A 241,865-nucleotide genomic window follows, 5' to 3' on the forward strand; every position below is an offset into this window, starting at 1 on the left:
ATAATTCTCACTTATATGCCCAATACATGCGTAAATACCTAGATTACCATTTATAAAAAATCTTGCCCCCTTCCTTCAAAATCGAAAAAAACTATCTTTTTATTTATTCCTAAGCATAACAATATTGCAGGTGACCCCCAAAAAATACTTTGATACAATGTTTGAGGGGGGGAGTGGTGGTGCTGGTAAAAGATAAAAATATCAATTTTAGGAATATTTTTTTAACTTTTTATGCTTCATTTATTTTTTAAATAATAATATTACAATAACACTTCATTATTTACTCCTACTACTAAAAAAATAAATAACTTTTTATTGGTTGTATATTTTTCAGTGGAATTCTTTAAATTTCTTTCATGTAAGACAGTAAACATATACAAATCAAAAGATTTTCTTGGGAGCTGAGTTTGGCGGTGAGGAGGCAGAAAGAAGTAAAAAAAAAATTCTTAACATTTTTTTCATATATATCCTTAGTTTTCCATTATATAAGAATAAATAACCAATGCCAAGGAAGTAAAACAACTTTGTTGTCAGTTTTTATAAATAAAAAATGTAATCATTAGCAATTATACAATGACTACGTGTAATTAAACGAATACTACGCAACGAGCTGCAGTCAACTTAATCACTAATTTCTATGAATAACACATTGATCAAAGAATATTAAAACTTGAAAAGAAGAGGATAGAATCATTATTTTTTAAAATACATGACTGAGGAAAACATCTCTCATAAGGCTAAGAATGGATTTCTATAAAACTAATATCTTCCTAAATATACCTCTGGTTCTCCTGGTCATAGATAAAGAAAATTTGAACCATTATATCACAAATAATTGTAGAAAACCCTGCTTACTTTTATTTTATTCACAAAACCTATTCAAAAAAGGTATTGAAGGAGTTTTACAAGACTTAATTTTTTTTAAATTTGTGTTGTCTAGGTTGAGGGAATTATTTTTACTGCACTATCTGTCTAGTATGAAACAGCCAATTTTGAATGCTCACTATGGTGTGCAAGGATCATGCCACGATAACCAGTGAGAATGACCATCTACTTCCTGTGGACACCAATTATATTTTAAAAGACCTATGATCTGGAAAGATTGGAACTCATTTGGTTTACTAACCAACTTTCAGGACCACATAGATTCAAAGTGTCTCTAATCAATTTTTGATACTGCATGTTTTAGGAGGCCTGGACTTACCCGATGTGCATGTCAGCCCTAGATTGGGCACTTAGTATAACCATAAGTAAGATCCTACGCAGATCTTGGTCTCATCAAAATACTCAAACATTTAGGATGCAGTAAGTCAGATTTCCTTAACAGTTTCATTGATCCAGCAGGTGTCTAAATAAAACCTAATAGAAAACTACCAGGAGGAAGAGACTTTTTGATCATTAACTTATATGATCGATAACAATATCCACCTCTATCAAACCAGACAATAGAAGTGTTTCCATATAACTCGACACAATAATTTGGCTAGAGAAAGGGCATTATAATGTCCGTTGCAATTTTAAACAATAACCGAAACATTTAATAAATCTTTCCTTCATTTATTTAAAATTAAATTTAAAAAATCTTCTTTTACAGAAACAATAAATCTGTTGATAATTGTTTAAACAATACAATTAACACAATTTTTAAATCCCTAAATTTTCTGCATTTTGTTCAAATATAAACTCAAATAGTTTTCATTGACACTTTCTGAATAATGAATTATTTTTTTTAATTTAATGTCTACGTGTTACATGTTATTTACCTTCACATTATTATATTTTAAATAATTAATATGGTGCTTATTCATATATTTTTTTTTTATAAATAATTGTGTTTTCTATGATATTACTCTAATCAAGATTTTATTATTGTTTCCCCTTATTCATCCTAGCAAATCTGGAGCAACTTAGTTTTTCTATACATGGAGTAGCATCTATCTATTCTTCTTTTTAATGTTTGTTAATCTTTTTGATGTTTATTATGTATCGATCAGAATAAAAGATTTAATTATTAAAAACAATAAAACCAAATTGAATTTAAAAAGTACAACATTTATAAAACTAACATTATTCAGTTCATCTAATAATAACTAACATTATTTCAGTTGATCTTATGGATGTTTCTGGAATCTGTCTGAATGTTCTCATCCTGGCATCAATTAATGTTAATGATATAACAGACAGATTATGATGTGAGTTTTAAATGTTTAACTGAATTCATTAAATCTGTTTCAACTTTATGAGTTCAAAACTCTATTTAAAGCAATTATCTCCACTACCTGTGGATAAAAAAAGCAAAACATTGGAAAAGAATTTTTTTTGCATTGTTTTATTTACAGATACATAAAATATATTTTGAAAAATCAATAATCTATAAAGAAAGAATAATTTAGAACAGTTTGTAAATTTAATATTAAAATGAATAAACAAACAGCCTTTGTTTGTAATTGATGATGAATCCAATGGATTCGAATAGCTTTTTACATAAATTGATTAATTTACATTAAGCTTGCTATTTTGATTTGTTCATAGGTAATTTTTGTTAATAATTAATTGCAACAAGCTAGAGCATTAGACAGTGTTTAATAGATGGTTTGTTTTGTGCATGTTACGAGCCATAATCGTATAGTGGTTGTAAGTGACCCAACACCAGTCACAATCTACAATCAATAACTTTAAATACATTCTCAACAACAAACAAAACATGCCAGGCTTACCTACGAAAAGTCAGGAGTACAGTGGCTTTCTGTTTCCTTCTTCATTAAGCTGAGTACAGTGCTGAATATCTGTATTGAACTAAAATTCAGGTGATATACAACTGTACAAATAACATCTTCTCTCTGTTTATTGCCATGATTGCAGATATAGTGAACATCATTACTATCAGAAAAAGTGGCTCTGAATGGTGCTCCTTGTAATCGCTTCTCGGCCCCTTGGCTAAGATCAAAGTGTAGATGCTCCTTGTATATTTTAAATGTGTTCACTGTCTCAAAAACCAATGTAATAGGCAATAAAAATATTTTTAAATCTAAAATATTGTGTAATCTACTGCAATAAAAGTAATCAAATAAAATAAAAAATCATGACTGTATAGCCAAGTTTTTCTTGGCTATAAAAGTGTATTTCCTATTTCAATATCCATTCTATTTATATATGTATTTGGATACAACAAAAAACAGAAAGTAGTTTGTTTGAGGATGATGTGAGCAGAAAGGGATGGTGAACAGAATGGTCAGTTGTCTTCCTTTGCATCTGACTGGCTGCCATTAGTCTATACATACTTATATTGTCTAATGTACAATTCAAATATAAGCCTAAATGTAACAGTCATTGCAATGTGTGTAATAAAGTTAACAGACATATATATTACATCAGACATCTGATATAATTAAATTAAGATTAATCTATTAATTTATATTAATTACATTTTATTAAAAATAATTTCTTTCAATTTGCAAAGTATTAAAAATATTACAATAAAATTTATTCATTTTAAAACTGATTTATAAACAAAGATTTAAAGATTACATAACAGATCAAATCTTTCAAGTTTTATTTACAAATACGATCGTGTAATATCTATGCATGAAACACACATATTTTAACAAGTGAGGAAATGAGGTATGAAGTAGATGAAATTAACGATATTAAAAAAAAATGCCAAATTCTTGCCTAGAATCAAATCTGGGACCAGCAGATTTAGAAGTCAATGTGCTAAAAACTATGTCAACTGATCAGTTAGTTTTTAACGTGACAGAATATTGCATACTTATTCATAAAATAAAATAGAGCATTAAAAAATTAATCAGTAAGACTTGTAATTAACTCGATTATATTTAAGATTATAGTAATAAAAGAAAAGATGACCAGAAAAATACAACAATCAACATTCAGAAAGTTTTTACCTTTAAACATATTAATTTAACATATCATGAATAAAAATTTACAAATACATTTTACAGGGTAAAAGAGATTATTTGTTTTTAAGAACATGCAACTTTCAGATGTTCTTTGAAAGTTATCTGTTTTCTGAAGTAGTAGCAGAAGCTGTAATTTGTTCACTTCGACCAAGGGGACACAAACAATAAGCAAAAGTACTGTTTTTCAGCATGATGAATATATTAGGAATAATATCTAGATTGAAGTTCCAAGTAGAAACAAAATACAATTAATTTGAAAAGAAAATGTACATCTATACAAACACGATGGATGTTGAGGATTTGTATTCCATCTGCTGTGAGTAATTTTTTCTAAAAAGGTTGGTAATTTAGCATTGTGTGCAATTTGCTTCTGTGAGCCACAAGCTGGTGATTTTGAGACAAGAAGGTATGTCTGGTTACTTGCTGTTTACTGCCTCTGTTATAATTACATACTGTAAGAACACTAACTGAGTGAGAAATTTAGTAAATGGGATCTGTAAAGAACTATGAAGGAAGTGTTAAACCATTACTACTCAAAGAAAAATTGTAACATAAATCAACTGCTATGCGATGTAGCTGAACAAGTTCATGTGAAAGTCGGCCCGACAGAAAACATTGGTGTTGCAACACGGCAGTTTGTAAGAAGCTGTCATATAAATCAGATATCATACTGAAGGTGATTTATATAGCTTCCTCTAGTTCATGCAAATATGTATTAGGGATTTTTCTGGACATTTAATTACTTATGGAGGCCCTCTGCCCTATTTTAGATGCAGAAGCATAAATGAACACAAAATGAATTACAAGTGCTCTCAACTTATTTCAGCCATTGGACTGTTTCCCTACGTGATGGAGACTAGGAGGTTTGTAAGACCCTAACTAAAGGATATCCTCAGTGCAGTGAGTCCCTTTCTTTCGATTCCATGTTGCGTTTGAGGTTGTCGTGTCTTAGCTTAACGAAGTAGAGATCCAAGGTACTCATGCTTGTGAGACACTCTGTCTGTGGAGTCTCCAACATGATTTTCAGTCCAGAGAAACCCACAACGATGTTGTGTAAGAATCGATTGGCTGCTTCCCAAAGAATCTGGGTTTGAATGGCTAGTCTCCCTGTTCAGTAAGTACCTGGGTGTTACCCTTGATGAGAATTTTCGGTTTAAGGAACATCTATAATATGTAGCAAAAAAGGCCGCTGATGCTTTTTATGGAATCCGTAGAGTTATTCATCCTGACTGGGAGTTGAATTACTGTACCATGCGTATACTTTACAAAGGTGTCAGTGAGGCTATTATGATATCAGCTGCACCTGTCTGGGCTGACCGTTTGGCTTTTAGGTGTTACATGTACATTTTGCTGCAGACACAGCGACTCCTTTTACTGGCTATTATAGAACAGTCCCACAGGAGGCAGTCTGTGTTATAGCCAGCGTCAAACCAATGAAAATCTTGGCTAATGAGTGTAAGGAACACTACATTTCCAAGGTAAATTATCTATTGATGTCAATGAAAGCAGGAGATTGCAGACCGAGGCCTTGCATCTTGGGAGGTCAGGTGGGACAAATCCCCCACAGATCGCTACATGCATAGTATATTTCTTATAGCGACTGATGTAGGTGCAATTAGATGGGATTCCTCCAATCGGTATATCACACAGTTTCTCTCCGAGCATGGTTTTGGGCGAGTTTGGTGGATTTGAGTCAATGCCTGGGTTGTGAGACTGATGATACATTGGACCATGTTCTCTACGTCTGTCCCTAATATGAGGTTGAACATTCACAAGCTGTTAGGGAACTTGAGAGAATACATTCCTTTCTAGATTTCCATATTAACTGGATGATCTGCGAGGAGCGTCTATAATGGCTGGCTTTCTTTGTGCCCTTGCGGTGTGTAGGTCTGTAGAGGGAGTTTAATTGAGGTATTTGATCATGGTACGATCCCAGATGGCTAGGGTTCCAGCATAAGCATTGGATTGGTTGGAGGTAGGCGCACTGGCATATCTTGCCACAGTTATATTGGTATCATTTGTGATTCGATTTGGGGCTCCCACTGGCAGGGTTGGCCACGCTGCCGGGACATGGCTTTGTCCTGCCGGTAGCAGTCCCTGATTGTGACTTGGCAATGCTGTTAAAGACTTCATGATAGGACTGGGTGGGAGTGCGAGGTTTGTCCCTGGCTCCTGCACGAACCGGAATGAGGTTACATTCCCCTTGTTAGGTGATCTAATTTGTCAACTTATTGGGTGTAGGTCTAAATTTCTACGTTGCGTAAAACATAATTTTGATTGGTATGAGTGTAGCACTGATTTGACTTACAACTCGTTCGTTTTCTGAGGCATTTTCAGTCACCAAAGGTGTTATCAAATTTAGACTAGGTGCGGGGGTCCGCTCTTCTGCGGTCTTGATTAATTAGTTTTACTAACTAACCATATTAGGTATATGGTTACCTGATCATATTAGGTTGGATGTGAAGATGTCCGATTGAGGCCTACAAAGCAAAAATTTGATTTGTATTTTACTGATGCAAATGTCTGCTGAGGCATTTACATTGGTGGCATCCTGACCGAGGTCTGGCTGATGACTGAGATGTAATCAGTTAGAGGGTCTAAAGACAACCTCCAATAAAGCCCCTCAGGAATCGGAATGGAGGGGGTGATGTGGCGAACATTACAAGTTGGGTGTCTTCTACTATGGGGTTTGGATGCCCATATAAGGTGAAAGCGATTCACAAATTATAGGCCACATACTGAGGAAAGCGAATTCAATACTGTACTGTTTCCAGTGATCAATTCTGATGATAATTTGGACTAAGTTTAAAGATGAAATGCCTGCAGATATGTCTGGATGTTCACAGGAACGATTTCCAACTACTGAAGTTGGATTTACACTTTCTCTAGAGGAAATGAAATGTATCTGTTTTTCTCGCTTCAAGTGTTTTTACATGGGTGAACCAGTTAGCGTGCACACGGGTTAGATTTTTAGGGATGTGGTTTGACCAAGAACTAACATGGATAACACATTTAAAGGAACTGAAGGTAAAATGTTGGACATGCTGAGAATTTTATTTAATACTTAATGGGGAGCTGATAGAGTTTGCATGTTGTGCTTCTACTGAGCTTTAGCCTGTTCCTGCTTGGACTACGGTTGTGTGGCTTATTCATTTGCTCAGACCACCCCTCTTAGAATGCTAGATTTCATCCATAATTTATTTATCTCTCTTGCAACAGATGCTTTCTGTTCAAGCCCTGTGGTAAATGGTGAGCAATCCCTTTCCAACAGATGGAATCAAATGGAAAGGGATTTTGCACTTACATACCTCGTATTAAAGTGCAAAAAAATCATTCAACGTTTGATGCAGTGTTCTCTAACCAACATCTGATTCGATATGATGAATGGCTGAGATCTACTGCTCCACTAAGAATCAGAGCTCACTACATTTTCTCAGCTCTAAATATACAATTACCTCAGTCCTTATTGTTGCTCCATGTTATTACCCCCATTGGCAGCCTTCTCTTGTTAATTACTGCTTTGATCTTTGCAAATGTAATAAAAAGAACACTAATCCGGTTATCGTACAAAATTAATATTATAAATAGCATGAATCCTTATGTAACAGTTTATATGGACAGCTCTAGAAACATTAATTCTGTTGGTTGTAGTTGGCAACAAAACTTATATGTGCCTTCCCAACATCACCAGTATTTTTGTTGCAGAACTGTATGCCATTAATAAGGCCTTATATGGTTAACCCAAACGTTTGACATGCTTTTGTTTGCTCCTATCCCATAAAGTGCGTTACAGGCAATTAGTGAAGTATATTCCAGATGTCCTGTTTGTGAGATTCAGTGCATAATTTTGCAAATGACTAAATGTAATACAATAGTGAGCTTTTGCTGGATCCTCAGCCAAATAGGAATTTCAGGCAATGAGCGCGCAGATGGTGCAGCAAAAGAGGCTTGTTTTCAGCCTCCTTTTGCCAATTGTGTTGCTTTGAATGATTTTGTCTGTTTCCTGAAGAGAGTAGTTCATGATAGTGGCAAAGTGGATGGGATGCTACCATGAACAATAAACTTCACCCATTTAAGAACACTGTCTAACGTGGAGCTCCTCATGCAGAAATAATTGCTGAGAAGAAATTATTATCTGCTGTTTGCGAATAGGACACAAAAGGTTCACTCCTGGATATCTGATATGACACAAACAGATGCACCCCTTTGTGCTTGCTGTGATTGCCAACTAACAGTGAATATCACATCCTTGTGGATTGTACAGGTGATTCAAAGAAACGGGAAATTTAAAAAATTAAATAACGTTAATGAAAAATTTTTTTTTAGAAAATGAATTTTATTTCATGTAATAGTACAAATGTTGCCATTTCAGGATACATACATTTTAGTTTATTTTTTAAAGATGACATCTTGCAGGTGACCTCCTCTTCTACGTAAACACTCACGAAGTCTCTTCGTTAAATTGCTCATGGTTTGACGTAACATCTCAACTGGAATTTCCACAATTGCTTCTCGGATTTTTGCCTTCAGTTCTTCCGTTGTAGCAGGTCCACTGTGGAACACTTTGCTTTTAAGGTGACCCCACAAAAAGTAATCCCAAGTCGAGAGATCAGGCAATCTGGGAGGCCATCTAATGTCACCATTTCGTGAAATGACACTTTGTTCAAACAATCGGCGTACAGCTGCCATTAATATTCGTGCAGTATGTGAAGTTGCTCCGTCTTGTTGAAACCCGGCTGTGTTAAGAATTGGTGGAAATCTCTTTTGTTGTTCCACAACAAAGGTTTCAAGCATGGCTACGTAACGAGCCGATGTCACTGTAATCGCAAGACTGTTGTCACCCTCAAAAAAATAAGGGCCTTATAACACCGTAAGATGACATAGCACACCACACAGTTACTTTCTGGCTGTGCAACGGATGCTGGTGTAGCTGCGTAGGATTTTCTTGTGCCCAGTATCTGAAATTTTGCTTGTTAACAAATCCACTGAGGTGGAAATGCGCTTCGTCTGACATCCACAGTTCGTGAACAAACTCTTCATTATCATTATTCTTCTGAAGCATTACATTACAGAATTGTGCTTGCACAACTGCATCGTTCGGTTTCAGTTCCTGGACGATCTGCAACTTGTATGGATGGAATTGCAAGTCCTTCACTAACATTCTTCGAACATTTGAACTATGCAATTGTAAAGATGCTGAGAGACGACGGATTGACCGATGTGGACTTCATGTGACAGCATCTTGTAAAACTTGAACATTCTGTGGTGTATGGACGGTTCGCTCATGGCCTGGAGGTTTCTTTTTCATTGCCGAACCAGTTTCCTCAAAATTAGATATCCATATTTTAACTGCATGTGCTGATGGAACATGGTTGTGCTGTCCCAGATTAAAATGACGGTGAAATTCTCTACGTGCTCCATCCACCCTGTCATTGTTTTTGTAAAATGTTTTGATAGCAAATGCACGTTGCGCACCACTCCAAGGATCCATGACAACTAAATGTCAGGTTAGGTTAGAGAGGCTGGCGCCACTTATCAAGTGGTACCAATCGTCCACGGCTACCAACACAGCTTTCAAAATTTCCCGTTTCTTTGAATCACCTGTATCTGTTAAGTGGCATTGCTTCACAAATTTAAACTAGGGGCTAACATGCAAACTTCTCTAGGGGATAATGAAACAAAGTTTTCTTATGTTTTACAATTCCTTAGGGTCGTCCATTTATATTAAAATATTTAAATTATTGTGTTTCAGCTATTTATGTCATTTGTCGTAAAGCAGATGGTAATTTTATTATCTTTAGCATACGCTACAGCTTTTTTCATTTTAAGATGTACTTTGTTTTTACAGATTGTTTTGTTTTTCTTTTTTAATTGTGAATTTTTAACACTTATTTTTTTAAAACAAATACATTGTGTCTGGGTGAAGATAACATGCAGGTGTTTTTCATTCTGAAAAAAAATCAATGTTACGTATTGTTGTATTTACAGGTGTAGGTGTGCTACTTTTCAAAAGCACTTTGCCTAACTTTATTTCTCCAACATTTTGAAAACTTGATCACAGTTTTTATACAGAGACCCAAAAGATAATTTTATATTTCATCCTTATATATATAAATATAGTAGTTGTCTTAGGGTTCTTTCAATAATGAATTTTCAAGACACAAAACTTAGCTGTTAGACACATTGTTTAATAAATTAAAATGTATAACTTTCTTTGTATTTATATTTAGGAATGTGAAACTTTTATTAAAAAAATTAAAAGAAAATATTATTACTACAAAATAACATCCATCTTGATCAAAACAGATACTAATGTAGATACAGATAATAATGCTGTTAAATAACATGGTACAATGTAATTTGATAGACAAGAAAAGTCTTATTATGCTTTGCCAATTTTAATAAATTATACTACTTTAAATATTTTCATACAATTTATTAAAAATAAAAGTAAAAAATTTCACTGTAATATTATTAAACTTCAGACTTCTGTCTGCTTAACACATTCAGTGCTAAGGGCGCTTCTAAGGCAGCTGATAGGCTACCATCTTGCCGCTCAAAAGCGCCATACAGACACTCTGTTCAAAGCTTTGTTTAGAACAGTCATAGTCATTCAGTTTTCAGTTACATTTTACATTAACAAATATATTTATGAAAATAATCTAGTCCATTCCAATCATCATAATCAAAACTGGAAAACAACATGAATTAATCTCTGCGTCTTGGTGCACTAGGGTTATTTCCACCTGATTGCCAAGATCCACGCCCAGGTCCTGCTCGACCCGGTGGACCTGTACCTCTTCCTCTACCACGAGCTGTGAACATACAAGAAAGAACAAATAGAAAACAAAACTGAATTGGTAAGAACACATTCAGTTTTAATCCAAATATAATTCCTATTATGAAAATGAAAAATTACAGGTAAAGATAATTCCTTTCTTATCTTAATACAAGGCATATTCATAAAGTAAGGGCAGTTTGGTCATTAAATAAATCTATTTCACTTTTCCATATAATTGCCATTCAGTTCCAAGCGCTTTTTGTAATGCTGCACCAGTTTCTTTAACCCCTCTGCATAGAAGTTTGCTGTCTGGGAATTGAACCAGTTGATAATGGCAGTCTTGAGTTCCTTGTGGTTTTCACACTGTTGTCCACCAAGCCACTTTTTCAAATGAAAGAAGAGGAAGTAGTTGCTAGATGCAAGGTTGGGAATATATGGACTGTGGTCAAAAAGTTCCCAACAAAAATCTTAAATCTTCTTGGTTAAGGCAGTGGTGCAAGGACGCACGTTTTCATGAAGGAAGATTATGCTGGACAACAGTTTTCTGCATCGTCAATTTTTGATTGCACGTTTTAGTTTGGTGAGCATTTCACAGTACACGTCAGCTGTAATTTTTGATCCATGTTCCATGAAATCAACCAAAATTACATCCTTTTTGTCCCAAAAAATAGTGGTCAACATTTTTGACTAGAGTATGAAGATTGCTTAAACTTTTTCGGTTTTGGAAAACTTGAATGGCGCCAATGCATTGACTGTTGTTTTGATTCTGCATTGGTGTAGGATATCTGTGCCTCGACGCCCATAACAATGTGGGAAAACAAATCATTTCCATCTTGTCGATAACAGTCCAAAAATGCTTGTCCACTGCACAATCTTTTTTCTTTGTGTTGATAGGTGAGTATTTTCGGTACCCACCTTGTACACAATTTGTGATATCTGAGCTTCTCTGTGACAATCTTGTAAGTAGAGGTATGTCCAACATGCAGAAATTCATCAGCCAATTCGTCAATTCCAGATCACATTGCAGTTTTCGGTTCACTTATTCAATGATTTCATCAGTCTGAATACTGGGCCAGCCACTACACTCTTTGTCATGCACATTTGTGCGGCCATTTTTTAAGTCTCGACACCAATGTCTAACCTTTCCTTCACTCATTACTGTAGGTCCATACACTAGCCACGACTCCCAATGACTTTCAGCAGCTGAAGATCCTTTTGCACATAAAAATCGAATCACAACAGGCAGGAGAAAAGATTGTAGTGGACATTGCAATCTGCATTCACCAGCAGGTAAAAAAGATTGTAGTGGACATTGCAATCTGCATTCACCAACAGGTAAACGACTACAAAATCAAAACAACTGCAATGACTTCCTAAATAGCCGATAGGTGACCCAGCATGCGTGAAACTGTGTTCAGACCTACTAATATTTAAATATAATTTTCTAAGCATTTGGCAATGTTGGTATTAATATAATTTTTATAAAAAAATATTTTCACTTACCAACAATTTTTAACGTATACATACAAACGCTTTCAGAGTCACTTCTCCATCATCAGAGATTACTTTAAGTTATTAATTTAATACTCATGTATATAAATTTTTATGTATAATTATAATTAAATTGAAGTTAAAAATTGTTATGCTCATAATAGTTGATTGTCAATTAATAAAATAAGTTATGCGTTAATAAAAATGTAACATCATGTCCGTAAGATGTTTATGATTATTATGAGATATGAAATGAAATAGTACCAACCTATTAATCAAGAATTACTGTATAATTTGTTTATATAGGATATCACTATTTTACTATTATTCAAATATATATGAAGTTTTTCTTATATGCCGGTTTTATGATAATTGTTGGTGTATTCTAATATTTTAATAAATTTGTTGGGTTATAATTATGTCCAGTTTCTAACCATGCTAAACACATTCTAGAAACTGAACAAAATTATAATCCTAACAAATTTATTAACATATTAGTATATACTAACATGAAACCAGAATATTAGAAAAATTTCATAAATATTTGAATAATAATAAATTATTGAGCAAACAAGTCAAATTCGATAATGATATCCTATATAAACAAATTATACTATAATTATTGATTAATAGGTTGATATTATTTCATTTCATATCCCATAACAGTCGTAAGCATCTTATGGACATGATGCTACATTTTCATTAATGTATTACTTATTTTATTAATTGATAATCGACAATTATGAACATAACAATTTTAACTTCAATTTAATTATAATTATACATAAAAAATTATATGCATGAATACTAAATTAATAATTTCAAATAATCCCGATGAAGAAATGACTATAAAAGCGTTTGGATATTTATATTAAAAACTTGTTGATATTTGGAAATATTTTATAGAAATTTAAATACAAACCTATGGCCCTTACTTTATGAATATGCCTCGTATTATTTGTACAAAGGTGATTTATTAGTATCACTATTACAAATAATATCAAGACAAATTTCAAATTATCACTGCCACAAAATTTTCATAAATATGAGGGTCGTTCAAATATAAACCGGAATTTTCCTGTGCGGACTGAGGAAGAGCAATGACTATGGTGGGGGGGCTATGGATAATTAGTTGGAATTGTGGAAGAGAGAAACTAGCTAGTTGTGCCTGTAGGTCGTGTTCCCATATCAGCAACAGAATATCTGAGTGGGAGATACAATCATCCATTGCACAATGAATTATTATCAGATCTCAACCCAACAAAGGTATCAAATCCTCTGAAATTTTGACTTTACTCCAGGCACAATTTAAAGAAGCTACCCTGTCAAAAACTCAAGTATTTCACTGATCCAAACAATTTTGAAGTGGCTGTGATGCAGCAGAGAATGAAAATCACTTACAGCATCCATGAACCGGCATCAATGATAACATTCAGGCCATTCATGACCTTGCAGAAGGTGACCACCACTGACATTGCAGAAGAGATAAGAGTGAGCGTACAATGTTGTCAAACACTCTTGGATAGAGCAGTGTCGGCCAGGTGCGTTCCATGCCTTTTCACTGAAGCACAGAGAAATGTCTGTAGACATCTATCAGTGTCTTCTGAATCATTTTGAGGAAGGAGAGGCATTATTAGACCATACTGACCTGGGATGAAATATGGGTCCACCACTACACTCTGGAAAGCAAGAGAACAAGTATGGAGTGTTGGAAAAGAGGAGAGGGAGCATTGATCAACGCCAAGAAATGATTGTCAGCTAGAAAAGTTCTGGCAACTGTGTTTTGGGACTAAAAAGGTGTGCTACTTGATTTCTTACATGAATTAAGGATGGCAAATGCACCATACTACTGCCAATTGTTGAATGATATCAGGGTTACTTATTCCAAAAAATGATTCACAATGTCCTCCTTCTCCATAACATAAAACCACTAAATCAGACATGCGATAAATTCGCTAAAATTCATTGGACACCTATTGATTACCCGCTGTATAATCCAGAGTAGTCACTGTGTGATTTCCACATGTTTAATTTGCTGAAAGAAGCTTTAGGAAGGTAAAAATCTAAAGATGATGCTACAGTTGAGCATTATGTGTGCAACTAGTTGTTAGGGCAGTGATCTTGTTTTTTTTTTTATGTGGAGATCAGGAAGCTTCCTCTCCGGTGGAGAAAATGTATTAATGTTGAAGGAAACTATGTCAAAAAATAAGGTAATTTATTTGTAATTATATCTAATACCAATAAAGCTATGTTTGTAAACAAATTCTGGTATATATTTGAATGACCCTTGTATAGTTTTCAGATGATTTAGTATTATATTCAAGTTCTTACATTTTTTTATCAATATCATTATTTTTTTTATATTATTAATGTTAATTGTATAGGATTTCTATCTTATATTTTGAGAGAATAAAAGCTAATACCTGTGGCATTCTTAACATGTTGGCTGTCATATTTTTTTTTTAATGCATTAATTTTTCATGTATTACAAGTCCCCCCATTGTCTGGTATTCACATTTCCAGTGGTGTGGTATGATATTTTGCAAAGAAGTTAGGTCAATTAAGTTCTGCTAGAATTAGAGACTGAGAGTAGTATTTCAATTATGGCAGACTAGGTGGAATGAGATGGCTGATGGGCGTTATATGCAATCAGCCATTTCACATCAGGGTCCCTGATGTGAGGAGTCTGCGGGGCATCTCTTGGGTGTTCCTAAGAAGTATATAACTCAATTTCTTTTGGGCCACAGAGATTTAAGGGATAGGTTGTCTCATTTCGGCCTGGCTGATTTGGGTCTGTGTTCGTGGTATGGCATATTATATATCTTTCTTGATTTATATGTATGTCATCGATATCATGAAAGACAATTAGAGGTAGTGAGGCAGCTCGGATCTACTTGGATCTACTTTAGATTTAAATGCTAACTGGAAAACTGAAGCTGACTGGTCAATTGTGAAGAACTTCATGAAATATTTGGTTCTTCAGTGAGCTGCAATGGACGTGTAGGATGGGTAGTTACCCGGGTGGTTAGGGACTGCTTGGGCATTCTCTTGTCGCCAAGATAGTCACCACTCTGTAGTTTTGTTTTTATTTGTAATTTCATAATGTTCGTTTTATTTCATTGGCAGGGCTACTCAAAGTTGAAATATTTTATTTCTACACAGTTCTGTTCGTTTGAGTAGTTTGTTTTTTGGTTTTGCGTTCACTGATAGTACATTCTTATAGTGATGGAAAAGTCATTCGCGGGATTTACATCGGTGGCATCCTGACGGAGGCCAAGCTGTTAATTGAGAGATGTTATTCAGACTGTGGGTTCATGGGTTCAGAAGATGACCTCCAGTAAAGCCTATCAGGGCTAGGTACGAAGGAGGTTGCATGGCGACCGAAATCGTCACATGGCGAATCTTCCCCTTCAGGGTCAGGACAATCCTATCTTGTTAAATTTTTGTCTCTTCTAACACTATCTGTCAGTCATTGACACAACTATTTATATTACTTATTAGGGCTACAAGCTATAAAAATGTCTACCTTATTTAAGTTTCGACTATACCACTCCTTTATATCTGGTACTGCACTAGTGACAGTAAATTTTACCTTTTTTTACAAATTACCTAGAACCTGTATTGCACATAAATAAGGGAAATCAAGGGGGAGAGTAAGACTTCTCACACTAAATGCTTGTATATGACATATGTAACAGGTATTGCAGCCAAATTGTTAAACTATAAGTTGATTTTCTTTTAACTAATAATGAAAAAGTAAAATTTGTTATTTATTTAAATTAATTATAGTTTAAAAATGAAATGCCTAGAACATAATTATGTTAAAAAAAAGGTAAAGTAACAATATTAAAGTGAAAAAAAATTGACCAAGAGGTAATTTTAGGGCTGTAGTCTACTCAAAAAATGTAAAAAAAAATCTTTTTTTCAAATTTTTCACACTTTAAAATGTGCTGGATTCAAATATGCATTTCTTTCTTATCTAAGGTCATTAGAAATGGTTGAAAATTCAATTTTAAGCAATCCATCATCACTGTGTCTCAACCAATGTAGAACCAAAGCACACCAAATGTCCTGCTGGCCAAGATAGTCTGTGTTTTTATAATAAAGCAAACGCTGAAAATAAAGTACCTAGTAGCCACACTACGAACATACATACATCAATAAATTTAATAGTACTTAAACATATAGCTGCTATTTATCATCAACGTAGTGATAGCAATTTCTTAGCCAGGTGCATAAAAGGGCTTAGAGTCGTAACGAGAGTCTTCATAGCTGCAAATGGAGACTGTGCGAAAAATCTCACACTTCTAAAGGACTTGTGGAATCTGCTGTTGCCAGAGCTGTTAGTGAATTTAATTTCGGTAATATGGCAAGAATCATGGTGACGCAAACAGCTTCTACATCACCCAATAGTAAGTCTATATGTTACGCTAGACGAAGAGATGACCAAAGAAAATAAAGAATGGAGCTTTCAGCATGTAGAAAGCACAAAGAAAGAAGAAAACTATGGTTGAGAAGTTAAAAAAAGAAGAAAGAAAGAGGATAAAGAGGGAGTTACGTATGGTACTGGAGAATTTCAGAGGTATACGTTTATTTTTCAATTTTCTGAAAATTTATTTTTTTCATGTTTTGCCATAAATAAATTCTTATAACTTTTTTCTATTATAGATATCTGCATAATTTTCTTGTAATCTATTCAGAATAAAATGCTCTTTCATCTGTAGTATGGATATGTTTATGTAGAAAGTTAAAAATGTATTATAAAATCTTGAATTTTAACTACGATAAAGAACTGTCGTTTCTAAAAAGATTTTTAATACTTTTTAAAAAGCTAGTCAAAATGTTTCCATAGTACAGGATATAGAGCATTATTTCATGGTTAATTTTGCATAAACACTGTACTTGTACCCTTGAACCTCACAAAGTTCATAAGTTATAAGATATTTTGTAACGTTTAATTTTCACACCACCACTCTTATATTAGGGGTTGTAATTATTATATTAAAATAAATATTATAAAGTATGATTTGTAATTTTATATAGTTTATTATAAATAATTAAATGAGCCGCTTACATGCATTAAATAAACAATTTTTTTTTAGTAAACAACAGCCTTATAAAATGACTGCCAGCACTGTAACTATTGTACTTCTTTTCCAGTTTGTGTAAAAGGGGTGAAAATGGAGAAATTCAATTAAATGTGAAATTCTAAGTGTCATCTAGTTTCTAAATGCAAAAAACCCTTCATTACACTCCACTAGATATCTATGTATCAATGCTAGTGATATCTAGTTATTTCTCAATAACAAATAACTTAGGTCCTAAATAAGGTATATTCCAAATGTCATCAAAAACAGACCTGAGACCTTAATTGTACATAATTACCACTTAAATATGTAAATTTAAGTACTCTATTCAGTAATAAAGATATTTGTGTTTTGTCATAGAAATAGCTGAACCACAATACTTCTCAGTAATATTGCATCTAAGGAGACGTAACTAGATCTGTCTATTATCAATACACTCAGAGCATAAAAGAATTACTTAGTTAGTACTTTTTTTTAATGGAGGCCACTCAATGTTTGCTGTTTTCTGTTGGTATTTTGTTAGTTAATATTGTATTTAGTTTAAATATCACTTTTGTAATTAATTAATAAGTTGTATATTTAATGTTTATTAGATGGAGTTAATGATTATTGGGTTGGTTTGTTTATATTGATATCGCATGAAATTCAGTATATAAGGAATTGTTAGTTACGTTACCTAACCTAACCTACAGCTCATCTAATTGACTTTAAATATACAAATTGTACACAATTTATTAATAGCAAATGTGTATTATTTACTCAGTAAACAATGTATATTGTCAACAGAAAACATAGGTTCCTTTATTTTACGTGGTAATTACATACAATTAAGGACTCGTCCCTGATTTTGATGAATTTATAATGACATTCCTTAATTAACCTTAAAATTAAATATGTTAACCTTAATATTAAATTGCAGATTGTTAGGATTATAATTGTCCTTAATTATATACAATAACCAATTATTTAGTCTGAAAATATTGCATATTACACATGTACACAGCTGAATTATGAAAGATTCCCTTCTAAGTTATACAGTACTATCTCACTTACACGGAAAACTGTAACTCAGGTGAAAAGTGTTAACAACAAATAATTTCAATAGTAATGAATAATTTAGGTCCTAAATAAGGTATAATCCAAAATTCATCAAAATCGACGGTAAGTCCAAAATTGTTTATAATTATTTATTCTACAATACAAAATTAAAAAAAAAATCTGTCTGATGCAATAATGTTAGTGATATTTCAAACTGAAATAATATCAGGCTGTTACTGCAAAAATCCGGTTAAATAATTATATATAACAGTCTAAAATACTAGTTACAGGTGTGAAAATGGCCACACAGACACTCTCCATTACGGTATTGGTAAGGGATTAGAAATCGCTCAAAACTACTATTTTGTACAAAAAATATTCTAATCTTGGTAATACTAGAATACTCTTCCAAAATATAAATGGCTGTAAAATTTTACAGTAAAGCCTGCTTCACGTTAACTCGAGTTTAACCACAAAAATCTTACTCAACAAAGGCAAGGAGTTCAATTCATTAACCGCGATAAGATACTAATAAAGATAAGTTTGTACAACTATTTTACTTGTATGCTTCATAAGTGTAATACATCTTTACTACAATGGTCCAATCAAAATATTTTTCCTAACCTAATCAAGATTTACATTCACGACGCAAATTATGGTTTAGTAACTTTACTTAACTAAAAATATTAAAAAATCATTTAAATAACGTAACATTTAACGTACCTTGAGCACGTAAGATAGCTGACTTTCCTCGCCCGGACGCAGTATTACTTTTATTACCTTGCCTTTTAAACATGGGAGCATTCTTTAACATATCGGGTAAAATAAAAAATCTTATTTTTGAACCTCTTATATAAACATTTTCTAACTGTGCTACTCTTCCATCTCTGTACGTAACTGTAATTGTAGACATCTGACAATTCATATTATCTTCGGCTTCTATTAGTTTACCACGATAAACTTCACCGGTGTTCGTTTCACAAGTGACGATATGACCCTCGGCTTCGTGTAATACCTTAATTGGAACTCCAATCGACATCCTGAAAGCGATAAATATAAAACTTACTACAATCAATTCGATAAGAATAAAGGATATAAGAATAAAGAAATATATGATCGTCTAATTATAACCAACGTCTATCAACTGAACGCACAATCAACGTTGTGGAAACTAAAGCACGCCAAATGTTACCAACCCGTTTCACCAAATATCCCTCTACATTAACTGACATTTAACTATTTAAAATTTTAATAGACATATAGCATTTTTTTAGTACGCTTAACGCCGTTTAAACAACATTAAAAATATTTTTTATTCAAAATAACGTTAACGTAAAAGTAATGTTAATAGAATAAAATTGCGCAGATCATTTAAAGTAATCAATGAATATTAACCCACCGGGTTGGTCTATTGGTGAACGGGTCTTCGTAAATCAGCTGATTTCGAAATCGAAAGGTTCAAATCCCAGTAAAGGCAGTTATTTTTAAACGGATTTGAATACTAGATCGTGGATACCGGTGTTCTTTTGTGATTCGGTTTCAATTAACCACACATCTCAGAAATGGTCAACCTGAGAATGTACAAGACTACACTCATACATATCATCCTCTAAAGTAATCCTGACGGTGGTTCCGGAAGCTAAACGGTGGTTCCTGTTGTTATTTATTACAATATATTACTGAAAGTTTCTGCAATTAAGGATAAGTTGAACAAAAAAGATACATAATGTCATGCATAGAGGAAGAAAAATGATAACAATCCAAAATTTTTAACTGCAATTGCGTACTATCGTTCCTCAGTTACTCGTAAACAAAGTAATTTTTTCCTTGTATCCGGTCGACTAGCATCATAGTATACTCCCTTCTTACTCCAATATTCGAGCAATTTGCCTACCTCTTCGTCTATGGTGCTATGCAATTTGCCGGAAAGTTCGCAATCGAGTAGATGCTTGTCATTTTGTACCTTGCCGCATTCATTAGATCGCTGTCCGTAAGTCGCCATTAACGAAGATTTTGCTTTGAACGGGCTATAGACCTGTTCAGTGTTTTCCATTGTGCGTGGGTGAGGTGGTTACCACAAACAAGTGACTCCAGCCTAATTCAAGGCTGGTTCCATATTCGATGTCGTTCGGCTTCAGCGGATTCGCGTAGTTCGACTGTACTCATGAAACTGTGCCTGGATTTTAGCCGATACTCCGCTAACTTTCTGTAACCGTGGAATGGTGGCAAAACGTCGTTTATCGCTCTTGTTTTCTCCTTCTTAGATTCTACTTCACAACTTTTAACTTTTGGTGGGGCGATTCTGCTTACTTCGTACAGTTTTTTTTACAGGAGTTGGATGTACGCATCTTTTTAACTTTTTAGACGTTTATTTCGGAGTTGTAGTCGGCATGCTTCATTCGGAGTACATTTACTTTATTATGCAGGGCTCCGGACAGGGCATATGCATTCTTCGTATGATTAACATATGAACAGTGCGGATGTTTTGAAGATATGGTTTAACACCCCATTTGCTACTTGTTAGTCAGCTTGCGAATTATATTTGTTCTTGCCGCAACTTTCATTTTGGTAGCTTCACAGTACCACTTATAAGTGAATGATCTGTCTAGGATTACGCCCATATACTTAGGATGTTCTGAATGTTTCAGTTCCTTATTGCTAGCTGTCGTTTTACCTTGCGGCTTCCGAGAGTGCGCAGATCTCTGTTTTTGACGGATTTGGTTTCAAGTGGTTAGTTCTGTAGTATGTTTCGAGTACCTCTGTTGAGTTCCATAGATCACCTGCATACAGTAAGTGACAAATATATTCTTCTACTGGCTGATCATAGACAAACATGTTAAAAACAGTTAGTGACAGTTCACTCTTCAAAGTGCTGCATCAAGTTCAAGATTTGGCTCGTGCAGGGCTTTCCTTGTCTGAAGCCAACCGGTGCCGTATTAGGCGTGCATCAGTTCTGTCATTCATACAGTTACGAACGATTTTCGAAGATCTTGTAAAGATGACATGACAGGGAGATTGGACAATAGCTTTTTTTTGGGTAGCATGGATCTTCGCAGTCTGGACATCTTTAAGGTTCCAATATAGGTCTTGTACACTTTTTGGATCCAAGTTATTGTCTTAAGGTCGATGTGTTTGATCTGCTCTAGGTACATGTTACCTATGCCAGCGGCTTTCCTGTGTTTGACTATTTGGACTGCGGCAGTTATCTTGTCGTTAGTGATTGGAGTAGCAAAGATTTCGTCGAGACTTGCCATCTGGTAACTTTTTTCAGTTCCCCTCGGCTTTTCTTTTTCCTATTCAGGAGTAATTGGAGGGCAACCTGATGGGCCGTTACTTGAGTGAAGTCGCCGTGACCTTTTTTGCCGTTTTGTTTCTTCAATAGCTATCCTTTTTTTTGCCTGTTTAGCCTCTGTGAATTACCGTACAGATGTTACTTCAGAGGATGACATGTATGAGTGTAAATGAAGTGTAGTCTTGTACAGTCTCAGTTCAACCATTCCTGAGATGTGTGGTTAATTGAAACCCAGCCACCAAAGAACATTGGTATCCACGATCTAGTATTCAAATCCGTATAAAAGTAACTCTACCTTTATTAGGACTTGAACGTTGGAAGTCTCGACTTCCAAATCAGCTGATATAGAAAGATGCGTTCACCACTAGACCAACTCTGTGAGTTCTTCAACAGCTGCCACACTCTGTGGCTGTCTTTGCAGAAGTCTAGGTTTTCCATCACTTTCTGCTAATAATTTTACCTCGATTGCGAGATTATTGCCAAATTCTATAATGTCTTCGTCGAAGGGATTCTTGTTAAATTGGTTGATATATTCCTTGTATTGTGCCTTCAGCCATCGGACCGTTTCCTTGCATGATGGCGGCTCGGAGGTTCACAAAACCTTAACTACAGGATGCCCTCAGGGCAGTGTTCTGAGTCCCCTTCTTTAAATCATGGAATTCGATTCCATGTTGCGTTTGAGGTTGCCATGTGGTTGTCGTGTCGTCGCTTATGCTGATGAGGCGCTGCTACTGATTGAAGGGGATTTGCGTAATGAGGGAGAATTCCGAGCTGCTCATGCTTGTAAGACACTTTGGCTATGGAGTCTCCAACATGATTTTCAGCCCAGAGAAAACCATAATGATGTTGTTTAAGGGCTGATTGGCTGTGCTTCCCGACGAATCCGGTCTCCCCGATGGCTGGTCTTCCCGTTCGGTTCGTTGCGGCTCAAAAGTACCTGGTTGTTATCCTTGATGAGAATTTTCGATTCAAGGAACATCTACAGTATGTAGCAAAAAAGGCCACTGATGCTTTTTATGGAATCTGTAGAGTCATTTATCCCGATTGGGGGTTGAATTACCGTACCATGCATATCCATTACAAATGTGTCAGTGAGGCTATTATGCTATATGCTACACCTGTCTGGGCTAACCGCTTGGCTTTTAGATATTACGCAAACATTTTGCTACAGGCCCAGCGACTCCTCTTGCTGGCGGTTATAGAGTAGTCTCGCGGGATAGCTGAAGTAAAACCAATAGATATTTTGGCTTGTGTCATATTGTGTCATATATTGGCTTGTGATATTTGGTTTGTGTCATTCACCGCATAACCTCAGTTAACATTCTAGCTGTTGAAGTTGCCGATTACTATTCTTATTTGCTGTGAGTCTACGAATTGGATTTCTCTCCATTTGAATTTTGTGTTTGGTGGCTTACAGGCTGACACCATACATCTCCCAGTATCGGCCATCAGGATCTTGATGTCATTTACTTCGGACTTCGAGGCATTTTGCACATCCAATTTCTGCCTAATATAGATGGCACTGTCATACTTCTCATGTGGCCTATCAATTACCAACTTCATTCCCTTAATTACTGGTTTCCAGTTTCCATTATGCATGTGTTTTTCTTGTATAGTGAGTACATCAATATTATGCATCCTTATTAGATAAAGTTAGTTCTTTCGATGAGCATAAACCTTCTCTTTTTATTGAGATTATTTGGAACAGATTCGCCTTCTTATATGGTGGCCCTAAAAAGGATTGTTTTAATCCGGATTTAGGATGCATTGACAACGATTGATGGAATGATTAGCTAGCAGCGTATAAAGTAGTTCTGCTGTTTCCAGGGGGTGCCAGCTGTATTGAAAAATTGTTAGTTGTTTATTGCTTTTTTGCTAGATTCATTTAATTAATGTTGATAAATTACAGCATGCATGAAGACTCATCCTGTGCCCCCCAAAGTAACAAAGTAATAAACCGTTGATAATTTCACATTTATAACTGTTTAGTTATTGTTATGGAATGAATTTCGCAAAATACTTAATCGGTTCAGTATCATGTCAAAATTCAGTCAAAAGAATATTATTTGCTGGCAAACAGAAGTAATGAACTGAAAATGGAAGTCTATTGTAATGATATTTTTTGTATTGAATTTTCTTGGAAGAAGTCTCATTTGAAATATTTACTATGCTACAGCTCTCCTTAAATAATTTTATCTTAAAAGTCATTAATTTGGTCTTAAAAGTAATAAGATTAACTTCTTGAGGCTCCTCTGGTACCACATTTTTATTACCCTGGCAGAAATCTTAAGCTGAAATTAAAATTACATATTTTGTACAAAAATCATTCTAAATTTTATTTTCTTTATTTTCCCCTGAATCTTTTACCTCAGTGTATAAATCACAATAAACTGCCTTTCCAAGAAGGATCAATTGAAATTGGAGAAGGAGTCATTGAAATTTCAAAATCACTTTCTTTAGATGTTTTGTATAATTCTATTTACTTTTATCTTACATAGCATTCTTTTAATAACATAGGCAAAATTTTAAACGTGTAAATCATTATGGTTAGTAGAAATAATCTGAACTTTTATTAAAATAGATTATGTTATTTATGTGTAAAATATACAGACAATAGAACTGACACAAATTGAAATAAACAAAGCCAATTAAGCAAAAGTCTTCATCCAAGTTTTTCTCAATATAATCGTAAGTGAGTGGAAACAAATCAAAATGTTTGCTTTGAAGGCAATAATCCAGACATCAAGCTTCTTAATGCAAACATTAACTTGTCTTATTAATAAAATGTTTTTATCATGTCCTTGTAAATTCACATTCAAATCGTTTAAATGCAAAAATATAATATGTAATCAGTTAAGTAAGCCAACAGCAGCATTACTCATTATTCTGTAAAAAAACATTGAGAATGTCATTTGTTTATCCTGGAAAAATATTATTAATTCATCTCTCAATTCCAACAACTGGGTTAACAGTTTCTCCTGCGAAAACAGTGACTTCCGTATGGAAAAGAAGAGATTTTATATTTTCGCCAGTTTCATCACCTAGTTCAGCTAAGAGCCAATTCTGTAATGGTCAGTGTTTAATAAAATTATCCATTTTTACAGCTATACAAAGAATTTGAGATTTTCCAACATATTTTTTGTATCAAGAGTATGTCTGTGAAGAAACACTACGTCCATTCTGTCCTTGTTATAAGATGCTCTTTTAATTTTTCCAGAAATCTACTGTTCTTTCCTGTTATCACCTTTGTATAATCACTAGATGTGCAATACATTTTGTCCAACTTTTTTTTTTATAGATTTTAGTAGCTTCATAAAAAACGTCAAAAAGACATTGTTTTGTTGTGTAACCAGAAATTGATTTGCGAATCAACTTATTTTCTATGACCCTATGATATATGACCCTATCGCATTCATATCTCACAAAACATAAGAACTGAGAGATGTTTGCCATATCTGTTGATTCATCAAATTGAATACTAAAAAATTCACTTGAACTCAGTAGCTGAATTACGTGATCGCGAACATCTGCATCCATGTTATCGATTCGCTTTGATTCTGTGTCGTTAGAAAGCGGAATTCTTCTCATTTTTTTGCTTCTTCCATGCCTGTAAAAACACTGACCGTATCAACTGCAGCAGGCAATGTAAGGTTTTCTGCAATTGTATAGGGTTTGAACATCTTAGCTACTCTTAATGCTATATATTAAGATGCTCAATATGTACTTTTATCAGTATGGGTTGATTAACAAATAGAAGCTTGTTGATTTCTCAAAGTATGTAATTTTCTTTCGAAAAATTCCAAGAGTCTGCTTTTATGATCTGGATTTTAGTTTCCAAGTCTTCATGCTTTCATCGGAGAGGACTTGAAAATAAAAACAATGCACTGTGGCTTTCCAACCGATGAGGTAAAACCATAATTTAATTGTCATTATATAATCTTGTCTTTCTACTGATCGATTCATTAAATGTGGTTGGATCAATTTTTTCATATATTTATCCATTTTGCATAAGAATTTAATTTAAAAAGTTACACCGTTTGACCAGACACTAAAAAACTGAAACTTCAATTATTATTATTTTCAATGAAACAACGCTTTTAATAACTTAATAAGGACACCAGACGCACTGACGCACGCCTTCTGCATTCGAAACTAAACTGACTTTCTGCAATCCCTTACGCCTCTTTTATACTGTTGAGAGTACGACGTGTTCAAACGTATCAACGTCATGTTCGAACATGACGCTCTCTCAGTGAATGTTATACAACCAGACCAAATTACAAGGAGCACGTACACATCAAGTTAGATAACACTCATGTTTGTACACTTCATATATGCATATTCTTATCCTCGCTATCAACGCAGCTAAATAGTTTTACCTCGGTTTCATTGGATTATGGTTGGGGGGGTTGCAAAATATTCATTATATATTTTTTAGGTTCGTGAAGCTAAAAAGGTAGAGAGAGATTCACTGCGCTAGAGCTATGCTTCAAGAAGAAAAGTATGGTTATTAGTCAAAAAAAGGGGTATAAGTTTTTTCATTTCTCGACATTTCATGACCCAGGCATCTCAAAAAATAAAAAAGGGGTAATTTTCGTACTTATGTGTATATGTGAGTTGGCGTGTTTGAAGCTTAGTAACTTTTGACTTGATGAACCGATTTTGATGAAATTTTGCACAGAGACCGTAAAACGGTTTTTTACTTGGGCAATTTTACAGTAAAATTTTGGGATCAAAATCTCCTGGGAATCGGGATGGAGTTTTTTCGGGGTCAATTTTCTCAAAGTTTGAAAATATAATCCCACTAAGCTTAGTACATGCATGCATGCTTATCTTACCATTGAAAAAAAATTTTCTCTGAATTCTTAGTTCCTCAAAAATCGAAAAAATATCTTTTTATATATTCCATATCTTTAACTGAATTTTTTAAATATCTTTCTAAGCTTAGTAGTACAAACAACCTAAAAATATATATATATATATAAATATATATATATAATATATAATATAATATATATTATATATTATATTATATATATATATATATATATATATATATATATATAAGATAAGCATGCATGAATCATAGCGAATCGATAACATGGATGCCGATGTTCGCGATCACGTAATTCAGCTACTGAGTTCAAGTGAATTTTTTAGTATTCAATTTGATGAATCAACAGATATGGCAAACATCTCTCAGTTCTTATGTTTTGTGAGATATGAATGCGATAGGGTCATATATCATAGGGTCATAGAAAATAAGTTGATTCGCAAATCAATTTCTGGTTACACAACAAAACAATGTCTTTTTGACGTTTTTTATGAAGCTACTAAAATCTATAAAAAAAAAAGTTGGACAAAATGTATTGCACATCTAGTGATGATACAAAGGTGATAACAGGAAAGAACAGTGGATTGCTGGAAAAATTAAAAGAGCATCTTATAACAAGGACAGAATGGACGTAGTGTTTCTTCACAGACATACTCTTGATACAAAAAATATGTTGGAAAATCTCAAATTCTTTGTATAGCTGTAAAAATGGATAATTTTATTAAACACTGACCATTACAGAATTGGCTCTTAGCTGAACTAGGTGATGAAACTGGCGAAAATATAAAATCTCTTCTTTTCCATACGGAAGTCACTGTTTTCGCAGGAGAAACTGTTAACCCGGTTGTTGGAATTGAGAGATGAATTAATAATATTTTTCCAGGATAAACAAATGACATTCTCAATGTTTTTTTACAGAATAATGAGTTTAATGCTGCTGTTGGCTTACTTAACTGATTACATATTATATTTTTGCATTTAAACGATTTGAATGTGAATTTACAAGGACATGATAAAAACATTTTATTAATAAGACAAGTTAATGTTTGCATTAAGAAGCTTGATGTCTGGATTATTGCCTTCAAAGCAAACATTTTGATTTGTTTCCACTCACTTACGATTATATTGAGAAAAACTTGGATGAAGACTTTTGCTTAATTGGCTTTGTTTATTTCAATTTGAATATTAACTGAATTTTTTAAATATCTTTCTAAGCTTAGTAGTACAAACAACCTAAAAATATATATATATATATATATAATATAATATATAATCGATATAATATAATATATAATATATATATATATATTGGTTGCCATATTGGAGGCAAGGAGCCGATCAGTTTAAAAATATCGATTTTTTGAATTTCTCAAAATTTTTTTTGTTTATTTAAACTTTTAACAGAATTCAAAATTTAAATAATAAACTTATAGTAATAATATTACAAGAAATCTTCGGTAACGTTTTATTGGTTGTACATTATTTGTTAGTGGATTTTTTTTTTAGTATCTTCTTTTCTTGGAAGGTGATTTTGGTGATGCGGGAGGGATTAATAAATAAAATACCGTTGTTCGAATTTTTAAAACTTTTTTGGTTTATTTAAACTTATAATTAAATTTTACAATAAAACTTCGTCATAAATTACCCCCTCCCCAAAAAAGAAATCTTAGGTAACCTTTTTTATATATGTATAATTAATTATTTTTACATTCTATAAAAATAAATAACCAGTGTCAGGAAAGTATTACAAGTTTGTTGTCAGATTTTTTCAAGTTGTAGCTATAAAAAAATTTAACTCATAAAAATTTTATATGAGGTAGCTTTCAAGCAAGGTCAGATGCAACACAAGTTTTTTACTTTTTACTTCCTTGTACGACGTAAATGAAGTATTGTGATCGTGAAAAATCTCGGTTTTCAGATTTCAACGGAAATATCCATTTTAACTAGTTTTGGCGTGACGTCTGAATGCACGGATATGTTTCTCATAACTCAAAAACGATTACCCATAGGACGTTGAAATTTTGGATTTAAGATTGTTATAACATCTAGTTGTGCACCAACAACTGATTGAAATCCACTTAGCTAAAAGTGTCCAAAAAAGCTCAAAATCGAAAAAAATTTGAATTTTGAATTTTTTCTTAACCGCAATAATAAACCCTCATTGAGAGTTTTCAACGATATATATATAAGTGGTACTTATTTTCATTGGTTCCAGAATTATAGCCAAATGAAATTTTAATTAATGAAATATTTAGATTTTTGAAGGGGAAGGCACATCGGTTCGAATCAGACTTCATCTCTTTTTTTTTTCAACTTTTTATTTTTATTTTAAATGTATTGATTTATTAATAATTTATAACCTCTGATTGTAAAATGTTTTTTACAATAAATAATAATTCAATAATAACAATAGAAAAAAGAACATGAAAAAATCGGATGTTATTAGTGAAATAAAATTGTATGTACTTTTCATTTTAAAGAAATGTGTATATGTAATTTAATAGGCGTACGAAAAAGTCATGTGGTGTCCACATCAAATTTTTTTAATTGTACTTTATTTGTTGCGTAGTTAAGGCATAGTATTTAAAAACTCTGTAGTATATCTGAAATAAATATCTGTCAAGAGTAAACCAGGAAAAAATATGCTACTCTTTGTTGACTTTTTTTTAAATGTGATAGTTTTTCTTTATTGGAAATGCTTTCTTAAAGTGGAAAATATATAATTTTACAATAACTAACATTTAGCTAAGGGTATTATTATTATTAAAAAAAAAAATTGCAAGCATTCATTCCTCGCAAAATATTTTAGCATTACTTGATTGCTATTAATTTATGGTCTTTAAAACACTTTCTTTTTTTTTTGAATGACAACAAAAACTAATAATATAACGTGATTAAAAAAAACGTATGTAATATGTATAAGTGTACGTTAAAGTGACTTGTATATGGGACACAAAAAGCTGTATTTGATGTTACAGTAAATTACCAGGATATTTTGTTTAAACGTTCAAAAAAAAAAAACAAATAAAAAACTGTCGGATTACTGTAGTTGATTGTCTTACTTTGTAGGTTTATGGATGATTCAAATCGCCGACCGGGTGGCTTCCACTGGTGCTGCACTCGTGCGGATAAACTAATAATCAATGTTGTTGTCAGCGGTATTTGTGTTTAGTAAGTAACCGGCACCGTTGTATTTCGGTAATGTGACATTCCGTTCGTATCAGATGAAGTACTTTATTTAGTTGTTCGTTCCAGATAGTTTTTATAGTATTTTTTTTTTTTATTCTTATTTTCTAAAAGTTATTTGGATATGTCACAGATTGGTAAGTGAGTTTTCTTTTTATTAAAATTTTAATATTAGAAATAATATGGAAAATATTACCGGTAATTCAAACAAAAAGAATCTTCGACTCAAATGTAATATTTATTTATTTCATCTTAATAATATTCGTGTGATATTCATTTATTTCATCACCCCAGAATTTTTTATTATAATTACGAGTTGATTATGGAAAAACCAAAATCGTTCTGAGAATCGAATCGATCTGTAAAAAACGTCGTCGGTTATGAAAAGATTAATAACCTATTATAATTAATATCTTTCAGTTATTAATATTTTTTAATTTAAATATAAAATCTATTCCGGTCGGGACAAGAAGTTTTAAAGTATGTAAATAATAAAGTTATGTTCAAATAATGATTTTTTCTCGATTAACTGGGAATCACTATCGGTTATAATCTGTAATTTTGTATTAATTAACAATATTCTTTTTTGCAAAATCATTTTTATTATATGTTAAAATTAACTTCAATTTCTTAATTAGGTTAGACTGTTCCCGTATGCCCCATCAGTTAACATAATACAACGGCCCCTTTGATCGGTACCGATATTACGATTACATAATTTAGTTTGATACGATACCGGTAATGTTGAAAAAATATAATTGCAGTTCACTTACCGAACCTGAGCGCTGAATTGTTTGTGATAACATTTATTCGGTTGAATTTTCGTGATTATAGCGATCGAGAAGCATATAACTTTAGAAATGAGTAAAATCGCTGCGTGCTTCTCAAGTAGACGTTACGTCGCCGATTGCACGGTCGGTACTTCCATTAATGATAGAAGTGATAATTTTGGCTCGTAGAATTTATCGGATGTTCTGTGAAATGAAAAATTCTCGCAATACGATCGAGTCGATTTCGTCCATAATCTTTAATTACTGGATTTTTACAACCGGATGTCCTTCTGACGATAGGAAGATGGAAATTTGTAGCGCCAGAAAAAAAATCGCGTCTAATCCGATCAAAGGGACTAAGGTGTTTACCACTCCACGAAGGTCTCGGTCGACTATATTAAATGCTTGTCATATCTACGTAAAATTCCCGTCTGAAGTAAAACATTATTTCTTACAAGTCCTTTAAATAGTCAAAACAAGTTTTCGGAGACTAAAATGGTGTGTCAAATTTTTATTTGGTCCCGAAAAATTAGAATCGCGCCGATCTTTACTTATTAAATAAAATATTTGATTCAGTCTAACGGCTCATCCTTACGGCTCATTAATTCTTAAAAAAAAAAACAATATTCGTTTATTTATAACGAGAAAATCGAGCTGTTTTAATAATTTTTCCTTAAAAGGTCTTACATTATCCTTCAGTTGTCATTTTTAAAGGATCAAAAAAATACTCGGAAGTATTTATTTAAAATTTAATTAATATATTTATTTAGTACTACTCTCGGAGGGATTTAAAAAAATAATAAAAATACAAGTGTATCCTTATTTAACGTAAGCATAATAGTATGCTCTAGAATATTTTTGCTACGTAAATAACTTTTTTTTTCTATGAACGTCTGTTTGACCGTTGCTATCTGCGCATAGTTATAATTTATTTTTTATTATTTTTATTCCTCCGTTTAAGATTTAGTCAATCGAGTAAATAATAAACGGGTTTCATTTTATTTGATTTTTTAATTATATATTTACTATACATACTCGTATGTATTTACGTAAAATATCTATTCTATACCTCACTAGAAAGGCTTAGGCGCGGGCATGAAAAGTTGTTCGTCTATAGAAATTCATTTAAAAATTAAAACCTTAAAATAATAATAATAAAAACACCCTATTTAAGATAATCTTAATATATAAATGCAACATTGAGTAATAAAACAATAAAAAAAGCAAAAAGTCAAAATAAAATATTCACCGATAATTTCATATCGATGGTTCAAATATCACCGATGTAAATAATTTATATCGACGTAAATAATTCTGAATTAAACCGAAGCGGAATTAATAGATGTGACAAGGATAAAAACGTCTATAATAAGTCCGATGATCTAAAGGTACTCTAAGGGTGGAAGAAGTTCCGCGGCCTCTCTGCCCGACGGAAGTAACCGCTCCTATATCTTTCTTCTAAATTAAAAAAAAAATTAAATCGTATTACTCTAACCATTCCTAACAACATGTAAAAATTTTTAAATTAAACACTAATAAAAAAAAAAAAAAAAACAACTAATTGCAAATCTTAAAAAATGCATCGTATTATTGAAAAGTAACCGATAACTTTAAAATCCTTTCATAGCTTTAATATGTTGTTGTCATTCTATGAAAATTGTTTTACGAATGAAAAATCGGAATTTTATTTTTTTTTTTTTATGAAAGATTCAACAGCTGTGGTGATTAGCACGGTGGAAATCGGTAGCGTGTGAAAATATGCCGTACCAAGATTCGAACCCGGGAACTCCGCATGAAATGCAGAGACGCTACCCGCTCAGCCACGGAAGTCAGCAGGAATATTATTATTATTAATAATTTAAATCGGTGGTATATTTTTCTCTAAAGAATAAATCTGATCGACAAAAATGGGACGTTATAATTGTTTTTTTATTACTTAATAACATGCTGATGAAGTCAAATCAGATTTATTATTTTTTAAATCGTACGTATATAGATTTATAAAAGATATTTGAATACAAAAATTGTTTGTACGCGATGATATATCGAACTAAAATTGTCCCTTATCGATTTTGATTCTCGATAAGTATGTAAAACTGTTGAAATTTTTTTTTCTTAATGTGTACCTTGTAATCTGTTCAACTAGCGAACGAAAAGCAACTTCCCCGCGGCCCGATGAGATGAGAGTGATATTTATGACATGGAAACGAGGTGTAGTCTTGTTCAGACTCAGACCGACCGTTTCTCAGTGGTGATGTTAATTAAACCCCGATTACCAAAGTATACCGGAATCTACTGTCTAGTATTTAAATCTGTATAAAATCGACCAGCTTTTACTAGGATTCGAATCTTAGAACCTTCGATTTCGATCGGTTGCTAAACAACTGATTTGCGACGACGAGTTAACCACTAGACCGGTTCGGTACACTTTGCACGAATATTGAAATTTTAAACATTTAACAATTTTTGAATACTTGAAATCTTTGAAAGCTTATTATAAAAATTTAAATATATAAAAATCTATTTTAACCGTTAGTCTAGCACCGTAATACTTAAGCATCTACTTTGCGATACATTACGGTTTCGTAGGTAGTGATTACTGTGTAAGTGATATGCCGGGTTGTTTAATTTAGCTTTATTTTTCTAGCGTGTTATTTAAATTTTTCATAGCATAACAAACGATAAAAAAATATTAATATTATGAACACATAAAAATAAATAATAATTTGTTTTTTATATATATAGAATTCCCATCGATAACGATTTTATTTCTGCGATCGTATTTTGAATTTTAAGGGTGTCTTCATTGATTAAATATTTTCGAGGGACGATCAAATCGATTTCGTTTCGTACTAAAATTAAACCGTACTATTTTGTTTCGAGTGACTATCGTCATTCCCAATCGAAGGAAAACCCAGGGCCCCTCCATAAGTCAAAAAGAGTTTTCAAGATAGGAAAACCTGATGTAAAATCAGTGTTTGGCGCTCAAATATATGAATCGTCTAGACCGATATTTTAGTAAATTAATGACGTTATCTACTTATTTATGTATACATATAAATATCATTGCTAAAAACACTACCCGCACTCGCTAATAAAATTTATCATAAAACTTAGCGAGATATCCACCTATATCAAACCGGACGACAGAATTGTTTTTGTGTAACTGGAAAAAATACTTTGCCGTATGAAAAGTTCTTATTAAGCTTCCGTTGCCGTTTTTAATAAATTACCAAACCGTTCGAAAGATAATATCTCAATTGATTTAAAACTGGATTAAAAGATTTGTTTACAAAAATAATATTTCTTTTTCGATAATATTTTTTAATAATAATAAAATAAAAACCTGAATTTTCATCATCTCCGTTTAATCTGTACTTAAGAATGAGATCAAATAAATGTTATTAACGCCTTATAAATTATAATTTATTTGTTAGTTATTTTATACAGTTTTGTATCTACATATATTTAATTTAATAATTGATCCGACACTTTCGCGCCGATTTACTGAAAATAAGACTAAAATATATCACTCCGTCGATTTGTTTTTAAATAACGCCGATAAAAAAGACTTTTTCCTACATCTTTATTTAAGGTATAAAAATAATAAGTACTCAAATAATTTTCATTAACGCCTTCTGAATTGTGAAATATTTATTTTGTATTATTTTTTTATATTTAGTGTCTGTGAGTGTCGTTTAGCGAGTATATTTTTTATAAATATTAATTTGAATTTAATCATATCGATTTTTTATATTGTAACTAGCAGACCCGACAATGCTTCGCTGTTGCTAGATTTGAGTATCTATATAGATTAAATGAACACAATTGAAAGTTTCATTAAACATTAACAAAATTAACATTACGGAACTTTACAGAATTTAACCTTTCCCTTTTACCCTTTCTTCCTTTTCCCTTTCCCCCATGTTCCTTTCCCCGTTTTCATTTTTACCACATGTCATTCCCCTTTCCCCCGTTTCCCACTCCCTTTCCCATATTTCCCCATTTCCTTCCCTTTCCATTTTCTTTTTTTCTCCTTTCCCCTTTTCATTTCCCTTTTTCTTTTTTCTCCTTCTTTCCTTATACCTTTTTCGATTTTTCCCTTTTTCCCCGCGCGTAAATCGGTCAAGTAGTTTTTTAGTCTACAGCGGCCGCACATATCTGAAACATTGAAATGTAATCGTAAAATATGTAGTAAGCGTGTGTTGCTTTTACGTCCATTCAAAATTTGAAGATTTTTGTGCCCAAGACGAAGTTTATGCTTTTCAAGGGTGCAGACAAATTGTCGTGCAGTCGTAACTCCCATATTAAATATAAAGGCTGTCTAATCAGCCGAGTTAGAGTTCATAAGTACCTAGATGTTTTGTTTGATGAAAAGTTGCTGTTTAGCAACCACATTAGGCAAGTAGCGGTGGACGCCGTCTCAGTGATGCACAAACTTAGGAGGATTGCTCGGAAAGACTATGGGTTATCGGGCCGTCAAATGTACATGGTGTACCGATGTGTCTTCGAAAGCATGACCTCTTCTGCAGAGCCTCTCGGTGGAAGCATGGTAGCTGGAATGGGACACTACGACTAAGGGAAGATCCTTGTATAAGTTTATACTGGATTTGGGGGGATGGTATGCCTCGAGTTCGTTTTTAAGGGCAACGGGTGCCTAGGTGCTCACCAACCATATTAATTTGAACCAATATCTGTTTCGGTTCCGCCTGGCAGCTGATGAGCTGTGCATCTGCGAGGAGTTCCAGTCAAACGAACACCTGATGTTTGACTGCCTTGATCTGGGGGGGGGGGGAGCAGAGACTGGGCCACTCTGGAACTTAGAGATCAAGGAGAAAACTGTCCACTCACAAGGGGGGCGAATCAATTTGGCGAGAGCCGCATTGTCGGACCGTGTAGGAGTTCCTTGATACGGTTGTTATGTTCAACCGACATGATTAGTTTACTTAAGGCAAAGACTCCTACCACACTGCTGTTGGAAGCTGACCACCAGCCAATTAAGGCTCCAAGCGCTTTAATATGTTGGACAGGTACTTGCTGGCATTCAGCGACCTAGGTGTGGCAGCGAACTGCTATCTAGACGAAGTAAATTTTAATTTATGAATGTCATATATAATTTTAGTAGTTGACGGGGTGCGCCTACCCATTTTAGTAAATATATAAGTGAGCGGTTAGGACACGTAAGCCGGTGGTGTATAGCACTGCGCTTAGTCCGTTCACGCTGTTAGGTAAACTCTAGAAGCTAATTTAGGACACTGTTCGCTAAGCTGCTTCGTAGCGATACATTTTGTAGCGTAATGCTGAGCTAACCGGGATTTGATCTCAGAACCGTAAGGATAAGAGGAATGAGAAGGATGAGTCGCTCATGACGACGAGGTCGGTGTAATGACAATTTGTAATCGCTGGTTGGATCGGTTCGATCCGTAAGAATATTGATGAGTATTTATTGCTGTCTCATTTAGAGTATAACGAGACTATAAATTCGATCGGACAAAAGACTGTTTTGTTTTAAATGATGTAAAAAAGAAAGGCACAGGAATGAGAAATAATTATCTCGAAAAGTACAGCTGCAAACTTATATTTCCTTCGCTTCTGGTAACGCGGTTCTTAAAAATCTAGAACTTGTTTCGGATCTGAAAGGATTGCCATCGGCTGTCAAGAATTCTTACCTCAAGGTTTTTCCAGGAGATCTAACTCGTCTCGTACTTCCTCATCAGCGCTTAAGTTCGTGGATCGTTTTTACTCGATAGTAACTATTTAATGAACGCATCTACTTACCGTCTTTCGACGACATTCTTAAACCGGATGAGGAATTAAAATGGAACAGATATTTCACGCAGTTATTCTTACAAAGGTTTAGGATTTTGCTGTTTCTTCGGTCCAGGCCTAGTTATATGACCAAACCCTCTTATTTATAGATAACCCTCGTAGCTAGTAATTGTTCACGTTTCTCCTCCCGTAACGTTAACGTTCTCTCGATAGTGACATTCAGCTTATCACCTTACCCTGGTTTTATGTACGTGTATAGAGGCACCATCAGTGAAGCGGAAAAATTTAGAAATTTAAATTAAAAAATTTTCCAAAATTTCAAGAATTATCAAGAAAACGAGAAAAAGAAACCGAAAATTTTTGGTCAGAAGAGAGAAAGAGAAAACAAAGCGAAAGAATGAAGAACTATTGAGAGATCAGGAAAGATAAGAGAAAGAAAAATGAATGCAAAATATTGCTTAACTTGGTCCTCGGTTGGCCAAACTAAAAAAAAAAACCAAACAAAAATTGCATCAACGGTTCGACGCTTTCATAAAGAAATGCTTTAGATTTTACCATAAAATCTACTTTATTGGTACTCGATATCAAAGAAAAAAATTGATTATTGAAAAACTTAGGAGCTAAATAATATAAATAACTTTGTACTAAGCAAATTTTTAACCGTAAGCCCTTCATTTACTAATCTTGTTTTATTCGTAATTTTGTATCTGGGTGATTGGTCTTTATTAGATAAATTATGCCTTTGTTACATAAATTTTACTGATAGTATTTTATATTGATAGAAGAGAGATGTCGGGTAACATTCGGCTAATGAACAATTTTTAAAATTTGCTTTTACGTGCGCGCACGCACACATTGTTTCATTGTATTTTATGGAAATAGTAATATTTATTATCACTCGCATGGTTGAGACAAATGGTTTTATACCCATTTTATGAAAGTCGGTGCAGCCGTTTTGGAATTACAACCAAAAATGAACATATATTGTTAGATCATAATTATCCTTTTCATATTATAATTGTGTGAAAATAATTAAGATTTAAAAAAAAAATTACAAAATAATCATAGTAATTATTTATAAAAATTATAAAATGTATTAAAAAGTTGTATACATTTGATAAGAATTTTTGTTTTTAGAAAGTACATTATTAGTAAAAGAAAGTTAATAAAAAAAATTAAAAAAATACTATTGTAATAAATAATCTAAAAATTAGATTGATTCAAGGAGAAAAGATGAGACTGAAAATGAATGTTGTGGATTGTTTATAAAGTGACAGGAATAATCATAAGTAATATAATTTGGGAGCGAGGTTTAAAGACTGTTAAGAAAGTTTTGTAATCGGGTGATGTGGAGTTAAAAAAAAAACATTTTACTTTTAATGTTTATTTCACTTGTCAGTTAAATTATATATATATATATATATATATATATATATATATATATATATATATATAATGTTATAAAATGTTTTGTTTACTAATTAAGAAAATAAAATAAATCGATTTAAATAGGCTACAAGGTTACGAGAGAATTAAAATTCTTTTCATTTAAAATTGTTTCTTTTTTTAAAATAGAATAAAGGTTATTTTACGTATAGGTGTAATAAATTACGCTTGTTCTCTGATTTATTTTGAATACTCTATTTACGTCAGCCGATTATTTTTTTATTAATATTATTTAAGTCCTTAATACATATATATGCACACGCGCGCATGTGAGCACACACACACACACACACACACACACACACACAGAGAGAGAGAGTGAGAGAGAGATCGAAGAATTTTTTTAAATTACCATTTTTATTGTAACTAATAAAAAATATAAAATATTAGTCTACTTTAAGTGGTTGTTACGCCTTCTGGATCACAAATTTACCTTAAAAAATCTGTTTTTAACCAATTTAAGACGATTTATGTCTGAAATAAAGTGGTCGATGAACCAAAATAACAAAATTTAATCAATAAATATTCAATATTAGTATTGTTGTTGATTTAGGAACCGGTTATTAACGATTGAGGTATCTATGGGATTCGGATTCGGTTAACGAATATTTTCAGGATATCGACTAAAGAGAATGGACCGAAATAATCATTCGACTGTAATAATCGGGCTTATAATCGTCGATAAAATTAAAAAAAAAAAAAAAATTAATCCGACTTGTTTTTTAAATACTTGGAAGTATTTTTTCAGACTTTTCTAAAAAAACGGTCGTATTGAATCAGTCAATAAATACTTTTAATATACGATCAAATAGTATATTTGATCTTTGTTATGTCGTTCGTATGTATATTACCGCCCGCATACACTTGTGTACCACGCGCACCGTTTTGTCTGTATTGACGGTTAAAAAATAGCCAGCACGTCGTACATGATCTTAAGGTTTCATATCGCCGGTGATGTAATCATTAAACTATCGATCGATCCGTGCAGAATTATAAAACGAATCGTTCCGTTTTGAAAAAAAATCCGCTTCAACAACCGGATGGCCAACACTACAAACGAAATATCTTATACTAATCTCAAGAAATGTTGTATTTCGCTGGAAGAGGTTATTCGTGTTTACGCAGATAATTGCAGTTCTACAAATGACGGAAACTCGAACATCGATGACAGTAATCGAGGTAAATACGTATCCAAAAAAATTGCAATGAAATTGTAAACCGTACGGTAAATCTTGCAGATATCATTTCTTCCGCTCAAAAAACAAAAATTTCTGTAATATAAATTAAACTGTTTTTAACAAAATGAAACTGATATCGAAAAAGACACAACATTTCTATTATCACAATCAGTTATAAATTTAGAATTTTGTTTAAAAAAAAAATATATTAATATATGAAATAGATAATATACAATAATAGATTATAAACAATGTTTAAGCGTTTCATATAATAAGCAAAAAATAGAAAAAATTGTTACAAAAATCTTACCGGCTCGATTTCATTTATATGTAATACGTTTCACATTTACAAAAATAATACAATCTTAATGATTTCTTGTTTAATAAATGAAATAGGTCCCGTAAGAGTCTTTTTAACAATATTTTGCTTATTATATGAAACGCTTAAACATTGTTTATTATCTATTATTGTATATTATCTATTTCATATATTTAATGTTTTTTTTTTTTTTTAATTCTAAATTTGTAACTGATTATGATAATAAAAATGTAGTGTCTTACCTTTTTTGATATCAGTTACATTGTTTTTTTTTTTAATTTTATTTATATTACAGAAATTTTTGTTTTTTTGAGCGTTAGAAATGATATCTGCGAAACTCTTACGGTTTACAATTTCATTGTATTTTTTTTTTATATCACTGTGTTTTGTTAGATTATTCTTTTATTTTTTATTTATGAATTACTGATTGTTATCTTATGGATTTATTACTAAAATTTATTGCCTCTCTAGAGCAAACAAATTGAATTTCACGGCCAATTTTTTTTGTTGATAATCATATCATTTACTTCATACCATATTTTTCCTTTTTTAATAAAACTAGTATAATGACCTTCACGAATCGAAGATCTGTAATGTAATATTGCACTTATTACTTTGTAAGTGTAACCTCAATTTTTATCGTATCCGTAGACACACTTTATATTATTATTAAATTAACTTCTTTTTATTTCTTCATCAATTAGTTCATTCAAATAATTATAAATGTGTAATAAAAATCTTACGAATCGAATTTATTTCTGTTTTATGTAACAAATCCTTGTTGCCACATTTGCGATACTTTCCTATTGTTCGTGTTTAATTAGCAACTATAATCTCTTGTAAACTAATACTTTTATTTTTTATGAAGTGATGGGGATTAAAAAAATTGTTTCATCTTCAGTACTTTCATTTATATAAGAGCACTTACTATTAAAACAAACTGTAGAATATTTTCTTTTAAATTTTATTATTTCAAGTACATTATCAAGTACTGCTACCTAGCGGTGCGATTCGTAAACCCACCTTTTTCAGGAAAAAGTGACATATTCTAGTCCCGCATCAAATGGAAGAAAAAGACGTTGTCTAACAATATTCGAGGTATTTTTTTAAATATTTTTTATTACAAATTTAATTGAAGGGGAAATATAATGTTTTCATGCTTATTTTTTAAAATTTTTTCCCATTTTCATTTCAATTTTAGGTTAGGTCATGTTTAAAAGTGTAAACATAGTTCGTTCACTTTGTCGTTCCGTCCAGTTCTGCGGCTCTTATCGGCGAAGTTCTAACAAATTTCGTGACTATAATTTGTACGCATGTAACTAAATATTTACAGAATAAACTGATTTACTGATATTATACAGCTAACAAATACTGTTATTTGCATAATAGCATTTCTTCGACCTTTATGATGATTTTGTTAATAAAATGCAAAAAAATAATATTCTTTTTTTTTTTTACTTTTTCGAACCTGATTTCACGTGGTACGTAGGTATATACGGTGCGTCTTTGTAACTTTAACTCGTATATGCTATGTATAAAATTTACAATTATAAATATTTTTATTAATAAGTATTTAATAAATTACCAGTTATGTCGTAATTTAAAAAAATAATTATATCTAATTTAAATAGATGTAACATGAGAATTGTAGGTCCAAAACCTAAATCTAAGAAAAAAGTTTTTCGGTGTAATTGTAGAATTGTAGGGCCCGAATCAGGAGAGCACAAGAAGGCTGGCTGTAGGAAATACTTTTATAATTTTATTTTCTGATAAAAAAAAAAAAAAAAAATAGCTCTTTCATTCGGTTATCGTTTAGCTTTTTTTAAGACAGATTTAAAGAGCGAAACAAAATAATTAGGAAAAAAATACTAGTCGGCAAATGTAAAAAATCACCCGCGGTTTCTAAGAAGTTATTATTATGGTCGCTACTTGTCGGCAAACATATTGCGCGTTAAGTATAACTGATAATTGAATGTTTTAAACTTTTATTTTTGTGTAGTTTTTATGTTTAAATTAATTCCAGTTTATTTCTATTTTTAAATTTCCCTGAGATTCATCGCACTTAAAATATTCGTTAAAATCGGTTAATTGTTAAGAGAAAGTTAACATTTTCCGGTTACAGTGTAGCGGGATTTCTCGTGCAGGGTATTCTGTATTTTATCTTGCTTAAAATCCGAGTGAAGGTTTCACGTTCTTCCTGTTCGGTAACGAAAACGGTAAATCGTTTTTCGATTGTATGCGTAATAAATTTTTAATTACAGATAAATCTTTAATAAAAAAAACTGAAAATAAAAAATAAACCGGCAACAATGTGGCTAATATTTTCAACATTTCAATGTAACTTAAAACTGAATCCTTTCCGTACTTTAAGAGATAATGTTGAATATTATTTTTTTTAATGAATGAGCGAATGAACTCTAAAAACATTTCCAGCAAAGTTGTGATACTTTCCTGGAATCGGCTATTTATTTTTTTATAGAGAAAAAATAATTATAAATGAAAAATGTTACCTAAGATTTTCTTTTTTTGAGGTGGGGGTAATTTATAATGAAGTTTTACTGTAAATTTATCATATGTTTGAATAAATCAAAAGTTTTAGAAATTAAAAAAAATCTGTATTTTTTATTTTTTCTCTTCCCCACCTCCAAAATTATCTTCCAAAAAAAGGTTTTGATTTTTCTGTTTACTGAATTAAATGGAAGAAACTAAAAAATTAATCCACTAAAAAATGTACAACTGATAAAAAGTTATCAAAGATTTCCTTTTGGGGGGCTGGAGGTGAATTATGATAAATTTTATTGTAATATTATTACTAAAAGTTTATTATTAAGACTAAAAGTTTAAACAAACCAAACAAGTTTTGTAAAATTAAAAAAGACATTTTTAAATTTGATTGGCACCTTACAACCGATGTTGCCCTGAAAGTATTTTTCTTTGGGATAGCTTATACTTCTATTATGCTTAGGAAGACATTTAAAAACTTCGGATAAGAAAGATGCACAAATAAAAAAATAGCTTTTTCGATATTTGAGTCAAGGCTTATTTTTGAGGGGAGGGGGCTTTTTTAAAAATGATAAGATAAGCATGCACGCATGTACATAATTTAAATTGGGGTTATGTTTGCAAATTATGGGAAAATTGACCCCCAAAAAACTCCTACCCCTAGAGATATTGACTTTAAAATTTTACTGAAAAATTTCCCCATATACGCTAGTTTCTGAAAAAAATTTCATTAAAATCGGTTTATTCAGTCAAACGTTATGAAGTTTCTAACACGATAACACATAAATACGTACGTATGTACGAACATTATCTCATTTTTCCTGTTTTTGAGGATACTAGGTGATGAAACATCGTGAAATGCATCATAGCTCTAGAGCTATGATGCAATTAGAAAATGGTGTTATAGAGGAAGAAGAGGAAGTTGAAGAGGATGAAAGGGGAAAAACAATACTGAAATTTGAATTTAAGAGAGCATTAAAAGATTTGAATGCCAGAAAGGCTCCTGGAATACGCGGAATACCTGTAGAATTACTGCGCAGTGCAGGTGAGGAAGTGATTGATAGATTAAACAAACTGGTGTATAATATTTATGAAAAAGGTGAAGTTCCGTCAGACGTCAAAAAAAGTGTTATAGTCATGATACCAACGAAAGCAGGAGCAGATAAATACAGAACAATTAGCTTAACTAGCCATGCATAAAAAATCTTAACTAGAATTCTCAACAGAAGAATTGAGAGGAGAGTGAAAGAATTGTTAGAAGCAGACCAATTTGGTTTCAGAAAAGGTATAGGGACAAGGGAATCAATTTTAGGGCTCAGATTAATAGTAGAAGGAAGATTATAGAAAAACAAACCAACATACTTGGCATTTATAGACCTAGAAAAGGCATACGTTAACGTACACTGGAATAAAATGTTCAGAATTTAAAAAATATTAGGGTTCAAATACAGAGATAGAATAAAAACTGCTAACATTTACAGGAACCAAACAGCAACAGTAATAATTGAAGAACACAAGAAAGAAGCCGTAATTAGAAAGGGAATCCGACAAGGATATTCCCTATCCCCGTTACTTTTTAATCTTTACATAGAACTAGCAGTTAATTATGTTAAAGAACAATTTAGATCCGGAGTAACAGTACAAGGTGAAAAGATAAAGATGCTACGATTTGCCGATGATATAGTAATTTTAGCTGAGAGTAAAAAGGATTTAGAAGAAACAACGTACGGCATGAATGAAGTCCTACGCAAGAACTACAGCATGAAAATAAACAAAACGAAAGTAATGAAATGTAGTAGAAATAACGAAGATGGACCACTGAATATAAAAATAGGAAGAGAAAAGAATATGGAGGTAGAAGAATTTTGTTATTTGGAAAGTAGAATTATTAAAGATGGACGAAGCAGGAGCGATATAAAATGCCGAGTAGCACAGGGGAAACGAGCCTTCAGTCAGAAATATAATTTGTTTACATCAAAAATTAATTTAAACGTCAGGAAAAGATTTTTGAAAGTATATGTTTGGAGCGTAGCTTTATATGGAAGTGAAACTTGGACGATCGGAGTACCTGAGAAGAAAAGATTAGAAGCTTTTGAAATGTGGTGCTGTAGGAGAATGTTAAAAATCAGATGGGTGGATAAAGTGACAAATGAAGAGGTGTTGCGGCAAATAGATGAAAAAAGAAACATTTGAAAAAACATAGTTAAAAAAAGAGACAGACTTATAGGCCACACATCAAGGCATCTTGATGTGTGGCCTATAATATAGTCGCTTTAATATTGGAGGGACATGTAGAAGGAAAAAATTGTGCAGGCTGGCAACGTTTGGAGTACGTAAAATATATTGTTAGGGATGTAGGGTGTAGAGGGTATACCGAAATGAAACCACTAGCACTAGATAGGGAATCTTGGAGAGCTGCATCAAACCATTCAAATAATGACTGAAGACAAAAAAAAAATTAAATATATAAATTTATTAATAGTTTTATTAACGTCTGTAAACGAATTATTACGATAAATAATAATTCAATAATAACAATAATATATATATATTCTGATATATATATATATATATATCAGAATTTATTAATGAAATAAAATTTTATGAACTTTTCATTTTAAAAAAAAATGTGTATATGTAATTTAATAGGCGTACAAGGAAGTTGTGTGGGGTCCACATTATATTTTTTTAATTAAAAAAAAAACAATTCTTAAAATAACAAATACTCATGATTGAAAAAAAACGGTCGATAACCGGAATACTCTTGATTCAAAATCTCTTCGTTCGTGCGAGAAAAATAACAAAATATTATCAGTTATCGGACGATTAATGAGTACTTTTCAGGCGGTTTTCAAAGGAACGTAGTTTCAAATGGGTTTAAAACGTTTCTATAAATTGTAGCAAGAAAAGTAATATGTAAGTTAATCAAAATTTATCAGTGATTGAAGTAAGATACCTGTGTTTTTATTATTATTATGGAGCCAGCTATTTAAGCTTCAAACCCATCAGCGATGACATAACGGGAGAACGTTAAAGTAAATTTCATGTATTAAGTATTAAGAACTCTGATGCAGCTTCGATTTCCAGTTAATTTACAGTTGATTCACATACTGATAATATATTTTTAAAATCTGTTTTTTTTAATTTTTTATTATGGATTATAGAATTTATTACTTCGCTAATTTTTAATTATTTACTCACAATAAAGTAGTTGTTTTTAATTTTTGGAATATTTAATTTAGTTTTACCTAAACTATATTAAGCATTGTGGAAAACGTTTCATTACGATGATTAAACTAGATTTAATTATGCAAAACAAATCTTTCTTTATCTTTGTGTGTGCGCGCGCGCGTATTTTGAGGAAGGTTGTGGTAGAAAATATAAATTTCACTTGAATAAAATGAAACAATAATCTCTTCGTGGGAATGTAGAGTAGATGTTTGAATAACTTATGTATATATATATATATATATATATCATTAATCCATATACACACACGCACGTACACGGTCTCCCGCCTTAATGAAAGCTATACTACTATTATTATCATCGTCCTTTTCTTATGTCGGCAGGTGTGTTGTGTTGTCGAAGTAGAAGTAATAGTGTTTTGACCTCATTACACTTATCACGGAATTAATTACTTGAAACTTACTTCATGTGTTCTTCTTACTCATAGCTTAAAAAATATTTAATATTCACTTATTCGATTTTTTGTTAATATTTAAAATAAATTGCGTATTTACATCTACAATCGAATTTGAAGGGAGAGGTATAAAAAAACGTTTTTTCCTCCTACCTTAGAATCTGAGCCGAAGTTCGTGAACTAAGCTCGAGTCGGTACATTATAAGGCGGTTACTTTTATACAGATTTGAATATTAGATCGTGGATACTGGTGTTCTTTAGCGGTCGGTTTTCAATTAACCGCACATATGAGGAACGGTCGATCTCAGACCAAACAAAACTGCACTTTTATTTGTAAATAAAAAGTGCATTCTTTGAAAGATGACTTTTTAGTGTGCGAAAAATATTGACCGCCTTCGGAATTAGAACTCAGAATCTTTCTTATAAAAGTCAGAGACGCTACTGGTCCGAACAGCGATTGCTGAAATTGTTGTTGAAAAATTTCTTCGAACCAAAGTTTAACTATGAGACTGCGGGAACGTCTACCGGCAAACACAATAATTAGGTTTACCGTGAAACGTGCTTCATTAGGCAGTATTAATAAGCTAGAAGATAAGGATCTGTTTCACGATGAATAATAAATTATCCGAACAATTGCACTCTTCAACGTTAAAATCATTTTCATGAAGTAGTATCGTTTGACAACATTTAAAATTAAATTCTTAGATTTTTTAAAAAACTAATTCTGGATATTTTAAGTATAAGAGAAGAAAATGTCAACGTTCGAGAACTCTTTTTTAATGTCTTCACCGCAAGTTGTTCATTTTCTAAAGCGAGATTAGTTCCAAAACTCCGATATATTCAAATTTTACGTTCGGCTTAATCGAATGTTGACGTGTCGGTTGTGGAGAATTAGGAAATCCTGCTTTGTATTCTTCACGGACGACAAGAGTATTCTGATTATTATCAGTCGGTTAATGAAAAACACATCGCCATTATTCCCGATAGACATAGAAATAAACCGGACCACCCCCCTCTTCCTAAAAATATGCATCGAACAATCTAATTTATATCTGTTTGTAACTAACGGCTGCAGAAGTATAATTTTCTACCTCGAACAGAATTCAAATACACAACTATAAATATTTTAAGCTTTTCGTTTGAAAACGGTTGTTGAATAGAAACAAATAAAATAAAAAATGTAAAACGTGACACCTTGTAATTTTCCCGCTCGACAGATTTACAGGTTTTATCGGATTATTTATAAAATATACGGTAATTGTTGAAGTGAACGACAACGATCGGTCAACCAAATACTATATTGTTGATCTTTTGACAAGAGTTTAGAATTTTTATTCGCAAATATAATTTGAATCCCATCGGTTTTTCTGTTGTAATTATAAAACTGAAAGAAATGAATACGCGTCCGGTAATTGCACGTTTAGAATTCAGCCCGTGACCTAGTATACGAATACTGACAACATATTTTATAAGGAACCATAACGATAAAATTAATTTAAATAGGATTAAGCGAGCTCACAGAACGCCCTCTTACATAAGAAGTTGTATTCGAATGCAAACGCTTTGAACCGCCGTTGAATCTAATGTAATCGATTACTTTAGACGAACTACTTCGACAGGTGATTATTTTAAGTCGAGTCATCGTAAGTTACATGCGAACGACAACGGGAGCTGAATGACCTCCGAGTAGCGAAGAAATTGCAAAATCTTCCGTCCCTTTATTTGTTAATAGAATTGTTTTTTAGACACCGTCATCTAGTCAGTCGTTTCGAAGTAGGTTAATAATTATTTAACGGGAATAATTTAAAATTATAATGTCATTAGCAGTATATTGCAAAGGGTGAAGCGTAAACAGCATCGTACATCGTTACGTCGACACAATAAATTTTTGTTTCCGTATATGTCACCTGTAGTAACTGGCGTAATTAGGTTTTCCTTTGCGTCGACCCGCAACATGCTTTACAGAGTTTTTTTGCCGATCGTCTGTAATTTTTTTCTTTTAACCTGATGCGACCGCGACAGCATTTTACTACTTTTTCTTCTTCTTTTAGTTTTCGTATAGCTAAAGCTTTATTATTATTTTTTATTGTCATCAGCATAATTGTATTTTTTTTATTAAAAGAAATTAAATCGCACTTTTGTCGATATCATTATTTAATTATTTGCGATTAATTTATTTTGCTCTCGATCAAATTTAAATTGAAAATAATTATTACTTATTAATAAAATAAAAATATTAAATTTAATATCCAGCCATTTAATATCGAACCGATCCGGCCGCATCTAGATATTAGTGAAAAGAAGACTAGGTCTCGTTCTTATAATTTCCTCAGTACTGTTGACTTTGTAATCAATTACTATTTACACCTCTTCGTACGGCTCGAATGATAAATTATAATTTCAGTTAGTAGATATGAGTAAGAACGAAGGCAAAATTATTATTAAAATACATACATTTTCTGTTAAGATAATAATAATTTTTATATCGACTACATTTATATATATTTCTTAGCCGTACACAAAACTCACTGAATACAGCGAGTTTTGAAAATGGAGTATTTACGAAACGCGTGAACATTAAATTTAATTATGACGAAGCTAAGAAAGGTAGATAAATATACTCAATATAAAAAAAAAACTTAAATTAAGAACGAAGTTACATGAGTGAGTGTGGATTCGCTGTTACTTAGAAAAGGTTTTCTAACTTTTACTAATAACGACTCAAATAGATTAAAAAAATCGACCTAATGAGGTGGTCTTAGTTTTTACGATGTGTTAATGAGATTTAAATGACTTGTACTAATTCCCATTAAACATTTAATAAAAACGGTGAGATTTGTTTTTTTTTACCTGGTAAAAAAAACAAATTGAAATATTACTAAATCTATGTAACTGAACGATAACTTCATTTTTAAAATGTAGAAAATTTTTTACTTTTACGAAGTAAAAAACTAAATCTGTATTCTGATCGACGCATAATAATACATTATTTAGATCGCGTCATTAAAAGATAAATTAAAAATATGTTGGAAACAAATTATAAGATAAAAAAATATGTGTTTAATGTCCATATTAATTATTTAAATACAAACATTTGAAATAATGTTCAAGTAGATACTTTAAATATTAAAACTTATTACAAATTAATTCACAATTCAGAAGACGGTAATGAAAATTATTTTAAAAAGACATTTTCAAAATAATTTTGAAAATGTCTTTTCAAAATAAATAAATATTTATAAATATTTATTTATAATAAATATTAATGCTTTTCCCACGTTGAATGGGAAGCAGATAAACGATATTTTTTTTTGTTTTTAATTAATTTTATTTAAACATTCTCAACAGAATAGTATTGTTTCCGTAATAGAAAATCTTTTAATTGTATTTTAGATAATTGGCAGCAAGGTTTTTCGAACGGTTCGATAATTTACCATAAATATTAATGAGACCCTTCTTTATAAGCCGAAGTATTGTGTCGAGTTCTACGAAAACGTTCCGTTGTCTGGCTTAGTAAAGGTAGATAAGATACTCTTATTGTTTTTTAAAATAAGTGACCGTTCTTTTTAGCTTAGAGAAAAAACACATTCATAAATACAAACAAAAAATTAAGTTAACATATTTAATTTTTCTAAATAAGGTCTACACTATTCACATTTACGGGCGCCAGATAATGTTCTGACAGCCCGTTCTTTTATCTTTCTCGTTCTGACGTTTTGAGAGAGCTTCAATAGATGACATTACACCTTGTACAAGAGTATAATATGTCGGGATAATAAATACTTAATGATGATTACAAGCTTAGTGATTTATTAAGGGCTTCGGAGCAAAACCTTCGGCTAGATTTTATTACAAATGATATAAATTCGATCATCATACGAGAATTTGTCTTCTAGTTAACACCCAGAAATTTCGCTTTGAGGACAACAGAAATACTGTAGATATCATTAATGGTAATTCTATCTACGCGATCAGTAACTTTACGTCTACCGAAGAATCACGGCGAAATCAATAATGGAATCATTACTTGCTCTTCGGCTATTAAATTGGACTCAAAGAAACTGAAATGAAAATTTTTCGCTATGTAGCAGAGCTTATATATTTATTTTAATTTATTGTTGTTCATTAATACCGTTGTTTTCGTTGGATACAGCCTAGCAACGGTAGCAGTGTTTGTTAATCTGTTTGATTTATTTACTTTATTTACGTTAAGGTGTGTTTTGATTGGTGTTTCTGTTTTTTTTTTATAATGGTTTTTACTGGTTGTTTACTGTTCAAATATTCAGCTTGTTAGCCTATTGTTGTTATAGAGTAGCGAACCCGAATCGGTGGAAGGACCACATTCTCCAGGGTATTTCTGGAGAAAGGCAGCACAAGCAGAGAAAACACAAAAGGTTCGTGAATCTAACGTACAAGCTGAGCACAATAGAAACTACAGAAGAATGGAACGTGAGATGCGTCAGAAAGAAAGAGAGACTAAAAAAAGAGAGATTAAGGAGAAAGGAGTCAAGGTAGCTCAAAGTCCTAAGGGATGCTGATTCAGAGACGGAGTTAATGGAAGAGCTGTTTGGTTCTGCAACTAGTCAAACGTAGCAGGTCCTACTGCCGACGAAGGCAAAGAAGACAGAGGCAGCGATAATGAATGAGTTAGAGAGGTGTGGCTTACATCTTCTGATGTTATCTCAAGTGATGTCATTATTGAAATGATTGAAAAGTTTACAGCTCTGCGTTGAGGTCGAAGAGTTCGTGGGGGGACTCAAAATATGTTAGAGAAAAGAGCGCGGCATACGTTCTGCCTCGGGTTCAGAGGCTGAGGTTCTTGCAGTTGCTAACGGTCAAGAGAGTCGATAGATTGCAAGGTGGGTTAAAAAGCTTTAGGGCGGGTATGGGTGAACGAAAGCGGTTCGATTCGTTGTCGACCAAGAGGCTAGACTCTGTAGTCGTGAAAGCGTCGAAACCAATGCTTGTTGCTTACTAAGCGGTTATGGTTATTGATAGGAATTTGGGTCTGCCTCATTCCTTAAGAGTGAGGTGATGAAAAATTCGGAGGCTAGAAAGGTGGGCATACGAGTTTTCAGGGATAACCCAAAGGGTCTAAGGATTGTGGCCAATGAAAGTAATACGAAGCGTGGAATTGGAGCAATGAGGCTATAATCAGATATCCGATCACTACTGTTGAAATGAAAACCCTGGGCAGAAGGATGATAGTACATTAGGTCCCGTGGGACATTGGAGAGGAAGGATTCGTGGATGCGGTAATGGTACAAAACACGAATTATTCAACGGAAAAATTTGCCACTTTGTTCAAAGTGGTGTTTTGTGCTGAACATAGGGAAAACAATGTTGTTTATTACATAGAGTGCGACAAGCGTTTGCGTACAATGTTTTTTTGAAAAAGGGTAGATTGTTTATCGATTACCAATTATGTAAAATAAGGAATATTTAAATACCAGCAGATGTTTCCGGTATCTGGGATTAAGCCAAGTGGCAAAATCGTGTACAGAAAAAAGCTTTGTTCCCACCGTGGCAAAGAGGGACATTATGTTAAAAACTGTCAGGTTAAAAAGGATGGGGACCCTACTAGCTGCGAAAACTGTCTCCGTGCTCGAAAGCCGGCCAATCACGATTGTAAATCAGAAAAGTGTCCCGCATACAAGCGTGCGCAGGACCGACATTTAGGGCTGTTACAGGGTTTGTGTTGTAGTTCCCATTTATATATTTACTAATTTTGCTTTTGTTAGGGTTCTCTGTTTTGGCTTATTGTTGTTCTGTTTTTAGTTATCGTTCCGGTTTTTGATTTGCGTTTGGTACTGTTAGGTTTGTTTTATTATAGTTTATGCATATTGATTTATTTTATTAGTTTTAGAATTTGATATCTTTGGTTTTGCTTTTGTTTTTGTCGGTTTTTTTTTTGATTTGTTTTTGTTTTAATTACATATTCTTCTGATTGTTGTGGTTTAACGTTAATCTTCATTTTGGTACTGTATTATACGTTTTGATTTAGTGTTTAATTTTGATAAGAGTTTAAACAGATCAGAGAAGTAGGAGTTGATCTTATGCATTTTTTATAAGTTTGTTTTATTTTGGTTATTTCGTTTTGGTGATTTATGCTTTGTATTTTGTTTGTTAAATTTTCAGTTTTATTTTTTCGAATTATGTTATTTTAGATACTTTGATAGGTTTAATCATTTTGTGATATTTGTTATTTTTATGTTGTTTAGCTTAGTTTTTAGGATTATGATTGGTTGATTTTAATGATAGGTGTTAGTGTAGATTTCTTATGTTGTATACTCTTGTTTTGGTTAGTTTAATTTTCTGTTTAATGTTTTGTTATAATTTTATTTTTAGTTTTTAGTTATTTGTGGGTATTTTTTTACAGTTTTTATGTGATTTGTACTTCATTTGTTTTATTAGCGTTTTTTTATGTTTTATGTTTATGTTTATGACTGCCCTCATTTCTTGATTCTTCTTTGTGATTTATTAAGGTTTTGTTTATTAGTGTTAATAGGTTTGTTTTACTAGGGTAGTTTTAATTTGTGTATTTTTTTTGGTTTCTTGAGAAGTTATTTTTGTTTGGTATTTATTTTTGTTTATTCAGTTAGTGTTTGTATTATGGTTAGTTTAATTTTTATTTGTACGTTCAGTTTGTTGTTTATTACTTTGTGGGGTAAGTTGTATGTCTGAGTTGTGTGTTGAACTCATTCCTAACACCGGGTAGAGTAGTGGTTGCATCAGCTCAGTCGGATGGTCCTATTTAAAATTATTTATGATTGTAGGTTTCGAGATAGGCGTTTTACACCGATGTGAATGTCGCTTGTGGCATTCACATCGGTCGGTAGCATCTTGACAGCGGCCAGATGAGATATGTCTTGAGGCTAAGAAAATGACCTCCGGTAAAGCCCTTAAATGCTAGGGGCTAGGGTACGGAGAGGATGGTGTGACGATCAGATCCGTCACACGGTGGGTGTCATCCCCACGGGGTCAAAATGTCATTGTACAATCTTGTCTTTTTACCGATCGATTCATTGTATGTAGATGGCTCACTTCGATTTTTCATAAATTGATCGTATCATTTTATCGTTTTATCACAAATATACGTAAGTATCTAATTAAAAAAAAAAATAGTTACACCTTTGACCGCATATTAAAAACAGAAAACTCAATTATTTATTATTATTTTCAATGAAATTTCGCTTTTAAAACTTAAATAAAGGCACCAGTTGCATGCTTCGCATTTGAAACTAAATTGATGTTCTGCAATCCCTTACGCTTCTTTTATACTGCTGAGAGCACGATGTCTTCAAACGTATAATATACAATTCGAAATTCAATACAAATAAATTCAATAAATTCAAATACAAATTCGAAAGGTTCGAACACGACACTCTCACAGCGAATATTATGCTTGCAGACCAAATTCCAAGAAGCACATTTGGAATCTGCAAATCGCTAATGTTTGTACAGTACATACATGAATGTTCTTACTCGACACCATCAACGCAGCTAAGTAGTTTTAATTAGCTTTCGTATTGTTGGTTGTTCGTATTGTGGTAATGCGGGTGGGGGGGGGGGTTCCCGAAATATTGATTATATATGTTTTTTACTATTTTGGGGGGCTTGGAGCTAAAAACGTTGAGAATCACTGGCGTAAAGTATAAAGAACAATACTGTTATCTTTAATAAGAGCCCTAAATTGAGAGACTTGAGAAAGAAATTTCAACTTGAGAATTTTGAGAAAGAAATTCCAAAGTATTAGAAGTTATAAAAAAATTTTAAATTCCTAAGATGGATCCCATGGAACCCACTTATTTATTTCCCCACTTCGATTACATTAATACTAGATATACGGGTACCGGGTACAGTGATGCTCCCTTCTAAAAAAAATCAAGCCGAAACTGAGATGTACATCCCAAATTTCAACTTTTTTGTTCAATTAATTTTCGGGGTAATAAAGGAAAACTTGTTTATAAATAACGTTGAACATCTTCCCGGTCATAAAAATCCGGTCGACGTAAAAATTTGGAATTTTAATTAACTTAAGATTTACTTTTATACTTTTTATTTTATTTAATGTACTTTATCTTATTAAACCTCAATTTTCTACGATACTTTAAAAAAAATTACAAATGACGAAAACTGCACTTCCTTTTTTTAATTTCATCCAAACTTGAACGACATCGGTGCCCCTTATAATGGTAATGTTTTTAAATGTTTTCGAAGAATTAATGTCGAGTCATTCCGGAGATTATACGGATTATTCATTATACGGAGTACTAGTCAATACGTATCATGTTCATATATTTTCCTGAAATTTTTATAACTTTTTTGTGTATTTTCACTGAAGGAATCTCTTTTCCTGTTTTAGCCTACGAAATTACCTTTCAGATAATACCTCAGAGGATGATATGTATGAGTGAAAATGAAGTGTAGTCTTATAAAGTTTCAGTTCGACCACTCCTGAGATGTGTGGTTAATTGAAATCCAACCACCAAAGAACACCGGTATCCACCACGATCTAGTATTCAAATACTAACAAAATATAACTGACTTTACTAGGACTTTAACGCTGGAACTCTCGGCTACCAAATCAGCTGATTTGGGAAGACGCGTTTACCACTAGACCAAGCCGGTGGGTACTGAAGGAATCTAGAAAGGTCGAAATGCAATTTGCAAAAAACAACATTTTTATTGATCGCTGTACTTTTCCTTTACAGTTTTGCTGCTGCAGTAGTAAATATTATTATTTGGCTTTTACGAATCTAAAAAAATTAAACATTTAGTCTCACGAGGCTAATAATTTTAATAAATAAAATAAATAAAAAAAACGTTTAATTTTATTATTAAATAATTATGTTATTAATAATCGTAATGAAAATGTTTTTTTTTTCTTTTTTTGGCTGATCGGATACAGGAAGGATCCGATAATCCAAACGCATTTGTGAGCGCGGATTTGATTTAAAATTCCAAAAACGGTGAAAACTTCAAGTAAAAAAATTTAGGTCCGATTTAATTCAGTAGATGAAATGTACTTTTTAACTCAAAAATATGCAGTATTGAAAATATAACAGAGAAAAATAAAATTTTAGTTAAAAATTTTACATTCCAGGCGACTCTCTCATCAAAATTTAAATTATACAGTAAAAAAAAACAAAATTTGTTGTAAAAAAAATGTAGTTCCCATTTCATCGACAGGTACCTCATATAACATTTCACAACAGTTAAAACAACATTTTTAATAACAATCACAACTTGAAAATTAAAAACAGTATCAGAAATTAAAAAGGTTTATTTTTTTTATTAATTGGGGTTGCTATGGACTCCCATTTTTAAAAGTAATTTTGTCTACATTAATACATTAAATAAAAGTTTTAAAAACAATTTATATTTTAAGTACCGGCCCCACTCAGCCCCTTGCTTTTGAGCCTTAATTATTTATATATTCGTGTAATTATTTATTTTAATACATTTGTTCGATTCTATACAATGTTATTCATCAAAGATAAGTAAAATTACCGGTACAATTTACCGAATCAAAGAAATATGGAAACCGTAATGTCACCTTGTCAGATGAGAAGGAAAATCAAGCCGAAGCTGTGATGTACTGTATATATCCAAAAATTGTTTCCAAATTTCAAATTTTTTTTTCAAAGGATTTTCAAAATACTAGGAAAAACTGAAGAAATAATTTTGAATATTCCCTACCCCTAAATCTGATCACTTAAAACTTTGAAATTTTAAATAACTTAATAAGTGCCCCCATTATATTAAAGCTAATTTTTTAAAGAAAATTATACAAAAAATAAAAAAATTATAAATGGCGAAAACTACCCTTCCTCGTAGTTAATTTCCTTCAAAATTTAACGCCAACACAGTGTATCACGAAGTTCTCCCGAGACTTTCATAATCTATTCTACTCATTAAAATAATGAAAAACGTTTATATAAATATATAACCTAAAATGCTTCTTTGTGAGTTACGACTAGTGGAAGATTTCGCTCGGATTTTGGTCACCCCGGTGAAATGAGGTCTACTGAAATTTTTAGAACGTTAATTAAGGGACAAACTTGGTTATTTCTGATGAATTTTGACCTGAAAAATGGAATAAAATAGAACGCAGAGCCGTAATTGCAGTATTTTTTAAAAAATCTCGGGCGAAAACCAATTAATTGGTGTAAAAAACCCTGTGTTTTTATTTCTGACGTACAATAACTTTGTTAAATGTGTAATAAATACTCGTACGTAATTCTTTTAAACAAAACTTGTAAAGAATTTATTTTTGAACAAAATGGTGTAAAATAAGTTGAGTAAAACAAAGAAAAGTTAGAAAAATTCGAATTTTATTTTGAAACAGTACACTAGACCACAGTGCATTATTCTTACCGTTTTATAATAAATGTTCAAAAATGGAGCGGACAAGGAAGCAATCATCGTCAACATTAATTAGATTCTAAAATCCTATGGCCTAACGAAGGACGTGTATAATAAAAATTCGAATCTCAAGGACAGACAAGATCAGGCAGTATACAACGGTAGCCCGACTATTGTTTTACACGCGGCAGAATGCGTAGCTCTGAACCAAGAGAAAATATATAAAGTGAACTTGCTGAAAGATGAATACTAAGGAAAGTCCTAGAGCCCAGAAAAATTAACGACGGTCGAAAGTTAGTTCTCTGGAAGAACAGTAATTGTACCGGGAGTTAGAAAGAATCACAGAAGTAATACGTAAGCGAAGACTGGCATTCTATGGCATCTGGCAAAAATATATTCAAATAGGCTTCCGAAGAAAATTTATGACAAGTTTAACGGTGACAAGACGAAAGTTGAACGGTTCAAGCAAGTTAAAGAAGACCTAAGGGTAGTAAACATAAACGTTTCGGATTTAAAAGACAAAAGTTAGCTTAGGAAAAAATCTTAGAATTCAAAGGGATCCAGAAGGAGAAGAAAAAATGCCCTGACTGAAAGCGGTCGGAAGAAAGGAGGAAGCGGTACGGTGAAAGAATGAAGTAATATTGGAGAGCTAAAAAACTAGCCAGAAGTTAATTATTCTACGCGGTCCTACAGTGATTGGTGTCAGAAAATAAATAAATTAAAAATGTAATAAAATTATATAAAGTGATACACGAAGAATGCAACTTTCAGGACATGTTATACTGATAAAAATGAAAAAGAAATTTCTTATAAACATAGGTTAAGAAACATTTCGTTATTGTGTGTTGGCTGACGAAATATTTCCTCCTGATTTTTGTACATTCGGTAAAATTAAGCCAGACTGTTATTTCTTGTCGTTCACCAACGATTGAGATTTTATAAAATCATATTCAGAGGTTGACAGCCGTAAATTTAGTTACTAATTTTTATTTTTTAACATTTGTTCTCAAATATATTTAAGATTAATAATAAAATTGGTAATCCTTATATTACTGAATCATTTAAATCGATTCAGACATAAATAATATTTTCCCTATTTAGAGGACACAATGTACATATACATATTTCAACCGTTCAGTACCGTTAATTTGTTTCTTTATACTATTTCTTTGAATCTTTATTACGGCTGTGACGCATATAAAGGGTATTAGGTATAAATGAAAACTTTGTAGTCACTTATTTTTGAGAGCAGTTTGGTTGTTATGCAGCAAATCGCTGCGGTGATGGCAAGGTGTTATTTGTAGAGATGAATCCCTGCATTTCGTTTGATTTCGTGTACCGATACGCGGACTGTATATTCGGCTCGGTGAAGAAGAAAACGAGAAACCTTCTCCCCCAGATTCGTTTCTCGTTTTCCGTATCGTACCGATTCGTTAAACTCGTTATTCTTGGAAACGGCTGCGCCTATTTCACGAATCTTATATCGGTTCGATTAAAACCGTAGCGTGTAATTTAAATGTATACGAATCAAACGATCAATTTTAAGTTTTCATTAATATTATTGCCATCTACATTAATTAACAGGCATCACCGATTCCTGTTTTAAGCAATTGTCATTCTTCGCCTTGGAGCTCGATCGGCTAGGTTTTTATATCATATAACAGTAAATCGATCGATGATTTTTATCTTTTTTTTAAGTGTCATCGTTTGCATTCTGTTTAATCGTAATTTTTATTTATTTTTGATTAAAGGCTGCAACATAATAGAAATTTGCATAACCCGATTTAGGTTACGTCAGTAAATGTAGTCGTGGTAATAAATCCAATTAAATTCCTCTCACCGGGTCCAGAAATCTTTGAAATAGTTTTACAAAAAAAAAAAAAAAAAAAAATATGCTGACCGCAGTAAATTATAGAAGGTTATTATACTCCGGTATTATAATGAATGCTATATTAATGGAATGAAATGGCAAAACCAGAAAAAATTTGCGTTACTCTATTTTTACTGCAAACAAAAACAAGAAACTTATAAATTATTCGAAACAAAAATATAAAAAAAATCTTATCCAACGAAGAAAAAACGAGATAATTTATCTCATTAAAATTAATTCCCGTAGATACCGGTAAAAAATGTAAGAGATGAATGTAAATCATATATTTATATAATTTAAATATAAAAAAAAAATAATTTCATAGAATGTATTCAGTAATCATTTTTTAATCACGATAAAAAATCAATAAATATCTCCCCCCTCATTTGACTGTATTAACACATAGAGTCGTTACCGAACTGTCCATTGGATAAACATTTTTTTCTCAATAAGATAAATGGAAATGTACAAAATTTGTTCGTATTAAATTTTACATGAACCGTTGTTATCTTCGTAAAAGAAATTGGAAGGAAACACTGGCCAAAGTCGGAAAGAAAAATCGATGAAAAAACATATACGGTTGTTATCGTCAATATGTGAGCCAAAATTTAATTAGCAAATGTTTTTGAAAAAAAAAAAACATAATTTAGCCGATAAAATATAAAATCAGGGAAAAAATTAATATCAAGACATCAAGTGGAACATCAACAGTGGGAAAGACATCAATATCAAGTGGAAAAAAAATTTAAATGTTAAGCCTTTTATTGAGAACAAAATGATATTTTGTTACTTCAGATCTGATAAACAGCTGATGTTGGATTGCAATCGTTTTACACGATTTCCGATAATTTTGAGCCTGTTCTATTGTTACTGATATAGAAATTATTTTTAAGTAGATTAGTGAAAAAAAAAATGAAGTTAACTTGACTATAAAGATCTAGTTATACTGAAAAATATCTTTAAAATAATAAAAAAAATTCAGTGAAACAGTTTACATGTAATTATTATGCAAATCATGAAAGAGAGATCAGGTGCACGTCGTCCTTTCTGTGGTAAATCGTTTTATAAAAACGCAGTGACTCCGTGACAACTGTACGGAGTTTATTTCGCAATCGGTTCGGTATTTCGTGTCACGGTTGGGTACCTCTGTTTAGAGCGATTAACTGATGGGTAAAACGTTTAAAGAAAACGGGCCCGCGTTAAACAGCAAAAAGTGTTAGAACTCCTGACAACATCGATAGAGTTCGAACCGCCGTAACACGCAATCCAAAACGTTCTGAGATTAAATATATATTAGCCCTGAATAACTGTCGATACTTCGAATTTACATGATGAAAATTTCACCACTATAAAATCCAAATTGTTCAAGAATTAACGAAATACTGATTCAGGGTCGGCTGGCATTTTTGTCAATAAATGCTGCAACCCGCTTCGATTACATGAGAAATTTTTGCACGGTCTGAAAGTCACAGTACGGTCGGAATTTTCGTCATCTGTCATTATCGGACCTTTCTTTCTTCAAGACGATCGAGGATACGCTACGATCGTTACTGAAGCGCGGTCAAAACAAATATAAGCGTGATAAAAATATTAGTCAGGCAAAAATTAGTTCTATTTCCAAAAATTACATGGTTTCATCAAAACGATGTTACAAGTCGTACCGCTGAGTATATCAGTGCTTTATGAGAACTCACTAACCATATCGTATCAGAAAACGGGACATCGTTTGCCCGGCTAGATCTCCTGGTTTTTCCGCGTGTAACATTTTCTTTGAGATGTGCTCAAGAGAAAGAGCTATACCAACCGACCGTAAACATTAGCGGAAGTAAAATAAAAATCAAGACGTTGCAAGTATTACGCCGGCCAAGTATTATTACGGTGAGCAAGACAAACTTTTGTATTAAAACCACAGGAGTGAGTATATCGTAACGGTGCCCAAGTATTTATTAAAAAAAATAATAAACTAGCATGTCTAATTTAAAAAAAAAACCTAGAGACATTCAAGTTAAAATAAACGTCTATTTAAATACAGGAGTTTAAAATTTTTCCGCTTCACTGACGTATTCTGTATATGATTAAATTTTGTACGGAGATTCGTGTATGTGAATGGAGGATTGATTCTAATAAAAGTTAATAAAAATTTGGCAAAGAAGATGATTTGCTTTTAATCGGAGTTAGGAAAATTTTGAAGTCGTTTCATTAGGGCTAAACTAAAAACACAAATTTATAGGCCTACAGCATTTTTGAAGATGAAAAAACTAAAAAAACTATCAATTTTAGAAAAAAAATCTGAAATGAAATTTTAATATTTTCCAAAGAATTCGATCACCAATAAAAAATAGAGGTTCCTATTTAAAAAAAATTAAGTTAACCTTGAAATGACCTTTATTTGACCTTATAAAGGACAACGTAGGTTGTGAACGTATTTCCCCCTTGAAATCGAAAAACGTTAATAGGAAAAATGTTTCCTAAATTGTGTAGTTTTTGAGATATAGATGTGTCTCAATTTAAAACGACCACCCGGTATAATAAACATAAATAAGTACATACAAAGATCAGTCTGAGGAACACTGATAAAGTTCAGAACATAAAAAGCAAAGAAAACGCCAAAAAATAGTTTTATCAATCGCAAAAAAAATAAACTAAAGAAACAGAAAAACATTGAAACAAATCGAAGGACCGACAAAAGTAAGTGGAGAATGGAAATGAAGAATTTTGACGATGCACAACACCCTAAGGCAGCCGATTCATCTCAATTCTCGGAGAACTTACAGCTCTGATACGTACATAGAGTCGTATTTATTGGTAATCGTGACCACACTTTAACATCTGTGGCGACTTACCAGGTGTTCCTGGATACTTTGTTTCCAGATGCTCCGGAGGCTGAAGCAGAAGTTAGCGTTAGGAAGGGAGTTGGGGGTATGGTAAGCCTCTAGCTCGTTTTTAAGGGCAACGGGTGCCCAGGTGCTCACTAACCACGCTAATTTAAACCAATATCTGTTTCGGTTCCGCCTGGCAGCTGATGAGTTGTGCGTCTGCGAGGTGGTCCAGTTAAATGAACACCTGATATTTGACTGCCCTGCTCTTGGGGGAGGGGGGGGTTTAAGAGACCGGGCCACTCTGGAACTTAGAGGTCAAGGGGAAAATTAGCCACCCCGGCGAGTCAATGTGGCGAGAGCCGCATTGTCGGACCGTATGGGAATTGCTAGATGCGGTTGCTTTGTAAACCGGCATCCGTAGTTTACTTAAGGGAAAGACTCTTACCGCATTGCCGTGGGAAGCTAACCCTGAGTATGGCTGACCAGCAGCCAATTAAGGCTCCAAGCGCTTTAATGTGGTAGACAGGTACTTGTTGAAACTCAGTGGCCTAGGCGTGGCAGCGAATTGCTGTCTAGACGAAGTAAATTTCAATTTATTGATGTCACATATATTTTTAATAGTTAACAGGGGTGCGCCTACCCAATTTAGTAAATATATGACAAGTGAGTGGTTGGGACACGTAAGCCGGTGGTGAATGGCACCGCGATTAGTTCGCTCACGCTATTAGATAAGCTCTAGGAGCTATTTAGGACACTAGTCACTAAACTGTTTCGAGGCTCAGTTGCCGTTTATGGCACAAATATTCGGTCTTATGCTTTAGGGCGACCGAATGGGGTGGTGGCAGGAGAAATGCCAAGCAAACCAATCTCCCTGACATGAATCCAACACGTCAGACGGCGATCCGGATTAAGTACTTGGTATAGCAAGCTGTTAGCGTACAGAATGAAAACGTCATTAAGTTGAATTGTGGGTAGTCACCCCTCCTCATCGCAAACGTAACGTTCTTACTTATTCGGATTAACCTTCATCTTCCATTTAGCTATCCGATCGTTAATTGGATCTAATTATTCGTTTTGAAGTTTATCAGAAGCCACGGTTGGATTGGCGTCCACTTGGCGTGCCGAATCGTCGTGTCATCCGCAAATGGTGAAAGTTGAAGCGTTTAAAAAAATATTATTCGCTTTGAATTTAGAAGCACATAGTTCTGGAGCTAATAAAAATAAATTTCAGTTTTATTATTGCGGGGGGGGGGGGGTCGATAAAAGATAAATTTTAAGATATTTGCAGTCCCCTAGACCGCTCGACTTTTTTTTATTATAAATTGTATTTAATACGATTAAATACGGTAAGCAAAATATGAAGCGTGTTACTAAACTTCAAATTTATCGACAGAAACATACCGTTGTGGTTCAAAACTAACTTTATTTCGTTGAAATTTATTAACTGTCATCGTTACATTGACAGTAAGTGATAATTATGTGCTGTTCGGATTGTGTTGTAGGATGTTAACGTAATTGCTAATTATGCTTTATAATCTTCGCTCGTATACATTTTATGATTTTTCTTTCTTCTTTTAGATTAACAACGTGATGAGGCATTTTTTGTTTTACTTTTATAAATCGGATTTCCTCTTTTTTATAGGTTGTAATGAATAGGAATATAAAGCGGTAATGGGATGCAATTTTTAATGCGGTATAATAATTACAAAAAGTGCGTTACTTGCAAATAACGCATGACTTATTGTGATTTATGATATTTCGTTATTAGTTGCGCGAAATCATTACTTATTGTGATACCTACTTATTAATTACACTAGTCGGCGATTATATATCGGTGAAAAATTGTATCAATTTGTTTAATCAGTACATTAGTTGTAAAATATTTACACACGCGCACACATACTCCCACAAACACACACTTTTATATTTTCGAATAAGTAATGCCTTAATTCGATCTTGTACGTGCGATCGATCATTAAATACGATTAAAAACACCTCGGTTTTATATTTTAATGAAATACTAATTTAAAAAAATATGAAACTGTAAATTTTGAAGAATAAATTATAAAACTGTTATATTTCAACGATTATAACGTAAGGTGTTACACGTAATAAACTGCGGAAACCCTAAATAACTGTTCGACCGTTAAACATAAAAAACTTCAATTTCGTAAATATTCCTACCTCAAAGATCTGTTTTTTGCTGGGTCCCTAGCTACGTAGGGATTCCAGGCAATGAACATGCAGATTCCGCTGCCAAAGACGCATGTAATCAACCTCATTTCACCACCCGAGTTGCTACTTCTGATTTTATTAATTATGTAAAACAATCTCTAACAGCAAACTGGCAAGGTGACTGTACGGCTACCGTTGATAATAAACTCCGGCAGATTAAAGATTCTGTGTTGATATGAGACTCCTCATGCAGAAAATCTCGTCGTGAGGAAGTAGTCCTCTGTCGATTGCGGATAGGACATACGAGGGTAACACACGAGTACCTAATGTTAGGAGGACACGCTCCTCTATGCGCACGATGCAACTGCCACATGACTGCGCGCCACATACTCATAGATTGCATATGTTATGCGGGGTTGCGTCGTAAATTTAAACTACTCAGAAACATCCGTGGTGTCTTGTGCAATGATAATAAAGTTTTAAACCGGATGTTTCTATTTTTGCTTAGTGCTTGGTTAATACAAAAAAATTAATATTGTCGCGTATGTTTTTGTGCTGGAAGAGTTTTTTTTAATAAGTTTGTTTTTTATTTTTAATTTTTGTGGTTCAGCGTTTTGATTTTGTTAGCCGAATAGGGAGCCTTTTACACTCCTTATCGGAATTTGTTAAATTTTATATAGCTTTTTATTATTTTTGCTTTTATGTTTTAAAAACTTCGTCTGTGATATTAGTTGTAAGATTTTAGTGATATTAGTTGTAAGTCTAAATATATTAGTTTTATTTCACTTTTTAATTTTTGTTTTTAACTTAGTTTTAATTTTTTATTATATAATTTGTATTAGTTTTAAGTTTTATTTAATTTTATTATTTTAGTTTTTAACCTAGTTTTAAGTTTTATATTAGTATTTTTATGGTCTTTTTTAACTTTCTTTTAGTCTTTGTTATTCGAGAATGGGCCCTTTACACCCATCTCGGACTTTGTTAAATTGTATTTACTTTTGATTTTATTTTAGATTTTATCTGTGATATTAGTTTTAAGTTTTATTATTCTTTCTTTAGATTAGTTTTAATTTGTTTTATTTTTTTTTTCAAAAAAAAAAAAATCCGGGCGATGATAACGCGTAGACGTTTTTCGCCCTCAAAAAGAAAAAAAAAATCAAAGTTCTGTTTTTCGATGAGATCACCAAACCGTAGGCCCCATGGGAGCAACTGAAAAATGTTAAGTGAAAAACGTCGGATTGTGATACCATTTTATATTACATTAAATAGAAAAATATCGACGTAAACCATCAATCTACACCCTAAACAAAATGGCGGCCATTTAATATTTTTCACAGCTAACTTTAAAAGCGGTTTAGAATACACCCCAAAGTAGTGGCCTCGTATCAAAATATATACCGTTTTGAGATCGAAGAAACTTGAGTTAATTTTTCATTTTTTAGTATTTCACCTCTGAGCAGTTTAGGAGGTATGAAATGAACATATAAGGTAAAACATAATATCGGAGTTTTAAAGGTATTCTTCCTTTACACAGACTACGGCTCGTTTCAAACCTATTTGTCATCGCCGAATGTTATTGTCACTAAGGATCACGATTACACCTTGTACGGAATGCACGTTGAACTGTAAGTGTAGATTTCCATCTAAAAAACTGAAAAACACAGATTTCTGTTCAAGAATCGGCCACCTTTGCTAGCGACACAGTCAAGCTGCAGCCTATGGCCATGCGCGCTATTTAAACTGTCCTTTTGCCTCTGATTTTAGCTTTAAATTAACACTGTACCCTTATCCAAGAAATTTTCCTAATAAATGAAAATCCCAATTTCTTTTTTGTACATGTGTTCTAATACTATGATGATGATATGTATTTACATAAATTTTCAAACATTTCATTTTAAGTGTGCCACGTATATAGATCGTGTCTGGATCGCTTAAACAAGTTATCTAACATGTCTGAATATCGTGAAAAAAGAATCCATTTCGGCACGCCGGAAGGCGGAGGTAGAATTCACCGATGCTAAATAAAGGATAAAAAAGAGTTCCACCTTAAAGTTAAGAAAAACTTAAAATTTACTCAATACGACAATGGTATCATGTGAAAAAAGTTTCACATACTTAGCATACGAAATGCCCTATCTTCTTACAATTCCAGCAACATTTTGATCATCTCTTTCCGTAAGGGTTGGTTATATCAAAGATTGCTTCAGATAAAGGTTTTAGGCAATGCTTAGAAGACTAACGATCTCTTTAAACTGATTCGATACTGCCTATTAAGGGAGGTATAATTTTTTGTCTTCAAAACTCCATTTTTTCACTTCCTGGGCTAATGGTTGGTGATATCAAGAACCTTTACTTAGATAAGTTTTAGGTCTTTATCAAAGAATAGTAGGAACTTTAAACGAATTCGATATTTTTTTCTTAATAATAAAGTTATAGCAATATTTTGTTTTTTTCGAAAAAGCCCCCCAATTTTCACATCCATGGTCCGATTTTGTCCATTAACGAACTCGACCGAGATTTTGTGTCGTTATTTTTATGTATCAGTTTGAAAGTGATTGGAGCAAAATTACGGCAGTTATCGTGTCCGCAAGTAAGTGAAATATACAGAGTGTTTCAGAAATGGTGGGCTGGCTATACTTTTTCGGATTCTACTTGTAAAACTAAACAAAAAATATCCTTTGGAAAAATGGCAATTTCTCCTTGGTTCTCTCCCTGTCCGCCATTTTGTTATTTTTATATAATAATTTATATCGCAAGTTCGGATAGACAAATTACATTAATATTTGGTAAGCATCCTGGTAATAAATTTTTTAAATTAGCAAAAAATTAGGACTTAAATACCATTGCAAATTACAAAATGGCGGCCATGTTTATTTTTCAATATGTTATATCTCCATAAATATTAGTTTTATCAAAATTTATGTTATTTGAGAAAATTGATGTAATTTTGTGTCATAATTATTTGGTCTATTATTGTGAGAAAATAATTACTTAATTTAATACTAATTTTCAATACTGGAATTAACAATAAACAAAAAAACAATTAATATTTCATCGAACTGAACGTTAAGTGGAGGACGTGAAAACAGACATATAATTACATCAATTTTCTGCCATAACTCGACTATTTGCTAACAGATTTAAAAAAATATAATGTCATTTGTTCAAAATAAAATGCTTAATATTTTAGCAAATAACATAAATTTTGTTAAGTCCTGATTTTTTTTTTTTACTAATTTTATAACTTTATTACCAAGAGGCTTATCAAATTATAATGTGATTTGTCTATCTGAACTGGAGATATATATATATATAAATGATTATATAAATATAACAAAATGGCGGACATAGAGAGAACATAGGAGATATTGCCATTTTTCTTAAGGATATTTTTTGGTTAGTTTTACAAATAGAATCCTAAAAATTATAGCCAGCCCACCATTTTAGAAACGCTCTGTATATATATATATATATATATATATATATATATATATATATATTTTTTTGTCTTCAGTCATTTGACTGGTTTGATGCAGCTCTCCAAGATTCCCTATCTAGTGCTAGTCGTTTCATTTCGGTATAGCCCCTACATCCTACATCCCTAACAATTTGTTTTACATATTCCAAACGTTCCCTGCCTACACAATTTTTTCCTTCTACCTGTCCCTCCAATATTAAAGCGACTATTCCAGGATGCCTTAATATGTGGCCTATAAGTCTGTCTCTTCTTTTAAATATATTTTTCCAAATGCTTGTTTCTTCATCGATTTGTCGAAACACCTCTTCATTTGTCACTTTATCCACCCATCTGATTTTTAACATTCTCCTATAACACCGCATTTCAAAAGCTTCTAATCTTTTCTTCTCAGGTACTCCGATCGTCCAAGTTTCACTTTCATATAAAGCTACGCTCCAAACATATCTTTCAAAAATATTTTCCTGACATTTAAATTAATTTTTGATATAAACAAGTTATATTTGTGACTGAAAGCTTGTTTCGCCTGTGCTATTCTGCATTTTATATCGCTCCTACTTCGTCCATCTTTAGTATCTCTACTTCCCAAATAACAGAAATCTTCTATCTCCATAATCTTTTCTCCTCCTATTTTCACATTCAGTGGTCCATCTTCATTAGTTCTACTACATTTCATTACTTTCGTTTTGTTCTTGTAAAAAAAAAAAATTAAAAAAAAAAAAAAAATATATATATATATATATATATATATATATATATATATAAACGTTTGAACTGACGGCGGTTAAGGGTCTGGAGGATGTGAAACGCGAAAATATGTCGAAATTTTTCCGAAGTCGAATCATGGTACCGGTTACAATACGTAGCTTTCTTATGAAATCTACCTTTGGACCTTTGAAAGGTCCAAAAATTCTATTAAGCATGATACCCGACTAGGACTAACATTCGGATGCTTGCGGACAAATTCCACCCATTCATGCGGATTTTCTCAGCCCCTGAGAAAATACGCAACAATTATGACTATTCCCGACTCCATGAACGTTAAATATTGCCTCATCAGAAAATAAAACGGGCTGCAGGTAATTTTCATCAGAAGAAATGAGGTCTAACCTGGTCGTTACAAACTTAACTCTTTGCGACTTATCGTTAGGTTTAATTTCACGGAGTTTATAAGCACGAAGTTTCAATCGTTTGCGAACGATATTATGGACAGTACTTTCAGGAATGTTTAGTCGACGACTAACGCTACCAATTGAACTTTTTGGACTTCTTCGGAAAGACAATCGAATCCTTCTTGAGTTTTCGACACTTTTTTTAGGCCTACGCGGCGCTTCCTAAACGCTTACGGTTTCCAAAGACTGTTCACACCACTTAAGTATTTTTTTCCACGCAGACAATACACCTATCGTTAACTTGAGTATAATTTCTTTGTACGACGGTCACTGATTTTGTTTCTGCGAACCGGTATACGTACTGTGCTTTCTCTTGTGGCGATGTCACGAACAGTCTAAGGCAGCTGCCATCTAATGAAGAATGTTTAACCTAAAATTTAATTGTTGTCACTTTAAATAAATTAAAAGTGCAGTAAAGTAAAAAATATTTTTGTTCATGAAACTCCACTCGGTATATATATACAAAATGTTTCTGGAAGTTTTCGTCATAATTCATCGTACTATTCTTTGCATTAAAATAATGATAATCCTGAGAAAAATTAACTTTATTTATTATAATTTTCATAAAATTAAATTCAAAACAAATTTTATTTTAAAGTTTTTTATTGGCTATGTAACGATGTAAATTTAAGCTAAACCTAACAAAGCGTGTTTATCGACTCCATTATTTTGGGTTTCTCAACTATTTTGAATTTTGTCGAACAGTACTGAAGCTACAGTTCTGGGAACTACTTTTTTAATTTTTTATGTTAGATTGTATATACGACCACTAATTTGCGTAATAATTTTGTTTGTAATGCATAGCATCACTTACTTAACCTTTACAGTAGAAATCTGTGTGAAATTTCTGCTGGTGTTAACTCGAAACAAAGAGTTTTCTGACTTTTATATAATCATTTTTCATTATTTGATGAGGAATACGTCTTAAGTAGGGAAAAAATTTCTTGAAATATTGTATAATGAAATTTATATATCTTTTTTAATTTTTAATTTTTTTTTTTTCACTTTCAGGTTGCGGTAGCAGTATATTTCAGAATAGTAAAAGAAGTGATAGTGAAATGCGCGGTGTCGGAAGTCATTACGGTGCACCCAAAATATTACCGGAACGGAAACAGTCCAGTAGTAAGTAACTGTTTATTATTGCTTCTATTTTTATTAATTTATTTTACTTTTTTTTAACTGAATTTTTAATCCAAAGTAGAATAATACGTAATAGTTTGAAAAGAGATTTTTTAATTTTTAATTTGTAAAATATATATTTCTAAACATATAATTTTGAACGCCTAATATTAATGAAAATTAACATATGTCATGTAAACATAGATCTCCATGAAGATTTTTTTCAACATTTTTTATGAAATTTTAGTTAAAATAAGCTATTTTAAAAATAGTTGATTACGAAGACGCGTAGTTTGTGTGCATACACTTTTACCAATCTTTTTCTTCGATATCGGACGTAATTCACTCAAATTTTCAATTTTAATATATCTTATCTTCTATAAAATCACATAACCTAACCCAACCACAACCTTATTATGAGCCACCGTAGTACGAAAACTTAAAATACATTATTTTAAGGAATAAATCGAATAACAATAAAATTATGCTGTATTATTATTGTTTCCTCTGCTGAGGAAATTTTAGTGATCTATATTTAATAGAAATTCTTTTATGAATAAAATATCTTTAGGGGGAAAATAGCCGATTGAACGTAGGACGAGTCCGAGAATCCGACCCTCGAGAACAGACTTTTCTTAAATTAAAATTTTATTATCGGATCGGATCATCAGTGATTTAATGTATATATCTCACTACTATAAAAAGAGACGATGACCATTTCGTTTGTTCCTGATAACCGCGAAAATTACTTAACCAGTCATTACAAAATTTTAACTGCAGCTTTCCTACGACCCACCCCCTCGAAAGAAATGTTTACCAGTTGAAACCTCACCGATCTAACTACTATATAAATCATAAATAAAAATTTTGTAAATAAGTAATCTATAACTTCTTTCATTAATATCTGTATTGATATCTATATCGATTCTCGTTTTTAACCATCGTTTCCTATTTCGATTTAAATTTCTTTATACAGTTATTTTGTAATTTAATAAATTTATTACATCGTGTATAAAATATCAGTTTGTATTATTATCGTAATATACGTAAAAATAAATTAGTTTGATAATAAAATGACTATTTATAGATTTAACAAAGTTTTGATGGTTTGAGAAATTTTAATTTCGATATCGGTATCGACTTCGTCAGAAAGTTATTACGTGTTTTACTAGATTTAATACATTGTCTGATTCGGCGGTGACCGCGAGAATTAATCCTCGCGCGAGCAAAGTAGCAGTCTGTAGATGTTTGATTTCTAAACTGAATATAAAAGCCCATCAGGGTAAGTCGTACACATAATCGGCGCAGATTCGACTTTTTCCGTATTAATATTTTCATGACGCCTAATTCGGTGAGATCACATATAAGAATATAAGAACTTCTAGGCCGACTAGAATTTATGATAGTAGACGACGTGAATATACGCCAAAGCGTTCTTAAAGATTTGAAGAGCAACGTGTACGCTCGGTCAAAATCGAATTCGATCTTCTAGAAATATGTTAGGTCTCGAATCGGCTTTTGTTTATCACCCTGAAATCGACTACCTGAATTCGAAGATATTTAAGTCGGCAACACATTAAAATATGTAACCCTTGCGATATCAAAAAAATGGAACGGTTAATAGTGTTCCAAATTAGGTTTTTAGCGTTCCGTTTTTCTAAGTACTACTTTGCCCCCCGGAAGAGCGTACTCCTAGACTGCGCTGTGCTATGACGTTCAGCGCGAAGAAGACTACGATGATGCTTCTTAAAGGCCGTTTGGCATTGAGGCGTCAGGTTCGTGTTTCGATGTCAGGCTTTCGTATTAAATATGTTAAAGTTCAAAAGTACCTAGGGGTATTTCTTGACGAGAAATTGCAGTTCAAGAAGCACCTAAATTACGTCGCGGAGAAGGCTTGTGCCTTCTTTGATACTCGATGAGTACTGAAACTTGATTGAGGCCTTGATTTTAAGAATATCAGTATCCTGCATAAGGAAGTGTGAGAGGCAATTATGCTATATGCGGCGCCTGTTGGATAAGCTAAAGTTTAAAAGCTATCTGGATATATTATTAAGAGCTCAACGTCTTATATTATGGTAACGGGAGGTTACCATACTATTTCACAGGAGGCAATCTTGGTGATTGCAGGCGTGAAACCGATAGATTTAATTGCGTCAGAAAAGCTGCAGCGTTATGTTGCTAAGAATTCAGGTGAACTGACTTCTTCGCGCGAATAGAAAAAATTCGCGTGATAGGACGGCATGGCAGAGTTTTATGGCAGGCAAGATTGAGGCAGAGGGTGGGCGTTGTATGCATGATGTCTTTCCAGACGTTGGTGATTTGCGTGGCGCCCCTTGGGTTCACCCTAACAAGCATGTGACGCAATTTCTTTCTGGTCATGGTGCCTTCCGAGACAGACTCCAGCGATTTGGCCTGGTGGATTCAGGTACGTGTCCAGATTGTGGACAACTGGATGACACATACCATGTAACTTACGAATGCGCAAAATACGAACTTTAACGCACGGAGACTATTTTTCGGCTCGACATTAGATCTCCGTGAGAATTGGAAACGCCAGGTTTTGTTGTTCTTGTGTTGTAAGGGTTGATATTTTTGTAGTGTTTTGTTTATTTAGTTTTATTTTTATTTCTTGTTTTGTGTTATGTTAAGATTGCGTGTTGAACTCAACTTCTAACCTAGGTAGGTAGTTGCATTTTTAATCTCAGTTCTTTCATGTCGTTCAGTTTTGTTAAAGACTCGACATAGATATTGTTTTAAAGAATTTATTTCTTGGTAGCACACCGTTAGAAATATTCGCATCGGTGGCATCTTGACTCAGGCAAGAAGAAGGCTGAGAGAAGCCTTTTGCCGGGGTTATGAAGATGACCTCCGGTAAAGCCCATATGGTCTAGGTATGAAAAGGGTGGCGTGGCAACCGAAACTGCCACATGGAGAGTGTCTTCCCCTACGGAGTCAGGATGTGCCGGTGGCCGGGGACAGAGGCCATTGCCAAGGTACTGAAGATGACATCCGGTAAAGCCCATATGGGCTAGATACGGAGAGGGTGGCTTGGCGACCAGATCCGCCACGTGGAGGGTGTCTTCCCCTATATGGGGGTCAAGATGTGCCGGGGGTAAAGTAGCAATTGCACGGCTTCAATACCCTTCAGATGTCATTAAAGGATGTAGCCGATTACTGTTGGACATTAATTCGGGATGTGCCTGAGGCTATTTATAAAAGAAAAGCATCAGCGAAATTATTCTAACACAAGTATGGCCATGCAAAATTATAAATTTTACTGATTTTAACTGTATTTTCCCTTAATTTTTTTGAAGCGTAATTTATTTAAAACTAAAGGTAATAGAAAAATTGTATTTACAGATCGGTAATGTACGCAAAAAAAAAAAACAATTTAAGAAATGGTATCACACTTAGAGAAATATTAAACAATTTTTTTTTGCCTATCAATGTTATTAGTGATTTAAAGCTAGGTCGGTTGTTTCTCCACTAGAAAGCAGTAAACGTTCCGAGAAGACTCGCTAGTAATTTTTTTATTTTTTTATTGAGAGTCGATCGCTTTATTGAAATAGAGGTATGCACGATGAATGATAACAAAAAATTGAAAATGAATATTTTACATATATAAACATGTTTATTCTATTTTATGCTGTTCCTATTATATATTCTATTTAGATGGATCACGCAACGTCATCCACCTGTTCCGTCCTCCCTGTTATTAACCGCGCTATACCCAACCTGTTTTCCTTTCTTCTTCATGGTAGATCATTTTATTACCGAGATGACTTTATTTCAATATTATAATTTATACAAACTCAAATACACAACACACACACACACACACACACACACACACACATTTATAATATATATGTATTCATCATACATGTCACGCCTCACTGTTTTAACTACTCAACTGAACTCGCTTACCAGACGTTAAAGCTACTTCATATTTTGTTTACTTCTGTTTTTTTTTATTTCAAGTACCACCTTTTATTTATTTATTTGTCTTACTTTCTCATACTACAGTAGAAAACTAAACATTAGAATTAGTATTAAAATATATACATTCTCATATTAAATACTCGTTTATTTCTTGTTCTAAATGTTTAAATTAAAAAAAAATAAAAATTAGAGTATAGTTATTAAAAAGAAAACTAAATTAATCATGTGTCTCATCTGGATGATGGAGCTCTGACCTTTAGTTGCGCTAAAAGTAATTTGAAATCGATCGAGCCTTCCAGTAAAAATTTCTTCTGATAATCGCCGATTATCCTAATTAGGATGATTTGGTTGCGCTTTAGTGTGAACTACGTAGCAACAGATCATCGGACGGGTTAGTTCTGATGTCTTCCGACAATTAATAGCCTGATCTATCAAAAGGCGAGACGAAACGATGCTGAGGAAAACAAAGACGCATTTCTAGCTCCCCGACTATGCAAGATGACGAAATAAAAGATCAAGCAAAACCGTTAAAATAATTTTACGACGAATAATTCAATAATAACAAAAAAAAAATATCTTATTTGAACTCCACGTGACGTCCTTGTTCGCCTGTTAAATTACATATACAAATTTTTTGCTGCACTTCATTTAAACTTATTTAATTTGAAAGTGAGATACGATCCGCCAATTCTTTAATAAAGTGGACAGTATACAATTTTTGAAATATTAGTTTTCATTAACGTGAAATTTTTATACGATTATTAATTCAAAAATCTTACATGACATATTAGGATAGAGTAAGTCCCTTTATTACTCGTATTAATAGATCAGTATTATTTGTATCTTCGTGAGTTGCTGATTAAGAAGTTTCAGATTTCTGGTGTGTCGTATAAATAAAAGTTAATAATAATTAAACTATTCCGTTTAGTGAACTTCTGTATACTGGTTACAAATATTAATTTTGACCTGGCGGTGTAGAATAATCACTTTTTGTTATTGGATTATTTGGTGAATAATTAAAAATGAAAAAGAAACAATCATACAGGAAACAAAAGACAACATGAAGAATTAAATCTCAAAAAAAACGACAAGAAGATGAATATGAAAAGGAAGAAAATGTTAAGAATAAAAAAGTTAGGAGGTTGATAAATATAAAGAGGAAGAAAATGTTAAGACCAAGGAAAGAATAAAAAGATTAAAAGAGAATGACGAATATAAAGAGAGAGAAAATTTGAAAACTAGAGAACGTGTACACAAATTAAGATCAGAAGAATTATATCAAATCAAAGAGAGGTTAAATGATTGGAAACAAAAAACAAATAAACGAAATGATGATCGAATCCGACTTCGGGAGAATATTGTCCGACAATATCAGAGGAGTAATGAACTAAAAGACAAGAATTTTTTGGAATTTATTAAAGATCGGGCATTTATGACTCAGTGTATATGTTGTTCTTGTGAGGGTCTATTTTTCAGTAATTCTGAAGTTAACTTTAATGTAGATAAAATTAAACAAAAATCCATAATAATTTAATAAAATTACATTAGATAATCAAAAAATAATACGATTCTAAATTATAATTTTCAGTTAATATTAAATAATCAGATGTTTCACCAAATTTATTACACATGTATATAAGTAGTAATGCCTTTTAAATTACAATACACATTTTTAAAGTACATAAAATTTTATTTCACTAATAACTTCTGATTTTTTCATTTTTTTTTATTGTTATTATTGAAATATTATTTATTGTAAAACTTTTCACAATCACGGGATAATAATTATTAATAAATCAATATATTTAAATAAAAAAAAAAAGTTAAAAAAATGAAATTAAAAACAAAAGGAGATGAAGTCTGATTCGAACCGATGTGCCTTCCCTTGTAAGATTCAAATATTCCATTAATTAAAATTTTATTTGGCTATAACTTTGGAACCAATGAAAACAAGTACCACTTATGATCGGTGAAAAGCTGTCAATGAGGGCTTATTATTACTGCAGTAAAAAGTCCAAAATCCATTTTTTTTTGGATTTGGGCTTTATTGGACACTTTTGGTTCAGTCAATTGCAATCAAAAGGGGAGGTGCGCACAACTAGATGTTACGACAGTAGTCGTAAATCAAAAATTTCAGATGCTACTGCTAATCGATTTTCTGTTATGCTAAATACGTACGTACGTTCAGATGTCACGCCGAAACTAGTCAAAATGGATTCAGGGATGGTCAAAATAGATGTTTTTGTTGAAATCTGAAAACCGAAATTTTTCGCGATCACAATACTTCCTTTACTTCGTACAAGAAAGTAAAATAAAATATGAAAAAATATCAGAAGTTATTAATGAAATAAAATTTTATGAACTTTTCATTTAAAAAATTATGTGTATATTTAATTTAATAGGCGTATAAGGAAAAGTGGTGTCCACATCAGATTTTTTATAAAAACCTTTATTTTTGGAGACAATGCGAAAAAATGAAACTTTGCTCTTGTGCTACCCTCCCGACAGTTTGTCAGCGTCATCGATCTTTTTGTAAACAGATATACAGAGTCATCGTAAAAGGTTGCAGCAATTTAAAAAAAAATCGTACCTCAGAAAATACTAGACATAATCACACGAGCATATTTTTAAAAATTCACCGACTCAAAAAGTTTTTTTTACATATCTTACAAAGTTTCAATATGAGCTTCGTCAGTTGCTGCGCAAACATCCAGCCGATAATCGACTTCTGTCCAGGTTAGGTGTATGATCGGAGATGTAACTGGAAATAGCAGCGGTGATCCGTCGTCTTAAATTTTGTACATTCCTTATTTTTTCACTGTAGACAATGTTTTTAACGGATCCCCATTGAAAAAAGTCTAGGGGTGTCAGTTCTGGGTTTTTCGGAGGCCAAAGCACAGGATCAGATCGATACCGATCTATCGATTAGGGAATCTTTCATTGAAAGCGGGTCAAACGCCTAGACTGAAGTGTGGGGGGCACACCGTCTTGTTGAAATATTATTGCATAATTGTAGGATATGGGGATCTCAGCAACCCGATGAAATTATTGAGTGTCAAAGATTCCCCAAAATACACTCCATCAAACCGTACCGTGTGGTGCGGTTTGAACTCTTATTGAGTACGTAGCTATGTACGGTATGTATGTATTTTTTTTATGTAAAAAAAAATTTTGAGTCGGTGAATTAAAAAAAAAAATACTGTTTGATTATCTCTAATAGTTTCTGAGGTACGATTTTTTAAAACAGCTGCAACCTTTTTCGATGACCTGTATTACTGTAATAGTATATAAATGTAAACTTCTTGGCCGATTTCACTGCACTGACACTGTTTTACACTCACACAATTATACCTTACCGTGATGGAAGAGATTATTTAAACGTAAAGGATGCACCTAAAGATTTTTTATTAAAAAAAAAAAATTTCTTTATGAAACTCATTATAAAGTGAAAACGATAAAAAATACTTAAAAGTCTGACGTTCGTCTGATCGTTATAAACTCCTTTATCACATGTACCGGTTGTAGTTAGCATTTTGTTTTATTTTTACTCTTAAATCATGTTTTGCATCTAATAAAGCTTTTATTATTACTAATATATGCTAGGTGAACGACTTTCAGCATGCTAAACTACCATTACTATTATTCTTTTACGGTGTCATTCCGGTACCTAGATTAAGTATTTTTCTCTGTGCGTATAAATATAAATTATAAAATTGTTTACCGTCTCTTTTTCTCGTACTTACATTTAATTATTTAAACAGAAATGTTTAAAATTTAAATTGACAGTCATTTAAAATCTAATGTTTAAAGTTTAAATGACAAGAAATGTACAAGAAATATTGTACCCTGCACGATATACGAGCTCTCCAAATTTTTATTACAAAAAATAGACGAAAATGATCGTTTTATTATCGCTATACTTATTTTGAATTTATTTAATACCTTTCCTCTGGCATTGGTTATTATTTAATGAAATAATAACCAATGCCAGAGGAAAGGTATTCTGAATTAAACCTGTAACTAATTGGATGCATTCCCAACCAGACTTTCGATTATTGATTCAATTTCAACTGAAATTAAAATAAAAGTACTAGAACTAAAAAAATTAAAAAATCTAGAATTATATATATACATTTCTAGATCTTTTTGAATTCGACCTTAAAAGGGGTGAAGAAAGGTAAAAACATTTTGAACAATGATTGCAAATTTTCCCAATTTCCGACTATACTAAAGGAGATATTCAGGAGATTTAGGCGTGAATATACTCTTCAGATAAACATATAAAACCATTTTCGGATTTTTTGAATTCTTACTTTTTAAGAGCTACGACGGTGTATAGCGCGGTGGCTCGTCTAACACAGCAACTGCCACTGTTACTGTATGCTCAACGCAACTTAAACATAAAATAAAAAAAAGTTTGACCGTGACGGGATACGCAAGTAACCATATACGATATAGTGTGGGCGAAGTCGCGACGGAAATGCTAGTATATACATTAAAAATAATTTTATATATATATATATATAATTTTGGTTTATATAATAAATCAAAATTATCGTGAGAATTAAATAATGTATGTAGAAATGGTTTTTCCTGTATTGTGTTTGATAATTTCCCGATATCAGTAAAACTTAATGTCCAGAATAATTTAATTAAATTCAATTAATGGCTGTTTAATTAATGTCGGATAAACGAAAATTCTTTTAACTATCATCAAATCGATATTCAACTGCCACGAACACAAATGATGGCAATTGTAATTATTAAAAAAATTAAATTCTCGAATACGGTCGACTGTGTTTTGAATTTCAATACAAGTTATCCCGAGCAGTGACATAAACAGAGCACTAGTGAGCGTGAACTAAGGCTCTATGGAATGCTAGAACACGCATTACTTTTTATTGAGTTTTATTAAAAGTAAGGAAATATATAAGGAGAAACAAAGGAAAGAGACAACTTTCGAGTTTGGAAATAGGGTATTTTAATTTTACCCTGACTTTTTTTCGACTAATTTTCTTGAATTTTCACGTGAAAATCTTTTGAATATCATTATAATATTAGCTTATATATAATTAAAGTTGTAAAAATGTAACGCTGATTATCGATCAGGAATAAAAAAAGGGGGCAAAAAAATCTTCAAATTTTTTATACAAAGTGATTCATGTAGCGTAACCGGCGCGGCACTTTCTGAGCTCATTCGACTGGCGAAAAGTAATGAAAAGAAATTCATGCAAACATGGGTCCGGAATCGCTCCATTAGCTAGTTAAGGCTAGGAAAGATTTCGCCCTGATTTCCGGGCAGAGTGAAATAAGACCGTACTGAAATTCTAGGAACCCAAATTAAGGGGTTCTTATGGTTTTTGATCTGACAAATCGATTTAAACAGGTTCCAAAATCATATCTTCGTTTGTGTTGTTATTATAAGTTTTTCGGACTACTTAAGTAGAAAATTTTGTCCAATTTTATTTCGATAACAAAGATTTTTTCAAATAAAAATTAAAATCAAGAAAATTGAGAAATTTTTCTGAGAAACTGATTCCGGCTGATTACGTGATTTTTTTATTTACTTTCATCGGTAGAACGAATCCTGATATTCTTCATTAAACTCTCTGTATAAATATTAGACGAATAGAACTCGTGCTGAAAGGCAGCATTCCAACGGATTCGATGTGTTTAAATCTCACTGAATAAACGCGAAACAATTATGTTTGTCGCACGGCATCGACGTGTATTTTTAAATGAATTCGTTAATGTGGAGCGTAGTGAAGCGTTAAGTTTATAAATTCTATTTCAATCTCGCAAGGATTGAAGTACAAAGAGAAATGGTTATTTATAATCTATAAAAATTCAGCAATAAAATATTAAGAAATGCAAACTTCAGCAGCAAGAGAAGTAACGACCGCTACAGAATACGTGCTGCTGAGGCTCACTTAATTACATTACTAATTTCTAATATCGAGTTGCTGAGATTAGAATGATGCGACTGCTGATATGGAAAGTCGCTTCATCCGTAAACATAGCACGTTTTAAAAATGTTTTGTCATCGCAAATGTTATTAAGCATTTTACTTGCGAATTCAACAGGTTTAGGACGATCCGTAGATTTAATTTGATGTTTAAGCTGAATTTTGCAAGCGTGAAGGCGTAAATGCTTTTATATTACATTTTGAGTAGTTGTCTTTGGAATTCCTAACTTTAAACCTCTCCTAGAAATTGAATTTTTAAGGTTTCTTAAACAACTTTGTCGTATACGCTCGACTGCTTCTTTGATGATGTCCCGGTTATTTTGCAGCTCCAATTAATACTTTATTTCAGTTACATAGGGTGATATGATTTGTTAAACTAATATTCTCTATATGCCAATTAAGTATGGAAATTGTATGTTCGTAAATACAAAAATTGTGGCATCTTAATTCTTTACTCCACAGTAGATAACAAATTATAAGCGTTCGAAAGTAATTAGCTAAAAATTATAACTGTGAAGCGCATAGTTCCATACAAAGATTTTTGTATCTTTTTCATAAACTGGGGGATGGCTACTGCCATTAATCTTTAGGAATATATGTTGTATAAGTATAAAGAAAGGATTAACGTAAAAGACTCATTGTATTAAACGTTATCGATAATTTCAAGTGGAAATACGGGTGCTGCAGTTCCACAGTGCCTATACGCGAGCCGTCACTAACGGCGTTCCTAACACCGTACTTCTTGAGATATCCAATCCGATTTTGAGATCCAAATCTTTATTTAATAAACACATACTGCCGAACAGAATGATAAAAAGGCAGAACTATCGGATGATAAAATGGATATTTCCGGACCTGTCTCGATAGCAACCGTTGCCTTCTACTCGGTTTAGGAACGTTAAACCAAAATGATTGACCTTCATTATATTTACTTCCATTTCTAATTTGTTAATCCTGTTGCGGTTTACATTTATACGTAAATAATTGAATCTAGGTTTCCAGATCTAACCCACCGGGTTGTTCTAGTGGTGAACGCGTCCTCCCAAATCAGGTGATTTGGAAGTCGAGAGTTCCAGCGTTGAAGTCCTAGTAAAGTCAGTTATTTTAACACGAATATTTTTTGAATACTAGATCGTGGATACCGGTGTTCTTTGCTGGTTGGATTTCAATTAACCACACATCTCAGGAATGGTCGAACTGAGACTGTGCAAGACTACACTTCATTTACACTCATAAATATCATTCTCATTCATCCTGTGAAGTATTATCTGAAAGGTAATTACCGGAGGCTAAACAGGAAAAAGAAAAGAAAGGTTTCCAGATCTAGATTTAGGCGAAAAAATCTATAAATTTATAAGTGAAAATTTTTACTGTAAATGGGCAGTTAATTAGAAATAAAATTCTTGTAATAAAGAGCATAGTATTAAAATAATGTTGCAGTGTTTCCTTGTTTGTCTATTGATTTTATTATTATTGTTATTAGCCTATAACCAGGATTTATTACTCCTCGGTTGTTAAAGTCTGCAGTACTTAGCAGACGTTTACTACAAAAGAAAGAAAATTTCTGTTTTTAATCACGATTCATTCTTTTCTTTTAACGCAGCCTGTTTTATTTAAATCTCGCCGATCTCTCACGTACAAATACATAAATATTAAATCTGAGAGAAAGTTAATAATGATAACAATAGAACTAGATGAGATGACTTTGTAGTTAAGAAGGATAAATTAGAAAATTTATTTTCTAATAAATTTGTTTGTTTTTTATTGGACTTACTTACATCATTATTATTAAAATTAAATTCTCTACAAATCTTGTTATTAAATTTTACACATTTATTAGTCATTTAACGAAGTTATTGTATTGCAAACCCCAAAAAAAAAGATTTTCAAACAACAAATTTCAGTTTTACTTCAGATATCATGAAAGCCATTGAACGTACAGTTCCGAAACCTATTTTATTCAATTTTTCAGGTCAAAGACTATAGGAAACGGTTAATTTTACCCTCGAGTAACATCCTAAAAATTTCAATACGTCCACATTTCACCGGGAGTGCTGAATTCAGGGTGAAATCTTACCGCTAGCTTAACTCGCTAACGACGCGTTTCCAGACTTATGTTTTTGTGAATGTTTTTCATTATTTTGATGAGAGGAATACATCTATGAAATGTGTCGGCTTCCTCATAGAACACACTGTGTATATAGATAAAATCACAAAATTTTGGACGTATTTACATTAATTTTTCGAAGATGATGGAAGTAATGAAAATTGAATTAAATTTTTTTTTTTTTTTTTATCTGACACACGTTGACAATGACAACGTCTCTATTGAATTATCGGTACGTAATTTATTTTTACTTTCACGGCACTAGTTCTTTTGCTGGTGCAGCAGAGTAACTATAAAAGAAAAGTACAGCAGTCGGTCAAAATTTTGGGTCAGGGTTTTTGAAAATATCGTAATTTCAAGACCCTTTTATCCAAAAACACACAAAAGAGTTATAAAAATTTCAAGAAGATGTATGGACATACGTACCTAAGAGTATTGACTTTTGTTTGTTCACGATGAGTTAGAGAAATACCATTTACGCATGCCCCACAAATGGGGCAGTGTCGGACTCGCAAAGGTTCCGTTAGATGTTACTAAGAGCGTATGTATACCAGCGCACCCTACCGACTAAAACTCTTGTCTCACCGGTTCTCTCCCCCCGCTCGGGGCAAGCCCTGCAACCAAGCGTACTCGGCCCCGAGAGGTGCCATCGAGCTCAGGGGATCCAGAGTCCCCGTGCATCATCACCAACCGTATCCTCTACCTCAGTCACAGTTTTTCCAGAGATAAGCAAGACCAAATCATCAGCATAGACCACAATTCTTATGTCATCCGGGAATGCTAATCTCAACAAACCATCAAAGGCGAGGTTCCACAGGAGTGGATCCAAGACAGAACCCTGCGGAATCCCGCCGTACACTTCAAATTCAACTGGCCCTTCCTCCATCATTAATACCAAGTTCCGGTCATGTAGGTGCTCATTTATGTTGGCGGTAAGATACTCACTGACCCCTCGCTCCCTAAGAGATGCCAGCACGACTGACCATGGTAAGCTCCCAAATGCAATCTTAACATCGAGGAGCACCACCATAGGAATGCTACTCACTCTCCCGGTACCGGCCGCGCAGCCCAGAGCCCACTCCAAAACATACTATTGTTGACCTTCCCCGTACAAACCCAAAATGTGTCAGGAAAAGGTCCCCGGTAGCCTCCACCTCAGCCCGGATTCTTTCTCCCACGAGACGCTCATACAACTTGCCAAATACGTTTAGCAAACTGATCGGCCTGAATCCACTTTCACCGGGATTCGCCCCAGCCTTTGACAATAAGACCAGACGGTCCTCCTTCTAACATACAGGTAAGCTGCGTCCTCTTAACGCCTTATTCATGATGTCCAGAATGGTCCAAGGATGCGCCTTCGAAAAACTCCTCACTGTGGCTGCCGGTATGCCATCCGGCTCCGGACTCCTCTTGATGCGGATTCTTCCAACGGCTCAATGCAGCTCACCAATTTAGAACCGATTATTGTGGAGTCAATTTACTCTCTCCCAGTCCTCTTGTTTACAGGGTAACAGTTGTAGGACAGAACGCAGAGCCTGTCCTTATTCGGCGGAGGGAAAGGCCTCCCAAGCTTCTTCATAACAACCTGGTAAATTTTCCTCCACGGGTTCTAATCCAAGTCTACCAATAGCTTAGACCAGCATTCGTCTTTGCCCGATTTATAGCTGCGCACAAAAAACTTCTGACCGACCGGTACCGTGCAACCAACATCCGTATTAGCAGAATCCCGCCGTCTGGCCCTCTGAAGATTTCTTCTGGGCGCTAAAGATTCGGCCATCAGCTTGGCTAATCTTGGGAACACCAGAATACGCTTCTCCTGATGGTCCCTTCCGGGGGTCTCCCGCGACGGCATTCGTCATCAAGTATTTTTATAAAATCTTCTGATCATAAATTATGGGTACGCCCTAACCTGGCCACAGTCGTCTCAACTATCTTCCATGTCTGAACGGTGGTAGATCTCCACCCAGCCGGTGGACTGGGTCCAAAATTCCGTTCTCACTGTACGGAGAAGACAAACCTCTGGTCTCCTTGAGTACGTCCAGAGAACTGTGAATTTCGTCTGTTGTCAGTAATTTTTTGGTTACTGGTCGAGTACACCTTCTAGCAGTATCAAGGCTTTTCTGATTTTCAGACTGCGACTATAGTTAGCACTTTGCGTTGCAGACTCATTACTTGTGGATTTATTACTGTGTTATAAGGTGTAGATTTTTATAGATTAGCTGTAGAAATGCTCTTGGCGAGGTGGAAAGTGCCGACTGTAAATATGTTTTTGGTAATTTTTATAGAAATAGAGGCAGCATTTCCTTCCTTGTGCTTTGTGTTGGAGTTCTGTCCTCTATGAGTTGGAACGCCGCATTGTTCCCGTATCCCTGCAAGCCCTGGTACGTGCCTATTTATCTAACCCTACCGCTCTGTTTAAGGATGCGCACCTAGTTGTGAAAAAATCCATTAGCATAGGAATCCCGCAGGGTTCCGTTCTCGGTCCCCTGCTGTGGAACCTGGCATTCGACGGATTTCTGGGATTGACATTTCCAGAAGGGATCACGATCAAGAGGATCTCCTTTTAGTTCATGGTAATTCACGACCACAGCTAGAAGACCGAGCGCAGGCGACTTTATCAACCGCAGAAAGCTGGACGGAAATTTAAAGATTTCTGTGCCCAAGACGAAGTTATGTTTTTCAAGGGCGCAGACAAAATATCCATATTAAATGTAAAGGCTATGTAATCAGCCGAGTTAGAGTTCATAAGTACCTTGGTGTTTTGTTTGATGAAAAGTTGCTGTTTGGTAACCATATTAGGCAAGTAGTGGCGAACGCCGTCTCAGTGATGCACAAACTTAAGAGGATTGTTTGGAAAGTGTATGGGTTGTCGGGCCGTCAAATGTACATGGTGTACCGAGGAGTCTTCTAAAGCATGGCTTCTTACGCGGCGCCCGTTTGGGTACATAGGCTGGATATGAATAGAGTACTTCTTCAAAATTTAAAGAGTGCCCAGCGCAGAGCCTTAATTGTATGCACTGGTGTTTTTAAAACAATCTCCTACGAGGCTACTACCGTGTTGGGAAAGGCTCTTCCAATCGATTTAGTGGTGAAAGTTCGGGCAGCCATGTGGAAATTGCGAAGAGGCCGGGAAGCCGAGGTATTTGGGATGCGGTTTCGAGCCGGACCAGTACCGGAGGGGAATGACCATCACAATGCACCGGATCTAAATTTCGTTCAGTTGCCCATCTCCCACCTGCAAAAGTGGCTGCAGAGTCTCGCGATGGACGCATAGCAGCTGGAATGGGACACCACGACTAAGAGAAGATACTTGTATAAGTTTATACAGAATTTTGGGGGATGGTATGTCTCGAGCTCGTTTTTAAGGGCAACGGGTGCCCAGGCGCTCACCAATTACGCTAATTTGAACCAATATCTGTTTCGGCTCCGCCTGGCAGCTGATGAGCTGTGCCCCTGCGGGGAGGCCCAGTCAAAACACCTGATGTTTGACTGCTCTGCTCTTGGTGGGTGGGTGGGGAGGGGGCGAGAGACCGAGCCACCCTGGAACTTAGAGGTCCAGGGGAAAGTTTGCCACTCATAAGCGGCGAATCTATGTGACGAGAGCCGCATTGTCACCTCCTTTTCGTGACCTCCGTTTCAGAACATACACAGCATGTAAAACGACCTACAAAAGACTTTTTAAACCTAGAGACCCTGTGTTGCTAAAAAAATTAGCATGCGAAAAGATTATTAGAAGCTGCTCCATGTAGCAAACAAGACTCCACGTAATGGGGGAATATATGTTATTGTTCCATTTTAAATTTTACGAGTGCCTTTTTCAGATTTTCAGATTAATATCAGTTCCACATCAAGGTGTAAATTATAATTATTTTACAATGCGATGATGACGAGAATAAAAGAAAATTATTTTTAAAACGTCTGTGTAAACGACGTAATCTTACGTTTTAAAAATTTTCTACGCAGATTATTTTGAAAATAATTAATATCAAGCCTCTGAAGAATCATCCACTAAAAATAGAATTAACAAAATCAAAGTATTGTGTAGAGTATCAATGTTACATACAGTGTCCCAAAAAATGTACGCAGTTTGAAATGTTATATTTCATTAAATAAAACAGTTAGTTACATGATGCTTGTGTTGTTTTTTAACTTAAATTTATAAATGTTCAAAATGAACACTGTAAATTCATTGTGACACGCTAACTGTAACTGAAGGTATCGCGTTAACTATATTTTTTTATTTGCTGCCTCAGCCGCTATAGTGTCCTTGACTTTGTTGCATAGATAATGTCTTATAGAACATTTCAGAGGTACAAATCCGTGGATCTGAAGATCGAGCCGGAAATTCCGAAGAACTTTCTTTTTATCCCATCCATCCCTCGGGAATGTTGTTGTCGAGAAATTCTTTCACGTTACATTGATAGCGGAATGAAGCCCCTTTTATTGAAAGTTATACGCTTCTTTATCGACAGAAAAGTTTTGTAGAGCAGAAATAGTATGGTTTTATAGCATTTGTATGCAAGAGATGCCGGTGATAACCCGCTCAAAGGCTCAACAATCCCTCTAAAGTAGAAGATACACCACATTGTATTGTTGGCATAGTAAATTAACTGGTTCCTGTTGAATAACGTGTGGATTTGTGTTATTCCATAAACATTATTATGCCGATTAATTGTTCCATTAAGATTAAAAGCGGCTTCATCCTACCAGACAATTAAATCTTCAAACGGTTTATTTCTTTCACATTTGTTTCGGTACGAAACTTCATTCGATGCACGTAGAAGTCTTGGAATATATAGTTTCTAGTTATTAGCTCGTAAAATTCTTTGTACACGGTCTTTTTAAAACCGGTTTTACGAAAACATTGCATGAAACTTCTTTTGGGGATCGTGTAAAGGGCTGAATTACGAAAGCGACATTTTTATAAAAAAGAGGTTTTTCTTCTGACCAGACCGATCCTTTTTTATAATTTTCACTGATCCATTAGCTTCAAGCTTGTCATGAATTCTTGCGATACTCCCGAATTCTTGTTACTTTTTTTTTGACGATAAACGTTTTCGCGTTATCATTTCCCGGGACAAAACTGTAACAAAAAAAGTAACTTTTCGGATATCAAAAAAATTAATAAAATAAGATTAGAACTAAGATGAAAACTATGATAATAACTAGTTTATAACTAAAATAATAAAGTAAAAATAAGTATTAATATAAAATATACAACACGAATAACAAAATAAAATCAAAATTTATCGTCGGTTAACATTGAATTTTTGAGTTATGTTGATACTTCTTAGAAGTAACATTACCCGGTCTAGTACATTCTTATCAGTGTCTAGAACGCGGTGAATACCCCTCGTTGACTTAAATTTACAACAATGGGGCATTAAAACATATGCAATCCAACTTCGTAAATGAGGATTCGTAAGGACTGCATTAAAAACTGGATGATTCGGTTGTCCTTTAATTCGGGCAGAGTAGGATGCTGGTCCCATCTGTCCTAAAGTGATGCCTCAACGCCCTCAGAAGTGCGGTGAGCCAGCACAACTTGTATCGCAAGCATACTTGTGAGTAAGCCGCTCACAAGTATGCTTGCGATAGAGCGACTTAATCTAAAGGTTCCTGTAAATCTAAAGGTCCTTAATCTAAAGGTCCCTGTAAGACAAAAGAAAGTATGATAACGTTGATAAAAAGACAACTGAATTTTAACCATGTTTATTACGGAATAAATAGCATTCAATCTCGCAATGAGTGATAGCAATGAAAAACAGATGTTTTGAACTACCGGCTGGTATGGTTTTATCATTTTTACCTGGTTCTTTTTCTAGTTATTATCGTTTAAATAGTGCATACACTTATTTAAAACCCTCTGTACGTATTGAGAACTGGTTCTTTTTTTAGAAGTCAGTTAAAAAATACAAATGTGACACTTTTTTATGTTATTAACAAGTGGACCTCAATGTATTCTAAAAAATAATTATATAATAGCTGTTCTACTGGCCCACCGCATGAAGCAAGCTACTAGATTTTTTAAATTTATCTATCACGCTGTAGATTCAATTCAAAATTTAATATTTGACTTCAATAACTTATTTTCAGACTTATCGTCCGTAGTCTTAACACAAAATTACTCGTTCATTTTTCTTTCCAAATCGTTCGATGTAACTGTAGGAAAAATAGGCTGGAAGCATTTTCGCCTCTAACCTTGATTTATAATGCTTCTCGGCTCTCCTGCCACAAAGTTAGCCTTTATAAAGTGAAATTGTAAATAAATAAATGTCATAAATACAACAAACATGTAAATGTATTTTGAATTCTCATTAAGTTACGCGGATTTAATGCCAGGCTTTTTTTACTTCGTTGCACGAAAAATAATTATGTTTTATTATATGTAGTGTATAATAAAATAAATTTAAAAAAATACTTATCTGTACGCTTATTAGTAAATTAGAAAGTATATTCTACGTATTAAACTTAATATACACATTTATAATCATAATATTAATAAAATGTAATAAATTTTATTAGATGTAATTTCTTATTCAAGTGAAAATAATTTTTATTTCGTCGCCGTAGAAGATAAAGCGAGTTAACCCAGTTAATCATACATAGCTTGTTATAAATATTATTTTAAATCTTTAAATTGCAAATTAGCTGTCACTTTCTCTTGACAGCTGCATCTCTGTCCATCTACTGATTATTTTTTATTTCTATCGCAAACCACTCCTTTAGTATTTGCTCTCGAGCGATTTCAGGGTCATGGTAATATTATAACTAAATCCGTTCTGTAAGCGCCGAGCTTGGTTAAGATTTCTTCGTACGCAGTTGTGAGTTAAAACCTTTGTAATTACTTTTCTCTTTTTTTTGTTCTCCTTATATTGTAGTTCATTACAGAAAGTTATAAATATCACTAAATAAAAATGAAACTACGTATATATAAACTTGAAACTATGTATATATATATTTTGAATAATTATACAACTGTAATTTTTTTTTTATATTCAATTGCTTTCCTCTTTGCTAATGTTATACTTGGTACGTTATATCTTTGCCGATGAGTTTGAAGTTTGAAACTCGCTTCATCTCTTTATATAAAACAGCGAGTGTCCTGACTGATTTGACAACGAATAGTTCAAACCGACTAATATAGTTTTGTGAATTTTTGAGGGTATATTGTTTTGATAACTTAGGCACCTACAAAGGAAGAATTTTGGAAAACTCCGTTTATAAGAGATTGTAAAAGGGAGGTAAATCTTTTTTTTTATGAAAATGATATATCTCTGGAATCAAAGATGTTATGGTAGTGAAAAATTAGTAATTAGGCTTTTACAAATTGACACGTGCTTCATCATTTTTCAAAAATCCATTTCGGAGTGTTAGGAGCGGACCATGGTTTTGTATGAAATCTATAAATTTCAACGATGTAATGAATAACAACTGTGTTCTGGTTCTGGGAGACGACTCCGGTCCAGTTTTTCCACCGTTTTATCGTTCAAATTCGACGCAAAATATTATTACTTTGTAGTTCAGCTTACTTTTGTGTGCACGCGAGTTTTATTTTATTACTCGTGCAAAGTGTACTTTCATTCGGTAATATTTTCAATTGTCTGTGTAATTCCACGGTGCGATTCGAAACCGTAAACATTTACATGCGCGTTTTTTTTTTGTCTTCAGTCATTTGACTGGTTTGATGCAGCTCTCCAAGATTCCCTATCTAGTGCTAGTCGTTTCATTTCAGTATACCCTCTACATCCTACATCCCTAACAATTTGTTTTACATATTCCAAACGTGGCCTGCCTACACAATTTTTTCCTTCTACCTGTCCTTCCAATATTAAAGCGACTATTCCAGGATGCTTTAGTATGTGGCCTATAAGTCTGTCTCTTCTTTTAACTATATTTTTCCAAATGCTTCTTTTTCATCTATTTGCCGCAATACCTCTTCATTTGTCACTTTATCCACCCGTCTGATTTTTAATATTTTCCTATAGCACCGCATTTCAAAAGCTTCTAATCTTTTCTTCTCAGATACTTCGATCGTCCAAGTTTCACTTCCATATAAAGCGACACTCCAAACATATACTTTCAAAAATCTTTTCCTGACATTTAAATTAATTTTTGATGTAAACAAATTATGTTTCTTACTGAAGGCTCGTTTCGCTTGTGCTATTCGGCATTTTATATCGCTCCTGCTTCGTCCATCTTTAGTAATTCTACTTCCCAAATAACAAAATTCTTCTACCTCCATAATCTTTTCTCCTCCTATTTTCACATTCAGTGGTACGAAAACAAATTTTATTCAGTACGTTACATCTTATGTAAAATGGTTTTGTTTTAGTTTATTAAACGTCAAATGACTCGATGAATTTATTAATTTTAATTTCTATACCTAACAGAGAAATAATTATTCGTGATTACAATATCTGATTAGTTGTGTGATGTTCGAATTAACTTATACCGGATTTACGATCGGGGTTTTTATTATTATATAAAACGGGTGAGATGTACAGTGTCGATTTAAGGCTCGAATCAAAGAGAAAGAATAACAATCTCGTACATGGATGTCAATTGATTCTCTACCTTTCCACTTGAAAGCGCCACTAGCAAAGAGGGCGACTCCTGAACAGAAAGGCTTGAAGTTTTCAAGTTTGTTAAGTATGAATCTGTCCATGGGCGTTCGGTAAAAAGTTTAATCTTGATCCTCCGAGTGTGAATAACATTCGTCATTGTCATAATGAAACGATCGAATGATGTATAGTTGAATGACTTTTTCCCCAACCGCTGGATCGAACTGCAATTACCCGATAATACACCTTGTTTGTAGTTGCCTCCAAGGTCACCCGATCTGACCCCATGTAATTTTTTTCCTTTGGGGTTTTATAAAGCATGTATGTATGTATGTATGTATGTATGTATGTATGTATGTATGTATGTATGTGTGTGTGTGTGTGTGTGTGTGTGTGTGTGTGTGTGTGTGTGTGTGTGTGTGTGTGTGTGTGTGTGTGTATGTGTGTGTGTGTGTGTGTGTGTGTGTGTGTGTGTGTGTGTGTGTGTGTGTGTGTGTGTGTGTGTGTGTGTGTGTGTGTGTGTGTGTGTGTGTGTGTGTATGTATGTATGTATGTATGTGTGCGCGCTATCTACTGATCCATTGATTTGCTGCACATGATAAAAGCAACTGTCGCTTTCATTTCTCCAGATATACTATATCTGGAGATCTATCCTATCCGATAGGAGAAGAATTCTCCTATCGGTTGGATGTATGCTACACGACGAAAGGCCCTCACATTGAACACTTGCAGGGAAAAACGGTACGAGTTACTCTTTCATTTTGTTTGCTATCATTTCTGTAAGTTAAATGTAAGAGATATTAAATATCTTTAAAACTCCGATATTGTTTTTTGTACTTTCTGTATTTTAATCGCACGGTACTGTGTTTCGAGTATTGTGTTGATTCTTTTGTCTACTTCAAAATATTTTCCTATATTTTTTTAAAAGCTTAATAATATATATATATATATATCTACTAACATAATCCAGAAAAGATTCTTTGGTTCTTTATTTCGTCTTCTTTTTCTTCTAAGCAAATTCATAATGAAAATTGTACATTTAAATGTCAATTGTATAATTATACCACGGAAATGCGTATCGATTGTAGGCGATGGAGCGTGATTTTTCCGGGCGATATCGTACGCTTAGGCACTCGAGTATCGTGTACTGAGGTGCGCGAAGAAACAGTTAATCACCGGAACGAAGACTGTATGATATCCCGCGACAGAAACACTGTCAATTAAGCGAGTGTCGATGCGTATTTTGATGACATGTCTCATACTTACAGTGGCTTATTGGATTTGATAGCCGGTGGACAGATTTTCGCATCAGTTTTCGAAGTTACGACGAACTTTAAGAAACATTCATGTTCAAAAATTACGGTTTTTTAAATTTTAATACGGTCATTATTTTAAAGCCTTTATAGAAAGTTTAACGTGGCTTTTTCCACATTAAAATGTGTGGCTATTCTGTACCTGAAGGAAATACCTCTGTCGTAGTTTACAAAAAGATGCGCTCAAATAGATTTTCTTGTAGTGTTTTCTACTCGTATAAAAAACACATCGTTTTTTGAACGCCTAACGTCGCTGGCCAATAAATTCTGCAGTGTACGAAAAATTCAAGATGTAAAGTCAACCGCTAGAAATAACTTGATAAGACGGATACCCTCAATAAATAAATAGACCGATTTGGCAATATTCCCACTAAAGTTAGTGGAGATACTGTTTTTTTTATTTTTTATTTTTATTTTTTTTTAACTCCGGGACTATCATTAGGTATAACTTCAGAAGATGAGATGGATGACATGCAGCGTGTGAAAATGCCATGCCTGACCGGGATTGGAACCCGGGACCTCCTAATGAAAGGCCGAGACGCTACCATTCGCATCACGGAGGACGGCAAATGGAGATGTTAAATTTAAATTACGGTACCTTTAAACCGCGGTGAATTTGAATAATATTGAATGTTTCTTTTGAAAATTTATTCTGGGTTGAAATCCAAAATCCACGCGATGGAAGCCACTAAACACAGCTAGTAATAATAATAATATAAATCGAAAGCGGTACTGCTCTTTACTATATTACCAGTGTAATGGAATTGCATAGATTGACAGAGAAAGCTGCAGTAAGGCGCGTATTATTTTCACTTTCATTCATACGGGAAGGGATGATTTCCAGAAACATTTTTTTCGCAAATATCGCTTATATTAAAGAGACAATAAAAAATTGTAGATTTTTTTATTTTGAAAAGTACATTTTTTACAGATAATAAACCCAGGACGGTAGGTCCTGGGTTCAAATCCCAGTCAGGGACGGCATTTTTCTCATGCTACAAAACTTCATCTCTTATATGCTGTTGTAATCGGGTTGTCAGCCTGTAATAGCTTTAAAAAAATGAATAACTGATTAACTTTCAAATGAAAATGGAAAATCGCTTTCGGCCTCTGGTCCCGTACTGCAAACTTGCATTGCATTACCGGTTGTTTTTTCAGCAAGAGCAGTGTTCTACGTTCTCGTCGTCGGGGCTGTACAACGATCGGTGATGGTTAGTGAATCTACGTTGCTGCGGAGTGTTACACAAAACAGCGGCGTAGTATGTTACAGTAGTGCAACCGTCGGCTAAATAAGGACGTTTCCTTTGTATGTCAGTTTCCTTATTTCGTAGTTCGTGAGGCCAAGGAAATTTCAGGTCCTCTGGCATGTTCGGGAAGCATTTTAGTCCGACTTCGCCGGTGGTCATATAATAGAAGCGTGTTTTAGGGGGTTATGTAAGCACAGACAGCCGTGCTCGGACTGCATTTGCGGACGCTCACCTGATTTTGTGTCAGGTGATAGGTTCTTACAAGCCTTAAACGTAGTGCCTGGCGTTGCAGCTGGTGTAGTTTTTCTTTTAAGGGCATGGAGCGGCAATCCGGAGGGAATAGCCTGGACGACTTGGTGGGTTTCGCGAAAGACTTGGTAGCCGTTGACACCTTCACACCGTGAAGGTCGATCGGCAGGTTGCCGCTAAGGCCGCGGGTTCTGGTCTGGGCGGGGGAGGTACCCCTACCCCCTCGTATCAGGTGGCATTACACGAAAAACCTGCGGTAGCCTCTGCTTCGACTTGTGCAGGGAAGGCGGTAGCTGGAATTGCCCAGGAATAGCACTGTAGCGAAGGACGAGCCAAGTCGGAAGGGCGTCCTCTTGCGAAGTCGAGGGTGGCTGATGACAGCGGTGTGGTGGTCTACCCTGAGCGGGAGGTCTCCGGGTGGAAGCCTGTAAAGTTAACTCCGGGTCCAACAGTTTAGGGCGAACAAGGAGATGTAGGCCGCACGGTTCAAAATCTCCTCAAAGAAGGAGTCGCGTAGAATTTGTAAAATTTAAAAGTTATTCTTGAATCGATCGTAAAAGATATAAATCGGAATTTGTATCCGATAGTAATAAGAGGGAAAAGTTAAATACTTCTAGTTACAATCAAACCTCAACAAGTTTAATTGAGTTGTCTCTAGATCGTATACACAGTGCTGTCATTATTGTTATTATAAAATAAAAACCGCTATTTCTGATGTAAAAATTAAAAAAAGAATCTACACTAATACATAAAGTATTTAACTGTAGTGGCAGCTTAGGAAGCTAAACAGAAAAAGAAAGAAAGTACAGAACGTGATGAATGACTGTTCAACTTTCAATGTTGTACGTGTACCTTCGCCCTGTTATGCTTTGGTGCTGTCTATATTACATCCTGTTGAAATACGTATTTTGCGGTATTTTGTGATGATAATGGTGAATGTTAGATCTAAAATAATTATTATTGCCCTTTAAATTACTCAGGGTCACCGATGAAAGCAATATTTAACATGACAAAAAAATGTATTCTCTCCGTAACATTCTTTTCATATTCATAGTAAGATTAAACGCGGTCAGTAGAATCTGTTTCGGGGTAATTATTAGTATAACGGTCAAGGATACAACTTATATAAAGTTAATTTTATTTCAGAATATACTCTGGTACCCGGACACGTACGTATATAATACAATCTTTAATGTGAAATACTTATATACAGATTATTTTAAAAAGAATTGCTCCCGTATAATTTACGATAGGAAGAACAAAACATGTGAAATCGTTTTGAGGTTTTTCGTTTTTAGTTTATAGTTTAATCGTCCAACATAACACTTCATCCTCTCATTTTTACATGTTTTTATATCTTTAATGCGGCATAGTAATCGAATGAAAAATTCTATAAATTCCTTTCTAGTATGTAGGACTTATATATTACGCAATTTTAAACCGCTTTAATATATAAGAATTATACCGGGTGAGCAACTTAATATCGAACTGATACAGACTAACGCGATCGAAACGTATAATATTTTATGAATGAAATGAAAACGTAAATTAAATTAAATTCTATATTTAAATTAACCGACGTTCACATATTTATCATATTTTTACAAAATACGTTCGACCATCTGCGCAGCGATGCACAATTGTGCTCGAGAAATCATATCGAGATTCATCTGATGCAAAACGTTTTTATCGATGTCGACGATTTCTTGTTGAATCTTTCCTTCATTTCATCGACGGTGTGGGGATTCGATTCATAAACTCTATCCTTCAAGTAGTCCTGAAGGAAAATGCCTTATTAGTCCAATCTGGGGACCACGGAGGCTACCGTCCTCTGTTGACACTTCGTTCTGTAAAAACTGCATGCATGCGTGCCGGTGAATCGTCTGATTTGTAACAAGTCGGTCCTTTTGTCGGAAGAAGCCGCACTCTTTTTCACTATCTGTTAATCGAACGTAAAATTTTTCGATATCTGTACGATACGCAGTCTTGCATCGATAGTTCAATCGAAAAATATCGGCCCGTTATACTATTACCAGAAACAGCACGCCGTACACCGATTATGTTATCGTAAACTGGATGTTCAAACATTCCGTGAGGATTTTCGCTCATCCGATACCTATTGTTGTGTAAATTAACACGTCCAGAAAAATTAAAAATAGTGCCACGTCTGAAACGAAATACCGTATCGGGTTCATCTGTCCATCGACAATATTTTTAAGAGGCTGGTCGCAGTAATTAAGACGTATCGGTTTGTCTGTATCTTAAATTATTGCACAACCCTTACACCACGGTTTCAAATTTAAATAGTGAAGAATTTTAGGGCAAGAACACCGCTTTGCTGATTATACTCGAAATATTATAATATGAATATGCGGCTAGTGCTTAGTGTACTACTTTAACTGTTACGTTATGTCTAGCTGTGTATTCGGTTTCGACTAGAACTGTGTATCCACCTGTGATGTATTCCACTATTCCTTTTGTCGATGAATCTCCTGCACGTGTCATTTGTTACGTTTGGGTCGTGATTATATACTTTTTATAATATCGGGTCGCTATAAGTCGGTCTTGGATAACAAGTAGAAAACTATCTATTTCGGGGAAGAGCTAACCGTCTTTTAACCGCGTGTATGATTGTTTTTTGTTGATGTAGTCTTATGTGAGGTGGTATCTGTGTTTTCCGTGGAGTTTTTTTGCAACGAGGTGTTTTCTTGTTGTGATTGTGCGTGTTCTGCTGAGTGGTTTGTAAGGGATTAGCGAGGGGTGTATAGTTTTGTCTTCTTTTGCTATCGCTGTTTGTACGCCGGTTTGTCTCGTACGAAAGAGATTACTCTGTATTTTTTTGCGTGTAATGACTGTATGTGTACGATTCCTCTCTCCCCTTCTTTTCTCTCTACGGTTTCTTTCTTTACATGTATTGGGATGTGCCATCCTATATTTAATGAGTTTTGAGCGAATGAGATTATGAATTTTTTCTATACCTGAGTATCTGATGATGATGGCGAAGGAATACATCAGAACGGGTATGGAAAATGTGTTGATGGCTTTGGTAAAAAAATTGAATTGATTTTAAAATTTGATTTTTTAAATTTGGTTGATTTTTCGAATTTAGTTCTGTTTTTAGGTGTTTTTATTATTATTATTATTATTAACCACCTACATCTACAAACTTGAATTTTGATTGACTTCAGTACTAGAAAATTAATCGACCGACGTAAACCAGACTTGAACGGGAGCTGAGACATTCCCTTTCAAATATATACAAATATCCATCCAGCCATCCAAGAGTAACCAGTGTTCATGCATAAAAAAACAAATGTACGCACCTTTTTTGAAGTCGGCTAAAAATGGAGGTTAAACAGCAAAGGGATGTGTGGAATGGAATGGAATGGAATGCAAAGTTGGCAGGAGTCTATTACTCCCTACTTTATCGCAGAACCTGGACAGAGTCCCTTGCTGCTGGATCTTTCTAATCGGGCTTGTTTTTAAAAGGGTTATTTTTTTAATCTCGGATCTAATTTTTCAAGTTTTGTCTATTATTATTTTAGTGAATTTAAGACGGATTTAATTGCATTCCAATCCGTTGTTAAACCAGCGTTATCGAACCCATTTCATGGGCCGACCGCGGAAGGCTAGGCTTATAAAGCCTGTCCTCCCGACGTAATTCCCCTTCAGACCGTCCACTGAAGTCCTTTCGGTGCTAACTCTTTAATAGGCTAGCAGGAATACGCCACAACGGGGCACTAGCTATAAGGAGGGAGCAATGTGTCCCCTTTTCCGGAGGAGTCGCAATTGCTGGGTTATTTTATCTTACTGTAAGTTTAACTTACAGATGGTGATACCTATTCGCGATCGCGGTTTTGGGGCGGCGATTTTCTGGAAAGAAGTAAACAGTAATTATTCTTTCCACGTAATTTATTAACCTTCAGACACGCGTGTGTCTGAGAAGGGGTTGGGGGGACCGCGTGGCTGCAGTGAAGAAACCATTTGTTTTTGTGGTGGCTGTTGGCATCTGCAACAAAAGAAGCAGAACACCTACACGAGAAAAAAAAAAAAAAAAAAAAAAAAAAAATTTAATTTTTACTTTCCTTTCGACTGGCAGGATGAGACGGCACGACGCGTCGTTCCACATCCACGTTTCTCCCGTTTCTGAAACTAGAGAAACAGAACAAAACACACGCGAGAAAAAGAAAGAAAAAAAAAAAAAAAAAAAAAAAAAAAAAAAAAAAAAACCGCGTTTTTTCCTCTTCTTTCTCCTTTCTTTCCTTTTTAGACCGCGTTTTTGTTTTGTGCGCGACTTACCGTATTTGAAGTCTTCAAACTATATAACTCGCGAAAAAAACTATTCACTCGCGACCCCGGAAACGCGTCTGACGCACTATTCCGTTTATGGCTCATGCGATATGGAGGCCCCTAAGCCTGGTTTGTCGATTTTCGGCTACCGCACCGCACCATCACGGTGGTTCGTCCAGTACGGCGTGAGGCCGCTTCCTTACAACTGTCGGAGTTGGGTCCTCTCTGCAGATGTCCCGAAGATGACTGTGTTCGGACACAGCCGCTCTCCCGAACAGTCTGCGCGCCTGCGCCACCCCCACCTCGGACACGGATTGAAATCTCGCATCAGATCGGAGAGTGGCGTTCCTGACGAACCACGGAGCTCCAAAGATCGTCCGCAACGCGATGTTTTGGACGGCCTCGATCTTCTTTTGAAGCGAGGAGCTCAACATTGCCCCCCATGCCGGGTAAGCATATGTTAGAATCGGCAGTACGTACAGCCGAAAAATGAGAAGCTTAGTTGCCAGTGGGTATGGGCTGGCACTGTTCAGCACTGGGTATAGTGAGGCTCTGGCGGCCTTAGCCCTCCGGGTCGCATAATTTACATGTTCGCCGAAGGTAAGCCGCCTGTCCAACACCACCCCCAGGTACTTAACTGTTTTCTCAAAAGGGATTTTCTCCCCTGAGATTTCCAGCTCTCTGGACGGTTTTCTTGTCTTGCATGTGAACATCACGGCCACCGATTTTTCACCGTTGACCCTGATTCTCCACATGTCGAGCCACGGTTCCACTAAGTCCAGAGGGATGTGTTAACGAAATAAAAACAAAGAGCACACATTAAAGGAGAAGTAATAGTAATTGATAATCTATTTTTCAAAATTGTTAGAAAATATATAATATAAAACAGATAAGATTCGGCACAGAAGTATACAAATAATAAAAGAAAAAGTAATTTATTTTTGGCACCACTAGCATTAGTAAGGAATTTTGCATTGGCGGCAACTAATATATATGAATTATGTTACAGCAAAATCCTGACGCATTTTATTCCATAGGCCACGTGTATTGCATTTCGCTAAAATACTAAGAAATCCACCGTGTGATGGAATGCAGTGCAGCTACACCCTTTGTTAATTGAAATATTAATTAGTCAGTCCATATGTGTACGGCACTCATTAAATAAACATCATCGTCCTATTATCGTAAAGTTATATAATTAGTATTTGCGTGTATAACAAAGAAAATTGTATAGTATTAAGTGTTAAGTGTTTATTAAAACTAAATACTATTTTTAAAAACATACTTTCGTTGTGTAAAAACATAACTTAACTTTATATATATATATATATATAACATATATAACATACACATATTCACACACACATATATATATATATATATATATATATACATCGTACAGCGATATCAATATTTAGTAGTGTAAATAACTAAATATGTTATGAAAAACAATGCGTTAATATCATTTTTTTATCTATTGAAATAAAATATTTTATCAATTTTATATTTTTGTTGCATTTATTTATTAGAATAATCTCATTATTCTAATACTGAATTTGAGCCACTGATTTAAAGTTTTGTGAAACCATCAAAACGAAAAGAGCGTACAGTACAGCTATTCAAAATAATGGAATATTTCGATATTGCATCTCTATTGAAATAATAACATTAAATAAAATTACAACACTGTGGACTTAGGTACAACTTGCCGGATACAAATTATCGATAGGTATGACTGGAGACGAGTTGTAGCGCTTCAACAGTTGCGATTAGGGAAAAATGACAAAGAATGTCATATCTGAAAATGTTTTAAAAATTTAAGAATTTCTATTTAAAAAATTAGTTGAAAATTTCTATGCCAACACAGAATTCTTGATGCATTGAAAACTCGAGGCAAAGTTTCCCATTTAAACTGAATTTTGTATAAATGATATTTTTAACACATGTCAATAATACTGCATCAGTTCTGTTTATGCTGATTTCTTTTATTAATATTTTTGCTGAAGTTTCAATTTGGTTTTAGATTTTAAGACGTAAATTCATGCACATTAATACCATCCCTTATCGGTGATCGATTTTTTAAGAGATAGCTACAACCTTTCCGTGAATAAAATTTAGATAAAAAATACGAACTTTTAAATATATTTAAGACGAATTTATTCTACGATTATTTTAGTAGGGATATGATTTTTCATATCGAGTGTTACGTATGTTGAGTACAAATATTACCGATATTCATTTTAATTTCATGTCATTTTTGAGTTTCGTATATAACTAAAGCAAATGTTCGCTTTGCTTCGGACTTCCGCTTTCAAAAGCCAATTTATGTTCCATAAGTAAATTTTCTCTTTTTACTGTATGTACGGGATTATACATTACGATGAAACATATTTTAACTAAATTAAAAGCATCAGCTTATTTTAACTTAAAAATTTATGCGATCTAGAATATTAGCTATACGCAATATTTTTTGAAATAATGAAATTATATTAAATAATTTCTTACTATTTTATTAACTTGAAATAAATATTTACCGGTGGGACAACCCGATTGATCCTATTTCAAAAGATACATTTTTGATCATCATTGAAATCGAAGGAAAGGAGAATGCTGACTCGTTGGCGAACCGATGATCCGAATAAGGATGACTAAAATATGTAGGTTATCTTACCGTTCCGTTAAAAATGTTATAAACCAAAAATTTAGGCGAAAGTTCCTGAATTATTTAACAACTCGGATAAAGGTATACGGTATGTAGCTTTAATTAATGGTGGGAATATAATTTCTGACAACCCTTGAAGGGAATCTGTGACAGTCTTTAGGATTACTACGGGTTACCTTGCAGAACATTTGTTCAGGATGAGAATCCTCGCATCTCCTGTGTGTGTTTCCCCAGAAGTGAAGGTTCTGTTATGAATCGAGACGTTTAAGAAATATGTCTGGAACGTTGTACTGGAAGTCTAATTATATCGTATCGATAGACTGAGCACTGAATAAATAAATAAATATATTGTATCGCGCTGTATAAGATCGGGTTTTCTTCTTGTAAATGATATCGACCGTCCACAATTTCGTTTTGTTCAGATCGTCACGTACGAGACGAATAGTTTGATGCAAATTTTATAAAAATTAATGCGACCATTACGAAGTTACAGTTTCAGGGGTACAAAAGAACGAAAGAACTATACGCGACTAAAGAAGAAACTGGAATTGTGGAGAGGAAATAGAATTAATCGGTGTAATCTGTACATTAGAAATTAACCGCATTTTCAAACCGGAATTATTATTTTAATTTTCTTATTTTCTTGAATTATATTTTTATATGATCAAGCAATCAAGCGATTATTTTTTAATTACATTAATGACCGGCTAATAAAAAATCTGAATAATTTATTTATTAATCTTCTTTTTCTTAATAAACTTAGATTTGTAAATTATAAGTCATATTGTAAATTTACGTATAGCCTGACAATTTTTTTATTTTTTTGCTCGTTTATTTAAAAAATATAGTCCGACAAATTGAAAAATTAGATTAAAGTTTTATATAATGTTTTATAAATAAACCAAATAAAATAATAAATGTTGAATTTTATAGATTCGATCCGTAGATAAATTTTCCTTTTCGCTTCTCATTTACTAACCGATAAAATTTAAACTGGATCTCATCTCCTCTTCGGTAGAAGTCGACTAGTCGTCCCCTGCTGGTTTTATACAACATTTCTCTTCTTTTAAAATTTGTTATTTTTTAACGTTCTTATTTCGCATAAATAATTAATTGTTTAGGTTAAAAGTAATACAGTTTTTATTACGGCTATAGATTTTATTTTTCTGAATTAATTAACGAGTTTAGCAAATTAAATCTTTAGTTCCTCCTCTTATCATTATCGATCTTAAAAGTTGGCTACAGTCGTAAGTCGCCAGGTGGTAAGAAATGGCGCCATCCATTAACTTAGTATTTATTTTTTCCCATATTTAAAATTAAACTTTTTTAATTAATTTTTATTCTCCTATTTATATATATATATATATATATATATATATATATAAAGAGCGAAGGCAGAGAAAACGCATGTTTTTTAAACCGCTAGTACTCAGCGGCGAGTGGGAATATTGACCTTTGGCGGACAGCCAGACTACGCAGTTTCAGTCGCTATGGAGCGTTGGATCGTAGAACATGGAGCAGTTTTTTTAGAAACAATGATTCTGTGGTCACGGTTCGACGTCTTTTCCGTCGAAATTTTAATGTCGAACATCGAGATGCAGTTCCAAATCGAAACACGATACTCCGATGGGTTGAGGCGTTTAAAAGTACTGGATCTGTGATTAAGAAAAAATCATCTGGCCTTCCCCGTTTCAGTCCGAACTCCGGAAAACATAGACAGAGTGAGAAGGGCAGTTCTTACTAGTCCGAAAAGATCCGTTAGTCCGAAAAGGCGACAGGCTGTAGCGTTGGTTATGTCACCTCGTTCGCTTCATCGCATGTTAAACGGTGATCTCAAATTTCATCCGTAGAAAATAATCATCGTCCAGCAGCTAACTGAAAGGGATTTTGTGCAACGCAAAGAATTTTTTGGCACAATGAAGGCCATTCTTACGGATGATGCAAACGCCCGTAATAATGATGAGTGACGAAGTCCAGTTCCATCTGGATGGCTATGGTAATGTACAGAACTGTCGGTACTGGGCGTCGCAGAACCCATCACTACCTTTTAATGAACTACATCAAAAACCTCTTCACAGCTTAAAAATAACAGTGTTGTGGCTGTGTCTCTAAGATAGGGATTGTTGGTCCTTACGTTTTTGAAGAGGGGGAAATCGCAGTTACAGTGACATCAGAGCGCTACATCGACATGTTAAACAACTTCCTGCTTCCAAAACTGGAAAGATATCGGGTAAACATGAGAGAAATATTCTTTTAACAGGATGGTGCCACACCTCACACGGTGAGAGCATCGATTGAAGCGGGTTGACAAATGTTTCTGGACATATTATTTCACGATTCGGCGATGTTTCTTGTCCCCCCACGCTCTATCGATTTGTGATTTTTTTGTGAGGCTGCCTGAAATCAAGAGTGTACGTGAACAAGCCACACGCAAACAAAGGCCTGAACATTTCAATTCGTCAAGAAATTGAAGCGGTGTCGAATTAAATGTAGGAGAAAGCCGTGCATAGCTTTGAGGAGAGGCACCGAATTTGTGTCCGACAAGGACATTATCTTATTGACGTTGCTTCCGAACCTAATTACGATGTGTTGATTTCAAAAATGCAATAAAAATGGTGTTATTTAATGTAAAACGTTTTTTTATAATTAAAACAATCGAAGTTATTCACTAGTCAAAAACGTGCGTTTCCTCTGCTCCACATACTCATATTCAGACATACCTCACCTTTTAATTCATTACAAAATAGTTGGTAACAATGATTAATAATAAATAGATGATACTTAGAACTGAAATAATTAAAACAGATAAAATAACTTAAAACAAGTTAATAATTAGTCATAACTATGACTAATTATTATGTAACTATTTTTAATTATTCTACTTATAATTATCATCTGTTTTTAATCACTTTACCAGCTATTTTGTAATGAATAAAAAATGTGGTTTATCTGAAATTGATGTTTCTATTTGAAATTGCCATTTTGTATCTATAAATCCTAGAAGGATGAAATTTTCACAGAACATGTTTAGAACCTTTGTTAAAAGGTTTGTAAAGTTTCAATATAATCAACGGGGAACGGGCGAGTGATGCTAAATCAAAAGCGTATACCTCTTCGTGGGACACACTTTGATTCAAAACTGAGAGGCATTATTTCAGGAGCTGAATTTGAACATAAATCTAAGAAAAAATCGTTGCTATAAACATAACGAGGTTCCCGAAACGGGTAGAAATTCAAAACTCGTGTACTGATGGACCGACTGATTTTATTTTTGATGTAGGAATTTTGTTAATTCAACCAAAATTGTTAATTCCTGCATTTTGAATCCATTATACTCTCCCGGATAAAAATTGAGAAGTAAATGCTTTAAAAACTATTGGAAGACTCAGTATCACCCATAAAATACATTCAAATAAAATATCTACATTATTAAATTTAACGTAATCTTCATGTGGAAATATCTTTCTCAACCCATTTTAACAAGAATCGTTTTATAAATTCATGGCAATGTTTAGTATAGAGGTAGGGGACTAAGTCAGGTACGTAAACGGTTTATACTCAGTTGCTTATTTTAAACGTAACATAGATTGTTAGCTCTGTTATAGTAGAATAAATGTAATAAAAAGAAAAAACTATACAAGTCGGTAATCCAGTTAATTATAACGTCAGTTTTGCGAATTCGCGTTTTCCTTATATACGGTTTTAATGACCCCTTTTTTGCCGTCAGTCACTGAAAATGTTTAAAATGTAGATAGGTGTAGGATTTTAATTACGTTTCTGTTGTTTCTTTTCGAAAAAAAAACGGTTCTACGTGGAAGACTTAATTAATTTTAATTATAAATTAAAAATATGAAAATTCGTTTAAAATTACTGTAATTTAAATTTAGATTTAACAATTGAAAATTTAAGTAAATCATTTTAACTCGAGCTCATTTGAAACCTAATCGTATATAAACCTACGGTAACAGTTATATTTGCGCGTTACGTAGTAATAATCGATTATACTGCTAGTACTTGAACGTGTTGTATTCTTAACCGATAATATTTAACTTTAAATTTATATTTATATTATTTTCTACGTAAATTTGATCGGAAACATTTACGTTCGTGTTCGACAGCATATAACTTCCGTTACGTAATCAATGCGGAAATACGTACTATTTTTTACTCTAAAATTTTACAAATAATTTTGTTGCTATTTCACGAAACAGTATTTGGTATATCAGAACGATATTCGACTATCATTCTATATAAAGGATCTAATACAGTGTAACGGATGGCGACTAAAAAACCGAAATATAACTTAAAATTTTTATGTAAACGATTTTTTTCTTTAAAAATTGGCTACTTACGTTACGTGAAAAAAAAATTATAACTGAACCGCTAGAGCTATGAACTTAATTAATAATATACAAAAATAATCATAGAAATAGATTCGTTTGAGAAAGGGTTTAAAGGCGGTTAGAAAAAAATTTAAAAAGAAGAGCTTCCCTCATTTTTGAAATCTGTTAAAAAAAACCAGACAAATTTCTTGGACCGGTTTTTGTGTTTTAAAAACTAAACGTTATAAAAATGTCAGGTGGAAGAACGTCATTCGATGACAGTTTTTTTTTGTGACAATTTATTTATGTTTTAATTCAGAAAGTTAAGAAATAATATTTGTAATAAGAAATTATATTTGTAATAAATGCAGTATTACAAAATTTTCTCGTGTAAAATTATTACGTACTTCAGAGTATGAAAAACCGGTGGCATTTGTGGAGATGATACAGGGTAGAGCTGCACTCTCGCAAAGCAGGATACATTCAATAAAAAAAGTTAGAAATAGAAAAAAAACGGGGAGGGATGAAATATAATTATCCCAAATATATTTTTCTACAGTACAAAAAAAAACAAGATTTGGACAAGTAATGATTAAATGACTTGCGTTCGTTAGTGTTCACTTTCACAAAATCAGCCATTTTATATTAGTTGAGTGGTTCACACACACACACACTTTAAAGTCGGATGGCATTATACATACACCCGTGGCATTTTCTTTTCAATTTATAGAATTACCATTGTGTATTTTGCGTTTGCGTCTGCATATGGCGAATGCGTGTGTGTACACTCTTGTAGTTAACAGTCGGTGAAAGTGAACAGGAAAACCCCTCCCTATTCTCTCACCTTCCTGTGCTCTTTATCCTAAAAAAAAGAACAAAAGAAAACAAACCTTATCGATCGGCAACGATCTACATTCTGTTACATTTTATTTTATTTAACAAAGGTCCACGAAGAAAACGATTACGGTATCGACTAGGTACAATTAAAAATAACTCGACATCTCCTTCTATATTATTACAAATTTTTACGCTTTTCATTCGGAATTTATTTTCAGATCTAGTTTTAGAGGGATAAATAAAAAATAGAAATGTTTCCAACGAGCGAAGCTCAGTCGTATTATTTATATAAATTTATATATGTGATTTTTAGTTTTTACGTAAAGCGTAAACTTCAACCGAACATTTTAACATTCAAAAAGCGTTCCCGGCAAAGGAAAAAGAAAACGAAATTCGGAAATTAGAATATTAAAAGAACGGAAAAGTTAGCAGAGTGTTTTCTGAAATCATTTCGGATTAAAATTATAATAAAAATTTTATCCTTCTCCGATTACAAACTTTCATTCTTAATTATTTTATCGCCTATTTATTTATTTCGTTAACAAATTTAAAACGTTTAAACAGATTCAAAGTACTTAAATTCCTTAACAAATTTTAAAATAGAATGATACGTTAAATAAGTAGTAAATAATAGAAATATTTTTTAAATATTATCCTCATCCTTCCTTTTAAAAAAAAAAAAGAGGAGAGTACTACTAATATACGTTAAAATCATACTAAATAACTATACAATTTAAGAAGTCTTTAATTATAACAAATGTGTTGTTTTTTTTTATTGAATAGAGGTAGGAGGACTTTTTTAATTGTCGTAAGAAGGTCGTTAGAAATGATATCTCATTTTCCTACTGAGTTTCTTTTTACTAATATACATTCTCAATTAATTATTCAGATCATAATATAATTATTTATTCAATAAATCACATTTCCACGTACGGATTTGAAGCAGTAGAATCTCTTCCTCCAAAACCAGTGCTATTATCTCTCTCTCTCTCACTCACTCACTCTCTCTCTCTCTCTCTCTCTCTCTGTATGTATGTGTGTGTGTGTGACGTTAGTGATTTTAAATTGAATAAAAAAACTAACGTGATACTCAGATTTACAAACACCGGCTAGAGAATACATATTTAATATAGATTATAAAAAACGAAACTGAGAAACCGACGTGCGTGGATCGTTCAAAGCGTTCGACTGAACAGAAACTATCTCTCGATTAAATTTTATTAAAAAAATAGCAATTACGTCATCGACTATCGAAAAAGAATACCGAATCGATTAAGAGCAAACTATAACCGTTTAAATAGAAGAAAGATAAATAACATTAAATAAATAAATCTTATGTGGACAATACGTAACTTCCTTGTAAAAGTAAGTAAAATATTATTTCTTTAAAAACTACTGATATTTTTTCATTTAAAAAATTTTTTTTTATTATTAATATTGATTTATTATTTATCATAAAATATTTTGTACGATCAGAGGTTAGTAATTAATTATTAATAAATCAATATATTTAAATTAAAAAAAAGGTAAAAAAGGAGCTGAACTCTGTTTCGAACCGATATGCCTTTTCTTCTAAGAACCAAATATTTCATTAATTAAAATTTTATTTGGTTGTAACTCTGGAACCGATGAACATAAGCACCACTTATGATATATCGTTAAAAAGCTTTCAATGAGGACTTATTACTGAAGTTAAGAAAAAGTCCAAAATCCATATCTTTGGGATTATGAGCATTTTTGGACACTTCAGACGATTGCAATCGAAAGGGGAGGTGCACAACTAGATATTAAAAAAGTTCTAAATCCAAAATTTCAACATATTACCGCTAATAGTGTTTGAGCTATGCTAGATACATGCGTACATATATACACACGTAAGTAAGACGTCACGCCGAAACTAGTCAAAATGGATTCAGGGATGGTCAAAATGGATATCTCCGTTGAAATCTGAAAACTTAAATTTTTCGCGATCACACTACTTCCATTACTTCGCACAAGGAAGTAAATAGAGCTTGCAGGGCCAGTCTAGTGGTAAATTCGTCGTCACAAATAGTTGTTTAACGGCTGATTTTCCAAGTCTAAAGTTCTGAGGTTGAAATCCTACTAAAAGCTAGTGGCTTTTATACGAATTAGAATACCAGACAGCGGATAACAGTATGCTTTGGTTGTTGGGGTTTAATTAAACACACGTCTCAGGAATGATTGGCCTGAGTCTGTATAAGATTACACCTCATTTACGTCACACATATCATCCTTATCACATTAGACTGTTGGAAGGGGGTTCCTTATTGTTCACTAGTTGTAGAGATTGCAATTTATATATGCATTAGGAAAAAAGAAAAAACTTTTACATTACGATAGGATTAGAAGTCATTGCAATCTACCGTAAACGAATTACCCTTTTCATTACAAAACCCCGCTTATATCAACAACTTATATATCGGTTTCTTGTAACTCCGAGATTTTATTTCGGCTCGCGAAAAAGGATCTCATTATACTTCCTTTGCCATTTTTAATAAACAGTAAACCTTAAAAATACTTTTACTCTGCCAATGAGTTTCAAAGTAATACCGATTAAAACAAAAAAATAATGATTTTCTGCATCTTCCTTTATGGTGTACAAATAATTTACGCTCAAATAATTTTCATTAAAGCCTTCTAAATAGTGATTTATTTTGTCGTTATTTTTTGTAAGAAAAAGAATGGTCACTTATTCTTAAAAAGTAACAATATCTTCCTTTAACAAACTAGACAACTGATCTCTTTTCGAATAATTCAGCACAATAACGGGTGATTTAAAAAGAACTTCGCAATTTTAAATGCATATAAAAATTTATTTAGAAAACTTACAAATTCGGTTGAGGTCTCATTTCATAGCAAAACACATTAAGTTTTATCTCACGTAGTTCATTAGTACCGAATTCGGCCACCAATGTTGTTGTTAAAAATGGGTACATTTACTGATACGGAACGTGGTCGCTGTATGTTTTGGTTTGGTTACACGATTTGCAGTTAGCGACTGTAGTTCAACGTAATTTTCGTAAAGAGTACGGTAGAGAGCCTCTAGTAGCGTACAATTTACTCTTAGCACCAAACCTTCGTTGAGACAGTTTATTCTGTTAAACGTACAAAGTCACCGTGACGCCCACGAAGTTGCTGTAGAGCAACTCAGCGAAAGCTTTGCACGTAGGCCGAAGAAATTAACTCGACGTGGGGTCACGTGAGACTGGCATTCCACAAACGACTGTTTCGAATCCCGATCAGGCATGGCATTTTCACACACGCTACAAATCATTCATCTCATCCACTGAAGCAATATACCTAACCGTGGTCCCGGGTGTTAAAAAAAGAAATAAAAACGACTGTTTGGCGCGTATTACTTACATTATTGCACTTTTTAGCCTCCGAGACCACCGTCAAGTATTGCTTCAGAGGATGAAATGAAATGAAAATTTTTTAGCGTGTGAAAATGCCATACCTGACTGGGATTCGAACCCGGGACCTCCGCATGAAAGGTCGAGACTACCACTCGCTTCACGGAGGCCGGCAAACGATTCCACAAGAAGCCATAGAACCCAACTATGGTTAAACACATTACAGACGACGACAAAGTTGCTCTGCTTACGTTTTGTCTGGAAATGATGGACAGAATTGTAGACAAAGATACACTTTTAGATAATGTCATTTTTAGTGATGAGTCAACGTTTCTCATCAGCGGCACGGTGAACACTTATAACTGCCGAATATGGAATAGCGAAAACCCTCATGAAACTTTGCAGCACATTCTTGATAACCCTAAGGTCAATGTTTTTTGTTCTTTAAGCAAAAAAAGACCGTACGGCCCGTTCTTCTCCTGGAGGTAAACGTAAATGATATAATTTGTTTGGATATGCTTCAAAATTTTTTGATTCTTCAGTTAGAGATGATGACTAGGATGGACGCCATTACTATCAGAAAGTTGAGGCACCACCTTACTACCGTCTAGAAGTCCAAAAGTTTCTTGAATTCGATTCCAGTCGGATCGGTCATGAATATCCAATCGTACGGCCACCTCGTTCCCCAGGTTTGACCACGCTAGATTTTTCCTTGACCTTGGGTTTCATTAAAGATCGGGTTTATCTACTACCTTTGCCTGCTGATCTTGTAGAGGTAAGAGTTCGAATTAACGCCGCAGCTGCAGAAGTAACGCCCGACTTGTTGACAACAGTCTGGAATAAAATCGATTTCAGGTGGGATTTTGTCGTATTACAAATGGAAGCCATATACAGAGTGTGCCATATAAAACGCAACCCATCAATCACTCATCCATGAAATTTCAAAAGTCAAGCTTACTCCCCTACTCGTTACTGAAATGGACTCGTCCAACATCTGAACATCGCGGCGACGCAGTAGAACACTACCGATAGTAACAACAATGCAATCATAACGTTCAGTGTACTGCTAGAGACAAGATGGTGTTTTCGCTAGATGAACGTGCTTTCATTGTCGAGTCGTACTTCAGTATGAAATCGGCGGTTGCAGTGGAAGATTTGTTTCGCCATAAGTACCCAGATAAACCGACTCCTATCAAAACATCAGTATTAAGGTTAGTTGCAAAATTTAGAGAGACCGGTTCTGTTAATAACAAGGAACACAGAAAGATCTGCGTCAGTGTTGAATACAGATACAGTCACTGAAATCAAAGACCGATTACTCGCCTCGCCAAATAAATCGATCAGACGTTTGTCTGCTGAAATTAATTCGTCTAAATCGACTGTTTATCGGGCGACCAAACGATTACAATTACGACCTTATCGCGTTCAAACGGTTCATCGACTTCTTGAGCCCGACAAAGAAAAAGGGCTACAATATTGTCAACGGTTCCGTCGATTTCTGCGTGAAGGAATTAACGTTGTGGATTCGTTATTTTTCACAGATGAAGCACGGTTTCATTTGGATGGCTACGTAAACAGCCAGAAACAGTAAAATTTGGAGCGCTGAAAATCCCCACGTTTATCACGAAAAACAATTACACCCGCCGAAGTTGGGCGTGTGGTGCGCGATATCGCGGAAGAAAATAATCGATCCTATTTTTTTCGAGTACACCATTAATGCAGAACGATATCAGGATATTTTATTACAGTTCATTGCACTCTTAGAAGAGGAAGACAGACACTGCCGGCTACAACATGACGGTGCGACATCGCACTACGCCCGTTCAACTTCTGATTTCGTCGAGGAATTCTTTGGTAATCGTGTTATCGGTCGAGGCTTGTGGCCACCAAGATCTCCAGATTTGACTGCGGCGGATTTTTTTCTATTGGGTTACCTCAAAGAAAAAGCCTACAGCAACAAACCACGAACACTTGAACGGTTGAAAGTCAATATTGAACAAGCTGTATTAAATATCCAGCTACAAACTTTGAAAAAAAGTTACAAGAAACGCTGTAAAAAGAAATGAAGCTTGGATTCAAGAAGATGGCGGCCACTTCCAACATTTACTCTAAATGTAAGGTAATGGATGGTAATAATAAAAATTACATTTACATTTACACATGCCTTTTTATTATTTCAATACCTACCAATAAAAGGTTGGGTTGCGTTTTATATGGGACACCCTGTAGAAACAAAGCGAGTATTGGGTCGCAGACTTGATGCATTTTTTGATGAAACTTGATCTCAACCGAATTTGTAAGTTATCTTAATAAATGTTTATGTGTTTTTAAAGTTAAATTTAACCGACAGTGGCACTTCTACAACACTACGCAGTTGTGTTGTCTAAACCCCACAGCAACGCAGGTTGACTGACAGTTACTGATCGTTGTCAACCCGACGACGTGAACATAGGCACGCTGTACCTTTTGAAGCAATATATCGCTACCGGTAGCTGTAAACACAAGTTTTACAGTACGGGACCAGAGGCCGAGAAGTGACCTACTGAAGAAGTACTACTTAAGAAGACAAATTATTACGTAATAAGATTTTTAATAATATAATTAGCTTTACTTTAGAATAATTAAATGGACAAATAAATTTAAATTAGTAGCCGAAATAATAACCTCAAACGGTTCGGATAAGAACCGGCTCAGATGTTTTCAAATCGGTTTACAAAACCGATTTGAAAACAGAAAAACAATTTTTGAGAGATTAAAATTCTTAACTAAAAAATATGTAAAACAAAAATTTATCCATAAATGAAAAATTGAGACACTACTATAATGCATTATTGATACCAGTAATTTTCTGTGGAACAGAAACCTCCAATATAACAAATTTAGTATCACTTTTAAAAATTGAAAGAAAGATTTTAATAACGATCCGTGGCCCTAGAAAAATAAAATACGGATAGAAAATGAAGTCAAATAAAGACATTTAGAAAATTAAAAGAAAAAGTACATAAAACGTTTGAAGATTTAGAACTACAATCCAAAAACGAAGATTAAATCTTGTGAAACATTCGATTCGAATGGATTCAGATAGATCGAACAAAAAACTTTTTGATAAATTTTGGAAATATACTCTGTCCCTTTGCATAAAACGAGTGAAGGAAGACTTAAATAAAACAAATATAGAAATAAAATTAAGATAAAAAAAGCTGCAGAAAAAATCCACAGAATAGTTCTTGTAAATGAAAAAAGAAGAGAGCGCATGCACTGGATAGAGGAACGAAAAATACAGCATAGTGAAAGAATAAAGAAATTCTGGTGGAGATGAAAGAAAATCAGAACAAAAGCAACTGCGATATTTACGTGGTTCTCTGCAGGCCTGTTCGAAAAAATGGCTTTAGTATTAAATATTGTAAATACAATTCCCTGCTACATTATTTACAATAACAAATTTTTTCTGATTCATAATTTTCAGCTACATATGTATTCTAAATAAAATTAGACAGCAAAAAAAAAAAAAAATAGATAATAATTTTAATAAAAATAATTAATTACAACTTACTAATTTATTAAACTGTAGGCACTAAACTATAATACTGTTTTAAAAATAATAATAATAATAAATATACTACTACACTTAAATAAATGTGAGACTTTGTTTCATATAAAAGTCAACTGTCTTCTGCATTTATCGATAGTAAAATTAATTAGGAATATAATACTAAACTGCACAAACTTTATGAGATCTAAATTATGTTGTAATGCTAAAAAATAATTATTTTCCAATTTTACCGTACGCTTAAAAACAACTCGTTTTCGTTAGAAAATAAGAATACGTAGTATAATAATCGACAAATAGAATCTAGTTTTTACTCTTATTTTACTAATGATAAATTGTTCCCATCTTTCTGTTATTTTCTTTTTTTGTAAAAATTTGCCGTAAGCCCGTAATTTTTGCGATTTTACATCTTTTAAAACAAAGTAGCCTGATTTTCTTCTGTTCATATTTCTGGAAGAAACAGAAATCGTTGCGGTTCGATTTAATTTCAGATTTTTTTTTTTGTCTTCTAGCCGTTAGTTCTAAGGCGACACTCCTTTTAAACTACAAAACGCTTATTTTTTTAAACATTCCATAGTACATAAGTATCTCCATTATAGGTGTTAAAAAACGCGATAAAGAACGGACCCAAAAACATTCTATGCCGCCATTTTCTAGATTTTTGTCTACTCGTATACCGTTCAAAACTCTATACCGATCGGGTAAATCTATTCCACCCATTTTTTTTTTTATTGTTAACGACTACAACTGTCGGGAATTTAATTTCTTTTCCGGTGACATCCTTTTGAGTTCTCTCGATAATAGTTTCTTCACCTCCATGATAATTTGAAATGAAATCTGTCGCTTTATTGTCACAGTTTTAAAAAATTAAATACAAATATCAGACATTCGATAATCGTAATCCCCTCTTTTCTAGTTGTATCTATAGTCATATTATTTGGCAAGCCTCTGCTTACAGTTCTTACATCAGTTCTTATTGTTTCGCGTGCCAATAAATTAACTTCTCCATCGGTGTGCTACAGAACCGAAATAATTATGAAATAATAACAATAAAAATTCTTTTTTGAATTTCAAGACAACTCGTTCTCTCTCATCCAAAGTTTTTAAACTTTAATTCTAACTCCTCATCCTGCCTTTATACGTATTAAAATTTATAATATTTCCTGTCATATCCTACAAATCATGCGGTCGTGTTGTTTCACGGAATTCCTTCTTTTGAATGAAATAATAATTATATTCTTTTTACGTACAGGATCGGATAAAGCGACTTCTAAAATCTGACGGGGCCTATGAGTCCTGCAGTGTTTTCATTCGGCGTTTCAAAATTAATACAAAATTAAAAGTCAAGTAATATTTTATTTAAAAACTAATATAATATATTTAAAGTGTTGTTACACGAATTAAAATTTAAAAACATTTTAAACCGTATATACACGGTCAATTAAAAACAGATTTGGTTCCATAAAAATATCTATCGATAAAAGCAAAAAACTAATACATTACTGTGTAATGTTTTTTGCTGAAAATGGTGAAATCGTCAAATGTTTGAGTACGTCAAGGAAGAAATACAACATTTTTGAATTATGAACTTCGGCTAAATCACCCCGTTAACTGCTCGGCTATAGACCTTCTCGATAACAGTGAGGATGTTAGAAGACTTAAGCGACTACTCATTCTGGACTTCTGGACTTTAGTAATTTTATAGTGTAATTACACAAACGCTGAGGTTTGTCTATTAATCGATCCTTAATTCCTTTCCTTTCTGTTTCCGTTTCAACTTTCATTTTAACTTTTTTGGTTTAGTTTTTCTTTTTTAAGTGTTTGAACGATCTCCATTTTTGTGTTTCTTGTTATCGTTATTTGTTTTTTATTATTCTTCTGAAAGTAAAGTTCTTCAAAATTATCTCGTGTACGTTCAAAGTTCACGTTCTACCCTCAGACGTTCTATGCAGCAGTAGTGTGTAATTTTTTTTGAATTTCAACGAGGATTCCGTTTTTATGTGAATTCAAGTGATATAATTTACTAAAGGTTGTAACAAAGATACGTACCCGATTTTAATTAAAAATTTGAAACAAAAAAAAAATATTCTATAATAACGAGTACAAGTGACTACATTCAATTAAATTTCATGGATAGTTAAGAGATAACTACAGATTTCCATTATATTTATATTAATTTTTACAAAACGTAGTCTTGTGAGACCCGTCAGGCTAAGAAGAATTAAATTTGTTTCTAAATATTATAAAACCTTTTGAGGGTAAAAATTTGTAATAGGTTTAAAATTAAAAAAGACAAAATTCATTATTTCATGTCGGTTTCCTAACATTCAGTTTTTTAAACTTTTATTTTTAATTTTAAAAAAACTGATGAGCTATAGCCTGATTCTCTACTCGTATATATATAACTAGCCGAAGAATAATCCTTTCGATATTTCTTTTAATTCTCATTTCGTATCCTAACTTTTAGTTATTTTCTTAACAAATTAATATATAAATGTAATTAACTAATTAATCATTAAGTACATAATTTTAATTATTATATTAACGGTACTCTTTCGACGGTGTTAGCATCAACAAAAAAAATATTACAGTGAAGCGAGGAAAATTGTTAGCAGTAGAAACACCTCGACCGACAATGACTTTTGCAGAAGCGGCTGCTGCCCCTTCTTCATCCAAAGTTAACGTGGAGAAGTTGCTTTCTATGCTTGCACGATGTCTTGTTACTGTGATAGAGAAAATCATTGACACTAAAATTGAATCTAATCAGCGACAAGAACGATTAACACCTACGAACACTAGGATCCACAATGGATATCATTGACACTAGGATCGAATCTTTTCAAAGAAAAGAAGCAGCAAAACTCGTGATGATGGAACCACCAATTGATGTTGCGCGTAAGGATAAGGAGACATCTGAAAAAGCCAAAAACATCCCTCCTTCGACCAGTCATTAGGCAGTGACATTTATTCTAAGTCAAGTCAGTTTTGTAGAGAAGAAGAGACGGACCGAAGAGCGAAGGGGTGAAGGACAGCCTCTTGGTTAGCCGTCGTTCGTCCGCGCTTGCGTGGATGGGCGACAGTGATGAAGCTCGCGACTCTGAATCCCCCAAGCTTGAAGGCACCTCCCGGGGCTGTGTAATCCTTATTCGTGGTTCTTTCCCCGGAAGGTGAGGATCGGTGGGATAGGAGGTTTAGTCGGTAGGACGCAGGCACATATACGCACTGTTAGTAACATTTTGCGGAACCGGTTAGCGAGTCCGACACTTCGCACCCGTTAATGAGGTTCTTTCGACTCAATGTACTAGGATTGTAATCTTTAAATTCTAGGATTGTGTTTGATAGAATAAAATAATTTTTTGATGTATAAACTGTAACCATTTTATTGATTTGAATACGTAATACTGCGTGATGATAGTTAATGCGTTAAATCACTATACGTTAAATCACGTTATTCATAAGTGATGTGATTGTATTAAGATACTGTCGCGTGTTTGCGGCTCGATCAGGATACTGAGAGATCGATAATTGAAAATGTTTATATAATTACAATTCATTGGTTTAAAAAACATAAGTAAAGCAAGACAAACCATTAATAATAATAATGATGACAATAGCAATAATAGTAAACGACAATAATAAAACAAATAATAAAAATAGTAATCACAACCACAATAATAATATACAGATTATAATAATTATTACATACAAAACAGAATTTAAAGCAATCATCAGGATTTATCGCCAGGTAGATAAATAATGAAAAGCACATTTCAGTCCCATTGACAAAAGACATTAACATGACCGCTACCTTTACTAAAAGGGTTTCTTTTAGCCCCTTTCTGGATTCCTACCATTATTATATTTTCTACTACTTTCTTCTTACTTGGTAAAAATCCGTTACTCGGGTCCGTTATACCAGTCTTGTTTCAATATAAATGATGTTCACCGTACGAATTAGTGGCAAAGAATGAAAATTATTGCATGCTACAATAATGAGAAAAGAATAATCAACTGATGGCGAAAGCCAGCTGGTCAAGCGATCATAGAGGCATAACACCCAAGTGAATAATAAGAAAATTAACAGTATCGTCTTACAAAGTTTTAAATTGACTGATAGTTTTTAACAACAATGCTAACCGCTCCATATAAGCTGTCATTACCGAATGTCAGCCGCAGAACATCACTTGTATCTGAAAGGGAAGAAGATGTTATGTCCGAGGCCTTAGACACCTTGTCAACAGAAGTGAAGGCCGTAAGGAGGATGGCAAAAAGATGTAAGGGGGATAACCGAAAGGAAAGCCTAGGCGGTAAACGAATGTGATATGTTCAAGAATCAAGATTATTAGTAATAATATTTCTGAATTTGTTTGCGTTTGCAATCAAGATTGAATTAACAGTCTTCAGTTTCGTTTGAAGTGTGAAAGAATTAAGTCTTTTTTTTTGAAGTGGAAAGGGGCTAATGCAAAGTAGTCGATGCCCCTAAAACCTCAAAAAAATTACCATTATCTCCGTTTAATCTTTCGGATTTAGCCGAATGTTAAAGTTGTAATTTTAAAAAAAACAATTTTTCTAGTATCGATGTAAGAAAAAACAGCCAAAGGCCTTCTCCAGCGGTATACTTTGGGAGACAGTACGGCCGATCGAAATAGCGATTCGGTTTTATGTTTTAAGTAAATAGTTTTATAAACGTTTTCTTTTCCAATTTATTTCGAAAACACTTTTTTTAAATTAAACAGATTATTCCTTTTTATACTTTCTTTGCGAGTATTAGATATTAACCGATGACTGAAATAAGACGGTGTAATTCAGCTCGTAATAATATATCAAACGACTCGACGGATTGATGGAAGTAATACGAAATTAAAACGACATAAAGTTACGTGTAACGAGGAAATTTTGTCGAGTGAACGCAAATAGGTGGCGAATCGAACGAATACCTTTCCGGTTGCAAAATAATAATAATAATACGGTCGTATAAACGTACATTTGACTAAATGTAGATATTGTTTTTTACGTTTCTTATAGCCGCTTAACATGCGTGCGTGTCGAGTGTTTTCAGTGATCACAAGCGTGTGACGATAAAAATAAAGTACCTTCGGTACATACAAGCGTGCAGTATTTTTATTCTTCTTTTACGTGTAAAGTCACGGTCGGTGAATCGCCCGACAACAGAATAGAATAAGCAGGTAGCGTTAGTCAGAAGGATGCCTTTTCCTATTAGACTATACCAGTCGTTGTGTAGTCGTGCCGGTAGGCGGTTCGTTAAGTGAAAACGGTCTCTTACACGAAATGTTTTCGAATTAAACGGTTTTCTTTTGTGCGTTATCTTTCTGATAGTTAATTATTAATTAATAATTTTGTTTAAGTAGATAATGTCTCTGTTACGTAGTGATATAATAATTATTTATTTTTGGAAATGATCGATAATAATAATAGTAATAAATACAGTAACTGCGATGATAATAATGAAGGCCCTCCGGACGATAGAATACCCGATAAACGAGGTTTTGATGTGCTACGACGTACCGCAGGCGGAACGTTTAAACGGGGCGGTTCTACAAGTGCCAGTCCAAGTGTTGTTGGTGCGGGAAGAGGGCAAGCACCGGGTCGTGAAAATTGGAAGTTAATCGATCCGTCGATGTCGACGCCATCATCGTCGACCCATCCTAATCCGGATGCCGCCGTGAAAAGAATTCATTGTCGACAGTTTTCGGACGATTTGGAAGAAGATATAGATGATATCGAACGTCTGCCTGATCCTCGAACAAGTAAGTCTCTATTTACGTTTAAAAAAATCTTTATATTTTGACGTGTAGTTGTGTAAGTACTTTCGAATGCCAAGTAATAATTTACGCTTTTGAAATTTTAACGCAGCAGATAATCATGATTCTCGGTGAACATAATTTGCGCTACCAAAAATGGGAGGCCCTTCCTTAGAGGGTCTTATATTTATATTTAACGGAAAAATTACCCCGGTTATGCGTTATCGTATCGTCTTACCGAGATAAAAATGTCTTTATAGAAAGAAGTCTTCGCTCCGATGAGATAATTTTAGCCGAAATAGCGGATTTTTAAACACCAGCAACAAACGAAGTAAATTCATATTCCGTTGTTAGATTATAAAAATATTAATCGCTTTTATTTTAGAATAATAAAAAAGAAGTTTTCAGAATAACATGAAAAGAAAACGTGAATTAGAGATCTTAAAATGTCTTTATTAAGACTAGTAAAGCTTTTAAGTTTTTTTAAATTTAAAATAAAATTTTTAGATGTTAGTTGCGATAGTGCTGATAAGTTTTCTTTTTTGATGTTATTTTATGATACCGATGTATTATACTGAATTACACAAAATAGATAACTGGTTTGATAGAAGTAAATATTATTATTATTATTATCTTTAAGTGACTTTTATTTTTGCTAAGATATGGTACAATCATGTTAACGTATTGTAGAGAAATTCTAAAACTGTATATAAAAAATTATACTATATTGTAGTAGCCGAATATATTTAGGTAAAAACGTTTATTTTCAATGTATTTTAAAATAATGTCTCAACCCTACTCCTTCCATTTATGTGTTGCTTGCCATGAGTTAATCGAGGACTGGTGGCCTCCTACGAAAAATGGGTCGTTTTGTCATAGGAAAATTTGATAATTTAATTTTTTGTACGTTTAATTTCATACGTTCTGTGGAAACATAGATCTCTGCGAGTTTGCTTAATTTAGAGTAAAGAAAAAGAAAACCCGCGCGCATGCACACAACACACACACATTCTCATGTTATGCAACTGAAGCAATCTTTTCAAATACTTCAAAAAGGAAGTCAGAGCACGAAAATAATATATAAAAAATTAATAATATTAATTCTTAAATAAATAAAAACAGTATACACTCATAAATAAATCCAACCATTAAAAAATAAAATATTAAGTACAATTTACCTTTACAAATTAACTTTACTTATTATTAAAGAATATTTAACGTTTTAACAACGTTAAATATTTAATGTTAGTCAGTCAACATGAATCTCTCTTAATATTATCACTAGATTTAAAAAAAATGAATTTATAGTTTTTCTTCTGTCATGCAAAAAGTTTCACAGCAGGAATTTAGTTACTCCAGTTACAACTCATTGTATTGCGATCTACCTTTTTGTAATACATAATAATGTTAATTTTACACGATCTTCATCGAAAGAGAATTTATCTAACCAGCCTAAATCATTTATGAGTACATTTATAACAAAACTTAAGTATTAGTTTTGGACCTGAGATTTCATTTAATCAACTTTTTTTTTTCAACATTTTTTTCAACATCACATAATTTAATTTATGATACATAATACCTAAACGGTCTTACATAATCACTTACTAGATCTACAAGGTTAGAATTAGCCTAATCTCTCAGCTTATATGATAAGTTGTGTTTATCGGAAATTTAATACCTAAAATAATTTGAAACTACACAGCTAATTGTAAAAGATAATAGCAATTTTAAACCATAACACTAAATATTAAACATAATAATCAATTCTCTCAGAATAATGAATTGATGTGGGGAAGCAGAGAAAGACCAACCGCATCTAACTAATTAACTCCTTTATATTCCGTTTATTCTGGCTGGCACACTGTAATAGTAACCGAATCAACTATTTGTAGCAGGTGCCATGCCTGACCGGTAATCGAACACAGAAGCACCAGAAGGAAAGAAAATACGCTATTACACCGTTAGAGAAATCAACAGGATTAATAATAATAATTATATATATATATATTGTATTAAGACCGGTATAACGGACCTGAGTCACGATTCCTACCAATTAATAACAAAGTAGTAGAAAATATAGTAACATGAAGAATCCAGAAAGGGATTAAAATAACCCTTTTAGTAAAGGCAACAGGTCCGTTTAACAATGTCCTTTGTAGTCCGTTTAACAAGGTCCTTTGTAATTACTGCCTACTGAAACACTAAACACAATCGTTTTGTGAGAAGAGTTATCAGACTAAGGCTTGGAATTTCATGGTAAAATATAAGGGTGGTAGGTCATTCCCATGCTTCGAGTTGGGTCCAGACCGGCAGGTAAAGAGAATAGGAGTATAAATACTCCGGGGAAGACAGTTAAAAATCAGTTCCGCGAGGAGAGCGCGATGCCAGTCTGCGAGATGTGTAATCTGCGAGGAGGTCAGTGAAAGAGCGAATTTCGAGTGCAGGTTCGATAAAACTAAGGTGACGCCACGAGTAACTCCTGTACGTGAAAACGGTCGGTTAGTTACTGTAAGACTATACCAGAAAGAGATAATGCACTAAATTTCATTCATAAACTGTTAGGGTAGTTTTATTTGTGAACATCAAAGGTATTTGCAGTAAAAGAACTTTATACTTGTCTTATTTATTGTACTACTCGTATGTTGTTAATACAAGGGCTAGTGGTTAAAAGTGTTATAACTAGCGGTCATGCTAATGTCTTTTGTCAATGGAACTGAATTCTACTTTTCCATTCCATTTATCTACCTGTGAATAAATCCTGAAGAATACTTTAGATTCTGTTTTTTATGTAATCTCTGTTTATTATTATTATTATTGACATTTATGATTGTTTGTTATTGAAGTTTAATATTATTATTGTTTACTGTTGCCATTATTGTCATTTCGCTAAATACTATTGTGAGTTTTTTTTTTTTTTTTTTTTATTGAATTTTTACGGGCATCGACTGCTAAGGTCATTAGCCCTCGTCACATTCTTTAAAAGAAAATTAAAAGAAAATACTATCACCATCGTCATATGTAAGGGTGTAAAGGGCCCTTACATTTTATTTAAAAACACAAATTTCACAATAAACATTAAGACATAAAAGACAAGGACAATCACAAACACTTACGGGGTGTAAAGGGCCCCAATATTAAAATTTGAGATGAGGTTCTCAAAAGATCATGAAATTAAAATTAAAATTAAACTTATCAATACCATTTCTTTCTTTATATGTATATTAGACTACCGCTAAGAGATTCTTTTGTCACAGCTTTAAACTTTCATTTTATAGACTTTTAAGAAGTCCACTGGCGTGTAAAAATGCAACTATATTTTCTTCATTTCCATTATCCAGATCAGCACTAATATTATTTCTAAGACGGAACCTCTTTCTGAGGTCCTCATATATGATACACTCTTCTATTAGATGCTTGATTGTCAGTGTTTTATTACAAACACCGCACATTGGTCTCACTTCGCCGGTTAACAAATATAAATTTGTTAATCGCGTGTGACCGATTTTAAGTCTGTCCACCGCTACTTGTTCACGGCGAGTCAACTTAAGTCGCTTTTCCATTTATAAGGAGAAGTTTTAACTGAGTTTAATTGTGTATTTAAACTCCTCCATTCAACGTTCCACTTGTTTCTTACTATGTTTGTTAGACGGTTTTTAGCATCTGCCACTCTTACAGGAAATGCATCCAAATCATCGCAGACTGTTGCCTTTCTGGCAGCTTCGTCTGCGATTTTATTACCTGTAATACCGGCATGCCCCGGAGTCCATACAAATACGCATCGCTGTCCTCGTTGTTTTAGAACGTATAAAATGGACAGGATGTTTGCAATTAGGACATCCTTAATGTTCTTGTTCCGAATTGCAACAAGTGCACTTAATGAATCGGAACATATTAGCACTCTCTCTTCGCAATAGTGTTCAGTGTAGCGAAGAGCTTGCTGAATTGCAGTGAGTTCTGCCGTGTAGACACTGGCCACATCTGGCAGTTTCCAAAAGTGGGCTTCTTCATTTACATGTATTGAGCATCCAACACCATGTTCGGTTTTAGAACCGTCAGTATAAATTTCTAATATGTTCTTCGTAGCTACTGACGGTTGCCAAAAATTCCTGCTGGATGATCACTGCTGGTTTCTTTTTTATTTCTCCTTAAGAGAGATCCAAACTTGTATTTACCGCTGGCAAGAGCCATGGCGGTATTTCTCTAGTAGAAATTGCCAATGCATCTGGAATGGCAATTTCATATTTACTTCTTAATTCGTGGTACTTAATTCCGGCTGGTCTGGAGTAGGTAGCACGACGTTCGTATAATGCAGCCATAGGATGGTTGTTGAAAAGTTTATTATTTATGTGGGCAGGATAAGCCCATATATTTGCTGCATATCTTAACAAGAGGATCTATCTTCTATAATGTAGTGGCATTATTCCGGCTTCAGACATCAGACTAACCGCCGGACTTGTGCGGAAAGCGCCTGTTGCATATCTTATTCCGCTATTATGAACTACGTCTAACTTTTATAAATGCGACTTTCTAGCGGATGAATATACGATACATCCGTAGTCTAGTTTAGGTTGAACCAATGCTTTATACAATCTCAATAATGTCTCTTTGTCTGAGCCCCAATTTAAGTTCGATAAACATTTTATAATGTTTAGGGCTCTTTTGCATCTATCACTCAAGTCCTGTATATGTAATCCCCATGTAAGGGATTTATACAATACTAATCCTAAATATCTTACATTGTCTTTATATTGTATTGGATTATCATCAATTGTCAACGCAGGACTTTGATGAGGAATTCTCTTCCTACAAAAGTGTACACAGCACGTTTTTTTCTGGTGAGAATTGAAATCCGTTGTTCTTTGCAACTTCATTTAGAGCATTGATCGCTCGTTGCAATTTGTACCTCACCATAGCAGTCTTGTTGCTGGTATACACAATTGCCAGATCATCAACATAGATGCTTTTGCTGATTTCTGCTGGAATGGCTAATATCAATTTATTAATGGCAATGGTAAACAAGGTACCGCTCAACGGCGAACCTTGTGGTATGCCACTTTCCAAGATTTTTATAGATGAATATTCGCTGTTGACACGTACTTGGAAAGTACGGTCATTCATATAGTTGCTCAATAAGATTGGCAGTTTGCCACGAATGCCCCATTCATGTATCTGGAGCATTATACCATGACGCCAGGTCTTATCGAAAGCCTTCTGAAGATCAAAGAAGACTCCGACACAATGTTTCCTTGTAATAAAGCTGTTGTATATAATGTTCTCTAAGTTGATCATTTGATCGGAGGTAGAATGGTATTGCCGAAAACCTGTTTGATATGGTGATATCAGATTTTCCCTTTTCTATAATCCCATCTCTTCATTTCCTTACATTTACCAAACTTTCTATCGCATCCACTAATATAAACCCTTCTCATAGAATGTTCTAGCCAGTTTTTTTCCTATATTCAATCGCATTTAGCATTCTTCTGTTCTCTCCGATTCTGCTTATTTATTGATATTGTTTTAATTTCTACTATGCAACTCAGGTCATCAGTTATAAAAGCTCCCTAAGAACTGAAATTCCTTCACCTGCTCCTTTCTTAAATCTCTTAAATTTCTTATCTCCTTTCTTAATCTCAGTCTTCTACCCTTTTTTCAACTAATACCATACATTTTTTCAAAACTTCTACTGTAAACGTATTGATATGTTACTACTATTTAACGAGCAAGTCTCGATAAATAATGCTGCAGTAAAAACAGCTGTTCGCGTAATTGAACTGATTCACTGCAAATTTTTCAATTATATTAATTGAAATTTATGTGATTCACAAAAAAAAAATCTTTGGATGGGACTCATCAGTGGATTACAATACAAAGTTTGGGAATCAGTGGTCTAAATCATTTGAAGAGATTGTATGCATGTACTCATTTGCATTTTTTAATATTCAATTAACACTTTTTAATATACTTTCATTCAAGATTTTGTTTTCAAAACGTTATGTATATTTACAAATAAGTATTTCTGATCGAGGTTTAAAATGCGTAAAAACACAATATACCAATCAATAGAGCTCAAAAAGGTCTGAGTTAGTGACAAAATTGTTACCCGGAAACCGATTGTTGGATATTTTGAAGTACGTTTCGTAGATTAAAATGTCTGTGCAAAAAAAAAAATTAATACTAACAATAATTTTGGTGGGGTGATGAGAAAGGGGAATGAAAATGTGATCAGAAAATTTCAAAGTGATTTAGATAGACCTATTTTAGGTATTGTTTGTTCAGTAAAATATGTTCAGATTTTGATATAAGGAGAGGACTTGGATTTCAGGTTTATGTTTTAAGGTGTCAAGTTTTTTTGTAGTTTCAGTTTTGTCAATTTGGGATACCTTTTCTTGTTCCATAAGATTTGTATGGGAAAGGCCTACAGGCGCCTGGTGTTGCTGTCTGGATTCTTTTTTAAGCCTATCCCTGCGAAGTTTTCTTTCTTCTATTTCTTCGTCTATTTCTTGGGAAAAAAGATTGACTTCTTCACGAAGAAGTCGGATTTCATTTAGAAGATGGTGTATCGGTTCTAATTGTTCTATTTTTTCGTTTGTCCTAACGTTTTTTCTAAAGATAGTTCTAAGAATGTTATCTAAACACGACATCTTATATCTATATAATAATATATACCGTAAGTTTGCTGTATTTACCTTTATCAGAAGAGTTTTTTAAGGTGCGGTTTTATAGTGGTTTACGGTTTTTGTAAATTGTTTTATAGTGATATTTTATTTACGAAAATTACGTTGCTCGGTGACCTAACTATAATTTAATAAATATAAAAAATATAAAAATAATAGTAGTAATAGTAAATTAAAATCAGAAATAATTCGAAAATATTCATTTTTTATAGTCAATATACAAAAAAAACGCTTACCAGCAAGTAAATATGATGCGTTGAAGGGTTTTCGGAATTAATTTCCATCCTAAGGTACTCGCATATTTGTAACAATAATTAAAACTTCACATATTAATTATGAAAGTTGTAATATTTGCGTAATTATAACAGTTGGTCGTCGTATGTTTTAAAAATATGTCAACGTGTACGTCATGTGAACTTATTATAACAAAATTATTATAAATTCCTATTTTTATTTGCGAAGTCAAAATCAGAATAACATCTTTCTTTTCCGCTCATTTTTTTAAAGATATTATTTTTAAGCTGCAGAATTCAGAATTTTATTTTAATTTTTAACTGATACTGTTCTTTTACGGTGTGTGAATAGTTAAGTTTATTAAATTCATTCGTTGACTATGATCACAATAATAATTTTATTCTGATTGAAAATCGAAGAAGATTGTTTTATATTCAAATTATAAATGGAATTCAAATCAAATAAAAATGTTCGAAATGAATAATGGGATTGAAAATTCTTTGAATACCGTCAAATAAAATAAACAAAAAAAAGCGTGTAGAATTGTTATTTACTTTTTAATAACTGAAAACTACGTTTATACGAGGTGCGACAATAAAGTATGAGACTGATTTTTCTTTGCAAGATGTGGCAACCCTGCAGCTTGCGTAGGCACACCATCTTTGACCTTGGTCTATAAGCTACTTCTAGTCGCTTAACGCAGCAGAGGTGGTTTTTTTGACGAAAAACCACCTCTAAAATTAGTCAGATGAACTGAAATTTGTAAAATAAAAACTTTATTAAATATTTCCCGGTAGTGCGAGTTACATACACTAATTCTGATTAGAAAAACCCACCGGGTTGGTCTAGTGGTGAACGCGTCTTCCCAAATCAGCTGATTTGGAAGTCGACAGTTCCAGCGTTCAAATCCTAGTAAATCAAATTATTTTTACACGGATTTGAATACTAGATCGTGGATACCGGTGTTCTTTGGTGGTTGGGTTTCAATTAACCACACATCTCAGGAACGGTCGAACTCAGAATGTACAAGACTACACTTCATTTACATTCATACATATCATCCTCTGAAGTATTATCTGAACGGTAGTTACCGGAGGCTAAACAGGAAAAAGAAAGAAGAATTCTGATTAGAAAACGATCAGCCCGGCGCCTTGCGTTCTGGGAAGCAGCGCATAATTACTGCTGCAGCGGCAATTTATATCGCGGTCGTTAACGATACTTTTGCTTTTCTGCAGTAATCGGTTATCGATTATTTTAAAATATTGTTTGTATCGGTTTTAATTACATTACACGATTCAGCTTATCGAAAGAAACGTACGAATTTCTATCGCTTAATTTTTAGATATCGGTCCGAAAAAACAGCCCAGACCGATAGTGTAAAATAAGAATATATTATTCGTTAAACGGTTGTAGGATATATTTCTAAATTTTTTTTCACGTTTTGAGCGAACTTAAATTGCTGTTAGGTTGTAATAAAAAAATTAGTTAAATTTTTCGTAAGTTTAAAGAAAATTAATCGAGAGATAAAATAAGATCATCCGCGTTTTTTCTTTTTACTGTTGTTATAAAGCGAGTTATAAAGTTAGAAACGATCGGTTTAACTGATCGTTTTTTCTAATTTCACGCGAAGTGTATTTTTAAAGTAAAAATTACAATCGGCTAGCAAAATATTTATTTATATTATATGTTGTCGGTTGTGTAACAATTTTTATTGTGTCTATTTAAAATGATCAATTTAAAAAATCAATGGCGGCGATGTGTTGATAGAGGGCGCGACATTTTGGAAATATTCATACGGTAGTTTTAAAATTTAAACGAACGCATTGAATTAAGCATTCAAATTTGATATTAAACCGTGCAACCTTCTTATTTCTTAACTTTATTACGAGTTTTCCATTTATTTTAATGTTTAAAGTTATAACAGAATCATGTTATTTTAACGATTTCAAATACGCCTTTTTTCTTCGTTTCTTTAAATCGGTCATTACTCGCTAATTTTTACAACATATCAAAAAGTATGCAAAGGACAAATTAAATTTCATTCCATCTAGTAAATATTTTATGCAATCATAAAAGTTTTTTTTTTAATAACGAATTTACAAAATTCAAAAATTTTAGTTTTCCTAAGTTTTGTTTTGTAGATGTTCGAGTTGAAATTTAAAAAAAAAAAAACGATTTTTATTTCTGTTTCTGTGATATTAATATTAGGGATGTTTTTAAAGAGCGGGTCATTTGGTCGCAGATTTATAATCTGGAAATAGAGCGCTCTCCGAAGTACTTTCTCTACACTTTTATATTTGATCTAGTATTTGAATACTAGATCGTGGATATCGGTGTTCTTTGCGGTCGGGATTCGATTAACCGCACATCTCAGGAACGGTCGACCTGAGACTAAAAAACTAAACTTCATTTACATTCATGCTGAAGTAATAGTTTACTGTGATTCCGGAGGCAAAACAGAAAAAAGTACTTTTACTACAGTCGAATTCCGGCAACATCATTTCGGTCGGTTGCCGTTTACAACCTTATAGAAACGATTACTAGGGTGCTCCGAGCAATAATTTTTTTCTTAATGGCAAAAAAAATTCTGCTACTGAAATCAACATAGAAATTCGGAATGTTTATAGAGCAATGTTATGTATGAAGGTAAAATTGGAGAACGTGTCGTTAATTTCGAGAAGACAGGACGGACGTCACGTCGAACGGTGCTCGACCGCAGGCTGTAACAAGTCTTGCCCTTCTCGTACGGACTATTACTTCTTTCTCCATTAAAACAAAAAAAATCAGCGGGTTGGATCACAGAGTTAAATAATAACTGTTTAAGTTATTACTCCGTATAAATCGCTGACGGGAAAAGTCTTTGAAGACGGAATAATAAAATTAAAAGAACGATACGAACATTCAGTTACAGTGAATGGCGGTTATGTGGAAAAATTATACGTACATGTAAGTTTATTTTATTATGAGAAAGCTGTTTCTATGCCTTCACTTTTATTTTTAAATCTAAATTAATTTAATATCTTTGTTAAAAACCTAAGGACGTTAAATGAAAGTAAATTTATGTATTTTACGCGTAGTTAAACGCAGGTTTCCGTTATCGGTGTATGCTATCGATAATTTAACTAGGGACAGAATGTACACTACCTAGTGTAAATTCTTACGTCATCTATTACTGGGTAGAGGAATGCCTGAAAAAAGACATTTTTCTGCACGGAAATTTCGTAAATCGTTAAGTAATTTAATCATAAATCCTTAAATTATTCCGGTAATACGCTATGCAAAATCTAATTAACCTTTTTATAGTATACCAGAGCCTTTAATCGGTCTCTATTATTTTTCTGGGTCTCAAAACTAGTAATTCTGATGACAATAGATCAGCGACGACGTTTGGGGCGAATGAAAAAGACTATTTTTTTAATCGATTTTAAAAATTTGAAACGTACATATTTATTTATTTTTAACCCTTAGATTTTGTCTCTTTTTCTTTTTCCTGTTTAGACTCCGGTAATTACCTTTCAGATAATACTTCAGAGGATGAATGAGGATGATATGTATGAGTGTAAATGAAGTGTAGTCTTGTACAGACAGTCTCAGTTCGACCGTTCCTGAGATGTGTGGTTAAAACTGGGATGTGTGGAGTTGAAACCCCAACCACCAAAGAACACCGGTATCCACGATCTAGTGGATACCACGAATAGCAGAGGTATCTCCGTACTAATCGAAAAACACGCACGTCCTTTCGCGTACACGTATGCCCGATTAGCTTGTGTTCACTTAACGATTCGAACAATTATTTTTTTGTAGTCGTCTACGCTTTTCTACATCACACGAAACTATCTAGTACTGACAATTTTTATATAGCAGTCCCTTTTGGACACGACTGAATCGAATCTATCGGTTTGCAGAGACGCGACGCATCCGCGATCCCCTAGAAGATAATCGGAGGCGGTTTGACGGTCTCCTTCCGGTGCGTTTCATCATCGGTTTCTTTCATCGGCAAGTCCTCATATCTGTTCTATAAAGGTAAGTCGTTTGTGACCTCGCTGTATGTCCGCGTCGTTTTTGGCTTACGCAACACTGGAACAGTTTGCCGTGACGAAAATGCCGACCGGGAATCTAAGTCATCGATAGTACCTTCGCCGTCCGAATCGTTCAGATTTCTAACGATATTACCTCGAACGAGACAATATAGACGAGACCATGATAGAGAACTAGAGTCTCTATCCGAAGTCGTCATAGATCTACGTTTTCAACCAAATAAAATGTTAGTTTAGCCGGTCGTGATTTCATTGGCGTCAAATCGTTCGGTGAGAGCCGACTCATGTTTACGCTTCGATAGGTTACGAGTGTAACCCGCTAGCTAAGTAAAAGATAACAACTTAATTACTAATAAAAATTAGTATTAATAATATGATACCGTTCCAAACCAAACACAATCAAACTATAAACGGTTATAACAAATAGAAAAGAAATGAAAATAGCTATTAATGAAGAGCTGTTTTTTTTATACATCCAATCACCAGTAACAGGTGTTACTCGTATATATGACTGATTGAATGATTACAATAATAAAACGTGTTAAGGAATAAACTTTTTAATTACTGTTTAACTCTGAGATAAATATCATAATTGTATTTATATTAAATGCGCATTACCTTAGAGATCTTGTCTACTTCGGGCGATACGTTTAAAGAATAAGGAAAAAGCCAACGGCGAATAAACCTGTATCTAAACATCTTTTATCTTTTTTTTTTTTTTTTTTTTTAAATAGTCGCATGATCTTATTCCTTAACGACACAGTTTTCTTAATCCTATCCGGTTCTGTGTATAAGTTATTTAAATTTGATATACAAGTTTTTTTTTTACCGGTTGCATTTTGGAGGGAGGACTGGTCGCAATTAAACGGGGCTGAATTGAATTTCACTTCGTTATTTTTATCGACAAATGATGAATAGAGTGGGAAGGGCCTCGTAGAACGTAAGTGGAATTGGCTACTTCCTAACAAAGTGTTGTTTATATACAATATTTATGCGCGCACGCTCACGTAAACTAACATTAACACACTCGCAGCGAGAGAGGGAAAGGAGGATTCAGTTTTTCAATATTGCTTTAATGAAAAGAGCGCAATATATAAATAAATAGAAAATTAAAAATAAACGAGTTGTGGATGTTGGTAAATAGAAAATAAATATTGAAAATGAAAAAAGGTCAAATTTTATAAGAATTAAATATGTATATGCGTAGATAAACGCGTAAAAGTATTTCGATCCACTTTATTGATATCGTGAGTATAATTCATAACGATATGCTTAAAAAAAATATTTTTTTATCCTTTTATAATTTTTTTTTATCGGTTTCATCACCGAAATTTTTTCTGAAAAAAAAATGAATTAAAAAAGATATAATTTTTGATGATTAATCTGTCGTGACTCGACGCTTAAGTAAACGATGCAATCAGAATTTTATTAATCGCTTAATAATTAATATTTTTTCGATATCCTATTTAAATTTCGGCGTTTTCCGACCGATGTTTTATTCAGGTTATCAGCATTTTCTAAGTGATGGCCGTTGCAATCGGAGATGATTATTTTAAAAAATTACAAAAAAAAAATATTTCACGTCGGGTTTGATAAGGTGAATAAAATAATGTATGTACAATTAAGAATAATCATTGATGCATCGGGATGAGATGTCATTTGAAATTAAAAAAAAATATTTTTAATAATTTTACGGAGAGGAAAAAGTACCGTAACGATCAGGAAATAGGATAGTTTAACTACTAGCTGAAAATATTACTACGTAATAACGGTTATATTAATTAATAATTATAAACATTTTTTATTTTCTCTGCTGTATAGTTATCTAAGGAAAATTACGCCTGATCGGGTCAGATTTTGTACTTTTGGAAGATTTTATGACCCCTCTAACAAGAAAACACAATTTTTTCGTTGAAGAATTCCGGTAGGATGAATTAATTAGTCGGCTTAATTTTTGGTTGATATCTTCAGACCATATAGGCCGATTCTGGTGAAATTTGACGCGATGATTTTTTTGTGTACCGTGTATTAAGTGCTGTTTAATTTCGGTCACAGTCAGTCAAGAGAGTGGGGGGGATACGGTCACCTTGGATCTCGCTAAAGTTTTACTCAAACAATAGAATAAATTTTTTTTACTTAATTCTTTACTCGTATTTTAATGTTCTCCGTTTAATTTTCCTACTAAGGTAGTATAGTTACCCCCAGCAAATCTACGAGCTTGTGACGTCACGTGCTGATGATATATCATTATATTATTGTTTTCCGAAATATTATTTTTGCACGTAATTATTATTTTTATTTCATTTTGCGACTTACAAACAATACGGGGACCCAAACAATACATATATGTTGTTGTGTGTTCAATTCTTTCCACTTGAGTTGATTACATGTATAAAAATGCTTAATGACTCAATCTTGTAAAAAATAACAATTCCTTAACCAGTTACTAATTGGTATTATGTACAGTTCTATAAAATTTATACATGCAGTTAGAAATTATGTCTTTCGTCACGATTATATTTGTATTGGTCGTAGTACACAATGTGTGTATAAAGAAATAAACTTTAGTCCAGTTTATATCTTGTTCACTGAAGGGGCATTCGGATAGCGTTTTTGCGCGGACATGTTATTTTATAACTACTCATTGTTTTTTGCAAATTTTTTATAATATATTATTTTTTGTTTTATTTTTGTTCGTGTGTTATTAGTGCAATTTTTATGGTTGAATTAAATCCGTAGGTAAAAAGACATTTAGGAATACACCATGTGAAATTAACAATAATGTTTATGATTTTATTAAAAAAAAAGCTCTAAAGTAGGTAAATTAACTGACGACAAACATATAATTGGCATTCAAAAATGCGAAGAAAGAACTGCTGCTGCTTGTGGGATATAAAGAACACAGGTTCAAAAACTCAGAAGAGAAAAAAAGACATGATTCTTCAATCAATATCCCAATTGTATTCTTTCAGCACGCCGAAAAACTATAAACAACGTTCGAAACCTGTCAGTGGATTGACAGTTTTTATTTAGGTGTAGTTACAAGAACAGTTAATGAATTTCATCCAAAGAAGAATAAATTACCTACTTTAAAAAAATAAGGCAAGAACTTCAGTGAATGCTATTGATTTTAAAGGCAGGGATCAACCTTAACTGTTATTTTGAAAGAGTTAGGTTTCAAATGGCGTAAAACTGAAAATAACAGAAAACATTTAATTGAGAAATCCAAAATCAGGTGAAAGAGAATTGAATATTTGCAGGCTATGGCTAAGTACAGACAAATCAATGCTACAATTATTTATTTGGATGAAACGTACGTTTTAAGTTCTCATTGTTCGACAAAGTCGTAGTCTGATGGTATTGTTGAGGGACTTCATGTGCCGATTAATAAAGGTAACCGTTTAATAGTAATTCACGCTGGAGGAGAAATCGGTTTTATTCCGAACGTATTACTAACTTGGAAAGCCAGTCGAAAACTGGCGACTAACATGAAAACATGAATACAGACAATTTCATGAAACGGGCGCGTGAAAAATTAATTCCAAATCTTCCACCAATTTCAGTAGTAGTTGTTGATAACGCTCCTTATTACAATACAGGTATTGATAAAGCGCCAAATTCTAACTCCGGAAAAAAATATATTACCGATTGACTGTAGAAATCCCATATTCCATATAGTTCAAAAATTCTGAAACCGCAGTTTATGAATTAGTAAAGTTACATAACACTAAAGTACAAAAAATATTAATCGGATGAACTTTTGAAAAAACATGGGTATCGTGTTCTTAGACTCCCACCGTACCATTCTTATTTGAATCTGATCGAGATGGTATGTTATGCCGTACAAAGATATGTGACGAGTCATATAACCTTTTTCTTTCACAAATGTTGAAAAATTAACTACGGAGAAAATTAATTCCACGAATGAAGATGACTGGAAACCCTATTGTGAAAAAGTAAAAAAAAATATTGAAAAAGAGTATAAAAACTGGAACCACTTATAGATTAAATGACAGAACGTTATATTATACGTGTAGACTCTGATAGTGAAAGTGATTGGTTTAGCGAGGATGATGAAATTGCTAGAAGTTAGAATTAGATACATTAAGAAAATTCAAGGAAGCTTTTGTTTATTATTAAATAATAATAATTTAGTACAAATAAAGGATATAAAAGAATTAATTACGTATTGTTTATAATTAGTAAATGTAAGTATGATAGATATTACCGCGTACAATATGATAAGAATACTTCGATTTGATACGCGGAGTTGATGTTTTGAAGCCGGGTAGTAATACGCAGTCTGTTCGTGAAGTCACAAGCTCGTACATTGGCTGGGCCAAGTATAATCTGCCGAGGGTGATGCTTTCGATTGCCCTTTCCCGGCTGTCTTTTTGTTCTCATTATAAAAAAAAAAAAAAAATGGTTCTGTTTATTTTGTAAATTTTACGTAAAAGGTTTTTAAAGGAAAGGTACCAGTAGGCGATAAACGAAATACTTTCGATAAAGACAAATCTATATTTGACAAAAAACTAAAGAATGTATTTAACAAAACAATTATTAGGCCGCATTAAAAAAAAAGTTATTCTTTTTACACTAGCGTAAAATCGTAATAAATTAAAATGTTTTCAAAAAATTTACTTATGTTTTTGTTTTATTTTTTAATTAAAATAACTTTCTATATTAGCCAAACTTTAGAAAGCTCATTCGATGCGCTTAGTGGGGATGAATTGCTCTCCCATCGCGGTACACTATCCTTTGCAGGACCGACACTATTTCAGACACTCGAGGTCGAACTACTGTCCCTCTATTTATTTATGCTTAATAAACTTTGACGAGTAATAATAATAAAATAAAATTATAGGTTATAGATTAATAGAACTGCGTGATTACGGAATAATTTAAGATCGACATCGATTTATAATTATAATTTTTTTTTTTTTTTTTTTAACTAAAAGCACATGTAAAATTTTAATTATCGTCATACTATATATTTTTTATAGGGATTTCGTGTACGTTTCGTCGCATTAATGTATCAGCATCATCAGGGAATGAAAATATCCGCGATTACGTTTCGTCAGTCTTACATACAAAAAACACACCATACTGTAATACATTAATATATGAATGTAATATATTTATAGAGTGTATGTTTGTTCCACCGTAGCAGCTCAAGACCGAACAGATTTAGATGTACGATCCCGCGTTGGAGTTCATACATTACCGGCAATATAATACGCTATAAAAAATGCGTAAATATATATATATATATGTATGTTTAAATATATTTAAAACGTTTGAAAAAAAAAATTGACTATAAAAAATTACTATGTCCAAACTGTCACCGTACGTTCTTTAATTATCTTATATCAAGTGCAATGATTTTTGTCATCTTACTTTTTTAATTTTTAATATTTATCTTTTTTTCACCATTTGCGTATTTGGTCACGTCGGCCTGTATTTAGTCTTACAACTCTGGACCTCGACCGATTTTTTTTAAACCTCGATTGACCGGTACTATCTTCGAGGGGAAAGGATGATATTAAATTACTGCAAAATATAGAATTAGAGAGGGGGATATATTGGCCGAAATAAAATTTCAAATTTTTACTCGGAGTCTTAAGTAAAAAGTTTTATTTTTTTAAGATTACAAATCACTGAAAACGTTTATTTATTATACAATCCGTTTATAAAAAATCTGATTTTGACACCACATGACTACCTTGTAAATTAAATATATTTTTTTATATATTTATTATTTTTTTTATTACATTTTTCATATCTTTTTTTTCTTATTACTGAATTATTATTTATTGTCAAAATATTTTTACAATGAGAAGTTAATAACTATTAATAAATCAATATATTTAAATAAAAAAAAGAATTGAAGTTAGATCGAACCGATGTGCCTTCCCGTAAAAAAAAAGTAAAAAGAAAAATATATAAAGTCATTATTACTACTTCCTTGTACTTTGTAAAAGGAAGTATTGTAATCGCGAAAAATTTCGGTTTTCAGAATTCAACGGAAATATCCTATTTCACCTCCATGCATCCATTTTGACTAGTTTCGGCGTGACGTCTCTTCCTACGTATGTATCTCGTATAGCTCAAAAACTATTTTTTTTGTTGAAATTTTGGATTTAGGACTGTTATAACATCTAGTTGTGTACCCCCTCCTTTTGATTGTAATTGACTGGACCAAAAGTTTCTAAAAAAGCTCAAAATCCAAAACATTTAGATTGTGGACTTTTTCTTAACTGCAGAAATAAGCCCTCATTGAGAACTTTTCAACGATCTACCATTAAGTGTACTTATTTTCGTTGGTTTCAGATTTGTAGCCAAATAAAATTTAAATAATAAAATATTTGGATCTTAGGAGAAAACACATCTATTCGAATTAGACTTCATCTCTTTTTTTTTTTAAGTTAAAATACATTAAATAATTATTAACCTCTCATTGTAAAAAAACTTTTACAATGAATAATAATTCAATAACATAAACAAATATGAAAAAATATCAGAAGTTTTTAATGAAATAAAATTTTATGTACTTTTCATTTAAAAAAAAAAGTAAATATAATTTAATAGGCGTACAAGAAGTCATGTATTATCCACATCACATTTTTAGGTAGATTTCATAAGAAAACTACCTATTGTAATGGGTACCATGATTCGACTTCCGGAAAATTTTGACATATCTTCGCGTTTCACATCCTCCAGACCCCAAAACCACCATCAGTTTTAAAGTATATATATATATATATATTTCACTTTCATGTGGACACGATGGACACATTTTGCGCCAATCACTTTCAAATTGATACATAAAATGCAATGACCCAAAATTCGGTCGAGTTCGTTAATGGGCAAAGTCGGACCATGGAGGTGGAAATGTGGGGGGTCGAAAAAACAAAATATCGTTATAATTTTCTTATTAAGTAAAATATTGAATTCGTTTGAAGTTTCTACTATTCTTCGAATAAGGGCCTAAAACTTATCTAAGTAAACTTTTTTCATATCACCAACCATTGGCTCAGGGGTTTGTAAAATGGGTTTCGAAGACAAAAAAGAATCATATCTCCCTTAATAAGCACAGTATCGAATCGGTTTAAACTGGTCGTTAGTCCTCTACCTAAAACCTTTATCTAAAACAAGTTTTGATATGACAAACACTTACGACAAGGGATGACCAAATTTTTGCTGAAATTCTAAGAAGATGGGACTTGTATGCTAAACATGTGAAAATTTTTTCTCATGCAACCACTGTCGTATTTAGTAAATTAAAAGTTTTTCTTAACTTAAAAGTGGAGATCTTTTCTATCCCCCTACTTAGCTCCGGTAAATCTACTTCCGGCTTCCGGCGTGCCGAAAGGGACTTTTTTAAAATTTAAATCCATCTCACAAGTCGCCCGATGCTGTTAAAACGTAAAAAACTTAATTTTTTGTTATTTTATAGTCCTTATTTTATTATATTATTTGAAAAAGAATTAGCCAAAATTTTTCATCTCTTCCTAGAAAATTATAACTGTGTTTACGTAGACTTGCGGTTGTTTGTATTTTTTAAACGATTCTAAAAAGTTATTTTTTTAATTTATTAGGTATTATTCTCTTAAAAATTAATTTTACCCGAACCCTTCTTCTTGTGTGCGGGGGCCCGAAAATTGAAAAAAAATGGAATTTAAAATTTTTAACGCTAAATACATATTTTGTTAAACAATAATGTTACTAAAATAACTTAACACAGGTTTCCTGATGGAAGAGCACCCAAATAAAAATAAAACAAAAATCGAAAAACATTTAAAAAAATTTTTTTAAGATCAATTTTAGTGAATATTTTAATCACTAAAAAAGCATCCTGAGGTGTGAGCCCCCTTTCTAAAAAAAATGAAAACATATTTTTCGAGTTCATGATGCTAATATGCAATTTAAAAAAAATATTTATTATCGTTTTATTTTGACAAGCAAAATGATAATAATTCTTCTGGCTATGCCAGAAAGTTTTAGCCGGAAAGCCGGCGGTTTAAAAAATAACGATTAAATTATCTACATAGACGAAATGAATCGCGTAAAAGTTACTTTATATTAAACTTAGATACATTTAATAAAATGTGTTTCTCCATTTCAGAGGGTCATATTTTCAATATAACTTTTCGTATAGTTCCTCCTTATTCAATTTACAAACGCATTTTCGTTACTTGCGAGCAACGTCAAAGAGCTGTTTGTGTTTGTTGAGGAGATCGTATTTTAAATAAATATTAAACATAAAATTTACATCAAAATGAAGCCGACTTACACAAAAAAACTCGATATGAAGATAGAGCAATATTAATTCTTCAAAACTCTTTTTTAAACTTCGATTTTGATGTCGGCTGCTCGGTCCTGGCACTATTACGTTACACACATTAAAAAAAGTATTCAAAAGCTCCAGCAACAACGCATAACATAAAATACGACACTATTACATTCAGAAGCACATGGTATCTTGTAAAACTATTTGTATAAAACATTGACACAACTGAAGATATGCCACTACTGCATTTCAGAAAACGCTTCGTTCTTGATAGAATAATCTGCTACTGAAGTTTTCGAGGTCCAATTACAACATTGTGCAACACTTGACGTAAACGCGATCTTCACGCTTCTTTGCAGCTAACATTGCAGACTCGTAGTATAACAAAAAACAAGCAGTATGGTGACTTAAATTTTTCAATCTTTTGAGTTTGCCGCTATTACTGGGTGAGCGATATTTTTTGAGTCTTTTTCATCTTTTTTAAGTTTTTATTTTATTCTTTTTTGTTTTGTAACTTTGTCGAAGCTAAAATATTGGCAGGGATACAAAACAGAATGCTAGTAGTAAGAGAAAAGTATATTCTCTTGAAACAAAACAGGATCGTTTATTGCCTTATTTTTTTCATCGCTCTTATAAAATTAAACAATGAAACAATAAAATCTAATCTTAGCTCAACTTTTAAAAATCTGATGTGGACACCACATAACTTCCTTGTACGTCTATTAAATTACACATACACATTTCTTTAAAATGAAAAGTACATAAAATTTTATTTCATTAATAACTTCTGATATTTTTTCATTTTATTATTATTATTATTAAATTATTATTTATTGTAAAACATTTTTTACAATCGGAGGTTAATAATTACTAATAAGTCAATTTATTTAAATTAAAAAGAAAGTTAAAAAAAGAAAAGGAGATGAAGTCGGATCTGAACCGCTGTGCCTTCTCCTCGTCAGATACAAATATTTTATTAATCAGAATTTTATTTGGTTATAACTCTGAAACCAATGAAAATAAATACCACTCACGATATATTGTTGAAAAGCTTTCAAATCCAAAAAAAATTTAATTTTGAGCTTTTTTTGGACACTATTGGTCCATTTATATGGCCGTTGTTTTGGAATTATCTAAAGGAATTTTTAAAGCTTATTTATTTTGTTAAAGATGTTCTGAGTACATTTACGCCAAATTTCATTAAAATATCTGAATATATTCTTTTTAAGAAATGAATTTTTATTGAAAAATAAAAAAAAATGGTGGTGAGAGGGAAAGGAAGGAGATAAGGGATTTTTATTCGATATTTTTGTTTATTTTTATCTCTTGAACCAGTCATTTTAAATTTGGCCGTTAACTCCTGAAATATTTTATATATATTCATATTAAATAAGTTGATTTAATTAGTATTAAAAATAAGAATTGATTGCAAATGGCGATAACTAAATTTTTAAAGGAATATTTTTGTGAAATATACATCTTGTAATATTCCATATCACAAGATAAAAAATGTTATTTTGTTTAATAAATTGTTTATTATTTTAAAAAAATTAGCTGAATCAATAATAATTAAACAATTTCTAACCGTTACTAATATTAAAAATATTATGGAAATTTCAATAAATTAACTCATTAAGATAAATTCCCGTTTTTGCAGAGAGTGGTAAGGTTTGTTGCTTTACACAGTCCATCGAGGTGTGACGGGAATGTAAAGTACAAGAAGTACGAAAGTCTAAGTTACTTTTTCCAAAAGTATTGATGCGCATTACACGGTCGGTACCTGTGGAGAACATAGTGTCGGTATCGCTTTTTTAGGGGTTAATATCGAATACGTTTCAGTCGGCTGGGGGTCTCGATATATGACAGTATTTTCCACTCAGTGAAGTTAGTTTGGGAAACCGCTTCGTTCTTGCTTCTCATTAGTAAGGTATGATAATTTTTTTTTTTTTTAGTGATGTCGCCTCATATCTGATCATCTACAACGATCATATTCACTCAACTAACTGACAAAAAGATCGATAGAACCGTTTTAAGTAGTTGTAAAATAAAAACTCTAATCGTTTCTGCAATGGATACCACTAGAAGAGTAATTTTACGAAAAGTTAAGAAAGTAACATTAATATGGCTAATTATTAAATAATGATAGTTTTTTAATAAAGGAGAAACTGAAGATATAAGTTCACGAAAACACTATTTTGGAAAATGTTCTTTTTTGACTAAATCCGGTGGTTTAAATGAATTAAATTAATAAGTTAGATATTTTAATATATATACATACATATTGTAATAAGACCGGTATAACAGAGCTGCGTAACGAATTCCCGTCAATAAGAAGAAGGTAGTTGAAAATAGAATAACAGGAATCGAAAGAGATCTAAATGGAATTCTTTTTTTTTAAGGCTAACAGGCCCGTTTAACATTCGTTCTTTGTAATACTGCCTTTAACACACGGTCAATAGATGTTGTTCAATGAGAAGAATTATCAGACAAGAGTAGGAATTCATGGGAAAATGGACATTCATTCTCACACTTCTACTTTGGTCTGGTTGTGCAGGTCAAGAGGATAGGAGTATAAATACTCCAAGAAAGACGAGTTAAGATCAGTATTACGCGAAGAGTTTTAAGCGACGAGTTAGCGAAGTAGCGAATATGTAGTGCGTACAAGTTCGAAGGGATTAAGGTGACGTCACAAGCATTCCAGTGTGGTCAGTGGGTGAATGTAGGAAATTGTTTGGCAAGTTAAGATAGATAATTAGTAAAAGGAGTAAGGTATTAAAGTCATTCGTAAACTGTAGGGTAGTTTATTTGTGAACAGCAAAAGTATGTGCAGAAAATAGAATTAAATGAGCTTTAGACTAATCTTACGTAGTAATACAGTACCGGTTGTCAGAGGTGTAAATATTAGCGGTCATGATAATGTCTTTTGTCAATGGGACTGACGTCTGGTTTTTAATATTTAACTACCTGTAAATAAATCCTCACCTTTCTTAAAATTATATTTTGTATGTAATCATTGTTTATTATTTTTACTGACATTGATTATTATTGTTGTAGTCGTGATTACTATTATTATTATTGATTTGTATTATTTTACTTATGTTCGGAAACTAATAAATTATAATTATATAAATATTTTCAGTTGTTAATCTCCCAATATCCTGATCGAGCCGCGAACACGCGACAGTATGTATGTATGTATGTATGTATATATATATATATATATATATATATATATAACATATTGATAATGTTATGTGAAGTGAAGAGATTCATGGTCATGGTCATCCCTGATAGGTGAAACTTGAATTTCTTCACCTCATTAAACTTCCTAACTATGTATAACAAGTTAAAAAGAGTAAAGTGAAACGGCTCACCGATATAAACGTATATATATCATTGTCGGCCGACCTGCTCAAGGATTAATTAAGTATGCTGTTGAACGTAGGGGCTATAATTTTAAATACGGAGATCTAATCGTCTTCTACACGTTGATGTTTAAGAAATTAGGTCGCCCTCTCTACCCCGTGGCTATGACAAATCTCGATATCACTTTTTTTTTGATCGCCCTCGCTCTATTACATTCTTTTTCTTCGTTTATCTTCTCGATACCTTTCTTGTCGTAGAACCCGTCATCCCCTCTGACAGTACCCCGTCCATTCTCTTTTCTTCCGTTCTTACATTTTCTCCTTCTGCCGCGCACTTCGTTAATCGTTTCAAATTATATTGCGCTTCTTTCTTATTCTAGTTTAAGTATCCGTCCGATTCACGCGTACATTTTACATACGTACTGTTTTTATCGTATTTTTTAAAATTAATTTGTAATCGCGATCCGTAAATCGGTGTGTGTATGTGTTTTGTGTTTGTGTTTGTAATAATTAATTTACACGGTGTACTTATATTTATTAATGTATTTTTTTGTGCTTTTATTAGTATTATCTTGCGAAAACAAAACAGTACAGGACGGCTCATTTTTAACCGTTGAAAATTTGTATTGTTTATATAGATTAATTTTTATAAAAGATGTAATTACAACGATTAGATTTATTATGCTAATTACTGTTATTTTAATTAAATATTTCTTCAAAATATTAATACATTATAAGGGGCTTATTTCGGGGCTGATAGGTTAAAAAAGTTAATTCACTTGCTAAAAAATTATTTTTACGTTTTATTTTAGAATTTCAGGATATTTTAATCGGTATTATTTAAAAAATCATCGAGGAGTAATATTGTTTTTATGAAAGAAAATCGTTTAACTATTGCATTTTTTAAAAATCGGTAGGAAGATTTTTTAAACGGTTTGGAATAAGTAATAAAAAACACGACTGCCGAAAAAACATTGCTAATGAACATGCTCTTTTTGTTCTGGTTTGCTTCCATCATGATTTAGTATATAGCAAATACTCCGTTTGAATTTTGAAAATCGGAAAATCGGTTTCGAAGATATTACATTTACGAATAACCGTTATTTGTTTGACAGAGAGTGTAAATGATGTATACAAAAGTCAGCCTTCAACCTATTAACAAATACCCCGTTTGAAGTTTGAAAATCGGATAATTATATGCAAAGATATTATAAGATAAGAGCCCCCCATTGCACCTCTGAAAATAGCGCCTTAGGAACACCCCGTTGGTTACCAATTGATGGTGATGATTGGTCTAGCCTCACACGAGGTGTTTGCATCACCTCACAACTGTAGTCTCACACTCAGTTCCCCATAGGAAGCCCACATTATTATTAAACAGAAATCATTAAAAAAAAACAGAATTAAAAAAAAAAAAATTAATGTTAATTTATTTTATTTAAGGTAAATTTTAATTCTATTATTTTTGTAGTATTATTCATTCGATTGATTCGAATCATTCAGTTCAAACCCAGCTCACACAATGAAGGTTCACCGTTCACAGTTCATTAATTCAATTCATTAAAATTTGTGCTTCAACCAGCAAATCTTCACTACTATTCGTATATATTCGTATATTCGTATATAATATATATATATATATATATATATATATATATATATATATTTATATAGCCTATTACACTCCAGGTAACGTAACGATTCCAACACGAGACCATACATATAAATCAGATCAGCCGTTGAGCTGCTACGGGGAAACAAACAAATATACACACATATATACACCCTAAACACATTACACTCCCTTTTGGGCAGCCGTATAATAAAAAAATCCCTTTCGACATGCCCAAAGGCGGAGCTAAATTTCACCGATGCTAAGTAGGGGATTAAAAAGATTTCTATCTTAAAGTTAAAAAAAAACTTCAAATTTACTAAATACGACATTAGTTGCGTGTTAAAAACAGTCACACATGTTTAGCATACGACAAGCTCCATCTTCTTAGAATTCCAGCAACATTTTGGTCATCGTTTGCCGTAAGGGTTTGTCATATCAAAAATTATTTCAGACAAAAGTTTTAGGTAATGTTTAGAGGTCTAACGACTACTTTAAACCGATTCGATACTGTGCCTATGAAGGGAGGTACGATTTTTTTTTGTTTTCGAAACCCCATTTTTTCCACCCCTTGAACCAATGGTTGGTGATATCAAAAAAAATTTACTTAGATAAGTTTTAGGCCCTTATTTGAAGAATAGTAGGAACTTTAAACGATGATACCTGTTAACTTTAAACTGATGATACCCAAACAATATGTGATAGCCAGATTTGTATTTGAAAACTCGTTCTGATTTTCTAAGGGAGCCTGAAGAGATGATATACTTTTTATGAGAATATATGTAGGTATAATAAATATTTAATAATTATGAGACGCTTAACGTTTTATGAAGTCGCGTCTAATGAATTATTCAAAATAGTTGGATTTTTTAATTATTTATCACTGAAAGTGTTAGCATGTCTTTTGGTACGGATCTTACAACCGTTTGTTTACCGGCTCCAGTTATTAATTTACTTATCTCTTTCTTATTTAACTATCATCGGTGTTTTACACTCATTTCATTTTCATTAATTTTCGTTTTATTTTGCTGTTGTTAACTTTAAATTATCTTACATTTTATATTTTAACAATTTGCAATTAAAAGATATATTATCTCATTTGCTAGTGTGTATTCCACTTCACTGGATCACATCTAATCTAATTTATATATATAAAATGACCGAAGAGCGAGAGTAAAAATTAATTTATAACAGCATAGGTAAAATGTGTGGGAGATAGTATAAAGGCATTCGCGCGGTCAGTCGGGGGTATTACATATTTTAGCAATAAATAAGAATGCTATTCGTTAAAAAGAAACATCTCATTAATTCTTTAGTTAACTGTATTTTTCCGGTCTTTTTTAAGGTGTAAAGGATCTCGATGAATAAGTGAATCTGTAGATGGTTTCTCTGATGCTGTAGATGTTAATTATCTAGGCAGTTCTTTCGGTAGAGTAAAATTATCACTTGTAGCTCGGTATATCACCAGCGTTTCACCGGACCTATCTCATATATGGCAGTATATTCGACCTGTAAAGAAGACTGTGGAGTTTATTTCAATTCTCAATTTTTGCAGTAAATTCGACATAAATTTATCTATATACAATTGAATGGAAGATAATTTAGCTTAAATTGAAGTTTGAAATATATTACATTAGTACAATGAAAATAAAATTAAAAAATAAAACATTTTTCCTTAAATTTTGACTTCTAGGAATCGGTGCCAAATTAGAAGTAAAAAATCTGATATGACTTCCTTGTAATAAATTACATTTACACATTGTTTTTTAAAATGAAAAGTACATAACATCTTATTTCATTAATAACTTCTGAAATGTTTTCATAATTTTTTTTATTGTTATTATTGAATTATTATTTAACGTAAAAGTTTTGTTTTTTACAATCAGAGGTTAATAATTATTAATAAATCAATATATTTAAATTAAAAAAAAGTAGATGAAGTCTGATTCGAACCGATGTGCTTTCCCTCTATCATCCAAATATTTTTTCATTAATTCAAATAATAATTTTTCTATAACTCTGGAACCGATGAAAATAAGTACCACTTATGATATATCGTTGAAAAGCTTCGTTCAAAATATGAATTAGTTTTTGAATTTTTGGCTTTTTTGTACACTTTTGGTTCAGTCGATTGCAATCAAAAGGGGAGGTGCATAACTAGATGTTACAACAATCCTAAATCCAAAATTTCAACATCCTACGATTAATTGTTTTTGAGCTATTCGAGATAGATATATACGTACAGACGTCACGCCGAAATTAGTCAAAATGGATTCAGGGATGATCAAAATGGATATTTCTGTTAAAATCTGAAAACCGAAATTTTTCGCGATCACAATACTTCCTTTACTTCGTACAAGGAACTAAAAACTTACCGACTCTTTATTGCGGCCGAATTCTAACATGAAGAAGTACTATTTTTCAGTTTTTAGTGCTTTCGTATGTCGGTTTTCTCTTGATTTTATTTTCTGTTTTCAATTTTTATTTAAAATTTAATATTTTATTTAAAATATTTCAGTAAAAGATGCAAACCTTCTGAAAAAACCGTTGGCAAGAAACACAAAAGCGAGAAATCTTTGTCTTAATAAAAAGATTACGTATAAATGACAGTACCACGAGTGCAGTTGAAATAAGGGAATGCATATTTTTCTTCACCAAAATAACTCTCTTGAATTTTTGCGTGAACGTACCTTGAATTTCGAAATGATGTCAGACTATCTTTTCGTTTTCCTATTTCAAAATATAACTGACGGAAAATACTGCTATCGTGTATTAAGATGTATTTTTTTATCTGACTCAGAAGACCTGATACGTTGACATCCGGCAAATAATTTTTAAATGTGTGTGTGTGTGTGTGTATGTGTGTGTATGTGTTTGTTGACCTCTATTTCTGTTAATATATCGCGAAAGGCTGAAGTAAATGAAAAGGTTGTTACAATAACATCTGTGTAGGGAGGCCTGATTCTATCATTTTTTTTAAATTCCGTCGATGGGTTGAGAAGATTTGGTGATAGAAAGCGTTCTTGATAAATATATCCCAAAGGTGTATTCTTTCTTATCTTTTTATTTTCCGATATAATTAATATACGAAGTTTATCATGAAGTTCTCCCTGGACTTATAACCTATTTTACTCGTGAAAATTATACAGTAAATAAACTGAGTAGTTATTTTAAAATAACGGTTTCATTAAAATACTCGTCGCAACTATCGAGATTATTACATTTAATTACTCTTCATTTTCTTATTCGGCTTTTAAAATTTTTAAGTTTAAAGTTTTTTAAACTTTAAAGCTGTAATTATTATACGAACCGTATCGATTAACAGAAACTGGTCGGAGAGTAAATTAAAATCACGCCCGTCCCGTTGTTGTGAAACGGTCCCGACCTTTAAATTCTTCGGCAAAGATATAATACCACCGGTACAGAAGGACGTGAAAGTGATGATCCAAAATAGAAAATACTAAAAAATACGGAAAAAACGATCCTTTTATAACGTTATAGGCTTACCATTATTTGTAATATAATAGTATATATTAATGTTTTCTTAAATTTACATTTAAAATAAATGCAAACGTTAAAAGTTAATGATTATATTCCTTATTTTTATATAAAAAAATAATCTCGCCTTCCCTCTATGTTCTTCATTTTGAAGATGGAAATAAAACCGGAATGTTTTATTCAGTTTTGTGTAAATCAAGTCGTTCGGTGGAATGACGCTGGCGAGAGTTTGACCAACCGAAAGACTTATTTATTCTGATCAATTCGCAAATCGACATTTCAAAAATTTTTAAATTGTTTTAAATATGAAAAAAAAATGTTTATGAAACAAAGCTACATATCATCGCAGAAATAGATGCTCTTAATGAATATAGGTTCTTTTCTAGATAAATATGTGATAATCTTCGTAATTTCACGTTTTTTAATTTTAAAATGTGAAATTTTTGTTCTTCTAACCCTGATTTTTTTCCTATTGCGCCGCTAAATAGTAGTATTGATAGTTCTAGGTAGCGTACAGAAACTTGATCGTACAAGAATTCTACCGAACAACTTGATTCTACAATTAGAACTATTTAGTGGCGCTGGGGTCGTGATATTTCGAAAAATTGTACATGTAATGAATATTATATTTATTTACATACATTACATACGCATGTATACATATATATGTCTATACACACATATATATTTTTTATTCATTGCTTTATATTTATTTAGAATTAATATTCAACTTTTTTACAGTTTTGAAACCTTTATTTTTTGATAATTATGTGTCAACACTATTTAAACATTTTTTTTTAATAATGCTGAACCGTTTTCACATCATTATTGCAATTGCTAAAATCAGTGAAAATAAAAACTCATATGCTAATAGATGACTAGATATCGACTAGAAAAAGTGACTGATATGAACTAGATCAGTATTAATTTCACTTTTTTTTTTTTATTACTTTTAAGACCATATGGATCACTTTAGTTCATTTTTTTTTTTTGGCAAGTTCTTTCTTTTCTTGTTGATTTGTTGTTTTTCAGCTTTTCTTTTTTGCCAGTAATTTCTAAGGGTTTCAGATCTTCTTGCCCTTTCTTGTTCAGAGTACACCCGGCTTATTGTTTTCTTGGGTTTTGATAGGAATCTTGTTTCTTTATTTTTTGATTTCTCATAGTTTCCGGTTTTCGTTTTTAGGTTTTCACGGGTTATATCTAATTCCTCCATGTCTTTCTGTACTTCGTATAACCAGTACGGTCTGCTTTTCTTGTTCCAGAAAAGTTCGATTATCCGTCTGATAAGTCTGGTCTCTTCCATTCTGAAAATATATCCTAGAAAGGAAATTCTCTTCTTTCTAAATTTATTAGTTATCGGGATGATAGTTTTATAAATCTCTTCGTTTGGAATAATTCTCAAAATCCCGTCTTTTTTAATGTTATTCCCGATGCATCGTCGTAGAATCTGTCTTTCAATCTTTTCCAGTTTGTCGGTAAACCTTGTCTGGTACGGTGCAAATATGGTTTCGCATCCGTAAAGTATTTCTGGTTGAATAACTGAGTTATAATGTCTTATTTTTGTGTTTATAGACATGCGTTTTTTGTTATAGATGTTTTGTGTTTTTATTGTGGCTTTGATGAGTTTATTTATTTTTTCATTCAAGTTTGGATTTTCTTGGAGGTTGTGCGTCATGTTTTCCCCCAAATAGGTAATAATAATAATAAGTAAAATTTCACTTTTACTGCAATGAAAAAAAGATTTTCATTCATGAAGATCAAGTGCTTCATTTGATGAGAATTTTAAGTTTTTTTTTTCATAAAAATAGGAAGAATTTATTATTAATAGACGATTAGTTATTGACTAGACTTGATATATTGTGTAAAATTTCACAGAATTTAACGAATGAACAAAAAACAAAAAAAAAAAAAAACAGATGATTCAAAACTCCCCAAAAAAATTTAATTGTTAAGGTTTCGGCAAGAATTTGTCGAAACCATCAAAAATCTAAAATCAAATTTCAACAATTTATTTATTTATAGTTCTTCAAAAAGACATTGTCCGAATCAAAAAAGTACAGCTATGTATGAAAGGCGAGATAATAATTGTTATATATTTTTCCTACTTCATTTTTTCAAACACAAAAATATACACCGTTAAATAATTTCTTCCTGCTCTGCTAATATTGTAACTAAATGATAGAACTTTTTTAATGTAAAACAAAAAATGACGAAATCATCGAGAAATAATTGGAGATAAATTTTTTTTTATATACTAGTATACATACTTGATAACGCAAATCATATAATAAAAAATTCGTCAAATTGACTAAATTGTTATTTCTTTACTTTCTTTTGAAAGACGATAATTCACAATGCAAATCATATGAGTGATCATTCTGTAGTTCTAAATTCATTAAAATATCAAATGATTCAATCATTGAAAATAATTAATTAATTAGCTGAAAAAATATTAACGGTTCGTAATTATCTTTGTTTTAAAAATTAATTCAGTTTTAGAAAAGATGTATAATTTCAAAGTAGCAAAACAAAACGTAAATTTTGTTCACAAAATTGAAATATGTTTTAACAATTTTTTTATTCAATAAATTAATTTTTTCCAAGCTAATTAATACACAATTAAGAGGCAGTACTAGTTGTAGTTATGATACTTTAAAGTGAAGGTGACATTAGAAACGATTTCGTCACTTTCAATTTTCAAAATATCAAGGAAACATTTTATTAAAGGTAAAATTACATACGATTAATATTATGTGACTTTTTAACCGTCAGGAACATATGATAAATATATTAATAAAACTTACGAATGATAATTAATTCACATAATAAGGTCTGTAACATTCACTTTAAATTGTCACAACGACCCGTACTGCCCCTAATGTTGATCTTTGATCAAAAATTGATCTGTTCATTAAGTGATCTTTTTATTGAAATCAGAAATTGATTATCGTTCTTTATAGAATTTTTTTCGTCGTAACGGACAAAGTTGAACTTATTGTTGAGATCGTAATGCTACATATTGATTATTTTGCTTTTTAATTAAATATTGATTTTCGACAACTCTTTTCTTCTTACAACTTTAATTGAAAATTAATTGTTGTTAAACGTTTAAAGTGTTTTTCATAAATAATTACTAATAAACTTTCTTTCTGAAGTTAAAAAAAAAAACATATTTACAACCTAAAAAAATAACCGATGTTTTAAATTTTCATTTTTATGACTTCAACATTTTGCCTATTCGCGTCATTGTAAAAAATAAATTGAAATGAAAAATCAAAAAATAAATAAAACCGATTTTGTTACGTAAATCGAAAACAGATGCTATTAACAAATTTTGTAACATATTTGTTAATAGGTTTAGTAACCTCTCATAACATGTGCTTTTTTTAGATTACTAGTAAAAAAATTTTAAAGTACGTTTGTTCATTACTTCCTTCGATTTCAACAACCAATTGTTGAAATCGGTCTCGTTAAATATTTAATTACACAACCGAAATATTGTAGGGTACCGGACGCGAGACACGAATTACTTTAAAAAAGCCGCGCTACAGAATAACAAGTTCTTGTGCCGACCTTGTTACACAAAGTAAGAAGATCGCTATTTATTCCCGTCGTCTTCGTAACCGAATCGCACGCATATCCCGCGTGCCTTAACGCAGTCGATATTCAACATTAGAAGTTGACGCTTCTTGATCAACATACAGAGCGGTCGTACATTTAGCATCGCTATTCTCAATAAAGCATTCGTTTTAGTCCGCATTTCAGTAGCTATATTTGGTATGAGAGATCCCGCATACCTTACCGATCGTAAACAAGTAGTTGAAAATTTTTTTTTTTTTGTAAGAATACATATGTAAAATTTAGGTTCTCGCTTCAAGATGTAGAACACGACGCGCCTCAGGAAAGCGGTCCTAGTTTCGTGCCTTTCCTTATTGTTTATTAATGATCTGCCTTAAACTTGAACCGTTAACTGTTATCTTCGTCGCAGGTGATAGAACTCTTTCTACATCCGAAGATAATTGTTTTAAAGGACTTGAAAATTCTATGTCACCGGTTAAAAATTTATTTCCTGGATGGATTGCAGCCATGTAACTTTAAATAAGGACCAAATCTTTTTATTGTGCTTCTACCGATTGCTGATCGCGTAGGTAGAGTTCCCATTAATTATGACGCGGATTTGCGTTAAAGCACCTTAATAAAACGCTTATCGTAAAATAAAATTTTTAAATATTTATTACGCTTATGTATATGTGAAGTATGCGTGAAGTATTATGTAATATCTTGGCGTTTCCGTAAACAGCCAGAACAAATTTTTCAAGATAAAATTGGGCTGTCAGATCACAGGTATGGATCATGTAGAGACCTGTGTTTAGAAAATTAAATATGCTAACTTAAGTAAGTAAGTAATTAAATTAAATATGCATTTATGAATGTGCAATCTTTGCTAAAAAGAATGGTCTTATTAAAAAATAAAAATAAAAATATCCACTTTCATCAAACAAGATTGTTTTGTATAACTCAATACAATACTTGGGCATTAAAACAAGAATTTAAAAAAAAATTTCCCCACAGATTTAAAAAAAGTACAATTAAAAGACAATATTACTCTGTTATGAGTTTTTAAATAATACTAATGAATAATAAAAAAACATGATTCATGTGCGTTCCGGTTAACGTGCATACGAGGTGTGTGAGAAAAGTAATGAGACTGACTTTTTACTTACAGAAGTTTTTAATTTTTTCAAACAACAATATTATCCCCTTCAAAGTAGTTCACTTGGGCAGCTATACACCGGCGGAGTCGTTTTTCCCACTCCTGATTGCAGCGCTGAAAGGCTTCAACTGGTAGGGATTTTAACTCGTCGGTCACAGTCTTTTAAATGTTCTCCAGAGTTCCAAAATGACTTCCTTTTAAGACACGTTTCAATTTCGGGAAAAGGAAAAAGTCACAAGGACTCAAATCAGGTGAATAGGGGCGTTGAGGAACCGTAGGAATGCTTTTTGAGGTCAAAAATTCCCTGATGGAAATGGCCGTGTGTCACGGGGCGTTGTCATGATGAAGCATCCACTTGTCTGCAATGTGACGTTCAGAATCGTTTAATAATATGAAAAATAGTTATATTAATTACTTTAAAATTAAATAAAATATGTACTGGTTTATATATTTATGGCAAGAAAATCTAACCCATTACTACCGTACAGCAATTTGAATATTCAACAACTTTAGCAGAGGTTCACAAAAATATTATTCCTTAATATATGTATTATTATGTATATATGTATTCTTTTTTTTAACCTCCGGGATTAGCGTTAGGTATTGCTTCAGAGGATGAGATGAATAACAAGTAACATGCCTGACCGGGATTCGAACCCGGGACCTCCGGATGAAAGGCTGAGACGCTACCATTCTTAAATATACATAGCATATTTTTATTAAAATAAGAAAGAGGAGATTTACAGAAGCCAAATTCAAAAAGTTTTATTTTTACCAACGACGATATATGTGTTTATGGTAAGAGGTTGTGCGTGTCTGTTAGTATTTTCCTCAAAAACTACTGGACCGATCTCAATGCGGTTTTATACATTACAAAGATATCACTTCAAAGCAGGTTGATAGACATGTTTTACGGTTATAGGCCACCAGGGGGGCGCTGCAGTAGATACGTTCTTCAAAACGGCTTTTGAATGTTTCTAAGTCTTTCTAATTAATATTATTGTACATAACGTTTATTTCGTCGTGGGTTTTTAACATTTTTAATTTTATTTACTAGTATATGTTCCGTACACGTCTTACAAAGTTTTATATAAACTACTGTGTCGATTAAATAAATAAATAATTATTATTTTGCCAAACCACAATGAGCAGAATCCAATTGATTCACGAAGAATGTAACTAACTTTCAGAACTTGTTCTACTGGAGAAAATAAAGAAAAAAGTTCACAATAAAGACTGGTTAGGAAACGCTTTATTAGCGAATGTTGGCTGGCGAAAGATTTCATCCTGATTTTTGCGCCTTCAGTAAAATTATGACCCAAATTAAAAGGTAAATTTAGTGGGCTTTTTATGAAAGCTGACCTGAAAAATTGAAAAAAATAGGTCCTGAGAATTCTGGGGTAAAATACAAAAGTTTGGAGTCGAATAACACACTGTTTTATGTTTGGAGTAACACAATTACAGTTGAGTACACAAGTATAACGATTACGTTGCTTTATTCACACTGTAACCTAACCTAAGTTAGATAAGTTAGGCGCGTTGAAAATATCACTCGCTTCTGCCAGCCATTCGAATGTTCATGTTGGTGAGTAGAGACCTGTAAGGTCTAAATAAGGCAAAATCTAACCGTCAAACCGTGCAGTAGAAAGACGGAAAAATTTAAAAACGTAATTTCTTCTGAACATCATTTTGGCCCCCTTCCAATTGGGCTCTGTGTGGGTGCACCGATCGTATGTCATATACATTATATTATATATAATATATGATATTGTTTTTGTAAATTTTGTTTATATATGCAATACTTATTTCCTGGTTGTCTAAGTACATTAAGGATAAGTTATTTACATATATGTTGTAAAATATGTCTTAAACTAAATAATCTGCTTTTCGAAGTGTTCTTTCTGTGCGGTTAAAATATTTTTCTTTCTTGTTTCAGTATCTTGTATACTTATTTAAGTATAAAGCAATACATTATGAGGCGGATCTTCATTATCGCCTTCTAAATTGTAATTTATTTTGTTGTTATTTCTATGATTAGTATCTTCACGTGTTTACCTTAACATTATTTCATGTTTTTTATTTTTTAAATAATTAATTTGGACTTAAATCAAATCTTTTTTTCTTTCTTTTTTTACTGTATATTTTGTAATGTTGTTCTGATCAAGGTTTTACCCTGGTTACGTCAGTTAAGGGCAGTTCCTTTTATTAAGAGTGGAATAAGATATCTATCGTATTTACCCTATACGGGCGTGTTCTATATAATGTACTGTTATCGTTATTATTATCTACAGGTCAGAATAAACGATTAATTTATCTTTAAAGAAGGTCTGTTCATCGATGTAACGACATGTAAAAGCCGATTTATTCTACTCTGATCATCAGAAAAACCGGAATAAATAATGTAAACGATTAATTAATTTACTCTTTTCTTCTGTGAGACGTTGAATTCTGGCTAATACGACAGGAATCACAAAGTTCGAACGCAATCAGAATAGTAAGAATGTCGAACGTCGACGTCACCGTGTTATTTACGAGTACGTGTCGATTTCAACAGGTTTCATGAAATTTTCTGCGCGCGTGCGTTTGTGTACATCGTGAACGCGTGTATAGTGCATTACGTTGTAAATTAATATGTAATCTTTTTTACGATTTAAAATTTTTAAGCGTTAGATAAGGGTCGATCTACGAACACAGTAAAACGACGTTTATAAAGCGGTTGACTACTCTATTTCTGGTTTTTATTATTACGAACCAGCACTATTAAATAAATCTCACCACCAGGAATATTAATGTGCGTTCGTATAAATACACACACACCCGTAAACGTATTACATTCCATTGAAGCGAATTATAACCGATGCGTTTAGTTCGTTCGTCCACAGTCTGCAGTCGTTGTTATCACGAGCGTCCATTATTTAAATTTTTATTATTTTTTAACAAAAAAAATTATAAATAAAATATATTTCGTTTATCTCTTTTTACGAGCGCTAAAACTTTTATTAGGCGTAGTCGTCCAGTTTGATTTTGGCATAAACTTATTAAGATTTATGCTTCGTAAATATTTCTGGGTTGTATATTATTTTTAATTAAAGATTTAAAAATACAAAAGCGTCAAATTGATATTACATGTAGTCGATTATATATTTATTTGTACATTGTAACCATCGATCGGCGGGACCGATTTTCATTACTTAAATATCATATGATCCGTGTTTATCGCGTTCACGGAACATATAACGATTTAAGAAAAACAAAAGAATAAAATTACGCCGCTTTTTAAGTCGATTTCAATAAAAAGAGGTTTTTCGATTTGACTTGTACGAATTTTTTTAAATTTTTTTGTCCACGATAGTCGGCAGTGAAATTGATATTAAAATAAGATCATTAAGAGAATGGAATTAAAAACGAGCTAAAAATTTACTCCAAAATGATTTCAGTCGTCTTTCCGGCCGTTTTTAAAGATAGATGTAGCTGTTTTCACACTGGAGTCGCTCGATGTTAATACCGGCAGTTAATTTAAAAATTTTTTTTTAGTTAGTAAGAGTTTAGAACGCGGTCAAAAAGCGTGCGCGTATCTGAATCGGACCTGTTTATTTACTATATCGTCATCGTGTGTTTTAGATCGTTTCTTATATAAAGCAAAGGTTTTAGAAAGTATTATCTGCTGACACAGCTGTTTCCCGAGTTTTTGGAAAACATTTAAATTCCGCAGATAGCAAAAAGATTCCGTTTTCAATTTTGGCAACCTCTGTAAAGCGTTTGGTTTAGTTTCGCATTTTTTACGGATGAAAAAACTTAGGAGTTGCGGTATCGGAGGAGCCGTTAGTAACGACTAAAGTCATTCCTTACCGCCCGTAAATAAATAGTTGAAATTCCATTTCTTGAAAGTACACGTGTAAAATTTAGGTCTTCGTTTCAAGATGTAGAACGTGTAATTTCTCAGGAAACTGTTCTCGATTCGCGCCGTTCATTGTAATCCTCTTTGCAGACGATACAACCCTATCTACATTTAAGAATAACTATTTAAAAGGAATTCTACGATGCCCGTTTAAAACATTATTCATCGAATGGATTGTAACCGACTAATTTTAATTACGAATAAAATCGTCGCGTCTTGCCGTTTAGGCAGACGTAATATTGCTGATCTCGTGGATGGATTTCACTTTATCGATAACGATAGTATTTCTGCTGTCCAGAAAGGGAAATTTCTGGGTGTTTTATTAAATGACAAGTCTGATCATCAAATTTATTTCTTTTGCGACAAAATAACATTTGTTTTGAGATGCGCCTTAATAAAACGCTAAGATTTTTCATTGATTTAAAAAAAAAAATACAATTAACAAATTTTCTTTTACGGGAACAATATTATTCTGTCGATGAATTTATAAATAACACTAATTAAAAACAAAACAAAAACTCACTTTATTTGCATCATGTTCAACGTACCCGTAAATATGTGGTGGTCAAAATAATTTTCAATAGCGGCTTCGAATTGAATTTTTTATATTTACCTTAACATTATAGAGTTCAGTGTTTGTATTTAAATAATTAGTGTAGACTTTAACCATATTTATTTTTTTATATTTATAATTTATCTTATATTGGCTTTAGCTATTTAATGTAATTTTATGTTTAGATCAGAATAGATTTATATTAAGTAACGTTCAAGTGTGTTTAGTTGCGGTATTCCTATGCGTTCGTATAGAATATCAAGGTCGATATGAATGGATTTGCCTCTGCGAGACTGTTAACGAATCTTGCTCCGTGTTGATATGAACGGCTTTTAAATGTTCTTTCATTTTATTTTGAAACGCGTCCATTTTGACCGATGTAGAAGATTTTGAGGATAGAAAAATTTAGTTCGAATAGGCACATTATATTCGCTCGGCGATTGTGTTCTGCGCATAATGATTTGTTTTGTTTTGTGAAGGCTACGTTGTATTTAGAACTGTTAAATTTGTGAGCTGCTTTGTTTAAGTACGAGTATGTTAATCTGAGGTAATTTAAATTTTGTTTGTCTTTTTTTATTTCTTTTAAGAAGAAGTGTGTAAACGCGGTTGCCGTGCATCGAATTATTACTTTTTGCATTTGTACAAATGAAAATGAAACGGTCCGAACATGTTTTTGCGTAAAATACTGTAAAACTCGTACCTTAGATCAAATCGCGTATATATTGTAAACTTTCTACGATTTCTGTTAGAATTTGAAAGGAACTGTTTTCTTCCGCGTCCGCACAGAAATATTTACGTAAAACTTTACCGTCGTCGCTTAAACGTTTACCGAATGTAAATTATAAGGCCTCGTTTTCAACAGTTTACGCAAAAATTTTCACAGGGTCGGTTATAGAATCTGTAATTCTAAACCTGCGATCCGGTCGATTGCTTAGACCGCATCGATGTACGGCACGTACACAGTAGGCTTGTTCTAACAGGAAAGATCTTCCCTGTCGAACCAAGAAAGTTTTTTCTTTTTACACAGACATCTTATGGTTTTTGACTGCTTTTCTAGTCGTAGATGGATTATCTTGCCGGTCGTCGTCTATCTAATTTTGTTCTGAAATGTCACCGCAACGACGTTTGTTTCGGCTAATTCGAGTTAAGCTTTCTCCGCAGGAGTAGCAGTCATCTATCCGGACAGGAAATACGACACGATGATTAATATCAACGACAACAAAAGCAGTTTTACCGATTGAAAAACATTTCTTGTAAAACCCTATCAATTACTATTGTCTTTACAAATAAAAGTTAAATTTCTTTTCGTTTGTAATCAGCCTGTAATTCGTTCGCGTGCGACGATCTTTGAAAAGTAACGTTTTATATAACGTACAGGAGTAATCCGCAGCTGGTCGGAGGAGATAGTAACAGGAAAAAGACCCGCCGTTCTTTTCTAATTAAAAAAGATTATTCCGTTTTCAAAAATCAGGAAAATCTAATTAAAATAAATTTGCATAGAGAAATATTAAAATGTTAAGAATAAAATTATTAACATAAATTTGGTAAAAAAAAACCCGGAATCAATTATAATATATAACAACGTAAAATCTGATAGCTCTCGGGCAAATTTATTTGAAATGAAAACTGTCTAGATTAAATATACGAGTAAAAAAAAACGGCTACCAGTTTAAATGATTAATCTCAAAACGATTAATTTTTTTTTATACGTTATTGTTATCTTTTTTCCTCCATTTTAATAGTCCGGAAATTAATATGTGCGCGCGCGTGTGTATGCAAGATTCTGATCAATTAATTTATTCATCGTCAGTCCTTCTTTGTTAAAAATCAACACTTTTCTACTTAATAATACTGCTTTTATTATAATGGATATAGATATGTATGTATATCCCGCGGTTAGTTAATTAACACGAGTTTTGACTGAATAATCTGTTAAGTCAAATAGTTTATTTGGCGATACGCTACAGAAAACTACGTGCCACAGGTTAGTTTTTTCTCTTGGCTATTTTTTTACCGTATAATATTTTATTCTTACGCTTAAGTCTTTATAAATAAATATTAATACTGTATTTACAAATGTTTTTAATATTAAAAACCGGTAGTTAGAATATAATTAAAGATAGATAACCGCCACAAAATATGTTATAATAATAAATAATATACGATAATAACACGAATCGATAATTCTTTTCTTTTTTTCTGTAGCAATTTAAATGTCAAACTATAAATAATATTTTCATATGTAGCCGAGCAATGTTTTTACCTTCCTTTGTAACATATTTTATTTTTTAATTTATCTCGGGTGCCATAACTCCTGTTAACACAACCGTTCTCGTCATAAATATTTTTTAAAAATGTTTTTACGTAGCGGTAGACATTTCTTTAATCGATAAACACCTTAAATCTTGAATTTTTTTTTCTTTGTACGGCCATCGGATAAGAACGAATCGTTTTGCTATAGCGACTCAACCCGAACAGCTACATTAAGAAAATTCCTTTAAATTTGTTTTTTTTTCCATTTATAGTATTAGTGTTACGCAAAAGTCAACCGACAGCTAACCGTTGCGTTTTTGAAAACTTCTTATTTTAAAAAATTATTCGTATGCTTGATCGCGTTTACTTGTAAAATAGCGATACGGTTAGTGAATTTCAAAAAGAAGTTAAGCGACAAATCGAATGAAAATATTTTATTCTTATTAATAAAATGTTAAAAAAAAAAGAATGAAATTCCTCCCTCAATTGTTAACAATTTAATATTATTTTCTACAAGTTGTTTTAGAAAATAATCAGTTTTTATAAATAGTTATTTTATCTTTTTTTTTTAAATATGCCACTTTTTTAATATCATTATTTTAGTTAACCTAAACGAATCGTATTGCAATCACGCTGTTGGTTGTAAGAAATATTTTAGTACTGTTTGGTTTCAATCTAATCGGTGTAGCTAAAAATAGTTTGTTTTTTGCAAATTATTCATTAACTTATTAAATTTTCAAGATAAAAATTGGTCAAACATTAATGAAAAAAATAGACTGTTTATTTTGAGAATTACTTTTAGGTATTTAGTATTAGTAGAATTAGATAAAATAGTTTCATTTTTTTCTTTTTATAAATAAGTTTAATTTTTATGTTTGCGTAGCGCTTTTGTTTTAATGTATACAGTGTGTTTGTATTCGTTTTTATAATAATTGTTTTTAAAAATAAAAATGTCATATTTTAACATGTTTCTTTCAAGCAGATCTTGATTTAAAACATTTTATTATACGTTATGTCTGTTATTACGTTTCTACAGCTGCACTGATTTTTGCCTTTTTTTTTTTTTAAATAAGTTCCACGATTTAAATTTTTCGATGACAATACTATTTTATTTTTATTTTTTGCTTTTTTGCCGCAGCGTTTAATATACAATCGATTCCGTTTTAGCAGAACCGTGAGTAAATTTGAATACGAAAATAATAACTTGTAGGTTTCCATTGAAATTTCTCGAAGAACTGTGTACATATAAGCATCTTGTACGGTATACATAAGTATATAATAAACATAAATAAGTATTTACAAAGATGAGTACGAGGAAGGACTATAAAGTTCAGAACATAAAAAGCAAAAAATTGCCTTTTCAATCGCACAAAGAATAACTAAACAAACATAGAAACAGTGAAACAAATCGAACAACCGAAAACGAAATGAAGAATTTTAACGATGCACAACACCGTAGGGTATCCGATTTACCTCAAATTTCGGAGAACTTACAGTTTTTTTGTTTTTTTTTGCTATTGTACCAGGAGGAGACCGGACCGCTTTTTAAGTTTAACTCAGTCCCCACCCTGCAAGAGGTCACCACCTCTGCAACAAACAGCCACCCGGAATAATTTTCGGCCACACAATGGCAAATAGTTGTTCAGTACAAATTTCATATACTGAACAATGTTATGTTCCGCAAAAGAACGAGAAGCAGAAAATTTAATCAAATGACAACACGCTTAAGTCGAATCCATCAGTTTATATAGAGAGCCCCTAAGATTCACAAGTAAACATGCAGGGGGACGAACAGGGTTCAGATAACCTCTACTCACCCTTGTCCACCTCCCTACCACGAACAATGGTCTCCAACATGGCAGTTACGGCTTTCCACGCAGCCTCCGACTCGAGCATCTTGGTAATCACGCTTTCAGCCACCATCTCCCCAAACACTTCGACTACTGAGCGTCGTACATCATACCAACGCCCATACCAGAACACCACGTGTTGCGTGAAGTCGAAGACTGCATAATACCTACATCGAGGGGAAGCTCTTTTCCCAATCCTATGGAGGTAAGCGCCAAAGCACCCGTGGCTACTCAGAAACTGAGTGACTTCGAACAACAGGTTTCCGGACTTCCTCCCTATCCAGATCTTGATGTCTGGGATGAGGGATCTCGTCCATCCACAGATATACAGATCTAATACAGTCGCTTTAGGCGCATAACGTCCTCGCTGTTATCCAGGAGGTTAATCGCGAGCCGGTTTACATGTTTGTTCGGTCTCATTTTGTATCTTGTACCGAATCGCCGTATCTCCTCTCGAACAGTCGGCGATCTCACATAATCGTGTATTTCAATGTTTTTCGCAAACCACTGCGCTTCTGTTATATTTCTCAATGTTTTTTTTTTTCTGAAAACGCTGTACGACTTCGATGTTACTCTCGCTTGTCGTTTCTCGTAGTCGGATTCCGTATGTCCTAATTGCTTTCAGAACCGAGAAGGTATATTGCTTACTCGGCTGTTTTTTTTTTTTATGTCCAGCAGACCTTTGATAAGGTCTACTGGCTTTCTAAAGTAATAAATTTATTAAATAAACTAAATTTACTTAAATCTTTAACATATTTTTATTTTTTGTTAATTTTCACTGATATAGGGTACAAAAATTAAATATATTTCATTAAAGGCTACTTTCACGAAAAGTACAAAAGATGTCGATTCCTTATCGCATAACTAGCTCTTACGAACGTAATTTTTCTCAGCGAAAGCTGTGCAGGAATATACCAAAGCTCTAAATTCCCGGCTTTTTTACCCTTGGCCGACCGATATCTTCTATCCGCAGAACGGGAAAGACCGACAGAATAACTAAGATCTGTGTTCGAAATCGTTTTTTAACCATTAGATCTATTTAATAACTTACTGACAAAAAAGATTGGTGGTGCTATTTCCTTTAAGATTTTTCAACCGAAGGTAATTTTAAGAAAACTATAAGAATAGATTAATTAAAATGAATTCGATCTTTTTTTATTAGACAAATTGAACTTGTTTATGCTTAATTTGGTATCGACTTCAAAATCGAAGTTTAAATAACTGAACTATTATATTTTTTTTTTTACTTTTTAGAATGTTTTTTCCTAGAAAAAGGTTCTAGGTTTTGTAAATTTATTACAACCTTACAGTAGTTAAAATAAGTAAATATTTTGTTCTGATCTATACATAAGAATAAATTACATAGATTACAACCGTTATATTGCTTTTGGGTATTGTACATTCGAGCAGATATGATTCTGTTTAATTGTAAAACCGTATTAATTGTCATAGGATCATATTACAGTCGTCTTTTCAATTTAAATTATTTTTTTTTATTATGTCGATTCACAGCACAAAAATATTAGTTTTTTTTTTTTATACCTGATTGATTATTATATTATATATATGTCAGTAGCTTGATCGTAAATCTCATCGGCAACCCCGATTTCAACCGCAAATTTTCTGCATATCCAATATAAGTGGGCGTTCCCTTATAGCTTTGAAGATCGAATTATTTCTTATTTGTTTTTTTTTTTATGGTGGCGTACAACTCGCTCGACTTATTTTTTAAAAACAGCTTGTTTTAATCGACTAGTGTTAAAGTAGTTACGTTCCTCTTTACAGAAAGAGAAAATATTTATGCAAAATTACAAATAGAATAAGATCTCGTGACAGCGTTTTAGGTGCGGAGCGATATTCGTCACGCATATTATAGTTCAGTGTCTGTTGTCGTGGGAGCGACCTACGTGTGCGCTTGTAACTAACAATTTCGTTTTTGCACCGAACAAAACAATAATGTAAAAAGCGATGCGCGTGGGTGAGATAAATGTAATACGATACCCTACAGTGTTATTCGTCCTCGTCTAAAAAGAAAAAGGATTCGGTTTATAAATACGGTTTAGATTTTGTTTAATAACCGGTTCCATACGATAGTTAATTTCTTATAAACGACTAAGTTTTTTGTGTTTCTCCCCAATTACTGTTTTGGAATTCAAAATTTTGATTTTCTTCCGTTAACATCGTAATTTTTTTTTTTAATCCGAAGCATCTTCGTAATAGAGTAACCTTTCCTAAAATTCATTTGCAGTGACCGCTAGGAGTTTTCGATGTAATTTATTTCAATATTAAATCATCACAACGAATCGACTAAAAGCGATCTACACGAAGCGATAATAAATATGAAAATCCGTATTTTGACCGTTAAAATATTTGTAGTTATGTCGGAATTAGACGAATTAAAATTTTTTAAATATTACAAAATCGAACTGAAAAAAGCAGACTTATAAAGCAATCTATATTTATCTAGCCGCAATCAAATCAGCCCGAGCTAACAGTAGAAGGATGAGATAGAATATATCGCCAAATCGATCTCGCCTGACGATCACCGGAATATTTTTTTACATTCTTATAAAGCTTGTCGCAAATCACAATAAGATTGTCTTTCAAGCGTATCTATAGAGACAATACATTTTCCGTGGGGAGGGGGAGGGTTCAGTCGCTTCATAGCTGTCGTAGTGTGTTTGTTACTATGTTGTACGAGTTTGCTTCCGTGTGAGTGTATTGTATTAGTTTTGTGAAAACATCGTATTGTGTTTTGTTTATGAGAATTATCGGCGACGTTACAATTTTTTTTAATTTTTACATTTTCTGTTGTTAACGGATTCGGTTTTTTAATAGGTTTAGTGGGGTGTACAAGAAAAAAATTGTGGGGTGGATGGCGTAAACCTATTCGATAGCTAAATAAGAGGTCATGTTTAATTCAAACTTATTGTGATTTGCAACAAGCTTTACAAAATTTTATAAAGATTTATCTCGTCGAAGAGCAGTCGGACCGATAAAAAGTTTTTATATAATTTAATTCTGGGTTCGAATCCAGGTCTTTTTATTACTCTTAGCTTCTTTTTACTAAATAATTTAATGTTCGTTTGATAAAATGACTTTCACAAAATGTTAAAAACCAATGGTAAATAGCTTAAAGCCTATAAAAAAATAATTAATTATATCCTATTTATTTAAGCCTTTTATTTGTAATAAAATTTATTTTTTAATCTTATTTTCTACTACGGAAAAAGAACAGTCGAGATGATAGGATTAACTAAAACGTGACCACTAATCGCTGAAGTGTAAGAACATATTTTATTCTCTGTTCGAGCTGATTGTAAGTAAATTATTGTCTGCAGAGTATTTAGTTTTCGTTTCATATTTTATAAATACGACTATTATTATCGCTTAATTAGAATTTTTTGTTTGTTTTTTCGATGATGATAATCGTTTAATAATTAAAATTCACATTCACTTTATAATGTTTACTTTTCTACTGAAGTTTTTATTTTAGTGAATTCCTAAGGTAATTAGCACATCTCATTTCAGTTATATTTAGTCTAATTTAAAATTTATGTGTTCATTTTACAATAGTTTTTGTATCTTATAAAAAAAAATACTACTTACCTATGTTAGAATCTTCTATATCTATCTTATTAAGATAGAATCTTCTATCTTTTATTTATTTTGCAGTTTCCGTAAAGTTATTTAACAAAGAAAGTTATTCAATAAATTAAACGTACATTTTTACTTCCTTGTACGAAGTAAAAGAAGTATTGTGATCGCGAAAGATTTTAGTATTCAGATTTCAATGGAAATATCCATTTTGACTATCCCTGAATCCATTTTGACTAGTTTCGGCATGACGTCTTTACGTACGTACGTACGTATCTCGTATAATTACAAAACGATTAGCCGTAAAATGTTGAAATTTTAGGTTTAGGACTGTTGTAACATCTAGTTGTCCACCTTTCCTTTTGATTGCAATAGACTTGACCAAAAGTGTCCAAAAGAGCCCATATTCCCAAAAAATTGGATTTTGGACTTTCTCTTAACTGAGTGCTAAGCTCTCATTGAGAGCTTTACAACAATATACAATAAGTAGTAGTTATTTTCATTGGTTCCAGAGTTATAGCCAAATAACATTTTGATTAATGAAATATTTGAATCTTGCAAGGGGAAGGCACATCGGTTCGAATCCGACTTCATATACATATATTTTTTTCTTCTATACAGAAGAATTGAGAGAGTGGAAGAAGTGTTAGGAGAAGACCAATTTGGTTTCAGGAAAAGTATAGGGAGAAGGGAAGCAATTTTAGGCCTCAGATTAATAGTAGAAGGAAGATTATAGAAAAACAAACCAACATACTTGGCGTTTATAGACCTAGAAAAGGAATTCGATAACGTAGACTGGAATAAAATATTCAGCATTTTTAAAAAATTAGGGTTCAAATACAGAGATAGAAGAACAATTGGTAACATGTACAGGAACAAACAGCAACAGTAATAATTGAAGAACATAAGAAAGAAGCTGTAATAAGAAAGGGAGTCCGACAAGAATGTTCTCTATCCCAGTTACTTTTTAATCTTTACATGGAACTAGCAGTTAATGTTGTTTTAGAACAATTTAGATTTGGAGTAACAGTACAAGGTGAAAAGATAAAGATGCTACGATTTGCTGATGATATAGTAATTCTAGCCGAGAATAAAAAGGATTTAGAAGAAACAATGAACGGCATAGATGAAGTCCTACGCAAGAACTATCGCATGAAAATAAACAAGAACAAAACAAAAGTAATGAAATGTAGTAGAAATAACAAAGATGGACCACTGAATGTGAAAATAGGAGGAGAAAAGATTATGGAGGTAGAAGAATTTTGTTATTTGGGAAGTAGAATTACTAAAGACTAAAACTAAATTACTAGAAACGAACCTTCAGTCAGAAATATAATTTGTTTACATCAAAAATTAATTTAAATGCCAGGAAAAAATTTTTGAAAGTATATGTTTGGAGTGTCGCTTTATATGGAAGTGAAGGTTGGACAATCGGAGTATCTGAGAAGAAAAGATTAGAAGCTTTTGAAATATGGTGCTATAGGAGAATGTTAAAAATCAGATGGGTGGATAAAATGACAAATGAAGAGGTATTGCGGCAAATAGATGAAGAAAGAAACATTTGGAAAAATATAGTTAAAAGAAGAGACAGACTTGTAGGCAACATACTAAGGCATCCTGGAATAGTCGCTTTAATATTGGAAGGACAGGTAGAAGGAAAAAATTGTGTAGGGAGGCCACGTTTGGAATATGTAAAAACAAATTGTTAGGGATGTAGGATGTAGAGGGTATACTGAAATGAAACGACTAGCACTAGATAGGGAATCTTGGAGAGCTGCATCAAACCAGTCAAATGACTGAAGACAAAAAAAAAAGTTTTTTTACTTTTTTTTTTAAATTTAAATATATTGATTTATTAATAATTATTAACTCCTGATTGTAAAAAGGAAAAAAATACAATATTTTATAATTCAATAATACGAGTAACAATAATAAAAAATATCAGGAGTTATTATTAGTGAAATAAAATTTGATTTACTTTTAATTTTAATTCAAAAATTCTGACAGAGGTTAATAATTATTAATAAATCAATATATTTAAATCAGAAAAAAGTTAAAAAAAAAAAATATGTATTTGAAGTCGGATTTGAATCGATGTGTCCGTGGTAACGAATCCGACCGCACACCTCACCACATAACTACTTCAGCGACGTGAAACAACATAAAACTAAGTGTAAACTAACATAAACTGCTGATGCGGACACCACAAAAATGTGTTGTCCACCTCAATGCAATTGTGTAACTGTCCATTTTATTAAAGATTACGAGAATCGTATCTCACTTTCAAATAAAATAAGTTTAAATGAAGTGCAGCAAAAGTGTGTATATGTAATTTAATAGGCATTCAAGGATGTCATGTGGTGTTTACATCAGATTTTTATTTTCAATGTAGTTTATATATATATATTAGCGCAAGCGGGCTTATGTGTATTAGAAAATGAAACGGATTACATTATAATTATATTAATTAATTATTTTTTTTATTTTATTTATTCAGCTATTACTGTTAGACAACATCGATCTCGCACCTAGCCGAAATCGACTTTTGTACAGTGATTTATAACATCGGTAAAACGATATCAAGATGACATTTTAAATTTATTGAATGAATGACGGACCAGATATCAGTGGTCATTTACATGTCAAACAAACCAAAACCACTACCGCCGCCATCTAAGCGACAACGTCAGCGGGAATTACCGAAACTGCTTGAGCCGCGACTGGTAAAATTACAATTATCGAAAAAACAAAGTTCAAATAAAATCGAAAACCCTTCGTCACCGATACGTAAATTTCGATGTAGCGAAAGTGTTCGTAACTGTAAAAGTTATCGTGAACCGCCGACGTCGAAATCTAGAAGACCCTCGGATACGAGCGACGTTTTCACAGCGCTCGAGGATCGACTCCCGCCACCCGACGAACATTTTATCATATCGAACGCGTCGGCGGACGGCAACCGCAATTATAATAGCAGTTGTAATACAATATATTCCAGTTGTGACAGTGATTGTGATGCTAAGTGCAAATATTTATCCGAGCCGAATAATTTGCCTAGGCTGTATGAAGAAGGTAAGTCGCAAAGTTTTGCTTTTATTATTTATTTTTCTTTGTTTGTTTGTTATACGGGCATCGACTTCCAAGGTAATTAGCCCTGGTCATATTTTTTAAAAGAGGTTTAGATCACCATCAGGATGGTCATTTGTAAGGGTGTAAAGAGCCCCGATTTTAAAATAAAAAAAAATATAAATGAAAAAAACGACTCCGCAATACCAACATCTCCTTTCTGTCTCCCTTATTTTATTTAAGTAGACCTGGGGCAACCAGGACCGCCGTTAAGCAGCACATCAGTCGCCCTAGGATGCCATGGCAGATGTCACCCCCCTATAAATAGTCCCGTAGGACGTAACCCATTGGGATTCCCCCCCCCCCGCGTCATAAGAGCAATCTGCCTCCTGTTCAGGATTCTGGAACTTAGAGATCAAGGGAAAAATTGATCACTCACAAGCGGCGAGTCAATGGGGCCAGAGCCGCATTGTCGGACCGTATGGTAGTTCCTAGATGCGGTTGCTTTGTTCAACCGGCTTCCGTAGTTTACTTAAGGTAAAGACCCTTACCGCATCGCCGTGGGAAGTTAACCCTGAGTATGGCTGACCACCATCCAATTATTATGGCTCCAAGCGCTATAAAATGGTGGACAGGTACTTGTTGGCATTCAGCGACCTAGGCGTGGCAGCGAATTGCTGTTTAGAAGAAATAAATTTTATTATGGATGTCATATATATATTTTAGTAGTTGATGGGGTGCGCCTACCCATTTTAGCAAATATATGACAAGTGAGCGGTTGGGACAAGTAAGCCGATGGTGTATGGCATCACACTTAGTCCGCTCACGCTGATAGGTAAGCTCTAGGAGCTATTTAGGACACTGGTCGCTAAACTGTTTCGAGGTTCAGTAGCCGTTTGTGGCACAGAAATTCGCTCTTGTGTTTTAGGAGGACCGAATGGGGTGATAGCAGGAGAAATGCCAAGCAAACTAAACCTGTTCAGGACGGCCAAAGAACACCTCGACTGATAGGCTGCCTTTCCCGGTCCTAACCTACTTGGTTCCAGACACTTTTGCATACGAGCCCAGGCATCCTAGGCAACAGGGTTACCTCCCGTTCCTATACGTGCCACGCTTCAAGACTACCATTGTATACATAGAAGCTACTCTCTTAGAGATTCTTTAACACAGCTTGAATTTACTTACAGACGTTTTAATAGTCCACTGGCGTGTAGATAACCCACCACTTTTTCTTCATTTCCATTTGCCAAATCAGCAGCAATATTATATTTTAGTCCGTACTTCTTTTTGAGGTCCTGATATATAGTACACTTATCCATTAAATGCTTGACAGTAAGTGCTTTATTACAAACACCGCACATCGGTCTTTCTTCGCCGGTTAACAAATATGAATTTGTTATTCCCGTGTGACCTATTTTAATTCTGGTCACAGCCACTTGTTCTCGGCGAGTCAGTTTTACATCGCTCTTTCATTTATATGGAGAGTTTTAACCAAGTTTAGTTTTGCATTTAATCTTCTCCAATCAGTACTCCACCTGTTTCTTATTGTATTAGTTAGACGATTTTTAACATCTGTCACTCGTACAGGAATTCTATCTAATTTATCACAGACTGTCACCTTTCTGGCAGTTTCGTCCGCAGTTTCATTCTCTGCAATACCAGCATGCCCTGGAGTCCATACAAACACACATCGCTGTCCTCGTTGATTTAAAACGTACTAAATGGTCCTTATTGCTTGCAATAAGGACGTCCTTAATGTTCTTGTTCCGAATTACAGTAAGTGCATTTGAGAGTCGGAACATATTAGCACTCTTTCTTCGCAGTAGTGTTCCGAATAGCGAAAAGCTTGCTGTGTGGCAATAAGTTCTGGCGTATAAACACTGGACATATCTGGTAGTTTCTAAAAATGGGCTTTCCATTTACATATATGGAGCATCCAACGCCATGTTCGGTTTTAGAACCATCAGTATACATTTTAATGTATTCTTTGTAACTACTGACGGTTGATAAAATTTCCTATTTGATAATTACTGCTGACTTATTCTTTATTTCTTCCCGAGAGAGATCCAGTCTTGTGTTTACCGCTGGTAAAGATGGCATACCGCGCTCTTTAACCAGCAAGAAATACCTTCTCTTGTAAAAATTGCTAATGTATCTGGTAAAGCAATTTCATATTTTCTTGTCAATTCGTGATATCTTATTCCGGCTGGTCTGAGATAGGTAGCACGATGTTCATATAATGCAACCAAAGGATGACTGTTAAAAATTTTGTTATTTATATGGGTAGGAAAGGCATATTTATATTTGCTGCATATCTTAGCAAATATATAGTTCTCGACCCACATTATTTTTAAGATCAAAAACATATGAAACCATCACTTTTGCTCTACAATTGTGTCCTAAATATACGCTTTTTTAGTATTAAATCGTGGTGAATTTATTCAGTAACCGTCATACGAAAAAATTACTTCACCATTTGCTCGAAGGTATCAAGGGAAACCGTAGTAAATACCTTCATCCGAGGAACACCATAATACACTCGATTTGTTATAAAACAAAAAATTGATGCGATTGGAGTCCACTTTAATTATTCATTAAAATTTAAATAAATGAAATAATGTTGAGATAAATACGCGAAGATAATAAAAAATAACTACAAAATAGATCACAGTTTCGAAGGCGTGAATAAAAATAATTTGAGCACATATTTATGTACACACGTTGTACGGGATGCAGAATATTTAAGAACCTTTTTTATAAGCAGTATTATTTTTAAATAGACGAAAATTGCTTTGTTGTCTTGTTCGATAGAGGTGTTTTTATTTATTTATTTTTTTTTTTTTAAGAAAAGTGTCTTTTGTTTTAGCAAATATTCGGCATTCATAAATATTTTTATTTTCTATTATTAATTTGTACGATGCAATCTGTTGAATTCGAGTACCCCACGGCCCTGAGAGAGGAGGACGTTACGTATGACATGTAAATGAGGTTTAGGCTCATTCAGGCCGACCGTTCCTAGATCTACGATTAATCGGACCCCGACCACCGATTTCGCCGGTAACCGCTATCTAAAATTCAAATTTTACTTACTTTTGTTAGGATTTGAAGGTGAGAACCTTCGACTTTGAAAATCAGTTTTCGAACAGCGTGTTGATTTTCCAGAACAATTTTATTATTAAACGGACTAGGTGGATAAACACAAAATAAATTAACATTTTTCATTTTCTAAATATCGTCAGCATTAATCATATTTTTTTCACTCCAAACATTGCTTTGATATTTTTATTCTGAAAACTCATTCTGACCTTTTGAGGGAACTCCAAGAAGTGATATTATATTTCAGACGGGATTTGTAGCTAATTAATATAAGTTGTAGCCGATTAATTTTAATTTTATATAAGTACATTAAAATACTTTCATGTAGAATGTAATTGTATTATATAAAAAAAGATGGCCATAATCGATCTTTTCCTTCTGCCTTAATGAAGGAATGGAGAATAGCAAGTACCGAATAAAATTAGACAACTTTTTCTACTGATGATACAGCACCTTATGAATTGGTTTTATTAATTTACATGTTACTTCGGGCTAAAAATTAGAAAGTTAAAAAATAAGTGAAATAAAAATAACTGTAAAACGTGTTGTAGTGTCATATACACGCACACACACGCGCGCGCACACACACACACACAGAGAGAGAGGGAGCGAGAGAGAGAGAGAGAGAGAGAGAGAACAAAAATTCCATATTTCTGTTTATGAATAATTCGTTAACGTACAGTGATTAATAACTCAATTTCGATTTTTCATAAATGCTTTCTTTCATACAAGGGTCGATCGATGATTGTTTGCATTCTGATGTATGTAACTTCATTAACGCCACATGTTACACGTCCCAGTGAATATGCACACTAGTAAAATAAATTGTTTGTGAATAAATCTATTTATAGATCGTGTTATCGACAGAGAAAGTGGCGGTCAGCAGCGACGTCGTAGCTAGCTAAGCTTAATGTTATCAATGAAGAAAACGGATTTTTTAACTTATAAATAAATACCAAGCCTGAACAGGATTCGAACCCAGCACCTTCCGGATGAAAAACAGAGACGCTACCGCCCCGCCACGGAGATGTTCGCTTTGACCTTTAAAAATCGTTTCGTGTCGTTCGGCTTCCGACCTTTAACACAACTTAAAGGAAAATAAAAAAATAGAAAATTTTGTATCGCCTGATCTTCGGTGAATGTGTAAGGCAAATATTAGAAACAAAATATTCTATTAAAATATATTGACAAAAAATATTAACTATAATAGTAAAATGAAACAACAATTTATAATTAACTTACATTTGACGTTATAAATGGATCCAGATAATACCTTTTATCTTTAAATAAAAAAACTTCCCATGCCGGGAATCGAACCCGGGCCTCCTGGGTGAAAGCCAGGTATCCTAGCCACTAGACCACATGGGATGCGGTGTTGCCAACGGCAAAATTTACTACATGAATCTATTACTATTATAGTTCCACTACAAAATATTTTAATATTTTCAATTTATTCGAATTCGATAAATTGGACGACGTCCGAATATAAATTACGTAAGCATAAAGCGTATTTTTTTGAGTCAATTCAAATGAGATTCCGTCACATTTTTTAAGAATCTTCCGCCAGTTCTTAAGTAATATTAAGTTCAAGTGGACCTTTGTTCATTACGGAACCCTTTTTTTAAAGGGTTTTTGCCAAAAACTGGAATTATTATTACCGACCGACCGTAGTTTACTATTCGACAAATAATAAATTTTTATTTTTATCTAATTATTACCAATATATAAGAGTTTTTTTTTAAACGTTACATTATTTTTCTATTATTTCTAGAAGTAAATATTTTAATAAAACAAAAATGTAATTTAGAACAAAAAATTGTCTATCATTTTTTCGTATAAATATTATTAAAGAGTTTGTAATAAATAACTTAATATATAATAGATTAATAATAGTTTGCTTTTTATAATGCAGAATGTACTTTTTTTAAATGTATTATTATTAATAATAATGATAGAAATTATTGTTAATTATTTCCTAATTTAATTAATGAAGGAACAAAAACAAGCACAACATTTTTCAGATTGCATAATTTTTGCGATATACTCGAACAATTTCAGCTACATCTCAGTTTTTATTGACCGATTTCAACAAATGAGGTGTCATTTTGTTCATAATAAAAGGTTTAACATTTTACCTTGTGGTACGTAATTCGATAAAATTAATATTAAAGGAGCTATTAGTGATTAAAAACGTTAAATGAACGCGATTTTGGAATTTTCAAAGGTAAAATTTTAAAACTTATTTATTTCGCAGAAGTTGTGCACGTCAAAAAATTTCATTAAAATAACAAATTCATTCTCAAGACATAAATTTTTATTGAAGTACAAATGGCAGACAGATGGAATATGAAGAAGAAATAGACGCCAATTAATTTTTGAATGTTTTTATTTTGTTGCCCTGAATCAGTCCCTTAAGTTTGGCTGACATTTTCCGGGACACCCTGCATTTGTTTAATAATAATGTTCTAATTTGTTCATAAAACTTGTATTATGAGTGTACTGAATTCGACTGATCAATAATTTGAATTTTCAAATTTCAAGAAATATGTCATTAGAAAAAAAAACATCCGGATTGGACCCAGTTCTTGATGTTTATTAGGCGAACCTCGGTGCACACATACAAAATATACAAACAGATATTCTGATTTCTATCTGCAGGCATATAACGTTAATTATATCGTTCAATTTGTATACGAGAAAGTAAAAATGAAAACGTAAAACATTATTAATCGAGTGAATTTTTATTTATTTATTACTACGCTCTATCGTGATGGAAGGAGTGTTCGCCGGAACATGACCGAAAAAACAACGGTGTATGAACTGAGACTAAGATTTGTTCGTTAATTTAATTTAAATAATAAAACTGTTCGCACACCGGTATGCGGCGACTCTTGTCATTAATTTAGAAAGCGATTAAATTTAATTAAGATGTATGTAATTTTTTTCCAAGAATTGTTATAACGACAAGGTTGCAAAGTGTAATCGTTTTTTTACCATGACTTTCTATTTTTGTTTTCTTTTATTAATAAATCAAATTCGTATTAAATTTTTAACCGAATAAGTAAAAACTGAGCTTATATCAATAATTGTATAAGTTATAAGTCTTTAAAAACTTATAAAACCGAAGTAAAAATTTAAAATAATTTTTTCAAAATTTGTAACTTTGGTTTTTAGAAGTGGACACCAAATTGAAAACAAGTACCGACATTTTATTAACACTTAATTTCTTAAGATCGAAATTAAATATAATTTTTTTACTTTCTCGGATAAATATCAATATATTGGTAAATCGATCGAAAAATCATCTACTGGGTTTTTGACAAATCTCTAAGTTTCATACCCTGAGGGAGTCCAGAAGACCAAAAGAAAACACAATTATCTTCCAGGTGTATGTCCTGTTGCATTTCAGTATCTTCAGAATCGATTATTATTATATATATGTCCCATTCATACATACACACACACACACACACACACACACACACACACACACACACACATATATATATATATATAGGACATTTATCTTTTATTTTGAGTGAGTGAGGTAATTTGCGAATTTTTAATTTATGACGTTTTACTTAAGCGGTTTAGAAACAAATGTAACGCTTAGGTAGTACATAAACTTTCAACTAAAAAATATTGCAAACTTTTATCCTCAACCCGGAAAATTGCCAGTATACAATTTTCTTTTTTAATTTCTCATCTGGAAATATGAATACGTTTAAAATAATCACGTAGGAATAATCTTAGTACAATCGTCTACCATATATGTTTGTAAATGTTTTTGATCTTCCACTGCAAACACGTAATTCTCAAATATTTTGTGACGAATTTAAACAAAGTTTTAAAACTTCTTAAATTGATTAGTACCTGTACTGTTCTATACCCAGCATACTACAGTATATGATACTATATAATTGTATAGTTAATATAATTATAAAGTATATATAATTATTATATAATTGTTTCAGAATAATGAACTGTAAGCTTCATTGTAAAGATAAAAGTTCGTAAAAAATTCACCCCTTCCGCTTAGAAATATCATTTAATATATTTAATTTTTTTCACTTTCAATATAAAACTTAAACTTTGAAGTGCGCGGTCAACTGTCTTGGAAAGAAGAGCGCGTGTGCAGGGGCGTAGGTGGACTACAAGTTCCTCATCATCTACCGGCTAGCGTCGCGCTCACCGATATTATTCACAGCATGTGGCAACTTAAAATATTTACATATAATATATTTACATGAAATTTTGTGGTAATAAAACGTGTATGTACAGTAGAAAAATTACAATGTTAATACAGGTTTTTTTATACAGATTTGCAACCGTATTAATAAATAATTCACAGTCTTTGTAGATATCGTCGATGTTTGTGTTATTTTAATTTACACAATTATAAGTATATATATCCCTATTTATGATAAAAAGAAAGTTGTACATCGACTTGTAAAAAAGAAATTTTTTGTTTATAAATTATAGGTTACTTCTTCGCTATTAAAATCAATTTTTTTTATTTTAGGATACATATTAAAAAAATACCTGTAGCAAATGTAATATTAGCCTACTTTAACTAATGATCGTCTACCAAAACTATTATTATTTTGTTTAGAAGCTGCTTAAATTTTTTTTCAATAAATACAGTTATTTGGTTGTTTACATTATTTTTTTCATTTATTGGGAATTAGAAAGATATTTTACAAATTCCTGTGTATTGTGAAACAAAATATACTCGTAAAAAGTAGGAATAAAAACAAAGAATTTCGGTTGCTAAAATGTAATATTGCAGCAAAATGTTAAACAAATAAATATTTTCTTTAAATTAATATAACATACATGATATAATTAGATGTAGGAAATATGAATCAAGAATAAAAATGATTGTAAATAGAGAGAGAGACAGACAGAAAGAAATTGTTATCTTTAGTTTTACTATACGTAATTAATTATTAGATGCCGGCCTCCGTAGCGCGAGTGGTAGCGTCTCGGCCTTTAATCCGAAGGTCCCGGATTCGAATCCCGGTCAGGAATGGCATTTTTACACGCTATAAAATTATAATTCATCTCATCCTCTGAAGCAATACTAACGGTGGTACTGGAGATTAAAAAAAAAAAATTATTAGATGAAATAATAATAGCGCTTCAATAATGTGTAGCTGCTATTTTAATTATAATGAATAGATGGGGAAATTATTTTATAGAGTACGGTACTGGAACTGCATGGTGCTTAAAAATTTCTTATATACACAAATTTAAATCTTGTAACCTGTGAGAAATTTAGTTTTGCAAACAATAGGAATCATCCAATATAATTATTATACGATCGTTACTCTGTTCATTTTTATATTTCTGTCGAGAATAACGGGTTTTAAATAAAAAAAGAACTAGTTTTTAAGTTTCAGTTTTACTGAAAAAATAATAAGAATTCTACCGCCATCCGTGAAAAATTCCGTGCGAGATTTCATAATTTTGCATTATCGATATAAAATTTTAAAATGCTGGAGGTTTCGGAGTTGCTTTATGTTCCTGTGGGCTTAGAATCAGTTACGCTTTTAAAAAAATGAACGATTTGTTGAGACATCGGTAAAGAGCGATTAAAAATCGACTGAAAAGGCTTCTGTTAGGCTGTAAATATCCACAACAAATTTACCGAATATTCTAAAAAGACCGACGTTGTGATTTCAGGTGAAATTATCGAGTCAATTTTGACCGAAGGATGGAATTTTGAGAAGTATTTATTCGTTGAGAAGCCGATTCTCCGTTATATTAGCTAATAAACCGTCATAATTGTGTTTATCGGTGTGATAAAAATCCTCGCTAAGTATGGGGAAGGAATTAAATATCTGGAGTTGTGTTCACTGCAGGTCGACAAAAGAAGAAGTATCGGAAACCTTTTTCTTCATACTATGTCACAAACGCATACGAACAGAGGGGCGACATTTTAAACTGTTCCTCTAATATCTATTACACGTGTAAGAACTGTTTTCTAGTTGGTAATATTATATACAGTTTTAAGATCGTTTCTTGAAATATTATCTTCTGGTAATCTGACGGTTTGACAACTTTTGAAACTGTAGAGATTTCAAAACGAATCGTTTTGAAATCTCTCGGTTTTTGTTATATATATTATGTTATATATAACATAAGCTGCACAGTTGTTGGATAATTTTGAACTTAGCCTCAAGGTTGGTTATGATTTACGGAATGTAGATTAGTAAATGTAAATGAAGGGATTCATAGTATTCTATGTAAAACAGTTATTCACAGAAAAATCCGAACACGATATTTTATGCAATAGAACGAAACAAATCGATTCACAAAAAATAAATTAATATTGGAATATTTTCTTTTAAATTTTGTAACCGACTTATATTCCTTCAGTTTCATTTTTTATCTTATTTGTCATTCCTTAATTTATTAAAACCAAATAACTGGTGAATTTTATTTAGTCCGTCAAGATATTCATTCTGTTTGTGTGATATGTGCGTTTCCGCAAAGTAAATGAATGCGCATAACTTTCTTCAATTCAGCTGAAGATAATGTGTGTTAAGATATATACATAAACAGCGGAGGATGAATGTAGAAACCAACGTAATAAATTATATTTCATAATACAGTGTTAGGGAAGGGGGATAAGAAATTATTATAAATAATTCTGTTTATAATAATTTCTTAATTCTTATTAACAAAATGTGGACGGGATTGAATGTAAGGTGCCTTTAAAAACTAGGTTATAAAAAATTATACTAGCGACTAGTTAGCGTAAGAATTTACTGAATATACAGGCCGTGCAACCAATCTCGATACTCGGTGCTGCGGCAGCGACAACCGCAATTCGAATCATTCTACTATCCTTTTAGAATAACATTTACTTCATTTCCTAACAGCGAACAGGCTTCGTAAGATGAATTGTAGTGTTAGTAATGGATCGCAACCACAATTTTTTTGAAATTTTAATCACCTCAATGTATAGCTAATATTTCGAACATTATTACACATTTTAATTTAATTTAATTGTATATATATATATTATATATATAATAAAGTTATATGAAATTTAATCGGTTCACTGAGAAATTTTTAATTAATATCCGACTATTTTCTGTGGAAAAAATGTTATGTATTTTTCAAAATGGTAAACGTGACAAGAATTATAGAAGCGCTTAGGAGAAGCTGGAAATTGTACTACAGTAGGGCTACACATAAAATGGGGTACAACAAGCAAATCAAAATGTATACCTTCATTGAGTGCCGGTGTTCCATTTTATTTTCAAATAGATATTCATAAGTTAATGCAAGATAAAGATTATAATACACTAAATAATGGAATCGGAAATTATAGGAGAAACTAATTATTATTTTTAAATGTTAGAACAAAATAAAACTATTTTAATTAAAGAGGCTGAAAGCCATCCACTCAGCAAGAAATATTATTATTTCCGAGATTACTGTCAGAATCATCATCGTATTTACTACAGTCACTTTCACGATGTTTTAGTAAAGATAAATGGAATAATAAATAATTCCACATTACTGTTAATAAAGTGCTCTTGTCGCTCGTATTCAGCTTCTGTTTCCTAATTCTATAGCATTTCTTAACTTTTTAGCAATAGACCTTTCGACATTTTTCAAAATGAAATTTTTGAGTCTGTCTCACCACACACACACTTGTCAAAGTCATGTAGTGCCATTGCAGACATTTCACGAGATTTGTATTTTATTGGAGTAGAGAAAGAAGTCCCTGCCGGATTTTCGGCTAATTTTTCTAGCGACCGCTTTTTCTCTTTTCTCACTCTTTGGACTCAGGATCGCTGCACCCTACACCCAGCTGCAAGTCTTTCTTTACATTTTTTAATGCGAATCGGGTGTTTATCTTCATTTTCCGATTTCTAAAATCGATTACCTTCTTGTTTCTTAAACTGATATGTACTGTTTATTATTTCCCGGGCCTGCCGTTTTAATTTTTGGTGTTTTACGGTTCACTCGTAATTATAAAACACTAAAAATATACAACCGATTATAAAATACGATTACTTTTCTAAATCAAAAAACTCGTATAAAAAGAAACGGATTTCCATAAATACTCTTATAGAACGAGTAGTTAATCGGGATTATACTGAAGCATTCAATAACGTAGGCCTCCGGGTAATAATTTATTTTTACATCAGTCTGGCTGTATTTGAAAATTATAAACGCATAGCAAACAATTTTTTTTTTGTCTTCAGTCTTTTGACTGGTTAGATGCAGCTCTCCAAGATTCCCTATCTAGTGCTAGTCGTTTCATTTCGGTATACCCCCTACATCCTACATCCCCAACAATTTGTTTTACATATTCCAAACGTTGCCTGCCTACACAATTTTTTCCTTCTACCTGTCCCTCCAATATTAAAGCGACCATTCCATGATGCCTTAGTATGTGGCCTATAAGTCTGTCTCTTCTTTTAACTATATTTTTCCAAATGGTTCTTTCTTCATCTATTAGCCGCAACACCTCTTCATTTATCATTTTATCCATCCATCTGATTTTTAACATTCTTCTATAGCACCACATTTCAAAAGTTTCTAATCTTTTCTTCTCAGATACTCCGATCGTCCAAGTTTCATTTTCATATAAAGCGACAGTATAGAAATATATACTTTCAAAAAACTTTTCCTGACGTTTAAATTAATTTTTGATGTAAACAAATTATATTTCTGACTGAAGGCTCGTTTCGCCTATGCTATTCGGCATTTTATATCGGTCCTGCTTCGTCCAGCTTTAGTAATTCTACTTCCCAAATAACAAAATTCTTTTACCTCCATAATCTTTTCTCCTCCTATTTTCACATTCAGTAGTCCATCTTTGTTATTTCTACTAAATTTTATTACTTTCGTTTTGTTCTTGTTTATTTTCATGAGGTAGTTCTTGCGTTGGACTTCATCCATGCCGTTCATTGTTTCTTCTAAATCCATTTTACTCTCGGCTAGAATTACTATATCATCAGCAAATCGTAGCATCTTTATCTTTTCACCTTTTACTGTTACTTCGAATCTAAATTGTTCTTTAACATCATTAACTGCTAGTTCCATGTAAAGATTAAAAAGTAACGGAGACAGGGAACACCCTTGTCGGACTCCCTTTATTATTACGGCTTCTTTCTTATGTTCTTCAATTGTTACTGTTGCTGTTTGGTTCCTGTACATGTTAGCAATTGTTCTTCTATCTCTGTATTTGAACCCTAATTTTTTTTAAAATGCTGAACATTTTATTCCAGTCTACGTTATCGAAAGCCTTTTCTAGGTCTATAAACGCGAAGTATGTTGGTTTGTTTTTCTTTAATCTTCCTTCTACTATTAATCTGAGGCCTAAAATTGCTTCCCTTGTCCCTATACTTTTCCTGAAACCAAATAGGTCTTCTCCTAACACTTTTCCACTCTCCTCTCAATTCTTCTGTATAGAATTCTAGTTAAGATTTTTGATGCATGACTAGTTAAACTAAAAACAATATAGCTTTATATTGCTTCTCGACATGATTCTAAGAAGGGCGACTCGCTTCCTCAATTATAATACTTGACTGGTCCGTGTTTATTCTTACGATAAATAAAATCACGATAGATTATAACTATGTTTATATATGTAAGACGACTATAATATTAGTTAATTTAACATTTAGCGTTACTCTGCGGTTGTAATTATAATTGTTGTTGAGAATAGGCTTACATTTTTATAACATAAAAAATATACCGTAACATTTCTTTTTATGCCGTAATACTTAATCATTTATAAAGTAATTAGAAAATAGTTAAAAATTATCCACAATAACATCCGGTAACATAAAATAATAAGTTGTATTTTATAAGAAAGTTGTATTTGCTTCGGCGCGTGAAAACTAAATTGTTTTCACTTCGCATAACAGGTACCGTAATATCCGTCGTAATCCGAGCTTCAAGGTTCTTTCTTTATAATATGTAGCTAGGTGCAAAATGCTATCGCAAAACAATTTTTTTACCACCGTCCAATTAAGAAATATTTGTTACTATAGAAACAAATGCTCGAAAAACAATGCTCGTCTACCTACACAGAGAGCAGAATAATTACGCCATTCGCCCGGTTTGATGCGTTTTCTCCGATCCTTTCCGTTTTGTACGTACCTTTCTATCTTATCATACGTAATTTGCGTTTTACGTCGTAATAATATATATATAGCTATTTTATTGAAATATGTTTTTATCTCTACACGCCTTTTTAAATAATGTCGTATGCCATAATACAAAGGAATGCCATAATATAAAGCGAATTCTTTCTGAGAAATCGCTCTTATTACTTTTTTATGGATTCTGTCCCGTATTTCTCTCTTCTCCAAATTTCGTTTCATTTCAGAATTTTAAGCGAAAGTATAAATTGAAACCTACAGCGACTGAACCATATTTCATTTAAATTACACTATTCAAAGATTGAAAATGGAAATAATTGTAAAGTAAGGTTTTATTGTCAGATTGATCTACAAATGGTGTATCTCTAATATTATTCTACAAAAATATCGATACATCATCCTCAAAAGCATAAAAGAAATCATTTTCTTAGAAATAATTATTTTAAAAACGTTAATTTCAGTTAAAAAAAAAAAAATCTCAATTGTACAAATTTTAATTTCCTGTAATTTTAAATGTCATCAGTTTTGTAAATAAATTCAAGAAGATTACTTTAAATAGTAGAATTTTTAAGTGTTAAAAATAAATTTTTCGGTAAAAGTTATTAAAGTAATTTTCTTCATAAAGCTTGCTTCTCGTAAAATACCTATTTATAACATTAAGCAGGGCAGCGCTGAAAGTTAATTAAATATGTTTAATAGGAAAATATTCATTTTAGATAATTTGAAACGATTATTAGTAAAAGAATTATAAATTAAATAATTTGTTTTAAATAACTACTTTTTTATAAGTTTAAAAAATGTTTTATTCTCTTTACTTTCACGTCAATAAACTATTACACTAAAAACTTATAAAACAGGTTATTATATTATTGATTAATCACATTATATACAAATTAATTATCCATCGTTCGGAAGAGGGAGGTGATGTACCGAGTTCAGATAAGGCGAAGGCGGAGGCATCGCTTGTCGGGGCGGTTGGAGAGACGGTCAGTTGACGGAGGGTAGATGGATTCGTAGACTGATCTCAGAACTTCAGAGATGGCTGAAGGCAAGCACGGATCTAGGATACGAGTTGACCCGTTTCCTATCCGGTCGCGATCGTTTCAAAGCGTACCTGTACACACGGGCATCAAGACCCTCCGCCGATCGCGATTACTGCGGACGGGAGAACACAGTACAACACAATTTGGCATCCTTTTTTTTCCTATTACCCTGGATCGGACATACAATGAAGTAAAACTTAGCCCAGGGGAGTGTCCTTCAAACTCAAACGAGCCTCCAATTCGGGTCGCCGATTGGGATTGGATTTTTTGTGATACAACGCCTGCCTCAAATCGTCAGGGAGGGGTTAACCAGGCCCGACTATGTCTATCTTGGGCCGCCCCCCAAGGACCGGGACTCGGTCTTTACATTTTCTTGTCTGCCTCTAACTACTAGGGAGGGGGAGCCAGGCTCGATTATGTGGTTCCCGGGCCCCACCCTGCAACCGGAACTCGGTTTTTTGATTCCCCAGCCTACAGATCCTAGGAGTCCCCGGTTGATCATTGGAGCCGACACACCCCAGCATGCCGGTCCTCCTAGCCGGGGCTGTTTGCCCTACACTAAACTAAAATCCCCTTGGACGTCCTTCGTCATCTTTTTCCCCTTAAAATCGTCCTCGCCAAACCGTCGACGGCTCTCCAGTTTGCCGTTGAAGTCAGCATATAATCTTCTAGTTCTTCTGATGTTAGGTCAGCGACTCCCGCCCTGACCCAAGAGTTTGGCCATTTCTGGCAATGGAACACGGTGTACTCTACTGAGTCTTGCTCGTGACAGTACGTACACGTTGGGAATTCCCTTCTGCCTATTCTATACAGGTACCCCTCAAAATTATCATGTCCAGACATGGCCTGCGTCAGATGGTAATTTAATTCACCATGTTACCACCTAGCGATCCTTTTCCCCAGGTCAGGGATAAGTCTTCCGATCCAGCTTGCTTTAACAGTAGCTATCCAGCTCTCACTCCATCGTCGGTAATCCCAGAAAGAACACACGCAGCGTTGTATAAAAGTGCCCTATAACCCGTAACAACTCCTAGTAATGCTCTCCGGTTGACTCTACGAACCCTGTCGAGATTTCGTTGGATTTTAATTGTCCTGCCCCAGCAGGAACTGGATAGAGAAGAATTGAAGCTACGGCCGACATGATTACTCTTCGATTGGCCGAGCCAGGAGCAGCCCGCGAAGACATAAGCCTATTTAAGGAATTTACTGATTTTTCCACCTTATTACAGACTTCTGTAACGTGTTCACCAAATTTTCATACTCTATTATTACGCCAAGATATTTGACCTTACCCCAGATGCAACATCTGGTTACCAATTCTCAGTTCTATTGGCGTCTCCCAGTTAGGACTATTAATTCACATTTGTTAATCGCCAGTTTAGCCCATGTGTTTGCGCCCACTCGAAAATTAAAGATAGTGCATAATTTCCCCTTGCCTGTATTTTCTCTTCTGTCCTTTCGCTGATAAGGACCGCAAGGTCATCGGCGTATGCAATTGTCTCCGTCAGTGCCGGCAGACGGAGGTTCAATACGCCGTCATAAACCACGTTCCAAAGCAGGGGCCCCAGCACCGACCCCTGCGGAACACCTTCAAACAGTTAAAATCGGTAGCCGCCTTGTTATGTATCATCCGTGGCCCACCTATACTTTAGATAATCTCCGACCTGCCTGCATAGGTAATTATTAATGTCTTTCTCTTTCAGTGACTCCATAATGGATCCCCACAGTATGGAACCGAATGCATTCTTTTCATCTAAATCATCGTCGGCATATTCCTCGTTTTCTTTATGCCTTCTCTTTCTCTTGCAGCCCAGTTTATTACTCTTGAGATCGCCTGGGTGGTCGACTTCCCCTTACAGAAGCCACATTGGTTTGGGTGAATACCCGCCCCAGCTTTTAGTTCATCAATTATTTTTACTGCCGGCATCCTTTCCACCTCTTTAGTATTTAACAGGTATTAGTATTTTCCACCGCATGGTATTTAACAGGCAAGCAGGACGATACTACCCGTGCCTCCTTCCAGCAAAGGAGAGTGGTAAGGAGCCACTCTCCTAACTTAGAATTTGGCATCCTAACTCCCGACAACATCACGGGGACGATGCTGCAGAACGAACAGGCGTAATACGCGGTGTCGAGGATGATTGTGTCAATCGTCCGAACAAATATATTGGAAGAAGTACAAGGATAAATACCACCTATTTTTCCTTCGGGGCTGAAGTGGTAATTAAAACAAGTCCTCCCTCAAGGATTGACAACAGGAAAAAACTTACGCGTCGATCTGATAATCGTTTATATTATTTAAATCGATGAGAAAGTAATCGATCGAAAAAGAGCTTCTGTACTCGTCATTACTGATTGTGTCAATCGTCCGAACAAATATATTGGAAGAAGTACAAGGATAAATACCCCCTATTTTTCCTTCGGGGCTGAAGTGGTAATTAAAACAAGTCCTGCCTCGAGGATTGACAACAGGAAAAAACTTACGCGTCGATCTGGTAATCGTTTATATTATTTAAATCGATGAGAAAGTAATCGATCGAAGAAGAGCTTCTGTACTCGTCATTACCGAAAGTAAAGTGAAAGTTGTAATGTAACGTCTACCGCTCTCGATAATTCACTACCCCCCTTCCTTAAGTGTTTCTCGTATTATCGCCTGTCTCTTTCACCTTCTTTTACACGCTTCGTACTCTTTTTGGAACGTCTTCGAAATGCAATTCATCACTTAAATATCGTCGATTATACAAACGACCAGAGTTTTCTAATTTATTATAATCCTATTATAATATTAGGCTAATACTCGATGAAATTTAGAAACGAATTATGAAAGTCCAATTAGTCGATATCTATTTTAATTTTATTCTATGAAGTCATGCGTTTGTCCGTTCTTTTTTTTTGGACTGTTAGGTTTCCTGTCATTTATAAATCTTATAATTAAGGTCAGTTTAGGTCGGCCCTAAAAAAATATTAATCGTTTAATAAATCGATATTTGTTAAATCATAATAGCATCTTGTATCTACTATGTGATCTACTTCAGCTATTCCGATCGGACCCAGCGTTAGGAATAACATCTGGCAGTTACAAAAATTTGAGAAAAAGGACGTAAAAAGAAAAAAAAAATATATTTTTATTATTCAATTTAATTTTTAACACAGTTTGTGGAAAGTTGTTTTCCAGGCAAAAAATTGGGTGTTTCCCGAGTAGTTTAATCGAAACTCAAAAAATAAGCTTTTTCCCCTTAATTGAAATGGCTGACCTTCAAAATTCTTTGAATTAAAATTTATTTAAAGGTCTCATTTCAGCCTAAAGAGTGTTCTTATCCCCCCGTAGAGAGGATTAAAAATATTAAATATTTGGGTGTGATGGTTGGTATACCTATTAATACTGCGACCTTAAATTGGATTCTTACATTTTTATTATTTATATCCAAAAATAAAGTTTTTAATAATAAAATTCAATAAATTATAGAAAATAAAAGTTGTTAATGTATTTCGCATATGTCTAATCGTTACTTCAGTATTTTGTACTTACTCTGTTGAGTTGAGCTCTCATATTCGTAAATTTTATACAATTCAAAAACAGCTGTTAAAAGTGTCATTTACTTAACTTCGTTTGTATCTCGAGAAACAGTTTTTTAAAATTCAATTTTTTTTTAATACTTTTATTTATAGTCGCATCAACAATGAAAGTCATTAGCCACTTATCAGTTTAATGTAACTGTACCGGTTAATGTGTAGTCTTGAATAAACTCAGGCCGACAATTCCTGAGACGAGTGGTTAATTAAACCCAACCGCCAAAAAACACCGATATCCACGATCTAGTATTCAATTTTTTTTCGTTGAAGTAATTTTCAAGTTTCAAATCTTTTGACTTTCAATTTTTTTGTGAAATTTTAAAATTTTTACTTAATAATAATAATAGTCAAATTCATAATTCTAATAAGCTATGCCTTGCGTCTGACAACAGGAAATATTTTTAAATTTTCACGAAAAAAATATTTTATTCGAGTAGTAAATTAATGATTTTAAACCTTGGCATCGATTAACTAATTAGACCAAATGACATTTGGTTACGGAACAATTTTATTTTAAAATAGATAATCTTATATTGTTCTCATTCTTAGTACTGTATTCTATTTAAATCCGTTTATCGATCAAGTCGTTTTAAAACTTAAAGTTTGCTAAAGAGTCACTTCCGCTGTAAGAATTTAGTTATTAAATGTTTGATTTTTAAACTATTTAAATATCATCACTTCTAAAATAATTAAATTATTGTATTAAAGAGTAATAAACTGTAATTAAGTGATACACTGCAACGTTTTTGTGATAAGTACATTTTAAATAGCTAACTTCTGAAATGTTTGGTATATTATGATATACCATAATTTAATTATTCATTTCTCTCACATTTCATCTCTTTTATTTCGCTCATATCACAATCAATAAGTATATAGGTAGACTATACAGGTATTATATAGTCTCTGTATCTCAGATTAATAATAATTATAATTATATATACATTTATTATTATTATAATATAATTTCTGTAGATTATATATGTAGATTATTTTTTATACTAAAAGGTTTTGTGTAAGTTTTTTTTACCTACTTGGTTGCGTTTTAGGTCGGGATAGGTACAATTATGTTGTCTTGTCGCTTGACGAATGGTGGAATGCATTCGCATAGTAATTATTTCATGTTGATTGCGATGTAGACTTGCTTGCCTGGTTATATCCTTACCATACGTGTAGGATAATAGTTAAATATTCATTTACGCAGGACAATTATCCTTCAAATTAATGATCTTGTATATATTACTATGTAAATCTGCGATATCTTATCCTCGTTTACAAATATGTCGTTTGTAAAACATCTTTTAAATCCGACTCCGCTATAAATTAACCTTCTTCGCTACGTAATTTTACTAAATAATCGTACAAAAAATTATCTTGATAGATGTTTACTAAAACTCTACATAATTTATTTAAATTTAATGTATTCACTTAAATAGAAAAATGTTTCGAGCTTTTTTTCGCTGATAATTTTACCTAATCCGATATTTTTTGTTGTTAATTGAATAGAAAACAAATGTTGCAGTTAATTAAATCAACGAAAGACTTGAAATGGCATTTTTCGATCCGGTAGGCTAGCCACAAAACAAGTATTTCTCTTAACTTTTAAGAATAGAGGCTTCTTACCTCTACATGTATGTATGTGCGTGCGCTCACTCTCTCTTTCTCTCTCTCTCTCTCTCTCACACACACACACACACACACACACACAATATATATATATATATTGGAATACGGTTAACATCCGAATTTGAGTTAATGGGTATTAATTAGTAATTTCCGTCACTATCTGTGTGATTAAATTTAATTTTAAATTCAATGTAGCGGTAGTTTGTACAGTGTACTTTAATAATCAGAGTCTCATCTTCGACTCTCTCTTTCTATCGTTGCTTTATATTACAGATCGTAAAGATCGTTGACAGATCGGTTACAGATCGTTGTAAACTAAAACAACGTAAAAAGATATGAAATATATTTGATGGAATGCTTAAAATTAGACCGGTTAAAATTTATTTCTAAATATATTTTTCACGGCCGATCCTGCTAAAATGATCTGGACCCCCTTATTTTCGTTTACCCTTGCAAACCGTCTTTGTTAGATAAGATGCACGTGCTTCTTATCCGTAACTGTCACGGGGTGTATCCGACCGTTAAAAAGGTATGATTTTGTTCTTTAGTAATTCAAAAGTCTTCTATTCTTTGTTCTTTATAATCTGAAAAAAAAAAATTATAAAATAAATGATATTTCTTGAAACAGAAATAAACTTGTGTCGCTAGATTTCTTTATGAGATAGAAATTTTACACACCGATATCTTAAACTTTTCTGAATTCCCGTTTCGCCCGGATATTTTGATAATCATATAGTATGCGGAATCTACAAAATACCGTATTTACGGTTACAAGATTATCTTTTTTTTCTTTTTTTTTAAAATAAAATTAAAACATTTAATTTTTCGTCGCTGTCACAGTCGACATTTTCACTTAATAGCCTTTTACATTATTTAATGTATTGCGAGCTCTTTGGAATCGGAATATTTTTTTTAATCGCTTCGGAAGTATAATATAGAGAAAAAGAATAGACCGGATCAAAATAAACACGTTTAATTTTTTACCAGTGAAGAATCGCCTTTAGAAAACATAAAACGTTTTAAATCGATATATTATTATTTTTTTTTTGTCTTCATTCATTTGACTGGTTTGATGCAGCTCTCCAAGATTCCTTATCTAGTGCTAGTCGTTTCATTTCGGTATACCCCCTACATCCAACATCCCCAACAATTTGTTTTATATATTCCAAACGTTGCCTGCCTACACAATTTTTTCCTTCTACCTGTCCCTCCAATATTAAAGCGACTATTCCAGGATGCCTTAATATGTGGCCTATAAGTCTGTCTCTTCTTTTAACTAAATTTTCCAAATGCTTCTTTCTTCATCTATTAGCCGCAACACCTCTTCATTTGTCATTTTATCCACCCATCTGATTTTTAACATTCTCCTATAGCACCACATTTCAAAAGTTTCTAATCTTTTCTTCTCAGATACTCCGATGGTCCAAGTTTCACTTTCATATAAAGCGACAGTATAGAAATATATATTTTCAAAAATCTTTTCCTGACGTTTAAATTAATTTTTGATGTAAACAAATCTTATTTCTGACTGAAGGCTCGTTTCGTCTGTGCTATTCGGCATTTTATATCGCTCCTGCTTCGTCCATCTTTAGTAATTATTCTACTTCCCAAATAACAAAATTCTTCTACCTCCATAATCTTTTCTCCTCCTATTTTCACATTCAGTGGTCCATCTTTGTTATTTCTACTACATTTCATTACTTCCGTTTTGTTCTTGTTTATTTTCATGCGGTAGTTGTTGCGTAGGACTTCATCCATGCCGTTCATTGTTTCTTCCTAATCCTTTTACTCTCAGCTTGAATTACTATATCATCAGCAAATCGTAGCATCTTTATCTTTTCACCTTGTACTGTTACTCCGAATCTAAATTGTTCTTTAACATCATTAACTGCTAGTTTTATGTAAAGATTAAAAGTAAAATAAAATCTTTGTTCGCCGTAAATCTAACTACTTCAGATTCTGAATACTGTAAAACTTAAAAATTTAATAAAATACCCCGTTTGTAAAAAATTAAAATTGTAGGCATTAGTAATGACCGAAATTCGAAACAGAATTGCAGCGCCTAGAGGTATTTGCTTAATTCTGAAATTATTCAATTAACATCTTCCAGTACGATATTATACGACCTTACGATATTCTGTTACCGAAGTCGGTCGATCCTTACGTCTTCGGTTTCTGTTACGTGCTAGTAAGTCTGACCTCGAAAGATCCATGCCGACGTTATCGGGGTATATAGAACTATAGAAATGGGGGTATAGGGATTAATTCGGTTTATTTTCTCTTAACTACAATAAGCTAATAAAAAAGAAAAACAATTGAAATATTACATGGATTTATTATTCTCGGTTCTGCTCTTACGCCCCGTTATCGGATACATTAAAATCTAGTCGAGATATAATTTTCCTTTAATCGGATGCGATTCCGAATTTAGCAGTATCGGTTTTATTTCATTTTGGCGGCTGGAATTTAGAACTTTTTTTACGTTTCAGAGCCTTTTCAAAAATAAACTTACGAAAAGCAAAAAATGTCAGGCGTTCAAATCGGGATTTTTTGTAAATTTTTTTATCGGTATAAGATTCCGAATATCGCGGGCCGTGGTTTTCATCCATTCTAAGTTATAATTTTGCTATTCATCAAAACCAAATAAATAACGCTTCTTGTACCGCCGCTTTCCATTAGTCACTCCATATTCGGACGACAATGTGTTCGAGTAAATTGAATCGTAGGATAAAATCGTTGTTGTGATCAACATTTGTTTTGTTGGTACGAGAATAGTATTTTTCGTATTCAATGAGTCAACTCAGTAACGATCTGAGCGCATATTTTAATTGAACTCCAGAGTTTTAACTTACAGTAGGCGGTCGTAGTCTGAAAAAGCCGTACGAAGGACATAGTAAGTTGTAAAAATACGCTGATAGAAATGAATGTCTTCCGAGGTGTTTGCATCGGTGGCATCCTGACAGAGTCCAAACCAATGACTGTGATGTCCGGAAAAGTCCAACGAAGTTAAGAACGAAGGAGGTGGTGTGGCGACAGTGATCGTCATAAGGCGGTCAACCCCCCCCCCCCCCCACCAACGGGAGGGTCAGGATTATCTAACGTTGACAAATGAAAAAAGATGCGGTTATTTTTCTTTATTTACAAGCGATAAAAATTTTTTTTTTCTTAAATGTCAATCAAAAAATAACGTCTGTTCAAAATGTATTTACGTCCTTGTAGTAAAGGAAATATTATGAGAGCGAAAAATTTCGGTTTCCACATTTCAACGGAAATATCTATTTTGATTATCCCTGAATCCATTTTGACTAGTTTCGGCGTGACGTCTGTACGTACGTATGTATCTCGCATAACTCAAAAACGATTAGTCGTAGGATGTTGAAATTAGCACTAACATCTAGTTGTGCACCTTCCCTTCTGATTGCAATGGAACTAAAATAAAAGTGTTCAAAAAAGCCCAAAATCCAAACAAAATCTTGATTTTGGACTTTTTTCTTAACTGCAGTAATAAGCCCCAATTGAGAGCTTTTCAACGGTATATAAGTGGTACTTATTTTCATTGGTTCCAGAGTTAAAGCCAAATAAAATTTTATTAAGGAAATATTTGGATTTTACAAGGAAAGACAAATCGGTTCGAATCAGACTTCATATACATATATTTTTTTAATTTAAATATATTGATTTATTAATAATCATTAACCTCTCATTTAAAAAAAAAAATTATGATGAATAATAATTCAATAACAAAAAAAAAAGAAAAAATATCAGAAGTTTTTAATGAAATAAAATCTTACGTACTTTTCATTTTAAAAAAATGTGTAAATTTAATTTAATAGGCGTACAAGGAAGTCATATGTCGTCCATATTAGATTTTTTCTGTTCAATTTTTTTGTAAAACCTGCACTTTTTTCTAACTTTTTCTGTTAAATTTTAATCGGAAATTTTTACGATTCTGTAAAATTTAATTTTGGGCGCTCGGAACACCCACAGTTTGGTTGAAATCAGAGCACCTCGAAATATTAGTAAACGATAATCGTTTACTAATTCTTCCCGATGGCAATTAACTTTTGTGTTTTTAATGGGAAATATTACGGTTAAGACTACCCGCTTATAACACTGTAAAAAGTATTTTATTTCGGACGATGATCATCCAGATGCCATCTGTCCGACCCCATTGTCCGAGGAGGGATTAAAATTATTTAATAGTTTATAAACGATACTCGAATGGAGTAAAATGAACGTATTCGCATTCGTATTTATAATATAATCTATGAAGAGGTTTTACTTAAATTTTTCCTTCATTATTTTACGTAATTGATTTGAAATTAAATCTTTTAGAGATATTCTATCCTATAGAAATTACGACTCTAAAATTTATGTTACTATTAATTTTATTTTTTTATTTTATTACGGTATAACATTACCTATTCCGATTGTTTTATGGCGATTTTTACTACGGCAATATTTCAGTAGCCGCTTTTGTACGTACGAATACTAAATAATTTTCTTTTTTAAAATATAAATTGATATCCGTCAACTATTGTGTATATATTCTTATTACATATAATTCATTTGTTTTTATTTCCTGTATTTATTATTATTATGTTATTATAATTTTGCGTTTATCCGTACCGTTTAGATGAAGTATTCGAGCTGCTATGATATTGTTTTACCGTAATTAAATAGAAAGTTATCGTTATAAAAACGGAGTATCATGTTTATTATAGCCATGTGTTGAAGTACGTTCTGAAATTTTTGAAATAAAAAAAATTCAACGTATTTTATTACTATTTTTATTTTACAGCTCTTGTAATAATTTTAATCATCTTTTTTACAATCGGTATCGTAATTCAGATCGTTAAAAAACTGTCTCATAATTCGATACTTGTAAATTTATTATAGAAGAAAGTTTAAATTCTTCTATCGTGTAATGAATCGTTAAAAAACACTAAAAACGGTAATTTGATTCATTTATAATAGAGAAATAAGGGCAGCGGTGTAAAGATGTTTATGTTACAGGTTTACATCCGTCTGAAGGGTGCGGTTTCGTGGAATATTTCAGTACTTCACATCTTCCATTCTTTAAACGAATGTTTTATATAAGTAATAAAACCCGAGCCCGTATTCGAACGGCTGTCGATTATCCGAAGGAAAGATCTTTTGTTACGATCTTTAATAAAGCCCGTTATGCAAAATCGTCGATCGCTTACTAACCGTTTTCGTTACGGATATTTTGATTCACCGAAGAATTTCGAACGGGGTTTTACGCCTGCTACCCGGGAGTCGAAGCGTTATCTCGGGTGAATTTATTCGTTTCTTGCTCGCCTTAATATACCCTTTATCTTATGATTTCGGCTTGATATCCGACGAATTCGTCGGAGAACGTTTTTAGTTACCGTCGGATAAAGGCAAAGGGGTGTAGCGGTTAAGGTGGATGGTTACGAGTAAGAAATAGATTAATAAAAATACCGATATCTTTCGATTTGTTCGAGTCGCCGAACATCTTTTGAATACATCTACCGTCGCGCTCGATGAATTAAAGTACACAAGAAGTTGGAAAATCTTACATTTCTTACAATTTCTTAAATCACGTTCAAGCCGTGTTAGTCGTTATTACTTCTTTTTATAATCAAGAATATCGGTTTAAGATTACGGAATAAATAGAATACATTACCGATTCTCGATTTATTCGATTAACAAAATAAAAGTTAGAATAATAATAAAATCTTCTTAAAAGATAAAAAATTGAATTTTTTCACTTCTTTAAATTACAATTTTTAGTAATCGTTACGGAATTAAAAACAACTACCGACTTACTACTCAGTAATTCGGTGCAAACTTCAAAATTGAATCGAGCCTTCTTCTTTAGAAAGAAGGTTTAATGATTGTTTTTAGAAAAACAATTATTTCCTCATTTTTACGACGGATTTATAAAACTCGAGTTTTTTAAAGTGTATTTTATATTTTTATTTTATAAAAAATACAAATGGAGTTATAAAAACATTTTCCTTATGAAAACAAGCCGTTCTTAACGCACAAAAGATTCGAAAACACCTTTTTTTCGTATTCATTTAGCGTATGGCACCAAAACATAACACCAATTACAGTCAAAAATTACAAACAAAGATTTAACAAATTATGCTACTGATTCTGGAGTCGCCATCAGGAAATCTTCAGGTTCCCTTCATAATCTGTCCTAGGGAAAACATCTGTGATGTGTTTAACAGTTTGATTTTCACCACACTCACAAAGGGGCGTCGGCTTTTACCCCATTTATACAGGAAATAGGCGCACCTACCATACTGAGATCGTATTCTGTTTAGAGTTAACAATGTCTTACGTGGCAAGTCAAAACCCGGCGGCCACGCTTTTTTCGTAATGAAATTTAGACGATAATTATAAAATAAAATAAGGACGAAAAAAGCGAGAAACGACTCGAAGAACCGAGTCGAGCGTGAATTACAGGTCTCTGGAGTTCATGATGTTTGGGGTAACGGTCTTTATATTAAATTAAATTAAATTGTCAGAGGGATCTCGTAAATGAGAAGTAAAGCTTGTATGTACATATAAATTAAATCTGTTTTCCCACTTTTTTGAAGGGAGTTAGATGACAATAATTTTGTTTTTATTTCTAATATACAATATACATTATATTATATATTATATAATAATAATATATATATATTATAAATATACAATTATATGCTACTTAATTTCAAAATTAGTGACAAGAAACGAAAATAAAAAAGGAAAGAAAAAATCAAGACATAACTTAATAAAGATAAAAAATAATGTAGAACTCAATAAATAAATTCTTAGATTAGTAAAGATTTATATATCCAGGCGATCCGCAATACAAGCACAGTTGAAACTCGGCTATTGTCATTTAAATAACATTTAAGTTTATTTAAATGGCAAAAAACTTTATTTAGATTCTGGAAAACTATAAATTTCTCATTAAAATGATACACACTTTCTCCTGCTTGAGTATTAAACACAGAACATTTCTTTTATTATGAAAAGATGTACCCGTTTTACGGGTAAAGACATGATGAACCTGTTTTACCGTTAAAGAACCAATAATTATTCTCTGTATTCTTTTTAGTAAACGAATACGAATATAGAAAATAAAAGTATGGTCAGTACTGTTCCACGTGGAACAGTATTTTTTTGCGATAACAAGCAAAGAGTGATTTTTTTTTTTATAACGTCCAAAATAATGTCAACTTTAACATTATCAGACGCAAAACTAGTCAAAATTAGTTGTTTTAATCAATCACATATATTTTCTAATAAAAGTGTCGTTTGCATCTGTTAAGTATAGGTTTGCATTCGTCGAATTTCCGATTTAGAATATAGATCGTTTATAATTATTTCTACATTTAAATATTCGTGATGATTGTTTAAAAACGCTTAAAACTAGAACAGATTTAATAACGATCGTTCAGCAAGAATTGTTTATTAAACAATAAACGGCGATATAGCGATATATTAGGTAGATCTTGATGCTCGGTGCCACGGCAGCGACAGCCGGAATTCGAATCATTCTACTATCTTTTAGCATAACATTTGCTTCGTTACCTAACAGCGAATGGACCTTCGTAAGATGTATTGTGATTGTAGAACACAACTTTTTAAAGTTTTAATCACCTCAACGTATATCTAATGTTTTAAATATTATTTTTACATACATATAAAGTTATGTCAGATTTAATTGCAAACAATATAATTTATACTGTTTCTTGCTATGATCCTAAGAAAAGTGATTCATTTACTGAGCTGTAATACTTAGCTTTTTCTTTTTTTTCCTGTTTAGCCTCCGGTAACTACCGTTCAGATAATACTTCAGAGGATGAATGAGGATGATCTGTATGAGTGTAAATGAAGTATAGTCTTGTACATTCTCAGTTCGAGCGTTCCTGAGATGTGTGGTTAATTGAAACCCAACCACCAAAGAACACCGGAATCCACGATCTAGTATTCAAATCCGTGTAAAAATAACTGGCTTTACTAGGACTTGAACGTTGGAAATCTTGACTTCCAAATCAGCTAATTTGGAAAGACGCGTTCACCACTAGATCAACTCGGTGGGTTTATAATACTTAACTTGTCCGTGTTTATTTTTACGTTAAATAAAATCACGATAGATTATAAACTATTTTTATATATGTCATAAGATTGTAATGTTAGTTAATTTATCATTTAGCATTTTTCTGCTGACATAATTATAATTCTTGATGAGAATAGGCCTACATTTTTAAAAAATTTAAAAATATACCGTAACATTTCTCTTTATAACATAATATTTATACATCTATAAAGTATAAACAGCAGAATTATAAAATAATTAAAAGTAATCCATAATACCATACGGTAACATAAAAGCTTGTATTTACAAGAAAGCGATTTGCTTCTGCGCGTGAAAACTAAACCGAATGTTTTCAGTTCGGATAACAGACACCGTAATAGCCTTAGTAGTCCAAGCTTCAAGATTCATTGCGGCAGTTGTACATCGTTAATACATATAAGAACTACGTATTAACAACCACACACACACACACACACACACACACACACATATATATATATATATATATATACATACACGTTTTTCATTCAAATATTGATGCGTCTTTAAACATCCTGACCCCGAAGGGGAAGACACCCACTGTGTAACAGTTTCGGTCGCCACTCCACTTCCTCCGTACCTAGTTCTTATGACCTTTACCGGAGGTCATCTTCAAAACCTCGGCAAAAGGCATCTCTCAACCTTTTTCTTGCCTCAGTCAGGATGCCACCGATGAAAATGCCACATATGACATTCCCATCGGTGTACTACTGTCCCTAAAAAAAAACCAAACAAAAAACAAATCACATCTGACGTTAGTTCAAACAAGACTTAGTAAACAAAATAAAAATAGGAACCGAAATCCACTACCTACTCGAAGGTAAAAGAAGTGAGTTCAACACGAAATACAATAAAACAAAACGAAATCAACAATGAAACTACAGAAGACAAACCAACAAAAAAATACTTAATAATTACAGAACAAAAAAGAAGACGGAAAAGCCTAGTGGGCACCCAAAATTCCCTCGGCAATCCTTTCTTTTGCCAAATAGTGTATGAAATTCTCAACTATTATCCATTCGGCCCGGTTTCGTTAATTGACACATATATCTAACGCCGACCCGATAATATCGAGTCGACAGATAGTCTCCGTGCGCATCAGCTCATACTTGACGTAAGGGTTGGTCATATCAAAATTTGTTACAGACAAGTGTTTTAGGTAATGCTTAGAGAACTAACGACCATCTTAAATCGATTCGATGCTGTGACTATTAAGGGAGGTATGATTTTTTTTCATTTTCGAAACCGCATTTTTCCACCCCTGGGCCAATGGTTAGTGTCATCAAAAAAAAAATTACTAAGATAAGTTTTAGGCCCTTATCCAAAGAATAGTAGGAACTTAAACAAATTTGATATTTTACTTGATAAGAGAGTTATAGCGATATTTTTTTTTTTTTAGAAAGCCTGTCCCCATTACCGCCCCCATGGTCCGATTTTGGCCGTTAACAAACTCGACCGAGATTTTGGGACGAGTTATTTTTAAGGAACAATTTGAAAGTGACTGGCACAAATTTACGGCAGTTATTGTGTTCACAAGAAAGTGAAATATATATATAAACTTTTGAGCTGATGGTTGTTTTGGGGTCTGGGGGATGTTAAACACGAAGATATGTCGAAATTTTCCGGAAGTCGGAATTTTCCGGAGTTGAATTTTTTCCATTACAATAAGTAGCTTTCTTATAAAATCTAGCTAAAATCTAGCAAATAAACGATCGGATATATAAATACTAATTTCAATATGATACTAGATAAATCTGTAAAAGAAAATTTAAAAATCTCGAAAATATCAATGTACTGATAGATATTTACATTTCATCAATATAAAGGAAATGTCTTTAAAAGGTATCCTTAGTTATTAAATATTTTTTTTTAAATAATTTAAATATTTGAATTTTAATTCACATCCTTTTCATTTCGTGCGTCCTTTCACGGTATCGTAAGTTACAGTATTTTTACAATATTCAATAATTTATTTTTACTATTAATTACACGCAACTACTTCCTTTGCCAAAAAAAAAATTAATCATCTTTTATTCGGTTATTACCCTTATTAATAAGTAAGGGTAAATATATAATACATAATAATTGTTTGCCTACTTTTAATCGATGATATCAGATATCGTTACTGACGTGACATACAAATTTACGCGGGTTATTCTTTCCGTATATTTATTTAATTATTTATTTAGCGTATGGTACCAAAGACACAACACCAATTACAGTCAAAAATAAGAAACAAACATGTAACAAATAAATATAAGCTACTTATTCTTGAGTCGCCATCACGAAATGTTCAGGAGTCCCTTCATAAGCTGTCCTAGGACAAACTTCTGTGATGTGTTTAACAGTTTGATTTTCACCACACTCGCAAATGGACGTCGGTGTTTTACCCCATTTATACAGGAGATAGATTTTTAAACGATCAATTAAACTTAAAAAGTTCGCCGTCGGTGAACTTGTAAATGCGAGATGTAAGTGCCGTCCCTCCCCCCTTTTCTGAATCGGCCGATAGTATTTGCTGTTAAATTTATTTAGTTCTGATACGTGTGTGCATTCCGTTTATCTTTTGTGCTGTTTATCTTTTTCGGTTTTTTATTTACTTTTTTCTTAGCTTTAGAATTCTGTTCGTAACATCTGAGGAAGATATTGTGTACCGGAACAGCTGTCGTGATTTTTAAATAAATTTTATGAAAATAAAATAAAATATTTTGTTTCTTTTTTGTCAAGTAGTTGTGCGATAGGTTTTTTCAATTTGCGTACTTTCTTGGTTGTACTGAAAGAAAAAACTCAATCATTTATTTAGTTTAAGATACCAGTTCTTTATTTTGAATACTATGCTTGCTATAGATATATGTGCACAGATTATGTGTCAACAGCTATCTGCGGTCATTTATCGCTTCTTAAAATAATTATTGTCTAGATTTGCAGTATTTGTTAATTTTAAATTCCGGGTAATAAATTGTCGTAACAATTAATTTTGATAGCGTATTATTTTCCAAAAATTTTACATTTACCGGTATAATGGTAATATTTTTGTGCGATAGTAATAGTAATAATATTAGCGGTATTGTAAGTATCATATGTTTGCGGTAACAATTTCATCGGGAGTAAAGTAAAACGGTTTCTGTTTAGTGAAAACAGATAGGAAATATTTTTAAATATTATTTTAAAATATCACAGCTGTTGCCCGTCATTCCACTGTTCGCTACTTCTTAGAGAACGACTTACGTGGTCCTATCATATTAAAACAAAGCGTCTTATGTTGAACAAAAAAGTTGCCCTTTCGATTAAAATAAAATTACTAGCTTTAAAAAATCTCTTAAACCGATCTAGATGTATGCCGCTCAGAGTTTTGGTAGTAGTTAGAAAATACATTAAAAATTGCCGTCCGGCAAAAACTTTTCCGTATAGTCACCGTATCATCAAATCACACACTTTGTTCTGCATTAAACGTCCCTTTCATAAAAGATTCTTTATAAGAGGTATACTCAGGATTTCATCCTGAATTACCGGTCCGCAATGCTCAGCGGATCAGATCCGCTGAATTTTATTCGAAGATCGAACTGTGGTATCTTTTCCATTAACGATTTAATAAATATATTTACTTTCAAATAACTATTTTTCTTTTCACTACTTCCTTTCTTTTACTCCTTTTTTCAAAATTATTCCTACACTGTCTGCTGTATGTTTTCTTTTTATATTTATATTTAATATTTTATTATAAACTCTTGATATTGCAGTACGAGTACAACATTAAAAAAAAGGTTAAAAAACTGCTTTAAGCCGAATTCATAACGATATTCGTCGGGTACATTCTTCGGTTCTACCCGCACCACTAAAAACACTGGAGGAAATAGATTCTTCCTTTAAAATATTAGACGTTAAGATGAATCATAAAGAATTATTTTTATTAATGGATTTCTGTGAAAAATTATATTTGGATATTTTGTACGGGAACGAATTTGAAGTTTTCGGCACGACTTACGATCGTTTACGCGGATGAAACTTTCAACGTTTCTCCAAAGTGCGTAGTGCTTTGAGAATTCACCGTTATAGCCCTCAAAGATGAATACTTAGGACTTTTTTTTCGGTTTCAAATAAAACCTCGAACGCTTAAATCGCAGTTTTTTGTCATTTTATTTAAAAATTTCACCCGCTCGACTGGATTTGGCTTCATCGACTTGACGAAATCATTTATCGAGCTGCGGGAAAAGCACTAGCTCCACTAGTCATCGAAGGTCGTAAGTTTCGTTTAGGACGAATCGGTCGAGGAAAGTCCAAGGATTAAACTTTAAACGATAATTCTTACAATTCTCAAAATCGTACAATTTTTAAAATACTTCTCCGGGCTATCGTTCCTGACGACGCAGTCGAAGACCTCGGTAAGCGTTTAGATTATTTAATCGTACGACCGATTAAATATTCACTTTATTCGATTTTTAAATAGAACCTGATTATTTTAATACACTTTTCATAGAAGAACGTACTCGGTGTAAAACATTTTTCGAAGTAGGAATATTGTCGTTATGAAGTTAATATATCGTTATACTTGTGTACGTTTGCGTATACCTATTATGTTTTACAGAGATCAACAACCAAGGATAGCGTTTTCAAATAATCAGAATTAAACCGGTTTTATAGTTATAGATGTAGGGCTCATAAAAAAGGAAAGATTTTAAACTTACATCGTCCTATACGATAAAAATTTAAGATGTCGAGCAGATGTACGAGTACTATAAAAATGTTCATCAAATAAAAAAGCGATAAACTCCGCAGTTCTTTCTGTGTCTGTTTCTACGAGCTCTGAACCGAGCATTTTGGTCGATTCAGATCGGATAAAGTATTTTATAACAGTTACCAAAAAAAATTTCATTTTAAAAGTATTTGTGAAAATCTCCTAATTACAAAAAGATTATGAAATCAAAAAATATAAATCCCGAAAAACACTTTCAGTGTGAAGGTAACCCCAGAAAGCAATTGTTTGTCCCGAATCCGAAAAAAGTTGATATTTTTAAAATTATAAAGGTTCACTCGCCACGGGCTGTTTTAATTACAAAATAATGTTATTCTAAACGATTGAGTAGCTTGCTTGTGTTTTCCCCCTTTTTTCTAAACCAGTTTTTTATTATATTTTGAAACAGCCCTGTGGTGAGTGAACCTTTGTAATTTTAAAAATATCAATTTTTTTCGAGTTCAGGACGGACAATTGTTTTTTGAAGGACACCTTCACATTGTAAGTGTTTTTCGGAGGTTTAAATTATTCACCATTTTTTTTAATAATGTTTTTGTCGTAGGAGATTCACTAACACTTTTAAAATGAAATTGTTTTTGGTGGTTGCGATATCTTTCTTTGCTTTGGTCGTGATGTATATTATGAAGTAAAATAAATAAAGAACGATTGGAGCGTTTTACTTTTAGATTGTAGTCGTCGATTTCCCGGCAAAAATACTTTTTCTTTCATAAATGGGTATTATTTATTAACTAATAATAAATATTGTATGTATATTATTTCCATTTAACTAATTATTTATTTATTTAAATAAATAATTTCTGTTCATCGCGATTACAGAATAGCAAATAAATTTCCTTAAAATAATTTACAGAGTATCCAAAGAAAAAGATACAAACTTTCATGTTTTGAAAAACTACAAATAAAGTCTTCTTTACCGACTTCAGCCAAAAGGACGCTCTCGATTCGAGTTGTATTTTTTTAGGGTATACATAAAAGAAAGATTTAAATATTTTTTTAATCTGCAGATAAAGTTCTTCTGTCAGCTCCGTCGTTAGTTATTTTCCGTATAATTTTAAAAGAAAAGCATTTTTAACGAAATATTAAACCGTTTAAATAGACGGTCGGAGATAATTCTTAATTTTACGTGTCATCATCATCACTTCATATCTCCTTTCAAATTGCTTTGCCGAATACAAAATAAATGAAAACGATTGAAAGTGAAAAGCAAAAGATTAAAATATAATAAAAATAACGACACAGGATAAATTTTATAAAAGTAAAAATTTTTGCCGTTCTGCGGAAGAAGACCGACTGACTTTTCGTTATTTTATTCTGTTTCCGCGTTCCAAGTTGCAGCATCATAACGAACCGCGCTTCTAACTTACCCCGCCCAATTTTTTTTCAACCTTGGATCAAATGTAACTCAAAAACGACCCGACTAATCTTCACCAAATTTTTAGTTCCGCCACAAGTTCAGATACATTGCTACAGTATATCTCGATTTTCAATAAAACTGATCAAATAGTTTTGGAGATTTTCTAGTCACAAAATTTTAAATTTTATACCTCACTATTTATATATATATATATATAAGAAAACCACAATTTAAGCGAATGGTTGTCAGACGTAAAGAAGATTTATTTTCACCCCCACCCACTCATGCGACCAAAAGTAATACCGTACTTTTCTTGAAACAGTCTGTAAGAAAAAGATTAATATAAAATTTAGTGAATATTAATATATAAGTATGCGAGTAAATAATTACATAACAAAGACATTATTCTACACTTTGAGTAAAATTTTAGCCGGATCCGAAATGACAGTATGTTCCTACTCATACCCGATCGTAACCGAAATTAAACGGCATTGATAGCCCGTATAAAGAAATCATTGTGCAAATTTCGGATAGAAATCCATTTACCCGATCTAAAAACACGATAACCGACATAAATATCCTTTCCGCCCTCGAATGAAATCGTTGGAATACATAACCGATGCTACATATAAATGTATCAGAATCATCTAATTAATACTCGTACAAGAATGTACAAAAATGAAAAAGTGTTTAAAAAAACCCTAACCCTTTATAGAGGTTTAAATAAAATCCCCGTAAAGTAAATATCAGACATCTTCTAACTTGTATAAAAATTTACTGATCTTTGAATAATATTTTCAGATACAGGACCCGTAAGATCTGTATCTCCCTCGCCTTAAACCGATCGTGACCGAAATTAAACGGCAGTAACGATCCGTATACAGAAAGCAGCGTACCAATTTTCATCCAAATCGGTTGACCGGAGGGAAAAATACGCCGGAACACATACATCCATCCGAAATTTTTAAATAGAAAAATTGTTTTTTTTCAGTTATAGAGTTGTCATGAAACGTCAAGATCTTCTAAAACCCAAAGTACAAAACTTATCCCCGATTATAGCCGAGAAAATAAAAATGTAGTAACTACATAATACATTTACTATCATATTATACGTTATTACTTAGTAGTATTTTGAGCTAGTCGTTAAACTATCGTATTACCTGATCGTTACGGTACTTTTTCCTCACCATAGTAATTACTTAAAAATTTATATTTTCTAATTTCAAATGGCATTTCATCCCGTTTTATCAGTGATTGTTCTTAATTATAGATGCACCATTTTATTCACCTCTTCAAACCCGTAAATATTATTTTTTGTAATTTTTAAAAATAACCATCTGTGATTGCAGTACCCATTATTTAGAAAATCTTGATAATCTGACTAAAACATCGGTCGGAAAACGCCGAAATTTAAATAGCATATCCAAAAACTAATAATTATTAAGCGGTTAATAGAATTCAGATCGCATCTTTTACTTAAGCGTCGAATCACGATAGATTAATCATCAAAAACTTTTAGTTATGAACTGAAATCGCACAAGAATACAGAACAGTGATTAAAATATAAAACAAGTTACATTATAATTATTTTGAAGCGTATTGTAATAATTTATTCTTACGATATGGAATTTGACAGACCCTACCTACTGATTACGAGCCCACTTAACGAATATTTAATGGTTTCCCTTATAATTAACCGTTAAAAGCCTGAACTTCATTCCTTTTTAAATTATGAATCTCGCGATAGGTTTTCCAAAAATCCAAAATGATAAAAAGTTCCGGCTCGCGTCCGAGCTCTAATCTTCTCCGGTTGGGTTTCCCCGGTTGTTTCCAGCACAGTAAAAAGAAAACGATCGTTATCCTAAAAGATAACGTTTTTCCAAAAATCGTATCGTTTTTTTCCGAAAACGATCGTTATCGGGCGGTGGACGGCATACGCTGTCGACCGCCCATTGTCGTCAGTATACGAGACCGACTTAATGTTTTATATTTATTTATTTAATCGTTTTTCCAGGTCAGACGATCGTTAAACAATTTTGAAATCAGCACGACTTCGCTCTTGTTACTCTTCCGATCGGTTACAATATTTTATGATATCACAAACTCTCGACGATGCGAAACTGTTTTGTAGTAAATTCTTCCACCCGGCACGTTCATGAAGATAATAAAAGTATCTAGGAGCGATTTCGAATCTTTATAACCGAATACCTTTAAGCACCTTTTCTTCCGAAAGACTTTTTTGTTTACACCGCCACATATAAGCTTTATCAATCAAGCTCGATACCGTCGAATGGCCGCGATCTCAGTACCAGCTTCGGTGCGTAATTCCTTGTTTTGTAGAAAAGTAAAAGCGGTCGCTTTATCGGGAACGTTTCGAATCGGTCGTATCTAGACTGAATAACATAGGGATGAATCATTATTTTAGATTTGATATTTGATAAGACTTAGCGATACCGCCACAAAATAAAAGAAAATATTAAATAAAAATAGTGAAATCGATTTTGTCTCGATAATCGTGGTTATTTAAAAAAAACGATAAGATAAGACGCTGATTCTATTTATCTTATTTATTCTATAAAACCTATAAAACCTAAACTATTCTTATTTATCTGTCGAACCAAATATAAATGTTTGGTTCGACAAAATAAAAAGTATTTATAAGAAATTACATCGATTACGCTTTGTGTGGTCGGTAGTTTTAATGCCTTGGAAAAATGTTGGTAGTTTTAAATATCTTGGTGAAAGAAGCTCTAGGAAAGTAGAAGCGGAATTACCAATGGCTTTCAGCAAGGTTAGAATTCTACATACAGCAAAAAGTGTACCTGATGATTTGAGAAAGAGTTTTTCATGATTTTGTTTGCAGTATGGCATTTTTCGGTGCAGAAACATGGACAATAAAGATACGAGAAATTCGATATATGGAAAGTTTTGAAATGTGACAGTAGAGAAAAATGCTAGGGAGAGAGAGTAACTAATGAACAGATCTATATTGGAATAGGGGTACGATTAAGACGATACAAAAAAGAAAAACTAATCGGATAGGCCACGTCCTAAAACAAGACTACATTCAAAAAGTAATAATTGAAGGTATTAAGGGAAGATGAAAAAAAAGGATAGGAATGTTGGATGATTTGAAAGGGAGACAAGGATAATCTAAAAGAAAAATCTCAAAACAGACCGAAATTTAGAATATGCTGTTTCTTTATACCTATCGATAGACAGTTCCAGTAAAGAAAAATATAACGAATAAATTCAATTGTACTAAGAAACATTTGAAATAAAAATCTGCTGTTGGATTGATTCCGTTTTGATTGCAACGAAACGCAATTTTTATTGTTCTATCCTTTATAATTGAAAATCCTGATTTTATCTTGTTGATCGGAAAAAGAACGAGATGGAATTTTATCAAAGTTTTAAATAGGTTGACGTAGAAACACTCAGGAAACTGGTTTTTCTTAGACTATTTCTGGTTTGAGTGGGAAAGATACAAATAATCAATCGATATAGCATTATCTTATTTGTATCGTTCGATTTAACATTAGTTAAACGCTGGATACTTTCAAACATTTGTATCTAATAATTAATTCGTCGTTCATTGTCTGAAAATACTTATTTCTGATAAGAGTAATACAGTGAAATAAAAAAATGATTATTTTACGTATAATTAATAGCATTTCCTCTATATACTATTTTAACTAGTATTAGATAAGATAATGAAAACAGTTAGGGATGTTAACAAAACTGCTTTTGGGGTCGAGGCAGGGAAAGAAAAAATAAAGGTAAATTCTTTAGCTTTCGAAGGTGATTTGGCTTTATTGGTGAATTCAGAAAAAGAGTCAGTTTCTCAAGTTGAGGATTTGAAAATAATTGCCGAAAAAACTGGTTTACAAATCTCCTTTTCTAAAACAGAAATAATGACAAATTCTAAACAAAACAAGAAAATCTTTAGAAATGACTTTTTTTCAAAATTGGATACAAATAATTTAAATATTTAGGCGAAATAATAACCTCAGACTGTTCGGATAAGAAGGCATTTAAAAGCAGAAAAATAGTTTTTGAGAGATTGAAATTTTTAACTACAAATATGTACATCAAGAAAAATTTATCCTTAATTACAAAATTGAGACGCTACAATAGAGTATTGAAACCGGTAATTTTCTACGGGACAGAAACCTCCAATATAAAAAATCTAGAATCACTTTTAAAAACTGAAAGAAAAATTCTAAGAACGATCCACGGACCAAGAAAAACGAAAGACGAATAGAGAATGAAGTCAAATAAAGACATTTACAAAATTACTCTAAAAAGAAGACAAAATTTTGTGGGAGATATATGATTCGAATGGATTCAGATAGATTAACAAAAAAATCTTGATAACTTTTGGAAATATAAAACTCCGCTCTTATACATAAAAAAAGTTAAGGAAAACCTAAATAAAGAAAATATAGAAATAAAAAATTGTCAAGATAAAAAAAAACTTTAAAAAAAAATCCGAAGAATAGAGGTTCTTGTGAATAAACAAAAAGAAAAAAAGAAAACGAATGCACTGGACGGAGGTACGAAAACAGCATAATGAAAGAATAAAAGAATTCTGGAGATGAAACAGGGAAAATCAGTAGAGAAGGGACTGAAGTAATATATACGTGGTCCTCTCCAGGCCTGTTCGAAAAAAATGGCTTTAATAGTATAAATATTGTAAATACAATACCATGCTACATTATTTAGAATAAAAACTGTACAATATCGTACAATTCTAGAATTTAAAAAATATGTAAATACAACTTATCAACAATTATAAAATGTTAAATTTATTCAAGCGCTTTCGGACCTTCTTTCATCATCAGGAGTATGCACTTGATTAAGTTTAAAAATGTTTAAATGTTTTCTATCATAACAATTAATTGTAACTATATAAAAACACTTCAATACTAAAAGTATAGTAACTGTCAAGGTAGAGTAAAAACATGTCATGTCATTAAAGGAATCTCAATTGTTATGGTAATATAAAATGAAAGCAGTTTATGGAAATGAAATTAAAACAATTTGGCCAACCTAATAATAATTAATTATTGTTTATAATTTGTTTAAATATAAAATATCTATATAAATATATTTGTTGGTATAAAATACCAACGGTGCCATGTTGCTAAAATTTAATCTAAATTTTAGAATTATAGAAAGTGAAATCGCATTACGTTTTTCACAATGAGGCGACTGTTCCGGTTTTACATTATTAAATTTTCTTTTTATAATTTTATAACAAATCGTAATAATGTTTTTTACACGACGATCGTGTAAATAAATGTAACTCTTACAAACTACAAGAGATATTCGGTGAACAAAAAATAAAAATTTAAAGAAAAAACTGTTTCCATTATTAAAGTTTATTATTATTATTTTTACTGCATATCGTATTCCATATGCATGTTACTCTTCACAACGGTACAAACACTTAACAAAATTATTCTACATTATAAGATAATAGCTAAAATAATTATTCAACACGAAAGCCGAATTATATTATGTATATTAATCTTGAACTACCGGTATGCACAACCGTCTTTACTAACTTACTGTTATTATAATAATAATAGTAATTTTTTTGCGAAGAGAGGTGGAAATACATTTACGCATGGAGTATCGGGATCCCACAGATGGTATTTATCCAATCACCATTAGCAGAATATCGTCTAAAACCACCCCCGTTTCTACGAGGACTCTACCCGAAACTGTTTAACACATTACTTCCGGCCGAGTCCTCCTATACTAACCTGAGAAGGCCGCAACCTAATTTTCAGGACTCTCCAGGTCACCCTTCTTGGTCCTGAGAATGCTGCCGACTAATCGGGCCACACTCTCCCAGCTGATCAGGTTACGGAGCATCATCGCAACCACGTTGTGGGGGCTCAAAGAACCGCCTCTAGTGTCCCTCGATCTGTCACCCAGCGAACACATTTGAAAAAGATGTGCTCGGCGTCATTCCGTACCCCGGGGCAATAGAGGTAGTCGGGGAACGGCGCTTTTCCTATGGCATGGAGGTAAGCGCGGAAGTACCCATGAGCCTTTAAAAACTGGGTCATGTGGTACTCCACCTTTCCATGCCGCCGCTCCGTCCACGGTCGGACCAGAGAGATAAGCCTTGCCGTCCATCCTTCTCTGGTCTCGTCGCCTCAGGTCTCTCATCATGCGAAAAACGTGCGAGTCTGTTCCTCATTAGTAATGGTCTTCCGGTCTTCGTCTGCCCGTCTGGCGTTCCTTTGCCAAAAGAGCAATGGGTATGACGCCGGCGGCCACCAGTACTGCAGGCTCGAAAACCATCCGATACGCGGAAGCGTCTCGCAAGGCCGCGGTGCGTTGCACCTGCGCGAACCGCTTCCAGTTTCTTTCGACTCTTAATGCCTGAGCCCTCACTTCCGCCCCATATAACAGAACGGAATGCACCGTGGACATCAGTAATTGCCGTCTGCTGGCCTTCGGTTCGCCGACATTCGCCATGAGCCGGCTGAGAGCAGTTCTGGCTGTCGCAGCTTTGTCGGCGGCTCTCCGAAGCTGCTCAGCAAAGCTGAGTCTTCGGTCAATCTTCATACCGAGGTTCTTTGTGGCCGGCTTGGTCTCGATATCCTCCATCCCGACCCGCAGGGAGAGGAGGGTATCGATACGCTTCTTCGATAGAACCACGATCTCCGTTTTGCTGAGGACTAGAGACAGGCTGGTGTCTTTAAAAAGTTTATATCTGAGTTTGTCATTAAAAAGTTTGTTGTATGTCGATTTAACTTCCTGTAGGGTTAAGGAGTGAGTACGTGGATGTACAAAGGTCCTTTAAGTGCTCTCGTTTTGGCCATTAATTTGTAATTAATTAGCTTTTTTTTAAATAATAATTATATATATTAATTATAATAATCATAGTAGAAGTAATAGTAGTGTTAGTGTTGTAGAAATAAAAATTACTACAGTTGTCATCTAATTTTTTTTTTTTAAGTTTAGCGACTACCATAACCATCGTCGTTTTATGTGGAACTTGGCGCTCATTAGTCATATATTACTAAAATGGGTAGGCGCACCACGTCAACTACTAAAAGATGTATGACATCAATAAATTAAACTTTATTTCGTCTAGACAACAATTCGCTGCCACGCGTACGTTGCTGAATGCCAGCAAATACCTGTCCACCATTTTCGTTTTACGAAATAAGATTAAGGAACAGGATGATTTATTAACAATGTCGGAAGGGGTTGAAAGCGATAAAAAAGCTTATTTTTCTTGCAAAATTCTCAAAAACGTATAATTTTAACAAAAAGAAATTAATAATACAGTCTGCAGGTATGCAGTTGTTATGATATAATTCCTGTAATATATAAAAACACACCATGCAGACACACAAACTTATACATCCATATTAAGAAATTAGTTTTCAGTCTTTAATTTTTGCTTTGTTTTTTTTTACAGTTTATAATGAACAACCAGAAAGGGATAGTTTGAACGGTCCTAGTTCAGTACCAGAAAGAGAAGGTGTTTCAGATACGCCGATCGACGTCGGTAAACCGGGCAACGGTGGTCGTCATAAATTAAGAGGTGGTGCTGGCGGTAGCGGCGGAAGAAGAACATTCCTCGGCCTGTTATCCGGCAGAGCATCGGACATGCTCGAACACACCGAGCCATTGTAAGTAGTATTAAATATTTCATTGTACAGTATTTCTGCAGCTTATTTATATTTTCTCCTTTTATCATTTATTTTTTGAATCGACTGAGAGTTCGGTCCGTTTTTTAACCGTTCAGCGGCAAAAATAATCGAAAAAAAAAGAAAGTTTAAAGGAGGAAAGCATTTTAATCGACTTCAGGTAAAGAGGAAGTTCTCGATTCAATTCTTTTTATTTAAATTGTGTTTATTTGCCGACTCCCGTGGTGCGAGTGTTAGCGTCTCAGCCTTTCATTCGGAGGTCCCGGGTTTGAATCCCGGTCAGGCATGGCATTTTCACACACTCTACAAATCATTCGTCTCATCCTCTGAAGCTTGCCTAACGGTCGATCCGAAGGTTAAAAAAAAAAATTGTATTTATTTGCCCTTTGAAATCAAATGTTGCAATCAATTCTTCATCGGTTCCCTGTAATTAAATAGCTTTGAAATGTTTCATATGAGTCCGTTCCGGTAAAAATATCATAAAAGATCATTAATTACATCAGTCGATTGATATTCGGCGAAATTACAAAACGATTAAGGATTGATTAGTCTAGCGGTTAAAATCGTCACCACAAAATTAGCTGATTTTCGAAGTCGAGAGTTCTAAGCTTCGAGTCCCTGTAAAGGCGGTTGCTTTTATATAGATTTGAATGCTAGACTGTGGATACCAGTGTTCTTTGGCAGTCAGGTTCGGGTTTTAATTAACCGCGCTTCTCAGGAGAGGTCAACCTTTTTCTTTCTTTTTCTGTTTAGCTTCTGGAACCACCGTAAGGTATTACTTCAGACGATGAATAAGGATAATATGTATGAATGTAAATGAAGTGTAGTTTGTACAGTCTCAGGTCGACCGTTCCTGAGATGTGTGATTAATTGAAAACCAACCGCCAAAGAACACCGGTATCCACGATCTAGTATTCAAATCCGAATAAAAGTGACTACCTTTACTAGGATTTGAACCTTAGAACTCTCGACTGCGAAATCAGCTGATTTGCGATGACGAGAGGTCGATCTGAGTTCGTTCAGACTACATGTTTACCGGTATACTTTTTCTTTCTTTTCGTGTTTAGCCTCCGGTAACTACCGTTTAGATAATACTTCAGAGGATGAATGAGGATGATATGTATGAGTGTAAATGAAGTGTAGTCTTGTACATTCTCAGTTCGACCATACCTGAGATGTGTGGTTAATTGAAACCCAACCACCAAAGAACACCGGTATCCACGATCTTTCAAATCCGTGTAAAAATAACTGGCTTTACTAGGACTTGAACTATCGGTATACTTACACTTACATTTCACTACATCTGCGGCTACTTCAGGCCTGGAAAGCCGGTAGCAGTAAGAGCACTTGCCTATACACACATACCCAGACGCGGCAGTTGCTGGTTCCAGAAATAGGTAAATATTCATTTAAAAAAATAATAAAATAACATGTTCCTTAACATTAACATAATTCAATAATAAAATAATAGCAATAATAATAATCAGGGTTAATGACCTTAGAAATCGACGCTCGCATATTTAAAAAAATACATACTTGTAAAATAAATATAACAAATAATTTATTAAAAAAAAAAAAAATAATAACAGCGCTTTTCACTTAAAGTTCATTTTAAAAAAATGGATAAACAAAAAATGTTTTAGACTTGTATTTAAAAACAAAAAGGGTGTAACACTAGCGTCGAAATAAATAAACTCAACGGTCGACAAACATTATCCCAAGAAATCCTGATCGCGCTGTAAATTTTTCAATACTTCTTGAGAGAAGACTTTTTTTATAACAATAAATTAGACGTTACATAGAAAATTTTGGAGATTTATTAATTAATATTTTTACGTCATCGTTTATTTTATATCTATAATATAAAACTGATATTAAAAATATTTTCCGGTGAAAATTTAATGATTTTAAATTAGTAATAAAGCCTAAATTAAAAAATAATTGGTTTTTTCGCATCGCAAAAACTTTATTTGAATTTCTCTTATATTCACGGTTTTTCCACTTTTTTCTCAAAAACGCATTTATTTTCATTTTTTTCAAAACGTATTTTTATTTCGTCCTTACTTTTCTAGCAAACAGCGATTTATACGCCAGGTAGATTATGTACTGCTTTTAGTGTCTAATTGCCAAAAATTTTAATATTTACAAAAAAAACAAAAAACTGAATAACTTGCTCTACAGCTGCCCCGTCTAACATTTTTAATTGCAGCCGTTATTTGAAGAACCGCTAACGTTTCAGAAATTATGAAAAATTTAAACATTTTTAACATTCTTAAATTTGGTCTCACGAGACTCCCTTTTTTTGAAAAAGTTTCCATGCTATCTACATTAATAATAAAAATTAATTTTCATTAATGGGAAAATTTAAAAAAAGGGGAGATACATCGGACCTGACTTAATAAATGGCAACAAGTACATACATACATTTCCGGGAATTTTTTAATGTTTTTTAAACTAAAGAGTCATGAAACGACATTTGTCAAATCCGTGATATCGAAAATTTTGGTCGACCATTATACTTTCCGTTTATATATACGCTGCAGCTTTAGAGTTACAGAAGGAATGTATGTTTTAAAAACCCTAATTTAAAAAGGAAATTGAAAAAACAAATTCTCTAAATTTTGAATTCTTTAATTTTAGAAGTCAGCACCAGATTTAGCTACAAATTTTTATAAATCCTTAACTTACATCGATTTCAAAAAGCCGAATTAAAAAAAGAATTTCACTTTTTAGGGTATATTTAAAAACATTATCTTATATATTTCAGATTTCTTTCGTTTATATACGGGTGGTCCTACAAAAAAAAGAAACACCGCATGAAAAAATCTGTTAGCGACAAACTTTTATTTCAATAAAAATGTAAAAACTTTTTTCCGTAAAAAACGTTAAGAGACTACGACTCTACGCCGGAATACAGGATTACGTTTTATTTTATGTTTTACGACAGATTTTCTTGAATCTTCGCCGGAAAATAATTATGTGTTAGATATCAATAATCAGAGATGATATATGTACATGTAATTACTCTGTAAAACAACTTAGTCCTAAACGATGATAACCTCAAAAAACGAAATTAGATTATTTTCACGTAGACGATGTAATCTTTTGTTAAAAAGGTTTTCCTTTTATCTGATAAAGTTTATAATGGAACCGCTGGCGTTAAAGTTCTCTGGAAAATTAAAAAATAATACTAAGGAGTATCTCGTACATTAAAAAGACAAATTCGGTCCGATTCGAAAACCTCCTCCTTTTTGAAAACGTTTAATAAGAGTGGAAATAATAAATCATTTTTTTAACGCATTTAAAATTCTTCTTCGTCGTTGTAAACTGTTATTTCCATTCGATTAACCTTAATTATTCTGTTGTTGATAATAATAATTATAATAATAATATATTATAATTTATTATGGTGGATTAAATGTTTTTACGTGGAAAAAATACTTATAGTTCGGATAATTGATCGTATATAATTGGTGATATTTATTGGTGAATTATTATTTTTTATTCGATATTTATGGAAAAATATTTTTAACTTAATCTAGTTACATTATTAGCCTGTCGTGTGTCAGTATTTGCAAATTTTATTTTTTTATTTACTTATGTGTTCTTTAAAACGAACGTAAGATTTATTATTCTGTTTTCACAGTGTACAAATTGTTTATACGATAGACAAGACAAATGAACAATTTATAAAAATGGATTTTTATTTTCTAAAACTACCAGACGTATTTGTTTTGTTATAAGGTTATGTCAGGATGCGGTAAAAAACATACTTTGAACGGTTTACTTTACATCGAGACAAAGCTTTTTTATAATTTTTGTTAAAATTTATGATTCGATGATGGAGACGCAGAAGATAATCCCGATAAAATTAGAAGAAAAGTGTTTATTAACGAATTTCGGAATCGAACGCGGTATGATATCGTTCGGAACGGTCACGATGGAATCTTACAAACACATATGCGTTCGAGATGCGTTGTCTTCGCGTTTATTAATTATAGATACCGACGACATCACGAACGTCGTAAATTTAATGAATTTTTGCGAATCGGCGGTCGTAAATCCTGTCGACAAAGTGGTTGCGTTAAAACTTCACGGCGATTCGTCGAGTAATAGAAGAATACTGCAAATATTTAATGTAAATTTAAGGACCCTAACGAAATCTTACACGTTCGTCGACGCAGATATAGTTTTACTAAAATGGGTGTCGCCCGACACTCTGGGAATCGTGACCGAGAGTTCTGTTTATCACTGGAGCGTAGAAGGCGATAACGTGCCGATAAAAATCTTCGACAGACACGTCAGTCTAAAAGGATGTCAAATAATAAATTACAGAACCGATTCGACATTAAAATGGTCGCTGCTGATCGGATTATCGGCGCAAACGAATCGTGTCGTAGGATCGATGCAACTGTATTCGTCCGTCAGAAAATGTTCTCAAATTATAGAAGGACACGCCGCTTGTTTTACCGGATTTAAGATCGACGGAAACGAACAACTCAGCACATTAATCGCTTTTATCAATAAAAATTCGAATAATTCAGTAAAATTACATATAATCGAAGTGGGTCAACCTGTTGCCGGGAATCGTAACTTTATTAAAAAATCGATCGACGTATTCACCTCCCCCGATTGTCAAAACGATTTTCCAGTCGCCATGCAAATAAGTGTAAAACACGCTCTTATTTATACGATTACGATGCACGGTTATTTGCATCTGTTCGATGTCGAAACCGGTGTTAGTATTTATACAGGTCGAATTAGCGAAGAAACCGTATTTTCGACGGCCAGCGACGATGTAACCGGAGGTATAATGTGTATCAATAAAAAAGGTCAAGTTCTGTCAATCGGTATCGATGAAAATACGATATTATCGTATTTAGTTAACGTATTAAAAGATAACGATCTAGCGACTAAAATCGCCTTACGCGATATTAATTTTAAAGGGGCCGATCTAATTTTTATACAAAGATTTAATCATTTATATCAAACCGGCAAATATTCTGAAGCGGCAAAAATCGCAGCAAACGCGCCTAACGAAATATTACGCACGCAACATGTTATGGAACAGTTACAAAAGATTACTTCGGCGCAATCCAGTGAATCTTTATCACCGTTGTTACAATATTTTGGATTCCTGTTAGACGGCGGCTGTAAATTGAATTCGCACGAATCTCTCGAATTAAGTAAACGCGTTTTGAATCAAGGTAAACGACAATTGTTAGAAAAGTGGTTGAGAGAGGATAAATTATTTTGTACGGAAGAATTAGGAGATTTAGTTAAAGGAAGTGATTCCGTATTAGCTCTGTCGATATATTTGAGAGCGAATATTCCTCATAAAGTGATCAGCTGTTTCGTAGAATCGAAACAGCATAAAAAAATAATGTTGTATTGTAAAAAAGTCGGTTACAAGCCGGATTATTTGAGCGTATTGAAAGATATACTGACTTTAGATTGCGCGAATAATGGCGTAGATTTTGCTAAAATTCTGATAGAAGAATTAAAATTAGAAAAGGATGAAGAGAAACTGACAGCGGATATTAACGAGATAGTCGACGTATTTATGTCGTTAAATATGATACAACCGTGTACGGCGTTTTTATTAGAAATATTGAAAAGTAACAGACCGGCACAGGGTAATTTACAAACGAAATTAATAGAAATAAATCTGTTATCGGGGGCGCCTCAAGTAGCCGATGCTATACTGTCCAATCGAATGTTCACGTATTACGATAGAAATTACGTCGGACAGCTTTGTGAAAAGGCAGGTCTTTTACAGAGGGCTTTAGAACATTATACGGATCTATACGATATTAAAAGAGCGGCGATTCAAACTCATCTGTTGAACGAAGACTGGTTGGTCGATTATTTTAATAATTTATCGGCCGAAGACGCTTTGGAATGTTTAAAAGCGATAATCTCTACTAATATAAGACAAAATCTACAATTGTGCGTTAAAATATGTAACAGATATCACGAACAATTGACCGTCGACGCCGTTACGGAACTTTTTGAACATTTTAAATGCTACGAAGGTCTTTTCTACTTTTTGGGATCGATTATAAATACTTATAACAATACCGATGATGGAGTACATTTCAAGTACATTCAATCCGCGTGCAAAACCGGGCAGATTAAAGAAGTGGAACGCGTATGCCGCGAATCGAATTATTATAATCCGGAAAAAGTTAAAAATTATTTAAAAGAAATAAAATTAGCGGATCAATTACCGCTGATTATCGTATGCGACAGATTTAATTTCGTCAACGATTTAGTTTTGTACCTTTATCGTAACAATTTACAAAAATACATTGAAATTTACGTACAAAGAGTTAATCCGTCGCGTTTACCGGACGTTGTCGGCGGTTTGTTGGACGTCGATTGCAACGAAGATTGTATTAAAAATTTAATAATGACCGTGAAAGTCGGACAGTTTTCTACGGAACGTTTAGTCGAAGAAGTGGAAAAAAGAAACAGATTAAAAATGTTATCCGTTTGGTTAGAATCGAGGACTAACGAAGGATGTACAGAACCCGCCGTACATAATGCCGTCGCAAAAATTTACGTAGATAGCAGTAACAGTCCTGAAAGATTTTTAAAAGAAAATCGTTATTACGACAGTATCATCGTGGGAAAATACTGCGAAAAACGCGATCCGCATTTAGCGTGTATCGCTTACGAACGAGGTAAATGCGATCAAGAGTTTATCGATGTATGCTACGAAAACAATTTATTTAAAAATGCGGCCAGGTATTTAGTAAGAAGGTGCGATCCGATGTTATGGAATAAGATACTTACACGGGATCCTAAGGTTAGCGACGGCGATCGATGCAGGAGACAACTTATAGATCAAATCGTACAGACGGCGTTATCGGAAACGCACGATCCCGAAGAAATATCTATAACCGTTAAAGCGTTTATGAAAGCGGATTTACCGAACGAACTCGTTGAAGTTTTAGAAAAGATTGTACTCGACAATACTGCAGTATTTTGTAGCTATAAAAATTTACAAAATCTATTGATATTAACCGCTATAAAATGCGATAAAAATAAAGTTTTAGATTACATAAACAGACTGGATAATTACGATTCCAAAGACGTGGCTACTATTTGTGTGAAAAATGAATTGTACGAAGAAGCGTTCAGTATATATAAAAAATTTAATTATAATCTCTCGGCCGTACAAGTTCTGATCGATAACATACAGAATTTAGATAGGGCGTACGAATTCGCCGAATGTTGTAACGAGCCGTCTGTTTGGAGTATGCTGGGTAAAGCGCAATTACAAAATAATTTTATAAAAGGCGGTGTCGATTCCTTTATCAGAGCCGATGATCCGTCCTCTTACGTTAACGTCGTAGAAACCGCTCAAAAATCTGAAAAATGGCATGATCTGGTGAATTATCTACAAATGGCTTATAAGAAGATACGCGAACCGTACATAGAAAGCGAACTGCTGTACGCTTACGCCAAAACAAATCGCTTAGCCGATTTGGAAGAACTTACATCGATGCCGAATAACGCCGACGTCTTAAAAATAGGTGACAGATGTTTCGACAATTTCATGTACGAAGCAGCTAAACTTTTATATAATAGTATATCGAACTACGCTAAATTATCTGTAACTTTAGCTAATTTAAAAGAATTTCAAGACGCCGTCGACAACGCGCGAAAAGCTAATTGTACTAAAACTTGGAAAAAGGTTTGTTTTATCTGTTTAAATGATAACGAATACCGTTTAGCTCAGATATGCGGTTTAAATATCGTTATACACGCCGACGAATTACAATGTTTAATAGATTATTATGAAAACGGCGGTTATTTTAACGAATTGATCGATTTGTTAGAAACAGCATTAGGATTAGAACGCGCGCATATGGGTATCTTTACCGAATTATCCGTATTATACGCGAGACACAGGCCAGATAAAATGAAAGAACACGTCGAATTATTTTGGTCGCGCGTCAACATTCCTAAAGTCTTGAGAGCGGCGGACGAATCTCATCTTTGGCAAGTTTCTGTGTTTTTATACGATAAATATGAAGATTACGACAACGCGGCGATTTGTATAATGGAACATCCGACCGAATCTTGGCGGGAAAATCATTTTAAAGATATCTTAACTAAAGTATCGAACATCGAACTTTATTATAAAGCTATACAGTTTTATATGACGTATAAGCCGTTATTGATTAACGACCTGTTGACAGTTTTAGCGCCGCGCGTCGATCATACGAGAGCCATCGCTTTGTTTAACGAATTAAATTGTTTACATCTTATAAAACCGTACTTGTTATCTGTACAATCTTTGAACAATAAATCGATCAACCGAGTCTTAAACGATATTTTAATCGACGAAGAAGATTATCAGACTTTAAAAAATTCTATCGATACGTACGATAATTTCGACAGTATAATGTTGGCGCAAAAATTAGAAAAACACGAATTGATCGAGTTCCGACGTATTTCAGCGTATTTGTATAAAAACAGTAATAGGTGGAATAAGAGCATCGATATCTGTAAAACTGAACGTTTATATAAAGACGCGTCCAAGTACGCGGCCGAATCTAAAAATTCAAAGACCGCCGAAGAATTATTGTATTGGTTTTTAAACAACAATCTTCATGATCATTTTGCCGCGTGTCTTTTTCAGTGTTACGATCTGTTACACCCGGACGCCGTTTTAGAATTATCTTGGAGATTTAACATAACCGATTTCGCTATGCCTTATTTTATACAAGTGATACACGAATACATCGGTAAAGTAGATAAATTATACGATACGTTAACCGGATTACATTTACCCGAACGACAGAACGATAAAGACAATAACAATAACAACGGCGATAAAAAACCTCTGCTGTTGGCCGCAGAAAGGAGATTGATGTCGACCGAAGAAACGATCGGTGCCTGCGTTCGCGTGAGCGTACCGTCGACACATTCACCACCGTCACCGATATCCAGTAAAGTAATTACTTCGTCACAATTATTAGACTTAACCGGGATGCGGTCGTCTAGTATTTGCGGTGCAAATAATTTAATATAAATTAAAATTTTTATGGTATTACTTTTGTCGAAACGAGTAGCACAAAACGCAAAACAAATAATAATTCCTATAAAATTAACAAATTGAAAAAAAAATCGTTTCCGAAAATGATCTATTCTCACTTTTCTTTGTTTGTTTTATTTTTGGCCTATCAGCGTTATTTTATTATTATTATTGTTACATCTTAACAATACTGTCTGAAATATTAATGTATGAAAAAAGTAAATCGTCTCTTATAATCGTTATTATAAATTAAAAAAGGTAATTTTTTTATTTCTCTTTATATTTTTCTTTACTCTTGAATAAATTTATAAAAAAAAAGTTTTTATTTATTTTTTTTTTCTCTATATTACGATAAAATAATATAATTTAGTCTCACCGATTTTCAATTAAAAAAAAATTCTGTTTTAAACCATATGAAAATTCCAGTAATGAATTTAAAAATATAAATTTTAAGAACGGATTAAAATCTTGTTTTGGCCTTAAAGTCCATAGATTATATTCTTACAAAACGAAGAGTTTAAGGATATATAAATAAATACATATATTTTAGAGAAAGAAAGACAAATGCACAGAATGACAGAGAAGAGTGGTTTGCTTGGCATTTCTCCAGCCACCACCCCATTCGGTCGCCCTAAAGCATAAGACCGAATGTCTGTGCCACAAACGGCTACTGAGCCTCGAAACAATTTAGCGACCAGTGTCTTAAATAGTAAGCATCTAGAGCTTACCTAACAACGTGAGCGGACTAAGCTCAGTGCCATACACCACCGGCTTACATGTACCAATCGCTCATTTGTCATATATTTACTAAAATGGGTAGGCGCACTCCGTCAATTACTAAAAATATATATGATATCCATAAATTAAAATTTACTTTGTCAAGACAGCGATTCGCTGCCACGCCTAGGTCGTTGAATGCCAGCAAGTACCTGTCCGCCATTTTATAGCGCTTGGAGCCTTAATTGGGTGGTGGTCAGCCATACTCAGGGTTAGCTTCCCACGGCAATGCGGTAAGAGTCTTTCCCTTAAGTAAGCTACGGATGCCGGTTGAACAAAGCAACCGCATCTAGGAACGCCCAGGTAAAGGCTCTCAGGGCTTGGAACGGGGGGGGTGGTGTGGCTACCGGTAACCTCACAAGATGGGTGTTTTCCCCCTACGGGGTTGTGATGTAGCTCCAGTACATCACTCTGGTCTCCTAAAGTGCGTCCAGAGTGCTGTGCGTTTGGTCTATTTTCATAGATTTTCAGGCTGTCTTGTTGAGTGTGTACCCTCCAGTAGTATTGAGCTTTCTTGGACTTAGGCTGTTAGCACAAGTGGAGTTTAGACTTGTCCTATCCAATTGTAGCGGAAGTATTAAGGTGCGGTTTTCTACAACGCGTACCCGCCTCATCGCGGCTGAAAGGTGGCTACGACTCCTGGTCGTAAGACCCCGTAACAAGCAAGGGAATACCCCCTAGTCCTGCTTGCGTTCTTTTTAGAACGAGGGCCGTAATCCGTGGTTGCCTGTAGCCGATCCAGTAGCGGCCAAGAGGTACAAAGAAAGAGTGACAGGAGAATACAGAAGGTCCTTAGGTGTCCGTGGCTCGCTGCGGACAGTAGTCACATTCTTGGGCTTGCCGAGTCCTTTGGTAGGAGGAAGACAGCGAGTATGTCTAAATCCCAGGGTAGTGAGGCTCTGACCACGCTACTCTGACCATGATAGAGGACCAACTGTTAATTAGGTCCGGGCGGAAGAGGAGGGTGGAAATTTCCCCATCCTCCTCATTTTCGGAGAGTGAAGTCTCGGACATGGATGTAGGGACATCCACCCGGGAAGTAAGAGCCGACCTGTTGATCAAAGAGTTCTAGGCGGCTAAGGACAGACCTGGCAGTTCTGTTGCGATGTTGGCTGCAGCGCAGCAAACATTATAATGTTTGCTGCTGATGCAACAAACATTTGTGAAATCAAAGATCGACACACAGTTACAGATTACAGCCCCCGCTCTAAAAGAGCGCAAACAGGACTAAAGGTAAAGGCCCCTTTGCTCGAAACAGGAACTTGCGACCAGGAATCATTGCCACTCTTTTCGCCGCGATTAGGCGGATGTTCGAACAAATCGTATGCCAACACCACGGGGTGTAAGTGAATGAAGAAATAGAGTAGAATGTTGTTGCGTAGCTGTGTAAGGGTATACGATGTAATTCGTGTAGTGTTCTTGGTGTAGTGCATTTGTATAGTATAAAGTGTTCTGCAGCTTTGTGCGTAGTGGGAAGAAAAGCTGCACTGGCTAGGCCCGTGGGGACGCCAGTCTCCAATATCTTAAAGAATAACTCCCCGTCGGGAACCTATGAATTGAAGGCATCGATAATCGCTGGGGTCGAAATTAAACAGAATAATTGAGGACCGACATTCATGTTGACACGCAGTTAAATAAAAAAATCTTAATAATAAAATCATCATAATAAATAAAGAAAAAAGAAATTTGTTATTCTGATACAATAATTCATTTTATAGAACGGGTCAGGAACGGATAGTATGCTATTTTTCACGGATAAAAAACGGAATTGCCTGAATAGAACAAGAGATCAGAACTGTATCATAAAATCAACTATAAAATAAAAAACAGATGTGATTAAAGCTTATATCAATTATTTCAAAAATAAAAATACGTAATGATATTAAGTATAACGTAATACAATAAGCCGTATAAATAATAAAAATTATTTTGAGAACTGAACGGGTTGCAAAAAAATCAGATTTTTTTATTAGCTACTTCATTTATTAGAATATCTGCGACGGCGATCAAGTCGGTGGGCTAAAGTAAAAAATCAACAAAAAAAAACTGACAGTTAAAAAAAGTAATGTAATGTAATGTTGATGTACTGTATTTAGAAGTAAACTGTAGTGTCCGACCAGTTAATTTTTGATAGATTACTAGTTACAGATTTATTGCGTTATCTTGTCTTTATTAAATTTGTAACAGATTATTGTAGACTTTCGATATTTAAACTTGTAACTAAATTTATCTTTGTTTCTGAAAAAAAAACTCCGTACATTACCCACAAATACTTTATACGCAGTGTATTTAATGCTGTAGTCTATATTCATAGTAAAATGAAAAACAATTTATACGGTCAACAAATTCATTTTTTGTTATACCACAAAAAGTTGAACCTATAATGTAGGTCTCGCCATGTCTCTTTAGATGTTAAGTAACCTTCAGGAGAATAGCGTCTTATTACTTTTTAAAGTGTTTTTAAAACACTGATACACAGAAAAACGTTTTTTTAATGTTTCGCTAAGTGTGATACCATTTCTTGAATTGCTTTTTTGCATACATTACAGATCTGTAAATACAATTTTTCATCATCCTTAATTTTAAATAAATTACGCTTCAAAAAAATTAAGGGAAAATATATTTAAAATCTGTAAAATTTATAATTTTGCATGGCCATACATGTGTTAGAATGATTTCGCTGATGCTTTTCTTTAATAAATAGCCTCAGGCCCATCCCGAATTAATGACCAACAGTAATTGGCTAGCATGTTAGTATTCCATTTCCCTTTACAGCGGCTTTCCATCACCGAGATGTCTTGGTGGAAACGTTCACCGTGTTCGTCACTTACGTCCCCGAGGTTGTCCGGGAAAAAATCCAGTTGTGAGTGGAAGAAATGTATTTTCAAAGACATATTACATCCAATAGCTCTGTATGAAGTTAGACGTTGATTAACAATATCGTGGTAATTGTCGGATTTTTGTTTGCCGAGAAAGTTTTTGTAAACGTCTTTAAATGAAGCCGAAGCTGCACTTTCTACATTATTTAACATTTGGGTTAAATACATTATCTTTGACCAACTCTCTTATTTGAGAACCAACAAATATTCCTTCTTTAATTTTTCCTTCACTTACATTCGGAAATTTCTGCCTGGTATACAAAAGTCCGGGACTGTCCTTCTTCATTGCTTTTACAAAATTTTTCATTAGTCCTAGCTTGATATGGAGAGGGAGTAAAATTTTTTTTTGGTTCAACTAAGGGCTCGTGAATATTATTCACGAGCCCTTTTCCCACTTGGAGTTAAGTTGTCTCGTTTCTTCCACTCTTTGGTAACATAATATTTATCCCTTGCTCGACTGTTCCATTCGCAAATAAAACACATGTACTCTTAGTATTGTCTAACAAAATAGCTATAACTTTCAAATCATCACATATGTTCCAGCTATGTTTTTATAATTTATTTTTTCAAGAACCTTTTTCATCACATCGTATGTATCTTTCAAATTAATACCATGAGCGATTGGTATAGAAGGTTATTTGTTACCGTTGTGTAGTAGAACCACTTTTAAACTACTTGCACGAATCTATGAAAAGGCGCCAGTCCTCAGGTTTATGAACTTGTCCTAAGTGCAATATAAGCTCATCAATATTTGTGCAATGAACCAAATTATTTTCATCAATAAAGTACTGAGAAAGTTCTTTTTGTCGGCTTCCCCAAAGCCCGAAATTTGTGTAGTTTTTTAAAGTAAATTCCAACCTTGCAGTCTTGTTTCTAACAGTTTAGCTTGATTTTTTATATTTAAATCCCCAACCAAGTCATTTAATTCACCTTGTGATAAGATGTGGCTTATTGGAAGTTAATTCAAAATCAAAATCATTGTTGTCTTCTTCAGTACTGCCTGATTCTACATAGCTGCTTTCGAAACATACGTTCACAGTTGGCTGAGGAACTGATATAAATACACTGTGAGGTACAGGCCTGATTCCAGATTGCAATGAAGGAAATTTTACAGCTTGTTTAGATTTTTAGAAATTCCAGACACACTTTTTAAACAAAAGTAACAATCGGTTAAATGATCCTTTGATTCACGCCGAACCATAGGTACACCATATGTCTTCTTTGTACCTCTCAGGCATCCTCTTAAATAAACAGAACAATTAGTAGCGTACTATATGAGGAGCTCACGTCATATTCTGATCACCAATTTTACACTGAAAGTAAACAAATGATGTGCTTTTTTAATTAAAGGTGTAATGTTTTTTCTATTTGATTTTACGATAAACTCACCACGTACATAACAAAAGGCATTCACATCATTTACACAATTTCAAGGCATTATGACACTGCACTGTTAACAAACTTAAAACAGCAATAAAACTGAACAAAAGTAATTCATTCCTAAATCCAGCGCTTGATACAAACAAGATGAATTTTCAGCTACATGTTTTGACCTGCATAGACATGATTGATCTTGTATATGAAGGCTCACTTGTCAGTTTTAGATATGATGTCATAATATGGGACTATGATTTAATTCTTTGTCTAGTATTGTTTATTTATAGCTTATAAATTATGTTAACAAAGTTAAACAATAAAAAATGAGCTAACAAAATACAATATAGGAGCTTAAAATGCTAACTATACGTTGAAAAATGAAAAAAAAATCTTTAATTACAATTTAAAACATTTTCAAAAATGGTGGGTGATAGAAGATTTTAAGTTCATATTCATTTTCAACATCAAAAAACAGATTAAAATCCCGTATCGCATGTTAAGAAAAAAATATTATGTTTATCAGAGTAATTGTTTTAGTATTATGTTAGATCTGTTGTATTCATAAAAGCTCAGTTTGGGTGCGCTAATTATTTTTTTTGAAAATAGTATTTGTATTCTGTTGTAAGGATAGTTATGATTCTAATTATATTTTTTTTATTTTTTTTTTTCGTTTCAGTTGTTATTTATGGGTGTTACTCAGTTCATTATATGGAAAATTGATAATAATATTGATGATATGTTTCACGTTGTTGGAAGTGATGGATAACTCTGTTAAACTACTCTCGTTGCAGGTACGTGTGTACTTATATTTAGTAACTTATTTATAAATTAGCGATCACAAATTGTAACCTATTTTCCCGTCTAATTTGTGTTAGAACAGAACTTAATGAACGTATAACTTGTATTTATAACAGCAAAAAATATAATACTCGTATCTACTTTTTGCTGTTGTCTGTACGTCGATTGAACTCCATTGTTTTTATCTTACATTAAATACAGACGGCTGTAATATGTAATAAAATACTATAAATTTAAAAAAAAAAATTAAGGATGGTATATTTCACACTTTAATTTCTGTAACTATTACTGTTCCGTTTAATATAATTTTTATCATATCGATAGATCTACATCCATTATATTAAATTCTACGGGTCGCAGATAAACCTCGATACCTGTTGAATGAAACCGTCATACGATTTACCTTCACTTATATTTACGCCGAAACTATATTCCCTGTCGTTGATGGTTCGCTCGCTGTAGACGCAGTTGAACGACGAGGCGAACGATTTCATAGTCGGTTATTTAAATTTATTCCTTCAATCGCTTCTTTTAGTACTTCGTGTGTGTTTGGCTTCGTGTATGCTTTTTATCTTTTTACATAACCGCAAAACAAAACCGCCAGCAGGAGGGATGATAATCTCGATGGCAAATATCTTTTTGTATTTGCACCGTCTATCGTTGTCATCCACCGTTCTGTAGCAGAAAAACAAAATAAATATTCCTATTTATTAAAAAAAAAAACCATGTCATTTATGGACGTTTGCCGTCAGTAGAATAACATTGCAAACAACGCATTCGACATAATTTTTCCTAGTATATTGTGCATTCGTTTACATATTCCTGTAATTAAATTTGTGTAATATTTATTAACCGTAACAGAAGTAATAAAGCAAAAATATTAAAAGGGTTAGTTGTAAAATAACTAAGAATATTTTCGTTACCTGTTGTTATCGTTATCGTCCGTGTATTATTATTTTTCAACTTTTTTATAACTTCAAATATTATCAAAAATAATAAATATTTTGTTTTATGTAATATAATTATAAATTTAATGAATTATTCTCTAACATTTGTTTAAAAAAAAATATATTTTTTGTACGACGACAAGCTTATTCAGAAACATCGTAAACGTATAGTAAATATTAATTTGTTTTATTCGGCATTATAACTTATTCTATAAGTAAAGAATAAATTTAAATTTATTTGAATAAGTTATTACAGGTTTTACCCGATCAATTTTTGCAGTGTGTGAAAAATATCAAGACTAATCGGTTTTAAACCCAGGTTTAATTAAAAGAATAGTTGTGATCTGTATTATTTTTGCTATAATTTTTTCTATTTTTGGCGTGATTTTTTTTTATTATTTTGTATAACTTTTTCAGGGTATTTATTTGATGTACCTGTACGTCGGAAGTATAGCAGTTATAATATGTATATACATATGGGTATTAGTCGATAGTTGTGCATCATTCCACGGTGATGACGATCCTGCCATAACTACAACTGTTATGACCGATGCTGAGCTTGGCAGTTTATCGTTAACTAGATTCGGTTCATTGAAACGTGCTCACATTTCTAGAGATAAAACCTCAGCAACCAGTTTTTACTTGAGAGTCGGTGCATTAGGTAAATATCATGATTCTTTACTTCTCATTAATTTTTTTCATTTATCTACTCATTTGTATATATATATATATATATATATATATATATATATACACACACACACACACACTACTATATAAAGACGAAGAGGGTTTTTGTCTGTTTGGGGTAAACAAAAAACTACTTGATCAATCGCAACCAAATTTTTACCCATGTTTCTTGGCATAACTGAGAAGGTTTTTAGATATATTTCATCTTGAAGAACCGACCGATTGATTGCTTTCAAATTTTCAGGATTTGTATTATACCATGGAAAGTTTTAAGCCACACACTGAGATCCTAGCTCCCTTGAAAATCAAAATATTCATTATTTCTTCATTCCCAAGGAGGGTGAAGTTGTAAATTAAAGGTATTCATTAAGGAAAAAAAAAATTCTTTAATTTCATTATTATATTTCTGCCTCCATGGCAAAGAAATAAGTATGAATTTTTTGTCATCAAAGGTGTGTGTACTTTAGTTACCGCAGTTTCTATTATACTGTCTTTTGTAATTTAGTTTCTTTTTCAGGTTTCTATAAAGTCTGAATACTTTAATTGCTATTTATCAATATTATTCTCACAATCATGAGTATAACGAACAGTGCAGGTGTCCAGGAGGCGGAGCTCTCTGGATAGACGGGAATGGGGACTGAAGTGAGCTCTGCAGTTGTCCAAGGCGCCATCCTCCTGCAACATGGGAATGACGAGCTGCGTAGCAGTGGGATTGTCCAGGAGGCCCTGAGGAGCACCTGAGTTGGCTCCGGGATTTACCTGGGCCAACCTGGACCCTGATGGTCCAGTTTGTGGCTAGATAGGCCAGCTAGAATACAGAATACACACACACACACATATATACATATATATATATATACACACATACATAAATCATAATTGTATTTGCTGTAATGTGGTTTCAAAATAAACATATACCATAATAAATACATTTTTTTATAATTTTATAATATAATGTATCACCTCATATTGAGTAGCACTATGTCCTGTATATGTTACAATAGTGCAAAAGTTACCTTTCTGTGTGAAAAGTTGACAGGTTGAGGTCACACAAGTTATATTTTAATACTATAATTAATCTTGTTTTGTCTTTAGGTGACTTGTCAGTTATTAATCATATGACAACACATCCCAGACCGGTGAACCAAGGATGCAGATTAGATTAGAATAGTAGTAATGAGTCTTGATTTGAACACTTCAGCATGAAAGGCTTTATATACATCTCCTATTATTGATTTACAAACTCTGTACCTACATCTGGAAGGAAGGAAATTGCAGAGAATCAATTTTTTTTTACGTTTCATCTATTTAATTCCCTTACACACTAGAAAAAGTTGCATTGCAGATTCATTTGACTGTTGGATAATCTACACACTGAATTTTCGCTACAGAATCCTGTACATCTCTAGCAAGACTTGAGCATAACACATCCTGTCCAAGAAAACTAATAAGTATCCTAAGACTTGGTCTATTATTCTTACAATGACATATTCATTCTCAAGAATAACAAGTTTCCCATTCCTGCTTACTAGGGAAAGAGAAGCAGTATCCTGTCATATTCTTCACTCAATCAATAATATATCACCATATATGTCAATCACACTGATATATTGGCAATACTCAGCTCTATAACTGCCATTCTTTCATTGTTCACTGCAGGAGTTAGTGTTTACTGAACGTCATTACTTTTACAGAAAAAAATCTGACGTTTACTTCATATGTGTCAGGTGCTTTACGCACATTAGAACTATAATGAAGACTGATACAGGTATAATAAAGCAACAAATTAGTGTAACCTTATCTGTTGTGAGATGATGCATTATTTTCTGATTAAGAAATCTTTAAAACTTTGTTGAGTTTTTAAAAATGTTTTCTTTTCATTGAAAACGCAGCTTTAACTTTTGTTCTGGAATCTTGCATACGTACCCTGATCTACAGTGACAGGAAAATCAGCCTTTCTCACCACCCACCCGTTTTTTTCTATTCATCCCCTCTTTGCTGATATCAGTTCTGTTGGTTGACTCTGCTAGGTTCTTTGTATTGAGAATTTTAAGACTTTAAGAACTAGAGAATTTTCGTTATCAGGTCAGAGACTGTCTGTAGACCGTCTTGATTACTCAGTTTCCCATTTGATGGCTGCATGTAAGGGTAACAGCTGTACCAGTTATCTGCTAAAGTCAGGCTTCCGATCTCCGGTATAAAAAAAATTATCCCTTGGTCAAGATTGTTCTGAGAACAGAAGTAATAAGCGGGTTATTGGCTTCTTTGTTAGCCAGAAAATTAGATCCGACTTGTGAGGGTTCATTGCACCCGATATAGTTTTAGATATAGAACTTCCATATTCTTTAATGATAATTAAGGGATGAAAAAAGTAAAAGTTCTTCATTGCAATTCCAGACTGGTGGAATACCAAACAGGGTATAAGGATCTTAAACGCTGTCTGACTACCTGAAAATATGTTTTTTAACATATCTCATTTTCATAAAAATGTAGATACACCCGAGAACTGCAAACCTAGGATGTGACATAACACAAATAGACTAATCGCTTAATGAATAAGCCGGTCAGTTGTGACTAAATATAGTAGTACCATACATTCTGGTTTTGCTCTTCTGTTCAGACTTCTGCAAAATCATATGACTTATTCAGTTATGACTTTCCTCTGGCTATGTAAGTTTTCACTGTAGTTATTATTGTAGTACAATTTATTGATTTTGAATAACAGAATTATTGCTGAATAATAGAATTGCTGACCGTATAAATTGATTCTATATAACAGAATTCACACAAAATTTTTTTTTACAAGTAATATAATTTTATTTTAATTTTCAGCATTCGGCCTAGGTACACTGGTGTTTAACGGTTTAGAAATGGCAATGCATTCGATGATGGAAGGCTCATGTCTAAATGATGTTGTGTTTGTCCATCCGGTATTACATGGATTGTTTACATTTCTACAAATGCATTTTTTATTCGTCAATTCACAGGTAAATTATGAACTCCCATAAATACTAAGTATTATATTTCTATTATTTGGTATAATACCAAATCTGGAATTTTTATCAACTTATCTAAACCTGTTAAATACAAAGTTATCAATTAAAAGTACATTATTTATTTTATTCCCATTTATATAATTTTAAATGTATAGTTTACAAAAATGACAAAGGAATCTCTTGTTTTATTCTAAAAAATGATTCACAGAATTCCCCATCATTTTCCCACTGACTCAGGTGTAATTGTGGGACTTGCAACAGTACATTCGTGTTTAATCGTTCTAAGGTATGAGAACTATTTTCATAAACCTTTATACAAAACCCCATAAGAAGAAGTCCAGATTTGAAGGTCAGAGAACCATGATGGCTAGATACCTTCTGAAATTAGCCTGTCTCCAAAAACTTATGAAGGAAATTTATTATGAAGCAATCCTTATCTTATTAGATTTAATTTACTAAGCATTTGGCACCATTAGTATTAATATAATTGTATAAAATAAACTCCCATTTACCAGCAATTTTAAAAGTATATATTTGAGTACTTATAATACTTATAGCACTGTATAATTGTACAATTATACATTTGAATTTGAATTAACATCTTTTGGGAAATCCCTGATGATGGAGTAATGAAAGTACTCAGATATATACTTTTAAAATCGTTGGTAAGTGGAACTTTATTTTATACATTATCTTATTGTAACCAACATTTCCTGAATGCTCTTCTAGCAAAATATTGAGCTGCAAAACAATCTCTTAGGTATCAATTGTATTTATAATTTAGCAAAAAAAAAAGTTGTCCAATTTCTTTCTTCCTTGACACAATGCACCATGCTGTCTGCATACGTTGACACAACATAAACATGAGGTTTATCAAAACACACACACACATACTTCTTTTGGCCAGTTATGAATCCAATGATGTGAAAAGCAAACCTTGTTATTGCAAGTAAAGTTTTTAAATCGCTAACAATAAACAATATTTTTTTGATAATCACTTTTATCATGGATTCACTGGATGCGCAAATCAAATACAGAAACAATTAACAATTTTTTTTTTTTTTTTATAATAATCCATATGAAATATTATTTACCTTAGCTCCCTGCAAAATTCGTACCAAGATTTTTAATCATTTTCGGCTTAATTCTAATTCGTTACTCTATCTGTTACGATCATACTTTTTCTGATTTGTGTTTGGTTACATGCAGAACCCAGATATTGTGAATTTATTTGACAGATTTATTTTCAATGCCTTTTTTTTTGTTTGTGTAACCTTGTGAACTTTTCTGTATATTATCATGCACAAAAGATGAGATATGGAAATATCATTTGACAACGAACACTCTTTCTTCAATTGTTAAATCCACCTTATTGCAATACCATTAAACTGTTTTAATGCAACACAGGGCATTGTATTGAGCCAGTAAATCATTAGAAATGTTGCCTAATATTTTTCCACTATAATATAATTATCCCATTAAATTTCCATCATTCTTATCCGTTAATCATTATACACCTTTTAAACAAATTCATGCATAAAATAACTGCGTAACTTACAGTGTCTATTGATCATTTTGTATTTAAATAAATTTTATTTTTAAAAAATATGTTTCATGAAATTGAGTTTAAATATAGGCTTAGTGCAATAAATAAAAAAGAATTGATCAAGTTCACAGGATTTATAAGGTACTACTAATCTGTCAACTGACATTGGTCTTAGCTTCTTTGTATTTTGCATTGCAATGTATTTTGGCTTTGCCTTCTTTGGATTTTGTAATTAAAAATCTAGATGAATTATAGAATAACCAATAGATGAGATATAAATATTTTCCCTTGTTTATTCAAAATAAAAACATATTAAATACAAAAAATTAAATGCCAAAATTTTTTTGCCCAGAAAAAAATTAATGAAGACAATTATAGATTGGTGGTTTGTTATTACCCATTTAATATCAGCCAGTTTTTGACAGATATGACCATTAATAGTAAAGCAAAATTTCTGGGTATTTTACAAGATGACAAATTGTTTTGGGATGATCAAAATGATTTTGTTTATGACAAAATTAAACCGCATTGTTTTGCTTTGAAATGCCTTATATAATGCTAAGCTTGACACAATTATAAATAGTCATTATGCTATACTCCTGTCTGAAATATATAATCTATTGGGGCTTACTTAAAAACAAACAAAATGAGTTTTAAAAATACAAAAACAGGCTGTCAGATCATTGTTTGGCGCCCATAATTATAAATCAGGTAGTCTAATATATTGAAGAAAAAAAAATGTTAATGTATCATTGCATTATTATTTATGAATATGGAATCTTTTCCAGAAAGAATAGTTACATATTCCTAAAAAATGACAACATCCACCTTTACCAAACTAGACAACAGAGTTATTTTCTTGTAATACAATACAATACAATACTTACTTCGGCCTATATTTATGAGAGATGAGCTCATTATGCTTTTATTGCCATTTTTAATGGCAACTCAACTATTATAAAAATTATATTTGGAGTTTACATTATCATTATGTTCAGTATTTCAAACATTTTGCCTTCAGTTAACTTGAGCCTAAATTATTTTTTAATATTACAAGAATTTTTAGCAGATTAACATTTACTGTACGGCTAAAAAAAAATATAATTCTTGGAATTTAATTGTTTGTAAGTGCAAGATCTGGTTCTTAAAAAAAGAAATGATACTTAACAGCTTTACAATTTTTCAGGCATATTGTAACAAGAGTATCTTGCTTATCAGTGTGGTAATTTTTAATGCTTATTTCACTCGTATGGGGCTTCAAACAGTGCAATTTCTGAAACTCCATTACCATCTTCCTTTCTGAGATATAAGGTGTCAAAAATTGTATATTTTGAAAAACCCTGCACTTTTGATCTTTTATATAAAATAAAGGAAAAGGATATCGGGCTTTAAATTCATAAATAGACTCTCTAGAACTATGTTAAGAGGGGTATAAATATTAAAACTTATATCTCTTTCCTTTACATTGTTATACCAGAAAAACTGCAAATGACAAAAAATTCAAAAATTGGCTTGAGGATGTTGTAAATTTAACCTGTGCATACAAAATTTTTTTTAAAAATAAAATAATGAACTCTTGAAAAAAGAGAGAATGAATACACAAAAATCAAAAATGGTCATGCAGCCATTTAGTTTTAGATTGGTGATTTGATGTTGAAGACCCAAATATGTTATCAAGTTAGTTTTCAATAAATTAATAATAACAATAAATCATTTCCTCTAAATCATCTAAATTAAATATCATTGCAGTTAATATCACTCCATGCTATTGGCATTAAATAATGAGAAAATGTCTCATGGTCGTTTAATCGCTACAGCAGTAATGTTGCTTAAAATTAATATTTAAAAAAAATTTTAATATATGAATTTGGTAACTGTCAGTTTTATTCATTTCTAAAAAAACTATTTTTTGTTTGCAACATAATTAATATATTTAGCATTTTTTTAGTTATTGTTTATACCTCGATTGTGTTTATGCTTTGTAGGTCCTCGTAGAGAAATTTGGTTTGGTAGCAAGATTTGGATTTATGCATTTGGCTGCTACTAATCTAGCGCTCTGGGCAAGATTAGTTATATGGGAAAGCGGAATGGAATGGACATATTTCGTTCACCTTGCACAATCTTCTGGAATCACAACGAGGTCATCATCGGCATTTGATGCAGGAATCCCAACACCATTACAACTAAAAGGATTTCCACGTTCGGTTACATTCAGCCGAGTACAACGGGATACAAGCAAACATAGTAAATTTTTTTAGTTTTATGTAAATATAAAGTTTCTTATTTTAAATTATATTTTCTTGAAATTTTTATGTAGTATTTTATTGCACTTATGAATTAATGTGAACAAGCTGAATGCAATATCTATAACAAATTGCACAGTGTATGTAGATAAATGTTAAAAATTTTTGTTTTCAAATTTCTTCAGATTGTTTGGTTCTTGGCAATATACTAAAAAAACATATGAATACCTCATGACAAAATGACCAAAATAATATTGTACGAAAATAGATATTATTACTTAATCGAAACCGCTAGCACATTAAAAAAAAATTACACTCTAATAGTATTTACATAGACTAAACAGGTAAACCATAATACAGACAATTCCTTTTTTTTCTTAAATTCACTTATTGAAAACTGACCTGATATAACATGCAGTCTGATTTTGCTGATCTCTTTATTCTACCAAATTATACAAATATGAAATTATTACTATAAAAAACTAAAAATAAATATTTAAAGATTTTTTTTCTGTAAATAAAGTTCAGGATGGATGCTTACATGGGACTGAGGAACAAATCTTAATCGTATAGTCTTATACATGTAATATTTTGTTGGTATAAGCATTAAGAATTAGTCTTTTTTATAGAATCATTACTCAGGGATTAATGGTACATCAATAATTACCAAAATCAGAGTATAATTCAGTACAGTGGAAACATATATCCTTGTTCATCTTTTTTCAAGAAATTGAAAGTTATGCCCATAGCCACTAAGCCTATGTTTACAGTTTTTCAAAATTCTCAAGTGTTGTAGCATATTTCCAAAAACAAAGCAGTATATGAATGCCACATTGTACTGCAAAGTTATGTTGATGCTTTGTCATAATTATTTAAAAACTCTAGACCTACTGACAAGAATATTAATCTATCATGACAGTATCAGAAATCATTTGACTTCATTAATCCAGAAGAGAATTAGTGAATTAGATAGCAACGTTTTCAACAACAGCTTCAACTTAATCTCAAATTACCACCAATTATTTTTTTCCACTAAAAATCCACTCGAGTGGTGGATTTTTTGTAAACTATGAATATGTTAAACATAAAAATAGAATTGAGATGTTAGCAAATTTTGAGGTATTGTTTTTTATAGTATTGTTAGTATTGTTTTATAGTATTGTTGAGGTATTGTTTTGAAAAGATTTATTGTTTTACACTACCCATTCTTGTCTTTTCTTTTCAGTTGTTTCTATAAGTCTTATGGTTGGTCAACTATATGTTTGAACTTGCTACATGTAAACTCCATCATCCAGTTCTAACGCATTTGTTTCCTTATATTGCGATCTATATTCCTTATAAGCGATCTATATATATATATATATATATATATATATATATATATATTTTTTTTAATTCCAGCCAGAATAAAGGTTTATTTATTACTTTATAAAGAAAAATTAATGAATTAGAAAAATTTAAATATGATGATCGGATCAGGGAAATAATATATCTAAGTTAAATTACCCAAACTAAGGTAAAAAAAAAAAAATTGTTTCATTATATGCAAATAATTGTAGTTTTAGCAGAGTCAGTTCATTTTATATCAATGACAGAGGTGATGTACCTTTAAAGTTGTAATATTTTTAATAAAAATTTTTAAAAGCAACATATTCTGATGAAAGAAATGCAGATCAAAATACTAAACAAAGTAATGAAAAAAAACACACAATGAATGACTAATTTTCCTGGCTACCCCAATCTACTTATGCAATTCATTTTTTCAGTTCAATCATCTTAAGCTCTATTGCATCTTTAAGATAAAATAATTTATTTTTATTGAAAAACAATAACCAAAATTATGAACCCTTATTTTCACGTTTTTATGTAAAAAATATTTATTTATAATTTTATGATACTTAGGTAAATAAATAAATACAAAAAAAGACTAATTATTTTTATACTTGTGGAAGACTTAATGAAAGTTGATCAGTGGGACTATTTTTTTGTGTTCAGTGTTCTTGAAAAATTAAAAAATCTTTTTTTTCATTTTAGGGGTCCCGTATTCAAGGGGAAGCATTCAGGTAATATTAATTTTTAAGAAAATAATCCCAAAGTAATGATAATAAATTAAAAATGGCATTTTTAAATTGTTAAAATTACAAAGATTTATCCATAATTCTAAATAAACAAAATTGTAATTTTCTACAAAGGAGTGAAAAGTTTGATTAATTTTTTTTCAATAAATACTAACGAGTAAGGGCTATCGAAATGTAAGATTTTTACATTTTAAATGCAACAGATTACTCGTGGGATGATTTATTTTTTTTAAATTTAATAAAATTAAGAAATATTTTTTGTTACCGCATACCATTAGAGTGGGATTGGCAAAAATTATTTGTTGCGTTTGAACCCCTACTGATGTACAAAAAAAAACAAAAAAACTTCCATTAACTCCTTTTCAGAAACAAGTTATAGCTAAAAAAAGAAAAATATATAAAGCTTTTTTTTGAGGAGGTGAATATTGAATAAAAACTTTTGTTAATTTTGTAATTTTGATAAAAAAACACATTGACTTTTGTAAGAAAAATGTTTTGCTAAACAGCCCCAGTAAAAATTTGAGTTTTTATCCTGACCAAAATACTCTGCTCCTTTTTCCAATTTTTGGTAAAATTTAATACTTTCTTTATTCCCCCTGAAAATAGTTCCTGCCCATCAAGTCTGAAGAAAATCGGTCAATGGGCTTTAGAGCTATATGACCAAATACAGGCTGACATACATACATACATAAATACATACAAATATCCATATGACAAACAGATTTTTCAGACTCTGTAGTATTGGAACAAACTGTTTTCCACAGATTATTTACAATTTATTTAAACTGATTTATTTATTTTATTTTTTATTTAAATGTCTCCTTAAGGAAAAAAAACCCAACTTTTTTAGATTTTTTTTACCAATCTGTATACTTTCCCATTATAGTTATAGTTGCTATAGCAGCATATGTTGCTGTAGCCAGAAAGTAAAAATCAGAAGTAAAAAAAATCAATTTTACATTCCACTGCAAGTTTAGGATATAAATTTAAAAACTCTGTATTGATGTATATATATATATATAGACATTTCATATTATGTAAAAATTTTCTCTAGAGATGTCTATTCTTACTAATATTTAATATTTTTAAAAATATAAATGTTTTCATGCAGGTTATAATGGATCTTTATGGGGTGCTGAAATTTATCATCCGATATCAGAAGATCATATAGCACAAGTGGTCGCTCTACACCAGTGCTTAAATACTAACTCATTGGGTCAACTTTGGACTTCTTCTATGCCATTTTTATACCCATTCATAGTGCAATTCAGGTAACTAGAAGCGTTCTACATAATCTATTATTAAAATTTTATAAAGATTCACTGCACTACTTTAAATTTGTTATGTAGATAATAGCATGAGCTCTTCTGTAGTGATAAAATCCTCCCATCATAATAATTATTAACTAGACAAAATACATCATGAAATAAAACCGATTACCTACTCCTAGAATTATAACTGTTGCAGAAATGAGAACTAACTAATAAGTTAATTAGTTTGTGTGTGTGTGTGTGTGTGTGTGTGTGTATGTGTGTGTGTGTGTGTGTATGTGTGTGTATGTGTGTGTGTGTGTGTATAGGATGTTGCCGCAACTAAATTAGACAGGATTTTATAAGACTTTAATATGAGCAAATCATGAGGATTTTGTATTCTAAACTAATCAAACACTGAAATACAAGATGAATTTATTTCAGCCAATGTAGGTAATGTTTAACGAATGAAACTGTAACTTTTATAAGTAGTTTAATTAATTATTAGTGTAGTATTAATGAAAATCATGTGAATGATGATAGTATTGCTGATAATGATGGCGATGATGATGTAATTATTTTATTACAAGACGTGAAAAAATTAAAAAGCATAGATTTAAAAAAATCTAATGAATTGCTTTCTTCTACATTTTTAAAGAAGGGTCCTTTGATTATTTTAATAACATTTTTGTTGTTGCATTTTTTAAAAATATCTGCGAAATGACAAATCAATATGTTTGCAAAATTTTCACCATGATGCAAAAATTAATTTTTTCAAATAAATAAGTGGAAAAATCTTTTAATTGATGAATTTAAATTATTAGTCCTCATTTTATATACTGGCTTTGTAACTTTGCCTCAGTTATAAGATTCAGGATTGAGTGTACAGAATATATGAGTGTATTTTTAATTGTTTTAATTCTTAGATGACTAAATTTCTGTAAAACTCTAACAAAAACCAATGTTAGTCTAAGGAACGATTGTTTAAAGCACGAATGGTATTTTACATTATTTTAATAAAATGATGGCCTATCACTAGCATATGAACTTTCAGTAGATGAGAATACCAGTGGGGGGGGGGAGGTGTTACAGAGAGAGATCAAGTATGTTAAATGATATGTCAAGAATAAAAAATGGAATACCATAAAAGTCTATGATCTTTGTGAACCAAACACACTTGTGTTAAAAACTGTGGTTAATTAGAAGACTAATGAATTTGGCAAATCAGGACTGACATCTAAAGTTGTACTTGGTCTAACACATGAAAAATTGGCAGTTGGGCACACTGTATTTATTAATAATATTTTTCCTACAAACTCATAAACAAATTCCTGGAAAATAACATTTACTGTACAGGAACTCTACAAACTAGGAGAAAAAATACACCAGTTAATGATGCAAAGGCAAAAGTAAAAAATGGTGAAACTGTTTATTGATAAATCTGACACTGATGTGTTAAATAAGATGTTTTATACATTTCTACGCAGTGTAAAAATGAAGTTGTCACTTTCATTTACAGAAGAGGACTCAAGTTAAAAAAACCTTTACTTACATGGCAGCACATTTCTGGTGTGAAGAGGAAAGACCAAATGTTAGCACATTACTCGTGTGAAAGAAAAACCTTTTGTTGGCATAAGAGAACACTTTTTTAGTGTTACAAACTATAACGTTAAATTCATTTTTTGCTACACAACATGTATACTGTAAGCAAACAATTTTTTTTAATGATATTCATTTTAAAATTATCATGTAATTTCTGTCACACAATGTTAAACTACAAAGAACCTCTGTGAAGCCTGTAAGAAACGCAGAACATTTGCCGATAAAGTGTGCTGTCAGTTCAGATGGCAAAACTTTCAGAAAATGCAGGATGTGCAAAATTTTGGGATAATGTTATGATAATTTCATGTGATAATGTTTACATCTTCAACACACAGAAAATAACAGTACACAATTTATTCTTAAGGAGGAAGATGGGATTGGATCAGTATATGTGGAACTATGGGGACTTAAAATCTTTGCTTAGAGGCAGCAGTACCTCTAAATCCATCCCTGATTACAGGGCGCACAGTCCATCTATTTTATTACCTGTTAACATTATTAAAAAGAATCTTCTAAAGAACAATAGATTGATTGAAGTGCAATAGCCATTTATCTTTCTTCATGAGAAATAGAATAGTATGATTGAAGATATTTTCCATTTATAAGATTCTGGAGATACTTTATACAAGAAATGTTAATGAGAAGCTTTACAACAATTTTCCTGTCATTGGATCAGTGGTAAGTAACATATGTAATGTAAATAAAACTGTATCCTTACAGGAAATGTTTTATTCAGCTGTTTAGATATAAATGCAACAGTAATAGCAAATAATAAATGTTTAATTCAGAGCTTTAAAAAGAGTTTTAAGAGTTGAATATTCAACTCAAGTTCTGAAGAAGTAAAATTACTGTACAGAGTAGTACCGCAGTCAACTGTGTTATGGATCTACCAATCGATTTTGATTCCCATCTACATAAAATAACAGTTTTGCTTATTCCTAGCACTGCTTTTTATCCAGTTGCAGAGCAATTCATTGGTTCAGTAAACTGTATACATTAAGTAATGCCGAATAACCAATTATTAATAATCACTTCCTTCATTTACTTTTTAATTTAAATTAAATTAATTTTAACATTATATTAAATTATAACATTTAGGTTAATTACACATTTTATAGAATATTAAACATTCTGGCTAGCACGAATAAACATTTTCATGTCAATTCATTCCCGTTGTAAAAGAAAGTAAGATTCATACTATAAATAATTCTAATAATAATTAAGATCAGCTGGTTCATTAGCAAATAAGAAGCAAGAAGAAGATGACAGGAAATGCTTACATTAAGCAAGAGGACAAAGAAAACAAATGAATCTGAACAATATGTCAAATTTCAAAAAAGTAATATACATAAAACTTGTATTTGTTTATTTACAAATTGTGTGAATAAACATTATTTGTGAATTAGTCTAGATTTTTAGATTTCAAAAATAATAGAAAGCCTTGCTTTACCTGATAGATGGTTCAGCCATATTTTTGGGGTTTTTGTGTAACTTATGCATAGGATTGGAATCTTTAAACAGTTCTATGGAACAGAAGATCGCTAAAATCTGATAAAGAAATAGATGAGGATAAAGAAACAGATGAAAACAGCGAATCGGCTGACCCGATTCTTGTGGTATTCATCTGAAGGAAATCAAAGGGAAGAGAAAAAGCTTTTATATCATCAACATAGGAGGGACCACCTTCAGTCAAGGTAGATTGAGGGAGTCTTAATCATTACTATAATTCTTGGAGTAATAAATGATATTATTTTTCATAAAATTATTAGATCTCATATTGTGTCTTTTTTTTTAGTTTTAATTTATTTTCTTTTTATGTCTTGTTTCAGTTTAATTGCAGCTGGTGTAACATACATTATGGGTAAAAATGTAGGACGTGACAGGATACGTAAATTAAAACCGCAAATTAATAAAAAGATGATGTGTAACAACAGTACAAGTAATAACAATAACAATAATAATAATTCAAAATTATGTGGATCGGCTAGCTGTATATTGGAATCTCGTTATGGTGGCAGTCATCATATAGATTGTGCAGGTTCAAGTAAAGGCCTTTTTCTTGGTTTACTCTGTCTTGTTGCTGGAATCGTTGTCATAATTATTTTTTTAGTAGTTAAAGAAGATGAAGGATTCCCGACAGCCACGTTATTCTGGATGACTACTGGTACATTGAGCGTTATATTATCTGTGAGTTGTATTATGACGGTTATTGGTCTGGTACAAATCAGAAAGCTTTCACATACAAACAGATCTCCAACCATGTTAGACGGCATATTATCAGTAGTTACCCTTGTTGGTATACAACTTTATTCAGTGTTCGGTTTAATGGTCGGTGTTGTGACGTTGGTGGTAGCTCCACCACACAGTTCTGAACAAAGACAACATATAATGTTGGTTGTTGTAAGTGTATTACAATTACTACAGTCCGGTGCACAGAGTACATTAATCGGAGAAGCATTACGAAGAGGATCGGTCACCAGACATCAACTTCTTACTAAACCTGGACGCCAAGTGAGTGTGATGTTTATTCTCTGTGTAGAGTGTTATAAATGTTAAATGTTTAAAAAATTATATTTTAAATAAAAGCTTGCCTTAACTTAAAAAGTTTCATCAGATAATTTTCTTGCGTTCCAATTCGCACCATCTTACAAAGCGCAGTCTGCTTGAGTTTTCATGTTTATAGAATGCCAAAATACTAATGACATCATCAGCCATTAAAAATAATGGTAACTTCTAGTTTAGCCATATTATTTTTTATTTGCAAAAGTCTTAATTTAATTACCTTATTTTGAACAAAAAGGTATCTCACTTGATCAAAAACAAATCTTGGTCATTTGATTGAGTATTATAGCACATCATTATTCCAGTTTTAATTAGGGAAAAAGTCTAAACTGAATTTTTTGAGTCTGTTTTTATTTCTTCCATTATGAAAAGTAAAATATGGCTTGCAAATAAACTACACTGTAAACAGTTGTTTAGAAAAATCCATTTTTATTGCATACCTTAGTATTACAAATTTTATCCTTTGAACTTGATGGAACTTTGACAGGTATTGTTAATGAAAATCATTTGTATTTTATTGTAAATAACTCTATTACACAGCACTAAATACAATTATCATACACATTTAAAAAAGTAAATGAGTTTCCTTCAACTCTACCTTAAGTGACTGAGATACAGTCAATAGTTTTTGATGTAGTCTGCACTACATGTCCAAACCTTGATGTGTGGTTTTATAGATTACTTATACTTCGCTATAAAAATATTCTCATTTTCATATATTACATTAAACAAAGTGAAAAATTTTCCTTTCGACTTGTTTTAATTTAATGAAATACAATTAAAACGATTCAATCCACATGACCGAACATTCATGAATGTTGTTTTTAATAATCACAACTTCAGAATTGATTCTCTTTTATATCATAAACAATATGTTATACTCTCTTATTTATTTGATTAACATAAAAAAAGTACTTCACTGCACAGCCAGCCAATAATATTGTTTGATAAAAATTGCGATCTGGACAAATAGAATTTCTGTTTTGAATAAAATGAATGATGATTTACTGTAAAAATACTCTTATTTTTTATTATATAATTTAATTTTGTTTTAAACATTTATCTTATGTTACAGTTTTAACATAACTTTGTTTCAAAATATGATGCTTTATAATGAGTTGTTAAATTAATTAAAAATAAAAAGAAACCATGAATTTACTTCAATTCCATTAAACATATATAAATAAATGCTCAAATAATTTTCATTAACGCCTCTTAATTGTGAATTATTTTGTAGTGCTTTATATATTTAGCATCTTATACACCATATTTTCTTTAATATTTTTTCAGGTATTTATTTTATAAATTTTTAATATAAATTCAACCACTAACATTATTTTATTTTATAAATAGTTTTTTGTCTTTTGAGATGCAGCTCCAATCAATGTCACCATTTATCTCAATCAATCAATTCAGGTAAATAATAATAGGGAGGGAATCCCTATTTTATCTGGGGAGACGCATATCTACCCATTCCTGATGCTATTTATGTAATGCACTCTAATTTATAAATCAGAATAAAAGATTTATTAATTTAAAAATAACATAATTTTTTTTAAGTGTCTCCATTGTCACAGGAAATTCTGCATGTTTTGTAACATTAACATATTTTAAGTTGAAAAATTAATTATCTATAACCTTATTGTGTTTTTTCAGGTAATAACCTTCCTACTGTGCATCAATGCTACATTATGGGCGTTTGATTCCTTTGTGACTCAAAGTTGGCTCAGTCAAGAGTTACAACTTCGTTTTTTGGGTGTTCTAGCGTGGGGAGTACTGTCACGCATATCGCTGCCATTAGTTGTATTTTACCGTTTTCATTCTGGTGTACTTTTGCTTGAAGTATGGCAGAGAGCATATAGAAGCATACGTCTTGATTCAAATAATTGACAAAACAAAAATCGCCCAAAAAAGAGGTTAGTTTTTTCACTATTAGAATACCAATGTAGTCAAACTTTAGTATAAATATATCAAATTTTCTATTATTTGAACAAAAATTTACTTGAAAAGACAATGCAAAGTAATATCTACTATAGGAAGTTATAAATTTTACAGTTTGTTTACAAATTTTGTTTATTATCTCTTTGTAGAAAATTCCTTGTATAACTCAAGTGACCTTACAGTTTATTATCTAATTTACATTTATCATTAGATGCTGTGGAAATTATTAGATGTTGAAATGAATATAATATTTTTTTTATCTGAACAGGAATTTTATTTTTATGTAGCAATTCTTACATCCTTGCATCATTTATTACTCTTTATACACCATATAACATGAAAATTGTATAACCAAGAAAGCTGATATTTTGGATACTGATCTAAAATGACTTGTAATTGTGCAGAATCAAATTTTAAAAGAAATAATAATATTATTTTTCAATTTTTTTTGCCTGATCGGTATATCTGAGGAGTTGGTTACAGGCCTGATATTTATTTGAAGAAAAATAAAAACTATAAGAAATAAGACAAAATTAAGTTACATGAATATCTGTTTACTGATAAAATACCTTCTATTGCTGGTATATTTTTGAATTAATAAAAACTTTACTGTAATTAAAATTACTTTTCTGTGGCATTCCTATTGGCAGTCATAGTATCTGGAAAAGAGATTAAGTACATAACCTACTCATAATTTGTATAATCGTGATTGTGGAGCGTTTCGCAAATGATAAAGCTGTATTAACAAGTTGTCACATTAATTTAGTTAAAGGATTTAATTTTTTTTTAAATAAAAATTTCAAAATAAATTATATTTAATTATTGCAATCATTAAATTAGCTAATTTTTTTTAAGTTTTAGGCATGATCTGACTGAATTTATCATTTTGTATTACAGCCATAAACATGCTTATACATGTTTTACTCTTTAGCATTATGTAGAGTCATTTTTTTAAAGTTGCATATGTTTTTCATCTTGATTGCACTTTCATATTTACACATTTCAGATCATTCTATTTTCTTTCACACATATGTGTAGTTATAAATTTAATGCTATTTAACTCATTTTAGCTATTATTTTAGCTCTATTTAGCTATTTAACTCATTATTCAAATGTTTCATTTAATATTTTATCTACAAAACTACTGACTTTTTGTATGTCTTTCATACAAGAAAGTAACAATCAGTAAAACTGTAACAATCAATCAATCAGGAAGCAGTTAACAACCAATGAAAATCATATTTACAAAATTCTTCTTCATTTAGAGCTTTATAAAGCTTTTCTAAAGCTTATGATTTCATCTCTAACTTAAAACTAATTCTTCTTCTTTTAAGCACCTTCTCCTTAATACAGGTTGGTGGTCTACGTAGCCAGCTCCGAACATGACATTGAACAAAGCTATGCCATGTGAACAATTATAACTAATTGTAGATTATTTAATATAAGAATAATATATTATATTGTTTTAAGATATTATAATTATAACAACCCTTTGATTCATTTATTGTGTTTACTATAACTGAAACACTAATTGCATACATATAATTTAGATGTTTTGGCATTGGTCTACAAATTAGAAAAATATTTTTGGAAAAAACAACAATAAGTGAATTTTAATTTCAATACTCATATTTTATTATGCTTTTTAAATAAAAAACCCTTTTAGAATACAGCTATGAAAGATAAAACATACCTAAAACTGGAGATGGTAAACTATTATAAATTACTTCTTCCTTTGGTGTGCAGTAGGGTCCTCTCTTTGTAGAAATCAGCAGTAATTGCTCATCATTGATTCATCCCATATGCCTTAGTAATGCTGCTCTATTTGCAATATATCTTGGTGGAAATTTTCACCCTTCTCATCACTCACAGCACCCAAATTTGATGGGAAAACTCAAGATGGGAGTATAAGAAATTAATTTTTAATGACATTCGACAGACAAAATTTTTAGAATTCAACAAAAGATTTTGCTGAAAGGATCATTATTTTCTTCTTTGTTATTTCCAAGAAAACCATGAACTACATCCTAAATGACTTACATGCTGCTACCTCTATGTTATTCAACTTTTTGTCAAAATTTTCATCATTCAATAATTTTCTAATTTCAGGTCCAGTGAATATTACTTCTTTTAATTTGGCATCACTTAACTTAGTAAACACTTGTTTTAAATATTTAAATTTTTCTTCTTTATTCAGTGCTTTGATAAAATTCTTCATCAACCTTAATTTTATATGAAAAGGTGGCAAAAAACATAGTGACAGTTTACTAATGGAACACATTTAATATTGTTTTGTCCAGGAGTGAAAGTGTCTCTTTTGGTCATTCTTTATTCACATAATTCCACTTGTTGCACGACTGTCCCACAAACATAAGAAACAGCAGTATTTTGTAAAGCCACCTTGCAAACCAAGAAAAAGACCAGTAATTTTGAGATTACCACAGATACTCCATAAGTGAGCAATGTAATTGACTGCTTTCAAAATTAATGACGTCTTTTTCATTTCAACAGCATGTACTACAGGTACACAAAGATTCTTACTTGAATATTCAGTACCACTGCTTTTAAACTTGTTTTTGACAAATCTATTTGATATATCTATTATCCGTCAAATGTGCTATAATAGGAATCTTTAACAAAGGTAAATCAAAAACATGATGTGATAGAGCACTTTTATTATCATCCATGGAATAGAATATGATAATTTATTTGCAGCTTCAGCGACCTACATACCAAATAATGAGTAATCTTAATGGCTGCCATAAATTTATTACCAGTTTTCTTTGTATTTAATAGAATCACTAAGAATAACTTCACATACCATCCTGACACTGAAACACTGTCTTCCGATTTAAGAGTCGCTGATTATAACCAGCAAGGTGGTAGTTAAAAATATTTAAATTTAATTATCTATTTGAAAATTACTAAATAGTTATTGTGATTTAATTTTATTAAATATCTTTATGTTTTAGGGCGAAAGGAAGAGGTGCAAAGTTGCCAAAAGGTTTAACTAATTCACAGTTCACCCTTCATAGTAACTGTGGTCTACAAAATTCAGGATGGGCTTATTTTCCACCATACAGTTCATTTCCAATAGAATATTTTGATTATACTCTTCCACCCCCTAGGAGAAAAAAGCATCAATTTTATAATAATAATAATAATAATAATAATAATAACAATCATCATCATCACCACCATCGTAAATATAATTATCATTTTCATCATCACCATATTCATCAAAATATTATGTCTCATTTCAATGAATCTTGCGTAGATTGTCAAAATTCATTTGTTACATGTTTTGATGTTTATGACATACATAACAGAACAAAAAAGATGGAAAAAAAAACACCATTTAGAAAAGCTCCTTGGCATCCTAACCTTCATATGTTAAAATTCTAATATTAAATAATTATTACAGAAATATTTGGATAATAGTTAGTTCTAAGAATTATTAATTACAGTGAGACCTCAGAAGAAGTGATTTTTTTATTAACAAAATTAACTTTTTTTGTTAATTCTGTGAAAGTAAAAAAAGGGGACCTCATATCAACACGCATATTTTGTTAATTTAATTTTTTTTTCCATTATAAGTTTATTATTTCATATTTATTTTATTTATGTGTTTTTTTTTCAATTCTTATTGATTTTGTTTAATTTTTTGAA

The 241,865-nt window shown here is 32.7% G+C and overlaps 4 protein-coding genes and 1 non-coding gene across 5 annotated transcripts; 3 read left to right on the top strand and 2 right to left on the bottom strand.

Moving 5' to 3' along the window:
- Nucleotides 1-10,087: 10,087 nt before the first annotated feature.
- SmD3 (small ribonucleoprotein particle protein SmD3) lies at nucleotides 10,088-19,500 on the bottom strand. The gene is made up of 2 exons (XM_075378646.1): nucleotides 19,041-19,500; nucleotides 10,088-10,735 (listed from the first exon to the last, which is right to left on the bottom strand). Exons 1-2 carry the CDS (start codon nucleotides 19,354-19,356, stop codon nucleotides 10,629-10,631), a joined length of 423 nt encoding a protein of 140 aa, XP_075234761.1. The 5' UTR covers nucleotides 19,357-19,500; the 3' UTR covers nucleotides 10,088-10,628.
- Nucleotides 19,501-29,635: 10,135 nt separating this feature from the next.
- On the top strand, nucleotides 29,636-205,447 carry LOC142332507 (uncharacterized). Its single transcript, XM_075378955.1, has 3 exons — nucleotides 29,636-29,766; nucleotides 68,147-68,257; nucleotides 205,230-205,447. Exons 1-3 carry the CDS (start codon nucleotides 29,754-29,756, stop codon nucleotides 205,445-205,447), a joined length of 342 nt encoding a protein of 113 aa, XP_075235070.1. The 5' UTR covers nucleotides 29,636-29,753.
- On the bottom strand, nucleotides 168,472-168,543 carry TRNAE-UUC (transfer RNA glutamic acid (anticodon UUC)). Its single transcript has one exon. It is a non-coding gene; the product is annotated as a tRNA-Glu (tRNA).
- A 3,855-nt stretch (nucleotides 205,448-209,302) lies between the features above and the next one.
- Nucleotides 209,303-214,507, top strand: LOC142332508 (clathrin heavy chain-like). Its single transcript, XM_075378956.1, has one exon. It carries the CDS (start codon nucleotides 209,303-209,305, stop codon nucleotides 214,505-214,507), a length of 5,205 nt encoding a protein of 1,734 aa, XP_075235071.1.
- A 1,914-nt stretch (nucleotides 214,508-216,421) lies between these two features.
- LOC142332509 (proton channel OtopLc-like) lies at nucleotides 216,422-241,382 on the top strand. The gene is made up of 9 exons (XM_075378957.1): nucleotides 216,422-216,520; nucleotides 220,220-220,288; nucleotides 221,706-221,949; nucleotides 224,811-224,965; nucleotides 228,506-228,764; nucleotides 231,953-232,112; nucleotides 235,523-236,204; nucleotides 237,912-238,171; nucleotides 241,169-241,382. The coding sequence occupies exons 1-8, from the start codon at nucleotides 216,422-216,424 to the stop codon at nucleotides 238,143-238,145; spliced, it is 1,902 nt and encodes a 633-aa protein (XP_075235072.1). The 3' UTR covers nucleotides 238,146-238,171; nucleotides 241,169-241,382.
- The last annotated feature ends 483 nt before the right edge of the window (nucleotides 241,383-241,865 follow it).

The sequence above is a fragment of the Lycorma delicatula genome, chromosome 11 (assembly GCF_047948215.1).
Source record: "Lycorma delicatula isolate Av1 chromosome 11, ASM4794821v1, whole genome shotgun sequence".
NCBI classification, from domain to species: Eukaryota; Metazoa; Arthropoda; class Insecta; order Hemiptera; family Fulgoridae; genus Lycorma; species Lycorma delicatula.

Excerpts from the sequence above, each read along its gene's own strand:
- SmD3 (XM_075378646.1), bottom strand. The coding sequence starts at position 19,356 with ATGTCGATTGGAGTTCCAATTAAGGTATTACACGAAGCCGAGGGTCAT. Across the intron at positions 10,736-19,040 it reads AGCTATCTTACGTGCTCAAG|CTCGTGGTAGAGGAAGAGGT; the intron begins GTACGTTAAATG and ends GTATGTTCACAG.
- LOC142332507 (XM_075378955.1), top strand. Across the intron at positions 68,258-205,229 it reads GGAACGGAAACAGTCCAGTA|TTTATAATGAACAACCAGAA; the intron begins GTAAGTAACTGT and ends TTTTTTTTACAG.
- LOC142332508 (XM_075378956.1), top strand. The coding sequence starts at position 209,303 with ATGGAGACGCAGAAGATAATCCCGATAAAATTAGAAGAAAAGTGTTTA.
- LOC142332509 (XM_075378957.1), top strand. The coding sequence starts at position 216,422 with ATGTTTGCTGCTGATGCAACAAACATTTGTGAAATCAAAGATCGACAC. Across the intron at positions 216,521-220,219 it reads GAGCGCAAACAGGACTAAAG|TTGTTATTTATGGGTGTTAC; the intron begins GTAAAGGCCCCT and ends TTTTCGTTTCAG. Across the intron at positions 236,205-237,911 it reads TTACTAAACCTGGACGCCAA|GTAATAACCTTCCTACTGTG; the intron begins GTGAGTGTGATG and ends GTGTTTTTTCAG.